General features: G+C 42.7%; 4 protein-coding genes across 10 annotated transcripts; all 4 read right to left on the bottom strand.

Annotated features, from left to right (window-relative positions):
* Nucleotides 1-13,709: 13,709 nt before the first annotated feature.
* LOC114877203 lies at nucleotides 13,710-46,965 on the bottom strand. The gene is made up of 7 exons (XM_046286728.1): nucleotides 46,644-46,965; nucleotides 41,530-41,948; nucleotides 17,233-17,376; nucleotides 15,702-16,033; nucleotides 15,289-15,563; nucleotides 14,482-15,169; nucleotides 13,710-14,416 (listed from the first exon to the last, which is right to left on the bottom strand). Exons 2-7 carry the CDS (start codon nucleotides 41,840-41,842, stop codon nucleotides 14,390-14,392), a joined length of 1,779 nt encoding a protein of 592 aa, XP_046142684.1. The 5' UTR covers nucleotides 41,843-41,948; nucleotides 46,644-46,965; the 3' UTR covers nucleotides 13,710-14,389.
* Nucleotides 46,966-81,924: 34,959 nt separating this feature from the next.
* Nucleotides 81,925-200,181, bottom strand: LOC114877199 (nucleolar protein 4-like). 5 transcript variants are annotated; one of them, XM_029189462.2, is made up of 10 exons: nucleotides 146,647-147,869; nucleotides 125,464-125,537; nucleotides 105,829-105,883; nucleotides 101,990-102,223; nucleotides 93,757-94,091; nucleotides 92,408-92,611; nucleotides 91,968-92,114; nucleotides 88,562-88,776; nucleotides 87,565-87,752; nucleotides 81,925-87,272 (listed from the first exon to the last, which is right to left on the bottom strand). In XM_029189462.2, exons 2-10 carry the CDS (start codon nucleotides 125,521-125,523, stop codon nucleotides 87,106-87,108), a joined length of 1,605 nt encoding a protein of 534 aa, XP_029045295.1. In that variant the 5' UTR covers nucleotides 125,524-125,537; nucleotides 146,647-147,869; the 3' UTR covers nucleotides 81,925-87,105. The 5 variants fall into 5 exon arrangements, with proteins under 5 accessions (XP_029045295.1, XP_029045296.1, XP_029045297.1 ...); XM_029189463.2 differs by lacking the exons at nucleotides 125,464-125,537; nucleotides 146,647-147,869 and adding an exon at nucleotides 199,772-200,181; XM_029189464.2 differs by lacking the exon at nucleotides 101,990-102,223 and having other exon boundaries at nucleotides 146,647-147,871.
* LOC114877200 lies at nucleotides 153,518-177,693 on the bottom strand. The gene is made up of 4 exons (XM_029189465.2): nucleotides 177,522-177,693; nucleotides 155,681-155,916; nucleotides 155,052-155,183; nucleotides 153,518-154,477 (listed from the first exon to the last, which is right to left on the bottom strand). The coding sequence occupies exons 2-4, from the start codon at nucleotides 155,778-155,780 to the stop codon at nucleotides 154,392-154,394; spliced, it is 318 nt and encodes a 105-aa protein (XP_029045298.1). The 5' UTR covers nucleotides 155,781-155,916; nucleotides 177,522-177,693; the 3' UTR covers nucleotides 153,518-154,391.
* Nucleotides 200,182-228,478: 28,297 nt separating the features above from the next.
* Nucleotides 228,479-277,523, bottom strand: LOC114880372. Of its 3 annotated transcripts, none has more exons than XM_029196310.2 (4): nucleotides 277,173-277,523; nucleotides 269,572-270,976; nucleotides 233,440-233,592; nucleotides 228,479-230,921 (listed from the first exon to the last, which is right to left on the bottom strand). In XM_029196310.2, the coding sequence occupies exons 2-4, from the start codon at nucleotides 270,628-270,630 to the stop codon at nucleotides 229,938-229,940; spliced, it is 2,196 nt and encodes a 731-aa protein (XP_029052143.1). In that variant the 5' UTR covers nucleotides 270,631-270,976; nucleotides 277,173-277,523; the 3' UTR covers nucleotides 228,479-229,937. The 3 variants fall into 3 exon arrangements, with proteins under 3 accessions (XP_029052143.1, XP_029052142.1, XP_029052144.1); XM_029196309.2 differs by having other exon boundaries at nucleotides 277,219-277,523; XM_029196311.2 differs by lacking the exon at nucleotides 277,173-277,523 and adding an exon at nucleotides 275,688-275,731.
* Nucleotides 277,524-288,358: the final 10,835 nt, after the last annotated feature.

Here is a 288,358-nt window from a genome sequence, read left to right as displayed (position 1 = left end):
GGCTAGCCTCGAACCTGGACTGTTCCATAAGTACATAAATTAGCCGAGCGGGCAACGGGCAAAAAGCTACACGACGGAAGAGGTAACGGGTGTCCGCGACACGCGAGCGAATCGCCTGCTACACGTGGGAGAGAAGCGAATCAAAATGCGAATAAAGAATAGAGTCTACTACTGTGCTACTCGGTGGGACCAACGCTTTGCATACGTTCTAGATTCTTATTTTCATCGGAAATTTTCTTTATTAATAATTCCACCGTCGAACGATTCGAGCTGGTCGTCGTCTAAATTAAGAATTTTCAGAATTCTCCTTCCTTTATATCGCCGTTTTCTTTAAGGAAGCCTAGCGTGCTTGTTACCGTAGTCAGAGGATCGCGAAAGAAAGTGCGGGATAAGCAAAGGACAAGATGGCCAGTGGCATACAAGTTGGACAACCGAGTGCAGCATCATTAGCCAGGACGTCGAGCTCGCGATTTCCGTCTGCTCGTTTGTGGGACGAGACGCTCACGGGTTCCCGACGTGACGAAGGTGGGGAGGGCTGTTCGCCCTTATCGGGCGAAGGGGGCCCCCAGACAACGTCGTTCGTACGGTGAATGGTACCCGGTACTTTGTTCTCGGTTCCTGGTACTTCTGTGTTGCAGCATGCGCCAAAGATTCGAAGCCGTGGGTTCGATGACCCACGTCGACCACGTCGGGCACAGCCGGTCCGTGGATTCGAACGTGGTGGCCAGGGCAGCGCCCCGTTCGAGACACGAAACGACCGACACCGCCGTTATCCATCTGTCTTCAGGATTCCGCGATTCGTTAACATTCTTGCCGAATCGGTCAGCTGTTCCCGTTCGTCGAGTAACGTTCAGGTTACTTAAATTAGCAGATCTTCGACTCATCGCTTTCATTTCAAACCCCCGGGCTTCAGATTCTTTTTTAGACTTTTCATAAATTCTGTTGGGAATTATTAACTGTGTTTAAATTTCTCTTTCTAGTTTCTTAATCTGAAGAATTAAACTGCACCAGTTTTTCGACGTGATTATCCGGTTGCTAATGGTGATAGGTCAATTCTCATTTATTTATTACGCGAGGACGCGTTCGTGGCTCCTGTCGATATTAATCCACCTCGAAATTGCTAATATCTTAAGTTTTGAGCGCTTTCAATATCTGTGTTCCATCGGCTAAAAAAACAGCAAGTATCATTCAGTCGGTGAATCAAGGACACGGCTTAATGTAAACCGGTGGTAAAATGATTTTATTGCTAAGAACTTGCCGGGAAAGAAAAAAGTCCGATGTTCACGCTGCTTCGTCTTCATCCCCTTTTGAACGCGATGATCTTTCTCCCTCTGACACTGTTATTTTCTTACCTTTCTATTTGCTGTATTTATGGTATACGATTTATGCCTCTACAGGAATAAAGATTTTTCTCGTTTCCTTTTAACTATTTAGATTTCGAGTGAGTGCTATGAAACGGTGACTATAAAGTGGCCGTTCAAACCTTCGTAGAGAAAGAGAGAGAAAGGAAATGTAGGGATTAAAAAATTTCGCGAGGCAAGTACAGATGATCCGGTAAGTAATGCCGTCGGTCATCTTGGGTATAGTAAACGTAGAGTAGATTAAGTATCGTTCGTTTTGTATTTTTAAATTACATCAGACGATAAATGCGGATACTCGTGGTTGATAACTCGACAGGAAGAGAAAAGTAGCAGTAAAGAACAGGTACCATTGGTTTGGGAGTTTATGTCTTCTCCTTTTACACTCTTGCCATCTGGCATCAACTAACTTTTATTTTCATTCTTAATTACTGTCATACTTTACAATATTTCATAATATATATTTTATTCTATCTTATTAATTTTTGGACAATGGATAGTACAATAATTCCACGCATGCTGGATTTTGGGTGAAATGGTAAATGGTAAATAAATTTTTATAATAGGGGGTGGATTTGGCAAAATGATTATTACTTCCGTGAGGGCACAGGTTCTCCAATAATCGCTAATTTATTCCACGAGGAAAAAGAATTAATTGGATTCATTAATTAGAAGGCCATCGCGTACCCAGCACATTCCTAATTCAGGCTGTTTAAACACTCGACTTCGTGCAACATAAATCGGAAATTCCGCGGGTAGAGAAAAGCAAACACTCCACTTGCTACTCCATTCTTACATAGTTGCAACAAAGGGAACTTGTACAGTTCCCAGTCTCTACAAATGAGAGAAGTATTTAAGAACAAAGAGAAGGGTTTACTGTTAAAAGTAGCCTTTGTAGGCTCGTGAAACCTCGACTTCATGGAGTCGTTTCATCCACCGAATAAACTCTGTAATTGGTGAGCCGCGGACGCGTTATGAGACTGGCCAATGAGTTTCCTCGCTGGAAAGTACACAGCTGATAAAGTTCCATGGAATTGTACGAGAGGGTTAACCCCTTCTCCTCTCATTGTCCTTTAACCGTAGAATATGCCATTAGAGAATAGTCGGGTCTGAACGACTGCAATGTTAATGTCTAAAGTATGTTTCCTCTCGCGCGTACCGCTTAATGGCCGGCGTTCCTAAACTGGAAGAGAGGATTGCCTCGTCCGGCATGAAACAGAGTGTATCGGTTTATTCGAGACGCGGCCTGGCTGGATTTCAATGGCATCGGAGTTATCGGGGAACATCGTCCGGCACCGTTGCCACGAAAAAGCGTTTCTCGATTAACCCTAAGTGCCGCTTTGATCCTGATGCCAATAGCCGGAGATCCTCGTGATCCTTTTGCGGTGCAGGTATACCACTCGTGAAACTTCATTTTTCCCCTTTGCTCGGCGAAAATTCTTTCGTAAGTTCCTCTCTTATTTAATCCGGTTATATCACGAACATCCTTTCATTATAAAATTATTTAAAATTCTTAAATATGAAATCTTGGGCGAAATAATTTCTATAGGATTATTAATTAAAATTCATCAGATAAGGATTCCCAATAAAAATAAACTTCTATTGAAATGAATAATAATTAGAAATTTAAATTTAATCTGGTTATATCACGAACATCCCTTCATTATAAAATTATTCAAAAATCTTAGATGGTAATTCTTGACGAAATAATTTCAATACAATTATTTATTAAAATTCATGAAACAACGATTCCCCTTAAAAATAACCTTCTATAATTGAAAATTTATGATTTTCCGTATTTTTGAAAAAATTCGATAAACCGGAATTTATATTCCATCTAGCTTATCTCCGATTTATCTAACAATAGTATGGTACGATGGTACTCGATTGTTGTCATCGGTACCAGGCCCATAAATCACGTCGGACAGTCCGCATCGTCGGCGGAGGATGTGCCACGAAGGTTGGTGAATTTTGTATGGGCGTGTCGGCGGCGTAAACCTTTAAAATACGATGTTCCCGCGGTGGACATGTTAATTGCTACGTAGAATCGCTCGGATGAAAGCAGTCCTTGATAAATTGCGTTGTTAAGCCATCGTGGCCGAGTACAGCATTATCCACGCGATACGTGTTCGTGTCTATGATCGCACCGTACGTTGCTCACCTGGCTGATCTTTCAACTCTGATAAATCGTCTGCCGAAGGACTAAGGTCCATTGACGACCTCGAAGTCGGTTTACCGATCCTGACCAAAGAGGAACACGCGGTTACAGGGATAGTACACCGTTGCTCTCAACCAGCCTCTTCTGACGAACGTATCTATGAAAAATTCAGCATAATATTCCATCTTTTTATCGAATAAATTAATATCACCTTGGACGGTGAATAATTCTCTGAATTTTAATTAGAAATCGTATCGATTATTCTTCAGCCCGATAGAAGAAGCTCCATTAGCGCAGTCATTTTAACATCTTCCTTTCATTAGTATTATCTTCAGCACAAAAGGTAGGACCGATAAGGATCCTCGTCACCATTCAAACCGTGACAATATAACGGAGTTAATAAACATTGTGAGCGATCGTCGGTAGATCGGTTAGACTGCAATCTCCCCAGTGAAATTCCGCTATAATAGGGATGACCTGCGGGTTCGATGACGTAACAACTTCCTAGACTTTTAATAAGGATCTACAACTATAGCCTATCAACTGATGCAGCGTATTATGCCAACACCTGCAACCTTGTTGCACATTCCCTGCCGTTGATGGACAGCATCGAGCAACGTTTTTCCTGTCGAACATCCTGTATCACAATCCTGTATCACAATTTTGTTGTAACCCGATCAGTTGTCAAACGAACGATTAACATCCTTCTAATTACATTTCTAATTAATCTTCGATAAATGAAAGTTGGTTTTTCGATAAATAGTCGATTCGTGATCTGTAAAAGTAGAATCGTTATCGTAGGTTCGATCTACCGGTAGGATCAACTTATCTGCTCCATGGTCGAGGGAAAAGAATATGGAACCGTTAAACGGGGAAGGCAGGAGGTGTGTTAAATTGAAGGGACATCAAGCGCAACGTCGCTAACGACCCGATAAAGGGGCACGCTGATGAAGACCGTAGCTTCGATCGAACGTAATGAAGTATAATTGAACGTAGCTAGATAACTGTCTAACTGGCGTGACCTACGAACCCCTCCGTGTAACCGTAGGTCGCCGACTTCATCAGTAAGTTTCGTGGTGTACGTTTCACGAGCGTTAAGAGTCAAACGGATTGCTACTTGTTAATGCGACGTCGTGTTAATCATAATTAAAGCTCGTCCCTTTGGTCGTTGGGTTGCCACCTTTTCTCTCTTCGTCGCCGATCCTCTTTGATATACGACGTATATATCCGTCGTTAATTTCTGCGACAGTAACTAATAGAACGGTCAGCGATTTTCTTTGCTGAACTTGCAAGATTTATCGGTAATCGCAGGAGAATCGTTGGTTTCCTGGTTGCAACTTTCGAGCTGCTGGGTTGCACGGTTTTATGAAAAAGATTTCACGACGACGAGGATTACAGTTGAGAGAAAGATGTTTTCGAACGGTGATGAGGAACGGGGTTAATGGAGGACGACGGCTACGAAATTACGCGATCGATCCGGTAAAGATCACTGCTTGATTCGATAAATCGTTAGAAAGTGGAACGCGAACTGACGAGATTTCCACTTTGGTGGAAACTTGTCGGTTTAAAAAAGGTGAGGTTAGCAGTTGCTAGAGGAATTCCAATTGCAGAAATTCGAAAGAGTTCTTCTTTTGCGCTTCTATCCGTTTTGCATTTTATTTCGGGACCATTTGGAAATGGCTAATTTCTGAGCTACTTTGTTCCTAGAGTCATTCAATTATGAATCGCGAGGGCATCAGAGCGGAAAATAAGAGGACAGCGCGTCTACCAATTATTGCCTCGAACAATTATTATCGACGACCACTAATTAACAAAGCGCGACGAGGGAACGTGTACCCGTAATGTAGTCTCGTTAGATATCAGCCGGTCGAACGGCTGCCTGTTAATATCGTTTTCATAAAATGTCGCGTTTTACGATCGGCAGTCGTTAAAAGGCTGAAATGTTGTAGCAAGTGAAGCGTACTATGGTTACCGGACTCCTTGTTCCTTCTCTTTCTCTCGAGCCTATTATTACAGTGGCAAAGCGTACTTGTAAACCGTGTACGAGGATCATAAAAGCATCCCCGATAGAATTCCTCTGGCCATCTTTGTCGGCCTGTCTCTCCTTGAAATTATCGTTATTCGGCGTGTCAGGGAATAATTAGCGTACATACTCGCCGCAGTACGTAAAGAGATGATTCGTGTCGCGGCACGGTTGAAACGATTACTCGTAGTAATTAAGTTTAATTGAGTTGTTTGTACACGATGGAGATCGAGAGTGAGTTGCAAACTATCGATCTTCTGCCTTCTTGGAAATGAATGAGGAGATCTTTGGAATTTGGAATTTCGATTTAGTAATTTTTTTATTGGAAAGGGGTGCTAACAGGGTGGACTTGGCTCTCCCTCTGTAAAATTTTATCTAGAATTAAAATCTTATCTTAAGGGGAGGTCTATGGGGGGTTGCAGCTCTGGACCTTTTCCACTTACTATTTTTTTTACTATTGACCTTTTCCTTTAGGATTATATTACTTAATTTTATTTAGAATAAATTTCAATTTTTGAAGGAGGGATTTCGAAGGTTTGATAATTCTGATCTCCAGAAATTTTAATCACATTTTACACCAAGAGATTATCTAATTACTCTTTGCTGTTTAAAAACCCTTATAACCACGTGGAATCGAAGTAACGGAACAGGAATCCAGAAGAGTGACGCAAACGTCAGTGTAGAGAGATGAAAATTAATTGGAGCTAACCGCAAGTCACGTGTATCGAATGTACACACACGCGTGTACTCATTGAACCGAGTAGAATGTCTACGACACTGGAGAGTGACAGTCTCACGTGACAAGCGAATCGCGCGAGCAAAGAAACGTGACAAGCAAATATCTGTTTTATCCGTCTTGCAATGGCGGTCGATGATAAACGACCTCGCGCGATTAGGCAAAAGGAATATCGGTCCTGCGTCCGGTTGGCATGGCTCTCGGGATTTTTTACACCGACGCCCGTATTTTCGCCCCGTGTAATTTATGATCGGTCATTACGCGATGCCGCGATAGAGTTTCTTAAATAATTTATACGCTACACGCCCGTTTTATTCGTGTACACCAGGGATGCTCGGCCGGGGTCGTGGACGCGCTTCTAGGAAATCGACTTTTTTTTTTACGATCACCGGATTAATCGACTCCCTGACCTAACCTCGCTCGCGTACGATGTGGAACGAGGTGAAATTCCTTCGGGGACTCGTTATGAACGCTCGGTACCCGACTCCCGGCAACTTTGTTGCCCCCCAGCCTCGCGCGCGCAATTACCTCGCGGAGGGAGGCGCAGGAACGCGACCGAAAGATGGGAAAAGCGATCCTCGTGTTTATAAATGCCTCGAATTTGTAAAAAATAACCGAAGAAAATTTATTCCTTACAAAATCCTTGATAATGTTTGACCAACGCCTTGGAAGAATTACGATTTGGCAAGAACTTCGTCAGAATCACCGGTAGATCTCATAATCGAATACCAACCAGTCGTTCGTGTTCATTCGTTATTCGAGCGCGCAATATTTGTATGCAGCGAGGAGGGAAGGTTTATAAAATATTTGGGAATGCGTATTTATTGGCGTATAACTCGGTCGGCCGGTCAATCTGATAATTGGTGGCAATCGGCCGTTGCTCGATCGAGAGCCGGATGGTTGGCCGATTGCGTAGCGCAGCATTGAAGTTGGAGCCGGTTTCGCGCATTGCTACCGTACTAAAATATTGTTCGCCGTGGGTGGCTTTATGGGCTTTGCTGATGTAAAGCCCTTTCCGATTCCTTTTCTTGTCAGATGCAAACTTATTGATAGTTCCACGGTTGTAGTCTATCGACTGGGCATGCCACTATCGCCAGCCCCCAACTGTTCGTATCCGAGCGCAAGCTTACGAGGGGAGAAAAAAGGTTTTCGAGGTGAGATAGAACAAGGTTTGTACGACACCATCCTGCCGAACTGAATTTATACCCTCCTTCCTTCGAACACGAATCTTGCTATACTTTTCTTCATTTCTATATTCCATATATCCTCAAATAATTATCCAAAGTTCCTCTATCAGTGTTATCTGATTAATTTCTGTTCGAATCAAAATATTGGCTCCTGGTTTAAATTACAAATATGGTCTCAGATAAGTCCTCCTGGAATATATTAACGAGTATTGCACGGTAGAATGTGGTTTCCAGAAACCCTTGCCCATTTAAGCGCATCCCTATTAATCCAAAGATAAAGTGGCAGTTAAACGAGAACCGTCTGAATGCAGGACATTAATTTCGCGGAACAAATGACACTAATTTTACCAGCATTAGCAAACAGTCTCGACCGGTAGCTTCTCATAAACGTACAAACCTCGTTTCGCCGCTATTCATCATAAGAGACAAATTATCCGAGCACCGCCCTCGGTTAAATGCTTCATCTACGAGGGAAAAGCTCCTCGGAGGTTCACTGAAAACGCTTCGCTACGGAATAAATTCACCGCGGACTCGATTACAGTAATCTTCGGCTCGCTGGTAATTAGAAGCAGTAAAATAGCTAGCTCTACCACCGTTTCAGTCCGATAGCACGGAATAAGGTGCGCTTGGTCTTGTTGAGAGAACCTTAAGGGGGTAGATCGGCGCGCGACTTCTTCGATTTGGCAAACGGCGATTGATGGAAGGAAAGAAAAAAGAAATACGAGTTCCATTAACACCCACTTCGATGTTCGAAACTGCAACAATCTCCCGGGGCTACTAAAATAGCTGGGAGCGAAGAAAAATTTCTCCACGAACCGTCCATATGGTAACGGGCAGCCAGATCTTATCTGCCAAAGTTACAACCGAACGCCCAACTGTCCCATTCCAGGCGTTTCAACGAAAACCCACGAACGGTAGTTTGACAAGAATATCACAATAGCCGTGCGATTTGTCGACTTACTATCAGGTCGGCGCACCTAAAACTATCGTACAGAAAATCGCGAAAAGGCGAGATCTACTGGTGTTACAAACCACCAGTGGAACAATTTACCATTGCTTCGTCCAAGAATTCACACTTCCGATAATTTGTCGTTCTTCGATGAAAAAGAAAATTATCGAGACACTGAATCATCCATAGTATTTTTCGAAAACTCTTTGATGTACTCTTTAAAGATACCTCGTATTTCAACCACGTTGCACGAGTTTCTCCGCCTTTAATTAGCAGCGAATGATTTTTAAATCGATCTAGAGGAGATGGTAGGCTGGGTTGATTGCACGTAGCAGCATCGATCTCGTCGAAAGTCGACAAATCACGGTTGCATTGTGCGAGATCGCACTCGAACTACCTACCGTCTAACTATTATACAGTTCGAGCCCAGATCGTATCCAGGCTTACCGGTTGAAGGGACAGAGGAGTCTAGGCTGGTCGCGGAATGTTCTTAACGAGTGTTCGAGGGGATCTGAGGATCTGGTCTTGGATCGAAACTACCGTGCTGCAATTCGATCGTAGAATCACGAATGGATTAACGTGATTTAATTCGACAAATAGTGGTAGCCTTACAGAATCGTTAAGCCGGTCGGTATTGCAACTCATCCGATGCTTTGATGAACGCCAACACCAATCATTTCTTCGTTACTTGATGGAGCTGTATTGTTAAAGATTCGCTACCTTTTGCTTTCGTTTGATCGCTGATTAAAAGTGTTTGTTACGGTACGCTGTAAAGGATTATTTTAATTTCAACGATTTTCTCAATCAGGAATTGATTACTGATTATGCTATTCAGAAATTTTCATTAAAATTATATTATACTGTTCGAGGATTCAAATTAAGAATTTAGCAAAGTTATTTGTAATTACTAATTCAGGTAGGCTAATTAAGTAGCCTGGTAGTTGAGTACCTTGGTAATTAAATATCCTAATAATTGAGTACCTTTGTAGTTGGGTACTTTGACAAATGGATGGTCTAATAGGTGGGCACTTGTAACTTGGTAGTTGGATATCTTGATAGTTGGATACCCTGATAGTTGAGTACCTTGATAGTCAAATACCCTAATAGTTAAATATTTTAATAAATGGGCGGCCTAATAGTTGGGCACTCATAATTTGCTAGTTGAATATTTTAATCATTGAATGCCCTGATAGTTGAGTACCTTGGTAGTTAAATACTCCGATAATCGAGTACCTTGATAGTTGAATACCCCAGCAGTCGAGTACTTTGATAGTCAAAAACCCTAATAGTTGAGTACCTTGGTAGTTAAATACCCTGATAGTTGAGTACCTTGATGGTTAGGCACTCTGTTAAATGGGTATCTTTAATCGATCCTCGATTTTAACGCAACCAGACGCAGCCAGTTGAGGATGAGACTGGTTCCTCTTCAAGAACCTTACTCTCACTTTCCTCTACGGCATTCAGCCTGGTCCTCCCACAGCAAGGACCTCTTGAGGCCAGGCCTTCAGCTCGCAGATTTATGAAACTTTCTCCGTAGCATCGAACAACGACCTGTTTGTCTCGTTGCTTTTATTCGAACCCGTCGATATGATAGGCTCTCTCTGGCGGACGAGCTGGTACAGGAGGCGTACAAGGCCGGGTCCTCGTATCGGAAGGTAGCATCCTCCTGGGCAAATGCACACGCCGCTATCAGCGTGTACTATGACGTGATACATGACGCGGGCCGCGATAATAATCGTCGAAAGGTATTCGAAGCCTTCGCGCGATGTTCCAGCCGACTGGATCGGCGGAAAAAAGCTGAAGAAAGGACTTCTTATCGGGCCTGTTCATCTGCATAATCTGGCCGCTCGATAACCTATGACCGTGTAATTTATTGACAGTCACTCGTTCCCTCGTGTAGATCTTTTTGTCAGGTGATTTTTGAAAACAAAAAAAGAAGTCTTCTTGACATTACACGTGTATTTCTTACTTGCCTGATATTTGAACGACTCATTCAACTTGGTGACAATACTGGTTATTCTTTTCACCTTAGCCATTTGGGAATCTTAATTTTCAGATTTCTGGATATTAATTACCTTCAATTAGGAGCACTTCATTATCATTAAAGCTAGGCTCTGAGGATGCATTGAAACTGATGCAAGTGAGTGCACTGGATGCACTTTAGCACTGACCCAAAGTATCCAACTATTAGGGTACATAACCACCGATGATTTGCAATCCTTTTTTATAAAATAATTTTTTAAATGCCCATGTTGAAACTTCGAATCTTTCACGCTGTTTTAGTATCTCTGTTTGGCAATTATTTGGCAATCCTTTCGGTAAAATTGAGTAGTCAAAGAGAAAATCGCGTCGCTTCATTTGCGATCATTTCAATTGTGGTCGCAGGCGAAATCGGCTTCGCTCACGGTTCACTAAACAAAGGGCAAGTCTCGTTTCACTTGCGGTTGTAGGTCAATACGCGATTTGCATTCTCTATGTTTTCCTGCACGCTTCCCCGTGACACATTGATTAACGAGATGTTTAGAAACTGTCATGGAAGATTATTGATTTTCACTGCATGGAAATAAGGAAGTCTGAAATCGTTATACGTCAAATAAATTATACTTAGATAGCGTTTGCGATTGAAGTTTTCAAAGACAATTTCTTTTTAATGGAAAATACGACAGTCAATGTTGGTGAATAATATTTAACCACTCTTCTTCGATATTTCAAGAACTTCAAATTTCACACAGACAATTTTTATCTCGTATCCTATTTACTTTTACAAGTACCTTCCATTTCAATTGTGCCATAAAGTGTGTAACGTACACCATGCAAGTAGAGCGATACTTGGCAAGTTCCAGGGTAATAAGAGCTCGGTAATTTCAGTAATTAAGCAGATCCATAACGGATAAACAGAGTGCTACATTATTTCCCGAATAAAACAAGCAAGGCTTTCCTCATGTACCAACGGTTGTTAACAAAAGTGAAATTCCTTTTGCACGTCGTTCCCAGCAGCAACGTGTCTAATCACTCGTCAGATACCATCGAACAGGTGTCTACAGACGCCGAGGTACCATCGTTACGTAAGAAATTTTCTTTTATTTATTGGAGAAATCGTTCTAAGAGAATTGCGAAAGAAATTTGGAAAAAAGCTCGGTGTACTTGGATCATTTCACATTCGTTCGACGCGTTTATCGGTGTTCGATCTCGGAAAATGGCCGAGGCACGCTTGAGAACAAGAAAGTTCCATTTCCTATTTGCTCGTCCGAGAGACCCTGTATGTTCCTCGTTGTTTCGCGATTTGCATCGGTTTACAATGCCGCGTTGCGGCTCGTTTTCAATGCGGCTTTGTTGCGCATACGTACCTACACGCGAGATGCCCGCGTTCACACGAAGCGGATTCCCATATCAGATATTCATCTTTCCTTCTGCCGTCGAACGCGACACACCTGTATATCGTTACTGTTACCGTCGTTCGGAGGAATCTTCGAAATGGCACTTTTTACTCTTCACTGTCGATTTGGCTATTCTTTTTTTTAATTTCTTGTCATTGTGAAAAAATTTTAAATAGTATTAATATTATGATAATTTCTCAGACGTGAAAAATTACATTTCTGTTTTAATTAAACAAAATTTATATTTCAAAGTGCTTTTATCAATTAAATTTTCATACCAAATAGATTTTAATTATGTCACAGAAAGATAATGTTAATTAGGATTAAATTAGAAACTAAATGCCCCACAAAATGTGATTTTTTTTAAATTCTAATGCAACCGGTAGTTTTGATTTGTTATTTGAAATCATCAGTTCTCTGCAGGATCCAGGAACTGATCGTAGGATCACGTATACCGTGTAGGTACTTGCGCAACGTGGCGCTCGCGCGAGTCACAAAGCGTAAAGACGCACGCGTCCTAGGCCGGCGGACGCATTAAGATCATGATGTTACGCGACAGTGACATACCGTCAAGAATGCCGCGAGTACGTGCGGTGAGGTGCGTATCGTGGAGCAAAGCTGATTTATAACGATCCTAATGGAAATAAAAGCACGTGGAGCAGCGGAGGCGCGCGCACGCGCGCGTGCATTACACGCCGGGATAGCACGCGTTCATAACGCCTGGCGACAATGACATATCGTCCGGAATGTAAGGAACACGAACGGCTCTCTTTCCTCCGGAGAGTATCCTCGTGTTTGCACCGAGAAAAGTTGAAAAAGTTTTCGCAGAGGGAAAAATCTAGCAACCATGTGAAAGCACGCGAACCAAGTTGCTAGAACAGGTCCGTTGGTTATGCATTTTTGTAATTGCAATTATGTTGCACAGAACGTGTTGCATTTAACCCTTGAATGATTAGTGTTGCCGTTTGACAAAGTAGATATGTACTTGCACGTATGGCTAAGAATAGTTTCATAACAAAATGTTTGAATACCTTCTAATCTTTTCTGTAGGGTTGTAAACACACCCCAGGCTAATAATCATTTTTTATTTTATATCTAGCATTGAAATAATTAGGATTCTTTTCTGGGGTGGGACAGGTTCCTTAGATTTATTGACAGCGTCAGATGTTAGAATTTTTCAACCCTTAGGATATTATAAAGGGACCATTTTTCGGAGGGCTAGGCTAGTTATTCTAATGCAGCCAATTGAAAATTCAAGGAGTGCAATGCACCCTTGTACACCCCTGAGAGAAGATTAAACTTAGCATGAAAATTGCATAATCGTGCAGTATGCAAAATAATTCACTCTCCATTTCCATCATGCAATGCCTTCGCTCGAGTCTAAAAATCATCAGAGACCGTTCTCATAGACAACCCGTAGAAGAATAATAAGAAGGTTCGAAAATGGTCGAGAAGATTATGCCTCTCAGGGATTTTTGAGCGTGACAGGATCCTGTTCTGCCTGCTCCCTTCTTAACCCCTTCGCCCGTTCCACGATTTTTCTTTTTGCCCTTCGTAATCCCGGTTGCATCTCGCAAACACGGCTTTCCAGTTTCCTCGAAGCGTTTCGATGCATGTAATCGCGTGTTTAACGAGCGATCGGCCGTATCGTCACGCGAACTTCGGCGATCGTTGCACGAACGAGAGGGAATCAGCCCCCGCATCGTGTAACGAGTTAATAGATTAATCGTCAGAGGCAACCGTCATGATTTATCCCTTGGCCTGGGCAATTTCGACGACCTAGACTTTCCAAGGACACCGGTAATTTCCTGTTCCCAGAAATTAGGGTCGTTTAGGTAGTTCCATCCTGCTTTGCCATCGGAATTCGTTTATAGCCGCATACAGGGTATTTTCAGTGGTTACAAATAAATTTCTACACCAGTTAACTGCAAATGATTGTATTTCCAAGTAATAACTATACAGTAAGAAAATTACAAACCTCCCCTCGCGGGCTTTCACAACCAGTACGCGGAGTATTAACAAATGTACAAAATGCTTGAAGTATTCTTCAGCCATTGCACTACAGGTTACCAACAAATTTACAAAAATCATTTATTATATTTTATAATCCTCCCTTAGTCTACGATCGAAATAATTTACATGGTAGATTTTTAAAAAATTAAATTTTTCAATCTTCTTCTAATTATTAAATTAGATTGACGAAAGGTGAATCTCATTGTCGCGATCGAATGCGGGTCATTCGACAAGGCTAATATCGATCGTCCGCAGCACAGATTCCTCGGGTACCGGAAGTCGCCCAGCGTCCCGTCGAGACCCGCTACATCCGCCGTGCACGCACGGGACCGTAATTACGCGATCATTTTCCCCGGTCAACAGCCTTGTAAATCTTTCGCCCGGTTCCCCGCGGAGAACACCGTGCGGGAAAAGGGTAGAAAAAGACATGGGGAGGATAATTTCTTCGGCAAATGGCGTTGTAAATCCCGTCGGTGCCGCGCAGCGCCGTTTCTACGGGAACGGTTCTTCCAGGTCTAGCCAGGAAGTCGCGCGTTATCTCTATCAATGAATTTCCCTCGACCGTTTTCGATGTTAACCTTCGTCGCGTTAACGAGGACGTTGATGACCATCTTTCTGTACAAATTAATCCATCATTCGGCACAATTTTCATTCTTAAAACGAAGCGACGATCAACAAACCGTGTTATAAATTCCTTCCTCATCGTCGAAGGTGTTCGCGTCGGAAAGCTCGGACTGCGACAAAGCTAATTTCACGTAACCCTTGTCTTTGTCCACGATACCGTCCTTTCCTCCGGGCGGAGGTTTCTCTTCGGGAGGTCCAACGTTCGTCGGTTCACAGATTTCAGCGTAAATTTCCTCCGTTTTCGACGGCGGAATCGATGGTAACGGAGTTAGGCTGTCTCTAACCTTGGAATACGGAGGATCTAAATCCTGTTGAGTCTGAACCTCCAGTACACTGGTGGAAACCGATCGTTGAACTTGCTGCCTCGAGGAAGGAGAACCCTGTAGTAAGTTCGTTTCCGATTCTAAACTCGCGTATCTTTCCGTCCTCATGCCGATTTCCGGGCGGACGGCAAACGTGAAGGAGGCTGACTTCTTCGCTGGATTTCTGCTCCTGCCACCTTGAGCTATCCTCGATATCCGGTCGAGGAAGCTGTGGTTGTTGCTACTCGCTCTGCTGTTACTCCGATCCCTGATGGTTGTTCTTTTGATGTGTTCCAAGCCCTCTTTCAAGCTTTGGAGGATCGGTTTCGCGTCCGGTTTCGACTTGATTTCCTTTAAATGGAGTTCCTTTAACTGGCCACTGGTGGAGGTTGGTTTCGGTGGCGCCACGCGTGGTTCAGTTGCCCTCTGGTCTAGGGCTCTCCTGTAATCGAAAGGAACAATTTTCGTTTGTAAATATTAAAAAGATTTGACTGAATAAATATAATTAATTTGGTTTAGTAGTTGTTATAAAAGCATCGGTTGAATTAAATCAATTTTTACCTGCAAGCTGAAAGTAACCGCTGCATTTTGGGCGACGCTAGTAACCGTGCTTCGGAAGGGCAGCCTAGTCGTGCCCTTTTCACTCGGGGGGCTGTTGGTCCCGTGGCAACTAACTCCAAAAGTTCAGGAACGGTAGAATTTGGTAAAGGTCTCTCGGGCAATAAAGGTACCGCGCACCCTAAGACTATAGGACCCCTGGTTGCACCCTCCAGTTGCATTAGTCCGCTGTAATCTCGTGGCAACGGTATCGGCAAAGGGCCGGCTACTAATCTCACCTATTAATCAGATTTTATTCATTTTTTAATTGGATCTACGTCAATTATAATTGTGTTCGATATTTCAGAATTGTTGACTCAAAGTATTTAGCATTTCATCACTTGGGTCATTTAATTACAAAAATATAGATTTATTACCCTAAGTGGGAGGTCCCTTCTCGCGAGTTGATGGACTCTGTACAACACAGCGTCGCTTCCGGTATCGAGGCTTCCGCTTTGACAGGTAGCATAGAATTCTCCTCTCGCCGAAAGTGGCGCGAACAGTTCGTGCCCGTGGGAATCTAAGCATTGAGCGTACTGATCTCGTTCCGATGACCTTGAACTCTTCCCTTCCGGAACGCCGCTAACGATACCGGAAATGCCGCTGGAGACCGGCGCCCTTCGGGTGTCCTGAAAAACTGCGGCCAGCCGGAGTACTTCCCCTGCGCGCACCGTTGTCTTCGTGTAATGAGCTCTCAAATTACCGTTTTCTGAAACAAAAGATTTTAGACTGTCTTTAGAATCTTGTTAATTAAAATTAGCTATTTTTATCCTTAGTAATTACAGTGAATTGAAGAAAAAGAAATTGAATCTCTATTATGTATAACAATGAAGGACCAACTCCTTGGGGTGACGAGAATTTTTTTCGGGGGTGGGCTACGTTCAAAGAGATTTAGAGTTCTCGAGTTCCCGAGTTCTTGATTGCTAGAGTCCCCGAGTTCTGGAGTTCCGGAGTTCCAGAGTTCTGAAGATTTAGAGTTTTAGAGTTTCGAAGTTCTAGAGTTCTGGAATTCCCGAGTTCTAGAGTTCCGGAGTCCCACAGTTCTGAAGTTTTAGAGTTCCGGAGTTCCAGAGTTCTAAAGTTCTGGAGTTCCAGAGTTCTTAGTGATTTGCCAGGAAATTTCGATGACGTCTCAAGGAGGGACACTGTAGTGTCTATAAAACCCTTGTTTCGCGCGACCATAATCGTTACCGTGCATAATGGCATAACAGCGTGTGTATCGTAAGAACCCCAGCGGCTTTCACCGGGCCGCATGCCTGTAACGTTACGTGCTCCTCGCCTACGTTTAAACGCACGAACAAGCCCGCCATACACTCGTATTAACAGACACATTGACATTCGTGTCACGGCCAGTGGCTGCACCCAAGGGAATAATCCGAAGCGTGGACTGTGCGTGAGTGCACGCGGTCCTCTGTGTGCACCGTGCACCCATGGGTCCGGATGCACTGTCACGTCCTAGACGAGTGACGCGTATAAAATGTTTTCGAAATCTGGGTAAAATATCTAGGCAAAAATTCCTTTTTTCCTGGCCATCTTAAGACTACTCATTCGATACTTTGCAATTTGCAGATAATGCAATTAACGAATCCGCTGGATCATTACAAGCGAAGTGACGAGCGCAAACATCATTTTCACTGCGATCTTAGAAAATTGCAGATACGTGATGATCGCATTGAAAACGTCCACAATATCGTAAATGAACAACTATACTTTATAGCTGTTCATTATATTATATTATCGCATATTCATGTCGCAGCCGTTCCTTGCCTCACAATTTCTTGTAACTAAGTGACTAACTTCTTAATGAGCGAAAGGATATAACAGTTTCCCTTATGAAACGTGCAATTACGTGTCATTCGTGAGGCAACATGGACAATATATCGCGCGATTGAAACTTGTTTAACTTACCCATCTTCGAGTGCGTCAGCGTGTAAGCTCGAAGGGGTTTCGCGAGCAGAAACGCCGGAACACCGGCCCGGACCAAAGCTCCCACTCTCCTGTACACTCTGGCGCTTCCGGTACCATTGTTATTCGAAACAACGGAGAACCAACCTGCAACAAAAGTAAATACAAATTGAAAGATTCTTCTACTTAGTTGTTTCATTCAAGAAGGATTTAATTGGATATTTTAAATTAAAATTGATAATGTCCCATGAACTTGCAAATTCATCGTCGTATGAAAGACCCAGTTATCTTTAGGCCGGTTTCAATGATTTTCGCTTTCTCGTGTAAGGACACGCAAGCAATGGCATCTGTGTCAGACCCGGTGCAACGTCATTCCACGGCTCGTTTGGTCGTACGGTGGTTCGTTAACGTGTACTCGGTTCATTCTGATACGAACGTGACAAACGTTACCGTTGCACCGTGGAAACAGCGTTCCAGTTCCCGAGGAAAAACCAGCCTTTCATAAACTCCCGTCCGCGCCAGCATTAAACCAAGCCCCCTTTTGCCAGCTAATAACTTTTTTACGAAATCAATGTCAATTCGACCTAGTTTTCTTAGTGCGATCGAGCCGAGCTACGTGAACAGCTAAATGAACGAAGCTAAGTTTATCTTGGTATCTCAACTTTTAACCCTTTCAATTTATTTTCTCTGTATAGAGTTTCTTTATCTTTTTTGATTGTGTGGGCTCAGCCCCACTACATTCGAAATGCAAACCCAACCTAACATAAGATAACCCAGCCTGAAATTCTGTATTAGAAGCGGGAAAATTCAATTACTCCCTAATGATAGACGTTGTTCATATTTTGAAATTTGGAGAAATGTAATGAAAAATCTCGTAAATATTATTTTCAAGAAACGTTTTATTGCGGCAGCTCGTAACGTTGACAATCAACGAACGACATCGGGACTCGTCGACGAAATGTTCGCGTGGAATGAAAAGTTCTTCCTTCGAAATTTATTACGTACCGTTAAGTGTCGAACAGCCTGTTTGTCTTTGGAGAACGAGATTGTAATTTAATCTATCCAGGGCTGAAGCGGTGTTGCTCATAAAACCGGACACGTTGTATAGACGATAAAACACCCACGTTAATACATTCGCGGAAAGGACGTTTCGCGGAAAGGACGGAACAATCATTGGTACTCGCGCATTAGTACTAGCTGTAAATCAATTCAAGATGGCTGAAATACGATGTAAACCACTTGCAAATCGATTCAGCGATTTATACGCTGGACCATTGTACCGTGAGCAAGGGACAACCGCAGGATCTTTACATTTGGCTATAAATTATCGGAAGAATCACGTGTGCATTCCGTAAATCGTTAATAAAAGTGATACACCTTATTTTTCATTACGCGATCCTAGTCTTGTTAGATTTATTTCAAGACGATCATTTTATTTCATCCTACCACTCGAAGGGAAAAAATTAATTTATTCACGGAAGAGTGGATGTTAAGCGGTAATATTGAATCGTATTCGACACACATCATGTTGGGATCCGTTAGTCAAACTCGATGGCCGGATATGGAAAGGTTCTGATACGACGATATACATTAATGCAACGAAACTCGTTCTATTACGGTTGCTTGGTATTGTTTCATCATTAATATTCGATTAACCTGCATCCCGTGAACGTCGTGAACAATGCACTCGAGAGTCGTGTCTCTTCTTAGGAGTTTCGGCCAATGGGCGAAACGAAGACTCCCCTTTCTTTTATTTATTTATTTCTTTTAGTTTCTCAGTCTACTCGGATCACGAATCTAAGATGCTATGGAAATTTATCCTGAGATTATGGAAACGAAAGTTGCTTAAATCTGTAGCGGTATTCGTAACAAAAATACGAATAATAAGAAAATTAATTAGAGTCAATCTGAACAATGTAGGTACAAGTTGAATATCACCAATACCCATTGTATCATTTTAACCTTTCATTCACACACGTGTGCTGAAAGTAACCAATTACGTTAGCCAGAATTATGCAAGGAGGGACGTGGTCGTATGCTAATCGAAATGAAAAGAAATCAGGGTATACCGATACTCATTAGGTCCGTGAACGTTGCCAAACACATGATCCGGATTATTTAGATCACTCTCATTATCTCGGAGGTCAGGGCAAGCTGGAAGTAAGAATAAATTCCAGGCAAAGACTTTCACGTTGCGTAATCTGGCTTCCCTTTCGTTTTATACGCATTGAACGCACTCTCCTCGTGTGCATCAGCATGTAATTGATGATGTTTTCAGAGAGAATTAATTTAATTTTCAAGCAACGGGATATTTTTGTTAGTTCTTAGAGAATCTGAAGGGTTAACTAGTTGGCGTGATTAGGACCCTTTTTGGGATGGGCCAGGTACACAGAATTTTAGAGTTCCAGAGTCCTAGAATTCCCGAGTTTCAGAATTTTAGAGTTTTAGAATTTTAGAACTTCAGAATCTTAGAATTTTGAAACCTAAAAATTTGGGAATTTTAGAATTTTAGAACTTCAGAATCTTAGAATTTTAAAACCACAGAATCTTAAAATTTTAGAACCTGAGAATCTTAGAATTTTAGAACTTCAGAATCTTAGAATTTTAGAACCCCAGAATCGTAGAATTCTGAAATAATAAGAAGGTGCTGGACAGGCCTTCTCTTAAATTAAAATGTTAGTTATATCATCGTCACAAATTTTCTGCCTGCAGCACACGTTTCTCATTGTTCTTTCGCAGCGAAATTAATTTATTAGTATAGATGATAAATTATGTCAACCTGTCAACTTAAACGACCGATTCCTGACCACTGTTCAACGTTCACTTGCGTAAGGGTAGCCTTCGTCTTTTTCTTTTTTCACCGGTTTCATGTAAATTTCGTGCTACTCCTCCGGTGTAATAAATAACGATCAGCACGGGCAAATTGCCGCTTCTCCTTACGTTCGCAAGACTTTTCCCTCGGTATTACGTGGCCCGTTCGTGTTGCTCGTTACGTGCACGCGTGATCATTGGGAATTAATGGTTTTTGCAAATGGACCTTGCGTGTACAGGGCGGTGCCATTTCTCGAGAAAGTGGTAACCAAAGGAGTCTCGTGTTATCACTTCTTTGTACCCTCTTTTTTACCATGTAAATTTTTTCACCTGTCGAATATTTTAAATATTAGATCAATTTTACAACTAGCTTGATTTAACTGTTCGTGTCTAATTTATTCATAATCTATTTTTCACAAAATCAACTTTAAACTCGGGACAAGCTCGATGACTCGTTATATGCCTCGATTCACCTCGTTTCTTGGTTCTTCTTTTACGACGTTCCCTTCGAGTAACCGAACTCGTATGGACGCACGCCGTTACCTTCGAAACGAATTAATTACTCGTAATAAAGCTGCTTAGTTAATCGGTCGATCGTGATTTCATGCTTCTTGCCCGCGCGATTACGGTTGTATTACGTAAAACGGACAAGGTTGTTGCTTTTCACGGATGAAACCGTGCCAAACGTGGAATCGGAGATTTCGTGAGCTCAAATACGATGTTAGAAATCTCGTAACAAATTAAAATAGGCATTTTCTATAAGCGGATTAATTATTAATTATTTTTCTTTCGTTGAAGGATCCCTTTTCTTACTGTTCATAGATTTAAATATTTCTTATGCCTTATTTAATTAATAATTTATATTTTTATTAGAGATCCTACTTCCTGTAGATATTTAAAGGAATTTTTCTTATTCATTTTATTTTTATTAAATTCTAAGTCTTTTATTTTAATTTTTGGACTTCATTATGGCTAAGACTGTAATACCTTATTTATACTTATTTCTTGTACAGAAACGTAGTCTTTCTTCCTGTTTCCTATGCCTATAAAATATCTGAAATTTGAACGAAGCAATGACCCGGGGATCGCAACAGAGGCTTCACACGTAACCAGAACTTTCGCGGCTGGCATCTTTTCGTAAGAAATATTTTCTTGCCAGCTGGTTCCCAAGCCCATGAATAATCGACAATAACATCTGATAAACGTATTACACTAGGAAGCTTCCGTGACTGCCACTTTCCAGCGAACAGGAGAATTCAAACGGTATTGTAAAGACGCTCAGCTCGTTCCCAAACGCGATGCTACGAATAAAACTGGTGTCGTAACAACGTAACATCGCTACGTGAAAGGATGTTTTTCACATCGTAGCTGGGAGACTAGGAAGTCGATGAATTCGTCTGGTCTAAGAGAATATTATTATTAGCACTTGTTGCATATTAATATTTTAAATATTTCTAAATATTTTCAAGTATCTTGAAGAAATGGTAAATAGGACATTTTAATTAAGGAGAACAATAATTAATTTTAAGCATTAGGTTTGCAAACAGTGATTATAAAAATGTGCAATGTACAATACTATGGAGAAATAATTCATGAACAATTTGTACACACGCGATAAATAAGAAATCTTCACGGTGGCAATTGTTTCGTACGATAATCAATAAGATTTCGATCGTATCACGTGTAACGTTTCGCATCAACTTTTAATTTCCTAACGAATGATTTCTGGCATTGTTTACATAACTGCAACGGCACGTAATAATTTTCTAAAACGAGCATTGGTTCACATTGCGGGAAACCCGTGTTAGAAAGCGCACCTTCTATCCAACGTAAATGTCAACAATCGTGATAACCGATGGAAAGTGAATTAAAATGAGCATTTCATTTGTTTTTATTCGTTTATCAATCAATATCATGTCGTAAAGCATATATAATTCTATTCCCGTGAAATCTCCGTTTCGCGCTTTTTTTTTTCACGTTCGAAGATTAATGCATAATAGGAAGTAACAGGAGTTTCTACTTTGGAAAGTGGGACACACCGGGCTTAGAACGTTTGCTACATTTCAACGATCATTTGCAATTTTATTTCCCAAGAACTGTTCTTTTCTACCAGTCGAAAGCGACACAAATTGTTACCGATGTGAAATGAAAGATACATGTTCGTAATCGAAAATTTGAATGCTTCGTATCGTTCGAATTCTATCGATATTCAAATGTGTCTGATATCGAAATATTTCTTATTTTTCCTAGTCGAAAATCTCCATTATTTATCGAACAAGCTGATAGTTTATAATTCACCGGGTTCCTATTCACGTAAAGCTGTGAAAGTCTGAATTATTCTCTGTGCACGTCGACTGTGAAGTCCGGACCCCAACGCGCCGAGCGTGTCGTATTATTTCCATTATTTTACACCATTGTGCGGTCAGCGATCGCTGCGTAGGCGTTTCACGATACTCTCTTGCTCGATGACAGCTGTTCAGCTGGAAAAGTATCGTGCTGTTCGAGCTAACCAACTGACTTCTTTCGTTTCTGGTCCGCGGACCATGACGAAGAAACTGTTTTCTGGTATTGCAGTCGAGATGAAAGAACGTACTTCTGTTGCGGCTGTGGACCGCGGATTTCCAATGAATCGTTACGTTCCTGACAAATTGTATTTATTACAATTTTTTGGAAATTCCTAGGATTCATTCTGTTTTATAATGTCCGACTTACTTTTATTATGAATCGGCCATTCTAATAGAAATAGAAATAGAAATTTTAGTTGGATTTGAAGGATTAATTAATAAATGTGTGCAATTAATAAATTGCAATTATGAAACAATGGAACTTGAACCAACGTACAAACTACAATTAGATACAGGTACCGTTGAATAAAGCAAATTAAATGAAACAGTCGAAAAGCAGTAATGAAATAATTAAATACAAACAAGCAATTAGTATGAAAAAATACCATATATGAACCAATCAACGAGTGTATATTAGTTGGCGTAGAGTAACGAACCGTTTAAAACAAATTAAGTAACGGATACCGGAAAGCGGAAAAGATACATCTAATTTTCTAACATTAATATTGATATATTTTTTAAATTTGCTGACTGTATTTCCTTGATTATTTTTAATAGATTCCCAAGAAATTCCAATGATAATACAATTCGAATAAATTTAATTTATTTCAATTTATAATATTTCTCTGAACTTGTTTTACATTTTTTAAAAAACATTCTTTATTGGGGTGGGGGGTCAAAAATCAGAAAGGTCAGTTGACCCTCTTTTATTTGATATTTTAGATAATTTAAAAAAATATTGTTGGGAATCAATAATCAAGAAATTTAGATTTAATACTATCATGATATTAATGAAATGAAAAAAAAAATGTTATCGACTTCCCATTGGCCAATTATGGTTGCCCCACTGCTTCAACGTCTACATAGAATTATCCATGCGTTTCTTAATTGCTCGCAACAGCACGTGCAATATCCGACGTCGAACAACAACTCGGACCCGTTAGGACGTTCTGTCCGCAATTAAAAATGAATTAATCAATCCGCTCGAACGTTTTACGCTCTCAGTCTGGTTTCGTTCAACGATTTCGCTCGCCACATATATCTCTGCCACGGTTTCCGTCATTTTAAACTCCCGCCTGAATAGTTCCACGTAATAATCACCGGTTGAAATAGTTGGCTCGTTTCTCAAGCGTAACACACCGGCTCGCGACAGTTATGCACACGGAAGACACCGTTCAAGGTGGAACGAGTTCCTATTAGCGATGGGAACGACACCCTCGCGATAGTTTCAGGGAAATCATTCAGTTATTTTTCAACGGCGATACCGAAGTAGCCGAGGAGACACCTTGGCATTCGGTGCATCCGATGGACATCAGGGTTTAATGTATTGACACTCTTCGAAGGTAGTTAAACTTGTGACCGTCATCTATCTCTCTGAGGTTAGTTGCTTTTCTAGTCAGCCATTTCTCAGACGACTTGCAGTCATAAAGTTTCATCGCAAAAAGGAATTGCCCGGTTCGGTTGCTGTTGCTATTTATTTTCTAATTGAACGATGACTTTTTCTCTTGTATCGTTTAAAGGTTTATTGAGTGAACCTTTAGGGTTACAATAGAATATTATTAGGGATACTCTATTTTTTGAGTACTCGAACCTACTTGACTAATGACCTGAAACTAAATTCAGCAGCCGATTTTGCATTCGGAGGTAATTGAGTTTCGGGTATCGAGTCGAGTTCGAGTCCTAAATTAATATTCAAACTTTTAGTCCCTCTCCCGAACCCAAAAGTAATTAGCAACTCGATTTCGACCTCGATTTTTGGGTATCCCTACATCTCTAAATATCGTGTCATTAATATTTAAATTGTATTAATAATAATGGCATTGAAAGTTAAAGTGTCACAATCGCTAATCCGTGGCAGTGGCCATCAAAGTGTTAAGTATTGTTAACTAAAAGCTCATTAAGTATCGTCAATAGAATCTTAATGGAAACGATGACGGAATCGGTTCTATCGCTAGTTCCTCTTAACCGGCACGACACATCCTTGAACAAAATGGGTGACACACGATCGCCACGTGTATCCTTGCTAATCCGACACAGGATCTACACCAGAGTCGTTCACACCTGGTTATTCAATGCTACAATTCACCACGCCGATGTGATTTACAATTGAATCGACACGATCATTTTTCATTTTCTTTTTTATCTCGCTCGAACTAATTCCAACAGCGTCTTTCTGTTGGTTGTACATGAACAGCAGTGACACAGCCGTTCTTAACACCCGTTACAGTTATAATGAATTATTTCGTTCTTTGATCTTTTTTATTTAAATATTCTTATTGGATCTTCGGGTTGCTACTTTGAATGATTTACATAGCTCGAGACACGTGTATATTGTATCGTATCAGTTCAATTATTATCCTTTAGTAACACCATTTTTTATTTTTACTGATGTGAAAATTTTTATTTTTAAAAATGACTATTACATTTACAATTTTTTATATTATTTTTCCATTTGTTAATGTCTCAAGTGTCTTTATCTAGACGAACTTTGTACCTATTAGGTCAGGTTAGGTTAGTTCTTTGACTCCATTTTATGTTCGTCTTCAAAATCAATATGGCGTCAAATTAACCTCAAATATTAAAAACGTTCAGCTTTAATTTTTGAACAGTTGAATTTCTAAAGTCAAGACTTCTATTTCTGAAAATATTAAGAAAAGTTAATAATTTTCAAGTCCCAAAATTCTGCCTCCTCGAATATCTTAACTTTAAAGATATAAATTTAGAAGACTACGTTTTGGAATGGTTGATAACGTCGATACGGTTAGTGATCATTAATCAACCTCACGATTCGCTGCTTCTAATAAATATCGAATTATATGTAACGGACGTAGGCAGTATCTCGACTTTCTATCTGGGAGATCGTTGCACAGGACCCCGCGTAATATTCACGATCGTCGTAAATCCGCTCGTAAACCGTAAAGAAGTAGTCTGAGACGAAAAATCGAATCGATCCTCGCCCATAGCCTCTGGTTAGGATCCAGTGGCTTATGCAACGAGCCACCTCGGTGTATACACTTTCAAGGAGTCGGCCTCTCCTCGAGAAGCACATGGATTCAGTTAAATGCTTTCTCTCCTTTCCAACCTCGGAGATTACGACCTTGTCCCAGCTCTCTTGTCGAGCCACTCTCGATTTCTTCCGGGCTGGCCAGCCAACGGTGTCTAGTGACTAATCTTAAGTGTTTTTTTTTTTTAAATCCTGCCATGTTGGTTCCCCGTTTCGAAAGCGGGGCGAATTTCTGCTTGTACTCGCTAATTTACGATCACCTTACTGCAAGATAATTCGACGATCGTTGTGCAATTCTCCCACTCCGCTCGATTGATTTCGAATCTGACATTTTCCTTACCAATCATTTCATCGTGACGTTAATTTTAAAGACTTCGTCCCCGGAATAGGATTCATTCCCTAGGTAGAGTTTTATATATTTATCAGAATTATTGAATCATCTTCAAGGAGAAAAAAAGTTAATTCAATTCGACAGAAATTCATTTAGAAGAACGAATAGGGAATAGAATTCTTGAGGGTTCAAAATTCCATCGAAACAAGCAGCGAGCACCTTTTCTATGGAATTTCAGGTCGTGCTTGTTTCCCTCGACTTCCAGTATTCTTCAGCCTTGAGATCGTAACCCCGGCAATTCCCAGAGCTCTCTCTCTCTGTTCGCTGGGTGATCGCAAGGTTATGCCAGTAATCAGGAGAATAAGCCAGAATCCTTTCGAGCAAACCGATCACGAGGACCCGCGAGGTGCATCGTGTTGCAACGCAAGAAGGGTGCACTTGGCTGCGCATTCCTTCGAAAGGGAACAAAGTGCACCGGTTAGGCGCTAACAATACCTTCCAACATACCAGACGTTCTATTAACTGAGCCTGGCTATCTATAACGACTTAGCAATAGGCTTGCAGTTCTACCGAATGCATTTGGTAACCGTTTTCCAGTAGGTTTTCTTCTCATTGTCGGTCTATTGAAATTATTTCGATTCTAATACAGAATAATGTATATCAGGGAATTAGCGAACTCTTATTACAATTAAATTATATAAAATTCGAGAGTTTTAAAAATGAAGAATTCTAAATTGATAAAATTTAATGAATCGCCAGTAAAAACATTGCTGACCGACAGGTAGCGAAGAATCACAGCCGCATCTTCCTTTCTCTTTCTCGAGGATGAAAAAAGTCGATCAAGCTGTGCGGCAGAGATTGCCAGGGAATCAAAAAGCTACGGTAACGAACAGCATAACCCGTAATTAACGCGCACGAGGCATCGAAGGCCTCGGCAGGCCTTCCATTATCGTTCAACCACCAGCTAGACCGCTATTACTTCCTCTACCATCGGCTCTGTTTCCTTTACCGCAGGTCAAGGTCTTTCAGCTCACGCTGCTATCGATGCAACGAGTTTAAAGACCCGCGTAAACCCAGGAAGCTGCTCGATGACGCGATACTGCAAGTCACGCTCGCGTGAAAAAGTCCAATGCCATACGTCGTTTGTACTGTTACGTACGATTCAACGTTCGTTGACTTTCCGATGGCGATGTTCGAAGTTCCACTGGGTCATAAACGTCACTGTCTATCATTTTGGAAGAACAATATAGAATCGACTTTCTATACTCACCAAAATTTATGAATTTCATAAAATGTTTTGAAAAATCGTGGAACACCGTCAGGTGATCAATTAAAAATTGACGATTAATTGAGATATCCTGAAAATTGTTAAATGCATTTACAGTCTACATAAATGATCTCCATGAAATATAAATCCTCTCCCAGAGCAGTGAAATGGACAACCACAATCTCCATCGATAAACAAAAAGTTCTAAACCTGCAGAGACCAGAATCCCTCTTCTTCTATCCAGTTGCCTGAAAACATCGCCGGTAATCCTAGCTAAACACCAAGAGCATCGAGAGTGGCAACGACTTCCTATCGCGCGAACCGGCCAATCCACGAATAGAATCTCATTATCGCGGCAGATTATATTATTAATTTTCCGAGCGGATAGCAGAATCTTCGTTCGGTCGTTGGAACGATTCGTTTCAACCAGCTATCTCCCTGGGTGCCAGGATTTTTTCTCCCAACCGCGGGGCCAAAAATATTCTTTCAGCTTTCCGAGGCACCCTGGTTCAGCCACGTGCACCCTTCGGAACTGTACGACCCCCCATGATTCAAGGTTAAACGGCTCGTTTAACCCGCGGATCGTGGCTGTTCGCGATGGATCACGGTTTGGAGCTGGCCGATGCAGCAGCCGTATCATCATCCTACTCGAACATGGCCTGGCATTAGCTCGCGTGGCCATAATACTGGAAGCGAGTCCACGAAACCGGAAGCGATTAGTCAGATTACGTGATCGAAGGCACCGTTCGACCGAGCGTTCAGTCTTCTTCTTTCTCTGTACGTGTGCTACCGGTAGTCACGTATATACCCGGTCCTGGATCGCGTCCTGAAACTCTCCGGGACTCGTTTCATTGGATTAAGTCGACTCGCTAAACCGGTAGCCGCCAGTTTGCTTACATGGAATGTTAGATCAGCCATGCGTGTTCATTTTCTTTTCCTATTCCATCGGAGGTAAACGAATGAAACTCGGCTCGGATGAATTCTATCTTCGAAACTCACGAAATTCGTTGAGTTTCTATAGGAAAGAAGACGAAAGTGGATGATGACGATGACGATTATTAGGCTTATCGTAGGGGACTCGATAGAGGTAACTGTAATTCTGAAGGAGCTTTGATTGTGAATAATGGGAGTAACTGTACTCAACCGAGCTGGAAAGTGGCAGTGAGGAATCGAGTAGCTGCGGATGAACGATCGTGTAACCGCGAGTAGGTGCGAGAGACGAGCTAATTGGACGACAAGGAGTAATTAAGTGACGTTTCTGAGGCTGTTTAAAAATTTTAATTAGTTTATATCGGTTTTCCTTGAAATTCAGTCAAGTTTCTTAATTAATCTTTCCAGGAAAAATTCATTTCCTCGAAATTTTAATTAATTTATTATTTCTAGCAATTAAATTTGAATAATGTTAATTTTATTAAGATTTCCTGTGGAAACTAATCAAGAAATTGATTAATGTTCAGACACATCAAAATTTGTCCATTTGAAATCTTACTCGATCTAATTCTTCTTACACTTGATAAATCTTAACTCAGCAGGTACTCTAAAACAAATAGAAGTAAGAGTAATAGATGGATGAACTGAAGAGCAACGGATGGTAGTAAAGAATCCCAGCTGGTGGCCTTAAATGATTTAATTAGCCGGTTACAGTTGCAGCCAAGCAATTAGAACAACCGGTAACAGGATGATGCGTTCGCGATTCTAACAGTTCTTGTTACGAACGAGATACTTTTAAAATCGTGAACTTAACAATAATACATTATTAAATTGTACAAAGTTCTCCCTTGTTTAACAACTGACACTGAAAATTATTCTATTTTTTTATTACAAAAAAATGCTAATATCTTTCTTCAGAAAACATTCTGAATCTAAGTGGTCACTTTCGTGAAGGTAGATCAATCGTGTTCGAGACAAGCAATCAAAGACTATGAAATTACAGGATGCCAAGTGTAACAGGAGCGCAGTTTCATCGCTACGTTCCTGACCTGTTTCCCTCGATTGGCAACCGAAGAAAGAATCTATCCTTAAAGCATTACTTCAACTTCGTTGTTGCCTCACCTAAAGCAAGATTGTTACGTGTCAGTTTCGAAGAAAATACACGTTTTGCCGTCCACCTGATTGCACGAGGCTTTGAAACTGAACTTGTTGAAACGCGCTTTTCAAGGGAAGGGTTGATGATTGCTACTCGACTTCTTGAAACGAAGACTAAAGCGTGAAAATGATGGGTTTGCTGTGAGAATATTTCTATTTTCATATTTCTTTTTTAACAAAGAATCTGTTGCTTCATTATTTTAAAGGAGTTTGAGGAATCCTTGGACAACGATAGAAAATTTAATTTCATTCTCTATTTTATTCTCAGGAATTCTCTTGTCTCACATTAGAACACGTGTTCGTTCAACAACGGCTCAGCCGAGTTCTCAATGTTCGACATAAGAATGAGGCGCTTCTAAGGTGCCCCTGCGGGTACTGGCGGTCTTCAAACCTCTTGATCGTAAATAACCACCCTCGTGGCTAGGCTTCTATTATAATGGCCACGGTACACGTCGCAGAATCGTAATATTTTACGAACGAATATTTATAAATAATTCATACCTCTTCGCGGTGGCGCGAACGTTTCCGCGTGGTTCCCACAGGAAATGAAAGAAGATATAATTTTCAATGATCACTATATTCAGATAATTCCATTAACATTATCATTTGATACGCCTATAGGAAACTTTGATGTCCCCTGATTTATGAAAATCATGAAAAATCTTTTAACGTCAAGGGAGAACAGATCGTCAGAAGCGATTCGAGCGTCCTGTAAATCCTTCGACGTAGCAGCATCATAAAATGCATTTACGTACTGGCTGCACGCGTTTCAACCAAAGGAACCCCGGTTTCGCCAACGAGCCGCATTCCAGCGGCTAACAATTTTCAAGCAATGTCACTTCTTAAAAGCGGCCGTTTTATGAATCTCGATGCAACGACCTTTCGCGGCAACGAGGACAGCTAAAAAGCTCGTAGCGAGGCTCGTTTCCTACGGAGAACGTTCGGAATAATTTCGATGGAACGGACAGTCAGCCTCGGACGTTTATGTATCCTCGCGATAGGGGAAGAAAGCCGAACGAAACTGGCTTTTCCCGGTGAAATTGACCGCCTCGAGAGTCAAGTACCAGCGGCTTCCTCTGCTTCTCACTCGATAACACACCTACGTGACAGGGAACAAAGGTGATAGAGAAGGAAGAGGGACGCTTAGCGTCGTTTCTCACGGCGTCACTGTTCGACGATATCTTTAGGGCCGTCACAAAACCGACCGCTGGCCAGGCCACAGCCTTTTGTTTTATAGCATTGCATCAGGAATCCTGAAAATTATGACTGTTGAAACGAGCCGTCTCGGTGTTCCTTACGGCCACTCAACGTCGTCCACGTTGACGAGCCTGCTCCCTGGGTTCAACAAACCCTTTGTCACCATATACGGGGTGAGTAGATCGAACTGTGCTCGATATAGGGTGAAATAGGATAATTGTAATTATCTAAGTAATAATTGGGACTGGGACTTGAATTTTTATTGGAACTCTAATTTTAATTAATTAGGTTGGGATTTTTTCCCAATTTCCAGTGACTAGTCTGCCCTTGATTCTAATAATATTCGATGAGAAAAATTAAAAAATCCAGGAGTGATCTAGATATGCTTTGGTTTTATTAAATTAAATTTGATTAGGTTTTTAATACCATTTTAATACTCGATTCCACAGACCAATCAATAAATATGGTGTCGAACTAATCTTAAATTTTGCTAAAACTCTTCTTCTGATCGCAAGAAATATTTTACTATCCAAAGAAAGAAACGATTCCATGTGAAACACGTGTTTCGAACACGTGTACAGAGTACACATAAGTAATCGCGAAGTTCTAAGATCGGTTGTACCTAAGCAAGAACCACTCCCTTTTCTGGGACGAGTAGGGCGTGATCGAGTGTACAATGAATACGTCGTAAGTCAATTCCTCCATTAATCGGTTTCCTTCTTCGTAATCGGTGCTGTCTCGAAGCAGCACGTGCTGTTGATACGACACCTGACGAATACAGAATTTTTAGCGACATCAGCCAAGTTTTGAGGATTTCTCTGATCTGCCTTTTAAGTAAATTTCATTTGTCTTCTTTTTAATTTATCTCGAATTTTTACTCCAATTAAAAGGTAATTTAATTTTGATTGATTGATTAATTACTGAAATTTCTGTAATTTAATTTAATTTCTTAAAGTTGAGGAAAGAAAAAATAAAACTTACTTTGATATAATCTTTTTATTTATATGTTTATAAATTGTTATTTATTACTATCTATAAATTGTCCATAAATTGTTATTTATTACTTTTTTGATAATGGCATTACATCACTTGAAATACGCGGGCGGTATGTGAAATCGTGTAAAAGTATGTCATTGATATCGTCGCGTTTCGTTTGATCAAAGGACTCGGCTTAACAAGAAGATCAAACTGTGATTTATGTAACAGACGTATCACGATGTGCCAACCTCTGAATACCGCTGTTCAGGTATGCCCGCTGCGAATTTCGAAATCGCCAAGGTGGTCCATGGAGATATTCCAGGCACGAACATGCTTCGAAGGAACACCTCTTGTTTCATTTACAAACGAAACAATGCTTTAAGGAGTTGTCAGGAAGCTATTGCGGTTGTCGTTGAATCAACGACACGCGAGAGAAGAAAATCTTTTCACTCTACTCTGCATTGTGTTCAGCGAAAATTTCAAACGAGGTTTCAAAATACCTCAACGATTAGAAAGTTTGTCAATCAACCAAATAATTCTAATGAGGTTCCAATTCTAATGAATTCCAAATTAAAATATCTTCTGCCAAATTAAAATATTCAAAATCCACCGAATAAACATTACCTCGAAGATAGCTACATATTACGATGCAACATCTCTGAGCTATTTCCATAGCAATATTTTTACGATGATCGGCTAGAAGAAGCAACGGAAAAAAGGAACACTAATGCTCGTAATAATAGTAATAATAATAATAATGAACGTAATACCAGTGTTCCCCTTTGCTGCATCGTTCAATCTGCTTTGAAATTTCACGAAACCCCTCAAGTTCTGGCGAGGCTCAAAGTTGTTGCAATTTATTATTACTGCGTAACTGCGTTATTTATAAAACGACACGTTCCCCGGCGCAGATCGTGAAGATACAATTTTCCGCATTTTCTACGCGTTCCTTTAAGCCAGGACAACGTAAAACGTTCCGCCGGAAGCGAGGCATCGTAATAGCACGTTGGCGCGCCCTGTGTTTGAAGCATTGATCACTTCGAGCGGTATCGATAAACTTAATGTTCTTCAGGAAGGCTGCTTTTAAACAGTTTTCTTGTGAAACCATTGCTGAACGTGTTAAGCAATACTAGACAATTCCAATTGATACTTTCAATAAAATTAAGAAAGCTGGATCAAATTGAGGATCCAAATCATAGTTGGAGTGGATTAAAATTTCTGGGACCTGGAACTTTTTAATCCTTCAGGGCTTTTCAAGAAATATTTTAAGAAGGATTAGAAGGGACCTCCTGGAAAGTGATACCCAGGGCTGTAACCCCCTCAAACCTCTCCTTGATCCCTCGAATCCTAGTTACCTCAATGATGAGACATCCTGTAGATAGAAAGGGATCAGACGAAGAGTCTTCAATGAATCGGGGACGAATTACGATAACGACAAACGCGGAATGGCGGAGCCAGGTACGTTCGAAAGGCCGGAGAACATCATCAGGAGAACGCGGAGTTGAGATAGGGCCGGAGGTGAAACTAACGAGTGATAAACAACGATAAATTCCTCCCACGTAGGCCTCTCGCTGCTGACTATCCAGGGGTAATTTCAATGATCCCGGCTGCACCGGCTCGGCGTAAACGTGCCCACCAAGCTGATGCATAAATACCTATAAATATGACACGGCGGGGCCCGCGGTAACGTTGCATATTAAATTACATTCTTAAGCAGCGGCAAGCAGCCGGCGTTCACCAGAGGGGCTGCATCAAGTCAACGGGTCTGATTAAACGCAACCGGAGGATCCAGCAACGAGATCGAGAGGCGAACGGAACGGACAAGGGTGAAACGGAGAGTGAAAGGAGGAAAACAGACGACCACTATCCTCTGGCTAACCCATTCCACGCCATTTCCGTTCGAATCGTTGTTCCTTAAGCTTAACCAAGCCGGAGAACCACCACCCGGAGGCTGGCAATGCTAATTATTCTGGTTCATGCGAGCAATTTGTCGGGTACCAGCCAGCGTATATTTAATAGCCACGGGGCTTCTTCGGCCCACGGGTATTTACATCTGTAGCGAATACCGCGGACGTAATATGGGACGTCGGGAATTAGCTGAGGAATACTCGACGGATGGCCCATCCGACTCTGACGACCTCCTGGGTTTAATTGTTCAAGGATAATGATCGTTGGGAGGAGATTTTTGGAAAAGGAATTTTATTTCTATGATTTTATAACCATGATGGATTTTTCCTCTAGTAAATTAAATTAAAGTATTGAAGTATAAAATATTTGCATAAAGATGGATCGGTCGGTAAAGATTTTAATTAGCAGTAATTAAAGAGCCAAAGGAAGCAAATGATTCTAACACCATTACATCGGTCAGCTTCGTAGTAGGGAAGAATATGCACGAGTTCCCTTTTAAATGCCAACCTTCAAAGATTAAAATTCATACTTATGCAAATCGGATTCCACGATGGGTTCCTTTTATATGCAAGGCATCGATCACGAGTTAATTACAGGATACCGTCAAAGACACTTGAGATTCCATAAAACCAGTCTGTTTTATTGGTAGCACATAAACCAATGCCTCGAGATCTTGCATTAAACTTGAAATTTCTTTTTCATTTTGATCCCTATCGTTTCGAGCGTTCTGTCTGTTTTAAGCCTCACGATTATTAATCGCTTCGATCTTTGGACATGTAAATCGTATATCTTGAAATGTATTTAATCGTTCATCTAAAGTGCGTATCAGATGAATATTGCCAATTAGGAATCGATGATTGGAATCAGATAAATTACTTGTTCCTTACTTATTTTAACGTTTCTGAAAGATAAGTTGGACAGAAATGAGCGAAAAGTATAAGGGATAATATTATTTTCTTTTAATCTTTATTTTCCTATAAATTGCTTTTGATATTTTAAACTTCTAAGTGGTGATGACGAGTTAAATCGTCATGATATTTTGAAGACATTCCACGTCAATTTAAACTTGATACATTTTTAATTTTTTAATTAGGTATGACGAGTTAATTCGTCAAGGTGTGGATCACAAACATTTTTGGTAAATTAGCTCCCCAAATAAATATAGAATATTTCATATTGAAATTTGAAATTGAAATATCTTTACAAGTAACGAATAGATTTAAGTGACTGACCCAACACGATCTTTATAGCGAAAGGGTTAAAATACTGAAAAAGTAGCCTCGAGTATAATAAAGTATTTCTTTTTTTTTCTCGTAGTAACAGTGGCTGAAACAAGAGGCTGCCGTTGAATAAATTTGCAAATATTTGCCGATTCACTCGTCCGTCACGGTGACACCTTCGAAATTTATTCTTTCCAAAGCGACGATTGAAATTCACGCGTATGCAAAGTGGACCCCTGAATGGTTCCTTTCTGTACGACGAGCATTCAGCACGAGTACTAATTACGGCACATCCTCGGGGAACCTGAAGAACCATCAACAGCTCTCTGTTCTTTTATCTGTTCAACCTTGAACGTCACAAAAGCCTCTTTCAAACTGGAAAGTCGCCTTTTTTTCACGTAAATTCTTGCGACCATTGTTGCTGGAGTGCGTGAAAGGTGTATGGATTTTTGCAAATTCTTTTTGATAGTTGAACAAATGGTTGAAATTGAATTTTTATTCATATGGTATATTACATTTTTTATTTATCAAATATATTTTGTTCCTTCAAGATCCATTTAGATTTCTGGTAAATTTGAATTTTAATTCGAATGTCCAGCTTCCTGAAAATTAGTCGAAAGTGTCATTTAAACCGGAAATACGTAATTCCTCCCCTAGAAAGTATTCCTCCATGAAAGTGGTTCCAGTTTCCTGAAAATGGATCTTTCAAGTTCTCTTCGCACGACATTCCGTGGCCTTCATTGTGACAATGAGTTTCTCTTTCTAAGAAAACCACTTTCGAGGGAAATACCTGGTCAATTTGCAGAAAAACATCTCCATCTGCTGTCCTCGGAAAAATTTCAGCAAAGATCATGTTTAAATCGAACTTCTGTTTCTTAACTGTCCTTTTATTACGTCATGTTACATCAGGATGCTGGTAAATTTTAGGCTATAAAAATATTGCTACGATGCTAATGGTACTTTTTTAACGATCGCCATAAAATTATGGCATAGACTTCTCTATTCCATGGTCCCTGGGAATTCAACTGCTTTGGCGGAAGGTTCTTCATTTAAAATTGTTTGGTATATTTATTAACACGTTTCTCAAAGCAATAGATGAAAAAAATTCTAATAGGATTCTTAATATGTACTATAGAAGTTACATCTATTTTTTATAATATTACCTTGAGAAACAAGAAACCTTTCGTTATTCAAACGAACGTCCTTCTTCATTAATTACATTAATGAAATTTACTTTATTTCAAATTTTAATTATTCAGTAGTACAACCATAATTATTCAAAAGGTTAACTCGTCACCCTCGTTGGAGAAGCATTTTCCAATGACGAGTTGATTCGTCGTCCCCAATTAGAAGGTTAATGATTGACATAAAAACATGATACCAGTCTTCCAAGGTGTTAAAAAAAAGAAAAAAATGGTAAAAGAAGCGGAAAGCGAACGAAGGTGCAATTTTTGTCGACTACCGCAAACCGGAACTGTGTTACCCGCTATTATAGTCCACGTGCACGTGCATTTCGAGTGTTCTAAATCAGACGTTTCTTGGTAGAAACCATCCAGAGAGTAGCAATCTCGAAGTTAACAGAAGCCCAGCCGGGATTCCTGGTTCCGCTCGGCGCAGAAGATCGTTCCAATTTCAGCGTCGAGAATACGTGATATTAAATCGTATACGAGCAGCTAGTCTGTAGCAGGTAACGCTTAATCGCTGGAGGAAAGCTGGTGAATTCATTCCGGCAAGAAACGGGCAGATTTATTACCGGGATGGGATGTCTGTTATCACCATTCTGTTATCATCGTTTCACGGAACGTTATTCTCAAACGAGCTGAGCTTCACGGTTCTTTAACGTTTCTGGGAAATAATGTTTCTGTCTGAAGTGCGAACTGTTGGAAATTATCTTGAAGAAAAAGTTGAAATTGGAAGGTAAACGACCCTACCATCCAACATGTGAAAATTGAAATCACTCGAAAACAGCCATCATTCGTTTACACATCAAAATATTTGCCAGCTGGTGTTTAAAAATATTTTTTTCAATCACTTGAAAAAAAATAAAGGAGGGGTGAGAAGGGTCTGTTAACCTCCTCTATAAAGAGATAAAAATTCCTGTCTAAAAATTTTTTGAAAGAACACCAAAGTACAGTATCGTGTACAGAAGCAAGGGAACAGAAGCATTAACAAAATCACGAATAACTATAAAACAATATCCTAATGCATCGAAGACATCGAGATTCGAGATAGAACTTAAAAGCTCTGTAATGTCTTTCCTACCATCTTTCTCACGCGTCCGGCCCGAAGAACATGCCTATCGAAAGGCAACTAATGCAAAACGTGAGTAAATGGTAATTAAGGTTCGGCAATTTCCTTTCGAATCGAAATAATGCAGCAATATTTAACGATTACTAGCAAGTCTTGATCGTATCAGCATTATAAAGGCTCAGAATCTTTTAAGGATATTCGAAGGAAATTCTGTGCTTTTTTCAAATCTCTGAAGCTAAAAGGTGCTATTATTTACCACAAGATTATCAGAAGTATCATATTCTGTGTCTGGTAGTAGCCAACACTTCCAAACGTTATATAAATTGGATTTCTAATTATTCCAACGAGGAAGATTAATTAACAAAAAATGTACCATTCAGTAGTTAAATCAAATGGTACCTGTTGATTTGATTTCATCTTAAAATCAAGTTCAATCTACTTAGAGAACGTTCGAATAAGAATAATTGGAACTGGTGTACGAGCGTTAATTTGATTCTGGCATTTCTCGTCGAACGTTCAACACCCACTAGCGTCGGGGCTAAGGAACCCGAAGGAATCCAGCAGTCCAGAGAACAACCCCTGGAGGGCAGGATTCGATTCCGTGGAGTCAAGCAGGTGCAGAGCAGGCGGCGCGGGAATAAACATATTTCCAAGCGATCCTCGGTCGAGCATCGAGGGCCATAAATAAAACAAGAGATTCCTCGACTTGGTCCGCCATAAATCGCGAGTCCGTGGCGTTCGATGGCTCGAAGGAACCGGGAACTTCTTCGAACAGCCTCGATCGTAAACGTTCCACGTCCAGGAATACCCTTAATACCTTTGCAAAAGCGATGCTGAACTTTCGATTTCGCGACTCCATCGCGTTTCCGAGACTTACGCAAATCCGAGAGACGAGCAAAGGATTACGAGGATTCGCATGAAAATCTCTGAACATCCTTTCTGACTGTAAATCAAAGAGTTATGAGAAGGGAAGCTGAAGACTGTACGCTTCCGCTTCAACACTCTTCGTCAAGCTGTTCTGCGTTTCTCGACTGTGAGTTTAATGCTTGATTTGTCAGCAAACTTGTGTGCCAACACTTTCGCAGCTACCAGGACATTTATTATTTTGGGGCAGGTAGAGATATTTTCGAAAATCAGGTGCGCTTTATGTAATTTGTAATCATTTCTAAGAATGCAGTTTTATTGCACTTTTTAAAAATGCAATATGTAGCTTTGAAACAATTACAGATAGAAAAAGATTTAATAGTATAGGATTGTCTATTTTCCTACGACTTTATCTTTTTAATACGTGCAAGGATGCACCTAGATGCAACTGCACTTTTTCATAATGCATATAGATGCAACTGCATTTTTTTTAGAATTGCACTGGTGTATACAGATGCAACTGCATTGTTATTTAGAAATGCAATGGTATACACAGATGCAATTGCATTTTTTTCATAAGTGCAACGATGCACCTGATGCAATTGCACTTTTTTATAAGTGCAACGATGCACTTAGATGCAACTGCACTTCTTCAACAATTAATAAGGAATTAATAATTTTCGCACAGTATGCTTTGCAAAAATCGTTTATTATCATAAAATTATTCATACAAGAATGAAAATTGACTGCTTTTAACAGTTGTCTTTTGGTGAACACCCACGCGAATGTATCCAGAGACTGGAATACACGGTTCGCCTAAGATACGACGCGCGAAATTACTCGCATAATATAAACGTTTAAGACGTCGTTCGTTCGGAGGAATTTCAGTTGAAAAGCGATTCCCTCGATCGACGAGGCACTCCCACGGTTTCGTGGAGTCACGAGCGCGCTTTCACGCGATATCTGCACAACCGCCCCTATAAAGATAGGCCTCTTCTCTACCGAGAAACACTGTTGGATTCTAAGCGCATAAACGCCGAGACTCAGCCGCACCTGATAGACACACCGCTCTCACTTGAATGTTGATAACGTCTTCGTTGAAACAAAGAACCTAAGGAATCATTTCTTCTTTACGCAGAAAAAGCGTAACTACCTGTTGGCGTAATTAGATAGGTATCAATTCTTCAAAATAATGACTATTCCTCTTTATAAAATGAAATATTTCATTTCGTTCGAGTCCAAAATAGAATTTCGATCGCGCAGCTCATTAATAAGCCCCATTTATAATCGAAGATGTTCATCAAGCCCGCCAAAATGCCTGGGCCCCTCAGTCAGTCAGAAGGCTTGATCGAGAACGAAGCGAGGAAAAAAAAGAAGCAGAACTCATTGCTCGTCAGAGCTCAAACCGTGACCTCTCAACTTCCACCACCCCTGTATCCTTGCACGATCTTCTTCATCATTAATTAACATTGCCAGAAAGATTATTCTGTCAACGAAGATATAATGGGCGGCACGAGATTTATGCGTGCAACGAGAAAGCGGCATAATCGAACGCTTAAGGGTTGTACCATTTTTCCACCAGCCGCCCAATGATTTATTTTATGATACTGATTGGATAAAAATTCATTCGTGTACGTTTGAAATATTTTCACCGGATCGATTAATTTTCGGTAGAACAGCTTTCAATTACAACGAGTTAAATATAGTAATACTATCGCGTTGAAAATTTTCAAACTCCCACGTAATGTGTTAATTACATCCGTCGCACAGATTGAACTATTAGCGATTCATCTCTGAAACAAATCGCGCGTATCGCGTTACAAGGCTGCTTACACTCTGCTTTGAATTCCATTATCTCTTCCTTCCTTTATCCAGTTCCTGGTCTGGTATTCCCCTCCCACGCCCCAAGAACTTATGCAAACCAGACGCGCAATGATCGCATCTGTTCACAATGGGTCGCTAACGAAGTCTCCTCTGGCCTGATCTCGGCGTAAAAGAACAGCCGTGTAACAATCGGCCGCGCGAAATTTTTTCACCCTCCCATTGCATCGCGTGCACACGCCTCGCGTATTCGATGCGAGTATGCACTCGCTCGAAACGTGTCGAGACGATCGATACACTTTGAGAATTTAATTACGAGTCTGAGGAAGAGTTAAATGGTTCGTCGTAGGGTAAATTAGATAATAGAACAAATTGACGATTATAAAAATCCTTTTAAAACGAGACAATACGCTTGATCAAGATTTGGCACGGTTTGAATCAAACACTTCTTCACCACGCTAAGCTCGGTTTCATTGTTAAACTGCCACTGCCACCTACAACCATCTGTTACTTTCTTTCCACCGATCTCGGTTGAATCACCCTCCTACCTACTACAACCTGATTACATATGTACAGACATGGTAAATAAGAAAACAAATACGGCTTCTTATATATTGCTCCCTGTCGAGGAAATCTCGAGAATGCTGTAAACGATGCCTCGAACCGGCATAACCGGGGTATTTTTTAACCCCGAGCTGGCAAGTCTTAATACACTGGTTCTTACGTATTTTTAATATTCAAATTATCGATTTTTCAATTTGTATGCATAAAGTTTCAGTATTTCAAGAATTTATTCAGAATTAATTAACAGTATTTTGTATGTACAAGCTCGTTTAATTTCAACGGATAAAACAAATGTTTGTCAACCCACGGAAACAAGTTTAACAACTTTAATTGTTCTAACAGTTTATATAAGAGAAAAAAATGAGACGTGATGGAATTGTAAACGTTTCCATCGATCAAAAGGGTCGTTTATTAATCGACCACTTTCCCGGCTACGATCTTGCGCAAGCAGTCGTACTGCCTTTTAATCTGGAGATCGAATTCCCGATAGAATTCGCGCGCTCGATCGATCATCGCCTCCGACGTGATCGATATATATCGACACTACGCACACTCGATCGATTCTATGGAGTTACGGATATCTCGCGGCCCATTAAGCGCCATCGGCACGCTACATTTTAATGAATTTCTGGTTACGAGGATATTGCCTTTCGATTTTTATTCGACCGCCGTTTCGATGGTTCTCCTTGACTTGATTTATCGGCCAAGGAAAAGTTCTCCGTCCGTATAGAATGCTGAGAACGGTAATCATGATTTGGAAAATGGAATGATCTTGTTCGATCCTCTTTTTATATGATACTATTTAGGACATCAAAAGTCTGACGTAATTTGATGACATAAAAGTATCATAAAAATGCACTTATTTTATATCAATTTGAAGCTTAATCTTTGCACAAAGTGATTTTATAAGTATTTTGTTAATAATATTGATACAAGTTGGATGGTTGTTAGAAAACTTTCAACAGAAGATTCCCTGACAATCAGCCATTATAGTTAGTATCAATGGATGATTTATATAGTAATTTTCAGTAAATTTTAAGCTTCAAATAAATATAGAATAAGTGATATTTCATGATAATTTTATGTCATCAAATCGTATCAAACTTTACAGTTTCAAAATTAGTCATTGTTCGCTACAATTATCAATCAGCCATTTTGTATTAAGAATTTTGAAGAAACGTTTATACAGTCTTTTCGGATGTCTTTTAAGCTTTAGATTGATATATTACAAGTGGCATTTTGCAATAGTTTTCTGTCATCAAATCGTGTTAGACTTTTTCTAATTATTTTAAGTAGTACAAGTCAACGATTAAGCAGACAATTTCAGTTTTCATGGGTTCCTTCAGCTAAAATTTATTCTCCACTAAAATGTTCTTATTTTCTATCAAATGAAAAGTAGATTTAACTGAAAAAGAGAGAAATTTGATTGCACTCACCAGGATATCCTTCGGGTATCACGATTTCTGGTCCAACTTTGACGTCGTGCCGATAACGGTGCATCAACAAGGTAGCCGTAACTCTCAACGATCTTTGTTGTTGTTTGTACAACAATATCGGTCTTCCACCGGCACCTTCTACCCTAACCACCCTGGGTAACGAAAATCTGTCCAAAAACTCGCGGAGGGGCATGAATCCACCCCCGGAATTCGCGGCTTCCGCGGTCGCTTCCCGCGAACTGGGCAACGAATCATCACCAGTTCCGGTAGCTTCACCACTGGACAATGTCGAAAATTCACCACTCGACGACATCGTCACGCACTAGATTGTTATTCACGGTTTCATAGGCACTGAATTTCACGAGCTTTGACCAGGAATCGCTAGGAAACTGTTCACGTTTCACCCTGACAGTTCGTTCCTGGAAAAAAAAGAAAAAGGAAATTAAGAATAAAATTGTAATATTCCTTTTGGGCAAAATAATAAAATTATTTTTGCACCATGATGGTCCCAGACTTATCATATCTTCTTTAGAAATTAACCTGGGTCAGATTTGACCCCATATTTTCTTACAACTTGTAGTCAGATCATAAATTCCAAGAAATATAATTCATAGAAACTCATCAACACGTTATACCCTCTCTAAACAGTGAATAACACCCCTAATGCGTCAAATTACTCCCAGAAACTAACATGACACAGCACTCTCTATTATTATCATTAAGATTATGATCAAAGAAGCGAGAAAAAGGTAAAACGAAGTTTATTCTTCCAAAGGAATTCGTTATTCTACGAAGCGTGGCAACCGTGACAGTGATTCGCCGACGGCTGACTGTACCGTCAGCTAACGAGTGATTATGCTCGAGGCCCGCTTCGCGATGATGGTGATGATGATGAATTTATGATGATGATTATCTGTCGTGGCGTACCGCTGTGTCGCCACCGGTGTTTGTCTTTCATACGAAGTGACAGTGCCGTGAAAAAGAGCGAAAAAAGGACACGGAACGATGGAATGAATCTAGTTCAGTTTGATTGAGGATTGTTCTTCGAACAGAGACTGCTGACTAATTAAACTTAATTGATTTTGACGAAGGAGGATAGCTCGTTGAAAATATTTAGATTTCTGGACATTTACATTATTTAAAATTATTTAGATTGCAATCATTATTATTAATTAATGAACTGAAATTACTGTCGTCAGTTTCATGCAGCATATGGTGCACTGTCGACTAATTTGTGAAATTATTATAGAATGATATCGAAACGACGATGACTACTTTTATTACACAAAGAATGATTGATGGCCACGAACTCTACAATTCAACGTGATCAAATTACGTTTCTAGAGAATGCAATGATGATTTCAATGGAAACTCGAATTGTTAATCATTTTTCATTCATGAATTAGTTAGTATTCTTCATAATACTATTATGCATTGGTATTTCAACAATTTCATAAAGGACAATGATCTTTCTTGCCATAAATAATTTTCAAATTCAATTTTCTCCAAAACGAAGCTGCAATTTATTTTATATTTTTTAATTAATTTACTCAAGAAAAATAACTCTCTTCCTGATTATTAGAACACCCTGTATTTCTTGTATCAATGCAAAGCATTGAATTGGCGCTCTATATCAATCTGTCGACGTAATTGGAAAACGAATGAAAATAAAATGGTAACAGTGATCTTTCTTTTTAAACAATAAAAGGAAACGAATAAGTTGCCCCGTCTAGTTAGCACTTGAATATGACAAATGGGATTTTTGCGATCGACGACTTGATAATTTTCCGCGTCAGTTTAAATCGTCCTGTTATAAATCAACCCTCGAGTTTCTTGTTACTTGTAATTTGATGCTCGTCATCGCATAATATTTTATGCCAGCTTGACGTGTGCGAAAATTAGAAAAGATGCGTTTTTAATTGAGACAAGTGTCAACTACGAGTCGTTGAGAAATGTAGACAATTTTCAGAATTATTTCCTTAGACTTTTAATTAATGCTTTAAGGACTAATCAAAAATAGATCGGTCGGGTCAGGTCGAGCAAGATCTTAAAAGTCGTGTACCCGTAATTTCGGGATTCGAGTGTCAACTCAGGAATCGAAACTTAATTACATTCTAAATGAAGTATTAGCTTTCGAATTCAGTTTCGGGTCCCAAAATGACGGGTACCCGCACACCCCTAGTATTTAAATATCTTCTTCACACTCCAATATCTCGCAAACGCATAAAAAATGCAACAATTCATTCAATTGCTTAGAATTTCATTTCAATTCCGATATAATTACCCACTAATTGATCTGAATTAAATATGAAACAATTATTCGCGATCGAGCCAATCTAAATTCCAGCTTCGATTGCCGTAGAAAAACGCAGTTTCCAAGCTGACTTGCACCTGTACCATCCTTCAAGCGTGTTCACGGCAGCATTGAACTCGCATCGCATACGAATGACAAGAATTAATATTCCAGCTGTGTAAGATATGATGTGCGGAGACTCCGAGCATTATCCACGGTTCCGGTCATGAATACGCATGAGCAAGCATTCTTTTTTTCCTTTCTTTCTTTCTTTCTCTTCGTTTTTCCGTGAAAACCATGGAGAGAAGGCCGACACCGACCCCTCTCGATTATTTGCCTCGGAACCTCTGTAATTGCCACGTAATGGACGTTTAATTGCCTGCGACTGTAGCGGCCACGGATGCGTATCGTAAATTGCGAGGACTGGAACACCGTGGTGTCTTGGTTTCGTTGAAATTTTATAGACATTACGGCTCCGAGTGTGTATTTAATAAAATTAACGTTCATTGCCGAACAGAATTATAAGACAACCAGAAAATTAATATCGTATTAACGTTGAAAACAATCTATTTTTAACTAACTAAAATAATTCAATTTCATTTGGACCAAATTAGAGAATATATAATGAGTGATTAGGTATATGGGATTTATTACTTTAATTCGTTTGACAATAATTCTTCTGGAACAAAGCCATTCAGCGATATCCTCGATCCTGTATTCTTTGTTTCAAGCCTTTCGTAATTCAGTATGCTGGCTGTGTTCGGTCAAACGTTTTGTATTCTATCACGAAGGACAGCTTTTGTCCTCGCATACAGGATCCCTTGTTTTAGAACGTTTGTCACTATTTGCTTCGGACAATTGTATGTTATTGCTTGTTTTAAAAGTAGTCCATCTAGAAAGTATTCAACGACTGGCATGTTAAATAAAAATTCTATTTCAAAGAGTCAGATGTATCTACTGAGTTTAGAGAATGAGACAAAATAATTATTCTAATTAAACCTCTTTAATTATAAAATCAACGTAATTGGCATGGTAATTAAAGTCACCTGTACTAATCAGTAGTACAATTTGGGGTGGATCAGAAGGGTGAAATCGACCTCCTTATTAAACTATTGTTAGAAATTATTTAATTTCTAAATCTGAAAGACAACGTCTGGTGACATAAGGCGGGGCAAAGGTCAAAGTACTATTCCCGATCGGTCTCGGAAGAAAGAAGGGACGGCTGGTCGTCCTCGAGCACAACTTTCGAAACGCTTTCGATCTCACGAAATTGCCCTGCGAGCCATTTCACTTTCCAACGCGTTCCTTTTCTGGTGATGCCGGGGACCGGTGTAATCGGCCGGTGTCTGTCATCTGTAACACCGGTAATTGTCGGCGCCCGCGAAATTGCCGTCAACCTCGTACGGAATTAATTGCACGAGGACGTTCGTTATCCCGACAATTAAAAGCTTCCGTGATGAACGTGACACACTATCGTGCCCTTCGATTTAATCAATTTCCAGACGATATATAGGGCAATATAATGAGCTGCAAAATTGACCTTTTAATTAAAGAATTTATTAATTAAAAGCGTATTCTGTCAAATGTTGTATGATCATTTTTTCAATATGAATATTTAAAAAAGAAGGTGTAATATTGAAAAATATAATGACAGGGAAAATTTAAAGGGAAAGAAGCTTTTCACAATGAGGGCACATAATAGATGGAGCAAAGTGAAAGTTCGAGATTTAGCAATTTGCCCATTAGCCGACCTGGATACGGTCGATGCTTTCCGCGTGACGGTATTCCGCTGCGTCCCTGACGTAATTTGACGCGGAACGCGTCCGTGCAAAACCACGCGGAACGCTCGAGCGAATTTAATTAAGCGCGAGAAGGCCTGCCTCGTTGCGAGCAGCGTCTTACTTTCTTACAAGCCGCGATCGCAATTAACGAGAGGCCAGAGAGAGAGAGGGGAAAAAAGCAAACGGTACGATTATTTTTTAAAGCCGTATTATCTGAATTTATGATTTGCGATGAGTTTGATATCGCGCAACTAGTTCCGTGAGAACGGTACCGCCGACGCGGTCGCGGCCTTTTTAACGCGTTTTACCGTGAACAACAACACCGGTTCTTTCTGTGATTGAAAATAATTTTCTATTTAAATATTAGTGACTCTAACTTAGCAGTGATAGTGGCACAAATCAAAAGCTTTCAAGTGCACTTTGAAGTTTTTTAATTTTATTATGAAAAGGGTTAATTAGTGGATAGACTATATATCTGATAGCTGTGTATCTAGGTATCGAATATAACAAATTCCACAATATCAAGTACTCAATCTACCTTTTCATTTCTCGAGAATATGAATCAGGGTTGGGCGCTTTTTATCTGAACATACAATTGAAGACTAGACGAAGTGAGCGACACATACACTCTTGTAAAAGTAAACACAATCAATGATGCACACTCTTGGAAGTTCATGGTTCTAGAATGGAAATTCCGTCTAAATTTCAAAGAAAATCATTTATTTTTATCAAAATGAATAAATAACAAATTGGAATAAAAGTTCTGACGTGAATATATCATGGATAATCGTTAACTTTATAAAATAACACGATGGTCGATCGATTCCTTCGCTTACCCAAGGCGGATACCGACCAGAGTACACCATCGTGCACAGCGGCTGGTTCCCATCCCAATCGCAATAGCAATCTGTTCGAATCGCACACCGTTCTAACCACTCGTGCACCACACGATTCCAAATCGATTGCACGATCGTTAAGCAACGAATGAATGGAAAATAAAGAAATAAAAAAAAAAAAATGGCACCTCGTCGCACACCCACCTTTCTCACTGGTACCAACAGTGACCAGCTGTAGCTGACGATTCACGAAACGCGCGAATGTCACTCACGCGGTTCACCTGCACCGAACTCGCGACAACCATGACCCCGGACGATGGTAACTTTCACTGTCGGACGAGCCTTCGATCCTTTCTACCACGAACCGATCAAACGCCGAACGATCGATCAACGATCATGTATCAACGAGAAATTGATCGTTCGATTTCTCGAAAGATCGAGTGACCAGGGAATAGACGCGGCGCGATCGATCCATTCGATCGATCGAAGCTTTCAGAGCCACGACGTGGAGCGTCCCGACGCTCCGGACGAGATCGTGCGACTAAAAGCTCGCGAGGACGCGCCACGCCGCGCCGTCGAACGACCACAGGAGCCCCCACTTCTTTAGCTTCAAATAAACTGTATCGCGCAGACTCGGAGCACGCGAGTCGACCAGGATCACCGATGCTTGCCTTGTTTTCCTTACGATTTTTCATTTTCTATACTGGGTGTCCTGGTATTAGTGGTACGGTATCGAGTATGGAAGGTTTTTTTTTAAAATAGCAATGCGGAGGAAGCACCACTCTTTATCATACCTGAAAGGTACCATGAATTATATTTTTATAATTATAATTTATAATTTAATGTAGGAAGGGGTTGTTTTGGTTTTCATTTGAGGGATTCGTTTGTAATTACTGTTTCTATGATTGATTTCATATTTTCATTGCGAAACTTGTTTCGCTGCTACTTCCTTTCTATTCGTACTGACTTTCGGAGGGGACTCTCCTTTTTCCCGCGCAAAACTATGCTTCCGGTTCCGCGCCAGATTTCCCGCTGAGCCAACGCGTTCCACGGTTGTCCGACGATTTTCCTCTCGTCGCGATGTGAAACGCTGATGGTCGACGATGTGAAATCGTAATCGGACAGGATTCAACTGATGGATGCACTTGCTTGCGTGAGAAATTGATTACGAATGCAATTTGTGTTTGATAATTGTACAGGAAGTACAAGTTCCTTTTGTTGGTTTGTATCTTGTGTTTGGTTAATCGATTTAATATGTTTTTGATAGGTGGTGATTTAATAATGATTCTAATCCTTAACTTTTTTGTACTACTAATTAAAATTTTAATATTCTAATATTCTAGTGTTTGAAAATTTAAGATTTTTTGATAATCTAATACTCAAAAATTCAAGTCTCCTAATATTGTAATGTTTGGGAATTCAGGTTCAAATTTTCTAATATTCTAATATCCGATTCAAGATTCAAGTATTCTATTATTCTAATACTTGCGAATTCAGATTTTCTAAAATTCTAATGCTTAAAGATTCAAGTATTCTATTATTCTAATACTTGCGAATTTAGATTCTCTAATATTCTAATACTTGTAATCTAAGACTTCTAATATTCTCGTACCCAAAGATTCAGGTACCCCAGTATTCTAATACTTGAAAATTCCAATTTTCTAGTATTCTAATACTTGGAAATTCAAATACCCTAGTATTCTAATACTCGAAAATTCCAATTTTCTAATATCCTAATATGCAAATATTCTAATAAACAAAAACTGAAATACTTGAAAACTTAAATCCTTTAACGTTCTAATAGTTGCATAAAGGATAGTTCTACCAGTGAAATGAGATTCGTTCCGATTGCCAAGAAATCATACTCGGCTAGGATTTAGTTAAAACCGTGAATATTATTGGCATAATAAATGTATTACAGTGAACCTGGAAGTTTCTTAATATCAAATACATTTTGATAGCGAAATAAACGTTGGATTTGCTCGTTATGGCAACTCATACTTCGCCATTCAAACGATCGAGTCACGTACTTCATCTTCTGTATTTCTTCTCTGTACGCGTTTTAGATAGTTTCTCAGGGATCAGCAGTCACATATCGTTTCGAAAAATTCTGAAAGAACGAGGAAGTAATAATTCCTTCGCAGCTGATTATATAACCAGTTAAAGAGAAATACACGCAAGAAACATTTTCCATATAAAAACGAATATTCTACGCGTAAGACCTTGCATGCGTATCTTATTTTTGTTCTTGTTAACGGTAAACAGCATTTGAAAAACCTTGTACAATATAACAAGGATACTTTTATTTGTCTTAATGCTAGATCTGCAATGAAAATCAGAATGACACATTCAACACGTCTTCGTAATTAATAATTTCCCTCCTTTCTAGTTGAACGATTGAGATACATTTATTTCAATTAAATAAAATCATTCTATCTTTAAGAAATATTTTATAAAAAATTTAACTAAAATAAATCTAATGACTACAGTTTATACTTAATGTGATCAGACCAAGATACTGTTAAATTGGATCATAATTACAGTAATTAAATCTGATTCTTTTTAATCATGGTATCATTGAATCGAAAAATAATAAAGGTTTCTTTAGCCTATTATGCAAACCATCAGCCCGAGATGGTGCAACGAATGAAATACAGCAAACTTCAATCACTGTCGATTCAGAACAGTTTATACAGAGATTTTTCTGAATTCCTTCGACTCAGCAGGATACGAATAGAAGCTATTCAATCGTCTAGGAAACAGTGTAGATGAAATAACATCAACCTTCATCCTATATTGACCCAGTTGATCAATCAGACGTACTGAAACAACAATAAACGAAAAGAATGCCGGACGTTTATTCGAAGGATAAAAATTTTTCACCAGGCACATATTTGTCCGTCAAAAGGAGAGAAAAACGCTCAGCAGGGTGTGACTCGATTCAAAAGCAAACAATCACGTCCACGTATCCCTTAGCACAATGCCATTCGCGATTTAAGAGGAGGTACAATGAAGCATAATTCAAAACGAAGAATCACGGGATTAGAGACGAACCTGTGTCTCTACAGGGTGTCCCAGGTAAAACAATGCAAATATATTCTGTGAATAAAAATAAAAAGGAAGGTGTATTGTTATGTCAAAATTAAATTGAATGAAATTTCTTTTCTGTTGCCTTTTTTTAAAGATTGATTATTATTTAATTTTATTTAGAATAAATTTCAATTTTGGACCAATAGGGCTTTGAAAAATTGTATGACTCAATTTTTTTTCTGTTGCCTTTTTTAAAGATTGATTATTATCTAATTTTATTTAGAATAAATTTCAATTTTGGACCAAGGGGGCTTTGAAAAATGTTATGACCCAGGGTTCCATACATTTGAATCCGCTCCTGACTAGTATATTTTTTGTAGAACACCCTGTATACCATCCATGACCCCGGTCACAAAGCAGCAACGAAACGTATTAATAGGACTGCGAGTCTCGCAACACAATGAAACAACGTCGCTACTCGTCGCTATAATCAGCCTCGTACGAGTCAATAATCATTCCGCGACCGGCAATTACAGGGACAATGACGGCCGGCTAACAATTTCTCGTCTAAACACTGCCATCAATATTCCCTGCATTCCGGAGTAATTAGCAGGTGACGGCACGTGAAAGCGTTTTCGACTCCGTGCGTGGAGGCGCGTGCGATTTTTTAAATTTTCTCTTTTTTCTTTTCAAAGTATACGTGATTCAAAGGGTATGTAATTAACAAAGCGAAACGCATTGCTTGGGATTAGTGAAAACAATGAAAATGACAATTCATTTAAATCTTTCAGTTTTAGAATTTCTGATTAGGATACAATTAACCGTGGAATTTGACAGGTATTCATAATAACAGAAACAGAAGTTGAATTGCTCCAGCTCTGTTAGAGGCTAACAATGATCGTTAGGAGTGGGATTTCGCGTATCGCTGCGTTGCACAACGATCAATTGCATTGCGATATTGCCTGCATGCCGATACGCAGTTGCTCGTTTTTTCCGAGAAACAGACACCTCCGATGAATAAAGTACAAGGAAATCTTGTATCGCAATGCTCGAACGTGTGCTGACATCATGAATATTAATAATCCTCTAACGGTACTTACTGTCGCCATCGTAGGTGGGCTATGCTGTTATTCTACCTTATTGATCATCTAAATTTCAATCGAATCGATTTATAGGTAAATTTCTGATATATTCCTTTAAAGAAACAAGAATATGCCTATTAACTTCATATAGGGGTGTAATTACACCCCATCAATTTTCAATGCTAAATATAAAAACAGCATTGGCTAAATATTTTATTGATTTTTAAGAAGATAGGTATAATAAAAAAAAATCTTAGAAGCCCTTCTTGAAGGAGGGGGTAATCACCCCTTACCATCCCCCTCTGGATTCACAACAGGGTACACAGAGAAAAGGTTGTAAATTGTAACTATTCAAATATTTAAAAATAACTCTTTAATCGTTAGGTGTTGTACCTACAGCATCGAGTACAGTAATTTGCTGAAAGGATGACGACATAGTATGGCGTATTGGGGGTCAAGGGTGCCCGGTGATCAACGGCAAACGCGGGCTAATTGTTCATATAGACACAGCGAAGGTCGGAATGGATGTTGGGAGGGTAAACGAACGTTGCAATCTTGAACGGGAGGTCGATGTCGTCTATGGAGGAACGTGATGCATAGCGGTCCACCGGGATCTCTAGAAAGTGGGACACCATATGTTGGAACAGCATCTGGTGGACAGGATTCGCGAAACGTTTCGACATTGGTCAGAAACCAGTGTTTCTGAATACCAATCAAAATGGATACTTTTGTGGTAAGGGACCTTTAACCATTTAACCGCGACGACATTTCTTAACAGATTGGTTTTTGCTGTGAAAATAGATATTCATTGTAGGACACGTTGAAATTTTAATTATTAAGAATAGGAGTAGGTAATTTTTAATTTTAGGCTTGGTTTAATTTTTAAATTAAACTTCAAGATTTTAATTCTACAATTTCAGATTTCTAAAATTCTGGAATTTCAAAATTTCTATGAAACCTAATCCATCCCCAAAAAATTCTAATTAATTTACCGATAACCTTTATGATGTTAGATAGGCAACAGGGTAGGCCTGGCCCCCTTAAAAAAAGAAGACTACCCCCTCGTTATTTTTAAAGCTTAAGATTCTAAAATTCCGCAATTTCAGATTTTTGAAATTCCAGATTTCAAAATTACAAAATTTCCAAATTTCTATGGAATCTAGCCCGCTCCCGAAAGATTCTAATTAATTTATCGGCGACCTTCCCGATGTTCAACGTGTTGGATTAGAATTTCGGATTGATGAGTTTTTCTATTTCACTTAGATTATATATTGCCTTCTGAAACTTTCCAATCGTTTTCAATTTCAAGCTGACGTAAACATCATTACCAACGATTTCCTGTCTACACACTGAACTCATCAGAGATCACTATTTCACGGTACATCATCTTGCCAGGTTTATTATAGTGAAAGTTTCCGCGAATCTACGATGTTCCTCGGTACAGGTTGTCAAGTAGCCGTGCGTTAATCATCGACGATTCACGTCCGGTTGAACGTGCTAATGCGGACGTTATCAAAGCGTGTTAAGCTGCGTGACATCCTGAACGACGCGACGGAGCAAACCTGTCGGTTTTTCCGTGCCGCACAAAGCAAAGAGTGTCATCAAACATGCCGTTGCGTATTCCTCAAGTTTGTATACCGCTCACGAGCCGGGTACGCGAGTACACGCGTGTACTCGCGCCGCGTGTACGCGTGAACAAGCCTTAACCCAGCGGTTCTCAATTATTCCACTTGGCTTTGGTTATTAAATTTAAGATACCGTCAGGCATTGCGTTATATTAATTTTCCACAACTTATTAGATTAAATTACCCTTAGGAGTACCCGGGTACCCGATATGAATCAATAGCAGCCCTATTCACAAAACTACTTAGGGGGATGGTACCTTTTTCTAAAAAATCTTAGCTACTGATAACTGCTAATTAGTACTAGAATATATTAACTAATTATAGCAATTTGCCCCTGTAAATTAATAATTTAAAAATTTATATATTCATCATGATATTTTTTTATAAATATTTACCTTAGGTACCAATAACCACTAATTACTAATGAAGTGCATTAGCTAATTAATTAGTAACTTGCCCCTGCAAATTAATGATTTAGAAAATTATATATTTATAAATATTTACCTTAGGTACCAATAACCACTAATTTTTAATAAAGTGTATTAACTAATTAATTAGTAACTTGCCCCTACAAAATTAATAATTTAGAAATTTATATATTCGCTGAAATACTTTTTGAAATAATTTGGCAAGTTAATCGCGTCCATCAACTAACCGACTGTCAAACGGTAAGAAATAATGATTTTATTCACCCGCGGGTCAATCCATGCTTCGAGAAGGGTATGTTGCTGCCATTGCTGGCACACGGAAGCATATCGCCCGTCTCTTCAAGACGTATGACCTTCCGAAGGTCAGCGCCTTTGCTCTTCAACATAGCTAGACACCACGTACCAGCTAACCGTAAAAGTACACAGTCAATAATCCTGTACGTGTAACAAATTGAATGCGTTTAATTAGGTTTCCTATGGAACGGCAGTTCTCTATGCGAGATGATAATGTTAGGTATGGAACTCGGCAAGGCAAATAATTAACAACTGTTAGGGTTACAGAATTTTATTAACGTTCTTCACGCTGGTTGCTGAGTAAATTGACGTTGTAATTTACAGTTGGTTAAAAATTGCGTTGGCACACCCGTCTCTCTTGTAATAACTTCGAGACTTTAACAGAGGATATTTGATACCTTATTAGAAGTAAAATGCTCGATAATTCCCTGCTCTGTTTATTTTGACCACTGTGGAATTATCGAGCGCTTATTGTACATGAATTGAAAGTTTATTGAAAATATCATTTTAAACTGACGGAGAATAAGCGTTATTTTTCAATCGTTCTGTGTTTATGTTTCAAGGATGGACAGTCGTTATTCTTCAGAACGGGATATCGACGTCGCAATTAACGACCCGTCGTTCCAGAGATCCCACGATCTCGATGCTTACGTAAATAATTGCCGTTCCAGTTTGCGTTTATTTGCGAGTATCATTTGCACGTTTAAGCTTGATTGCATCGTGGTTGACGCGACGCTACGGTATGCAGACGTGCTCCATGTTCAGAGGCAATCCTCTCCAGATGCGGCACGACTGACCTTGTTTTGCAACTAAGTTATGGATGCATTACACGTTGAACAAGGAATGTGTAATTCTTGAAAGATCGTGAATTAGTGTCTATGGATCATGGCCGTGGTGATTTCTGAGAAATTAGAGAAGGTTTCAATATACATTATTATATTTCGACTCTACCCGATTTTACATATTCGATTCTACCCGCCTCTACTCGGCCTTACTCGGCTCTGCTCGATCCTATTCGACCCCGCTCGGCTCTACTCGATCCTATTCGACCTTACTCGGCTCTACTCGATTCTACGCGATCCTACGCGACACTACCCAGCTTTAGTCGGTCCTACGCGGCCTTATTCGGCTCTACTCGACCCTACTCGACCCTACTCAATTCCACTCGATCTTACTCGACCCTACGCGACCCTAATCGACCTTATGTACCCGGCCTTACTCGACCCTACTGGACACTACTAAATTTTACTCGACCCTACCCAACCCTACCCGAATAATTCCGATCCGACTCAATATTTCCAGTTTCTCGCACACCAACAGCGCAAATTGATTTTCAATTAATTGTTTGCTTGATAAGAAAAAGAAAGCATCGATCGAATCGAACGGTGGTCATTAATCAGCCCGATAAATAATCATGAATCTCTCTAAATGGATTCGATTTAATGAAAATGTCAGTGTCCCGATAAAAACGGGTCAGTTGGTATAGGTGGTGCAGCGTTATTCAACGCTCGTACGAAGTTACGGTCGGCCTGAACGTCGGCTATGGCTTCTTCGACGCTCTTTTTTCCCCCGTTGATTTGCGCTCTGGGCATTATTCGTCATTGCGGACACCTCGTTCGATCACGCAGCAACCAAAGAAACGTGCTTTCCTGCGTTTCACGAGCCGGGACGCATCGCGTTCCCGGCATTCTTGCATCGGATCGCGGTTTCGATCCTCATTTCCGGTTCGTCCCCGAGACGATTCCGCGAGGCCACGGTATCCCACTCTTGTGTCCTTTTTTCCGCATTCATCTGCTTGCGGGATGGCCCGTATAAATAAATTGGAAGCGTGGATCTCGTTGCCGTTGCAACTGCTGCACCACCCTTTCCTTTTTCTTTTCGTTTGTTGTGGTTTACTTTTTCTTTTGATTTTTGAAACATTAGTCCTTCGTCTTAGTGCTTTTATCTTTGAAGCAAGTTGAATAAAAATTTTCTATTTAATTCTTTGAATTTATAGATTGTTGGAAGTTTTGTTGTTATTATTTGAAACTCGATGCATCGAGCTGCATACGAAGCTCCAGGTTACCGAATAACCGTGAAAATAAGCGTAGTGTTTACAGAGGAGCTGTTTCGTTTCAAGAGAGTCTGGCGAATTGGAGAAACCGGTGCAAGAAGCCAAAGCCTCCGGTGGTCTCTGTTTTTATGGTCTGGTACTGGTTCACCAGGTACCCAGCTTCAACTTCGTTAGTCGAAGGCTGTAGGCGATGCGATGTATTTATTCCTAGCTCGTAAATTGCGCAACCCCCGGCCGTGTCGCGCCCCAGGCTCGATTATTAGTAATATTTAACAATGCAAACAGCCGCGGCCATCGCGAACGTACAAAACCATCGCTGTGTGTTCACCTTTTAAGGGCGTACCGTCACGACAGGCCGCGGTAACCCGCAGAAAATTAACGCTTTGCAACGAATAAACGTCGAAAGACAGATTTATACCGGCCTTCGAGCGCGCACTTTTACAAATACCTAAACGATTCACCGGGCAACAAATACCGAATATGTATGCAAAGTCATTCGACAATGTTGCTACTTTGTTTTCCATGGTTCTTATAACCTGTCCCTTGTAATTATACAGAAAAGGATATCTGACATTGGCATGTGCAAAATGAGAATTATGTAGGTTGAATAGTTGGGACCACCTTGTCATCCCTATTTGGATGATGCTTGAATTTTCATAGGAATCGATCATCCATTATTCATACTAGCTACTTGAATTTATAAATAAAATATATCGAACAATATTGCGAAAATAATATATAAGATTTATTAGATGCATTAGAATAATTAACAGAAAACAATAGAAAAATATTAGTTTAGAAAATTAGTTTGGAAAATTAACTATAAAGTTTCAATGTCTAACAAATTATTATTCTACTATGAAAGTAGATATAATAAAAAATTAGACACGTGTAGTATGTTTTACTACATCCCTTTTTGTACACCCTCTGCCCTTCAGAATATGCAAAATATTTGTACGAGTTTCTCGAAACTGAAAGTTAACAGTGTCTGTCGAAGTTGAAACAAATTGAGGCAATGAATCAGCTCTCTGCTTGACTGACAATGCACTTTAATATGAAATATTTGAATATTATGTACCTCTGAAAATAACCCCTCGTAAGAAAGTGTCCAGCAAGTACAGTAAAATATACTGCAATTTCTTTTCGATCCATCACTGTAAGAACGATGCAATTAATTCTTTTCATTTACGACCTACCCAGACGAACGAAGATCGATGCTTCAAGGAGAGACATTGCACAACACACACGTCTGTACAGTGTGTGCTTTTTTCAACATTAAGGATAAAAATAGCAACAATTTTTTATTCTTAACATTAACATTGACAGCAAAAAGCGATTGAAGAATCCTAACCTTTTGTATTACTTATTTGAATAGATTCGAATATCATTTTAATTAATTTCAATTTAAATAATTGTTTGAAAATTTTTCTAATATTTTCTAACTGGTAGATAGGATGAATCTCCTCCTGTGTCTTTCCAGAATTCAAAAAACTATGAGACAGTAGAAATGTCTAAAACTTAAATATAACAAATTTCTAGTGCCATTTGAGTGATGTTCATTGTAGTTGTTCATTGTTCTTTTCTCATATTAAGATTCACCTTGTACAATCGCAAAGAAGGTAATGCAAAGTCTCCTTGCTCCTCTTAGCCATTCATAAATATTAAACTCTCAATTTCTCTTATAGCCATGTTCACGCCATCTTGGGCTTCGAGAGCTGCAGTAAATTGTGCAACGCAGCGATGATGCATCGAGCGCGCATCTGACCATGCATGTCCATGCGCGCGGTCTTCTATCTTTGATCATTTAACAGTTTAAAAACTGTTTCACATCGAAGCTCACTGAGCTTTCACTAGCATTGTGTCTCATCTGGCTTTCTGAATTTCGTTCTATCATTTGTCAAAATAATTTCTTCTGACAATGAAACCATCTTAATTCGAATAATACCTAAACTTGCAAATAGATCCATTTACGAAGATACTTAACAGTTTATGAAATGGGTATTTAACGAAAATACTAGTCATAAAAATATCATAACCGAGACTATAACCTGTTTGATTGCTCCTTCAAAAGCTAGTAAAATGAATAACAGTCATTATTTAATAACCAATCAGGCAACGCGTTCTTTTCTAACATTCTTTAATGATTACCGATAACTGTTTGGCTACTCGCTAATAATTCATTAACCTGTGCACGAAATGCCAGTGTCTAGATTGACGCTGTACCATCAGTAGACGTAGAACATAACGCGGTCCTGACTTCCAACAACCACTCACCATTTAAAGGGAAAAGACTTTCTTTCCGTGGTTCGGCTGATGGGCAGCGCGTACCAGGAATTTTAATTATCCTTTCTTTAAACGTCGCGTTTATGAATTTTTCGGAGGGATGCATGTTCGTGACCATGAACAGGTACACTCTGTATAGTTACTCCGTCATTTTCGTAATTCCAAAAATTTCAAATTAAAGCTTACTTTTTAATAGCGGTGTGGGAGAACCTGAAAAGGGCGGAGCAGGTTGCAACTATTCGAATCGAGTCGAATCAAGTTGCAATTATTCGTTTTGGGTCGGATCAGATTGCAACTATTCGATTCGGGTCGGATCGGATCAGGTTGCAACTACTCGGCTCAGGTCGGATCAGGCTGCAACTATGCAGTTTGATTCGCATCGGATCAGGTTACAATTATTCGAGTATCGGGTATTCGAAATTTTCGAGTTCTCGCACACCTCTACCTCTAATCTCACACACACCTAACTACATTTTCCCAAATTTCAAATTTATTTCTCTAGAAATTGACTCGGCTAATCATTGCCATTTTTGTATAAGCAATATTTTACAATGAAACTATCTACTTTTAAGAAATTTCGGAATGTCTTATCCGTAAAAGGGTTTATTTCGCGCAATTCGTCGAACGTTTCCCGCACGATAAAAGTGCAGCGCACGTGTCCGAGCACCGTTGATCCCGGCTAATATTACTACGGCATTGTTCGATCATTTTTTTTTTCTCCCTCTCGAACAGAGATAATTCGAGGCATACCGGCTTTATGAGTGTATCGCGGGACAGCGAAGGAATGCCTCTAAATACCGGTTACAGGCCGGTCAGTGGTTATACGCGGGAACTCTATTATTTCTCGTGCAGGATTTGCACTCGCCGGTTAACCGTTCATTTATATCTGTTGCAACGCGGCTGCACCGCGAGGTGGCAGAATACAGAGATATTTTTTCTTTGATCCAGTGTTTCCAGGATTTGCTGGATCGCACGCGAGCTGAGTATTACACACGTTCTTGTGCATCGTTCATTTAGCACGCGTGACCAAGGTGGATCGCGTGGCTCGATCCTTCAGACGAACAATATATGTTGTCAATGCTGTCGATATTTATTGATTTGTTTCATGTTGCACATTGAAAGATGTCTAGTCAAAAGAATTTTTGAATTTTCATTAAATCACCTCAACAATGCATCAATCTATTCCCTGACACGTTTAGTAATATTGACAAGTGATGAATGGATAACACTTATTATTCATGTAACTGCTTGCTCCATATTCATGGACTAGACTACTTAAGGGAAAATGTCAAGAAAAGAGTCGAGTTCATTTATTTGACTCATCTTTACTCTTGACCGAGTGAATTATCCTTTTATTACCATTTGAATCACTGGTTTTTTGTGTTATCCAATTTGGTGATTTCTTTTCAGAGAAAATTATGTACAGTATCGAGCATAGTAACTTTCCTTAGGGTAAACTGGTAATGTGGAGGAAGGAACTCCCACCAAGGTTATAAATTAAATTTTGTAATAATATATTAATTTTTTCTGAATTAATCTTGTGCAAAGTAAGTATAAGAGGTGATAAATTCTGAAGTATTATAGGCAGTGGTGGGATCATTTTTCTTAGGGTCCACCATGCTTCGTACTGTACAAGTAGTATACATTGCAATAAGTCATCCCTTAACTAACACGATTTTTCTAGTTTAGAAATATACTTTTAAATTTCATAAGAGGAAAATGTATATCAATTTTTTGCAACATATTAAGTATCATATATATTCAAAGGCTCAAAGAAAAAAATCAGAGCATGTCATAAATAGTGTTTTTTCAGTCGTTCAAAACCTGTGCCCATAAATTTCACTACTGTTAGAAGCAAAGACTAGACGAACTGGTTTGTAAATTGCCCACTCAACTTTCCTATGAATACTCTCGACTAAGAGAAAGCCAATGAACTAATGAATCGTTAAATTGATTTTCTCTTTTACGTTGCTGCTCATCCTTGATCTGATTGTTCTTCATTTTAAAGATAAGAAATCTGGTTCATTCTTGAATCCATTACATACTTTGTTTTTTTATAATGGATCAAAGTAACCCTGAATCGCCCCGATCGCTAAGTATTTCTCTTCCAGGAGTTAATAATTCCCAGTTTCGCGATTCATTGATCTTCTAATAAAAACAAAAATAATTCCGCCGTCTGCTACCGGTCCGAATGCGAGGCGTCGATAAGGATTCAATTTCTCCAATGACTTTCAAAACGCCAATTCCACGGCGAATGTACATATTACCGGCGATCCTAAGCGAGAGGAAAACGTTTCACCGGGAGTCCGTAATTGCCGGCCGATGCTTCCCCGTCGTTTATTACGCTTCTTGCTAACAGAATAAAGAGGCTTCATTACGACCATTACGCAAGCTATCTATCATAAGCAGCCAAGATACGGCCGATAAGAGGTGTTAACGCCTGTCTAAAAGGCTGCCTGCGAATCTAAACGCGCGTGTCAGCTTGAAATATCCTCCACCCGGAAGCCACCCCTAATGCCATTTTCGTGGATCTTTTTCTTTTAGCAATCGTTATTTACCAATTATATCGATCCTCAGTTTTAGGAACGAATATTATAAAATAGTATTAAGTATAATAATGAGAACAGAATTAAAATTTCTAATACCCAGGGCTGTCAAATCGTCAAGGGTTCCCTTGACCGATAAACTTGGTCAAAAAATTGAAATTTATTCCAAGTAAAATTAAATAATAATTAATCTTAAAAATAGGCAATTTAATGACATAATAAATAGAAGAATTCGATCTCCTCTTAATCCAACGCTGATAATGACTTTAATTAACCATTAATCATTCTCGTATAACGATATAAAATGAAATACACTCTATATTAAATATAACGACGGATAAAAAGAGCGATGGTTCTAACTGTTAAAAGAAATTTTAGTTTAAATGAATAGGATTCCACGATCCATAGAGCTCATCATTAATGGCGTATTCTAATGGACGAGTTTTTACAGTGTGCTCGGCATGCGTGTTGAAAACGGTACCGCGTTTCTCTCGTTACGTTCGTTTTTCACCGTCTTACGGTAATTCAGGGGGATTGTAATCTCTAATGACGCGTTTGACACGGATACGCGTGATTGTACGGTTGTACGCACACGCGCACCCGTGACTTTTCCGTAGGGTCGAATATTGTAGAACCGGGATCTCGTCCGCTAAGCCGAGATCGCATATTCCGGCGATCAGCGGCGATTGCACGGTATTCTGGCCACAAGACACGCCGGGCACGCGGAACACATTGCGAAAGTGTCGATGTCCATGCGACCACTGCTTAGGACAAATACACGTGTGTGCATCTCGATTACTAAACTCTGGCAGATTTTGCTTTCTAACGAGCCTTCTTACTCAATCTATCAAGGCTATTTAAAGTAGACGGTATTGAATAGGTAATATCAGATACCAAAGTTGTTCAACACGTGACTCCGCACAACTAGGTATAGAAATTTTATCAGAATAGAGCTGTGATAATATAATAGTTTTAGCTGAGAACAATGTTTAATAATTAAAGTTTAATACAGTAGGTTCAATGTTGCATGAAGTCCGTGGCGCAACCATAATTGTTCAATAGGGGGGTCAAAATAATTTCATTTATATTTTATTAATACCCTATTAATATTTACTTCGATTTTCTTCATTTTTGTTCATTTGTAACAACAAATTTTGTTTTCTGAAAGTTTCGAAAATATTAAAAAGAAGGATTTTTATTTCTTAAGAGGGGGTAAATTGATTCTTATGCTCTCTTAATTAATATTTAATTTCTTGGATTTTCTTGGCACTCCCTGTCTCTCCTTAGCTGAACTCAGTATTTTCTATCTCCCACTCATTATACTAGGGTCTAATATGACCCCAACTGTGTCCAATCGATTCATCTCATCGATGAATCGATCAACCAAATCAAACGAAACGCACCATTTCTTCCTTTTCCCAACCGCGATCGGAGCCCCGCTCGTAGCGACTCCGTTGAGAGCATTTGTCGCAGCTATTCGAAGCAGTGATGCAATAACGGGCCGCACGATAGTAAATCCTGATTACTATTACTGATATGAGCGCAAAAAGCTGGCCGCCGGTAATGCATACACGGCCGAGACCGCGCGCAACGTTACACCCACACAGGCTCGCGACAGCCGCGTATGCACGAGTGTATTTCACCGCGACGAGATAGGGAAGCCTTTTAACGAATGTCGGAAAGTTCAGTGAACTCATTTATCGCTTGCATTTACGGAGGTAAGAATCCGAACAATCACGGCTGACAGTCGGCTAGTTAGACGAGAGTGGTGATACGTTTCGAAGAGATCACCGTAGAGATGCTTAACACGTGTCTAAACATTTTTCGAGCCGAGGAACGCTCGATCACCGGCCGTAAAGACAAACCAACAGTTCTTGGTGTCAGGCGTTTACACAGGAAATTTATCGCAGCTTAAAAACTGCTGAAACTATTCTGTAACGCGAATCCTTTGAACGCAGTATAACTCTAGGTTGATTCTTGGAATCCTCGGTACAGCATATATTAACCCTCGGACGGCGGACCATGAAGAGAGGCACAATTTTAATTCAAGAATTAGTCATAAGATCCACCGAAGTTAAGCGACATTCAGCGTGGATTTCAGAAAGATGGGTTACCGAAAAAATTTTTCTTATAAAACAATTTTTTTTCACGCATTTTATAAACTTTTCTTCTCATATATCGCCATTTTCCTAATAACAAATAAAATTTGTAGGATTTACTGATGGTCATAACATCAATGAGGTTAAGCGACATTGAGCGCGTATCTCGAAAAGATGGGTTACCGAAAAAATTTTTTCTACCAGAAAACTTTTTTATCTGTTTTAAAAACTGCTAAAACCTACTAAAACTGTTCTATAACATGAATCCTCTGAACGTAGTATAACTCTAGGTCGATTCTTGGAACCCTCGGACGGCGGACCATGGAGAGAGACACAATTTTAATTCAAGGATCAATATTCAAATATTCAAAAGAAAAATTCGAAGTTATACAAATTATTCGAATAATAGATATACTTAAAATTGCATAACTTTAGTAGCCATTGTGAAACGCAGCCGAAATATTGCAAACTCGCGAAACAATGCGCCGTAAAATAAAGGACCTTCTTCTGGGAAAAAATTCCAGATAATCTGGTTTCGACACGAACTTTCGACGTCCACGCTCGTTTCAAACTATGTCACAGCAGTTACCCATAACAAACGAGTGCCGAGTGGAAGGCAAAGCGTTCAAATCGCGCAGTTAACAAGCGCGCTTTCGCGAAATCGTTACCCGCTTAATCAGAATTTTCCCGGGGGACAATAGGTCGTCAAGAAGTTGCGAATGCCCCGTCAAGCTCGTAGATATGTCGCGAAGGTTGTTCTATTATGGCCGGTTCCCGAGGTGGCGGGTTCGAGAAATCCAGGCCCCCGTAAAGCAATAACGCGCCCCTCGCACACACGGACGTCCGGCGAGCGCACGAACGAAACGTTTTCACGGTAACAATCGTGTTCTCACTTTCAATAAACCGCTCGGCCATAAATAACGAGCGCAACAAGCCGTGCGCGTGTGTCGACGAGGAAAAAGTGCGATCTTTCGCTGTGCATTTTCAACCGCGACGACGCGTACGCTGCGCTGCAGCTGCGGGCGCGAGCTGCTTGTTCCTTTGTTTGTTAAACGATCCGCTCGATTTCCGTGCTGCGGAGTGTGTTTCAGTTTTTATCGTGTTGCACAATTTTATGTCTTTATTTTTATATACTTTCGGTTGGAAAATTTTTACGCTTTTGGATCTGTTTTTATTTTTCTTTTGAGCTGTGGCGCAACCGTAATTACTCGATAGGGGGGCAATGCTCTTCGAGATACCTTCCGACCGGAGGGAGAAATCTCGATCAAGAGAAACGAAAGAGGTGTCCAAGGGAAAAGTGTTTCCAAGGATAGCCGTGTCATCGACAGTCGGCCTGGAATTTGCATTTATGAGATACTTCAACTTCGTGGATACTGGAACAACGTCTCCATTATCGACGATGAAAAATATTTCTCTGAAACGTGAAAGAAACCTTGCTGGTTGATACTTCGAGGAAAGGATCGAATTGAATGATAATTTTGTAAAAAAAAATTGTTACTTTCTCATTCACTGTTTCTGAATTCTGTTTCTTATTTTAATTCTTCCAGGGAATGTCTTAGGGCTTAATCGTATTTAATTTTATCTATGTTATTGATCACGATTAATTATCGGTCGTATATTATTTTCAATTTGATTGCTTATTTGAACGAGTTCTGCAAGCCCACGGGTCTTATATCGACGATTTAGCAACATCCTCTGTTATTAAGACACAAAGATATTAAGAGGGGAGTGATAAAAATGATAATAGGAATATATAGAATGAAGTTAATGGAACAAGTGTACCAATTAAAATCGAGCAAACTACTCTTTCAAGGATTTTAACGAGCAACAATATTATACGATCCCTATCTCGGAACTTAACCCATTTAAATTCACTCGGAACCATAAACGAACACTGTCGATGCCTTGCGAAAATTATTGTTCCTGCCATCGCTCATTACACGCGTTTCTCTCTGGATAATAATTGCAGGGTCCGCAGGATACGACTTGCTGATCCTGACCGAACTCCAGCCAACCAGTTCCCCTTGTTGTCAGTGAAGTTTTCAGTACCACTGACGGGGACAATTTACGATCAACATTATAACACCTGCCCTTGTTTATGATTTACTCCGGATTCATTTCGGATGAACATCTGTTAAATTGAACCAACTACAACATTGCATACATCCTTAAGTGTAAGGGTTCTAAAGTAACAAAGGAAACTTCTTCATTTTCAATTTAATCATTACACTTTATTTCTTTTCAAATCAAATGAAATTTTACAAAAATATGACATTGGTATTTCGTGATCCCCTGGTCCGGATAAAGATTCCTGGGGCCCAGAGCTGAATGAGATTTGGGGGTGCAGCCTCCCTTAGACTTTCCCTTAATTCCTCACTGCTTGCACCAAACTACAAAATTACAAATTTTAATAGACGTCCTCGGCAGAAAACTTGAAAATGAATAACCAATACATAAGAATCCGGCAAAAAGGGAGGATCGAACTCAGTACGAGGAAATCAATTGTCCAGATGAACGGCGCGAGATAACTGCGACCAAAGCCGCCATTAGGTCTTAATTAAGAATGCCATGTTGAGAATAATGCCCAGGGCGGCGTCGCGTTCGAGGCCCAAGGACGCGTACGTCTCAATTACTATCAACGCGATGCGATTCGAGAAGCCGTCCAAGGAACGAGCTGGCCTCCAGCGACGAACAGACCGGCCCGCCTTTTCGAACTTAGCAGGACATCCATCCGAACTGGATCTCGCTAGGCGGAGCCGACTATCGGCTCTAATCTGAACCGAGACGTCGTCGATCTCCTCCACGACGATCGAACGCGTCATCCCGGTTACCTCCGGGCTCCCAAGGAAACTGGACAACCCGAAGGGAAGTTGGAGGACGTGGCAATGCAAATCGAGTTCGAGCCGGGTGTGCTTGATGGATGATCGCGGTCCCCTTTGATCTCGATCACCGATGGGACCGAATTCGTCCCACGTGTGTCAATAATTTCTGAAGGATAATTAACAGCCTTATCCTATACTCGGGTAAATATACCTATAATTAGTAGGCATATTCTAGAAAAATGAAATGAAAGTAAGATATATTTCTATAACCTCGTCAGTGCTCTCCGAATGATCCATGATCCTTTCAGTAGCCCAGTTGCAAGCATCATTTAACATAGCGAGAGAAAAATGAAGCAACGATCTAGATTCTAGAAAGTATCCACCTTATTCGCAAGGTCGATTTTGAAATCGATGTTTAAACATTTATTTATACGAAATGGTATGCGCACTGTTAAATTCTTCGAGATTTTTTCAATGCGCACAGTGTTGGGCAGAGGTACACAACCGTGGGGAATGTGTAAATAAAACAGTTTCGATTTATTACGTCGAACTGTTGTACATTACATTTTAATAATTCCACGCATAAACCGAACATGATTCAAAAGGCACGCCTCGTGTGTATACACGGCCGCGTTCTTCGAGGAGGTGCAATTATACACGGTCAGCGTTGCACACTCGCGTGCAAGGTACACTGTGTAAGACACGCGGGCCAGCAAAGGTATTATGGGCTGTGCACGGTGAACCTCTTAAATCCTCCGCGACGAGGCTTAAATCAATCAACGTAATTAACGCGCACGCTTTGTACCGCTAGGATTAGAATCCTAGTTGCCTCGCCGGTGCCAGTTGCTTTCTTTGTGCTTACTTCCTTCTCTCATGATGTATCCTCCTGTTCTTAGAAATTTTTCAAACAATCACCTGACTTATTTTTTAGTCTTTTAATTAAGGACGTAATTTACCAAAAGTGCATTCTGTTAAATTTTAAAAGATTAAGTACAGAAATTTGAATTTTATAAATATTTAAGCCTAACAGAATTCTCTGTTCCAAATGTCGATGTGAAAGCATCGACCGAGAGTAATAGTACTCTAAAGTGTAGAGGATGAGACAAATTTATGAAACACCGGCATACTCATTGTACACGGGCCAAGTTGCAATGAAATTCCACCGGGTTGCATAAGGATTTCCGTGAGTCTCAGCTTGGAGGATCGGTGAAAGCTGAGACAACGTACTCGTTATGACCTTTTAACGTTATATCGAGTTATTTTTATGATAATTGGTAGCTGGTGCTGCTTGCGGGTCATAGACGCTGAATAAATGAGGGAGAAACTTACAATTAGTTACGTGTCTATAGCGTGGGACACTGGAGACGCACTGGTAGATATGCGAATAAATTGCAATATTGCAGAATTCATTTTTGCATTGAATAAACGATCGAAACTGCTGCATAACAATTCTGAATACAATTCCTTATTTTAAGGAAAATAAATTTGAAGATATTATCGTAGATGAACAATCACTGGCTGATTGTATATTTTTATAAATGCAACGATTATTTATGTCGATAAAATTCTATGGTTATTTAATGATTTCTAAGTATTACGTGGTTTTTATATTCCTACGAAAAGGTCGTCTCTAAAGGTGTTCGCAAAAAACAGTAAAATCTTGAATGCTAAATGTTTTTTAAAAAAGTATCATCGCCGAAGGATATTGTTTCCTTCTTTTATCTCTTTGGATACTTTGAACCAATGATTTTGTATTGGATAATTTTGCAACGCTCTCTAATGAGGTTGGATTAACTGTATAAATAGTGATCAAGAAAGAACATGTCAAAATTTATGATATATGATACCAGGGGTTCTGTGAATTTTGTCTAGGTTAAGATGGATGGTTTTTTTTAATATATGTTAAGCATCCAAATGTTAATTAATTCCGTCGGGAGCTGTATAACGGTTGCTAAATGTTCTTTCATTTTTTTGCTCTCGAAGGAAGATTTATTTCAGTGGTGAATTGTGATTGGATTGATATAGGTACTAAAATTGGAGAAATATTGAACACCCTTCCTAACTCTCAACCTCCCAAATTTTCCAAATTTCTCAAATTTGCAACTTCTCAGATTTCCAATTTTCCAAATTCTCAAATTTTCAAATTCGCAATTTTTCAAACTTCCAAATTACTGACCGATAATATAACACTTTCAGAAATTGCGAAGCTCTCAGCTCGATGTTGTTCGCGAAAACCGCTCGGAAAAACCGCTCGATTCCTGGTTCACGTTTCCACGTTTTTACCGTGACAACGTCGTTTGGCCACGTTTCACGCGGCTCGTTTTTCCTCGGTGGCCGGTGCAAGAACATAAAACGTGGCGAGATTGCATCGAGGAAATCGTGGGCATAACAAACCTATGAATTGGCCGGGACGCAAAGCCTGAACGAACCTTCAACGAGGAAACGCGTCTGACAAGACAAAGGACATCGCTTCCTCATAGCAGTTGGATTCCTCTAACGGGAACAGCTCTTCAGGACGTTTAACGAAGCTCCTGAAAAGCCTGGCTGAAAATTATTACTCCCTTGCGGAGGGGACACTCGTCCGATCATTTTTAACATCCATACGTGTACAATGTATTATGGTAAGAGACACCATTTATGGTTCTGCCATCGTTCATGCTTCTATAATTCCTTAACATCCTGCTAATTATAGGTATCTCAAAAAATTTCAAAATTTTCAAAGCAAACTAATTTTCATTCACCAATGTGACAAAATGGTACTTAAATAAGACAAGTCCCTAGATAATCATTTATGCAACCGAATCTGGGAACTTGAAGAATTAGATTAGGTTCCTCGCAGAATTCTTATTAACATCAATCTACTTTTCACCCAGTGAAAACAAGAATGATAGTATACAAATTATACTTCTTGTCTCATCGATACTTTATCTTTCTCTGGTTCTACCAACCATACATTCATACACAGATTCGTTCCTTCTTGTCTTCCTCTCGATGTATCCGCAAGCGTGAATACGTCCTGGTTTCTACTACCTTTCGGTCTAACTGTAGTCCCTATTCAATTCTACGAACGCATGAACCGTAACGTCGGTTGACAAGCTTATCAAATTGCGTGTCTGTTTGCTATTCTCATTACACGCGTAGCAATAAATGATGCTGTGATATCTATCATTACAGCACGCGGATGTGCGCGTGGAAGGAAAACCGGACGGGATGGGAAGGAAATTCTCCATATGTAATTTCACGGGTCAACAGTGGCGCTATCTGGATGGAATGAATGGCGACATAACCTCTAAAGTAGCTACGCATATGGGAAGAAATTACATTAGTCGAGGTATGCAAGGAAATGAAGGGAAAAGGAAAAGAGAGCAGAATGATTGCGTTATGCCTAGTGTGCCCTCGTATAAGAAAATAGAAAATGTACAGCGCGTATCAAAAATGATGTACACCGTTACGAATGATCGTATCGATGATGATCCAACCTTCTTTCGATTCTAGCAGCGATGTCGAGTGTCCTCTGCTATTCAAAGCTTGTTATTTCAAAAATGTCAGATAAAGAATCGCACACCCATCGGCAATCGTGAGATATAAATGCATCGGCGTTGACCCTCGCGACACGCAGCAACTCCCAGGCCATTAAACACGCGAACGTGCGCGTTTTGTGCCGATCGAACCGGTACCGGACGCTTCGCTCGTACAAATCTGCATTTTGATCCGCTGATCCTATCACGAATAGCATTACTGGAAACTAGTGCCTCATTAATTCCAGCCACCGGCTCTTATGGCTTAAACGTTCGATGGAGAAGCGAGTCTCTTTCTGGACCTACTGTGGGTCTTCTGTGCTGTTATTTTGTAGGATCTAGAAGAATTCGTCACAGGAGACTGATTTTTTGAGAATTAAAATAGAGGCTAGTATTTGCGAAAAAGAGGAAAATGAAGGGGTCTGTATGGTAGGATGAGGACAGCAGAGTATGGAAGTCTTTGATAATTATCGACGGGTCCGATCGTGCATGAGGCCGGAAAAATGTCGACTGCCTGTTTGCAACGGGACAAGTCGGCGTCGATTGTAACTACAGCCTGCTGTCGATGTCGAATGAAGACGTCCCGGCGTCGTTCCCTTGCGTACGTACGAGGGGAATGAGTGTGGGTAATTTGCTCGACTGGCTAGACCACTTGTTTTGCGGAGAGCACCGGTGCCGTTTAAGACCCTTGCGAGCGAGCAAACGCGCGTTTGTGCGTGTGCTTGACCGCGTGTCCGAGCACCGTAGAGAATGAAAGTCTGGAAACTTTGTAAGGATCCGGTTGCACTCTGCAGAATGACTGTTATTATTAATAAATCGTTTCATGTTATTACGATTTAATGAATTAAAAGAAGTAACAAAACTTTCATTGGCATGAAAGAAAAGCGGAGTGGATGATAGAAGTCGTGCTTCCGCAACGGTTTATGATTTATTCCTCGTCCTTTTCTCGGAATCTGATCCGAACGATAACCTGACTTCTGTTCGGTCACAATGCCAGTGGTTTGGTGTTCTTGAATATGAAAGTGCTGGTTGTTTCTACAGAAACCGTAACAGGAAATGCCGAACCGTTTTGTCCTCGGAAACTTCAAAGGAAATGGTGAAACAAAGTGAAAGCTATCGTCGGCATTGTAACCCGTCATCGAGCGGTCGAAGAAAACAAAGATTAGTGGAAAACAACTTGTACAGCGTCTGAAAGGTTACAAGATGGAAAGTGATAATCTGGAAGAATTCGCTGAGTCACAGTTTTCACTATGCTCTGTCTGATTTCGTATACAAGTCAAGATAACAGTACAACTTAAAAAAATTTAACAGTATTTTAAATAGTATAGGCCAATGGCCTTAACTATGTTGACTTTACTGGTAGCTATAACATTACCCAGGTTAAGCGAAGTTGAGCGCGGACTTCACAAAGATGGGTTACCGAAAATTATTTTCCCCACGAAAACGTTTTTCACGCATTTCATGATCTTTTCCCCTCTTATATCTCTTCATTTTCCCCAGAAAACTTAATTAATAATAACTACAATTAATATGTAGGCTGTACTGGTAGTCATAAAATTATCAGGGTTAAGCGAAGTTGAGCGCGGACTTCACAAAGATGGGTTACCGAAAATTATTTTCTCCACAAAAACGTTTTTCACGCATTTCATTATCTTTTCCCCTCTTATATCTCGTCATTTTCCCTAGAAAACTTAACCGTGCTCGTTACCATATCCATACCATTTCGCGAAATTTCCCTGTTGCCCGTCCCTTCTCTAACTAGCGTTGCGTAAACACGGAGGCTCATTAGCGCGTCGGTATCCAATCCCACGGCTCAGCAAGTCGACTCACTGACTGACTGACTTACTGACTCGCCCCCGGTGTACGCGGTGCTCTTCTATCCGCCTTGCGAAACAGTTGCGTTACCAATTATACGAACGAGACATTGTTGGGCCGTTCTTCCGCATTGAAAGGGTTTCGAAAATTTCCCAGAGGATCTCGTGGAAACGCAAATTCCATTCAACAACAAAGATCTTGTTTCTCAGCCCGTTGCAGCATCGTTGACGATGGGTTGATGAGGATAAATGATTCCAGGTTTTGGGAAAGCAACAAGAAGGGATAATACCATCGAAGATTGAAGGTGTGTTAAGCCCACTTGGGTAGGTTCTGTTTGAAAAACGGACAACTTAGGGTGCGATAACAATAATCAAGGATGAATTGTGTGTTGGTGTTGATGATTTGCATTAGTAATGAGACGACCTGATGAGGGATATGGAAGGTGGAGTAGGGATGATGAACATATACGTGAGAAAGGAATTGGAACGGTTGATCATCTGTAGGCTGTTTAGAATTATGGGATATTCATTGTGATAATTATTCCTTGGTAACGGTTTATTTATCACTTTGTTAATTATTCTTTACATTTGATTTGAAATCATATCTATATGTACTACAAAATTAAATATGGAATTTAATATCAGAAATCCAAACTTCCAAATATCCTACTTAATATCTCATGGGACCATCATTACTCCAAGACATATCTTCATCCCAGACATTCAAGGCTCGTGAACAGTATAGCTCCTCGAAATACTGTGCAACCTAACCCAAGGTAGATTGCGTCTAGAAGACGACACGTGGCCAAAGTAGAGCACAAGTGTCGTCCCGGTGTCGTAAATCGTGGCAGGGCTCTCGTTCGCGTGTTATCTGCTCGTTCGACGAAACTGCACCCAGAATATGGAGCACTTATCCTGATCACCGTAACAGCGGACCACTTAGTCTGGGTAACGACCGAGCCCAGGGTATCATCGAGTCCAGTCCGGCGAGCTTGCATGCATCGGTTGACGACCTTTACGCCATAAGGACTACGGTGTTCCATTTGCCAGGAGATTGAAATTCCGTTCGTGGCTCGGATTGCAACGACGCTGACTGGACAGAGACGGTTTCGAGCCTCTCCTCCGATCTCGTATCCACCGTCCTCTGAAAGCGTTCGAGTGTAATGGCAAGCTAACGACTGTATTTGCAATTCATCGGGCCCGGGTTAATTGCGTATCGTGCACCGCATGAACGTTCGCGGAATAATTCATACGTATTAGTAGTTTTCGTATTTATCGAAGACCTAGACACGAAATAACGTAACAGTACCTCTTTGATATGTTGCAAGTATCTTGGAATTCTTCCAAAATGATGTCCTCTAAAAATTGGATCAATTTAAATGAAATCCTTTTTTAAAATATATCATAGAAATAATACAATAGAATATATATTACATATATTCATTTTTTCTGTTTCAGAGTCTCCTGAGGGAATCCTAATGATCATGCTTACCCGTCCTCGGCGAGAGTCCTTGCGTAGGAGTGATGATTCCTTGCGACATTCCACCGGAGGATTTCGTTGTACGCAATTGCCCCGCCCACGTCCCGACTAGAAATTACCACCGTCGACGATGAAACTAATTACGAGCAGCCTCGATTTGCAAGGCGGGCCTCTGGCGAAAGTGGTACGAGTTTTCTGACTTTTAATGACTGCTTCTGTATATACAAGTTGCTCGCTGCCGTTCCCTGGAAGGTCTCCATGAAAGATGAGCTTGCTTTGATTTACTAGGTTTCGATGTTTAGTGCGGTTGAAAATGAAACGATAAAGCTAGCTATTTTCAAAGCGATCGTTATATTATCAGATGTTAATTGGAATTTTAGAAATTTTAATAATTTTAATGAAGGAGGTTCCATTAGTGTAACTAGAGTTTCCTTATGGGCCACACCCTTTAGAAATTTTTAAAATTTTCGAATTGTTCAATTTCAAAATTTAAAATTTTTAGAATGGTAAAGGATCGATCCCCATTTTTGGGGACCGATTTCACCCTGGTTCCTACTTAGTTACGCCAATGGAAGGTTCTACGAAACCCATGCTGGGGCCATCAAACTGTTAATAACCCTCGTCATTCTTGAATATAACAAATGTTTGAATTAAATTGGAGTCTGTACAATGAGCTATGAAAAGATCACTGTGCTGATGCTATAGAAACATCATCAAAGCAGGTAACTTAATTAATCTATCAATGGAAGAATGATCAAGTGCCGGTTAGTCAACTAGGATCTAATAAGAGGCTGTCGATTACTTCCTAGAGAGGCATCCTCAATAAGAATAGAGTCTCTCTAAACAAACGATAGGTATCGAGAGTCACGTTTCCGATATCATGATCGAGTTGGACGTGCTCGAAATGCATTTATAAACGAACATGTATCTCGATCCAATAGAAACTAGACGGATTGTGAATTTATATTTTGATTTAAACAAACAAAAATTCATCTCTCACGCTCTAAACTTTTACTTTCATCCGCGTGACACAATTCTGCATCGCTGTCAATAAGCAAACTCAATCGACCGTTTCAACCTGAATCCCTGGGATCAGTATGAAACCGAGCATGTTTCTCGTCTAAAACTCCTATTAGAATCTTGACAGCCGATAACGAGGAACGATAACGCACCGAAAGATCGTCCGGTGGAAAATACTTCGACCCGGTTCTCACGAAGTTCTGCGAGCCTTGGCTAGGAATTCCTGAACGAGCCGCGTTTTCCAAGCCGCACACGCGACCGAGACTGGTCGATCCGGTCAGCGGCCTTGCGGTGTTTTTCAAACAATTAATTCGCATGATTTTTCGACCGCGTTCTCAAACTGGTTCCCGTTCGCCGGAGCAACGTGATTTTCAAAGTACACCACCGAGCATGGTGCGTTTCCTTAATCCACCCTGAATCACCCTCGCTCTTCAGGGTATTTTCTAGCTCTTCCAGATTTTCAAATCGATTGATTTTGAAATGCATTCTTCCAAAAAATCATTTCATTGATTCTTAATTTTCATTTTATTTTTCGCACCAGAATAATATTCACCTTACTTGTTACAGGGATTACAGGGCACGGTGTGTATATGTGGGAGCGAGTAGATCGTAGGCCAGGGGGCAGCACGTTTCTTTCATTATGCCGTTCGCCAGCTCGAAATCCTAACTGTACAGTGCACCTACCCCGCCCAAGGGGCCATCGTCGTCGGCATCCTCGACGCTCCTGTGCAGACGTCGGAACGCAGGAACGTGCTCGATTATTTCGAGGCGAGGGAGCGTGCGAGAAGGTCGCAATCTTGAATCAAGAATATTTCACGAATTTGTTGAGGTAAGAAAAAATCACAATCTTTGAGAGATCGGACTGATTTTTCAATTCATATACTGGAGGGATTTATCAGGCCCACAGGGCAAAAATCCCTTAGTCCTTTAAAACAGAATAATTTTTTCAAAGTAGACTAACTGATTCAAGTTCTTTTAAAATAGAACAGTTAGAAAGCCTCCTACACCCTCGACCGCTTAATAGGACCTCTATTACCGTTCATTGATCATGATAATGTCATTTACATAGAATCACGGTATCGGTTTACGGAACTGGTCCGTTCGCGAAACACGTTAACGAAACTAATCTCAATTAAGAGCGAGGTTGATAATGAGGCATGGCAGTGGCACGCTTGCGCGCCTCCTAACTCTCCCTGGTACACGGTGAACCAAAGCCGGGTAGACTTATCTACTTTCACATTCCAACGAGCGCGAAACGATTTGCCTTGGTGCTTTATTAAACGGGCTTTAATTGCGAGTGCAACAACCCGCCGCCGTATTTGGCGGCGATTAATCTCATTTGTCAGTACAACGCGTACTTCCTAGTACATCGTATTCAAAGGGTAGAACCGATAGACCGTGGCTGATATCGTTGCGATGATACAAAGGCTCGGCCTCCTGCCCGCCGGCGCTTATCGTAATCGCGATTGATCAATAATTAAGAGCGCTTCGTTCTCGCCCTTCCTGTTTGAGTAGCTACGCGGAAAATGTGCAGCTGTTTTGCCCTCGAATCCTGGCAAATTTCCACAAACCTATCGATATTTTGTCGTAACTCGTATCACTTTGTTATAATAATTTTGGCAAGAGAAAATATTTCTATTTTAAAAATTTATTTAAAGAAAAGTCGTGTAATTCTATGTTATGTAAAATAAAATTTATTATTGTAAAAGAAGAGAGATATAGAAATTTAAAAAAATCATAATGCAACGAAGGGTTAAAAGTGTATGGGTTGTTAATGAAATTTTTTGCAATTAGATCTTGGTCCGTGAACCGTGGCAAATTTCCACAAACCTATCGATATTTTGTCGTAACTCGTATCACTTTGTTATAATAATTTTGGCAAGAGAAAATATTTCTATTTTAAAAATTTATTTAAAGAAAAGTCGTGTAATTCTATGTTATGTAAAATAAAATTTATTATTGTAAAAGAAGAGAGATATAGAAATGTAAAAAAAACATAGTGTAACGAAAGGTTAAAAGTGTATGGGTTTGTTAATGAAATTTTTTGCAATCAGATCCTGGTCTCATTGGAGCGATGTGAATTATGTGCGGAAAAGAAGTCAGTGCTTTTGATTGATTTTACAGATCGTACGATCTGAATGTCTAGAACATGGAACCAGTCTGCTTCTTTTCAGTTACAAGGTTTACTTCGAGCCAAGAGTACCTTCTGACATACGATAGTTTTTGCAGCGAGCAACTTGTTCCAGTCAACTTATGCAAGCACGTATGTACGTACTTTGCTAATTCTTCGTGTAGTTCGATTCTTTGTCCGGTTTAAATTTAGCTTGTTGAATTAATTACTCTATTACTTGTGCAACAACAGATGTTATCGTGTTCTCACACGTGTTCGCAGGAATTTATTTATTATCTCCGGTATTCCAGTTTCTAGATCCATTTCTAAGATTCCGGGGGCCGGATCAGTTGAAAATTACTTACTAGGTGGTCTTAACTACAGCTATATTTAATGAAATGATAAAATCAGAGGAAATTAGAAGCTTCTTGTATAGAAAATAAGTATACACAGGAGAAATAATGAATTTTCAATAAATTTCAATTAGTTCAAATTAAATAAAAGAGAGGAGAAATATTTTGCAGATTCTTAAAATTATTTTCAAGATGGTTCCCAGTTCCTCTTTCCAGGGGTTCTTTCTTAAGCCTTTCATTTACCTTGCTAAATCCTTTTTCTTTGCAATTAAATGTTATTCAATTTTATTCAGAATAAATTTCCATTTTCGAAGCAAGTTCCTCGACCAAGGGTGCCCTCGACTGTTAATCCGTTCCTGCATTTCAGATAAATACCTATATCGTTTCTTCGTCGTATACGAACGTATCATTCCCCAGCAGGATTAAGAACGTCCATTTTCGAACATCCTCGTTTAGCCTAATGAAGTTCGCAACCGTATTCACAGATCCTTTGTCAAGAAAGAAACATCACGAATCCCGGACCAATCCATCCAACCATCTGACCAGCTCCCCGTATCAATGTAACGCGATCGAGAAGACAAAAAGACACCGATGGGGGAACTTCCAAAAGGAATCAAGAGACAGAAGAAATTCCATCGCATCCGAGACTGGTCCCGTATCCCAGGATCTACAGGAGCCTTCGGAGCTCGTCCATGACGGTTTGCCGACCTTCGCCATGATTTACCACGTACCGGCCGATATTTATTAACCGCATTAATTAGCTTTATTAATCGCCACGGCGCGAAAACTGTCTTTCCACGTCGTAAATAGCGTTAGTGACCGCGTGAGAGTGGCGGATGAAATTCGCGGAATTAACCGAGGAACCGGGCATCCCAAGTTTTGCCAAGCTTGGTAGCAAACGCCCGGCGAAAGATTAAAGGCTTATTACGGCCGGTACGTTGGATTAATGACGCGAAATAGCGTCGGTTTATTGCGTCTGCGTGCCGAATAAATTCGTTCCCTTCGAATCGCGTGAAAAACGACGCCGTGCGGGGGCGTTCCTCGCATTTATCAGGCCTAATTCGTACGGCTACGAGCTCGCTCTAATTGCATCGTTAAGGGCCGAACCAACCGCCGTTCCTAACAACCCAGTGATTGAGGTTATTGATAACCACGACCACCGCGATCTTCGATCACCAGCTCGATTGATTTCCTCTGCGTGCCGTGATTTACACCGTATTTGCGTTCGCCTTCTCTTTCATTTCGGCCTCCGGCGTATCGCTACCTTCATCCTAGGTTCAAACCATCAACGATACCTGTTGCGGTCAACCCCGGGAACCACTCGAGAACGATGAGCTCAGCTACGTGACTCGAAAGTGAATCCCATCAATGATGATCCCATTTTTTTCTCCGCTCGAAATTGAAGATGATTGTAAGCAAACGCCAGGTGTTAACTGAACGTTTGGTGAACGGTAGCCGAGGAAACTTTTTTTATAAATTAGGGGTTGATTGATGTCTCTGTTGAGCATCGTTGCGGGTTTCAATACAGCCGAGTCAATTAAGACTTAGGTAATTAGAAAATTAGATTAGATTATTTTAATTCTCGAATTTAAGTATCGCGAGGAAAATGTCCATAAGTTCATGGGAGAAATGAACTCCATTGAAAATGAAGTCTCGTCGTTTCTTTTATTTTTATTTTTCTGCACTCTCGAGGTATCGAGTTTTACGAGAATAGGCAGTAAGGCAAATGTTACGCGAAGAAATTACACGTTTACGAATGGCTCGTAAAAATGAACGAAGGACTGACACAAAAGGCTCGGGGTAATCGTAGCTCTGCGTTTCCATGTAGGGCCGAACTTCGGTAGTGTGTAATTTCAATTCGTTTAAATACACCATAAAAAGGCTCGATTTATTTCTGTCGCGCCACGTAACTGCCGTGAAAGGGATATTCTTCGGTTGAAGGTGAAAGTTCGAGGTATCGTCCGGGTTGTCCCGTAAATCATTCGGCAGCGACCGACGGGAATGAAGCAACAGGAAGCCCTTCGTCTTGCATGAATTCGATTTTCCTACCCTTTTGCCCTTTGCTTCGTAACGCGAGATTTATTGACAATTCTCGTACATCAATTCGAAGTGCTACTTATATCACTATAACTTTTCTAAAAATTACCATAGCTAAAATCTTAAAAGGATACCTGAAAGTAGAGATTTTACCATTTTTCTCAAAGTTATAAGCATCTGAATTTCGCCCTATTTTTCGGATTCGTAAAAGTGATCCCTTCATTGTTTTGCGGAGTGTATTATAATTTAGAAATAAAATTTTCAAGATAACTACTATTCTCTCAGGCAATTATGTCCCATCGTTAGTTTGAATGATAGCAGTTTCACCGCAAATACTGGAATCGTCCACCATTCTTGTTACACGAGTCAGGATTTCAATAATATCGTCCAGAACAGTAGCAAGAACACGCCATCCACGTAAAATCGTAGAAAACATAATCATTAGAAAGTATATCAATGACCAAATGCAATTAATTTCCAGTAATGACCAGTTTCTATTAAGCTTTCGAAGTTCAAACCTCGAGCGAATCAGCAAAAAAGAACATTATATCCTGGTTCTAACTAGCGACGGTATAACAAATTAATGGACCATAGCAATAATTGTACAAATAAGGCTCGTGTCGAAATCCATGTTTCTCAACGTGTTTCAAGCATCTTTAGCAACGCCATGCTCTGTTTTAGCAATTTACTATCAGTCGGAATGCCATAAGGTTTCGTATACAAGCATTTTATGATTCCAAGTTGCATTGGAAATTGTATTTCATTTACTGTGTCAAATTGTACATCAATCATAAATGTTCATCAATCAGTATATTTTTATTTTCATTTATAATTACAATCATGTTTATTCACTTACTTTCTCTTGTAATACTTTTAAAATTCCATCAGATACAAATGATACCTTTAAGATTAATGCAAATTCAAATGATACATTTCAGGTTCATAAAAATGCAAATGGCCCAAGTTGGACGAAATTTTGGCTTCGTAAGCAGGATCGTGATAATCATCGAAAGGGAAGATCGGTATTCAGCCAGTAAGATGAAAGATACCGATAAGCGATGATCGGAGTGGGCTGATTGAATTTTGCCAAGCCAAAGACGACGACCCTTGAAACAAGCAACCCGGTCACCGATCTTGCTGATGCTAAGTATACTAATTACGACGTCCAATCAGCGCGCGTATCGTGCCAACCGAATTGGAGTCCTGTAATGGGACGGGCTCATCGCAGGCCTCTGCCGCGAAATAGGGAACGCTGCTCGTCCCCTGCTGGGTCCGGCGAGATTGTCAGGGTCATTCGATTCAAAGGAAGGTTACCTCAAGGTCATAGACTCCACCGGCCGACGATTACACGCCGCGATTTCAAGATCCTCCGTGATCGCTTTCGTTGAAAGATGCAGGATTTAAAATGTATTTGTCCATTAAATGAAGCGATAAGATTAAATTAGTAAGATTATGTTATAAAGTAGAGTTTGTTTTAGAAATAAAGAAACTGACGAGGAGAATTATCCAAGTGGTTTACTTACATGTTAATTATTAGCTATGCGGTTGTATATATTACTTCAAATCCAATGATTGTCGGTTCAAATCTCGGTTCTGTTCTTTTATTTTTTTTTATTTAGACTTATCTTTTTAATTGATTTATGAATTATGTTTTCCTTGTTATAAAATGTAAAATAAAAATTGTTTGAGAAATCAATCAAAATCAGCACAAGACTGAAAAGTTAATAAAATAATTGTTTGACAAATCTGAATTCACTTTATGCACCTTAGTAAATAAATCATTTTAAAACAGCAACTGAGTAATTATTTAGTTTCCCGAATTTCCTTCCTGAGTTATTTAGATGATTCACTGAACTATTTTTCTCAGTTATTTATTTATATAACATTCAATAACTGCTTAATCTTTTTACAACTTTTATGCTTGAATATTCTGCAGATTTGTATTAATTAATTATGTTTTATACAATACTAGTATTACAATGTATCATCAATTACTTGATGATTTTTTTTTTTTTTTTTTTCGAGTCGCCAATAATCCTTCTCGCAATTATCATTTTTATTAAAAAAGAATCTATTTCCAAAATTTGAGCCAATTCGGAGCATGAAAGTTTTCGAAAATTTAGTCCACTTTGCATACCGACATTATAGCATCTGGGGTATCAGGGACCCCGATGCATCGTTGGTGCTCTCTGCATACCGACCTGATATCATCTTGGGGTGTCAGGGACCCCGGCGAATCTCTTTTCGCACCGACAAACTATCATCTGGGGTGTCAGGGACCCCGGTGAATCGCTTTCCGTGTCTAATATCGTCATGGGGTGTCAGGGACCCCGGCATCTCTGCGCACCGACAAAATAGTCTCTTGGGGTGTCAGGGACCCCGTGAATCTCTTTCTGCATCGACATAATATCCTATTGGGTTGTCGGGGACCCCGGTGACTCTCTCTGCGCACCGACCTAATATCATCTTGGGATGTTAGGAACCCCGAAGCACGGGTGATACTCTTTGCACAGGAATTCCATAAATGTATTCTTTTATCCTTTACATCCCCCGATTTCCTACATCACTACATCACTTACATCCCGGCAACGCTTTCACCCCTGCATTACTTTTACCCCTGCATCTCTTACATCGCTGTATCACTTACATCCCGGTCACCCTTTCACCCCTGCATTCCTTTCACCCCTGCATTCCTTTCACCCCTGTATTCCTTTCACTCCTGCATCTCTTACATCACTGTATCACTTACATTCCGGCCACCCTTTCGCCCCTGCATTCCTTTCACCCCTGCATTCCTTTCGCCCCTGCATTCCTTTCACCCCTGCATTCCTTTCACCCCTGTATTCCTTTCGCCCCTGCATCTCTTACATCGCTGTATCACTTACATCCCGGCCACCCTTTTGCCCCTGCATTCCTTTCACATCTGCATCTCTTACATCACTGCATCTCTTAAAGAAGCTAACAAAAATTTCACTAATTTAGTTCCTTTTTTCCCCGCCAGATGACGCTGATTCGAGGTCGAGATTTTAGTTCAAATTTTTGCCGCTAGAGGGCCAAAATTTTGGCGTGATATAGTTCCTTTTTCCCCCACCAGATGGCGCTGATTCGAGGTCGAGATTTTAGTTCAAATTTTTGCCGCTAGAGGGCCAAATTTTTGGCGTGAAATAGTTCCTTTTTTCCCCACCAGATGGCGCTGATTCGAGGTCGAGATTTTAGTTCAAATTTTTGCCGCTAGAGGGCCAAATTTTTAGCGTGAAATAGTTCCTTTTTTCCCCACCAGATGGCGCTGATTCGAGGTCGAGATTTTAGTTCAAATTTTTGCCGCTAGAGGGCCAAATTTTTGGCATGAAATAGTTCCTTTTTTCCCCACCAGATGGCGCTGATTCGAGGTCGAGATTTTAGTTCAAATTTTTGCCGCTAGAGGGCCAAAATTTTGGCGTGAAATAGTTCCTTTTTTCCCCACCAGATGGCGCTGATTCGACGCCGAAATTTAGTTCAAATTTTTGTCGTTAGAGGGCGCTAAATTTATTGTTAGGAAGTTATAAATGTTAGGGAGGCAGGAATGTAAGGAGTACAGGGATGTAGAGGATACAGATATCTAATAGGGAATAGAAGGATACAAAAATGGTCCCTGCGAGGAATGTAAGGAGTGCAGGGATGTAGAGGATACAGATATCTAATAGGGAATAGAAGGATACAAAAATGGTCCCTGCGAGGAATGTAAGGAGTGCAGGGATGTAGAGGATACAGATATCTAATAGGGAATAGAAGGATAAAAAAATGGTCCCTGCGAGGTCCATAAAGATGAATGAAATAATAAACAACTGGAAATCCTGGTCCTTGGCCAATACACAATGTTGAAATAACGAATAACTGTTGTGGATTGATTCTAGCCCATAAAGGGTAAGAAAATAATATATAATTGGGAAGGGCGGTGTTTACGAGGCCGACAAACAAGGATAAAATAATAAATAACTAAAAACGGTGAGCTGATAGCCACAAGAGGGATAAAATCATAAATTTCATCACCCTTATGAGCTTATTCAATAAACTAAGAAAATAAATTAAATGAATTAAATGAACTCGGAAAATAAAATAAAGGTAAATGTTTGGTTGACAGATAGATCCGCACCCCTCGGCGGTCGCGATAAGAATGACTAAGTTTCACCTCGCTCTAAGTCAAAAGGACGACAGCAGTTTGAATACAAGTTTGCCAAACAATTACTTTAATAATTTTTGAGTTTACTGCAGATCTTAACTGAGTTCTAAAGAAATAAAATCAAAGGGAGTCAAAACTGTGTCTTTTTGGTTGTCAGTGCGAGGTCTGGTAGTCTTTTTATATCTGCAGTCACTGATGACAATGAGAAAAATAAAAGAACAGAGCCGATGAAACATACTTTCGTTCGTTCGGGCTCGGAACTCCTGACCAACTCTTATTTCACAATCAAACTAAAAGATCGTGATCTCGTGCGACTCTCATCCGACTTTCCATTTCGTTCGATACCATGCACATAATACATTACCTGGTTGGCTGCTTGTTCGTTGCTTTTAAGGCGCTGATTATGCATGCGTCTGGATATTTATGTCCTCTCGAACTTTGCCCGACTTTTTTATTCCTGCATGGAGTTAATCACGCCCATCTGAGCGACGAAAGATTTATGGAATTCCAGATGGATTTTTCTGCGCCGGTGAGAGTTCGAGCCTTCTTCCATTAGCCGTCGTGGAATATTATTCAAAATTAATAAAATTTTATAAGATCGTAATAAATTCGACGAGCCAATATTTTAAATTAAGAAAAAAAAATCCTATAAACTTTGTTATCATGAAAAATTATGTAACTGCAATTTTTAATAATAAACGTTTGGGATAGGAAAATACAAGTTCTGTATCATAAGTTGAATAATCGATTATATTTGGTAAAACATTTACAAGGTAATAAGATTTTTTTTGTTTCATTTAATGTTACATTTACAGGCAAGGCATCATCAAAGACCGTACCAACTCTACAATAAATCGTAGTAATGTATAAGGTTACTTATAAGAAAAGTATGTACCATCAAATTATCTTTATCGTTACTATCAATATTTAATGTTACTGTAATGTGCTACTCTTATTTAATTCTTTCTCAGGAACAAATACATATTTTCTTTTTTATTATTTTCTTCTTCGTCTCATATATCCATATTTATATTCATATATTTGTATCTTTAATCAATATACATCAATTCGCGATTACATTGAACAGTGTCAGAACTGCACACCATGTATTCTTTACGCATTCGTGGACAATCGAACGAATGGAATATACATACTAGTATAATGTACGTACACTACTGTTCAAAAGCATCAGAACATTTGCCAAATTTTGTATAAACCCAATAAACTATTATATAGCAAATAATTAAAAAAGAATTTTAATAATACCTACTTTAATTTATATAAAATTGACAGTAAAACATTGTGTCATTATTAGTTAAAAAATTCTCTATACAAAGACAATAATATCAATCACCTTAAAATAAAAAATCTACAATTTTATTAGAAACAGCAAATGTCCCACTACTTTTGAGCTGCAATGTACCTGTGTCTTATATGAAAACGAAAATGAAATACGAAGGTTCTTGGTGTGTCTCAATCCTTTCAAAATTTGTCTAACAATATAAGGCAGCAAATTGGAAAATGAAATTGAGAAATCGAATAACGATACCTTGAACAATTTTTATTGCAATGCACCTTGTTATGTTCATTTTCACTGTGTTAACATTCAATGTGTTAACTTCGATTCGACGTACAATTAGCAAACTGGCTTCAAAAACCGTGATGTGAAATGGAACTGCTGTTTGTGCAGTATGTTCAAAATCACTGCACACGAAACGAGTGTACACTGTCGAGCATGGTAGCGTTCCTTAGAGAAGAAGCGACGTAGAACAAGAGCCCCCCACTCTAACGCGTTTGCTAAGGACTGAGGGTTATGAATATTCCAGGTGAATGAGATAAATAAAAATAATATTAATAATACTACGCAATAGGTGATAGTAACTTTCAAGTATCAAGGGAGGGACCTCCTGTCCCTACAGCGCTTTTTCTCCATAGGGAGACTACCATGCTCGAGAATGTACAAGTGTCTAATTAAGACACGACGATCCTAACGATTATTACATTTGCGAAGGGGGGAGGTTCGAATGAAAGGAGGCGTTCCATGGTGCCGCGAAGCAATATCTACTTTGATGCGGGCGTAGAAAATGACAGACAGACAGACAGAGAGAAGAGGAAAAAAGAGTATCAAGTGTGTAGAGAACTATTGCACTAAACCGATTCACGATACCTGCTCGATTAACTAGGCAGCTACAGCATTCACGACATTCCAGATTTCACGAACGACGCTCTCGATTTTGGTCACCCTTTAATATTTTTGAAAATTAGTTGTGGAAATGAGATGAACATTGGCGTAATTAGGATTTTTCTGTAGGATATATTGAAATTGGAAATAATATACAGTACAAAATTAAATTTAAATCGTTATTATTTTAAGAATTCAACGCATAATTTTTATTTATTTATTGCAATAATTTTTGGCGAAAGGCCCACCTTGATTTTTATCTAATTACGCCAATGGTTAGGAATGAATTGGGGCGAAAGTAGTGATGGGTTAGAACATAGGAAAATGTTTCTGAATTTGGACCATTTTTTTGAATATTTTTGTTATCTAAATTGATGAAGATGTATTTTTTAATTTTATGTAAAAATCAAGTACTTGAAATAATAAAAAAAAATTATTAGAATATTTTTCACAAGCGTTCTTTTAATTAATTCGAGTATAAACAGAACGTGCATTTCACCTATTATTTTATTCACTGTATGCACTTCACAAAATACAATTATTTATACATATTTGGATCCTTTCTTTTTTTGTTCTTTTCGTATATTACTGCAATATAACAATCAAATAATTAATTCTGATACACGTAATTTTTCTCAAGAGAATCATAATACATGAATTAATTAACTATAAATAATCTTTTCTTTTTACAATCTTTATAATATTTAGATGATCTACAAACCCTCTAAGACATTTAGACATTAAGGACCTTCAAAACTTTCAACATTTTCAAAATTTTAAGCTTTTCAAGCCACCTAACAAGACTCGAAGCTTTTTAAAGCGTTTACAATTTCTTTATAATCTTCGAAGTTTACTGATTTCAACATTTTTAAAGTTTTCTCATAGCAGAGTACAAAGTACAATTTTACCTGCTCAAGATCACTTTCTTTTTTTTTTTTAAATACAAAAGCGATTTTAACTTCTATCGTTTTAACAGACCTTTGGTTTTCTTTCACGTTCACATTACAAACATAATTTTCCTCACTTCCTTATCGCAGTTCATTGAATATTTAACACTTTCTCGTCGAACAACTCGCGTATACAGCTATTATATCCTACAAGTGATGTATTTCTTTGTATCTAACATTATTGGCAAGATAAATTATATTTAAACACGGGAGAATTATGCCAAAATTCCATAGAAATGAATTATTACACGGTACTCTGAGAACCAGCGATCTTGAGCAACCCTGAGTTTATCCTCAATCAAAGTTTCTTATATTCATTTTCAATCAAGTTGGAATTATTATTAAAAATTGACTGACATACTTCCACACATTGACTGCCACAGGGATCATCGTTGACACTTAAATAATAAAAGAAGAAAAATTTTCAAATTTAATTTAATAAAATTTGCCTTCTTTTTTAACTAATAATTCAATTACACAAAATTCGAGGCGTCATCAGTAATCTCCGTGACAATCAAAATGAGAGCTGTCAAATTGAAATAATCAATCATATTTTTTTTGCGGCAATTAATGCACTAATAAGTACTTTTGATAATGAAGAGACAGGTTAGTGTACCAAATTCAGAGAGAATGGAGGATGAAAAAGGGAATACGAGATGGCGATGGGTATGGATGAGGATGCATAAAAGGTCGTATGTTTCTGAAACAGTTCGAGAGCCGTGTTCGTCAACCCTTTCATTTTTCTAGCCGTCTCCTCACCCTTACTGATGGAATGTTTCATTATGGTTATCTCGAGCTTAATCGTGGCGGATATGGCCGCCCTGTTGTGAACATATTTTACAATCGTACACACATATTTATACGTACAATATGTATTTCTGTGATAATAATAAAAATAATAATAATAATATATTCTCTCTTCGTATCTGGTTAAAAGTAACTCACGTGTTCGCGGTATTTTCATCATTTTCGTTACTTCGTGTCGCAATACGAAGACGACTCGTATAAACTATGTACAAAAACAACGACAGAATAGAATTAACGCGCGAAAAAAAAAACTAGTTTCGACTCCCCTATCTTCGGTGGGAGACGATCATCTTGTAGCGATGATAACGTAACATAACGTAACGATGATAACGCGACATCGAACGCAGTATCGTTGGAATTACAAATATAAAATTAACAGAATCAATAATGATACCTCTGACGAGAGAAATCGGTATGGAGCAACCCTTAAGGTACGCCTTTTTGTGTTTTTAGAACGGGTTTAAAACAACGGTATCACCTTTAAAAAAAGAAAAGAAAAAGAGAGTGGAAGAAATAAACGCGTGTCTATATAGAGCTCTACGTATATTATCGTATAATAATAATAAGAATAATCAGTGTTCTTTGGTAACACAGTGATGCGTCCGGAAACCACAAATACGATTTCAACGTATTGTCTGATCGTGACAAGATGGTCCCGATAAATATGTGCAGTGTTGACCGAGAATTTTTTAATAATAATTATTTAGGATCAAGTTGGAGAATTTCATTTCTTCGTGTGATATTTCATTTTTGGAATAAATGCAATAAACTACAATTATTGAAAGAATATTCAAAGTATTTAAAAATTAAATTTGGAAGATTTAAAATCATTTTACTTTAAAATTCTTTAATTACCAGTTAATGATAGGAACATAAATTTCCATCTCCAATTTTCTTTTCTCAAAAATGAAACTTCACAAGAGAAAAAATAAATATCTCCAAATTAAAACTATCTTTTTTCCATTCATCCACGGTTCAACCTGCACGATTCAAGTACTATGCTCTCTACCGGACGAGCGTTGCTCGGTCAGCATGCGACTAATCGTCGATCACCTCGTCGTTTCCTGATGGTGACCAATAAAAAAGAGAGAGAGAAAAAAAAAGGAAAAACGAACATCCATCTTGTCCTACGACCTATTTATGTACACATGTTTACGCACGAATGTACGCGTACCTCTATATACATGTGTGACAGCAGCATTCTCTTCATCTTCTCGTACATTCAGGCTACTCGCGTCTACCCGACTCTTCGTGGTTCACGCTTCATCCCTCATCGGAGGGATTGGCTAGTTTTACGGTCGACCGTATGTACATGGTTCTCAGCCGGGTGAACAGCGATTGCGATGTCCGATGGTTCGAAGTTGCGAGTTTAAATAAGAAAAAGAAATGAGGGTAACTTCGATCATCGTCCAACAGTACTTTCGATCGACATTCCCGCTCTTTTCGAAAGCCTCACACACGCATTCTACACGCACGCAACACACACTGTCTCTCGTTAATCCCTTAAGCTTAAGCTTATCCGATAGTTAAGTAAATATCTGTAAATCCTCTCTATGTACACCCTGTTTTGAATAGTTCCCTTAATAACCTAGCCCTAAGAACTCCGCCTTCGCGTGGATTCTCTTCCTGGTCCGCCTACGCTGGGCGACCGATCAAACACCTCAGGGTTCTTTCCTCGAGGCTATCTCGCTCCGAAGGTTACTCCCTTTGCTCGTCAGGTAGGAAAGCTCCGGTTTCTCGCGGTTCCTTGGGGATAAGTTTCGTTGGAGTCGCAGCGATCTGCCGCTTCGTATTAGTCGTTCTGGTCCCGGGACTTCCCCAGGTGAAGGATAACAGAGACTCGTTACCGACGGTCGGTATACTCGACAGGGTAAACGGAGCTGTGCTTCGTGTGCTCGCGTTCATGTCTCCGTTTCCATCCTCGCCAGAGGAGACTTACGAGCCCAGTTGTTGGCCACCGGCTACGTACACGTAGCTCTATGGTTGCTGAAGCAACAGTTGCTCGAGCTCGTCGGCGGACCTCAAGAGGAACGCCGCGGACTCTCGATATCCGGTGATCAATTGCCTGACGGCCGTCATTTCCGTCGCGTTCAACTTGTGACTGAGCAGCGGCTTCGTGTTCTTCATGCTCAGATCCGTTGGTCCTGAAAAATTAATTAAAGTTAGATGGGTATTGGATAGTTTCTATCAAGGCAGCTTGAAGCATTTCTTTTTATTAAATTTTTTTTAAAGCCAACACTGAAGGGGTTGATATTTGAATTAAAATAGCATACACAGAACGGCAGAAATTAAAAAGAAAAATTCTCAGTTCGCGGTAAATTCTTACTCGGATGTTTTCAGGTCGTCGGAGATCATTTTAAGAAATCTCGCGGACCTGAAAAGCTGAGGTAAGAGGGCAAGAAGCGAACTCATAAGAACACCGATAAGGAATATTACTTTGTGTACCGTTGCTCAATAGGCCCGACGTGAAACTCTGGGTCGGGTAGAGTCCAGCCGAAAGGGTTGGCGGGACGGTTGGTCCCGCACGCTGGAACGCCTGGCTGAAATTTGGTCTGTACATCGCCGTGGGTGCACCGCCGCTGGCAACACCATTAACGGTCGACGAGCTGACTATCGTCGCCTGGCTGAAAAACGCAAACGAGATTCGTGTTAGCGATAAGCCATAACATTGATTAGCTCCGCGCAATTCTGCCTCTGGCATTCTCTCTCGCTCCGTGATCTTTGACCGTCTACCAACCGTTTTATCTGCAACTCCTCCGTCGTGGCCGACTCGAATCGGTGTGAATGAGAGATCACGAAGCGAGAATGAGCAGCCGGCTGATCGGCTACGAGAACAGACGCGTAATTTTTCTCGATCGTCGAACACCGATTCGTGTTAACTCCATCGTCGATGATAAATTTGAGAAAAATTCTGATAATTGATAAATTATTTCTTTTTTAAATGATTGGGAAACATTTTGATAGAAATTTTGAAGGGATCTTTGAAGTAGAATCCCATTTGTTTATTATCTTTCGTTCGATCGTATCGTGAACTAATTACAGTTTTGATTACAGAAGTTAATTATAGAAATTGCAACAGTATTCTTCTGTGTGGTTAAAACTAGATTCAAAAAATTTCGATAAAATTTTATTTAATCCCGTGGACGGTAAGATAATCATTATCTTTAATTCAAGACGATAGAGCATCTATATTTACCAAAATCCTTTTTACTCCAAGTCGAACATTGAGGTTGGTCTAAATTTGGTATTACTTCGTCTAGACTGTGCTTTCATTATTGATGAATATAAATCTATTTTGTTTTCATTTTGTTTTAATTTTTGACTAATTAGAACAGAAATATATTGTTCAAATTATACTTCCACGGTTAATTTTATTCTACAGATTAAAATAAAAATAATTAAGTTAATTTTAGGATGATTTAATGATACTGACCTCATGAGACCCTTGTTGTCTGCCGGTGTGAGCAGTTTCGACGCGGGTGCGAGAGACAGGGGTGTAGAAGAGAGGGTGTTACTCGGCAAGTTCGCCAAACTGGTTAACGGCGCCAGGGAGGTTAGCGATGCCGGCGGTGTATCCTCCCTCTTTCCCGGAAGTGATTTCACTGGCGTACTCGAGAAATGCTCTAAACTTGACCGGACGTCCGTTTGCTGTAACAAGCACTCGATTTTAGCCCCATCTTCCGTTAAATTACCGACGGAAATTTTAAGATTTCACGTTAATTAATATTTAAACACCGATGAAATTTCAATGAAAGCTCCTAACTTTTAATTTTTAACTTTCATAATACAACCTTAATAATAAATGGTCTACTGTATCAGTGTTAATTTCATTCATCAAATTACAGACAGAGAAATTTATAGTTAGAATACAACAATTTTGGAAGATGTCTGAAAATTCTGACAAATACGTGAACAAGATCGATCGCAATCGAGGTTGTTCAAATCTCCCACGGGGCATGACTTTTGTCAATAATCGTTACATTTTGTTGCCTCCGCCGATTGGCTCGATCCCTCCCCCGTGGAATCCCCACCGCCTTGGACACGCGAGAAACCATTATCTCATGCTCCAGATTTTTAAGCATTCTGACCCAGTTTTCGTCAGTTGGCGATCGTGGATCGGTTGAACGCGAGAGAAGCACGCGAAAGAGCAATCGGACGTTTTTAAAATAAAAGAAGAAATCACGTGTTCCGAGACGAGATCTCCGTATGTACCTGCTGGATCTGCACGCGGTCGTACACCTGTTTATGCACCACCCTTAGGTTCTTCTTCCTCATGATCGACCGATTATCACGTTCCCATAACAATTTAACTGTATCCCGGCCAAGTTCCTCGCGATCTGAACCTCCTGTTCATCCTGTCGGATTCTTAAACACGTTCATGGGTATCACAGAACCGTGTCCCATGGAAGCTGACCAGCCACGCGGGATCAAAGAACACCAATCACCAAAAACAGCACGCGTCGATGGAGGCGATGAACCGACCGATCTTGCGGATCACTCGTCGACCCGATCATCTTCGGTTCACCGGCTACGGTGTGTCACCTGACGGTTGGTACGCTCGATGGAGCAGGCGTCGAGGGAGGATAGAAATGAAAAATGGCGGCAAAAAGGGAGGCGCGCGACGAGAGATCGAGATGCGACCAGATGCGGCGTACGAAGACGTCGAGGCGCGAGTAAGCTTGACTCGCGGCCAAGGAAATTAATTCGAGGAAAGAGAAGAGAGGTAGTGGCGAAAGAAAGGGGAAGAACGGGACCGAGAAAGAAGAAAGACGGCTAAAGGCAGCGCACACAGAGGGGGCGAAGAAACGACGACGACGACGACGGCGACGACGACGACGACGAGAGCACAGCCGTGCACGGAGGAATGAAATCGTCAAGAAGAGAGGAGAACGGATGTAGGGAGGTGTTTTTATGAAAGGCGAGCAGTGTGCGTTGACGTCAATTATATAGGTGGCTACGGCAGATAGCCGCGTCGTTGCACGAACCCCGGTCTTCTCCTTAATGGGTTAGGTTTAGGTCGCCGCAGAGGTTATCGGTCTCTCCCTCTATCTTTCTCCCTCTGTCTTCACTCTCCCTCCCTCGTGCTCGCTAAGGATTTTCAAAGTAGATAAAGTTGAGGCGAGAAACACCGAGTTTCTAGCTTTCTTGCCGTCGAACAAGGGAGTCGGAACTGGCTGGACCAATATTCGGAAGGACCTAAGGAGGATTAGGTACCATGATGGTGCTTGATCAATAAGGGGATTTTCTTAATACCGATCAATTTTATTCTGGAAGGGGATATTCTGCGCTTTTTATATGATCAAGTTGAACGAACTGTGAAAGGGTAGTGAAAAACGAAATGGTGGATGATATCTGTAGATGGCGCTATCTAGGGATCCCTAGCTCCTTATAGGGAATTTTATCTGAAGAACGATAAAGGTACAGGAGATAGGAATTAGAAAATGAAGACAAATGATTTTGATAGATGAAATGTAACATTTTCTTTGTAATCCTTTTTTCAACCAATTTGCATTAATAAATTTTACTTTTAATACTTGTTTGATCACTTTCTTTTAATTAGTTGATTATCAGCTCTGTTGATCATGAAAATATTTTTAAAAGCATCTAATAATAACAATAAATAAATTATCTTTCGACAACGTCAATGAAGACGGTGAAATCGTTTGGCAATGTCTGTTGATAACGTTTTAGAAACGCAAAAACGAATTTTTAGTTTGTCACGCATGTACTAGACAGATTATCGAATTCAATTATCTCCGAAACGTACAAAGATAAACCATTCAACTTATTTTCACCCAATGAATTGCGTCTTTGCAAGCATTTCCAGGAAACAATTTGTACATTGTGTCGTGTAAGTAGGTCAAATAAGATCCTCCAAAATTAATTCTCATTTAGCCACCTAATTGAATAATTATTCAATTAAAAAGAACCGCATAAAGTCAGATACTCTGAATTATTTAAAACACACTAATTTCTTCTGGAAGCATCAAATAATAAAATAATTGAAAAAGGCAGTTAAATGGAACACCCTGTACATATACAGTAGACGCTCGATAATTTGTCACTTTTAAATAAATTTTGTAATGAACTGTAAATCTACTTTTACTATTCTTCTTTCATTTTTGCAACAATTTAATCCTGACTATTGTTAACATTACATCAATCATTTTCGATGATTCTCGAAAACAGAGACTCATTCTTGGTAACGATTCTGGTGGAATATTAATTTCCATTTAACCATGGACAATGATTCGCAGCTAGGTCGGGAAATACCGATGGGAAAGCTATTTCGATGTTGGAATTTAAGCGAAATTTCGAAGCGGGCTCTGGTACATCGGTGCGGCACGCAATCGGCCGATCCAAAGCTCGTTGACGACTCCTGGACCGGAGAATATTTCGATTTTTCCGTCGTTCCGCGTACAACGTGGTCAGCTTGTGTGGGTTGCATCAGAGTGGGAGAGGTGCGCGACCCACGGGGTTATCGTCGGCCTCTCTCTGTGTACCTATATCAATCCTAGCTTCGTTTCACGTATCAAGCTTTGAAGCGTTGCGCAGGAGCCCGATGCTCGGATCTGAACCAGCGATAATTTTACGAACGGAGCCGACAACTTTCATGGAAAACTTTATCGTCCACGGTGTTGCGTCACGAGCGAAGATCTTTGCTCACAGTCGCGAACACGATTCTACTTTTCTTCGCGTGTTTTTATTTTAGGACGCCTCTCGAATTTTATAGAAGAAATTAGTAAAAAATAGATGCGTTTATCGATCGAAAAGAAAGCGTTACAGAAAGATCGAGCGAATAAGAACGATCGTGTTCTTTTCATTCTAATTTTACTCACCGTTGCGGCCGGAAGAGTTGGCATGGGCTGCGAGACTGGCTCCATACCGAGTCTCATGCGTTTCGCGTTGTCGCTCTCATTTTCGCAGGCGGTTGCCAAAATTTGCTCGGCCTGCACGGAGGTCAAGTGTGCCGGAGTGGGCCTCGCCTAAAAAGAAACACACCGCTCACGTGATCGTCGCATACCAAAAGACCGAACTTGACTCAGACCTCGAGAATCCATGGACTCTCGCGGCTGACCTTCCTTGGTCGGTCGTAACGTTTTCGATATAACTGGAAATTATTTTTATAGTAATTTTTCTAAATAGTTGATAGAATAATTACTAAAAATTCCAATTAAAATAATTTTGTAAAAGAGAAGGGGGTGGATCTTTATAAAATAAACTCCAAGAAATCTTAATTAATATTTCAAATTATTTTCAATTTAATTCGAATACTCACGGCATCCCAGGGTGCACCCTCTTTGCCGCGTTTGTTCCTCCGACAGCTCTTCAGGTACGTTCGGATCCTCTTCCTGGCCCTCTCCGCGAATTCCGGGAACTGCCTGGTGCAACTATCGATGATGGCCTGTATCTTCTCCTTCGGTTGCTTCGAGATCGGTACCATACGATCGAGATTCTCGTCGACGAACAGCCTGACGAACATCTGTAAAAGGACGCGGACAGACGACGGAATGAATTAAACGGAGCCCTGTACACTTTGCTCGAAGGAATTAAGCATTTCGCGGTGGTGGGAGTCGTACCGGGGTTCTATTAAACTAATTGTAATTAATTAAGGAGCAGCTCGGTAGCCGGCTTCACGGCCATCTGCGAGCCCCGGTTGGATTTCAGATTCCGTCGTTGAAGAGGGTTGGAGGAAGACGTTGAAAAGGGAGCGAGCTACGTGGCGCCGCGCCGCGACGTTGTTTTCATAAAACTTTACGATAATTGAGGCTTTTTCGGGGAGAAAAGTCCAATAGTAGCTCGGCTTAGCTTTCATTCGAACGAGAATACCGCCTCTTTTTCTACCCTCCCGCAACGTTGTTTCCTTTCCCTTGCCGCGAACGCGCGAACAACTTCGTATCTTTTTACGCGGTTCCCGACGCTCGCTGGTAATGTTAGCCGCAATAAACTCGCCGTTTCCGGTTTAATGCGAGCCAACGGTCGGGGAAGGAAATGGTTAGAGCAAGAGACTGGTTACGGTTTCAGGTGTTGCGAGGTGCTAGCTGCGTTTATTCGAGATAATTAACACCTTATCGACGGATCATACTGATTTCAATTAAATTAACGTGGAAAGTTTTGCTCAAGTAAAAGCGTCTTTAAGATTTTATAGTGATTTTCCTCCTTTAGAATTGCGTTTATATGAAAAAAAAAATATTTGGGTCTGTATTTTTTCTAACTTATGAAATATCCGAGTACCCGGATTGAGATCCTCGATAGGAAAGCCAGAATAAAAGAAAAGTTCTCTCACGTGTCTAATAAAATACCCGAATAATTTTGTCCCTAGTCCACAAGTGAAGAAATTTCATTGGAAAGATTTTTTCAAACAACGAACAATTTAAGATGAAGTCACTCTTCATGAAAGGCACTGTCATAAACAAGCGTGGAGCATTGAAACATCTCCGAGAGCAGAATTATTCTCGTTTCGAAAGGAGAACCAAAAGCCGTCTGCGATCTCCGACTCGGTTCATTAATCACGCCTGGCTGGTCGAGGTAGCCTCCCATTTCGTTTCGTCTCGGCCAGGAAATAAGAAGAAGAAGAAGAAAAAATGAAACAAGTTGACCGCGAGAATTACGTAAAACGCGACTCACGTTGAAAGCCTTCTGACGCTCCGGGTCGTGGTGTCTGGGGTCCAACCTCTCGTCGGGATCCTCGTCGTCGTCATCCTCGTCCTCTTTATTACCACTGCTGCTGGTCTCGTCGTGAGCGCTCCCCGTACCTTCGCCACCCGCCGGGCTCGATTCACGATCGCGATCGGATCGCGAGGGGGTCGCTGACGACGCTGGCGGCGGCGTCTTCTTCAGTCCCATAGCGTAAGATGCCCACAAGGATGCCATGTCCTCGCTGCCAACACCGGCCACGGCTCCCAAATTTGGAACGGTACCGGCGGGCATGTCTACCAACTCCGTGGAACCGTTTCGAGAGTCTGAAACATCGAATACGATGGTGTCTTTGTTAACTCTTGAACGGCGGAGCATGGGTCAATCGTGACCAAATTTTACAAAATAAATACAGAATTATTAACCCGAAATTAGGTGTATTATTTTTTATATATATGGTGGAAGAATAATTATGGAAATTAAATTAGATTATAATCTGGGCTCTCTCCATGATCCGCCATCCGAAAGTTAAACTTTTAACCCTTTCGTTGCTACATGAAGATAAAGTTAAGATGATCTTACATCTTCAATGCTTAAATATAATAAGTTCCTTTCAAAAAGGTTGATTTGCTTCTGATTTGCTCCCATTACAAGTCCCCCGAGGATCGCGAACCGCGTCGAGGCGAAACGTTCCGTTCGAAATTTACATCGACGTCGGTTCGCGTAACTCGGCATTAAACCGTGAACTTTTTATCGCCGCATCTAGAACAGCGTCTGTCAACTTGTTGCGCTTGCTCTCGACGACAATTCAAATAAGTTCCACGGAACTTGCCCGCATCTGACGCTCTCCAATTCTCTTCCCGAAGCTTCGTTTCCCGTTCCTTGGAATTTCACGAACCGATTGATCGTTGAGAGCAATCTATCCGTTCAACAAACGGAGAGGAATTTCTGCAAGAATTTTCGTCAAAATTCTGATGAATCCTGAATGAACCAATTAAATTAAACGACACCCAAATATTCGAATACTCTTCAGGCGAAGGAATGATAATTTCAAGATTTATTCACGAGTGATAATCGCTTGAGAATATTGGACCCATCCTGTCTAATCCAGAGGGCAGCTGGAAAGTGGCAGAAGTTCGCGAGCCAGAGGTAGCCTCTTTACGGTTCCCCTGAGGCACTCCCTACCCGCGATCCGCAACACTCGACGGTTTCGCGTTTGTAGCCTCTCGCTTCGTACCTGTCCTCGCCAACATCCTCGTGAAAGCACCTTTTGCCCGTACATTCTCTCCCGGCATCTCGGCGATGGAACAGCGCGACTCTTTCTTGCGGCTCGTGGAAGGGATCTACTTAGACTTATTACGGGTTTTGGAAACAGGTCGACGATTTTTTCTCTTGCCGCTGAAAGGAAACGCTCTTAAGAGACGCCTCCGAGTCAAGGCTGCCAACACTGGCGTACCTCTTATCCGAAGCTTCGAATTATTCGGACGAGATCCACCGGAGCAGCAATTTGTCCACGGAATTGATCGTTCGAAATGATATGAACCGACGTTAAACGGGAAAGAACGAGTTAACTCGGTGCTCGAGAATCGCTCTCTGATTGGCATAACGGGCTAAGCTCGAAGTTTTAGGGAAATTATAAATATCTATGAATTTCTATCAAAATTCGAAGTGCCAACAAATGGTACAACTTTGATCTATAAAAAAATTTGATAAAACCTCTGAAAATATTGTGGGATTGCGGGCCTGCAAGCGTGGCCCTCGAGTGGGCACTGTTTATGGCAGGGTCACCCAGAGTTTGGGTTGACTGCAGGCGCGGTAGGATGACACGATGCAGACCCGGTGTCTGGCTTCTTATTGTTAGTTTTAAGGAATGAATGAGAGAGTGAGAGAATGAGGACGAGAGTGCCTGGCAACGGGAAAACGGGCAGAAAACTGGGTAGACTTGCGTGGAGTGATATGGTCTTATTCAATTTTTGTTTTTTTTTCACTAGATAAATAATCCCAGAATATTTATCAAACACCTCGAAAAGAAATCCCAGAAAAATGATCGAACAAGAACTTTCAACCCCCTTTGCACCCCTATAAGAATGAGGAACTTACGCTTGGACAGAAAGAGCCGTCTAACCAGTAGTCGAGAAAGGCCAGCAGCGTTTCGAACAAGATCAACGATTAAATAATTCGGCGGCGAGAAATTGCGCGGTCATCCCGGAAACGGAGGACCGCGGGACAAAATCCCAAGGTAGAAAATGCGTACGCGGCGGGCATCCGCGAGCACCCTGCACTAACCCCGATTCTAAATTCCCCGTTCAACGATCGCACGCAGAGCTACGCACGCACGCTTCCAGGAAGATTCCGGTAGAACCAGTAACTGAACGCGCGAGTAGACGACCCAGGAAACTGGACCCTCGTCCAGGAGGCGGCGCAGCACCCGGCTCTCTTCCTCTCTTCCTCCGCTAGTAACGATGCATCGAGGTTGCTGCACCTTGGTTCTTGCGCTCGTACACGCTCGCCACGAAGAATTCGTGGGCAACGAGGAACGCGGCGAGTGGAACGGACTCTCCCCACCCTTGTCCCTGGTCAGGGAAAGGATTTCCCTGTTTGGTCGTGTTTGTTGTTGTTGGAAGGATTTTTTGATGGGAAACACTCGAATTATCAGCCTCGAAAGAACCAATAGTTCAATTGATAATTTTCCAAAGATGTTCGATCTCGACGCTCGAGAAAATCGATTGAAATACAGACGGGATAGGTGAGAGGATTTTCAAAGATATTTTTCAAAGATATTCAATTAAAGGGCTATACCAGTGTGACCGCTCTAAAATTAGGTGATTTTCTGTTTTTAAACTTCAGGAATGTATTTAGTTACAAATCATATATCTATAGTAATTTTTTGGTACAAAAATAATAAAAAACAAGCGACTTATGCGCTATCTCCCAGGGCTCCAAAAAGTTCCTCCACTGTTGCAGTAATTACCGCCGCCTGAGTGCTTAAAATGAAAAATAACAAAAACGCTGTTAAACTAGAGGGTATTCTTCGTATCATGAACTAGGATTTTAGAAAAATATCAAAATCTGACAAAATGGCGAAGTTTTGAAGAAAAGTTTGGAATTTAGCCTAAAGAAATAGTAGTTTTTTTAATGCCAAATTGACATTTTTCATCCAATCAAAAAAATCTTAGTTCATGGTATGGCAAAACATGTACTGAACAGGCTGAAAAAGTTTTGAGTCGATGCAATAATTTGTATTCGAGTTAGAGCTGCAGGAAATTTGAGAAAAACGCGATCCGTTTCTGACATGCCAGCAGTTACTCTTTAGAACGCTGCCATTCCTAAACTATTTGAGATTCGACCTTAAAATTTTAATATGATATTCTAGAGAGAATAGACTTTGAAAAAATGCAAAAAAAAATCGACTTTTCAAAAGTGTTACATTGGTATAGCCCCTTAAGCTCGAAAAGTCGATGGGTGCGAGGGTTCCCCGACACCCGTTCCCCGGATGGACGTCGTTGCAAAACAGAGGGGGCCCAGGGGATAGCCGGTGAACCCGGCTAGCTTGGCTAGAAAGCCGGTTACCAATCCCAATCCCACCAGAACCGTTCCTGAACTGGCCGCTGGTCTGAACCTGAAATCAGTCGCTGCCACCCCACCCGGCAGTTCGTCCTCCTCGTTCCTTCAACCGCTTCCCGCAAAAGGAAACTAATACCCGGCTGGCCCCGGCGACTTCCTCTTTTTCTAGCCACGCTACGTGCGTGGCCGTGCAACAAAATTCACGGACGAGCTGGCGCACGCCCACGGACGGCTACGAGCCACCAACCGCACAGCACCGTGTTTTATCTCGTTGCCCGAGCGCTCGTGAGCGAAGCGGCGAAACAACGCCGGGCATACACGCGTGAACGTACAATTTTCATTTCAGAAAGTATTAATCTTTTCGTAAGATTTCATTGTGTAATTTATTCGAACAAGGATATCCGACACGCTCTGCCTGTTGAATATTCCTTAATTTGAAAGAATACATTTTGTTAGCTTATCCGAAAATCGTATCGCGACACGTACGATTGCCGAGGGAAAAGGAAAGTATTAAACTTAGATCGAGCTAATAACCATACGAGAAAATCGTTATAAACACGATTCGCTTCGCAACAGGCGTCCGTTCCCGCCGCTTTCGTAAATGTCACCGTCCATTAAAGAGAAGATTCTTTATCGCGTTGGCGAGGCTAGCGTCTGCAGAACATGAGATTTGGAATTTCGATATTCTGTCGATGGAAAATCGTGAACGACGACAGGATATATTTTTCAAGGAAAAGAGAAATCTATCTGTTGGATTTATGAGAGGACGACGGGAGAACGAGAAGTTTCTATCTTTTGATCTTGTCAAGTGTTGAAATTCATTTTTCTTCAATCTCGATTTTTTGTTACTTAACGGAAGATATAGTTTTAATAATTTGCGTAATCACTACCTTTGATAATAAAATAAATCTTAGAACGATTCTACTAACTGTAGAATTATCTATTAAGATACATTAATTAACTTTTGGACGGCGGACCATGGAGAGAGCTCAAACTTTAATTTAATTTTCTAAATTTTACACTGTTCTTTGAAAAATTATTTCTCCAATATATGAAACTCTTTCACAATCGACCCAGGCTCAAAGGGTTAAACAAGATTTATTTAAAGCAAATAAACGTTAATATTAGAATTAATATTCGAACTTCTCAAATCAAATCGAAAATCGAAAGCACAGGCGACAGGGAGAGATTTCACTCTATCAATGAATTTACATAACAACACAGGTATCCTTTGTCCGCGAAGCATTTTTGTCTTCCTGGTCAACGCCTGTTCGCCCACGAACGTTTCGCAAAATCGATTTTCCGATAAGGGAACCCCATTTCGCGTTACGAGATTCCGCTAACGAAAAACAAAACCCACGGGGAAAACGTAGAGGCGAGCAAACTCGCGTTTCGCAAGCGGTAACTGTAATCTCACTTTTGAATCTTCCAGCAGGAATTCAGCTTTCTGGAAAAAAAGAACCACGCTCCCTCCCTTAATGGTCACTGACATTTGCAAAGATGACGGAATAATCTGCGCTCCTCCTCGCGAAGATTCCTGATAACGCGAACCGGGACTTTTGTTCAGTTTTCTCTATCTCGAGGAATCGTGTTCCCGTGTTGTCAGTTCAGTGTTTTCTTTGGAATATTCGTGGATCATTAATTCAGTGAAAATGGCCATATGTTATAATTGCAATTATTTAGGGTAACATCCCTTAATATTTAATTTAAGCTTTCTATTTTCTATAATATTGATAATATTTGAAATTCTTTTAAATTTTTGCTTAAATTATTTTTTCATTTGATTAATTATCAATATATTAATTAACATAGTGAAAATGATCCCAGTTTTATTTTTATTTCTAAGGCACTTAATACTACTTGAAATTTTCTATAATTCTTCCTAGGGTCATTTTAATAAGCCACTAACAAATTAATTATCATAATGTACATGATGAAATTATTCAAGATAATCAATTTAAATCTTCATGGTTATACGCGACTAAAATGAAGAGATTCGACGAAATGATCTTTCAGAAACGGATAAAGACACATGAAAATATCGCTTTTGTTATGTAAAATCAGCTTTGACCATCGCTGGATGGTCATCGTCTACCATGCAATACGTGTTCTCTTTGGCAAACATCGTTGAAGGAAGATTCTTTACCGTTAAGGCACAACTTGAGCATCTTAAGGAGTATATTAACTGATTAAAAATCGAGATAACCGCACGATGACGGGACGAAGATTTATTCGTTGTTTTCTTCGGGCTTACCTCTTCGGCGACGGAAAAGAGGAGTTGCTTTCTTGGAAGAATTCATTCGAGAAATCTATTGCTGTCCGAGATATGTTTTATTGGACACGAAGAATGATGTATTTTTTCAGCTACTGTTTCGTTCGCTACTCTAGTCCCAAAATTAAAAAAGAGCGACAGAAAATTTCTCATTTGCACCCATAACAAAAACCACGTCAAATTAAAAAAAAATTACCAAAATTATAATAACAGACCAAACGAAGGAGGGCGGAACGTCAGTAAAGTAACATGAAATATACTCCACCATTTTCCCTGGCAATTTTTCCGAGGCGATCGTAAAGCTGAGGCCGCGTCGATTTATCGCGAAACCGATTTGCGAAAGAGGACGGGGAGAATGAGAAGAGGGAAAAGGCGACTCCGAAGGAAGGTGGAACCATCGTCTCTGGTCTGGTTGCACACGTACCATCGCATCGCGACTTCGTCGGCTGGTTCATTACGCAATGACCACGTCTGAGATGTAGAGGGCCGTCTCGGAACCAGTTTGCCACTAAGGATGCCTCCAAGAGGAGAGGCAGAGGGCAACGGTGAATTATCCTTCCGCAACCTCGCCTAACTGAACCGTTCTGCGGACCCGTGGGTCGTGAAAAAAGGAAAGGGGAGTGCCTGCTTCTCTCGACGAGATTCTACCCGCAACGAATCTTAACTCGTTTCATCATCCTAAGGGATGAGAAAGGGGGTTGTTTCGAAATTGACCGTTTGGCGGTCGAAATTCACCCTTCTGTCCAACGGTAGCCAGAGTCTTTCTTACGAATAATAAAAATTGTGTTGAATAAATAAATTTTAAATTTCAGGAATTGACGAGAAAACAGAGGAAACAGGTTGCTGTTTATAGTTTCTTGATTATCATCGAACACAAGTCAATGAATGTTTCATGGAAAGGGAAAGGAATAGTTTGAATATCAGACTTGACAGTGAACTCGTGTAACTGAATCGATTCGTTCTTGTGAGAAAAAGAGAAACAAAGAATGAAATGTCTGATTTGATAAGATCAGTGTACACGGGTTCGTATATCTGATGATTTGAACGCTCGTATAACTGCATACTGCACTAGCTTCAATGAAAGATAAGAAATAATTGTTTGCTTATCTAAGTAAATATTTGAAATAGTTTCTACTTGCTACGCTAGACGATCAATATACTTGATTCTCTGATTTACAAAGATGAAAACTCTTCGAAACATTCAAAATTACGATGGATGGATCTTCCTGAAATTCGATAAATTATTTATCTTATTTACTGAAATTTTGCAAATACTTTTTCCCCATGTTTTATCCATTGGAAAATGTGAAAAATCACCGTTGCGCGATCAATCTTTTAAGACACGAAATTTACTCTCCCCACTAGGTTCACCTGCAACCACGCGACACAATAATGGTCGACGCGTGGGTGACACGTCGAACGAGCCCACGGTTAATTAGCGGCGTTAATCACGGCCGATCAACAACGGAGAACCGTGTCGTTGTCGTCGAAACGGCTCGGTTTCACGGGCCAAAGAAGGAGCAGTGAATTTCCTACGCAGCACGTCACAGCCCGACAATCCATTAGTCACGTCGAGGCACAACGACAAAACTCGCATGAGCTAAATAGCCGGTACACCTTGGCCCCGCGAAACCTGCAATTCACCATTGCTCGTCGGAGAAGGACGCGAAACTTGAGCATTGAAGTCTCCGCCGCGACGCGATTACGCCTCGAATGCGGCGGAATCCTTTTCAACTCGCTCGCAGGATTTCGTAAGAGAAACCAAGCTCGATGTTCTTTATCCATCTGCCTCCTGTACCGAACATATTTCAGATCTTCTTCTACTTATACAAGAAACGATATTTGAAAGAACACGTTACTTTTGTTAAAAGTTATTTGCAAATTTCAGATTATTAAATAAATCAGAAGTTTCTGTAGTTCTTCTGAACTGCCTCTGTTAGAAATTTAAAAAAGTATCAAGAAATTATTTAAAAAATAATGAAAGTGCTCGAAAACAACATAATTTCCCAGCTTCATGCAAAATTCTTAAGAAATGATTAAAATTAAAACAGCTTATTAATAAATTCACGTATTTCCGATATTAGATCAATTAAAATTTCTGTTTAAACAAATGAAAGCTACAAAATACTGTAACAACGAATATAACTACAACACGTACTGTAAACCAGTGCCAGCAACAAACAATACTAAAAATAAAAATAAAAAAATAGCAAGTTCCTTCGTTCATGCCAATAAACAGCCCCTGTTAAATTTCAACCCCAACGATATATATCGGCATCCTCTTGGTTCGTTTTATTCGCGGAATCCGCGCGATCGCGGCAATGAAAACTGTAAATAAGCCGAGGACACTCACTAGCTCGCGATTTCGTCGATGAAATAAGGTGTTACCTGTAAGTGTGGAGTTGTTAATGGTGTTGTTTGCCGTGGATATGGCCGATTGGCTGGTGACAGGTGTGCCAACGGTGGTGGCCGTGGTTGTCGAGGAGTTATTTGGCGATAGGGCCGCGTTGGCGGCCTGAGCCTGTGCCTGGGCCTGGGCCTGAGCCTGAGCCCGCTGTTGAAGATTATAATTCCACGCGAGCAGCATCAGCTTCAGGTTATCCGGGTCTTTCATGAACGCGCCTGCCGAAATTAAAAGTGCCAATTGGTCTCAGGGCATGATTAATAACGATGAAATGGTGCCGATAGAGGGTTGGTGAGAATCGATGGCCGACTTTTGGAACCGGACTGATGACAGGAAACATTCTTGAAGGGCGAATTTAAGGAAAGGTATAGTCGGACGCAGAAATATAGCGTGCTTTTATTTTCGATGCTGTACAGTGTAATTAAATAATTTTATATAACATCCAACTTTGAGAAATAAATTTAAATATTTAAAATAATAAATTGAATTGAAAATTACCCTCTTCACATTTGAAAAACACGAATTAGATTTCTGCGCCGACTATACTGTGAATGAGCAAGGAAGGAAATGTATTACCTGTTAATTACTGTGTCATAGAGGAATATTACTTGGTTTTCTGTGCTCGTTTTAAAATTGTATTGTAATTGTGTTGAGTTTTAGTGATTGTGTTCAGAATAAATTCAACGTGAATGTTGTTTAATATAGGACAATTATATCGGAATTTGGACAAATCAGATAGAATATGCTTGATTCGTTTCTCGATCGATCGAAGCTCCCGATGTTCGACGGCGCAACAGGTCAAACTATCGAAATTCCCCGGCATTCGACTAATTCTCAAGCTCACTCGCGCGAAAATGCAACTACGTTAACAGTTTCGTCACCGATCGCGCGTTTCCAGAATTTTCATTCGATCGCATCAACAGGTAAGCTCGTTCGAATTCCAAGCAAGGGTTGCTGCACGTACAAATAAAATGCGATGAAGACGTTTCGTAGAATACATCAATTTGGAAGATTGTACATTAGATTTTCAAATCTAACTCGAAAGTTGTCACGAGACAAATGATTTTCGATTGAAAAAATCTTGTATGCTTGTTTTCGTATCTCCAAGAAGTAACTATGATTATGTAACTAGCAAAAAAAGTGGTCGAGTCAACATAGACAGAAAAAACGAATGGAAAACCGAAATTACGTAAACGGAGAAGTGCGTGTCATGAAGAAAAATGAACCTCTTCGTTCTGAATCCTATGAAAAATCATTTTAAGTTCATGTCTAACAAAATTTTTATCTCATCGAGCATTTGCCTATTATTTGATAAATAAATAAAAATCCTTTATAGACAAGCTGAGTCGTTTATGTCTGAAGTGAATTTTAAAATAGAGCTCTCAATAATTATCACAGGATTTTTTTAGATTTTTTGAAAATTAAAAATGGCACAAAAATTAGTCGTAGACATAAATGACCCAGGTTGCTCACAGGGAGTTCTTAATAATTATAAAAAATAAAAGAAATATTATAGAGGCAGAGTAAATGTGACGCAAAAGTGCGACAGGGAGTTCGTCGAGTGTCAATTAAAACCTCATGCCCGATGAGTACAGCAGTCTATCTTGATCGTTCAATTATCGATCTCCTCGCGTCGCATATGAGTAAAGAACAAGCTCCGCAACAAGTTCCACAGGAAATTTCGTGTATTCTGAAGAATTTTGGCGCAGGCAAGCTCATTAAACGAACCGTGAAATCGTTACGTTTCGGCGGTCGTGTCGAAATAGCAATTAACTCCTCTGACTCGATGCCCAGTTGGGCGAAATTTGAAGAAATGAGGAAAAAGATTTAACTTGGTGCATTTCTCTAATACCCTTTTATAACACATTGACTGCCATGCACACTTTGTTGAAAATTTCATTAGTTAATATTTTTATTTGGAAAAAAGTATCATTGGAAAACTAGATAGGGGTTGGGGTGGATCTGGGCCCCCAAAAATCTAGACTGGCCCCTCCTTAAAAATGTGGACTTTCGCCATTTGAAAAATTTCAGATTCCAAAATTCTAGAATCCTAAAACTTCAGAATTTCAACATTTTCGAGCTCTAAAATTGCAAAATTCCAGTTAGAAAATTTCCAAATTTCAGACTTGCTAAATTGTAAAGTTTTAGACTTCTTAAATTACAAAATTTCATACTTCCTAAATTACAAAATTCTGGAATTTCAGAATTTCATAATTCCAAAATTCCAAATTGCCAAAATTTCTAAGGGACTTGGCCCACCCCAGAACCCACCCACAACTCTCAGAATATTTCATTTCCTACTATCCAGTATTCCAAATACCTAATAAAAATATTTCTAATTAGGCAATTAAAAGTATTCCTAATACTCAAGATACTCATTTCCTTTGCAAAATCATGTGTCACCTAAACATGGATGACATGGCAATCAAAGTGTCGCAATTACCATTTACTCTACCAATATAAACCAGGCATTAGAAGTTAATAAAAATGGAGTACCAGTGTACGCGTATGAATTTACTTGCACTATTATCCTCTAGCAATGTAAACCAGTCTCAACACCGGGTGCAAACACATCATGTCGATTGATATCGTGCTGGCTGTCGCGGTACGTGCGAAGAACAATTTCATTCGATCGAAATGCTGCGGGATCATCGACGAAAGAGGAGGTCGGCGAGCATCCTCGTCTGATTAATCGGTTGTTTCTCAGAACCGCGAGGCAACGTCATCGCGCGAGGCGCGAGTGCATCTCGTTCTTTTATGTAAGAGGCCGCGGTAACGAGATTACGAGGTTGAAATGTCGGTGCATGCTAATAAATACGTCGCTCGTCCGTAACGCGGACCGCGACTGGCTCGATTCAGCGAACGTGTTTTCGAACAGGTTGCCGTGCTTTTATACGTCAAAGTACCAGGTGCCTATTGTAAAATTCAAATGCGACGAGAAAAAATTTAAAAAAAAATATATTTTGCCATCCTGCATTCTTTGTGAAGATAATAATGAATATAAGATACAATAAGATATACTGAATAAACATAATTTAAAATTGAATAAATTGCACCTAAATGTCATTTAAATTTGAAATGAATCCTAATAAGGCGGAAAGTGCCATTTCATGAAAAGAACTGATTTTTAATATCGTCATCTTATGACGACATCCGTACCGAAGGTGTTTATTGAAACAAGATGAAGGGAGAAACTTTTGAAGCTTACTATGCCGGTCTCCAGAGTTCCCTCCAATTGCAGAGTCGATTCGATCGAGCGAGAGAATTAGCAGTGACACGTAGAAGGGCACTCGAGCGACGGCAGAACGAAAGCGGATAGAGGAAGGAAGAAAGAAAGAGGGAGATTTATTAGCAGCTGGATAAAGTTGGCGGCTGACGGGAACGGCGTGACGTCTAAATCATTCAAGCCCGTTCAATAATGCAGAAACGCGACGCCATCGCGTACGATTTGGGTCAGATTCTCGAAACGACCGTGTCCTGACCTGTCCAAAGGACAACGAACGTCGGTTCGAACCCCTTTTGTTCCCTGAGTTCGAGAAAATTCTAAACATCTGATAAACGGGAATAAAATTACGGGTGAGATATCCGGGTAATTTTTGTCTACCCGGGTGTCTCGTGAATTAGAGGCCTAATTGAAAAGAACTACTCCATTTCGAAAACAGAACATTTTCCCGAAGTGCTGGGTATGAAAGGAGACACCCGAGTAACGCAGGAAATTATTCTCGCGGTCTGATCATCTCTGACATGAATGAGAAAGAATGAAATAAATATATATTAAAGAAACGGTAAGATCTGCGAACGGTTAATGAAAGGTTTTGCTTACTCGAGTAGTGATCCTCCTCGGATATGTCGGCTGGCTCTGGGGTCGAGATGTTTTCCTGCAACAAGATGCAAAGGTGCGGTTAGAGTGTATGCCGCCACTTGTCACCCATTCGAATGGTTTTCTCACGCGAGAAGTGTCGTCGAGGTGCAAAGGGCTCTGAAACTCTCGCAGAAGGGTTCTCGCCCGTTCCTCCTTCGAACACTCCTCGCGATAAATGCTAACGTCGGGTTGATTTTGGCAACGTTATTACGCAATTTCTTAGAATTGCTCATTGGAAAAACTGTGAATTAACACGTTTACTGTCACGAAGGCCATCGGTGACTGGCGTTCGGAGCTGGATAAAATTGAAAGAACAAACGGTTTGAAATACTGTTTTCAATCGATAGATGCTGTACCGGTTAAATACAACGATATTCTCAATGAAAGATGAATAAATGAAAATATTTCCAGGCTGTAAATGAGTCGAACGACAGCCAGAAATCAGAGCCGGACTTCTCGATCCCGCGGTCAATCGTGCACGAGTTTCATAGAATCGCGATTGTCCTCGCGATTGCGCCACGAAGAAACACACCGGCAGACTTTCCGCACACCCACGGAACGGCCGTGGACTTTATTGTCCCGGATCGAGAGGTGGCTTGCGGCGGTGGCTTGCGGTTCGTCCGTACGCAAATTACTTACGCCTCGTCTCGGCGACGTGCCGTGAGAGACGGGATTCAGGCACGTCGAGAATCTTGGATCGATGCTGTATAGTTGGGCTCGGAGATATAGCGCAGTCGATGCGAAATTGGAATTAATTTTTCGGTTGAAAAATTAAAGAGCTTCTATTAAAATTAAAACTCAGACACCGCTGTGTTTCACGTTTTAATTTATAATCACACTATATTTCCGATCCCAGCTATACTATATCGATCTCGAATCGATTAGGCTCGGAAATATAACGGAGTCGATGCGAAATCGGAATTAATTTATCGGCTACAAAATTAGTCTCTATTAAAATTAAAATTTAGACACCGCTACATTTCATAATTTTCAATTACATTATATTTCGGAACCCAATTACACCATAACGAGCCTGCTCGAAGAAAAATCGAAAGCTGCTTTAATGAATACTACCAGGCATTGATATCACCCGCGATCGCCATGATTGGTCGCTTCAGGTAACACTTTGCTAGCTAATTTCCCTAAGGAAAAATCCTAGTTACGCCAATGATCCTAGGCGCGTGATTCAACGTTCACGAGCAGGCTGCCATGATCGTTTTACGCGGCACCATTGAACGAACCTTCCCTCGTCATCAGGGTTTCCCGTTGAAACGAACGGCCGTCGGTTTCGCAAGGCGTGCGCGCAAGACGTATGCCTGGTCCGACGACGGTCCGACTTGAACGGGTCTCTCCTATCTGTGTCAGGTCTCGTGTTGCAACTGCAGAAGGTCGACCGGTATACCGTGCGGAGAGCACGGCCAATTGATACCGGTCGCAACTTTGTCCGTTGTTGTAGGACGAACGGCGACCGACTTGTACGCGCATACCGTCCTCCGAGTCGCGCAAAAAAGTGCCGCTGATGTAACCGAGAAATTCCGACCGTGCCATGCGTGGCCGGTATCGCAGCTGAACCGAATCGGAGGACGGAAGAATCTTGAAAATATAACGTTCCATTGGAAAATCGATCGGGGGAATGCGTACAAAGTCCGCGAAAGAAGTAGCGACTTTAGTTACCTTACAAAAATATCATTTGCATAAAGTGTAACAAGAAATAAAGACATTCCACCATCCTTTAACACGCGTCCGCCGAGGATCATTTAAATCAACATCCATCCATCAAAGTCCTTCGGATCGTCGAGACGTACCCACGCAATTATAATTCAAGTTCATTAATCTTGAAACGGGAGGCGAACAATTAAAAGGGGTTGGTAAGCCGACACGAGAGTCCCGCGAATTGATAGTCCAGATCGCGAGTAAAAGATGAATCCATTAACCCATTTACTCGATCTACGCGGCGATCAATCTTTCCGCCCACTGGCATCACGTCGATTGCACAATCTTCGTTCTGAAACGAAAGGAAAAAAATAGGGAAAAAGAAAAGAAAGGCGACCATTGACACGAATACTTCCTTTGAATAGCGACAGGGCAATGATTTACTATTCCCGTTTCCTCGATCCTGGGAAATCGCCCAAGAAACGTTTCGTCGCTCGAACAATGCTCGAGATACCGATAGTCTCGTTACAATACTCCCGCGCATTCCGCCTCGTAATCGCGGCAACGGGCGATCGTCAGCTGGCCAGGAAGTGTGTTTTAATAATCGATGGAATTTATTGGCCAACGACTCGTATCTTTATCGTCGAGCTGCTGCTTCGACTTCCAATGACGCCGGTTATTTTAAGAATCTTTTATTAAGAATTTAATATAATACCGATGCGGTCGGTGATCGATCGACTTTTCCGATTTTCCGGGGTCTTTTTCACCTTTTATATATAAACCATTTTCAATTCTTCCGATATGACATTATTTCAACGATTTCTATATTTTATGAAGTGATAGCGAAGGAGTTAAGGAGAATTTCTTAGAGAAAGGGTGAAAGATTCTTAAGCAGGGGCGTACGATCGTTGGAGGCCCGCAGCCTAAAGCGACTCGTAAATCATGCGACGGCTGGGGCCGAGGTATCCTAAGGTCGCAGGTACTAATGAACAATGTCCTCTGGCTTTCTCTCTCCCGGCCGTCTGTCTTCTCTCTTTCTCCCCGTCTCACCTACGCACGGGTCGCCCCACTTCCGGCGGATGTACCCTGATAAATGGGAATCTCGCCGAGCGCACGGCCAGTCGGCCGTATACACCTACGACGGAACGTAGCATGCCGAATGAGAAACGAGCCGGGAGCGGTGCTCGTCTTCGAGGCCGGCAACAAGAAGCACCGGAGAAAAATGAGGGGACCAGACTCGCCCCGGCTGGTCGTTTAACGCCAGGAGGAAGCGTCGAGTTAACGATTTCATGAGCCGGTTCTACCGTATCCTGGCGTGAACTTTCTACGATGAAAATAGCCGTTAGACCGATTTTTCAAACGGTAGAAACCGATCCAACGGTGTAAAACACAAAAAAATGGATAACGTCATAAGATGACATCCGGGCTTCAAGCGTTAACGCGTCACTTATATGCGGAATAAAAAGTCAACCGGTCCCGACAATTGTTCTTGCAAACACTCGAAATAGATCTGATGAGAGATACCTACGATGGGGATGACACGGAGCCTCCCTGTTTCACGTACATTCACACCCGTCCGCTAATGTAGTGGTTTCAACTCTCACCCCAAGATCTGTATTTGTCATGTACATTAACGGGATGACAAACCGTGTCACACTGTCCGGCTCGGCAACGAATCCCGTGAAACGATGCCCTCCTCTGATTCTCACGTAAAGAGCTCTTCCACGAAGAAAACGAGAGAAGGTTAAAAAAGCACGAAGAGGAAAAAGAAAGAGAGAGATACGGGTACACGTTGTCGGGTAGACCTGAAACACGGCTTACGGAGAAAGAAATTGCCCGAAGAGGGAGGGTGAGGGAGGGAAAGAGAGAGAGAGAGCCGCACACGGTCAGGGAGATACGGTTGGAACATTTGTTTAGTTGACTGCAATTAAGCCACTTGGCGGCAATTGTTTGTCGCTCAGCACAGAATTCCGCTCCCACCGTGCGGGTACGCGGTCATAAAACGCGGGGACGCGTGTGCGTGGCAGGCGCGCGTTCGTTGTTGTACCAACTCGCCACCAACACGGCAATTCCAGACGATAAGGCCGAGCGAGTTGCCGGGGTTAGGGGTCAACCGGGTCCAGTAGCCGGTGTCCGACCAATCAGCGGCTGGCAACCGGTCGGACACTACGCGAGATCGGCCCCGACGATTGCCTTTTGTCTTCAACGCCGTGGATCAGCGCGATGAATTGTGCGCCGAAGTCACGCGACCGAGCTCAGTTAGCTTCGTCGCGATCATGTATGTACTCTTCGATTTTTATTCATTCCGATGATCGTTGGCTAATAGTAGGCTAAATGCCGTCGCGGCGGTCAGAAATTCTAGGGAATGATGATAGATTTGTTATTAAAGGATGTATCGTTGCTATCTTACAGGGTCCTTCAGGAGTTTCCTCTCGTGCCGGCGGCTTAATCTCAATAAGATGGTTCCGCGTACAGTACCGCGCATGGCGGACTGCCCTAGGGAAAATGGCGGCGTAGGCGAAGGTGGCGCCACCACTCGGGAAAGATTGATCTAGTACTTTTTATAACTGCAAGCTACTATAGCGAGTGCCATTTTCCCTAGAGAAGATATATAGCTAGAATAGCTTCTGATTCTTATCTTTAATAACTCATTAACCTTGTCAAAAGTTCTCCATATTTCAAAGTATCTCCCTGAAGAGGCTAAAAAAGGATTGAAACATTCTTCGTGCACAACAGGTACAGGTCGTAAATCGCTTACGAAAGGTCACAGTTTGCTCGCCGCGTAGATTTGCCAAGAAATAAAAAGAAATTGGACCATTAGAACGGTCGGAATGGTCGGAAATCGTTCTGATGGTTGATTTAGTTAGCTCTTCTGGCTGGCTCTCGGGATAATGGGGAAATGATTGTGGCCTACCGATGATTTCAGGGGCCGTGTGTTTTGGCTGGGTCGAGAGAAACACCTATCGTCGATTCCTCTCTCCGTTGGTCTTTCTCTCCTCCCTCGTCTCTACCTCCTCTCTCAATTTCGGCTCATTTGCCTACCAAATCCGGCGGCCTATAAATACACGGGTGCTCCAGCGGCGAACGGATCTCAAGGTCATCGGTAATTTACCTCAGGAACGACGCTACACGCCCTTGCGCGCATGCCTCTTTCTTTCTCCATTTTCAACAGTCGAAACGGATTTTTATCGTTTCTTCTACCATATTCGGTCCGGCTCCTTGCGTTTAATCTCGGAAATGTGGGACGCAACAAAGGATCGCTTCTGCTCTTTTAACTCGTAAATTGCAAAGTGACATTTCTAATTATAAATATCCTTGGCTACTTACTATATTACAGTGACCATTCGATAATTTCTCCATATACAATGCTTCATTAGAAACACACCTACTCTCTGTCATAGATAAATAGCCGTTCGATATCTGACCGTTTCTTAGAAAAGCCCATTTCTAGAGCTCTAAAGACGGGAAATTATAGAGCTACCGTGGTTATTTGATCAACGCAGACTAGGCTGCAGGAAGGAACAGAAAAATGGCTAAAAGGAAGCACCTGCCATCATCGTCTGACAAAAAGAGATAGAAACGTACGGTTTCGTTGCGGGAGGACGCATCTTTATGGCAGGCCAAGGATACCGATCGTCGCGCCTGTTTCGGAGTATAATTCGTGGTTGCACGCGAGAAAGATGAAGAGGAGCGAAGAGGAAAGGAGGAGACGGCCTGACGTCATCGGGAACGAATGCTTCAAAGCGGCGTGTTCAGGTTGCGTCAGGGGGATCCGCGATGATGGTCGGAGCTCGTCCGATTTGTAAGGCAGCCGGGGGAGTAGGAGGAGAGGACGTCGGGGTCACCATCGCAGGGATAACCTCACACGTGTGCGGCCCAAAAAACGAAAGGCCAGAAAGAAAGATCCGTCCGCGACGCTGGAGGAGGTCGACCAGACGCGAAGAACGTCGAACGATCCGCGGAAAAACGACCGGGGAGATCGCGTTATCGCGGTGTCGATGATCGCTGGTCAACTGAACAGGTGATAAGGGACGATGGGAACCGCGGACATGGACGTGGAAAATTTTCCACTCGCGATGGGAGCACGCTGGTGATCTTTAGCTGATGACGAAACACGATCTGCGGAATGGAATGGGTTTACTTTCATGAATTTTTAGACGACCAACTGGTCTATAGTTTGACTTTTGCAAGTGATTCTTTAATTTACCTATCATGAATAATTTATTTTGCAATTTTTATAGACGTTTATAAAATTTCCTTCTTGATCTGAGATTGTTGAATATAACACTGTAGAGAAAAAAGAAATTGAAAATCGAATACTTTGAAGAATAAAAATATTAATTTTCAAAAATTAGAAAAATCAAAGTGCTAGCAACTAATTACTCAACGATGATGATTTCTTAATCAAGTAAATAAGTTTGAAACATATACAGGGAAATAAGGGTGTACAGTCCACTCAGAAATACAACGTGATGATAAATCTCTATCAATGTCACCGTTTGAAGCTGCACATTATATTTCTTCCACCGACTATACGTCGTCGTTGGCCGTTTCTATATCAGGCAACAAGCGTGACGATATCGTCAAGTAACGTCGACGTTTTCCCACCGGGTTGTCGCTGTATTTTCGAGCCGGTCTGCAGTTTATCCAGCACCAGTCACGGATAACAACGGTGCACAGCGTGGCCGGTTGGCTACCTTACTTGACCCTCGCACAACGAGGGACAATTGGGTGTAACAGTCTCCCATTCGTTTGTCTGTCCGTCCATCCGTCCAGTTGTTCGTCCATCCAGACCGTTCGTGTTTCTCTGAATCCTCGGCCGTGTAACGCGTCCATTATTCCCGGGGTGGAACGGGTGTGCAATCGTGCATGTGGAATATGTTTCTTTCAACCGGAAACGCAATTAGACGAATGAAAATTATTGATCCGAAAATTTTTCAATTTCTTTTTCGCGTGAAATTCATTTTCTTTTTATAAAATCTATCCAAGATAGCTCGAGCCTGTTAAATTCATCGATGTATCGGTCAAATTTATTTACGTTTATTTCGCAAGTCGTCGTATTCCGGTCGCGATAGTATATCTTTCGAGGAACACGTGTATTCTTGCGTGCGAAGTATATCAGCTGTTCGAGTTTTCGCGGCGCTGAATCGCGGAGGATGAGAACCCGAAGAACGAGCGAACGAAAAAGAGGAAGAGAGAATAGAGCGTCGTTTCGAGCACGCGCCCTACTCTATTCGGTTCCGCCGCGTAGACGCGTTCGATTCGTCCTCTTCAGTCGCGTATCGCGCCACGAGCAGGGAGTATGCAATTTTCCTCATCTCCTCGACATTTTCGCCACTTAGCCAATTCCATAATTCTATGATTTGATACCTTTTTACCGTTACCAACAGTGAGTGTACATGGTAAATCAATTGATTAATAAATCCTTTCATTATTAAGGGTGATCATAGACATCGTTAAGTGTACTGATCATTTCTACCATATGAAAAAAGAAAAGAAACAGGAAAAATTTAAGTGGAAAATTTAGTGTGCATTCTGTCTAATGAAGTATCATCCATCAAAAAGCAGAATAATTAAACTTTCTAAGAATAAAATATTTTACTCTCCTCCTCTTCCGCGTGTACTCAGCTTCATTTTCTTTCACGACTCCCACGCGCAAGAGAGATACAGACACGTGGGATCGATTCGATGATAATGACGTTAACGAGAAGTCCAAATGACAGGGAAACGTTGAAACACACGCGATAAACCGATTAATGCCGATCATTTAGATCCTCTTAACTACGAATCGCTATAAGATCCTTGAATTCGATCGTTAGAAAACAGTCGTCTTTAATTTTTACTCTAATGCTTTCTTAATTACCTCATACATCATATAACAGGTCCTTTTTGAAAAGAATAAATAAATATCTTCCTAAGAAATGAAATAAAATATTTTTCCATCCTGTGTATCTAATTTTCAAAGGGTTAAAAAAGATCCACAGGAAATTCCTGGGTATAAAAATCAGACTGATTTAATTTTCTTTCAAATTAAGCACGATGCATCGATGAGGTTTCGAGATATAAATTTTCATGCTAATTTTTAACCAGACATATAATAAATCTAATATAATAAAATCTAATCGTGCCGCGTTAATTGACACTGTCGACGAACGGCTAGTACCACGAAGATGGACACTCATCTGATATCAACGTTCGCTTATCAACTATGCAATTTTTTTCCCATTTCACCGAGTCTTTCCCCACGAATCAGATGGTTATCTGTTCGTAGTGGGATGGTCGAAGGGTTACGCGCCCCAAGAAACACAACTGGAGAATTATAAACAGCGAACAACATAGTTGAAATGTTGCCTACTCTCGGGGAAGGACAATTGAAAAATTATGCTATTACGTAGGCACCGAGGATTTATGCACTTTGAAACGAACAGTTGTGGGTGTCGAGTTGTGAAAGTGAAGAGATAGTATATTAGTGTAACTGTAGATTTCCTGGTAAAATCAGTTGCTGCATACTTTCATGGTAATTGTAATAAGAAATGTTCAAAGTAAATCAATTTTTAATTAAAAGAGACTGCAATTAAATGAGGATGCAAGGTAACGGGATTTCTTGTTACCAAAGATATTTCGAGGGGGATAAAACGTGTGTCCCGGTTATTCGGTGGATGCAACCCTTTTAGTTGTAGCAGGGACCTCGAAAATCCGTCTTGCCCATCGAGGAAGCTTCTCTGTGCTCGACACAAGAGTCGAGGGCCCCTCGAGCTGAAACTCGCATGCGAAAGGAGCCAAGCCAAGCCTGCCAAGGGAATATTATTGTACTTGGCGATGACGCGTACGCTCTGCGAGGAGGAGGCCCGTCTCGCCTCCACGAGGAACGAGAGGACGTTGAAGAGACAGAGCAAGTGAGAAAGAGAGGAAAGAGAGAGACTAACTGTGGAGGCTCTGTAAAGAGAAAATGAGAGAGTCGAAGCAAGAAAAGAGGGTAATGAGAGTCAAAGAGTTTGATGGAGGAAGGGAGACAGCAAGTGGGCGTTCAAAAATGAAAGAAAAGGAAAGGAAGGGAAGACTGATGAGGCTAATAGGGTGAGAGGGAAATCAGAGGGCCAAAGGTAAGGGAAAAGAGCTGAAGGAAATGATATACCGAAAGAGAAGTGAAATGAAATACGAGGAGCATAAAATTTTCATGGTTTAGAAAATAATTTTTCGAGATTTTCTGCGAGAAGAGATATTATTTCACTGTTCTATCGGGACGATTCGATGAAGAAATCTCGCAAGAGACAGCAGGACAACCATTCTCAGAGATTGGCCACGTGTTGCAGGTTTGCCTGACAATCAGAACAGCCTGTCCTTGAGCTGGTTGACCAAACAAGAGGGGCGGTGACACGGGGGACCTCGAAAAGTAAGAGATCGCAAGAGCAGCTCGTCCTCGCTGATACCGTCTGCGCGCGTCGAAACGAGTCGGAAAGAAAAAAAAGCAAACGATGCCAGAGGTCAAACTCTGCTCACGTGGCCCTGTTGGTTATCAGCGATTGCCCTTTGCTTCTTTCTTTCTACCGACCGGTGCTCGATAACGGGACAAACGGAGTCGCGAACCGGCTTCATAAATCGCGACGCGGATCGGCGAACGGTAACCGAGTACCGGGATGAAGATGAATTTCATCCGAAAGATCTTTTGACGCTTTGTTTGTTGGAAACATTGGTCGATGAATTTCTATGAAAAATTTCGGATACTCGGTACTCAGATTAGGTAGGGTTCTTGAAAGTATAGAAACACAGTTTTCAAATTTTAGAAATCCTGAGGCGATAGAAATAATTCCAGACTTGATTCAACTGAGTACGCGAAATATTCGGATTTTTGTATATTTATATTTTTTAAAAGTCGACCTGTTTAGACCCCAAAAAGTGCAGATCAGACCCGACTCGACCCAAAAATAGTGAAGATCCGACCCAATTCGACCCTAAGAGTGTATCCTTGATCCGTCCCGTCCTGAACGGTGCGATGCAACCCACAAAGTGCATCCTCGACGCGATCCAAATAATGCAGGCTTGACCCGACCCGACAGTGCAGAGCAAATTCCAATATTCGAGTACCCGAAATTTTCAGGTCCTCCCACACTTCTAGAAATTCAAATAGAAATTCAACCCACAAAGTGCATCCTCGACGCGATCCAAATAATGCAGGCTTGACCCGACCCGACAGTGCAGAGCCAATCCCAATATTCGAGTACCCGAAATTTGTAGGTCCTCCCACACTTCTAGAAATTCAAATAGAAATTCACCCTTACCATTCTCCATAAAAATGATTTCTCATTAGAATCTCTCTGAAACACGTGACTATTTCAAGTATTAACTTGACATTGTCGAGTGAAGCCATACGGTAAGACAGTCCATCAAGGCTATCTCGAGAGGAAGCATCAGGCAGATCTCAAAGCGACAACGCATCCGCCACGCTCGGATGATGAACAGCCCTCGATCAGGTTTGCGGGGGCCGTGTCTTCGATAATCGATCGGCGGTAGTTTCGGGGCGGGTCGTCAAGATTGAGCCATCGGGGACACTTTAGCCGGACAGGGAGCACAATGCGCGAGGGAGAGGGGGACTCGATCGGCTCTCCAACGTCCAATCCATAAATCGAGAGGTACCTTCGTTTTGTACTTCGTTAATTGCCCTCGAGGGGAATCGGTTTCTCAGTGTCTAATAAAGAGCCTCTGTCCTTCTCTCAACCGGTAGGAGCGTCTTCTTTTCTCAACTCTTTGGTCCGCGAAAAGCTAAAAGAAACTCGGACAAAGAAGGCTCTCGATGGAGAAAGAGACAGGGAATGATAGATATACAGGGTGTTCAAATGAAAAATATTCGACAGTCACTGACGCTCGGTAATTCCCCGTCTCTAGATCTTGAAAAGCGGTGAATTATCGAGCGGTTATTGTACATTGAATCCAATCGCTAATTCCTTGGCTGGTATACAAGAAATCAGCTTGGCTCGCGACAACTCACTCCGATATCGAAGCAGTTCCCTTTTGCTAAGCTTATCTTATCCGGCGACCATACCGCGCCCATCTTAGATCCGTTTTGACAGAGCAGCTCGGGTGGCTGGTTGGTGCGTGCACGTAAACTCGTCCTCCTCGCTCGGTTAGACTCAGTGTCCTCCCTGGAGCAAGCAAAGCGGAGCGGAGCGTGTATCGACCTCGGTGATGCCCGTAGGTGTGGGTTCGGTCGGTCGGTTTGCTCACGCTTGCCAGCCTGGCGACTACCAGTCGCCTCTTCTCTTTTTCCATCCTTCTCGCGTGTCTTTCTGTTGGCCGAGCCCTCGAAAAAATCCCCCAATGCCAGGGGAAATGGGGGCAGGAGTGGTCCTGCTGAGAGGTAGGGGACGATTCTAGCCGGGAGAGGACGATGTTTCGAAAGAGGAAAGGGAGTTTATACACTGGCTCTCCCACCGTGCATTTGCTTCTTCATCATCATCTTCGTCTTCTTCTTGCTCCCTATACCGCTTCTTTCTTGCCGGCTTCGTCTTTATCTTTCTCGTTGCACCGTCGACTCGTCTCCGCTCGTATTCCATTTAGCAGGGGCGCCGTTGGAACCGACGGACCGTCATAGAATACCTTATAGCCAGCCTGGCTGCCAGTGAAATAAAAAGGATCCTCTTCCTCCTTTCTCTGCTCGCGGCATGCCAAAATAAAACGGTTAGGCCCCTCTCTTATACGGGGTGTCCGCTGAGGAGTTCAACAAACTTCAAGTGACGTTATTTCCTTTTTCAAAACTCTTTGCCACTATTATGTGGCATAATGGGAGCCTTTCATCGTGGTCCTAAGAAGAATTTAGGAAGAATCTAACATAGATAAGTCTATCTTGCTCTACATCGCAAGAGAATCTGAAGTCCTTAGGGAATTTTTCGATCCATTTTCCCTAGGGAAGTGTACCATGCTCGATACTGTACTAGGTGATCGCCATCGAACTACCCAGTTTCATGACACCCTGTCGCAATCTATAATTTGTTTTCTAAAAAACAAGGCCTCCTTGCCCTATACCGAAGTCTCTCCGAAGTAAGGGAAGTCTCTAGGGAATTTTCTTATCCATTTTCCCTAGGGAAATCCACCATGCTCGATACTGTACTAGGTGATCGCCATCGAACTACCCAGTTTCATGACACCCTGTCGCAATCTATAATCTGTTTTCTAAAAAACAAGATTTTCTTGCTCTATGTTGCAACAGATGTCCCTGGGGAATTTTGCTATCCATTTTCCCTAGGAAAGTCCACCATGCTCGATACTGTACTAGATGATCGCCATCAAACTTCTCAGTTTCACGACACCCTGTCGCGATCTAGAATCTGTTTCTACTCGCCAAGTATCTAAGACCCGATGAAGATTCCACGTGTCCCCGAAGAACCTTATCTACCAGTTGTATTATACCACGAGACTTAGCCGCTAGGCACATCTGCGCGGATACAGGCCACATCGGTTTTCCTCGGCGAGGAGAGAAGCCAAGAAAGTGGCGGCAGAAGATGGGGTGGGGGTCGTTGAACGGCCTGGGTCGAGGGGTTAGACGAGGAAGACCGGGGACGACGATGGGCTAGAGGACGACAGAAGAGTCGGCAGAAGAGAACTGAGGCTCGGATCGTGAAGGAAGAGGACGGGGTGAGGGGCCAGGGGGGCAGAAAGAGCCAGAGACGCCAGAAGTGGGAGTCAAGAACCCTACAAGGAATTAAGAGCTTATTCATAACAGACACCGTGATGAAGATCCTATGGCTCGTGAAGCGGGGAAAGGAAAGTACCACGACTCTCTCACACCGTGGATCTTTGGAATACCAATCAACCGGCTAATACGTTTGCCCATGCGGGCGCCAAATTGCCTGGGACAAGAGAGACCCTCGTGCGTTTCGAACTTTCCTCTCCTGTTCTCCACAATCGAGAACTGGAAACTTCTGACGTGCTTCCGATGGTATAGTTGGTGGAATCGATATAGCGTAGTCATAAATTAAAGGGTTAACGCGTTGGCTGCCCCTTTCGACGAGAGGTGGAACTGCGCGTAAATTTATCACGCCGTTTCCACCGAGCGATGTGATCTCTTTCGGCAAAGTTTTTCAAAGAAATAATAATATAGTATCAAAGAAGACTAAGTAGAAAAGAATCGGTTGGTTTAAATTGTAGTAGACGTATACCTATTCTACTTAAAAGTTGACGTTGATCGATTTTTAACGAATTTTGTCTAATTAAATTATTCAGAAGAATCGACCGGAATATTTATCACATATTTCTACTAAATTTAAAGTCTAGTCGTGGTATTGAAAAAATATCTTGTACATATATGTACTTGGAATAAAAATACTGTTCAACGTAAACGTAGAAAAGCAATAAATTTTCTGAAACATTCGCGGAAAGATTTACTTGTATTTTCAGGTCTGAATTATATCCCATGTACATTGCAAAAATAGACTTCACTTTGAAATAAAAATAGCGTTCGAGCAGGTGAAATTTCTTGAAGTTTGGCCCCAAGGAACTTAAAATTATTCCAAATAACTTTGTATTAAATATTCGTTTGAATTTTCAAAATTTAAAAAATTTTTTAAATTACTCACAGTTATTCTTTTTATTTTTATTACGTTTACGACTCAAAGTTAATTAACTACTTATTTCGACGCTTCTTCATCTTTTCGCCCTCTCCAGCGCACTTGCGCCTCGCTAAAAGGCCGAAAGCCGAAAACCACGTAACAATATCAAACAAGGTGTAAAGCTTCTCTCGACGAGGAGAGTCAGTCAGAGGGACTGCGTGAAAAATGCCGGCATTTAGTCGCGACGCGTGCACGGTATCGTCGTTTCTCTTTGAAGCCATTGTGCTGTTCGCGAGGCCGACTCGTTACAGGTCTCTAAAGCACCTCTTCTCGCCAGACCGGCGCATAAACGACGCGATCGCGGGGGTAGTTTACACGGGACGATCAGCATCGCGACGCTATAACAGCTCGTGGAATTACGACGGAGGCTTAAACTTTTACTGGTTCCAACGCGTCAGCGTCTGGCCTTGTTTTTGCTCGTTCCAAGAAATCTCCAAGACATTCTACATCTCGATGCTTTTACATCTTATTTTTCCGATTCGTTTCAGTTTAATCAATCATTTGCTCGAGAAATCGAAATTCTTTTATATTTGGTAAATCGTGTTTCGTGAATGTTAAACAAAAGTTTAAAGGAACAGCAGATTCTTTACAGGGAATGGAAGATTCTACATCCTGACGCGGGTACTGAAAAATGCATTACCGTGAATAGAGTGTCTATAAGAAAGGAGAAATGGTACCGTATACGTTTTCTTTAACAGGTCATCGAGGCTCGCACGAAAATGGCTAAGGGATGACAGGATATCGCGTGCCGCATCAAGCACCGTCTGGAAAACGGGTTATACGTCGCGATGGAGAACGATATTGGCTTTGGTAGCCCTGGCTAGGCAAGGGAAGCCTTTAAAACGGCAGCGAGATTTTATAGGAGTTTATCTCCCGGTGATGGGAACGTTAGATAGGAATAGAGTCATTCGAAACTGCTGGCCGTGGCCAAGGAGGACATGGAAAATGGTATGGAATTGGAGTTGCTTGAAGAACGACGAGATTGATGCTGGGAAACGACTTTCGACACGATAATGTCGACCGAAAATAAACGAATTTCATTTAATAAAACTGAAATTTTAAAGATCGATCTCATTTTTCTTTAGAGAAGACTTCCTTTAGAAGCTAGTTAGAGATATTAAATAAAATCATCCCTCGTAAAAGGTTGTGTTGAATGGAGGCGCCACCTTCGCCTACACCGCCATTTTCCTTAGAGAAGACTCCCATGCTCGGCACTGTACATTGCCGAATAAGCTAACCTTTTCTACGGGAAAATAGCGATATAAGGTAAGAAGATTCCATCACTCAGAAAAAATATTAAATAAAATTTTCCTATGTAATAGGTTATGGTGAATGGTGGCGCCACCATAATCTACACCGCCATTTTCCTTAGAGAATTGCCAAATAAGCTAACCTTTTCTAGGGAGAAATAGCGATACAAGGTAAGGAGGGCCCCTCATAGAAAATATTAAATAAAACTTTTCCGTATAAAAGGTTATGGTGAATGGTGGCGCCACCATAGTCTACACCGCCATTTTCCTTAAAGAAAACCCCCATGCTCGGTACTGTACATTTCAACGAACTCCGATCGTCTGCCCGCGCTACATAAATAGAACAGCCGGATAAGGGTTAAATTTTAGATCCAACTGCTTTTTCTCGATCGATAGAAGCATCTTGACTGTCGAGCAAATTCGCAGCTGTTCCCCAAGTCCGCCTCGAAGGACGGGAGAGAGAGAGGATGGCCTGCTAAAACTGCTGGAACACCTGCGAAGTATTAGCATAGCCTGACTTATTAACAAGGCTAAGTAGAAGATCCAGTTGAAAGTTTCTACCGGAGGGACTTCGCTTGTAGCCGTTTCTCGGCCTTAAGTCATTGACGAGACGCCGGCCGTTACCAATGGAACCAGAACACCGTAACGAAGTCCCACACATTCCTGGTTTAACGAACCGTCCGTCGTCCCGGTATGTTCAAGGTCTTCTTCATCAATCGAGCTGATCTCCTCGAGGCTGACGCGGACTCGTCAAATCGCGAGATATCACGAGCCAGACTTAATGAAAGGATTAACCGCATGTTTCGATATCGAAGGAATTAGATTAATGACGATTACGATGGACGATCGTGGTTCGTTATATCATACCTTTCCGAGGAAGATTTAATTAGAACCTTGCAAAATAATCGAAAGAATTTCATTTCGATTGAAATACCATAAGATCAATTAAAAAAATAATAAAAATTGTTCCACTATCTAGAATGACGCGCACGTAAGACGCGGACACGTCGCAGAAAATCCGACGTTAAGCCACGTGACCTTCCGTTCGTTTGGCGGAGCGTCGTCATCGGCGTCGGTGGCACGAGGGACGCCAGCGGATCGGCGTCAACGTGCACCAGCCGCCGGGAACGAGGGGCTGACAAAGAGGCGATTGAAGGGCCACCACCACCCATAGGGGAGAGAGCTGACTCGATCCGTTCTGGAGGGAGAGGCGTGACGCGCGTGCACGCCCGAAACTCAATGAACTGCTATCGATTAGCTGCTCATTTTATTCCTCGCGTTCGTGCGCCGGACTCGTTAAACACTTCGATCCCACCGTCATCCTCCCACCCCATCGGCCTCCTCCACCCGCGGCTCATCATCTGCGTTTTTTTTTCGCGGGGGTAGGGAACTGAGTCACGAGGGTAGTGGGTCACGGCGCGGATTTTTTTTTTTTTCCAGTCGCGAGTGAAAGCGGGTCGCGCAGGATGCTTTACGATGTCCTCCGTCGATGACCAGGACAATCGCGGAGATTTTCTAACAGCTCGCGAACGTTGATTCTAAAAGAGTTTAGGGACTTATAGGAAAAATGAATTTAAGAAATTTTCTATTTGTCATCGATTTTGACAATTGATACCTAGGGGACAGATTCGCCTAATTTGCGGGTCGACTTAACGAGCGATCGTTCGATTTGGCCTGGCTCCAAGGGGGCGCGAATCTTCGAACGCGGAGGAGGCGTAGAGATGGAAACGGGCGATGAAAGAGAAGAGGTGGCGGCCGCGTGTCAAAAGGTGCGTTGTACTCAAACAAAGTAAGATATAATTAGACGGGTAGACGGCTGCGACTGCAGGAAGCCCACGTGTGAAAGTCGCTCGCAGAGAACCTCAGTCATCGCTAAAAAGATCCCCAGGAGCACGGGAAATCGCGCGCTTTCTACGACTTTTACCCTGATGCGCCGAAACTCGAGCGGAAATAGAATACCACTTGCACGCTCGAGACGTTTTCGAAAGGCAGCCTCGATTTTCTCTACCATTAAATTCATTCACACTTTGTCCGTAAAATAATTTTAGTCGAAGCATTGTTGTGTAATTAAATAATTTTCTTAAGTTTGGCTCAGAACCGCATTAAAATTTTATTAAATAAAATTTATTCGCAAGCAAAAATTATAACCATGTGCCCTATGAAGTAGGGCCCAGAATTACTCTTACAGAATGGTAAATTGAAATATTTATGGAGCTCCTGTGACGTACAAAATTCAAGAAAAGATTACAAAATAAAGGTACCTAACTTTCGATCCCACATTTTGATCAGCCAAGTACGTGGCACCAAAGGGGTCAAATATTTACCGTTTCAAAATAACCCTTTTTATTGCCGCGCACGAGCAGGCGATGAGAACTGCTGGGGTCGGGACTCATTGTCAGAAGTCTTGGCATTTCTAGCGATGGTGGGCGTCGTTGGCGATGGAACGTCTGTCGGTAGCTAACGTTTTCGTTCGCTCGTGTGTGGGTGCAAGTGCATCACACATGTTGGCACACCTTATGCGAACGGATGCACACGTCCTACCTACGTAGAATCCGCGCAGGCCGAGTCGTTTCAACGCACAAAACGGCGCTCCGCTCGATCGGGAATACCGTCCTGTCATCTTTCGAGGGATCCAAAAGTGGCGGCAGAAATAGCGTCGCGGTTATTCTGCGAATTTTCACGAAAAATCGTGGAACTGCGGCTTCTAAATTGATTAGCTAAATTGATTTCAGGTAGAATTTTGATTGCTCGAAGAATCGAGGCTCGAAACTTCCGAGGTATAATAAATTTTGACTAGAATTTTAATTTCTTTTTGAAACTGGACTTCAATTGAATAAATCGATGAGATTTTTGCAATTTATGACTGCTGAAGAATATAGAATAAAAGAACTGATTTATGACGAGTAAAAAAATTGAATTGTACTCGATACAAAAGAATTTCTATAAGATCCGCAATTCGACTTGAATTATGACACTTATATATACATAAAAGAGCAATTATTCCAAAGTATAATTATAGAATCAGAATTTACCAAAATTAAAATAGATCCGTCTCATAAAATTTCACCCAGCATTGAACCGAAGCGATTTCGAACGCATCAAAAATATCTGCGAACCCATAAAAGAAAGAAATATTCAATTTCGAGTGGGATTCGTAGTTTCCGTTGCACGGTGACGGTGACTCGAGCTCTTTCCAGCCCATCGCTAAATCCAGTAGGGCGATAAGTAAAAAATACTCTTTGTCCCCCACCGTTGCAACGACGCGGACTGTCTGCAAATTGCACACGACCGGTGCATCGTCTGGCACCGGCAGGTCGATGTACCCGGTGTTCGAAAAATGTCCGATGACCTGCGTCACCGTCTGATGCCAGCTTACTGCGTACGTACTTCGAGACCAATCATCGACCACAGCCGCGATGCACGTTGCACCGAATGCAGTTGCACCCACACCACGGTGGGGTGAACCACGAGCGTGCTGACGTCTATCGACAAATGTCTATTATCGTCTATTGGATGGTAAATTTTACAAATATTATATTTTCAACGTGGCTATGAAATTTTTACTTTTAACCGTTTATTTCGCAAAGGCGTGTGTATGCACTTTTCATGCATTTAAGAATTACCCAAAATTTTTAAATCATAGATAATTTTTTTTTAAGTTAAATTTTACATTACATTTCACCATAGAGAAGCTAACAATATCGGCAAATGAGATTTGTCAGAATAGACTCGACGTACGGAAGCATTAGCCGATGCACAAATCAAGGGAAGAAGCGGAGGCACGTTAGTTAGCCGAGACGCGGGTAATCAGTGATTAGCGATCGCACGACAAATCGTCGGTTATTGGTAGGGAACGAGCAGAATCCTAGCTCGTTAATATCACTCTCTGGGCCCCGCGAATCGCAAGTTCAAAGTCGTAGATTTCAATTAGCCGCATCTAGGCCGCGGTTGCGCGACAACCAGCCACGTTGCTTCCCTCTCGATGCCGTGGCTCATAATCGAAATGCAAAGCGGCCAGATCGATGTGATATTAGCCGCGATAGCTTATCTCCGACTCGTCACGATAATGGAAGGGCATCAGGACTCGGGGTGATTGATGCAGTCGTACACGGAATAAGACTGGTGCCGGCACTGGCACGATTAATCCCGGCTATCGCGGTTAATTCGTTATCGTTCCCCTGACACTCCGGGTGTCGCATTATAATACCTTAACTCTCAGATTTCTTTTTTTCAAATTTATCAGACAAAATACAACGAGTATATTAAATTTTATTCGTGGATTCAAAGGAGTTTTGCATTTTCAATGACCAATCTTTAGAATTCGACCGCAATTTTTATAGAATTTTATAAAGGTACGCGAAAACTCGAAAATTAAATTTAAATTAATGAACTGAAATCATGGATATTCTGACAGCAATGAAAAAGATTAAGGGATCCAAGGTATAAGTTTAAAAATGAGTGGTTTCTGATCGCTACCGAGAGCCAACAGTACTCCTCCAACCGTTCTACGTTAGAAAGCAATCAAGTATTTGATTACTATACTTTCTACCTGGCGGTAATTCGGCCCGCGCGAAACTTAGGTGTTACGTGCATCATCGAAGCCCATGGGTGGTGGAGTTTAGCATAAAAATCGGCTCGAAACGATACCGTATGAGCGCGCGTGCAGATATTACTGGATATTACCGTAACTGCCGCTGAATTATGGCAATTTTCAATTTTGCCGTGCTATCAATCGACCCCTCTAAATTGCTTGGCTACCACGGAGGCAGGCAAAAATCGGACCAGACGTCAATTTATAAATTTACTTTTCCTTTTTCGTATTAGGCTGAGTAAAAATAGGTGATAATATCAAGTAGATGATTAATCAAAATTACTCAATAGCTTAATTTTTGGTCATTTTTAAAATTGTGAATATAACATGGTCCATCAGAATTAGAGGTATTTAGAATTTTAAAAATAAAAATTATATCTATTTAGAAAAATAGAAAAAGAAATGGCAACAGAGAATTTCACACGAATTCAGAAACGTTATTAATTTAACTCGAAATGACAGTAAAATAAACAAAAAAATAATTATTAATTGAAAATACCTTGAATTCGTTTCCCTTCGCGTTTTCCCAGTGGATTGAAACTGCAGGAAGAACTACCATCGACTGCAACTTACCTGTAACACGGGGAAAAATTATTTTAATTAAATAAAGTATAATTGAAATGCGAGCCTTATTTTATTATTTCAAATTGAACCTTACAAATTTCAATTTTCTGTTTGAAATAGAATTTTTAACTTAACTTCAGTTTACCCTACTATTTCAAAATGCAAGTGCAGCAGATGACACATGCACAGAGGCTGCATATAAAATTGCAACGATTCGATGCAGTTTCGTTCGCGATTGCCTGATGGCTGTTCGAAGTAACGGTGAGGATCGACAGGATTCTTTCACGAAGGTAACGGAGTGGAAGCAAGAAAGGTCGTCAGGTGTATTGAGCTAAATTCATCGCTCAAGATCGGTAATCTTCTTCGTTCCGTAAGCCCAAGGATCTACGAGATCTACGATCGTCTGTGAGTCGAAGGATCGCGATTACATCTCCGCGTGTATCATTGATCCTTGAAGAAGTGTTCTATCATTGTTCAACCTTTTACCATTCTATGCCATTATTCGCGTGCTATGAATTGATCGTTGAATTTTATTAATAATAATAGATCCTTTAACACGGCTGCTACTTGTTGAATTGAATTTAAATTAGGTTTGAATTACCATTAGCATTATTACAATATTCAAGATCACGACCATTTACGTTCGCCTAAGAATGTGACGTTCAAGAAACTTTCTCGTATAAAAAGAAATACAAAATTACAGGAATAATTAAAATCCTGGCTAAGAAATCGAGCCGCAATCTGGGATGGGATCGAAACCTACTCTCGATGGAATTACATACAGGAAACAGTGAGAATTCGGTCGATTCACTTACAATTAGACTTTTGCTCATTATTCCAGTAAAATTAAATGAATATGTATCTCGAATGATTAGCGGAAGAAGGTGCGTGTATCTAGAATGACTAGACTCAATTCTGCTGGTTAGATTAATTTGTTAATTAGGGAGACGTTGATGTGGTGTAATGAATATTCATTACAGGCATTCATTGTCATTTTGGAAGACTGAAAAATTGACACTGATGTCTTTTCTGTGTTTTATAAAATGTGGAAAGGAGGAAATTCTTGGAAGAAGAATGCATTGTTCAGCGTGTTGCTGCTTTAATTTCTAATTATGTTTAATTTTCTAATGACTAGTATGGAAACCTTAGAAATTTTAGAATATTAATTAAAATATTAGAATTTTAAAATTCTATAATCCAAGAATGATAAAGGAGCCAACCCATATTTTTGGGGGGGCTGATCCTACCCTTGCTGCCACTTAATTACACCAATAATTTTCAGTCCCTTGAAACATAATTAGAACTACAACAGTTTCCCTAGAAACATTCAAACATCGTTCTCAGCCAATTACACGCGATTGTATTTTCACCGAGCCGGCAGCAAATAAATTTCATTTCCAACCTGTGAAACGGTACCGCCCCGAACTGCAACGATATTTTCCATTTTCCATTGACAAGCACTCGGCTGGCCGTGCATCGATGATTTAAGCTTCGACGCATCATCGTGCCGGCACATCAAAAAATTAAATCAATTAAAACAATTCGTTTAATTGAAATGATAATCGAGTTACGTGAGCAAAATCGTAGCCACGATGTTCCCAAACGAGACAACCAGATTTTCCACTGTAATATTCCCGATTGACCCTAATGTTGGTCAAATAAATGTACCTAATATTTTTATGAAAAACAACGCTAGAAAGATTGATCTATAACTATAGTTAATAAAAAGAGAAATCATGGATGGCCGTTATTGGTGTTCGCGATGTAATTTGGCCTAATGAGGGCGACGGGTGCGTTTTAATCTTCATTATTGAATTCGATGGTCAAACGCTTGCGACGAGCTGCTACCGATTAAAACGCGACTTTATTGCAATTGATTTTTGTTATAGCCTTCTGCTCGACGCGATAATTGCGTTTTCTACGTTTTACAAAGTCTCTAACAATTAATAGTATAATCTGACCAAAGGTAATTCCATGTAGAATATTAATTCAATTTATCATAGACCATTTTTTATTTTTGGAACCCGGGGCTATCAAACTTTTAAAGACCGACTACCTAAATTACAATCACGCATAATCCAAAAAACCGGTTAACGAAAATTAAAAAAGAAAAAAAAAATCAACTTAAAAGCTCTCGAAATACCTTTGAACGTCTCTGTGCGTCCGTTCCTCAGAATGGCTCGCAAGCTTGGTAGCAGCAAGCTCGGTACGTTCAATTTCTCCGACGGTTCCATTTACAGATTAAAACGCGACACCCCGTATAAGAAATGCAGAGTCACACACCCAGTTCCAGGTGAAAGAAACACAAACAGCGAAACGATTTCGGCCTCCAGAGGGATCTCGCGCAATAATTTCCCGATCCATTAAGGCACACCAAAGCGGCACACGGACGTTCATAAAATACACACAAGCACGCGACTACCTCTAACAAGCAGAAGACCCTAGAGGACCCTGGATACCACGTAGCTGGTGGTAGGTTGGACGGCCGCCACTAAGAATTCAATTAACGGTAATTATATGGCGACCCAACCCTCGTTACTTTTCCCTCTATCGGTCCTGCAAGCTTCTCCACCGCTCCCTTCTTCCATCCGCCCTTCATGCAGGTGCATCCATGATGCAGAAGCCTGGCTGCCAGAAACTTCCTACCAAGTCCCATTTCCAGGCTAAAACCGGCAGCCAGTTTCCCCCTCTCTCACCCCTGTTTCATTCCAACCAGCTCCACCACCTCGAGAAAAAGGGGTTTGCATTTAATAGTGGCGGAAGGTTCTCAAGAATTGGCAGGGATTTCCGCGCCACCACGATCCCCTAATTGTGTGTCCACGGAGTTTAAGGGGTGGGATGGTCTCTTTTATGCCGCGGCTGGATCAGGCTGGCTGCCAGCCTTCCTCCGGCTAGGCTTAAGATTCGGGGAAGCTCTTTTTACCCGACCGCGATAAAAGACTCGCCCCCCTTCGCCGATGTGAATTACAGCCTCGTTGCGTAATTAGGGGTGGAATTTTGATCAGCGAAAAGGGTGGCTTGGTGTTTAGTGTAAATAGCCCGGTTGCTTTGACAGTCGGGTGAATTGTGGATCAAGTGGGTTGAATAAATGTTCTTTCAAAGATTTTGTTATTCTATGGGGATTTAAAAGTCAAAATATTTCTTCATCAAAAAGAAATAAAAATAAAATATAAATCAATTTATGTATACCAGAAATTCGTCTGAATCGAAGGTAAAAAAAAAAAGAAAAAAAAAGAAGGGTCTAAATCGGCCCGCGTATGCCGAAACGACAGATTAACAACACCCATCGTTTTCCACGGTGGGCACGGATATTTTTCATTTAACCGGCATCGAGCTTTTAAAATCGGAAATATTTTTTGCCAGAGCAAACACGAATGAACGGTCGAAACAACGGCCGGCAATCGTCAGTAAATTTCACGAGCAACCCCTCTTGTAGGGGGTGTAATATCAATTATAAACGCGTAACCAATAACTATGCCCGCGTATATGTGCTCGGCCAGTCACAGGCTAGGATTCGTCGAATATTTACCAATCCCGAGTAATCGAAAAAACGGGAAACGACCGTCAGAGTGGCGTTTCATCGCGTTTATAGAACACATCCGTTTCCCGTCACCGTGTAAATTCTCGGGATTTTTTTCGAATGTGCCCTGACTCAACCCAATTTCTCCATCCCTTACGATTAAATCATTTATGAATGAAAATATGAATTTTTATTAAATTATTTTTAGACTTCAGGAGTTAATTTATTAACTTTTCATTAAATACCTTTATTAAAAGTCTTTACTTTAATTAGGGGACTGTAAAAAAAAAAAATAAAAACTCCTCGTTAATATCTGCTATAAAAAATAGTATAATTTCTTGTTAATAATATACTAGTACTAGTAAAATATTTTGTTACTAGTATACTGAATAAAAATATGTTGCAGTGATAAAGGAAATTAACGTTATTAAAATCATTTGTAATAATATTTAAAATAGTGGGTGATTAAAAAATAAATTTTAAAGAACATAATGATAATGCTCGGTTTTTAAGTTTCATTATTTTAATATCAAATATTCGTTATTCATAACAATACCACGAGCCAACAGAAATTGAGAGACGATAAATTTCAATGTAATTTCGAAAATTTACTTCCCTGTAACGGTACGTGCTTTCCAAATTTCCCGAAATGCGAGGACGGCAATAAATATGAGAATTTCGAGATTTATATTCGTATTTATATCCCCGTCGCGCCAACGCGAGCGCGGACACGATTTCACCAATGATTTTTTGACAATATTTCGAAACTCGGCTTTCACCTCGCTACAAAAAAGCGCGTATAATTGAAAAGAAATGAAAAAAAAAAAGAAGAATCGTTCGTCGATGATTTTTTCAAACTGTCCGAAGCTCGTTTACCCGTGATACCTGTTTGAAATATTTTTCATTGTCGCCAGAAAGTATCGCGGTCAAACGGTGCCTGGTGAAATCGATCGAATCCATTCCAATGAAAAATAGAATTTACACGAACATTCAGGGTTCAATCAAAAAAAAAGAATTGAATTTAATTAATTCCATTGGTTAACTGATATTCTCACACGCAACGAGTTCTATTGACCCAAACATGGGAGTGAAACAATTTGTTTTAATTAAAAAAACGAACGTGAAAGAGATAATTATAAATGATGTAAAACAACAAATTGAAGCTGTGTATCAAAAAATTAATTTTTGATGACTGCGTTTTGATGATATAGCTATTTATAAATTAAGAAATAATTGATCAAAAGATTGAACTTTTCTAACGTATCGAAAATAAAATCAAATGACAAGTTAATAAAACTGAACGGGACCTCAAAACACATCGATGGGAAGATCGGAGGGGTGCTCACCCCTAATGAAAACTCGGCACCCCTCTGTCGAGACCACAAACGAAGATCTCAATGATTTTCACGCGGTTCTAAAGCCCCTGTCAAACATTTAGGGTTTCCTTTCCCATTCTTTATCTCTGACATAGTCATTTGTTTCATGCTACAAGCTTTTCAATTATGATAAGCTAAAAAATTAGATTAAGTAGTAAGCCTCTGATTTATGAAATACTCGGATACCCTGGTAAGTTTGTCAACTCGGGTAATTTTGTCTACCCGGGTATCTCACGGGTTCCAATTGAATAGTCTCAATATTTATATCTTATCCAATCGCAATGAGCAATAATACTCGAATAATCCAGAACCGCGAAACTCCGTCTCAAAAGGATTACAACTAATTAGAAAAATTAAAAAGGCGTTTGGAAACTTGCCTTTCGATCGTCGACGACGCGTACACGCGACTTGCTTCGAAACTCGTGGCGGTTTAACCGTGAAAGCCGCGGCAGCGCAGATAAGTGTTAGGTATCAACTTGTTGCATTAATTACAGCGGGGAGGGCTATTAGCCATCGATTCGCGCGAAACCTCGTTTCTCTCTAGTTACCTCTCTTCTCGGTTTCCGTGTACACAGGCGCACGCGTACCTATGTATACAGGGTGGGTCACACAAAACAAACCACCTAATTATCTTCTCGAGCTGTAACGATGCGACGATAGGGGAAAAAAAAGTACCATTTTTTCCTCCTTCTCTTCAAGATCATCTATGCTGCTTTTTTACATATTTTTTTGCCCCTGTAGTAAACTTATGTATTAATTTTTTGAACTAACCACGTTTTATCAAAGAAGATTAATTTATCAGTCAGCTGTTTTCAGTTACGAAAATGAAACAATCAATGTCACTGATAATATTTCAAATTGTTATTCATTTTAGGAGACAGTCTTGCTGTCATAGAAATCTTGTATTTGATGAAAAATTGAAAAATTTGAAATCCTGAATTTGCAATTACATTTGCCCGAATACTTCTCTTACATATTTAAAGGGGTTGAACAGAAGAATGGAAAAATTTTTAATTTTCAAATTTTTTCAAAGCTATTTTACTTAAATCCAAAGGGAGCCACGTTCGTATTCAACAGATCACGCACAATACTCTTGCAATAGTCGTGATCTGTTTCAAGTAAAGAGGTTATCACCCGCGACAAAATTGTGTCGCGTATTTATATTTTGCTGCGTTTCACTTATCGTCGATACCGTTTAGATGCGCAGAACTCTGTCTCTGATTTCCTTCAACAAATTTTATAACCATGGCATTAAAAAATAGAAAAGAACCAGCTAGGGAAGAACGGTAACCTTGTGTTAAACTATTTTCAATATACAACTACCGCATCGTCTGCTAAAAATAGCCAGCTCGAAATAAATTCATCAATAATTATCCTCCGCGTACAAAACACCCTAACGAATGCGTCCTCGCGACGAAATAGAATTTCCCTTTGATTTCCGGTCTGTCGAAAAACCGTGGTTATAAAATTGAAAAGAAACATTCAGATCGGTCTTTAATTCGGCTAAGGGGACGTTCTTGACACTTTTACATTCTCGCGGAAGCGCGTGTTGCTTTCTGTCGAAAGGAAGGTGCTTGCAGGAGCGGATACGCGGACCGGAAGTGGTCGGTAGCACCGTGCCCGGCAATTACGCAGACTTGCATGGCCATCCCTATCAACTCGTCCACACGTGACTGTGTGGAAGAGAAATTTCTACGTGTGCGTTAACGCGAAGCACTCCCTTAGGCTCTGTTCACACGTGCACGAAAATCAATTAATTTTCATTAATTTAAAATCACAATTATCAAAATTTATCTCTGCAAATGAAAGGAACAATAGAAAATCAAATTTATATCGAAATGAAACTTCGATGTTCGCTGTTATGACGTGTCAACTTCAAATGCGACGTGAAATCGTTGTTAACGAAATTGCATCACGCCGCTCGACCTTATCAATTTTTCACGCCTTATCACTGATAGGAGGCTGGAATTTTCACGGTGTGAACGTGGCATAAGGCGCGTGAAGCCACGGCTAGCTCACCGGATGAAAAAAGCGAGCACACTCTTTTTTCTTCTTCTTGTGCCGGCGCGGTCAGCTCACCTTGATAATGCGAGATATCACGCGAGTACACAGCAACAAACGAGCGCGTGTGTGCGCGCGAAAGAAAAATAAAAAGGAAAAAAGAGAGGAAAAACGGTGCGAGGGAAGAGGGGAAGAGGCCAGTGGGTATCTGTAACTGAACGCTGCGGTTCGCGCGAATATGTCGGGCTGAGAGGAAAATTAAATATTACGCGAGCTCTGGCCGCAAAAATTTTCTGTTTCTACGATTTTCCTCGACTAGTTCGCACCCTTTACCCGGCTGCGTTCGGTGAACGTTTCGGCGATGATTTCTGTGCCAAAAAATTAATTAACTTCCTGCGGAGCTTCTTGTGAAACGAGGATTCTTCGAATTCAATGAAAAATTAAATTTGGAAATTTTTTAAATGATATTAGAATATAATGAATTTTTGGTATTCGATAATTATGAATTATTATATTTCATTTTTGTATCGGAATGCAAAACACTCGAATATTTACGAAAAAAGGATTTTGTCGAGGGAAAAATGATCAAGTCCATCGAAATGAAGTGACGCAGCGTAATATTGCGAGTAATATTACGGCGAAATGTAGCGTGGACGGTATAAACAATTTTTGAAAAATTAAAAAAATATCTGACCCCGTCGGTGTACACGGTGTATATCACCGCACCGCTTTTAGTTTAATAACCAATGCACACGGTTACCTACTCGTGTTGTTGGAAAATTCATTTCACAAGAACGCAATAGAAATCGGCGAAAATTTCATTAAAAATTGATGCTTGCATGTGCACCACTTTTGCATGACACTCGATTCTATAAATTTTAATTAGTACTTTCAGCAATACCTATTGACGATCGATCGCGTTTTATTACGATCAGCATACTAAGCACGTGGCGAAATCAAATAAATTTTATGGAGACATTAATTCTGGCTTTACATCTCGTCGAAGAAAATCCCTTTTAATGAATACCTATTTTCCATAGATACTTTCATTTTTTTTTACCAAAGTAAATAATTTTAGTTATTTGATTTATTCAAATTGTCAAAAAGCGAAGCTATTGCAACCCCTTGAATAAAACGGTAAAAAATAGATACGATATACCGTTTCTCTTTCTCGAATAGAATGGAACCCTGTCAATGTCCTAGCAAAAGTCTCAGGTACCAGGATCACGGTTGTTCGACGATCAACCGGTGCCCCGTTCGGTGCAGAGATCCTGGCAACCGCATATTCCGACTAAATTCGAAAAGGTCGATATTTCAAATGCCAGCGTCAGGGGTTAACCGGGGGCTATTTTGAGTGCGCCGCACGGCATGTAGGACCCGAACACACCACCCGTCAATAATCCGCTGAATAAACTATCGTCCGCCCGCCCACATGGCCACCCACCCGTCCACCACAACTCCACTCAACCGCCTCGTACAGCCAGGCATATATCACGTACGAGTGTGTACCGTGTGTGCAATGTGTATTTCTGTGTACAATTGTACGTGTGTGTGCGTGCGTGGAACGTGCTAATATATGTACCGCAGGCGCGGCTGGACGAGCGTACGTCCAGGTTCCCGTGTCTGTGTTCCCCTGTGCGATCCCATGTGTGGGAAGCGACCACGCCAGGGCCGTACAGACAGGGGAGCCGTAAACTCGACCGGAGAACAGTCACCAGGGAGACGGAACGATGGCTACGAGAAAACGAGTAAACTACCATTCCGTATAAAATAATCAATGGATCGTCCTCTCGAAGCTTTCAGCGGTTCCTTTAGGAAAATTTCGGAAAAATTCTGGGAAACATAGGATCTCCCGATGATTATTGTACCCTTACTTGTTCGTAAATATCCTGTTAAGACTGTTCAGGAATGTTGTTTCCACGGAGAACCGGGGAATGGTTCAGGTTTTGAATTATTCTCGTGTTACTGTAGTGCAACATTTTCGTGAAATATTTGACACGGCGTTGGGGTCGTTTACATACGCGTTTCCTGATTCGCAAAATGCTTCAGAACACCAACACCCGGTCGAACACGTTTGTAATATTTTCAGGAATTATGCAAATGACTGTTAATCTTTAATTTTATTACCCGGAGAATCTATTATTGCATTTATGAAATTATAATTCTGGTATTATAGATTTGGAAATAATTTTAATGACCATTGAGGGTAAAAGCTGACTTGTGGCAAATAAAGCTTAACGAAGGGTTGAAGTATTCAAGTTTATTTTGAAAATTATTGTTCGTGCTCGAGAGCGACTCGAATGCTCGCTAGCAGCAGTCACCTACATACGAAGAGCACGATGTATTATTGACACCGCAACCCCCAATGTAGCCCGCCATCGTCGACCCCCTTTATGTCCTCCCTTGTTGGAAATCAGACAGGTATGTGTACACATATATGCACATATATGCTTCTGACTAAGGGGTGGCGTTACAAACCACTGTCAAGAATTCACCCAATAAGTATTTTTCAATATTATTATTTCGTTGAATATTGTTTATTGAATTAATATAATGGCACAGTTTCTAATATTTTAAAATTTAAAATGACTCACTGCTAGCCAAGGTATCACCGTTGACAGATAAGAGATAATCTTCTATTAAACCAGAAATATCATAATTATTTACGGTGAAAGAGTTAACGCGTTTCTGTACATTAAAAATCAATTTTTCTCAATTTTTAATATTTCAAAATTTCAAATGACACTGCTAATCAAGGTATCACTGTTGACGGATAAGATATAATTTACCTTCTATTAAACCAGAAAATACTATAATTATTTACGGTGAAAGGGTTAACGCGTTTCCGTACACAAAAAATCAATTTTTCCGCGCGTGACGAGCCTCCTTCGTCCGTCAGACTATTTCATCGTTAATTTCCTGAATCCTCTCGTGTCTCGAGAAGGTGGGAGTAACCTCGACGTGGTACCCACGTACCTGTGGCGCATGAATAATGAAAATCCTCAGACTCGTTGCAATTACCACCGGAGCGTCGCATCCGGCCTCGATTCCGACGAGATCGCGAGATTTTGGGCTATGCGACCACCGGAGTGCAGGGTATTTTTAGGTGAAAAAATTCGATTAGCATCGAAACCAGGAAAGACGAAGGCTTATCTTCGACGCCTCACCCTCGCCGCCGCGGCCATCCCTTATTGTTCCACGACAGACGAGAGCCCTTCGCTTACCGTAGGTCCGGGATTACTCGACGCTAATCGAATCTACTCGCCGCTAATTGACTCCGTGAGTAATCGCGAGTAAAACTTTCATGGCTCACCCGATTCGCGCCGCTCTGCTTGACTGACAACCGACTCGACCCGAGACGGCGGAAAGGGGGATGAAGATGAACAAGGGAGGTAAAAGGAACGAAGCCAGGTGAGAGATATTACCGGGGATGCCTCTTCGGTTCCGCGTAATTGCAGTGAAACGGGAATTGTTCGCTCGTGATGTCGAAATGAATTTACAATAGTGGACGATACGGGGATTCTTTTTCCTCCTCTTCTCGACGACAATCATTGTTTTCGAACGGAGACAGAGAAAAGGAATGAAAAACAATTTCTAATCTTAAAGAATGCAGACTTTCGTACGATGAATATAATGTAATCAAAGAATTCAACGCGGCCGGTAAAAGACTAGAAAAACTAGAGCGAAGAAATCAAAATTTCATTAAAACGCATTTCTTTTCCACGCAATTTTCAGACGCTCCAAACATCCGCGTAAAAAGTAATTTTCACCGTCATTTACCTCGAATCTTAAGCGTTTCGATTTACAGCGCATAATGAGAGAGCAATTTCCCAACTCCTCGCATACCTATGTTCCCGTAGCCTAGTTTTCGTCGAAACACGCGTCATTTCGTTCGCGACAACCGCACGGAACTCGTGGCGGAAATCGATGGAAAAACCGATCGTCACGGTTATACGATGCCGAAACGACAATAATTTATTTGCCCGGCGATCGCCTTAATTATCTGGTCGAGCAGGCGGCTAAAATTACGCGTCCAGTCGAGCCTTATTTCACAATGTCGCCGACCGTGCGATTATATCGATCGGCTGCATTCCAAGTGTCGATACGTTTTCACAAAAAAACAACAACAATCGTCCTATGCGCCCGGTCTCGATCGCTTTGTAATTTCCTTCCGGTGCTAGCATTTCGCGTGATTTATCATCGAATCGCGTGTCCTCCGCAACAGAACCATCGATTAAATACTTAACGCCTCTGAATTGAAATTTCAACACCCTAGGAATATAAATTCAAGCTAAATAAATTATTCAAATTCCTCCGAATTTACAAAGTAAATTCCAATCTTCGAAGCATCCCCCTCGGCAAGAAACATCCCCGTTTCTTTCTTTTTTCTCCCCGTAATAATTACTTTCTTAACACCGCGTACACGAGCAACGGTGTGCACAGGCGTCGGATCCGAATGTAGAATCGTGTTCGTCGGTAGGTGTGCACGTGACTGGTGCAAAAAGAACACAGGACGTTGCATGTGGACGTCGATGCGGTGTACCTTGACACGGATGGCTCCCTGAATCAGCCGACAGCTAGCAACAAAACATCACCTCGCTATCACACACGCCTACCAACTACACGACACTCTGCCCGCTGCCAGCGAGAGCTGCGTCAGTGTTGGACAGTTGACGAACGGCGCCGATAAGGCCGTCATCAAGCCGGCCAGACCGACGACAACGACGCCGACCACGACCACGACGACTCCGTAGGAAATTCCATTTCCTCCGATTCAAGCCGTGAGCCGAAGTGCTGATATCACCGGTCGCCAAGGATTCCAAGGTGAATCCTGGCAACTGGGACCATTGGCGTAACCGGGTAGAGGATAAAGTCCGGTCTCTTTGGAAATGAATATTTCGACCGAAATGGGAAAAAATTATTTACAAATGATAATAGTAAAATAAATGCGTTTTAATTATACGTACACGAAGTGAACTTGTTTTTAATCCCCAAGAAAAGGAATTATTCTAATTTTTTTGCTTTTAGAATTGACAAGCTGCCGAATAAATGGGAGAAAGTTGTATTTAATAATGAAGAATACGTTTTAGATTAAGTATTATACTTCTGTAACTTTCTCAGAATGGTAATAAAATTGGTGCAAAAGAACCAATTGAGTACTAGTTTTATGGATTATTATATTATTTTATAGAATGTTGGTTGCTTAAAAAGAATTTCTGAATATTTCTTTCAAGTAACATTCCAACCGCGACCCCCAACATCGAACCACCTATTAATACTTGAAGTTCACGGAACGTAAAGCCAGAATCTTTCTCCCGCGGCTCCGACAGACTATAAAGTATAAAGGTAACCGCAAAGCGACTGCCAAGGAAGCAGCTAAAGATGATTTTGGAACGTGAACAACGTGCCTCGCGATTCACTCGGAGATGAGAGGGCGTGGTTCCACCCCCGTTTGCTGCATTACAGAGAGAGAGTACTTTCGAAACATTGGGTGCCTCGCTTTGGGGTAGATTCTGCGAAAGGGTGCCACCCCGAATAGATTCCTGCTTCCCTTTATACAGGATGTTTCAATGATCGTGATACAACTAGGGTGGTTTATTTGAAAAAATAGATCAAAAATTTTAAATCAAATTTGTGTTTTGGCAAAAGAGAAATAATGCAAATACATTAAAATGCAAATGCAGAAGAGAAGAATATTCCTTATAAAATTTTATAAATATTATTTTTTTTAAATAAATAACTAGCCAGCGAAGACCATCGACTTATTTATCTCTCGTCGTTACCCATCTTTATTGTAATGTTCAGGAGTATCGTTCGCGAGGTGTGTTGGCTGCTCAACGTGTTTTTGCATTATGGAAACGGAAGCTGGAATTTACAGACGGTGGAAAGGTGCAGGATGTCGAGGTGTTTGGGATTCGATGCTTCGCAGGTGTCCAAAGTTTCCGGACCAACTCCGGGAACCTGATTTCGGTGAAATCCCGTGGGAGACTGGGAGCGAAACTTGTTAAGAAAATTTGGGCTATGCGGTTACTCGCGAGCAGGAAGTTCGTCGAAGGACTTGGCATACTAAGTTTTTGAAAGGGACCATAGAGATACTTGGAATTAGTGAAAAAATAGAAAATTCTTTCGACTATTCGTTCGTGCAGATCGCGAATAATTAATTACGCACGGTGAACAATTATCATCAATTCGCTTAATGAAACTACCACAGGAACAAAATTCCACTTTTGAAAAGAAACGAACGAACGAACTCTATCTTCATTTCCCATCAATGGAGGTTAACCAATTATCCTAAAGCACTATTCCATGGAATATTAGAGAAGATCGCAAATATTCAAGTAGATATATACATATATATTTGAAATGTTCCACACGACATGGTAGGCAAGATAGCTTGAAAACGGGGTGAGAGTAGAGCTCCGGGGTGGTTCGAACCAGGCCAAGAGAAGGGATGCCTCTCTTCTTCTCTTTTACCCCCCTTTTATTCCCTTTCACTGAATATAGCGAGCACACTGGCACACCCTTATTGTCGGTTCCAGGCACCGGCATACCTGATCTTATGGGAAATCCATACTGGCCCTTACTTTCCTAGGAATACGAGGAGGGGTGGAGGCACCCCTTGCTAAAACTCTTTCCTTTTACAACGTCAGGCTTATCCTGTGACGAAGAACCTCCTCGCTACCCCCTTCTTTTTTTCTCATTTTTGATCATTCAAATTATTCAGGAGTCTTCGAATTTAAAAAAGAAACAAATATTTGGAAACCTCGTTGGTAATTATTATTTATTTTCAGCGGTAATATTGCAAATTTTTATAAAAAGTTAGGTTTCTATAAATTATTTTCTTTCTCCAGGTGCTATTTATCATTTTACCAAATTGGTAATTAATTAATGCAATTAATATGTTTTCTACGATGCGATATGTTATAAATGTATATACTTCCACAGCCTATTAATAATATTTATAAAACATTTGTATCGTTGAAGTTACTTGAAAATTAACAAAATAGAGGATCAAACGAGCATCACCAGTTGCGTGCTGTGCTGGCACGTGTGTAGGTGATTTAATTGCCTGAACGAACGAGAACGATCGTGTGAATGATAAACTGGAGACTTCGAAGCTAATGGTGGGAGTACTGTTTCCTCCGTGAATAACTGAAGTGGCGATGCTCACCGGTGGGGTGATTTCAAACGCAGTTTCAGTAAAGAAATTTATTCGACTGGATGTAAACTAAAACCTGTCGATGTAATTTCATGAAAACGAATAGCTTTCCTTTCAGATTTCTTGCGATTCCAAAGCTGAATATCAATGACTTTATACATTAAAAAATCAATTGTTAATAATTCTCTTAAATATAAAAATATTTTTCATTTTGTGAAGCTATATTTTTTTTCGAAATTAATAATTGATTTTTCTGTGTTAAAACTGAATCTGTCAATACCATTTTCACCAACTGTAATTATTTTATTGTTAATCTCGAAATTAATAACAATAGGGAATAAAAGAAGGAGAAAGTAAAGTCACAGAAAAAAATACCGTTTTGCGAGTAAATCGATTTCACGTCATTTACAAGCCCCATTAATTCCTTCGAGCTCGTCGTTAAAGAACGAAACCCCTTACGCCAAACCCTCGGCCTTTTACTACGACTTTCAACGTCCAGTAATTTAATCCTTTAACGAGAGAATCGCATGCCTCATTAGCGCTTCAGGATTCCACGTGCCCTTATGTAGCTTCGAGAACAGTGTAAAGCTACCTTTAAACACTCCTGTCCGCAGGATTTCAAGGATTCAACCCCTATGACGAATGATTCGAACCACCCCAAAAATTGAATTCTTCTTTTCTTTAATATATGAAAATTGAATTAACACTAAATCTACAAAATGAGTCAAAATGATAAATCTTAGGTTTCTTATCATAAATTATAAAATTTATTAAGGTGTTTTTATAAAATGTATGTTGACTTCTGTTAAGATAAAAAATTCATTTTCTTTTCAATTTAAAAACAAGTATGCACCATTCTAGTGTTAATAACGAGATTATTAATGCCCAAAGCTTTTATCTTTTTATTTTTCATAAGGAAATAAAAAGAATATTTTCTGAAGAACTTTATTACCACAGAATGTTTCTATTTCCAGAAGAATATATTTTTAACAGCTGTGAATGAATGGGTTAATGGTGCAAATAAAACGTAACCGGAAATCTAAACGAAGGAGAAAAATGTAACACAATAAAGTGACAGAAATAATTCATGAAAATCATTCTGGTTACACGTAAAACGTTCCTTGCTGTTTCCTTTTAAAAGTCGGCTAATCCGGCTTAAACTTTAGCTCGGATGAAACAGAAGGGAAAACAGTAATCGCATTATGCATTCGCACCGAACACGTCGTTATCGAATAACGCGTTCATCTTTCATCGGTCGCGTTTCGCGAATCGCGAGGCTGATTCACGCGTCCCGAGCGAATCCGCTCGATCCGGGAAAAATATTTTTCACCGGGACTACCCGTCAGAGACGTACGATTCCCGTATTATCGTGAACGGAACGCAGACGACACTGATAAGGAATTTTGATAGGCCGTTGCCGGTCGGTTTTCTACAATAAACGTTGACACGTCGTTAAATCCATTCTTCCTTGTTCTTTCTCTTTTTGTTTTCGTGGCAAATGAAATTTCAAGAGACCGACACATTGTTTTGAACCAACTAAAAAATATTTCAGTGACGAGTAATCGGTTAAACCAAACGTTGTACAACATTCTCGCGATAAACTACGAACCATGCGTCACTGCATGGGACCATCGATACCATTAAAAGTACTTGGTATATTTTGTCAGTACGTGCTAAGACTGACGTCAATTGAGTACACAGTGTAAATCAGGCCTAACGACCTTTCTTTAATAAACAAGAAAAAAGTTCTTTGACAAAAAGGTGACGTCGCGCTTTGATACGCTGGTTTTAAGATATTAAAGTTGAATCTTTAGCAGATTCCTCGACAGGATTTATTTAAAAAGGAATTTCTTTGATGCGTGAAATTTTTAATCAAGTAATTAATTAATAAAATTTAAATTACTTTAAATTAGTAAATTAAAATTCGAACTAAATCTCTGAAATAATTCGTTCTATGCAATGTTTATTCGTAACGCAATCTTTGGTAAGCAGACTCATCACTTTCCTTTGCCTTTTATTTCACGAAGTCAGTCAGTTTAGCTTTTAACCTCTTGCGTTCGGGATCACATCTAACGTACGTTGTGTTTCTCACGATCCAAAGACATCAAACACGTCCCGTACACGTGTTCGCTCCGACTTTTATTTCATTTTATCGACATTCGTTTCATCGCCTAAAGTTGCGCGAGTTTTTAACGCGGTCGGGTGCCATTGGTGTGACCATTTCAAATTTGATAGAATATAAACTTTGTACGATATCGATGTTAATAGAAAATCAAACAGGTCGACTTTGTTTTCACGTTTATCAGAGTTCATCCGAATGAAAGCGGTAACCGGGATCGTTTTGAAATGCACCGCGGCGAGATGCGAAAAACAACATCACCGAAAATCCGCTATCAAGGTGGAACCGCAAATCCAGTGATCAAACAAAAACGTTAGCACAGAGGAGCACACTCGAAAGACACAGCCGGGTCTGAATCGCGAATCCTCTCGAAGCTGGGACGTTGAATCGCAACGATCACTGGCGCGCGTTCGTTCCTAATTACCTCGTTCTCCGCGCGATCGACGCGGCTGAAAAAGGGGTTCCTATCGCTGCGGGGGGAGGATGGGGTGGTTGCATTCGAAACGTGGCCGGCGAACATCCGGTCGGCGCAGGCGTAAAAAACTTGTGAATCCAGCGGGAAAGAAAGGTTCACGGTCCGTCGTGGAAACGAAAGGGTTGGAGAGAAGGGGGGGGAAAGATTGATTGGCAGGACGGGGTGTACGCGCGTACGCGCGACTGAAAAACAGGGTTTTCGAAGGGAGCGAGAAGGGAAAAAGGAAGGGACCGGAAGAAAGACGGTCAGAGGGAGAGAGCTGGAAAAATATAACCTGTTGGACCGCGAAGGAGCAAGAGCGAGGCTACACCGAGAGAAGGAGAAACGATTCAACGAATGATAAGCGGGAAAGAGAAGAAATGATAGGCGCCGGAGCGAGACAGCCTTGTTTAATTCAAAGGAGGGGAAGTCGATGAGAGAGGGAGCGGAGTAACGAAGAGGAGAACAGAGGAGGATACCGATGGTGGAAGAAGGACGTTGCCGTCCCGAACCTACCTCAACTCCAACTTGACTTTCGCGGTTCGATTCTGATCGGATCGATCTAACTAGCGCGCCACCGAGCAAACCAGCCACCGGTATTTACTGTTGCTCTCTTCGTCGCGGAATCGCGCCCTCCCTCGCACCTTTTCGTTCCGTTTATCGAATCGGCCACTTTCGTCGTCCTTTTTTCAAACCAAATTATTTCTTGCTAATTCTTCCTTCATTTTCTCTTTTTCTTACGCGATATGTCACAATTTTTCAATTACTTTTCAAGAAACACCGCGTCTTACGTCGTGGAGTGTTTCAACCCCGAATGACGGACCATGGAGAGAGCCCCAATTTTCATTCAATTTTCTATTTCATTGACAATTATACACTTAACTTTAGATTAATATTCTTTATATTTTTTATAAATTTATGTTACTATTGATTCAGGCACCCTGTTCAAGGATTAATTACGAATTATGAAATTAACACGTTCAGACCCGAGGTAACAGGTGCAGTTCAAATTAGATAATGAAAGATCGCGAATTAAAATATTAGGATACGGAGCAATTTTGACAAAAATGGCTCTCAGGACCGCATACAGTGCTCTGTTTTAAAATTCTATTTCAATGTATCGTATAGAGGAAACATTTGTTTTGAAGCCCTGGCTTAGTGTTTCAAGTCCTTATCTCCCTTTGGGGATCAGATTTCGTGTTCTTTCACGCTCGAGCAATTTTACGAGTTCTTTAAATTTTACCGCCCATCTAGTAGGGGTAGATTTACCTAACTAGGTCAGAACGTGTTAAATTGTTTTGGAATAGGTACCAACAATTTCCTACTTATCCCTAATTCTTTTACAAATTACTAAATTCAAGACAATTTAAATTCTACTCCAAAAAGATAAAAAATTGGTAAGTTTTTTATATTTAATAAATAATTCTGTCACTGGACAGGTAGAAGGATTCGGTTTGAGTGCACCATGTTTTTGCAGGCTTCTTTTCCAGTATAGCACATAACATACGAAGAACTCTTTAAATAGGATGACTCGTCGATACTTTTTTTTCTAATCTCGGAATCGACAGATGTTTGCAATGTTTTTTAGACAATGATGAAAGTACGCAGTGGTACGGTAACATCGGAGAAGATCTGCTTCTTTTTCTCTTCTAAATGTCTGAGCAAATAATGGAGAACGATGGTAAACAGCGGCAGGTTGAAACAATAGTTTGATAATTGTTATTAACTTTGCTGGATCGAGCGGGTTTCGTCAGAAATTTTTAAGATGATAGATTTCCGATGCGGGTTTTGCAACTTTGAAAATATTTTTAAGCAAAACAGCGCTTGAATTTGAGACGCGATCGTAAGAAAAATAAATATTTCAACATCGATGGCGAAATTCAACCGAAACATGTACAATTTACAAATCCTCTTTATCGTTTTTATGACAGTTATTCTGAGTGTCTGAAGAATTCAAGACCGAAAGGGTTAATACGCGTCGAACCAAAAAATTACCCTTTCAATGAACGAAACCATGCAAACGCAGGATTGTTATATAAACCCTAATCGATATAATAAAATAATAATCAGGGAAACGAGTGTCGGTGTTCGAAATAAAATAGCGATGTTGTTAATCCTAATTGTAACGTCGAAGCAAAACATTCGTTCCGCTCGACGAATCGCGAATGCAATTCGTTCGGAATTTATCCTGGAAAACTGCACGACCGACGGAATTGTTTCAAATTCCGCTGGCAACGTGGACAAAAGGGCGTCGCACCGTGAAAGATTCAAAGGGTTTCGCGCGACGAGCACACTTTTCAGATCGATCATTGTTACACCGTCACGCGCTAACGGGATGGTGTATGGTTTTTGGAACTAAACGCGGACAGCATCGCTGGGATTAATTTATGCAGCTGGACGATCGATGGGCTAATGGAGTTCGCGAAGCTTGAATATCCGTGCAACCTGGATTGCGATACCGGTTCCGACCGATTTTATTCCGATGCTCGTTCGATTAACCGAATGAAAATGTTTTCTTTTTTTTTTAAATCATGCTTCTAGTTTATGGACGATTCGAGGGTTCCATTATTTGAATAGAATTAGAGCATCATAGTGTGTAATTAACGTATTTAGTACTTAACTCTCGAATGGCGGACCATGGAGAGAGCCCCGAGTGAAAATAAAAATAAGTTTTTGTAATATTGTTTTGTAGATTACTAGTTTACTAAATAAGAGAAATAATTTACTTGTCTAAAAGTAATTCTTTAACAAAAATCCTAGTCAATATAAATGAACCTTGGATTACGAATCTATGTATAATGGAAAAAGAACGTATTTTTAAATAAAAAAAAACAGTTTTCATACGATGTCGCGTTCTTTCAATTTTTTCCAAAACATTTCCTCGAACCCACCAGCAGGGCATATGCAATTAATCGCAGATTTTAACGATGTTTCGAACGTCCACCCTATTCGCACGCCACCCCTAAAATTACATTTCCGCGTCAATTACCTTCAACACAATTAATTAGAATAGATGTCCGCGAACGTATCGAAAATATGCAAATATAATAATAAAATAACTCTCGGATACTATTGGCACCATTTTAACTAGCTTAAAACACACCGGGCATTAATGGAATTACAGGAACAACATTAAATGTAAATAACCAGATATATTGGAAATTGTATTTCTATATCTTTGCTCTATTTTAATTTCGAATCGTTATATCTGAATTATTATTAATTGTCGAATTATTTAATAAAATAAGATGCCTTCTTTTCCATTTTTCTAATAATATTCTAATAAGAAAAAGAAAGGAAACGAATCAATAATCGATGCGAATTTTTGAATCGATGCACGTGGTTGTTCGTGCTCCCTGGAAACGCGATCCAGGGATTATCTTTCTCGCGAGATATGCACGCCTAATCTATTCGAGAAAAAGAAGTTTGCGCGATAAGTCGCATGTGACAAACTAGTCATCGAATGTCATCGATTTCCTCGATTCGAGCGTGACGCGAAAATCTAAGAATTCCGCGAGTTTTCCTCGTGCAAAATAAAATTGGAATTCATTCGAAGGTGAGGCAATTTTGAATATCATTTTTGACAATTTGATATTGAAAAGGCAAACGAAATAAGAATTTTATCAAAATAACCCTGAAATTTTCATGCGAAGATTAATTAATTATTAGTAGTGATTAATTTCATTAATAAAAATTCTCGTCGATAAACAGAACTGGCAATATCCTCTGACAAAATGGAGCAAGTCGATGATGGAAGTGCGCAAAATAAAAGTCGAAAATAACGATGTAGCCGGCGGTTAATGAGTCAATACGCGTTAAGTGTTACCCTCGCAACTTTTCCGGTACGCGTCCCCTCCGCGAAATTCGTGTAACTCTTTCAATTAAAAGTTTCGCGCGCACGGTTCATCTTCCTCCCGCTGCCCGCGCTCCTACTGCCACGCTCGCTACTCCACTTCGAAAAAAAAAAAAAAAGAAAATAAAAAAACGCGGAGAGGGGAGGAAAAATTAGAGTGCAACAGAATAATGAGTTGGTCGAGAGTGGAAAACTCGGTTTTCCAAACTCTCCCGTATACACATCCCCGGCCATGTTACAAAAATTACTCGTCCTTCGATTTTCATTCTTCCGTCTCGATAAACGGACATAATATAATTACGCGTGGCAAGAAAATGACAACCTTGAACCTCGAGCTCGTTACCCTGCGACTTAGACTTTGATTCTCGCCGCGTGTTCTTTTTCTTCTTTCAGAGACACGATCCGCGCTATCGATTCATTCAAATCAGTGTTTCGCTATCGTAGCCGATTCGAGCGTCATTCATAGTATAAACACACGTAGAATGTGAAAATAATAATTGCTGGAATTGTGGGAGGATCGATAGCGTGGATCAGGCTTTATTCGATCGATGGACGGATCGGCGTCTGACTTACGGATCCTCGTATTGCGGAACAAGTCCGATCACGTGGCGATAATGTGGCAATCGTTCGACTCACCTTGTGGTGCTGCATGATGGCAGTGGCCTTTCGCTTGGCGGACATATTCACTCCCGATGCGCCTCGTGTCTTTCTTCTCCTCGTGGAGCGACAACGATGTTTCCCTCTCCTTTCCGCCCCGTCTATGATCCGGTCTTCTCCGTCAGTCTCGTGGTTATCAACTTCTTCCCTGACTCTCCTCTTACACCCCCGAAAGCACCGTTCTCGTTCGGAAAACAAAAGCAGCCTCGATGCTCTCTTTTTCTTCTCTCCTCTTTCTCTCTTCCCTCGATTTTCCGCCCTCTCCTCGTCGCTCGTTCGACCGTGTCGCGATAACGAGACGCGATAGGACCGTTTCGAATAATCTCCTCCGGATGGCACGTTTCCCCGTGAAACTTTCTCAAGCGTTCTCCGTTTCTCGTCGACGATCACCGATTCAACGGGCTGAGGGTACGCGCGACCGGGTCTGTCCTTGTTCCGCGCACGATCCGCGGCTAACTTCAAGCTCGCGCACAACAACAGCGCGTAGCGGCGCCGCAAACGGTACGCGATAAAATTCCCGCGCGGTTGCCGCAGGTGCCGATGTGGACGGGGAACGGGAGCGAAAGAAGGGCGGCGAGCCCGCACGAAAACTGTACCCTGCCCCCGGCGCGATTCTGTCTTCCGCTCACGTACCTGATGCTCCACGGACGAGCAACTCCGTCTCTATAAAGTCCATCGAGCCAATGTAACACCGGCGGAATCGTGATCAGCTGGTGGATCCGAACGTTGGAGCATCACAAAGGGGAACAGGTTAACACACAGCACACCGTTCGTAAAAGAGTTCGAAATTGGGAAATCGTCTGACACACTGTGGGCCTGATGGAACGGCCGTGAACACCAAAAGGGCAAGTTCGTGATCACGGTTCGAATCGCGCCTCCGTTTCGTACGGTGATGTTCCTCCTCGTGCACAGGTCGCGTGTCCGCGCACGCCGCGAATTTTCAACCGTCGAGAAATCTGTCCACGCTAGTCGCACGATCGTTATTCTACGCCGTCGATGTTGACGTTTCGATCTCGACGACGAGGGGGGAACCGCGAACGGGTTGCGATAAGAAAAAGCCCGGTTTACTAGTGCGACAGCTGAGAGAGCGTAACGCTCTTAGACAAAATCATAGAACGTCCTCGCATCACAGGCGCTCACGGCAAACTGACGACTGGCGACGCGGCGGCGACCCCCCACCCCTCTCGTTCACCTCACCCTTTCCACTACTCTCCTCACCTCCGGCCGCGCCGCTCCCCCGTTCCTCGCGACTCCCCCACATCTCCTCACCCCAACTATACGCCGACCTCACTCCACGTTTCACCCATACCCCGCTCACCCTTCCCGTCTCTTTCTATCCCGTGCTTCGCTACCTTCCCTCCCCCTCCCCGCTCTGCCCCGTCCCACGTTACCCGTCCCCTCGTTCCATCTCTCTCCATCCTTGATGCCGCGCCCTGCTATGACCCGTACCGCTCTCGCTCCCCGAACGGTCCTCCTCGAACGCGTCAACCCTCTCTCCTTCATCCCTGGTTCCTTTCGTCTCTCCCTCGCACTCTTGGTTACTCCGTCTCGCTTCCTCTCCCGTTCACTCGTTTCTCTCTCTCCTTTCGGCCAACTGTCCGCCTCGGTCTTCCTTTCTGCCGTTCCAGCGCCCTCGCCGGTTCGACTCGACTCCGACCCTCCCCGCCCCCGCCACCCGGCGGCGGCGGTGGCAGCGGAGGCGGTAAGGTAGGGTCTGTCACCATCGGAGCACCGAAGGGGCCGGTGGACGGGTAACTCGAAAGGGAGAGGGGCGGAAGGGGCCGCAGCACACGAGCATCCACAGCAGGGCTTTCGTAGGGAAGGGAGGAGGAGTAGTACCTTTCGCTGTGGGAGATGGTTAGGGCGAAGGGGGACACCGGTTGTCGAGAGGGGCCAAGGGGCGCCGGCACTCATCGGCCGAAGGGGCTTCCACGGGTGTGTTAGGCTTGTGCTTAGGAGGGTTACGTGCACACCACTGCTCGCCCTATCTCTCTATGGACACGTCTGCGCCCGTGTGGAAATCGTGGACGTGCACGAGATCCCTGCTCTCTGTTGCTTGCCGTCTATCTCTACGACCGTCTCTCTCTCCTTTCTTCTATCTATCTATGCCTCTCTTCGTTGCACATCACTGTGCGATATCATTGGGCGATTCTGCTTGTGTGCGTGGCGACTTACTCGAGCGACCGTTCCATGATGACTCGTCATCCGAAAGGCAAGCCTCCGGTGCGTGTGTTCCGATGGCTCTTTAATGGTACGTCTTTCGAGTTATTAGCTGGCCGACGTAACGACGCTCGCATCGACCACCTGCGGGTCTGATAAGGGAGGACACCACCGACGGTGTCCACCTTGGACTAAGGGAACACCGGCGGAGGGATCGCGGGGCGCACGGTTTTACAACGGCCACTTTGTTCCAGCTCGCTCGCATGGAGACTGGCTTAACTGGAAACTGAAGGAAATACACGCTTCTTGAGCTTCAAAGGAACACCGAGCGGTTTGATCGATGTCGTGTACAGTAGCTGCTCGATAATTTCCCGCCGTGCGATTCCTCTTTCTGGGCCAGTGTATACCTATTTTCTCGGTTAGATGATCGACTTCCATTCCGCCATTTCTACTTGACTAATTATTTATTTTATCAGGGGCTTCATGATTTATTTGAAACGATTCTATTTCGCGTCACGATGGCTTGAGGGCGCTGAAAATAAATAATAATTAAATTAAATAGTGTCTGTGGTATACCATTTTAACCCTCGGCTGACAGACCGCTGAGACACGCGATTATTTAAATTCAATTTTCGACTTTTAAATAAGCATCAGTGAATAAATTGAAAAATTGCAAGCAAACGGAACGAAATTAAAGCCCCGCATCCCTTTTACCATCGAGATCGTTTCTAATTCCACGGCGTCGATAGGGGTGGGTGTTCCGCCCACCCTTATCGGCCGACCGTACGCGATAACGATCTAAGCAACAGTTTGCCGCGGGGTTGGAAAACTTCGGGACACGGCGAGTGTAAAAAAGGTTGAAACTTTCCGGTGAAAGTGCGATCTTCCGCTTTCGATTCGACTCCCTTCGTCTCTATCGGCGACACTCTCTCCCAGTCACGATGTGTACGAGAAATTCCGCGTTCGATCGCTCACCTACCACCTTTTCTCCCCTTTTCCCTCGATTCCTCGACAATTTATTGACCCCCTGAAACAATTACCTTCTCGATAAAATCTCACTCGATGTCTGAAACGCTTTCCGTTAAACTTTACACGCTCGTGTAATTCGCGCGTGCAAATTCGTCCCAAATAAATCGAACAACTACATTTCAAACAATTAAGACGTGAAATGAAATCAACGGGAAGAAAGGTTCACGTGTCAGTCATGCCGTGTCGTTGATTTTCGTTTGCGAATGCAGTTTTCAATCCAAAAATCAATGATTACGCAGATGCGCACGGCTTTCCCGGGAACATATTATATTTTCGGTACCGTCATGAACTCGAATTTTACCTAAAAACGTTCATCCATCGCGATTCAAACGACAAATAAAAAGTTCTTAATCGATTCCGACAAAAACCACCCCTACACGAGTGACGCTGCGTTGAACTCCAACGAAATCAAACGACGGATCCAAGAAGCTGTCTTGCCGCCGTAAAGAACCACGAGTTCGTTTTCTTGTTCCCGGAGGAACGTATATATCCGTCATCGCGACGAGACCGACACGTTCGCGGACCTCGCAGCGTGTCATCCCGCGAGGGAACAAAGACCACTCGACCAGTCGCACACCCCCGCACACTTTCAGAAGCGTCGAACCGCTCCGGTTTCCCCGTGGCGAACAAAAAACCACGTTCGAATCCGTGTCTGAAAGCGGTCGAATTAGATCTATAATACCGAGCCAGGGCAGCCATCCCCTGAGCCGGCGATCTATACATACGTGTATGTGTCCCGTTTTCCGATGCGACCATAATGCAACGCCTGCCTGACGTTTGGTTCCCTCTCATACCTAATACAACCGCTGGGCTCCTGCCACCATGTACTCGATCCATTTGTGCTACTATCGACGCAAGATACGCGCGTGCATTTCGCGCAACGTTACATACACGTATATACGTTATACTTGCATTAGGGCACACGTACACCTGAGCACGAGCGTGCATTACCTTCTTCTGTGTATGTACCGGCAAGCTTGTGTACACAGTGTGTCATCTCGCGAGCGAACAAAGTCCACTCGGCATTAGACACCCTTGGTTTCTGAAGCCTTGGGCGGTAGTCCCCTACCCTTTGCTAGCACCCCTATGTATCTCTCTCTCCGCCCGACCCACAACCTTCTCCCGTGAGCGCAACGACCCTCCTCCCCCTCGCGCCATCCACCTTCGCCGCCTTCACCCTAACTCCACCTCTCACTCTTTCTTTTATCTATCTCTTTCCACATCGACCCCTTCCATCCCCTATCTACGGGGTGTCCGTCCTAGAGTGGTACACTCGCGTTATTTCATAATTTTATTGATGATAGGAGAATAATTATTTGTAAAGAAATTGTAGGGTGAAATGGGTGGAAGGTTTTTGAGGAAAGAAAATTTCTTTTTATATTATTTTGGAGATACTATTGTTAATAATTTCAAAATGAATTCCTTTTCCACAGATAAGAATTCTGAAATTTAATTTTAATTTTTGGGGGAAAATATTTGTTCTATTTTATCCCCAAATCTTCTTTTGGATCTAGCTATCATTGCATGGTAGCCACGAAAATTAGTGTTAATTATTACAATTAGTTTCAAGTTATGTACCATAATGAACGCGTTAATTACTATGAAATAACGAAACTGTATCACTTTAGCACGGACACCCTGTATGTTTCTCGTTCCCTAGAGCAGCCCCTGCCTGCCAGCTCCCCTATCCCCTCGTTCCGACGGCTCTGCCCGTTCCTCACAGTCGCCCTCGTCTCCTTCGCCACCCTCTCGCCCGCGCAGTGCTCCTTCACAAAAAACTCAAGTCCAGTGTGGGCGCAACGGGAGGTTTCTCCCTTCGCCTTCTTTTACCCTCTTCCCATCGTACGTTCCTCCTTTTGCCTGTACCGCTCCCCTGTCGGTCGACAGGAGGCTGCCCCTCTCTCAGCAACCTCATCTCGCCGTGCTGTGTCCCTTTTCCAAGCCAAGTCTCATCGTGCTATATCTTAGTCCGATCGTTCTCTCTTTCCATCCCTTTCCTCCTCCATCTTTCTTCTCACCCGATGCCACACTAAAGTTCCTTCTCTTCTGCTGCCTGTCTTTCGGTCTGTGGCTCTCAACCTACGTCACTCCGATCACTTGCTCTTCATTTTCGATCGGAATGCATCGAAAATTACGAAAGTGGCGAAACTTTCATTCCCTGGTCATCGAACTGAGAGATCGTACGAATTTTTCAATCCCCTCCACTTTGGTTCTGAAAAAAGAAATTCAACATTTTCCTGGTATTTCTTCAACTATTATGGAATCACCTCCGGTTGTATCCATTTCGCGCAACGAAACACGGTGCGAAACAGTCGTCGAAAGTAATCGCGCACCTCATTTTTGGCCGCGCGAATGCAATAAGATAATTAGAGGCGGAATGCTTGGCTAGCTATGAAATAAGGACGCTGGATCCAGCCAACCGGAGGATAATTCACCAACGTGTTGGCTTTTATGATATCCAGCGTCTTGGTTCTTGATCAATCGCAATGAGATCATCCGATTAAATCCCGATTCGTCGATTAGACGGTGACCAGTCTTCTGACGCGTGTCCCGGTATCATCGATATTTTTGATTATCATCGATACGAAGTCAAACCTGTTTCGATCCTCTTCTTACACCATCTGTTTAAAATTTCTGTTTTGGAATCAGAATGACCAAGGTACAGGTCTAGGTCTCTTCCAAGAAAATAACAATATAGAGGAAAGAGATCTCACCTTTTAACTGGGGATGACGAGTTAACGCGTTGGATAAAAAGCATTCTTGAAAAATTAGCTCCTCGCTTAAATTTCAATTTACGTGGGTTGCCTTCAAAATTCCACGAGCTCGTCATGGAGAGGCATTAGGTCGTCATATTCAGTTAAAAGGATAAAAATCAGCCAAAACCGCATCGAAGGCTAAAATTCCAGGAGGATCTTTTGAAAAATCATAAAGTAACCCGGTCGTATCTTTCAGTGTAGCCAGGTATGACGCAGAGCGGACGTAGCAGGCCAGCAGCAGTCGCATCTCTGCTTAGTCTTTCTCTCTTATGCAGGACGTGGCGTGGCGCAGATATATGTCCGGCTGCATCCAAGAAAGAAACTTCAGCTTTACCATCACACATGGTGGCCACGTTGCCGCCTCCTCGACGCACAGCTTCGCCTCCACCTCTAATGTATTCCCCGGCGTTAATACCCGAGGAAGGCTCACCGAGGCCGTTCTGTCTCCATCGCACACGTGGAACGACTTGGTCCGTGTGTCCACGGGTTCCACCTTCTCTCTTCCCCTTGCATTATCGTCGCTCGCGTTGTCTTACCTCTCACGGGGGTGAGAGGCTTCTTTTAATAGTGCTAGAACAGGATCCGCGACTTTCATGACCGAGCGCGACCGCTGCAACGGGATGACTTTCAGCTCACGCCACTTTTCTCTTTCTTTTATTTTTTCTTCCTCGTTGATTTTATGGGTGTCTTTTGTGAGTCGCTTAGGCCCTTTGTCCGTTCGTCCCCACCAGTCCTTTCAGCCGGAACCCGAAGGAACTCGATGGGTGACGGTGTTCCCTGGGAAATTAGAAGCTCTTTGGAAACTGGGCACCCGGGCCCGGACATAATACGGGGATTGTTTTGGACATGGGTGGCCCAGTTTTGGGGGGGACTTATTTTCAGCGGTTAAGTTGGTTCTTTTCTATCATCTTCAAGTTTGAAAAGTTTGTAGTAAATTTAAAATTTCAAAGTTAGAATAAAGCATTAATTCACTTTTCTAATTACAAAATTACGTCTCAATGATACGTATGATCAAACACGTTTGACACACCCGTCCATATCTTCGACGCGTAACCACTTGTTACAACACATAGTTGAAGCTGATCGATCCGGCGTAATTAATGCTCGGTGCGAGCATGGGATAACAAGCAGTGTACCATGGTCCGGCACGCTAAGCGACGATATCTCACCGATCCCTCCGGACGGATGCAAAATTCCGCGCTTTTCGCATTTCACTAGTGAAATATACCATTGGATGGAATGTAACATATTCGTTGGTAAAATTGAAACGATGTAATTATAAGAGAGGCATCGTGAATCAATTGCTCCAGTGCGAATTAGAGAAGGTTGTCCGCGAGTAACAGGGACGCGATTCAGTTGGATGGAGTTCGGATCGGGTCTCGATTCCTCCTTTTTGCCCGGTTGGTCGAGCACGTCTCCGTCGGGACCCACCGGGAATCCAGCTTATCGCGAAACGTCGCCTCGGTTCGCTCGGCGAGGGACCGAGGGGAAAACGCGAAACACGCTGACGTCCTGTATGACACGCGTGTTGCCCCGCGTGCGTGCAATAGGGGGTGGTTGCGTGTGGTGTCGAGCGATGTGTGGGTACCACCCACTGGACGCGAAGCCACTCGTTCGAGCCCCGATCTCCCCTTTCGCACAGGCAACCGAGCAACTGCCACGTTCTTGCACACGAGTGCGTTGCACGCAGCGCTGCGGCGTATGGTGCACCGTGATGCATCCTGGGCCTGCAACGAGAATGCACTCCGTGGACCGGCATAAACGGCTTAGTTGGAACGTTCAATTGCTACGAACGGGATGGGATGGCTGGTGCTGGCCAGCGATGGCTTTCAAGACGCTTTCAGTTGCCTCCGATACTGGGTGTCCTGGAATATGTGTTACTCATTTCAGTAAATTATTCCTCATTTATGTTAAAAAATGACGGATTAATTGAAATCATTGCAATTTATGATTCTTTAATTATAAATTACATTTTTTTACATATTCAACATTTCCACCATTATTTTGCTCCTCTTCGGGTATTTAATTACATATATTTAATAAGAAGTTAATTTCTGGCATAATCTGAATATTTGCCTTTTTACTATGCAAATAGAAGTATTATTTATTTAATAAAAATTACTTTGAACGGTGTATTGATATTGTACTGAATCTCATAGTAAAAAAAAATATTGAATATCAAATTATTGGTTTTGTGAAAGGAAAATGGAAAGATTCGATGCGATTACTTATTACAAAATGGTCAAAATATTCACTGGTGTCGCAAACACGTATCTTATGCTCGTAATAATACGAATATAATAACAATAGTTGAATTTTTCGAAACGGTATTGATGAGCGTATTAATGAGCAACTGGAAATATACGTAAACGTGTCAGTGACCACAGCGTAATATAATTAATCGCCAAGTTTCGAGGTATTAATTACAGAAATAATTACGTGTGATACAACTGCTTAACCGTGGCCGGGATAAATTGATGTGCCTGTAAATTTTACGCGCGATAAAACATCCTCGTGCAATGATAATTTCACTTTTTGATGGGGCACGACCGCACCAATCACCCAAATCATCTGCAAGTATTATATTGAACGATATCAACGAACAAAAGTCTGCTAAAATTGATGAGAATCAAATTGAAATGGAAACGAACGGTATACAAATAGGTAAATTCGATTCATAATCAGAGGAATGGAATGATTCTAATAATAAGATGTAATTTCATGTACCTTCTTACGCTTAATTAGTAATGACACGTAATTTGCATATAGTTCAGAATTAATTTGTCAATTTTCTGGAAGGTATGAATAATTAAAATTATTTAATAAATGAAAATTACATGGAAATTGATCTTTCGGTTAATTAAGTACAAAAATAATGTAATTTTGATTAACTCTTTATCAAATTTGATGAAGTCATGTAAATATATATGTACCATTTTAATAGAAATCAATTAGTGACTCTAAATTTTTTCCTGATTCAATTTCTATTAATTAATTTCGAAGTTCTGTACCCAGTACACCCTGATGTACGAAAATCGGTTGAAATGAGAGGCTTAATAATTTCATACCAGGTATAATATTCTGATGCCGGTTGTTCCGGCGTTCAAAGTCTTCGTCCCCGGTCGTTCGAATAATTATGAGCGGCGATAGATCACGTATGACCGACATCGGTAGCAAAAGCTAGCCAATTGCAGCACACGTCATGCATCCGATCACCAAAACGCCTTCGTTCAGGCAATCATCCCCAGAATCACTGTCCACGCGTATCCAGATCTATCCGGCTGCGAGTCGATTCGCCTGGTGCCTAATTGAGAACAATGAGTAACTCGTCCTCTTGTTTGCCATGGGTATCTTTGACCAGTGGAGAACTTTAGGTAACATCATTCGCTCTCCAACTATCGTGATTTCTACCTCGATAACTCAAAACTTGTTTAACAATAAGACTACTGCTGCATGGTTCACGATAAACCATCTTTGATTCGAATTCGATGGAAATTATTAAATTATTTATCACAGGCCACCCGATAATTGCAATTAGCGTTTATATTTCCAAATGCATTTTCAGTGCATCCTTGCAAGAGCATCTTGCAAAATCTTGCATTTTTTAAAAATGCATTATTCTTTAGAGAAAATAATTTTAAAAAATCTGGTTGACTTTTTTAACACCCTGTACCTTAACGCAGAGTGGATCTAGGCAGCCTGTTCACCGAAGCTCGCATCCATACACGCGTGTGTTACATCGTGCGTGCAACGATGCACCGCAGCGTGGTGCATGCCGAGCTGCACCGAGAATGCACTTCGCAGACCACCATAAACGATTGCACGCGCGAAGGGCCGCCTTGCCGTTCGTAAATCTGTCAGAAGCAGCATTTACGACGGCATTAATAAGCCCTGTACTGATGTAATCTGTCAGAATTCGTCGAATCGATGGGCATCGTGAATGTCCGCGTTACGGAAATGTTTTGGAATACAGGCTGATTGAATCGTTTCGTAATATGGGATGATTAAGTGTATATAAAAGGAAGAAAGAAATAAAAAATTTAGAATAAAATTTGTTCCTATAGATAATATAATTTTTCGAACGAAAGAAATTTATTTCTGGGATGAAAGTAGCATAATCTCGAAATTTCCTTCGTTCTTAGTGGCAAGGGAGGAAAGCCACCCCTAGAGACGATAGAACAACATTGTTGATGACTCGACGCCACTAAGAGGGAAGTTATTTCAGTGGTTCGGGGAAAAGTGGCGGAAAGGCAGCGTCTTCGAGGCAACCCTACTGATGACACAAAACCAGCAAGCACTACCGCACTGCGCAAGGGGGTGAAAACGTACGGTACGCTCCAGTTTCTGGGCACATTTGCGTTTTGGGGCATCGCGCAACCGGTCAGGGAAACGAAGTTTCCAAAGTTTTCACGGAAAGCTTCTCGAGGATTCAACAATCCACAAACTCACTCTCGATGTTGAGAAATAAGAAACAAAGTGAAATTTATATTTCTCGTTTATCACAGGAAGATCTATCGAATTTATTTAAATTAAATAATAAATTGATTTTTATTTTCTAATCTATTGTCTCGTAACTGATCTTTCGAAATATTGCTTTCAAATCTTACCCCAAGTTTTGTTAGAAATTCCATGCAAGAACTAATTAAAATCTGCGGAGACAACTTACGAAGGGGATAACTTCTTTGGTCCCTGAACAGCTGAGCAAAAGTTTCATGTAAAAGTTATTTCTCGTCTATGAGTAAATTCAAAGTGAAACTTTAACTACGTTTTTCTCAAAACCCTGTTTTCCAACCTGGTTAGCAACCAACAAATTAATCCAATTTTTCAGATATTTTTAAAATTATTAAGATCTTATCATAGAACTATTAACAAAAAAGTCAGTAGCATTTTTTCCGGTTTTTTTACTTGAAAATACTCATCTGACCTATATTCTATCTACAAGGTGGTCACATTTTTTCATACTGAGCTATTTTTTTTCATAACATACAGTGATAAATTTTCTGTGATGGTATATAAAGATAAATTTCGTTCAATTAATCCAGATGAACTAATGAAAGGAGGAAAGTAATTTTTGACTGGTTATTCTGCTCTGCCCTGTTCGAAGTGCAGCGCAGCGCGGCGCCAAAAACAGCGGCACCGTCGTCACGGCAAAAACGGAAAAGGAAAATCGATAGCACCAGGAACAGCAGCGAGGGAGGGTAAAAGGGCACGGCGTCATCGTGGACAAACAGCTCGCGGGGAAGAACGACCGCGTTCCATTTTCGCCGTTCTGCTGGACAACTGCGAAGGCCACCGATACGCTATTTAACCCTTGCACGGTGAATGCTGGCTCATTCAAGATCCAGAATTGCTCTTGTGAGTTCATTTCAATTGCATAAAATTGATTAACTCATTATTGAAAAAGAGGTCATCGAATAACCATAAAAAAGGAGAACTTTAATCATTATTTTAAAAGAATAGTAATTTTTCCAAAATAAATCTGTGATAAATTGTGAAATTCCTGAACTTCTATTTAATATTGAAAAATAAATATTATTAACCTACTTTTAACGTTAACCGTGTATAGGGATGTAATTACACCCCATGTATTTTCAATGAAAAATGTAAAAAATGAAATGATTTATGAAATTGTATTAATTTTTAAGAAGATGGAAATGAAATATTAAAAATTAAAATTCTTTTATTTCCCACCCCTTTACACAGAGAGAAAATCGAATAAAAATGTCCCAACACAATACAAAAGTTAAAATATCCAGTGGTATAAAAACTGTTACCATTGGGTCATGTTTGACCCAGCATCCGTCGTGTGTGGCTATCGCGTGATCCGAGGGTACACGAATTTGTATGCACATTCACGTGCATCCATCTACGCGTCCTGCAAATACACGCGATTCGCGAGGGTGATATCAGAGGGTCCAGTCGCACACACTGTTGCCAACACGATAAAACCAATCACCGAAATAACCATGGATCACCTAGGTCAGCATCTCTTTCTATCCTTACGGGCACGTGGCTACGCACACGATCTCGACCTTTGCAATAGCCATTGCTCGCGTGGACAGACACCAGAATTTCGATGTAAAGTAACAGCTCGGTGCACGAGATCGCTTATCTTTCCTCTTAGCAAATTGCGCACGGATTAGGTGATACATCGTACATGATTCAATAGATGCGAGGGGATGTCTGATTTCGATACCATAAGAAAAATTTTCAACATTTTAATTAATACTTTGGAAATAAAGAAAGCAATTTAATTTACTTAAAGCATCCCTTTTTTTAAATTTCCTTGATTCTATTCATTTTATCATCCCTATTTATTTAACAAAATTTCAACAATGTTTTTGGTTGCCTTGTCTTCGAAAATGAAAGGGTTACAAAAATCAATTCAATCTAATTTCGACCTACATTTTTCTGAAAACATCCCCCACGAGTCATGATTTTCTAGCGCGACCCTCCCTGTTTCTATCCACTTTGCCAGCCTTATCCTTCTTCCTTTTGCGTCCCTCCGCGTTTCATTTCGCCACGCTTGCGTGTGTACACGCATCCCTTCTTCCAACCCCCATGAATCCCCTCTTAGTTTCGCACACGAGCGTGCCGTATCTACGTAGTAGAGGTATGCGTCGCTTCGAACACTGTGGCTCACCGATGCCACCGCTAAAGGTTTAATTAGTGAATCGGTTAATCCGATACGTGGCCATTAGCGTGAAATCGGGGGTGCGTTACAGGGACGAAGAAAAAAAATACAACAGGTGATTCTTGTACAGATTCTTTCAGGTGTACTTCGTTCGATTATTAAAAACGCATAAGAAAATTTATTAATCTGATTTTTGGACATGTCGCTGATTCAATTTATAGTTTTTTCTTTTTTTTTCTTTCAAGGTGTGTACTACCTTAAGAGTATGAAATCCGAATGATCGCGTGCCAATACGGCTTTCATTGACCGTCTTTCCACCCTCGGCTCCTCGCTAGGTAAAGCAGAGTTTAAGAGAGGCTGGCACGCGTGCAACTGCGACAATTTATGCCGGTGTCCCGTTTATACCGAGCCCAACTCGTGCACCGGGTAAAAAAAGATGGCGAGAAAAGGGTTGGGGGATTGAACGCGTCTCGCGAACGTGCTGTCTCGGCGTGCTCACCTAATGGCAGCATAAACTCGCCCTAAAATCTTAAAATAGTCCCAACAATTTATGCGTCCTGTTGTTGCACCTTTGCCACCGTTCCCTCCCGTGGCTCCTTGCAATTCTACAAACGATACGAGGCTAAGGGGTAAGAACGGAGGGAAAAGAAGGCAACGCACGCACTTATGCACACGAATGGGCACCTGTATGGCGTGCGAATATACAGGGTGTGTTGAAAAATATGCTTTCGAGAGACTGGGAGTGGTTCTTCAGAACACTGTTGAAGATCACGCTAAATTCTCGTAAATTCGTGACTATAATTCTCATAATTTTAATTTCAATTTAAGCTTTTGCAGTTTAAGAGAATTTAAAATTTACCTAATCTAGCCTGTGTAATTTTCATTTATTAATTTTAATAATTTTTGATTGATTCTAAATTGAAAGGGTTCAAATTTTACTGTGCCACAATTTTTGGAATATCCTGTGTAAGATAGATCTATATATTCATTTAAGAACTTGGGATACTAATATGGAATTCGAGGGTATTTTCTTGTGACAACAGCTCATGAGATACGTTCAAAGTTATGTTCGAACCAGGAACTGTGCTTATGTAGGCTGGGTGCGATATCAAACGCAATGCAATCAAACGGGAATCGATAAGACAGTGAGATGTCCTTAGTGGTGCCGTCTAAATCGAGGCCATTAGGAAATTAATGCATGTTAGGGTCGAATACATGAAATTAGGAGAATCTTGTTCAAATCTCCCATAAGCCTGAAATACCGATCCCATATTATTCAAACTTTTGTTAAATCTAAGAATAATTAACATTACAAATGTTATAATCTAGATTAATTAATTCTATCAAAAGAAAGCAATTAATTATCTATTGTTATTACAATTGTTTAACTACAGGATCCTACAAAACTAGTGTATAGATGGTATAATAAAATAATAATAAAACTTGATAAATGTGTCTTCCTATAGGTATACACTTTTCTAGCAATAAAACTGCACATCCCATGCAATAACGTCGACAACAATAGGGATCAATTCATAAAGGCGCATCATGTTCTGAACTCCAGCCAACAAGTGCCAGAATCGACATTGTTATAGAAAATATGTATCTACTAAACGCGTAATGATGAAATGAAGTACAATATGTACTCAGGAACGAAATAACGTATTCAAAGAAAAAGGAAATAATATGATAACAAAGTCAAAAATTGAAAGATACTAATATCCTGCACTACTCAAAATAATATTAATCAAATTAGAGAATAAATATATTATACAATAATTGCAAGTGCTAAAAGTTATTTTTGGAAGATTCGGAACAGATTTTGAATCGTCCTGTAGAACACAGAATCTAACAATACTCTGCAGCAACGATCGCTTCCTAAAGTAGAGGTTCGCCATCTTCAGATGGGGGGAAAAAAGCTATACCCGACAAACACACGATCCGCAGCTCCACTTTAGTCGAAGAGTGCACGCGTTTCGTCGAGGTAGTCGTCAGAATTATAGATAAGCGAGTGAAATTGCGTCCGCGTGCAGTCGAAAGCCACACACGTTGCCACCTACGTGCACTTCAGCGACCGATACGAAATGGCCTGGCGAAGAGGCGAAAGATAGTAACGTGGACACCTCTCACGCCCACTTCCGGCCCCGAAAGGGTGCTCGCTACCGGTACAGGACAGATAGCGGAGCTCCTCGAATCCGTTATCCTCCGCGTACTTACTTCTGTCGCAAAGCCGTTGTCAGGATTCGGGAGTACAGAAGAGGAACGGTAAACATTGGGAACAGTGTCGCGATAAAAAGAGCAGTAAAAGTGGGAATCCGGTTGGTAGCGAGGGTTGATGGACGGAAATATACGGAGATATATACTCGTTTTTTATCTTATCGTGTTCGTGAAACAATTTTTGATTATCTGAAATTTGGAGAATTTCATTTCCTATTTGAAATATTATTCCAATATTCTTAATCATTTTTCATGATCTTAGTTCGTGTAATTTAAGAGATAATAAAAAGAAATTTTTCTAACTAAGAAAGGACATTTTTCAGTCAGGATATAGAGTCGTGCAAATAAACAGAGAGGATCCGGGTTCTGAGGTTTGTTTGTAGGTAGATACGAGGAAGCAGGCTGACAATTTGTAACAACAAACCGGTCGTACAATTTATCGTGCGTGGGGCCGACCGAAAAGTCTCCCTCGGCTACGCTATCTTGTTCCCTGCACGAGCCCCACCCCTTGATGATCACCCAGCCACAAACCCAGAGGGTATTTTTTTATTGCGCGACAGCCAGGCACCAGCCCAGCCATCCTGCCACCGCTAAGACGTTCTCTTAAAGTGATTCCTGAAAGAGACTGTCTGCGTTCATCCCTTATCTTGGTCAAAATTCCTTGGGGATGAAAGATAATTTCTTCGTATTGCAAGAAAAAGAGTGCAAGAATTATTTATGCAAATTGAGAATTTGACCAGAGAACGAAAATCCGAAAAATTTTCCTAAGAAATATTAATATTTTTGAAAGAAGTCACGTTTTGATATAAATGAAAGGGTTAATCTATCTATTTTCTTCACATCTAACCGCATTCGTAATAAACTATTTTACGATCTCCCATCGTGCTGCATTACGTGACCACCGATGCAACCCTAAGTGCATCAGACTTTTCCAACAACAACAACATTTCCAACCCACTGTATCCATTAGCATTCCGCAATTATCCCCTTCAGAATCTCCAACACGTCAACTATTCCCATCAAACAATACCAATCCTCGTATTTCCTCCCGCCATCCTACCCCCGGTTATAATATCCGCGAGTACTGACATAATCGCAGAGGAAGGAAAAATCACTACCGAACAGGAAAGGTATTCACCCTGAAAGAGGGGGGGAGAAAAATGGATCCATGGAAAGAGATTGTTTCTTCTTGGAACCAGGGGGTTGCTCTAGTTTCGAGGCTGAATTAGATCTGAATTTTTAATATTTCATATATTTCGATATTCGGATATTAATATTTGATATTTTTGATAATATGATCTTTGCACAATGGCTCGGTGAAATTCAACGTGTCCCCTGGTCGAATATGGGGAGGGAAAAATGGATCCAAGGAGTACGGTCGCTGTTGGAGCCACAGGGGCTACTCCAGTTTCGAGGTTATCCGTAGATAGGGAAAAAAATGTCTCGGCCACGGCAGCTGGATAAAATCGTATCTCCCTAGCTGGCCTTCCACCCCCGACAGGCCGCTCCTTTTAACGAAGGGTACGTCCTCGTTGCCGGAGAGTATTGGCCACCACAAGCAAAAACCTGCCAGCCGTGGGTACGTACGTGAACGAGCCACGGGGATGCACGTAGACCTTCGTGCACGTGTAGTGGAAGGAGAAAAGAGGGTAGCGGCAGAAGGGATGGAGAAGGACGGTAAGGGTAGAACGAGCCCGTTAGAGAGAAAGAGAGAGGAAACGCTCGAATACAGAGAAGAACGAAGCTACGAGACTCGTTCCAACGCACACAGGCCATCCTATATTACGAAGTCTCACCCTCTATCCTGGCCAACCCTCCCCCTCCCCCTCGCCCTCGCCCTCGTCCCACAACGCTCCCTCATTCCCCGAGCCCTCGAGATGAAACCCAACTTCTCTGCTACCTCGACTCTCTCGCTCACCCCCTTCACCCTTCAGCCCCGTTTCCCTTCGTTCTCGCTATGCCCTGTCGAGAAGAGTAAGGGAGTCCTTTGGGGTTGAATCGAGGGTGCGGGAGGGGCGGAAAACGGGACGGGTACATCGGTGCACAGAAGGTAGAAGGACACGGCCGGAGAGAAACGTGTCCGAGGAGCATCCCTATACTGGGTGCTCGGTATATCATGATCATGCTTGAATATATTCCTCGACTCTTGGAAAAGGGGGTTGTTTCGCTTCGAATCGAAGAAATGTTATCGATATTAAAATGATGTGTGAAAAATTAGAAAAATAATTTCAACCTTTCCCTACCTATTATTTATTTTCCATAACAATTAAGTACTATCAATAATTTTATTATTATTGAGAGATGATTCGAAACTTTGAGAACCAAAGTGAAAGAGAATAACAAATTTTTCTCGATTTTACGATTTGAAAATATTGTCAATTAACAGCATCCAGTATTTCGTAAGGAGACACCCCGTATAGTCATCGGCGTGTACACAGTCGCGTACGCCTACATACGAGAACAGGCGTGCGTGTACGGTAGATATGTACACGTGTACATATGTATGTATATATAGGTGAACACCGCCGCTGGGCGATATTAATTTCTCTGCAAGGGCTTTCGTCCACGTACCTTCCTGCTGCGACTGTGCCAGGACCCTCGTGACCCCGCGCGAGAACGCTCCGAGTTGCGACTTTCGGCGGTCATTTCAAACCCACGCCAACTACCCAACCTACCCCGTACCGCCCCCGTGCCTCTTTCAAACCGCCCCTTGCGACCCTCGCCGAGCCACCCTATCCTGTCCTTTCGCAGGTAGCCTCTTCGTTTAGAAGCTCTCGGCTGAATGCGAGAGAGTTTGACGTAGATTGCGAGACCTCCGTGGAAAATCCCGTCCAGGTACAACGTCTGCCGTTGCCTTCTACGAAACGTTCTGCCACGGCGGACAAGTAGGACGGATTTCTGGGAAAAGTGAGGGATGTGTGGTGGCTAGAGGGGATCTAGAGGATTGAAGGTTTCCTTGAAATTTCGAGCTGGCTTGGAATGGGGTTGCTTATAAGCCGGGTTGGATATAATGTTCTATTGAAGGGGACAAAGACAACGGTAGCTTGTTGCCGACTTTATTCTGTTGTGAAATAATCGATGCTAGTGGCGGGTTTAATTGTTTGCAGATTTAAACCCCCCGATGGAGCGATTCGGCTACGTGGACAGAAGGTACTGGCTCACTTTTGAGACATTACTGAATTTTTACTATACAGAAGATTAATGAAATATTTCTTTGTTAGACTAATTAATTGAATATTTTTAATTAAAGAATTATCGATTAAATTATAATCATGATTTGTGAAATTTATATAATAATAAATAAAATTCCAATCACAACTGGACACGAAAAATTGTGTATTCTATTGATTTGTTCCATTGTGGAATAGGATGATTGCGAGAAAATGAAATTACAATAAGTGACCAATAATCATGCAAATCACGTTACAAATTAACCTGCATGTATCGGATTCGATTAAACCCGAATTGAATGATTAAATTTTCGAGAATCAAGCAGAAAGCAGTTACCCAATTTTTCAGCTGTATTTCGAGATATAATGAAAGCCAATGAAAATCTTCGTCTCACGTTGAAACTCTAACTATAGAACTCGGTCGATCTGCTACTTCAACCTGAAATAGAAACGGATCGATTCGAACAAATTTGAATGTGGATGACGTTAATATAATTTTTACCACCGGAAAGAGCGTAAGAATTTCATAACTGAGCTTTACGATTGATATAAAACCTATTTTTTGAAACATGTATATCAGCGTGGAACATTTCTAAAATTTTCCTTCCCTCTAATTAAATTTAATTCAATTTTTTCTATTTCCTATACATCAGCTCGAACAAAGAAATAATTAACAGATAATTACGTTCAATCAAAAGAGACTCATTATTCTTTTTATAATGAATTCTAAAATCTCTTTCCATATCAATAAAAAGAGGTGTGTGAAACATTATTTCCAAACTTGTAATATTATCAAGCGATGAGAACCATCGATAGGTGATGATATAACCAATCCACAACTTTCGTAACAGGTAACAACCACCAGTTGACCTATTTAACAGGACTTTGGAGGAAAATGTTTCCCTCGACAATTCCACGACAAACGCAAACAGATTGATCGGCAAGATCAGCTTTAGCTCGAGGAAGAGAAGGAAAAATAGGAGCTGCAGTGCTGTATCGGATTCGATCTGCAATTTACAAGCCCGCTATCTGGCACCATTATCAAATCGAAACGTGGCAGCTCTTGCGACAGGTGTAATTTGCATAATGCGTATCGAAACGACCGACCAACGGACAAACTAGATGGCTATTCGATTTGAAAGTGCATATTTTTTTAGGATCACGCCGAATAATATAGTTGATGATAAATCGAAACAAAATAACAGGAAGGCATAAATTAATTAATATAATCATTTATATTTTGTGATTAACCTGTCAGTTACTGTCAATAATTAACCCCTTCAGCCCTGGATTTTTTGATACTCAGAAAAAATGTTCTTTTAGCATAAAATATTATTTCTAAGACCTCCCTTGCAAAATTGAAATAAGTTTCCGTTGTAGACATTTGCTATCAATACTTTTTTTTCAAATTTTTCCAATATTTATATAATTTTCTATTAGAAATTTTGTGTGTTCTATAATAGTATGCAACAACTCCTCTAAATGGTTATCGAGCGAATGATCGGTCTGCTCAGCTCAACGCGACGATAGATCATCCTTCAGACACCGAATCCCCTGTACATATTCCGTGAAAAAGAAGAATACACAAGATACGACGGTGGAAGCCATGGAAGTCAGAAAGTAGAGCGTTTCGAAAGGATTCACGGTATAGCTGGTGTTTGGTATGGACCGGCGAGTCGACGATCCTCTGTAATCTCGTTGAGGACGATCGCGAGCCATCCACCGGCTGACTCTGGATCCCGGAGTCTAAAACCCGTATAGTAGCCCGTAGCCACCCTCATCGCGCGCATAAATCACAATAGAGGCGGAAAGTGGCGTGGAGAAGTTCTCAAGCAGGGATATGTTCTTGGTGTAGTCTTCCAAGGCGTTTGTTCCCCCTCTGACGTTGGTGCCCGCCACTTCGCCAGGATTCTTTCTCTTCTTTTTGCCGTTAGCCGGCTTCTTCTTTGCCTTCGCTCCTTTTCAAACCTGGCTAGTCATCCTTTTTGCGCCACGATACGGCGAAGCTTATTCGCCAAGTGGCTGGTGGAACCGTGTCACGGAGCTGGCACCGAGACTTGATGTATCGCGGAAATATCGTCGAATCTTTTGCCGTATAATGGCCGCGACGTCCGTGGCAAATTGCATCGAGGTATAGATAATTTTTGAGATTGTTCAATATCGCGTGTTGAACCTCGCATCGTGGTGCTTTGGTCTTTTGGAAAACAAGAATGCTGCGATCAAGCTTCGCTAATCCCTATACGACATTTGCTGTGATCTTAGAATATGAAATATTAAACTTCAGGGTATTGGAAGTTATTGATAGAAAGAGGACCTGAACAATAATGAAATGCAAATACAACTTGAACAATTGGGGAAAAAAATTATTAGTTCCAGTGGAACATTTTAAGGCTTTTCTATTAACCCTTGGACAGCGGACCATGGAGAGAGCCCTAATATTAATTTCAGTTCGTATGATTATACTTCTAGAACCCACCTTAGTAATTAAGGGTTAATAATCTCAGAATAATAAATAAATCCCGTAACAAATGATAACTCCAACGAGGAAAATACTCGAGAAGATTTTGAAAAATATCAGAGAACATAATCCAAAGCGGGGAACAACATCTAACACGTAGTACCATTTTCCGTCTCGCTTTCCGTTCCGCTCGGCCAAGCATTAATCACACGTTAACCAAAATTGATTAGCCTCCCGCGATGCTTTAATCCGCAATTTTTCTTGCAGTCATTCTTATCATAGATCCTTCCTCAATCCAGCCCCATGATACACCGTACATAGCTGCGGTTATGGAGGAACGTATGTATACAGGGTGTCTCATTAAGTTTGGGCAAGATAGAAATGGCAAGAGGTGTCATTTAGTAAATTGGAAATGAATTTATTTTGCATCTTTTTTAGTAAAAATTTATATTTCAGATACAACATTCTATTCTCTATAAGAAAACACTGGGGTATTTATACTTTAATTTAACAATCATTGCAATTTGAAATTTGTTACAACTCTAAACTTTCAAAATCAGAAAATTGGATAAGTTAGGTCCTAGCTAGTTAGGTTAATTTTTATGATATTTTAAAAAACAATAAGGCACCCTGTATATAATACCTAATTCATCATATATTTCTAAAATTATGACATAAAATGAAATTTCAAACATGGTCCCATGCTTTTGATCGACACTGTATATACGGGCACTTCTGTCAGGAACATACACCTATGCACTCACGTACAGCTACAGAAACTTACACGCAAACGTACAGGGGACAAATATGGGGTGAGAGGAGGGGGATGAAAAGACCGAACGTCGTCCTTTATACCTTAGGTGGTCCCCGTGGATCCTCCGAGTCCTCCTTTCGTATCTTTACCCCCATTTCATCTTCTACCACCCCACCGGCTCCCGAGCCACCCTTATTCTCTCTCTTCTAGCCTTTGCCGTGCTTCTCGGATCGAGTCTCTTAGGTTGGGTTTCCTCATCCCTCCGTTCGTCCCTGTCGCCCTTTCGAATCGCCCAAGGCAAAAAAAAAACCTGCCAGCCTCTGGCTGCCGCTAACGGTCGAGGGTGCAAGGGGGGTGGACGAAGGTAGAGAGAGAGTTATTTTTCGAGGGCTACGCGCGATGATTTTTCGCTCGGTGCTCGATATCCCGCGGAAAATCAATACATCACGCTTTTCTGCGACCTTTGAACGTTGACACGATAACGTTCGAGTGTATTGTTTCGAACGGGAGGGTTGGTTTCATGATTTCATGATTAAATTCTGAGGTTTGCTCTGTCGAGCGATGCGTGCTGGCTTTTTTTCCACTAGTATTGCAGATTTATTAGATTCCCGACAATTTTTTCCCCTTTTTTTTGTTCCGCGTATGGTGCTCGAATTTTGGTTCAAAAATCGTCGACGCGTGTGAAACCGATGACGAAGATACCCGTTGCGTCGTTTCAAACCGAAAACAATCATTTACCGCGGTGAATAGTTTATTACAAAATTCGAGCCGTGTTCAATTTGAAAAATTGATCCCTTTTTACGTTCCAGTTTTTCGAACGGTGCGACGAAACGTTCTATTAATATCCCTGTTAAGAGAGCAAACGTTGAGCCGTGTTGAAGCTGTTGAAAAAAATATGTATTTTCATTTCCTTTGAAGTATCCTTTTGTCCGTTCCGCTCTTTCGTTCTTTCTTCTCCGTGATAATTAAGCGCGCGACAACACACTTTGCAAACAAGTCAATTCATCAACATCTGTTGTAACAGTAAAGTAGCTTGCGAGCAACGTGTTGCACGTGTTATGGTTCTCGTATGTTTTCTCTGCTTGGTATGTATGGTTTTGTTGCGTACACTTCGTACAAGAAAAGATGTCGTTTGTACGTATTAGGTCGATGAAAATGCTTTGTATTTGTATAACGTTTCGTTCGAAACAAATTCATAGATTTTCAAAATATTATTACATAATATAGTTTTACTATTTTTTAATTTAAAAAACAATATTTCATATATTATACTTTGTATCGAGATCGACCCAGAGAGAATGCATAACCCTTTCTCTGTCTTTCCCTTCGCTTACTGTGCTGTCAGTGAATTCGCTTCAATATTTTCGAAACGGAGGACAAAGGACGAAGCGGCATCGAAAAAGAATGCAAAAAGGCAGCCGTGGGTTCGAGGGTTGATATGGAAAGATATTTTTCAGGCTTCCACCGAACGGTTCACCGAACCTTATAGAAACCCGGCCTCAATCATGATCCCGGATTCCCCTCGTTCTGCGGGTTCGCCGCTTGACCCTCGTCATCGTACACCGAAAAACATGTATTAAGGTAACTCTTGAATTTTCGCTCGCCGCCCCTTGAACGGATTAATTATCGAGGATATTCAATTTACCGAACAATACCTCCCTTACAATGCCCCTCCTTTTTTGCTCTCTTCTCTCGCGCGAACTTAATTGTCGGAATTCGATGTGGCACGCTTCAGAGGTGTAAATGGATACTGAAGTGATACCGATGAAAAGTGGAATCGTAACTCTGAATTAAATTGAATTTCAAGTGGTAATTGTTGGGGATGATTTACTATGTAAACTAAACAGAACTGTATAATATTAATTTATTAAAACTGCGAAAGAAATAGGAACATTCACCTATTTATAACAAATAATATCAAGATCATTAAAATCGCCAGGATTCATCCTTATTCCATTACCCTCTAATTACCCATCAATTTCTCCAGATATCAAGTTCACGAGTTCGTATAACAAACAGTACATACGACTAATTGCAAAGAGCAAAGTAGGACAAAAGGAGGGAGGAGGAAGAAGGCAGGATGACCGGGCTCGAATGGTTTCTTCAGGGTAACACGTCGGGATTAAACGTTCCCTTTGTTCGTTCGAGGCAAAGTCGCCAGTCCGGTCTGTCCGTACCCCTTTGTCCTCCGGTGTCTTTTTGCAAGAAATCCTCCTCTCTTTCCATCCACCGTCACCCTCAATCCACCCCCTCTTTGCCTTCGTATTAGACCCTTAGGTAATGCCATCGTGGCAGCCACCCTGGACTCCACTCGTAGTCCCCCACAATTTCGATCTCCACCCTTCGCAGACCGAAACTCCCGGCTTTCATCCAACGAACGAGCCACCGCGTCCCTCTACCCGTAACCCTCCCCTCGCCCACCCTCGTTACCGTCAAGCTCCTTCTCCCAGCAGGAAGGAAGGAAGGAAGGACGTCCTAGGGGCCAAGAAAAGGGGGCGGGTTGGGCGGAAGGGTAAGTTTCTTGTTAGGGTACAGACTCACTGGCGACTCCTAAGTTCCTCTAGGCATGTGCTTCGCTGCTACGTAAGGGGGCGGGGACGGACGCGATGGTGGGGGCGAGGTAGCGAAGGGTGCAAACAAGCGTGCCTCGACAAACAAACGGAACGGACTCAAAGCCGAGCCGCTGGACGAGGATTGTTTGAAGATTAAATCAGCCTCGAAGTAGAGGACAGAGTGCGGCCACTTTGCTTCGATTACATGGACCAGCGAAAGGGACCGAGGGAACGAGCACTCGCAACAACGTACTGAAAGGTTTTCGACGCGGACCGTCGCGACGACGTGTTTCGAAGGGTCACACCATCATCCCCCCTTTAAGAAACGCGTGATCGTTCCACCCGTCTGTCCGTATCCACTTAATTACGGGATAATTATTAGCTCTTCAATGCTATTCAAATTTTTCATTACACTTTAGTTGGTTTTATCTACACTACAAGTTTTGATAAGAGTGTTTTTAAAACATTGTATTCCAACTTTCGGTTCGATCATTCTAAGGAATGAATTTAAATGAGAAATTAAAGGAACACCTTCGACAGGAATATTAAATTTCTTCATTACTATTCAACAAGGTTTGAAAGGAGCAAAAAGGATCACATTAACTTGATAAAAGTGGAGTATTCATATATGTGGAGTTTCCATTCGTATTAAACGAACCATTAACGAACGTATAATAATAAGCTGTTAAAGAGAAATTTTATGAAATTATGATGGATGTTAAATTAAATATGGATGTCTTGCATGAAATCTTTCAAACGTATATAAACGCAGTGATCGGTGGAAGAGATTCGAAACAATATCCGAGAAATGTTCTTTAAAAAAGTGATAAAACCAAAGAATGTTACCGTTTGAAGCAGAAGCTTCGAACGTTCAAAGCTGGCCGAGTCACCATTTCCGCGCAAACGATTAAAGCAGAGCGTTCAGAAAGAAGATCGCACCCCTTCGAATCCGACGTTTCAGCTTCAAAAATCAAAGAACGGCCAAGGAAACTTGACATGATACTCGAAATATACAGTGCGTTTCCAAAGCTTCTTTTATAACAAATTTAATTTAATTTAGAAAAAAATTCAATCCCTTGGCAGACAGTATTCAAATAAAATATTATTTGCTATTCGAATATTTCAAACTGGGCTGAGAACTAATTCAGGAAAGAACTTATTGAGATTTCGGAGTTAATTAAAATTCGGATCTCCCAAGTCATTAATCTCCCAGTAAAAATTTAATTCCCAGGCCTCGAATACTTTCGAAACACCCGGTGTATCGGCTGACGATCGCGGCCACGGCGTGGAAATCGATCAGGTCGGCGAGGTGTTGGCCGAACTCGGCCAGCAGTGGTTCACCAGGTGGATCCGCGTCGATCGAAACGGCGAACGCAGAGCAGTTCGATCGGGCCTGGGTACGTCTCGGGCCGAGGTGAACGTTCTTCGTTGCTATACGGTCGGACATTATTTAATAATGCATTACTATGTACATTAACGCGATACACCGGTGATACGTGGCCGTGGCTGGATACATCCGCGCGACGTTGCGCGTGTGTACAGGAACCCGCATACGAGCGCACACCGGTGTCCGCCTATCTTTGTATACCTTTCAGCGTAGTGACGCGCAAAGAGGGGTGGCCACCCTTTCTCTGACTCGTCCACACCCCACCGACCCCTCTTCGCTCTTTATCTCTGTCCTAGCGAACCGTGGCCACGCATACAGGCCGTTTCATCATTCTTGCCAGACCCATTTTCATTCCAGATTTAACATATTTTTATTTTTGTGCGATACGGAGATTTTAATCAAAATAAGTTGGAATGTTGAAAATAACAAGAGCTCGATCTATGTTTCATATTACAATTATAAATAGAAGTATCCCTGCAGACACTGTATTTGGTAAATTGGGTAAAATTTGAAACTCGGTCAAATTTAGAAATTTAAACTTATTTAAACAATTCAGCTGATATTTGTTCTGCGCACTCCGGTGACGAGGCGCGACAGTTAATTCAGGCAATAATACGTGAAAGTTTAAAACGAATTTAGGTCAGTAACCAACTGCTCGACTTAAGTTCCCATCGATCCTTATCTCCCATCTATTTCGGTATCCCAACGAATCACCTAAAGACAATTACCACTTCGGGTACCGAACGACCGCAAAACCGCGCGGTCCGACTGTCGCTGTTTACAGCCATTACCAGTTTCTATAAATTCTACATTTACGGACCGGCGAATAACAAGCACGCAGGAGGTATCAAACATTTCCTGTAAACAGGGAAAATCGGGAGCAGCTGGCGAAATTTCGACGAAAGGACCCACCGGAACGCGGAATCGAGGGTAACTTGACAACGTAGAGGCAACGATAACCGGCTAACTAATTTTATTATCTTCGCGAATAGAGAATCAGCTTGAGTCGTGTTATGAAACAAGCTGTAGCCACGGAATACGACCGCGTGCGGAAGCCTCTCACACATACACATGTGCACACGTACGCGCGTTTCACAGTGGGTTGTATATTTCAGGACTGCGGGCATGGTTACAGTGCACCGTGCAATATGCACACCGTACAGAGTGCAGCTATAGTGCTCGAAGCCTCGAAGTGCTGGCAGGTAGAGAGGGAGAGAGGGTGGCCAGAGCAGAGGGGGTGGGTTTAGAGGGTGGTGTAGTGGACAGACTGGTGGACTAACTGGGGCTCGTGTTACGCTTCGCATACCGGCGAACTTAGCGCACCTCTACACTATCGTCAGAAAGTTTGGAAACAGTTGCTCGCGAAGGCGATAAACAGCTGAAAATCTACGGCACATGTTTCCTTTCCAAACATAGCCCGCCAACAGGGACGTACGAGGAATTTCGATACCGAGCTTCCATCATGATTCGGTGAATCTTCGGAGATCTACTGGCGTTTAACCCTTTCGCTTTCAACCTTTGGGAAATGAATTAACTGTGCTTTGGGGAAAGTATGATTCTTTTTCTAGGGTAGGCTAAGTCGGTTGGCTTTATTAGCAATATTAGGTGTTAGAATTTTAGAATATTAAGATATTAAAATATCAGAATATTAGAATATTAGGTGTTAGAATTTTAGAATATTAAGATATTAAAATATCAGAATATTAGAATATTGGGATATTAGGATATCAGGATATCAAATTATTCGAATATTCGAATATTAGAATATTAGAATACTAGAATATTAAAATACTAAAAATTAGAATATTAGAATATTAGAATTTCAGAATTGTGGAATTATAAAATTTAGAATTCTAAAATGATAAGAGTAAACTATCTCTACCCAAAGGTTAAACATACCATTTTCAAAATAATACAGGGACCAAAATTTCTGACCATAGTGTATACGCTCGGCGAGGGGTCGCGGAGTGGAATAGGAGAGCCATGGTTTGGGGTCGCGAAGGGTGAGAGAGAAGAATGAAAGTGGGTGGGAGTGTACTCTGACCAAAATGTTAATTATTTAACCTCCAGGAAACTCAGTTAACGAGCCAGTGTACAAAATGAGGAATTGCGAGGGGGTTGAAAGCTGCAGAACGTGAAGATCGCACACGTAACGTAGAAACAGGGGTAACGGAAGCTTCCAATTACCAACGAAGGAAAAGATGTTTTTGAAAAGAATATCTTGCTATGAACGGCGACACCTTGTTACGGGATTCGAGGACACTTCGTCAGGATGGTGGCTTGATTAATGGCGTGGGATGAGGGAAAACGAAGGAAAGCAGATACCAACTTGGAAAGTTTGGCATCTTCGCGAAGTAGACCTGATGATTATTACTAACTCTTTAATCGTTTAATTGGAGAAATAAATTGGTTCGTAGTTTCTAAAAGATGTTCCATCTTGTGAGATTATACTGTTCTCCCAAATCATACTTGAACAATTTGTTAATTATTAATAAATATAAACTATCCATTAATAATGATTGTTTAACTCTCGGACAGCGGACCATGGAGAGAAACCCAATTCATATTACTTTCGTTTTCTAAATCTCACAATATTCCTTTAAAAATTCTTCTTCTTCTAATATATGATAGAAATTATTAGAAAAGAAAGTTATTCTTTCGTTTACCTTGTATATATTTTATAAGTTTGGGTCTCGATTGACCAATAGAATTAATCGTTTATTCAGATGAATCTATCATTCAAACGAACAATGATCTCTCAGATCGAGACAGAAGTTAAATTGCTTAAGCAAATCGCAGTTGTTCGTGATCTATGTTTGTTCCGGTCCCCCTCGACGAATATCATGAAAGCAGAAAGTTCCTGTCATACGTCTAACGCGCGATTTTAAATCGATTTGCGAAAAGGTGTATACAATATGATGTGCTCGAAACAGTTTCTTGGCACGGAAAGCTCGAGACTTAAATTTAGACACATGATGCCACTAAACCCACTTCGCCATATGCTACCAACTTTTATATTTCCAGCATTTATCAAAGCCGCCTCACCTTGTGCTCGCTGCATGATTAGAACGGACAAGAATAAAAAAAGAAAAAAAAAGAGAGAAAGAAAATGCAGAGTAGAAAAGTGTGAAAATCGATTCGAGAAGGTGTACTGATCAAAGCTTTCCACTGGTACGATAAATATTGATAATAAATTTATTTCTACACCTAATAACGACACGATTATCATTCTAACAACGTTTCATTTCGTCCTCCTCTTTCTATCGTTCGTACTCCTGGAAAACAGAAGGGTGAACCACCCCCTCGAGCGAAAATAGGGTACATCGAGACGAGGGCTTGGAAATTATCGCGTAGACGATTTTATTAGCACGGCAGCTTGTAATGAAGATTTTAGGAGCGAACCTCAATTATTGGTTATTTAACATCACCACCGAATTGTTTCACGCTGTTCAAGCCACTATCGAGATGCTTACTTAATTCGATCGGATTCGAATTCATAATTAGCCTCGCGAGTATCAGCCACAACCGATTGCGGAAACCTTCAACATTATGGAAATTAGGGTGAAATAGATATCGCTCAGTTCAATGATTTTCTCTATTTACCTATTTCATTTCTAATGTTGTCTAAAATCATCTAAGACGAAAGAAAGATTTTTAAATCGAAATTGGAGTGAAAAAATAATTAAATTTTCTGCCAAATGAAATTCTCTTTTTCTCCTATTTTCTAACCTCGCCCAAATTTGGCCCATTTGCATGAGACATTCTGTATTCACGGACACAAAACCACCCCCGTACCATCCAGAATACTGGAAGTTGGCGCAACGAAGCGAAACAGTGGTCCGCAGTTCAGATTAACCGAACCACTCGAAAACCGAGGGAGCAAACAGTTCGTCGATCGACTGTTCGGTAAGGACGATGAAGATTCCTGGCCGGAAGTTGACCGTCCCCGACTTGTAACTATCCGTACAACAGGTTCTCGATACCTAGGATGGACAGGGAAGTGCGCAGCCACGTCGAAATCATGCCGCAACTCCGATGTCCTTGAAGGTTCTCAGGGACTGAAGGTTTAAGTCGAGGGATGAAGGAGGCGGTGTAGGAGGATGAGGAGAAGGAGAAGTGCAGAAGGTCCTCGGTGATACCATGATCCACCTAGAGGTCGGGAGCGGCCATTTTGCCCGTTCTCTCACCCTCCTAGCTGGCTGCCTCTCTGCTACACCCCGCTCCAACCCTCTAACGGCCCCCAGAGCGTAGTGGTATGAAGGGGGAGATCCAGGGGGTGGTTGAGGTGGGTTGAACGAGGGTGAAGGCCTGCTAGCTATGGTATATGTATGTCTATGTGTGTGTATATATATATGTCCTCTATATACGCGTGTACATATGTACACAGAGAGTATATATGGCATATAGATATACCTGGTCTGCCCTCCAGTACCGGAAACAGCTCCGTCCCGAGCTCAACCAACGGCATGGTAGCCAACATGGCGAACCCAGCGGTGCTCATATTTTCGTCCGACCCGGCTTTCTACGCGACCTCGTGAACTTATCAGACTACACTCGACAGAAGGGCTAAAGGTAAGGGACACAAACGGCCCCGACTAGTTACGCTTTAATGGTAACTAAAGGGCACCGGTTACCGCCTGGACGACACTCCTTTACGGGATAAATCGTTATGATTTAGTTGGATCTACAGGAATTTAAATAGAAAATAAAGTGTCTTTTGTTCGATTTTGTGTTGAATTGAGATAACGGGTTAAACGGAAGTGTTCGTATAGATATACTTGACTGGTGTTCCTTTTATATGTGGAAAGTGTGTAATAATTGAATAAATAAATGGTTATTTTGCCTCAAAGAGAAGGATGATTATAATAATGATAGTAATATACTGAAAATAGAGTAAAGAAGACGGTGTGGTAAGGTATAGGGATGATTTTTTATACTTTTTTTCTTCGTAACCCTATGGTAACACCCTTTGAAGAGGGTGCAATGACCTACGGTTGTGACCTACGACCATATAACGTCCGGCTAAAAAGGAGTCTTTTACTTCATAAACTTCATAAACGTTTGAAAAATGTACAGTGGGTGTGGAAAGTGTTGGTAGATCAATCGATTTCAAACAAGACTTCGTGAAATTACTGTTTCAGAAAGTAGATAAGAAGGGAAAATGTGGAGGGAAGAGGGTGTCAACTGATATGGAGGTAAATGTAAGAAAGTGTGGCAAGGTAAAAGAAAAGGAAAAAAGGTGAACTGTATGGATGACAAGATTACATGTATTGTAATAATTAATCTTCCCTCAATTAAAACTGGGTCATTTTGATTTCGTGCTACTTCACACATAGAGAATATAGATTAACCCTTTTCCTAAAAAAGTATAAAATATAATATAATAGGTTTCTTACATAATTAATTATAATTCTATTCAGACTACGAAAAATAACTATATTTTATTATTTAACCCTTGAACAGTGGAGCCTGGGTCAATTATGATCCAAACAAGAATATCAATCTAAAATTAAATGTATCATTTTCAAACGAAAGAGTTTCATATATTGGAACAGTGTAAAATTCAGAAAATAAAATTAGGTCATTCTCCATGGTCCGCCGATCGATTGTTACAAAATGCATTATATTATATTTATTATATTATTGAATTGCTAATGCTGATAGTTAATGCTAATTGCTAATCTATAATTAATTAATTTCCGCGGTTTATAACGCGTGGATACAAAGTATGATTTACCTTTGTTCGTTTCTATAACCTAGTGTGAATTAGTGGAGGCTGTTGCGAGTTATGAATTGCAATGCGTTGTGGCCAGTGTGTAATTTTCTATTTGCGATGCACTATAATTGCGTTTGCGATTCCTTGTGGAAATAGATGAAAATGACGAACCGAGCAGGAGTAGGCTCCTGCGTCTACGAAAGACACTACGTGAATGCGAAAGACGAAGACTTCCGTCTTGATACCGCGCTCGAGAAATAGATAATCCCTTTGCATAAACACGGATTATCGCCAGGCAGCGGCAGACACAAGTAAATAGAATCTCTGCGAATTGAAAATATACTCTCTTTTCATTACTTAACAATGCACGAGCAAAATGATACTATCCCATGTATATCTATAATTTAACAAACGTTAATGTAATTTTTATAAAATTGAACTTGCATATGAATTACTATTCATAAAATACACCGACTTCAATTCTAATTTTGTAAAAATACTACAAGGTGCATTATTTACTTAAATTTTATGGATGCGGGGATATTGAAATAAATTATCTTCGCTTCCTATTTATAATAACGAATACGAGGTTGTTTCAAACAGCTTTCGACGTCTCTAACACCGCGCGCTGTTCGTACCTTGGTGCTTAGAAAGTAAATAAAACCATCGCGACTTCGCTGCTTGTAACATCACGCGTTGTTTGCCATAAGCTCTCCGTTACAACAGAGTGCATAAACGTGGTAACATTTTTTGAGTAACACACCTCATTCCCCTTCGTTGAAACCGTTTTCCACCCTCGGTACAAAGGAATACACGAAGAACGAAAGGGTGCATTATTTCTTTTGAAAATTTTAATACTTCATTGAAATTTAATTATGTTAAAATCGTTGTTTCGACATAGGGTGTTGAATCGCGTATTCAACACCCTATGCCTCGAAACACCCTGTATATTATTCGCTGCTTTCCGTGCGTAGCTGCATTATTTTTGGCAAGGCGCAGGTAATAGCGTATCACGGTGCATCATGGCCACGTTAAAATATGATGCGCTGCTCCGTGATATATTAAATTCGCCGCGGAGTCCAACGACGTTCATATTTTCATCCGGCTAGCGACCTCATGAACTTTCCTACCCGCATTCAACATTGAAGCGAAAGCGACGAGCATTGTGCCGGATATCTCTGTTATCAAAGGCGGCTGGTGGCGCCTTAAAAAACGCCTTGGTAATTCGTCGGTACCGTCGACACGGTGATTCGTGTCGAAAATTATATCTTAGTTTTTTATTTTGAAATTCATTGGCCAGGGTGGTCTAGTCTCATAAAAATATGGATTGGATCGTTCCCAAAAATGAAAATCCTCACTATTCTAAAATTGTAAGATTCCAAAGTTTTAGATTTTCTAGATTTTAGAATTTCAAAATTACAGACCTTCAAAATTACAAAACTCTAGGATTCTAAGATTCTAAGATTCTAAGATTCTAAGATTCTAAAATTCTAAAATTCTAAAATTCTGGGATTCTAGGATTCTAAGATTCTAAAATTCTAGGATTCTAAGATTCTAATATTCTAATATTTTAATATTTTAATATTCTAGGATTCTAGGATTTTATGATTCTACAATTCTAAAATTCTAGGATTCTAATATTCTAATATTCTAGGATTCTAAGATTCTAAAATTCTAAAATTTAAAAATTTCCAATTAAATTACCCCAAGGCTGAAATTCTAAAATTTCCAAAAGACTCCAAATTAAAAAGGGTTTCAACCAATAGCCACCAAAATTCGTCTAATTCTAACATCGTTCCTCCATGCAATATATCCCAGTTAAAAACTACCAAACATCTCCCACTAGAAACCATATAAACGAACAAGTTTCATTTAAAACTAGCAAGAAGTGGCGAAACACCGAGGCAGATCCTCGCGCAACTTATCCCCAGTCACGGTGTGTCCTTTTTAATTCCGCCAACGAGTTCCGGCCCAGATATTTCGCTTCTCTATGTACAACCATAATCACGAGCCGTCCTGTACCTTTACCGTCGCATGTGTTAGTCCTTTACGTGCTTTCGCACATGATGCAGATAATGTGTACGACTCACGCCATTCGTGGGTGTGACGGGACGACACAGTGTTCCGCTCTGCCTTCTGCTCCTACTTTGCTCTCCACCGCGTTTCGCGTTTATAAAACGACGAACAATCAACAGATTAATAAAGAGGGTGGTACACGCAGACGTTCGCTCCATTTCGTGCAAATTGTCCCTTCGTTAAACGCGTTCAAGCACCACGAGCGGGCACATTAATATCTTTTCGTTCCTTTCCTCTTTTTTTTACCTACTCTTTTCACCGAGTCTCTCCCTGACCAGCCGTAAACGGTGCTTTGAACTCTCTGTCGCTCGACAAACATGCGACAAAGGTGTGGTTGTATGATAGTTTCTAACTTCATTTCGGCTAATTTGCGAGGGACGTGGCGCTTGCATCACCGCGCGGACGAGGCTGAATGAGAATTTCTGGTGCAACTGGTAGCACACTGTTCCGGAAGAATCGTGGAATCTTTCTTAATTTAATAAAATATGATCTTAGAATCCTAGAGTTTTACAATCCTAGAATCTTAGAATCCTAGAATCCTAGAATCTTAGAATCTCAGAACCTTAGAATTTTAGAACCCCAAAATCTTAGAATCTTAGAATTTTAGAATATTTTGAATTTTAGGATCTTAGATTTTTAGAATTTTAGAATATTAAAATCTAAAAATTTTAGTATCTTAGAATCCTAACACTTCTAACATCGTCTAAGGATGTGTCTCGTGTTCGCCACGAGACCGAAACGTATTTCCTGTCTATACTGACGCGTTATAGTCATAGGTACTTCTATTAAACGTTCAGCTTCAGCATCGAACGCCTGAAGCGGTCCTTTGTACAGCCGAAACGAACAGAAACTTACTTTCGTCGGGGGTTAAAGCTGTCAGGCGGAAGCCTCTGCGCCTTCTGCATGCTGTTTTGACTCGGCTCGAGTTTACAGGAGAAAACAAGGCTATTTAAGATATCTAAGGGTGTAAGGATCCTCACGAACAAATTGAATATTTCTTAAATTAATAAGAATTTTCGTACACGAATAGAATTCGAATTTTCTAACTACATAATCGTAGAATTAAATTCAGAATTCTACGAGAGTAAGTTTCTCAAAACCGCCGTAACCGAGCTATGTCTTTCATTTTCTTCACCCTCGAAATTTCATGCCGCCCGACAACCCGTGTGATCCATAATTCGCGCAAAACGTTGCTCTCATCTCCGTTGCTGCAACGGGGAAACGCAAACATCGCAGCCCCAGCGTGCGAGCGTTCAAAGAGAAACGACACATTCGGTCGTTGAACACGTACAGAGCAAGCTTCTACCTTTCACCGAAGACACGGAACCAGGATAACTAGGAACCGGGGAGGATCTCGTTCGAGTTTCAGGCTTGTTCCAGCGAAGCTCGGCTAAAGGAGAAGCTTTTGCTTTCGACCCGACCCAGGAGGGGTTGATTCCGGCTAGTCGGAGGGGTTGAGAACGGAGCAACCCTCAGGATTCGACCTGGACCAACCCCTCTGCGAAATATCCTCTGGACCGAGGCTGTCTGCAACCGTATATAACCTGCATCCACCCCCTATCCTCATCCTCTTTCCCTTCGTTACTCTCCCTGTATACGTATACATGTGCGTACATATGTTACTCAACCATTCCAAGTATTGCAGTTACTTCGCGCTGTTCCACGTACAGTCTGTTTAATAAGAACATAGCAGACGTGGCTACGGCCCTGGACCTTGGGAAAGAGGGGAGGTCTTAAGGGTTGGGGGAGGAAAGTGTCTTCTATAACGATGAAGACACTGTGTGATGGTATTTTTATTTGAAAATGAAATTTTCAGATGAAAATTTTTGAATGGTTTGAAAAATCAAGAAGGTTATGAAATGTTTAATTCAAGATTTCTTTCAAGAAGGTATAAATGTTTAGCTGAGTTATTCTGAACACCACAGAAGTGGTATATTTAATTTGGAAAGTTTCCAAGTTTAGAATATGTTAATGATAATAAATGTTTCTTGATTACATGAATTTTGATTATTTCTATTTCTAATTTTGATTCTTGCTAGACAGACTGTACTTGACCCTCGTGCACGCGTAAACTTGGTGAAATCGTTTGTTCTGTTCTTTGTATCCTCCGCGAGAACACCGGCTATGCGTATAATAGTCCTTTACCGTCCGTTTATTACGCCAAGCGGACAGGAAACGCGTATTTCTCCGGATTCTTTCATCCCTGCTGAAAATGCAACCGGACGAGAAGGGTGGACAGCAAAGCGTACAGAGAGCGGACGAGAACGTACTCGTAGTTAACCAGCGATGTTGAGGTAAGAGGAGGATATTATGATACGTTTAAAGATATACGGCGAGAAGACGAGGGGTGAATTGAAAGTGTATCAAAATAAAATATTAATTTCATTTTTTCATTTCCTAATAGACGAATCTAACCCCTTTAGAAATAGCTAAATATACCCAAAAAGCAGCCCTTGAAATGCACAGTTCCAATAAAAGCCATCGCTAAAAGCGCCACACTTGCAACCCCTGGTGTCCCAAAAAAAATAGAAGGAAAGAAAGAAAGAAGACCGTATATTATCTTTCCAACGGCGTCTTCAATCTGCAAAAAGCTTCGCTCAACCGCGTCGCGTGTTAAGGAAGAGTCGAGGGTGAACGCGGCAAAGGGACGAGCAGAAGGGGGAGGATCGAACGGGAAGAATTAAGGGTAACGCGCAGAACGGACGTTATTTCGTCGCGGAAACAGACGAAGAATTGCGTGGCAGACGAGAAGGATGAGGAGGTGGAGCGAGACGCCCTAAAACGTGGAGGGCGAATCGATTTCCGACGACCTTGAAAATAAACGAGACATGCTGACCCATTTTTCGGACTTTTGTCGCGCCACGGACGCTCGTTAATTCGCTTCCCGACCGCAGAGTAACGCACCGGAAGTGCATCCGCGTGCCAACTTAAACGGCGAACGAGACAAACGCGGCCGGATTCCATGAATCGTTCGTTCGTTCCCGTACACGTGTACGTTTACACGCGAGGAAGAAACGTATACGTGAATTTATCGCTTGGCTCGTTACCGAGTCCATAGCGGAGAAAACAGGAGCAACACCTCGGCTACTTTGGAACGCAATAAATCCTTGCCATTCCGCTTTCCTACCAATTAGCTGATTACCTTGTTGTATTCAAGTATAATAAAAAAGAAATAAATATGAAGACGTTACAGAAGAATATTATATTTATACGATATAAATATGAATAATCGGTGCATTTATCGGAACGAAATTGTCTCGTAATGGATAGGTATTTGCTGGTTGAAAAATAATTAACCGTTTACTTTTCATTTTATTTCCACGAAAAGCGTTCTATCCGTTCGAAGGAAAGCAAGAAAGTCACTTACACTAGACGGTGGAAAAACATCGTTTCAGCTGGTAGCCTGTTTTACAGAGGCCGCGTGGTAAACGCTTTCGACTGGTTTTAATAAGCTCGGTCTACTTGAAAATTCATATTCTATTACCGTAATATATCACAACTTATGATGGTACATTCACTACATATTATACGTTTCCACGCTATCCGACAAAATTTCCCAACTGTTGAAGCGTCCTCTAGGAAACTCAATTAAACGTAGAAGTAAATCAAATAGGAAGGTAAGTGAAACGCGAGCGTAATTGGACCGCAAAGAGCGAAAAACCCGTCGCCCGCTCACGACGTTCTTGAGAGCACTATTCGAAAAGCTCTGGGGGTTCTCCATCTTAATAAATAGTATGTCAGCTGAAATGAGAGCAAAAAGAAAGAAAAAAAAAAAAAAGAAAAGAGAGAGCTGTGTGGTTGGTTCGCAGTAAACTCTTTCGCCATTCTTCTCACGCGTCAGCCGCTGCTAAATACACCCTTGGCGAGCACTTGGGCCCAGCCACCCTCGGTAATCCGCGCCAACCCCACAGATCCCAATAGTTAAAAACCGTTTCGACCGTAACTTCGTCGACGACGACACGTCAGTCGTTTCTCCTCCCACGCCCCTTCTTCAAATATAAATTCCACCATCCCTCTCGAAAGTCTCAATTTCTTTGATGTTTGTATATTCCATCGCGAAAGGTAATGCTACTTTCGTAATAATGTTATTACAATATTCGACTTTTATTTCCGCGTAAGTCCTCAGGGGTTGAAATTGACTTTTCACCTCCGGTACTGTGTCTACGATTGAACGATGATTTTGATTCAGAGGAAGGATAGATTTTTATTTCCATATAAGACCTCATATTAAAATTCACTTTTCACCCCCAGTACTTTGTCTACGATTGATAGAGTTGAACAATGATTTTAGTTCAGAGGGTGGATTCTTTTCTTTTTTCGCCATCAGATCTGCGGATCGCCGAGGTCCTCCTGCGACCACCATAGGAGGACGTGGATTTTGAATTCGCCAGCAGGTGGAGCACCGAAGCCCGCAGCAATCGTACCGCGGAATTATTTAGAACAGTGGATACTAGCCACGTTGTAGTTAGGTGGGTTGCGGTGTCCAGGACTACCACCCCATATCTACCCTCCTACCTTTGCCACCCCACACCACCGGTCGACAGAGGCCGGTGTTCAACCCACTCTCTCTCCCCTCGTAGCCGCCCTTCTGCCCCCATGCCAACCAACCATCCACCCTCCCCTGTCCCCTTTTGCCCTTCGCCAACCGCTGAGCGTACTCCACCTCTAGCCCAGCTTAGTTCAAAGCAACCCACCACCCTGCTACTCTTCCCGCAGCCCCTCGACACCCCCAACCCTTCTCACCCTCTCTATCTCTCTCTCTCTAGCCGCCCATCTACCAACCACCCCCTTGCAGTAGCTCGACGTACCCTTGCGTGCCTGCCTGCCTGCCTGCCTGCCAGCCAGCCATCCACCTAACCTAACCACCCATCCCACCCATCTACAGCTCCAACTACGCTACCAACCACCTACACTCTGCTCCCTTTACGCCCCATACCACGGTACACGGGCTTGCCCGCTACGCCGCAACCACCCCCGAACAGAAAACACAGCTGAGCCAACGTGCTCTCCGGCTGAAATGCCTTCCACCTTTCAGAGGGAAGAGTGTCTTGCTTCAGCCCCCTGCGCGTACCACCGCACCGCTGCCTCGTCCTACTACTACCACCGTTACTCCCCCTTCGCCCTTCTTTCACCCCCTTTCTCTCGCGTCCTCTGGCTGATTCTCGCTCCTGAAATGCCGTACCTTCTGCCCGCGAAATATAGTGAAACGTATAACTGATAAAATAATTGAAGGCACAGGAAAGTTGTGTAAACCACAGACGCCAAACTTTCGACCCCCACCAGGTTCGTTCTTAGTTATGTACGTGTATATGCGAACGGTCAGTCAATTTGGCAGCTGTTGGAAACGTTTTAACTCTTGCAAGGCTGGATAAAAAGTGACAGGGATATCGGGTTACTTTTTACACGAGAATTCAGTTTTTTGATATATTATAAAATATTATTTTATAGTAATAGTTGTTATGTTTTTTCTAGGTTTCAAATTTAAGTGATCGGGGGTGGATGGCACAGACGACTAATCGGAAGTTGCTCGAGTGTCATCGAGTGGTGGTCGATAACGGGTAGTTAGGAGGATGTTTATTTGATTATCGGAACGATTGCTTTCTTAATTAGCTGGAAGGCTCCCTCGCCTCCCTGCCAGCTGTTTTGTCGTTAACTCGAGTGGAAAATCCGGAGGACACTTGCATCTAGACCGGTGGCCCGTTATTTCTTTGTCTCCCGTGCATTTATCATTCAATGAATAATTCTAGAACAAAACCGGTCACCAACTGGGTGTAGATACACGGGAAACTTTAAAGTTTTCCCGTATCCTCGATTATAAATGGTATCCGAAATCCTTGCAAGGGATACTTTTAAAATATAAAAGACGTCCCAGAATTTATGATACAACGCAGAGGAAATCTACGTTTTTGAGAAATTTAATTTTACAATGTTATTGCAAAAATCTGTTGTTAAACAATGAACGTGATAATAATTTTGTTAACCAGAGTAGCCGTGCACTGCGGTACGAGTACTGCACCCTATATTTTTTCCTTACCGTAGAAGTATGCATTTTTTAGTCGCTTTGCTAGTTTCCAGCAAAAAACAGTGCTAAACAATCTTTTTCATCGCCACAAAAGCAGTCTTTTTGTAGGAAAACAGGCCAGACTGCATTTTCATTAAAAACCTACACCGAATACGGTTTTCCATAATACCCGAATAACTTGTAACCGTCGTTAACTTGAAACAAGTTCTAAAAACTCGAAAAAACTCGACTCACCCTTCGCGGTTAATAATTAATTACGCGATGTCCGAATATTAATACGAGTAATTGTAAATCTATTCAGGTTTGCACTTTGCAGTTTCATTCATAATGAAACATTGACTGAATGAAAATTCAGCCACCCTGTAAATTCATCGCGCACTATTGTCTACCCCTTTTTCAGCGGTCCGCGGAAAGGTGAAAGGGGTAGTTTCGCGAGGTCGTCCCCGGCAGTTGGTGATTACATTCCCATTTTTTTTCTCCCCTCCCACCTCGGCTCTTACCTTTACCCCCTGTCACGTATCTTCGTCGTATATTATCTTTATCATTGCCAGCGGCACTAGGTTCCTATTCAGTTTCCCGCCACGCCAGCGCGCGTCAGGTGTTTCACCCCGTGTTCCTTATTATTTTATGCAAACACACTTTTTGCGTGTTTCCGTTTCACGCCTGGAGTGACGCGAGCCCTGCTGCTCGCTCGTAGCCGCGTTAATAATCACTCATTTGCGTAATTAAGTAAAGAGCGAGCGGCTAAATAGGACTCGCGCAGCCCTCCGGTGAATTCAACGCGTTTCCTCGGACACACGATTCCACGCGTAATCGTTTCGTTGTTGCTCGAACGGGGATGAAGTTGAACGGAAGGACAATTCTCATCGGGATCGATCAAAGATGAAAATTTTAATATCAAAAATATTATTTTATTAACAGTTGCTCAAAGGATTAATTAAGAAGAGCAAACGCACCCTCTTTGAATTTTTCCCGTACATAATACGTAAGAATGTTCTTTTCTCCTCTTCGATAATTTCACCGTTTCTGTACATCCTCCGTGCACGTAAAGAAGCGCACACGCGTGTGTGCGTTCTAACGCGCTCGTCCAAGCGCGCACCGCAACCCCTTCCCTCCAGCGTGCACCCCTTCCGGCTCTCGTCGTACTTACGCAACCGGTACCCGTTACCGTGTGCATGTCGCGGAGAATACCTGTCTCCGTAAACTGTACCGCCGTTCCCTGTGCGCGGCCGTGTACGTGTGTACGTCGTAACCCCTAAGCCTCACCTTGCGTCAAGCCACCCCTGAGAGCGAGGCCAGAATAGGAGACGGAGCGACAGCCACGGAATAGTCAGGTTGCGATGGTGAAACGGAGGGTGAGGTGACAGTATGACGGAGAGGCAGGGCTCTGCCGAGCTTTCTGTCTCTCGCTTCTGTCCCTGTCCCTCGAACATTTCCCCGTAATTTAGTGGTGAAAGAATACGAAAATGATGATTTTTAATACGTCGACTGTCGCGAAGCTCATCGATGCCCTCGAATGTGATTAAAATAATCGAGCAAAAGATTCATGTTAGTATTCGAAATTAAAATTGAAAACATTCGAGTAATTGGACGATTAAGGCGATTAAAATATATTTAATGATACGAAGAAGTCTTAAGGGGCTTAAAAATGTTGGAAAGTTTTCGAAAGTCTTGCGAGAAACGAGACAATGTAACTTTGTTGAAGAACTTTAACGTAGCGGAAATACGCGATAGTTCGAGGGGGTTGATGGGGGGGTGGCTGCTTTATTCTTTGACCGTGAAAGTTTTCCACCGACTCGCGGGCTGCTTCGATTATTATTGGAAAGTAGCGGTCCTTGGAAATCTTGGACGACTTAAATCATAGACTTCGCAAATATAAATATCTCGAGTCTTATGAATAATTCATGAGACGCCAGCCTTGAATATCTGAATACCTTAATTGGTTTAATCAGGAAAAATTGCGTTATTATCTTGTATCTGAATAAATACGTCGCCTTATGTTGATTAAACGATTAGCCTGAACACGGTGTCCTTTCAAATTATCTCGAATCTATCCTTTTACGCTATGTTACCTCCACGAATTTCATCGAAAGAGACACAAATAAATTAAATTTAATCGAAACGTATCGGATGCTCTCGAAACTGAAATTCGCGAGATCGAAAGTGTCTTAAATTCCCGAATAACGTTTAATAAAATCACCTGTCCTTAGGCGAAAGACACGCTGGTAAACGATGCACACGTTTAAAAGCGACGCGTAGGAAATAGCGCGCGAACTTTCGTCGTGCGTGTTGCGAGAGGAGGGAAGAAGACAAGGGGTGAGAGAGGTGGTACAATATTCTCTATGTATTAGCCACGTATCCGGCACATAGGCTATCCGAGCACATGGAAGTAATGTTTGTAAGGTGTAATACATAGGCTCTGGCTTACATACGCTCGCACACGTTTACCTTGGCACACACATATACACAGAGCTGCATCAACGAACTTACTAAGGGGGTGTTGTAGTCGAGAGGGAAAGCGGGCTGCGAGGGGTGGAACAGAGGATGGGCAGAAGGTCCCAACGCGGCTGACACACAAACAACAGAGCCACCACCTCCTACGCTCTCCCCGACCACCCACCTTCGACTCTACCCGGCCAGACCATCCTGTGAAACCCACCCCATCCGCCACCCCTAACCAGCATTAGGTACAGCTGAATTACACACTGCGAGGCCGAGACAGAGGGTCGCGTGGAAAATATGAAGAAACAGGTAAAGCTTTTCTTTCTCCTCTTCTCCCGATAACAGGACGATTCTCCTATAAATCTTCGCAATTTTTTACTCGATCCAATATACAAATTGGTGATCATTTTATACTTTGTTCTACAATTTAATAATGAATAAAAACTTCGTACGGTTAGGATGTTTTAAGACATCGAGATTTTAAAGGGTGAGACTAGAATTTATATTTCGACTCAAGGCGGGCTGGAAGTTGCAGGAAAGTTTCGGTTGTTTGTAATCGCGAACAGAAGGGGGATGGATTTCGCGGACAGATGGAGAGCGAAAGTTCGCGGAGTTCGATCGGACGTGGATCGATCTGGTGGTTGGTAAAAGCGACCGAAGTTCCACTGTTGTCGCTCAAAGTTTTCACTGTTCAAGTTTTCCCCGTTGAACAGTCACGAATGGGGGAAAAATGTTGTTCGATCAGCTTCAAAGGTTCGCGTTCGGGATAATTAAGCTTGAAAAATCGGTCGGAATATCTCGCGTTTCCAGCTATTTATCAGCGGCCATCGCGGATCCGTCGATGCGGAATCAGTTCGAATCAACCGCACGCTGTCGAGTAATATTTTTTCGAAATGCAAAACCGTGAAATCGAGAAAATACGCGAGCACGAGGCTACGCGATTCATGTGATTTTCCCGTACTGGCAAGGGAAACTCTATTGCCGGCCATCGAATTTTCCGGGAGTTTTGAATTCATCCTACGAGGCTCGAAACTGAATGAAATCAAAGTTTGAATGAAACAAAATGCGATGTACTTGAATCGCGAAGAGTACTTTCCCTGCTCGTTCAACGAAAGACTGCTCTTGAGCTAAATACAGTTGAATGGCGGAAGCGAATATTGGGGTGAAATTAGGGTGTCGTATAAAAAGTTTAAAGAATTGAAAAAAAAAATCAACAATAAATTACTAAGAGCATTAACGAATACATGGATACTGCGTAACCCGAAAGAAGCCTTCAATTTATGTAACAATGTAAATCTCCGACGAATTTACAGCGAGCTCGTTTGTGCAGCAAGGGTTTAGCGCAATAATTTAAATATTAAAAGACAAAACAGGAGGGTACCTCGAGTATCTCCGTGATATGGATATAAATTGTTGAATCATCGCCGAAACTGTGGACTGTGATATAAATAACATATTCAACGGGAGTATAAAAAGTCTCTAACGACGTGGAGGTACAGAAACGAGTGTGAACAACGAAAAAGCCAGTTAATACCGAAATTCGCTCTCAGTACGTACAGTATTGTTCAAAATTATTTGGACACTTTTGAAATTAATTTTTATTTAAACATTAATTATAAGGAATTTACATTTTCATTGATACAAGTGTCTCATGGAGGGGTTAGTAAAGTTCCCTACCCCCCATAGAAATTCAGCAAAGTAACATTGGACCACCATAACACCCTCTCTTTTCCATCAAGATCGACTTTTCTTTTTCTGAGAAGAGCAAAACGATGCTCATCGTTATTCTTCCCCACGGTTAAAGCAGCACGAAGCGAGTCCAAGCGATTCCCCGAGCTCCTCGTTCTCAGCCATAGAGAGGGGGTGGGATTTCACATAGATTTCGCACGTTTCAATGGAACAAGGCACGCTGATGTCAACCTACCTGCGTTGCTTGGGTTCAACGCACCTCTAAAGCAACCACACCTCTACCCACCCTCGGTGGAACGTTCACTACCTTCCCCTCTATTTCACCCTCGTCGACCGAGCTCGCCACCTCACCTACCTACCACGCCGCCTACCCTACCACCCTCCAACGACCTCCATCCCTGTGAACCCTCTAACCACTCTACCAGCCGACCCTATATCTACCGTCGTACCCGCGTACGCGCGGTTCTACCTACATGTTAGCCCCATGTTATATACCAGTCGGTTACATACGCGACCTCGGTATATAGGCGAGTAGTATGGTATCAAAATGGACGCGAGCTACACTGGTAGATATAGTGGTAGATACAGTGGTAGATATAGATATACACGCGGCTACACGTACGAACGTGTGTGTGTACGCGATGGCTACGGGACCCCGGTATCTATCCGTTATAACGCGTGGACGCATATGTGCGCACCCGTAGCTTCGATGCACACGCGAGAGAAGCCGCACGTGTATGTGTGCACGCGGCCACAGATACCAGCAGGCAACGGAATATCGTGGACGGATGGGTGGGCGGAGGATGGGTGGACGGGCTGATTGTAAACGCAGAATTGGGCTCCGACTTGCCGAGGGAACACGGGTACGCGCTGATAATCACAGGTAGCGATGCATCGCCATGAAATTGGGCCCCTGTCCAGGATTCTGGCTACCCTAAAGGGACTTTGAAATATGGTCACGGTTGGCCGGACACACGACATAGCCTCGGCCCTAGTTCTCCTCTAGTGCTTCACCCACCGCTCTGTTCTCGACGTCCTCCTCGTCTGGTCTCGATAATCCGCCACCAACAAATATAGGTCGTCGTCGTCGTCGACGTCGTCGCGCATCCCGTTATCTATGCCTCTGTGTGTGTCACGCGTGTGTCGGCTGGAATTTTAATGGGTCGCGAGGCGAGCTTAGGGCGGGTCGCGGTTCGTGACGAGACACCCGTGACAGCTGCTACGGTTCGAACCTGTGTTTTTATTGTTGCCTCTCTGATCGACGCGAGGCTTGATTGGCGGATCGTGAAAATGTTGCAACTCTTTCGGTCTTATTAGTAGTAGGTTAATGAAAGATGCGGGTGGAAGGGAGATTATTTATGGCTCACACGCGTGTCTCGAATAAAATATTTTTATGCGATTGAAAAATATTTGCAACATTGATTTATCGCTGGAGGGGAAAATGGAAAAAAACTTAGCTCAAATGTTTGTTACACCCCTGCACAAAACATTCGACGTATTCGACTGAACATATTTATATCTTGATATCTGTTAAACCAAATCGAGCCTGTTTTTCCACTGGGTGCACGTTCGCAAATAATCCCGTGGTGATATTTAAAACTTCACCATTCATATTTTAACCGGACAATAGAGCTGGTACAGACCACGTAAACATTGATGGTCGCGGAGTATCGACCGACCGGGCGGCGAATATTTTCGTAAATATTTGAAGATTTTGCGGCAATTAATTGCCTGACGGGGTAAAACAACTACTTCTGTATTACATAAACGATACAGGAAACGAATTATAACAATGTATGTTTATTTTCATAGATCTAACACATTGTCGTTTGTGGCAGTGGACAATGCCCTAAGTAATCAATGTCAATTTGTCATTTAAAAAATTAATTTTATATCATATTTATGAAATATAATTCGATTTTTTGCATGGTTTCATATGGCTACTTTGTGCTGCAAGGTTCAAAAGACAAATTTTCAAGTGTTTTAAAGTTCGTAGGTGGACAGAAGCGTAACGCCTGGTCCTGTACATTTTCGGAAGAGTCGTTTCAATCAGAAACCTAATATTCTTTTCCAATTTCAAGCGAATCGATCTGGCGGTCTGGTTGAAATTCCCTTTACCACCAGCTACCAACCCACACGAGGCCAGTGTGTACACGATAAACCGATACCACCCCCGCGTACATGCGGTTGCACACATTCCACGTGAAACGTAACTAATTACCGATTCCGTTATTGTAAAAGTAACCGCTCGTTACTATGCATCGGCGTCTTTTAAATTCAACAGAAATGTACGAAATATCAGTTGAACAGGCTTCTTGAATTCATGAGTTTCTATGTGGGCTAGCTTCCCATGGGCTCGTTGTTATTCTCTTTGGACTTTGATCAAGCTAATTTAGTGCATTTTTAAAAGTGTTTTGTAACGTCGAAGATTACCCCAAGTAGAAATTTTTAATTACCAATTGATTACCAAATAAATTTTTAATTGAACAGCGAAGCCTGGGTCAATATTAACTCAAAGTTAAAAAATAATTTTTAAAGAAACCGTGTAAGATTTAGAAAATGAAAATAATAGAAATTGGGTCTCTCTCCATGGTCCGCCGTCCGAGGATTAACACAAAAATTATAATTTTCCCTTCGATTAAATAAACATCGAACATTCCACGTTATTTTATATCTGAAATCGAAAAATCAATACGAAATATCCATAAACGGATATACCATCCCGATTCCGGGGACACGTGGAACGGTATAAAAAGGAAGGGTTAGAATTTCTAACACCGTACCGGATACCGGCCTCGCCTCGAACTTTCCCAACTTCGTTAGCCGAGATTACGGGTACGCGTCGTCCCCTAAAGGGGATTAAAAAATTAACAGGTGTACGCGATGTATCTATATTCAGCTGTTCCCGTTGCCTCGTACACTTTATCTTACCATCCGTGTGACGACACCTTCGCGCTAGGTGTGCCGAGGTAACTCCCTTTTCCCGGCAGCAAGGGTTCCGTTAATCTAGGGTCCGTGGGATGGTTACGGCGCGTGGAGGGGCAGCGGGGTTTTGATGGAGAAGCAGAAGAGCAAGAGGCGAGGGTGAAAGCGGTGGCGCGCGGAGCGAGAGGGGAAGCGTAAAGCGGAGGACCTGACAGCGAAAGAGGAACCAAGGGAAACGAGAAGTTGTCCGAGGGAGAAAGAGTACGGCGAAAGGCCACGGGACCGACAAAGATAGCGCGAAAAGTGATAGCAGAGAGATGTGGAGCGAGCGAGGGGCGGGCAGAGGGAGGGAGCGGAAGAACGAAAGGGGTTCCAGGACTGGGGGTTCTTGATAAAGGTGGGGTCGGTAGATCCGTTGATGAAGGTTCAGGCCAGAGGGTTGCTCCGCTCTTCTACTCTGATGGCTCGAAGGGGGGGCGGTGGGCGAGAAGGAGGGCGGCAAAGTCGGTGGCAGAGTCGGGTATAGAGGTGGAAGAAGACTAAGGGTGGGTCCGGTGCGGTCCAAGAAGCACTGATTCATCCTGGAGTTATGCCCCTGACGGTCAAGGAAGATATACAACGACGATGTATTTTCACTGAGACCCTCTTTCTCTCTTTCGCCTCACGGCCTTTGCATCGAGCTGTCGCCCTCTTCTTTGCTATCCGACCGCTCAAAGGCACTGGGGATGAAGACGAAAAAGGAACAGGGTCGATGCAGCCACTGTCGATAACAAGGACGAGATACGTGGATGTCTGCGCGTGTGAAGTCGAAGGTGTCAAAATTAATAAGGACCACGCCATTAGTGACCACAATCTGATGTTCTTGAATTACTTCTAACAATATCGATCGAAATCATTCTACTTTCCACTATTAATCAACTATATTTTACCTAAACAAATTAATGAATAGCTGAACTTATTCCAGGGCTGTTATTCATATTTAGTCTGGTCCTTTAATCCCCTAAGATTATGTAGGTCACCGTTATGAACCTTAAAGAGAACGCTTGGACATTCTCTCGTCCGGAGAGTTCGATCGTTCGACTAATGTTTCTGAGTATCTTAATTAGGCGACGACAGGTCAGATAAATGATGCACCGTCGTCGAAGCATTGTCGGTGAAATTCTCTCAGGGATTTTTTTAATCTTCTTACTTCCTCGCCTCGGCTATCGGGGTAATTAGCGTCAAGGTGAAACTTTAAAGAATGATTAGGCACACAGAGGCACCTGTGGGGATCTCGACGGAGCGAAGGGTTGAAGTAGTAAAGAAAGGATCGTAACCGCAGCGAAAATTTTCACCCTACTTGGTTTAATCTAAGGTACTTTAAAGTTCGCAAAGGACACGCGTGTGCTTTCTCTTGGTAAAGTAGTTAAAATTATTTGAATCTTTAAAGAAAATAATTGTTTATGTAGACATAGATTTATGAACGATTTAATGAATCAATCGGAGGGATGGTATAATTTTTCGTTAAAGATAGAAAAAGAAATCCATATTTCTCCGATGACAAAGACATCACTCGGCCACGAGGAAGGACAGAAAACATTTTCACCCTCCCTAAGTGTGCTCACGGAGAAATGGTACGAGCATTCCATCTTGAGCTAAAACCGTGCTGCACGTCAGAGCATTGTGCGTTTGTGTGGGTGCGAGCTATAGGGTGGCAGGGTGTTTGGAAGACGAAGAGGACCACGGAGTTTCGGAACACCGCATCACTCTGCTCTGTTGCCAACCAAGGGAAAGATATGAACCTGCAGTACTCGTGTAAAATTTCTACGATTTATTCGAAAATTATTCCGCAAATACTGCTACTATTGAAACAATAGAAAATATCTTAAAAAAAAAAAAAAAAAAGACATATTTCACTCCATAAAACTTGTGCCAAATACTAAGAGAAATACTCTTCGTAAAAAATTGCAAATCATAATAGAATTAATTTTTCATACTCTAAAATGCAAGCTAAGCCTATCAGGATTAAAAAAAAAAAAAAGAAACCGACACATGTTTCCCGCAATGAACGAAACTCGACGAGGAATAGACGAGCGCGGCAGGGTAGTAAAAGGCCCGCGGGGGGTGGTAATAAGAGTAGCCCAGCCTCGTTCCATTACACGCGTTATCAAGGCTCGCGTGAACCGTTTATTAATAACGAAGGAAAGCTAATATCACCCCACTGATTCCGTTGCAACCCCTCGGCATACCATCGAGCCCCGTGCAACACGGAATTCCTCCGGCGAACTTCGTTTTTCTTGAACGTGTGTGCGTCACGTTTATATCCGTCGCTACCCTCGGCCGTCTCTCGGGCGCCTTTCCACCCCCCCGAACGCTCGCCCCTCGAGAAGGTCGGACGAGGGGGTGGATATCTCGGCGTCCTGTCCGTAATATCCCTAGCCCTGCTGCTTCCAGCACTCTCTCCCTCTCCCTTCTACGTCCCTTGCCAACAAGAGGCCATGAGCCAGCCCACGTTCACCCCCGGGGCCGGAGAGAGTTAGGAGGGTTGCCTGGCGCCCTTCTACCTCCCCTCGCCGTCAACCCCTCGCGCCTTCTCACCCCCTTGACGGCACATAAAGTGCGGACGGTTAGGGGCCGATGGTTTCTAGGGGGGTGGCGGTTCGGTTAGAATGGAAACGGACCGCAAGTGTACGAATATCTAGTGTGCTAAGGAAATGCGGGGGTGAGGTCTGATTTCGTTCGGTATTTATTTATCGTAATACCGGTTGCTTCCTTCGCAATGCTTTCTTTAACCCTTTGACTACTATGGACGCACATGTGCCGTCTTGTTTATTTTAATCATAATCGAATAACAATTATCAATGCATATTACTAATTACACACCATATGTTATCAGATTATAATGATGTGATAAAACAATGAAAAAATGAACTAAGAAATTAAATTCAATAGAAAAGAAAAATGATAAGTGTCATTGATTTAATTCTTATTTGGAGTACTCAGCAGGCAAAGGGTTGAACTGAATCACTGGTCAAAGATGATTGACAATTAAATTTTCGACTTTTTGCAAAGATAATAACAAATATAATGAGATGTTATAGACTCGAATGAAGGTATTTTAAATAGATTAATTAACTTAATTAAAAGAAAGATATTTTCATAGAAAGATGTTACGTAATTCTAATTTTTGAAACTGTAACATCGAAAATTTCTTTGCATCTGTATTCTATTAATACCTTACATAACCACCCGTTCAATACCGAGTTATTGATTATCTTAATCACTCCCTGAAATTACAGGCGGCCGCGTTACCTGGAAATTTGACATAATTACGTTCGAGCTATCTCGGTCGTCCTATGGTCCACCAAGTGAACCACAGATGATACACTAATGCCTGTACGTGTGAATTTGACCGCGTTTAGTAATGTTATATACACAGTTCCAAACTGATCAATCGAATTGACAGTCGTACTTCAAGTAAATCGTTCTATATTCAATATCCTAAATTCTTTTTAAAACAAATCAATCGATTCTCATTTTTTTAAATAAGTATCCAACAAAATGATCGTCAGAATTATGAATGAAATACGATAAATATGAACATCAAATAGAATCATCAAAATATTTATATCTGCCTTCTTATTCTCATTCTACTTCTTGACGGCTCGTAAAGTGCGGACATTTAGGGGACCGATGGTTTCACGTGGTAGTCAGGTCAAAATGAAAAGCAACCGCAAGTGTATACACAGATCTGTACGTTCGTGTGCCAGCTTACGTGTCTGGCAAATGATTTTGTAGTCGTTGTCGTAAACGTAACCAGGAATGCGTCCTGAGGCGGCTGCGAGTACCCTTTGTCACCGGGCAAACGATTAAATTGCACGTCCTCCAGGAACTGCTGATGTACAATATCACTGATGTCTGGCTCAGGTTGCCCTTCGTCGAGGTATAATAACGAGAAAAGGATTTTGAATCGTTTCTTTTTTTTTATTTTCGTGGTTCACCTGACGTTTTGATTAGTTTCTTTCTATGAGATTTTTATACCTTGCAATTTTTTCCAATTTGATGCTTCGTCATTTGCAAAATTTACCTCGATCATTAATAATTCGACGATCTTTTGAAACATACTAAATATTTCATAATTAAGCTGATAGCAAAATGTTTTGATGTCAAGTGTCAAATTACTGTTCATATTTTTTAGAGTTTCGTTGAGATTGAAATCGAAATTTATTGTTAAATACAGGAAATTAAATGAATTTCAAACAAGACTTAGACAGAAATTAGTTTTGCTATCTGAGAATATATTTTTCATTTTGTACGATGCATAAATTATTTGCAAGATAACTTCTTCTCTTAGGATTTTCTAAATAATTAATCAGATTGTCACGATAAACATAGATTGTTCGCTACTAATAATAAAACCTCCCTTTCAGAAAAACAACTCGATCCTCCTCGGCATGGAACATCGAGGAATTGAAAACATCCCTAAAGGTATCGCGTTACGTTTACAGAAAGTGAAGTCGAACGGGGGTAAATAAAAACAATCGTCGTGGAATCTTATCTGGGAGCATAATTGACGTGTCCATCCGCAAGTATCCAATATCAGTAATTACTGGGACATGTTTATCGTCCGGCGAGAGGGGAAAATCTAATCGCTCTAGGTGACTCCCTCTCATTTTCCATCTTCGTAGTTGGCTTCGCGTGTAAGGGGATTATGAGTACAAGTCGAAAAGGGTCTTTTGGTTAATGTATTGTCCCTGCTGTGCATGTCCGGTGGAAAGAACGATCGTGTCAGTTCTAGGTGTGTATATATGAATAATATCTGGTTGCTTTTGAGGGTAACTAGTTATTTGAAGAAAGATATGAGGGTATATTTGCACTCTTACTAAAAGAAATTATATATTGCTGCAAGATAATTGGCGGAAATTGGAGACTTGTTTTTAAAAATAATTTTCTGTTAGATATTTGTATTATAGTTCAAGCATTGAATAATGGCTTTATTTTACAGCGTTTTAGAATAGCTTGCTAAGAATGATATATTAAATATAACAAAGTTACTTAATTACTCGCAATTCGAATTGCGAGGAATTATAGTATATTGTACTTTTTTGAAATATTTAAGCTTTTTTCATATGAAAATTTATTTAACACGTTGAATGCCATAGGAATCATCAGGGGCCATCGCAAATTACACATATCTGAATAATTAAAAGAAAACAATAGACAAACATTATTCTAAATAATATACTATTGTACAAATAATGTGAAATAGCAAATACAAAGTTTGAAATTTGAAATTTTTAAATTAATAATTTCTGTTTCAAATAATTAGAGCTTCAATACGTTCCATAAGAAATGCTCATTTTCTCTGTGCCATTCAACGTGTTAATTTTGAAAAAGAAACGCCGATAAATAATGCCAAAGTCACCAAGTAAGTTTCGAAAAGCCAGTAACCAAGGGATCTTTTAATCACCATGAAAAGCAGGTGATCCCATTGACGGTTAGCGAAATCCCGAGCAAGATATCTACGCCGATATGCCGGTACCCAATATCAGTAATTCCTTCGTGGCAGTTTCACCAAGTTTCTCCGGTCACCCTCGTCCATAAAGCGTTTCTCTCGTCTCCGTCGCGTAGGAGGAACAAGCGGACGGAATAGTAGACGAGGGTGTAGGACGATGGAAAGGTTGAACTAGGAGAAGGACAGAGTCATAGACACGTCGGATGTACCGACACGAGAGAATCACAGTGGGAGAGAGTGCGAGAGAGATATTAGTTGAAACGAGAGAGGGAGAAACAGGGTGAACAGGCGCATCCCCTTGTGCCGATCCATACGCACCCCAATATCGCCCCCGGGCCGTGCAATCACGGCATACAGAGGATGGGATGAGATCCGGCCAAAGAGAGGGATGGGTGCTCGGATGGGACGCGCTGCAACGGGGGAGAGGGTGGCGGCGGTGAGATTCACCCATCCGCCACCACCGCCACCCCCCCATCCCACGGTGCCGCCAATTGTGCGTCGTTGACAGGCCTGCATCGGGGGAAAACTTATTGTTGCGCGCGGAAAACCAAAGAGAAACGCTTTCCCCGGGGGAACAGCGAGCGCCAAAGTTACGGATTAAATGCTTCGCGATAGGGGTGAGGACGACTCCCTGACTTCCTTCCTCATTCCTTTGGAATCCCGTCATTCTTCGAACGGTTACTCGATGCACTATTTATGTTCGAATTATTTCGCGTTTGCGGGACACCAGCCATGCCGATTCACGATTTATAAGCATCGATACGGGGGTAAGACAAATCGAACAACGAGAAACGAAAGGCGGATAGAAAACTTGTTGATTAGAAAAACAGTTCAATGAGATATATTTTCTCTTCTAGCATGATAGATATCATATTCTGATCACGAATTTAGTAAAAATTCATTTTCACTGGTGAATTTTCTTATCACTAATAAATAAAATCAAGTGTATTTCGTTTCAATTGACACAAGATATTGTTATTAAAATCTAGAAAGACACCAAACAATACGGTAGTTTAATTAATTAGAAGAAGTTCAATGAGATTTAATAAATCATGGATTTAATGATCACGGATTTAATAAAAATTCATTTACTTTAACCAAATTCCTAATCGCTAATATACAGTTAATTCAATAAATAAAATCACATGTGTTTTGTTTTGATAGATTGACACAAGATATTGTTATTAAAATCTAAAAATGCACCGAACAATACATAACAACAAAACTAACAATCCAACCGGCGGGTTCGAATGAAATTGGCTCGAAATATAAGTGCAATAAAGCTCCCTCTGCTTTACCTTGTAACAAAGCTCGAAATTGTTTGAAACATTATTGAACCTCGAATTTCAGCATCGAAATTATTCGAATATCAACGGAGAAAATATCAGGCTGCGCGGTATTGTTCGTATTATTATTGCAAAATTAAATCTTTCCATGGGAAAAATTTCGTCGTTGCGTTTACAAAGCAATTTCATCCGCCCCCTTCTCCTCCGCCTATTCGTCGCTTCGCGCTTCTATTCTCCCGGCGTATCGACACAAAAGCAGATGTCAAACTTGGTAAATTGAATGAAACTCCGCGAAGCGACGTAAGGAGGTACTGTTTCAAGGAAATTTACTACTTACCTTTTACACGAGCCGTATACTCCTTGGCAAACATATCTCCGCGATGGGGAGGGTTGAACAGCACAGGATGAAACGGAGTACGTCAACATTAACGTGGAAGCTTCTTCTCGCGGATTTATGGCGGATGTTCCTTTCGAATTTTACGAGTTAGACGAGCTCGAACAGGTGCACGCAGCCGTCGCGATACATTTTTAAACGTTTCCTCTATCTTTAGCCGATTTTCCCCTGTTTGACCTGATTCCCGTTATCTCGGATAACCTCACTTTGTTAGTCCATTAGATTCCGCCAAACGAACACAAATAACTATATTAGTTATAACTAATATAGGACTAATAACTAATCTAATGGAATAACAAAGTGAGGTTATCCGAGACAATGAGAATTAAGTTAAACAGGGAAAAATCGTGATTAATAAATTACGACACACGCGTAGACCGAACGAACACACATCCTGAACAGTGCAAAGATCGTCGTGTCGAAAGGAAACAGAGGTGGGGGGAAGCAGGTACAACACCAATCATACTGTCCATTTGTCTAGTGTTTTTTATAATTTCAAATAAATTATTGAAATTCTAAATTATTGAATATTCTAAAGCTTTTATCAGATGATTATGTTAATTATTTTAATGCTTTTATTAAATAATTAAATTTATGATATATGCTGCGGTTAAACTTGGACTCCAAGGTTAGTGCTTTTTCACTAGACTAGACGAACGAACACTATGATTGATATTGCATTTACGTATAATCGTCCTGCTCGAAGGCAATCGTTGTGTTTCATCGCTAAACGTAAAATGCGAAGATTTTCAAAAAAAAGTAAGTACTATAGAATAAAATAAAATATTATAATACAACGAATATTATGTAGAGGATACCGTTACAGAGCGACGCGAAAATCAATACGGGAAAATGTGCAGGGAACGGAAATTCAAATTGAAACTATAAATTAAAAATAAAACTTCCCATCGCCAAAATGACCAGCTCGTTCACAGTAGAACGATTTTCGAGCTCGTATCTCGGCGTGTTAAATTTATTTATTATTCATTCGGGGTGCGACGAGATCAAGAGGAAAACTCTTACTAATCAATATCAAGAAAGAAAATAACATTTTCCATGATATGGCTCTATCCTTTGGAAATTATATTAATATACGGTTCATAGAATTTTTTATTCTAACTAGATGATGGAGCATGAAATGCGTCGTTAGAACTCGCGACGCACCATGTGTGTGTGTCATATTAAATTGATTTATTATTTGTTCGGGATGCAACGTGATCAAGAGAAAAACGCTTACTATTAGGTTGTAACATAAGTTCGTCCCGTTTTTTAATTATTTTTACAATGATTTATTTGAATTGTTACACATACGCATACACAATGAAATAATCATTGGAACCTAACCTTTAAAATGACGTATGACACTTGATTGCGTGAAATTGTTTACGAGTTGAAAATACTATATCACGCTACCAACTCAAAAAACGGGACGAACTTATGTTACAACCTAATAATTATCATTCGCAGCTCGTGTAGTAGATACATATGTGATTAAATTGTGTATTACGTATCAAAAATACAAGAAACAGAAAACAAAGTTGAAGAGAAGACTGGAGTCATGACTTCTGACATCATTTCCATATTATTGTCTTCAGAAACGCGTAAGCTGATAATTTATACCCTATTTTGTCGATACAGATACGAATTAAAATAACATTTTCATTAAATAACATAATTTTTTAACAACAGATAATTTATTAAATACCATTAATATCTTATGTATTTTTCTATCTTTTTTATTATTTCGGTGCTTCAAAGTGAAAAAAATAATTTTGACCTTATTTGACTTTATTTCAATATGGCGTTACTAATTTTCAACGAATCTTCCTTTAATGTTAAAGTCTAAAAGCAATTCGAAGTTTCTACCAATGCCTGTGATTGGTCGTTCCATTATGGCGTCCTCTTATTTAGACCAATCAGATTCATTGTTACAGGATGTGCCGCGCGGAGTGTGGTGGAGTGCAGCAATCCTCTTCGAAGCTTCGTCCGTTTAGCACGTGTCTGCAACAGGTAAGATTAAATTATCTTCAAATATTAAATTATATTGCTGATCGGGTGTTAACAGTACAAAAAACAGAAAGAAACATCGAAGAGAAGTCTGAATTCTTGATCTTTAACATTAATTCGGCGTTTTCTTCAAAAATACGAGAGTTGAAAATTTTTGCTCCTGTCGCGAATACACAATAAGAGTGGAACGCCAGAATCTGAATTATTTTCTCTTTTATATCGTTAAGTACCTAAACATTATTGAATGTTTTTAGTACTGTTTTACACAGTTTGTTGTTTTTAATTTAATAACGTTCTTGAGCATCGTAATATTATTTCTGTTTAGACCTGTTCGTGTACTTGGTTAGGTATCGGCCGATAGAAGAATATACCGAACATTGCCGAGAGTTGCCGATCGGTCTTGGGCAGGAAGGAAGGTCTCTCGCGATTTCATTTGCGAATATCGAAATGACAAGACATGTTCAGAGCATACTTTCGCATAAGTAGAAGGTACGCATTGTTCCTATTAAAATATTTTGCATCAATTATAGTTCGATCGTTTATTAATAATAACTTTATTATTGTTGATTAAATTTCATTTACATGAATTCGTATTTTTTTTTGATTACAGATATTTGATGCATGTTGAAAGGACGCCATGACACCTGATATGGGCTTGAAATAGAATTTCGTAAGAATTTATTGTTTTAATTTATTATAATCAAGTATTAACGTTTATTATTACTTTTTTTTTCATTAAGTCGTTTTTAATTGTAAGCATTTTTTATAATTAATTAGTACCAAGGTTAAGAAAGAAAAGATTAGAGTATTGTACTGCAGATAATTGCTTCTCTTCTGCAATTATTTAACTATGTTTTGATTATTTTAAACAATCTGTTTTTCTTAAATCGTAGTAATTATATTATAATATACAGTTTTTGGTGCAATTTTAAATTGAAATAGAATCACGTTATTAAATCACATGCTGTTTAGGCATGAATAATTATTGGGCTTTGTTTATTGAAAAAAATTTAGATCATTTATAAATCATGACGTAACAGAGTTTCCTACAATTTTTAGTGTGCTTACAATTCTAACAACGAAATTCCACTACTTTAATAAAATACTTTATTATATTGATTAAATAATGACTTTTTATCACTGTACATAATATTCATTGAAATAATTATCCACAATTATTTAAAATATTTAATTATTAATCATGACTAATATTCAACTTTAATAATATTCATGTTCGTTGAAGATATTTTAGGAAGTTTGATATTTCCATTTACAAGTCATTAATAACAGTATTTCCTTTACGAACGCTCAATAAGAAGAATGTTTGTGTCTGTTGTATATTTACACTCATCCCAAACCTCCTCACTAATCTTTTCTTTCAGGAATTGTCGTGATCGCGCGCAAGGCGGTCGGTAGAGTCAATGTTTGCACGTAAATACTTGCAATGTTTTGGTTTTCTAAAGGGTGAACTGGCCCTGAATAGAGTTGCGTTTGTACAATTAAGAATCACGCGAAAGTAGAGTCAGTGTTTGCTGCGTATTATAAAATATTTTCTAGAGCATCGCGGCTCTGCTTTTTCCTTTTTCATCGTGAAAGTAGAGTCACTACAATTGTTCGCCGGAAATTATTCACGGTCGCGTTACTAGTACTTTATATCTTTATTTTTTTTTATTTCTTTTTCTTTAATTGCTCGATATATAATAAAATCCAAATTCATATATAATTTTATTAGAATAAAAGTTGATAATTTGCAAAATTAATCATAAGTCTTTTTTGTTTTGTTACAGATGAAGTTGCTTATTTTGCCGAGTTCCTGGACAGATCCTGATGGCGTTCTTCATGACTTCCTTCTTCTCCTATAAGGCAACCTCCTACCTAGTTGTTGTGCATCCTCCTACCTGATGTGGATCCTTCTACCTGGTGTGCATCCTCCAACTTGACTGGCGGAAGAAGAGTATATCTGCGAACGGTGAGTCGCATGTTTTATGGTTCCTCCGGTACCCAATCATGCCGTAGGACGAATGGTCCGAATCGGCACGGGTACTGGTTGTATACGTGAGTAGCTAGCACAGTGACCATGGGTATAATTATACCCATGAGTAGTAACATTTTTATTGTGTTTTATTTCATTTAGTTCAGGCTAGGTTTTCTTGTACTCCGCGTTTTAACATAATTTCAATTCCACATATTCTAAAAGATATTTTTGAAATATATGAAAGATTTTAAATGTTCTTAAATGTGGAATATGAAATATTTTAATACCGAAACAATTTTATTTAGTTTGTCTGATTTAGTTATTGCAAAGGTTCAAAGCAATATAATATTGATAGTATTATGTAATATGTATACTGGATATACATATTAATGATGCTATTACAGTGATTTAATTACATTTTATAAATTGTAAATTCAAATATAATTTGAGAATTTTTTACGCGTAGTAAAGTTCAATTACACGTTCGTGAAGAATTGAACAATTTATGTGCAAGAAGACTATTCGTGACGGGTAGATTTCCAAATCAGAGTAATCTATTTGAACACCTTTTTCGTATTCTTGAAAATTTACTCTGAGGAGGGAGTCGCCCGAGGATGTTTTATTCATTTTCACAATAAATTCTTTTTTCATAACAAAGAATTCTTAATTAGAGATATTAAATTCTTTTTTATTAGAGATTTGCAATTATTAAATTAGTGTTGCGAAAAATTTCCAGCGCGAGAGTAAATGTGACGATGCATTGACTAGTATTCGGTGGGAATCCTTTTGGTTTTTAATCTCAATCCCATGTATTATTTAATTAATCAAATTAGTTACAAGGATTCCGCGGCACAAGACCGTGAACACCATCTCTGGGAGATATACCCATGCATTACTAGGCCTTTGCAGGCGCAGCTTTAGAATACGGAACATATGAAAATATGTTACCATATTCTAAACTGTAGTCCTTTTGTCTATACTATGGGCGTCCGTCAATCTGACACCGTTGGATGCAACGTGTTGGACGGGCGGGTAGCGCTCTTAGCGAAGGGGTGCACTCTGTCCTGGCGTTACGACGTCCAGGCGGGGTGGGTGGTATGTAGCGTCTGGCGTAAGTCTAGGGGGCGTGAGACCCTTCCTTGCCAGCTGATATTAGCAGTGCACCATGTTTGCGTCATAGTTGCTCTATTCTGCTTTTCAGTATTTGTTCTTAAAGCTTTATATTTACAAAGTCGAGTCACTTTTATTGAAATGGTAAAATATTAGCCCGTTAGATATTTATGTACTAATCATGTTTCTAGATCAGGATTTTCAGGTTTAACCCCTTCCGTGTTTATTGCCAAAGCCCATTCACGTGCCCAGGTGCTACTTGGATGGGTAGAGGCAATGGGCACGATGACCTAGTTCGTAAGAATAATAATTAATAAGCGGCTGGCATTGTGTTAGTATATCGTGCACGACGTAATTTCCACATATGGTGTGTGTGTTTTTAGGCTGTGGAATTGCGTCGGATTAATAACTTTTTCATTTAACTTTTAATTTGAAATAATAGTGAATGTACAAATCAAATACTATTTTATTACTATTACTGTATTGCCATTACTATTACCATGATTATTACCATTATTATAAAATATTCTATATCAAAGTAGTTAATTAAATTTTGTAATTATCATTATACGCAATGATTGCTAGCCTTGCCAGACGATTTCAGTGAAAAATGGTACGTACCGTAGAGTGTGATGTGAGATGAAACTCGGGTGACGGAGGCGTCCCGGGACGTTCTCCCTAGTTTAGGCTCTTGCGCCCGGGTGGAGTGTATGGGGGTCGTGGAATGAATTTTTGTGAGAATGTGATTTTGCCTTTTTTAAATATAGCGTTAGGTAGGTAGGTAGTATACCTTCTGGTGTGTGTGATAGATTGTAAGTAGGTAGGGCCGGGACAGGTTGCCACAGTCTCTTGGACGGGTAGGCGCGATTTCGCGTGATCAACCTGTACCTGGAATATATTTGAAGAATTGACGATACTATCGATACGAACGGAGTATGTCGTTCGCCTTCGATTCTATCTGTACAATTTTTCAAATTTTTGGCGACTTCATAAGTCGTCATACGCGATCGCGATGGCACGAAACGCACAAGTTCTGCTCGAGCACGGCACGTGTGCACGAACAACGACTTATATAAAGTCCTTTTTCGTCCACGTGTCAATTAGAATTTCGCGATTTTTCTTTTTTATTCATTGGGGTTTTTTTTGTTTTGCGAATTTGCAAGTCTTGAGCTTTAGATATAAGTTTCAGGTGGGTGGACCGCCCGAAGAAAGAAGTGGCTGTATGCCGAAGCGCCCCGACAAACTGTCTTTCAAGAGGGGAACTAATAATGATTTTCCATCCTTTTGCAAAAAAGGATGGAAAATCATTATCGTTACTACTTTGTCACTGTGCTCGCTTGTAGTTGTAGTTTTGTAATTTCAGGAGAAGAGGGGGCCCGTGACCCCCAAGATTTTGGGCAAATCGCGTTTTTAATTTAGTGTTGCGAATATTGACTACGGTTCAATTTAGTGTTGCGTATGCATGATTATCGCGATTTTCATTTATGTATATGTATATTAGTGTTGAGAACTTTAAATATCGCGTTTCCTTCTTACATTGCTTTAAGATTTTTTGAGAGTTTTGCTTCGTAATATTGATTGCTTCAAGATAGAGTTTTGCTTTTCAATGTTGATTGCCTTAGTGTCACGAATAAAAAATTCACGGTTTGAGAATCCCCTTTTTTTGCATTTTAATTGCATGTCTGTTAAAGATAGCTTTGCGAATGACATTAGCGCGATTGTTTCCCAGTGTTGCGAATTATAAATACGCGATTGCTTTGCATTAGTTTATAGAGTTCCCTGCTAATTAGTGTTGCGATAATGAATATTCGCGGGTTGCATTAGAGTTGCGATATATGATGAAATGCCCAAAAACGATCCAGTGGAGCTGCCATGGTCCATAAGGCAGTTATAGACCAGCTGCAGAGATACAGCCTTGGATTGGATGTGCCCCTTTTTTAGATTAGTGTTGCGTCTTACAAAATTCGGTAGATTTGAGTAGAGTTGCGTTACAGTTCGCGTTTTTTGTTTTCTTTTTTTCAGCTTAGCGTTGCGCATTATGGAGCAGATTTCACGTGTACACTATTGTATTATATAATTAATGAAATTAGTGTTGCGAATGAATTCGCGATTGTTATTAAATTTTTCATTTTTTTACATTTATTAAATTAGTGTTGCGTGTAATTTCGGTTTGTTTTATAGGGTTTGCTTAGGGATTGCTCTTATGGGCAATCAAACTTTTATTTTCAGCTTTCGCTATCGCCCCATGTTTTTTCTTTTTTTAAATTTAATCTTTTCAGAATATCATTGAATGGAATAAAGTTTTAAATAGAACTTTATCTAAAGTTTTATTTAAAATGGAACTTCATTTTATTTTATGATGATTGGTGATAAATTATTTCAAGGAATATTTGTTCATTTGAAATTGCTTATTTAATTTTAATTGTATTTTGTTTAAACAAAAGTAGTGGATGATCGTTGTTAAGGTTGTTCAGTTTTAATTTTTAATCGCGATATTTAGTTTCAAGCTTACGGAGAAGCTAATTAATGTAGTGTATTTTTATAAATTTTCAAATTCTTTTTCATAAATAAAGTCTACTCACGAACCTTTTTTTTTTAATTTTACAAATTACATAAAACTTGCACTATAAAAGTGTATTGAATAATATAATGTAATAAAGTTAAGTAGAGTCATAGTTGTACGTTTATTGATTGTTTCAATTAAAATATTGTGGACTATTTGTCAGAAATGAACGAATATTATTTACTGTAAAATGAAATAATTAATCATTTTAACTTAAATCACTTACTGAATAATAATATATTTTTCTAAATCTTTATTTCTTTATTTTGATACTGAAATTTAAATTCTATTTAATCCTTTTCGATTTGTTTCAGAAAATGTCTTAATAGGATAACATGAATCTTATTATTTTTGAAAATTATGTCTAATCTTTTTAGTTTGTTTTAGAAACTTTTCTGGTAAAAATCATTGAAAACGTCACGAATAAACGAAAAGCACCGGCATCGCTTTTCTTCGTAATTTGCATACAATCGGGGATCACGGGTATTTATTTCATTCAACAGCAGCAGCACGTTTTCAACGTTGAAATTTCGCTTCTACGAACAGCAGCACGTTGAACCCCGGTTGTATGCACGTACCGCATATCGACCTGCTCGAACGAAGGGGTTTGTCGTTGCGGAGGGTGCATTCGACCCCCGCTTGTTCCTTCGGGGGGTTGCGATGACCAGTGACGATCCTAGGAGCTGAACACCGTCCAACATTGCAGCCACGTTTGCGATAATGGCAGCACTGAGCTAGGCTTAATGTCGCAAGACGGCCAGAAACGTTGCTTCGCTTTGAAACAGGTAATTTATCTGGCAATTTGAATTGACTGTGAAACGAGAAAAATATTTAGAGACGAAGCTATGGGGTACAGTCGTCCAATATTATAAAATTTTCATTTGAAAATAAGAAGATAGTGAGTAGGTGAAGAGAAAATAAGATAATGGAAAAAGAAATCAATATTATTATTATAAAAGAAATTATTTCATTCTGAATTAAATTTTTATTTAAAGATTACAGAAATATGAGATCAAATTTAGAAATGGAAAAATTAAATTATAAAATAACGATAATTATTTCTCTTCGCATCTTGAAAAACTCTTTGACACCATTAAAAATATATAGAGAAGAGCAACCCTTTTCAGTTAATGCCGTGCAACTGTTTTCTTTTTTTTTTTGCGCGCGTGAACGAACCCCATCGGTGTAGGGAGGGCCCGGACCATCCCTTAATTAAAATTAAAAGACGGCAAACGTCGGATTCACCGCGTCATTTTCATCCCCTGCCAGAGCACCATGGGCCTCACCGTTTTCATCCTCCCTTCTAGGCTCCATACAACCTCTCTCTATCTCCCTCTCCACCCCTCTCCGCCTACTACCACCACTGGCCGCCGATTTATATTCATAATTACAGCACCCCCACCTCCTCCGCCCCTAACCAGCCGGTTTCACCTGGCTTCGCAGGGGTGGAACGCTGAAGAGATTATTAGCTGACGATGGAATCAAAATGGTAGGGAAACTCGAGCAATGTACCACGTCCGTCGTTAGGGGTGCTTTGAACCCTAACTAGAATTTTCCATTCGGCATTGTTGTTCCATTCCTGGCACACAGTAATTCTCTATTCTTTTTTCGAGTAAATCTAGAAGGTGATGGATGTTCATGCACTTAATTCATTGTTATCAATAATTCTTCTGCTATTTGTATTTCATAATAGAAAAAGTGTTAGATACCAGGGATGACCTACTATGATCCTTCGTTTCAAGTATTTTTATATGTCATTTCAAATCGGAACGAAATGCAGTCGCGTATTTTCGTATGACGATTCAATTAGCCCTTATAGAATTCCCTTTCCAGCTTCGTCAATTATTTATTTGGGTTAATGAAATACGATGGAGGGTTCATGAATTCGTAAACGAATGTTGAAAATAGTCAACTATTTTCGATACTGCAGAAAAGTAAAAAGTCTGTCTTGATTTGATAGGACAAAAGAATCTCAGAGTAGCACTTATTCCATATCGAAGCTTAATATTACTGAAGATAAATTTTTATTCTATCCCCTGTATTTCACCCGAGGGTATTGCAAATCGGGGATAAATAACAACATCTGGAAATCGCAAGAAGATATTTACCTGACGTACGGTACTTCAAGGGAGCCTATCATTTACGCCATAAACCTATCGACGCGACAAACAAATCTTCGGCAAAAGGACAGACGTAAGCTTGCCAACATTTTACACTTACCTTTATAGTAACAGCTCGCTGTTCGATAGTCGAACGACGAACGCGAAGTTACTCTGCTATTAGATTGTTATGACAACGCGTATAAAGTAAACACTGGCGCCACCCCAGCTCCGATCTTCCCTCATTATTAACGGGCTGTAAATTTCTGCTTTAATCGCGGTATCCTCGCGACGAACAGACTACACGGACGAGGGTCGATGAAAGTCGAGATCTGTGCCAGCCGTAAAGTATTGCCCGAATCCATGGAATCGGAACGGCCAAGTTCGCGGAGCAATTCCAACCCCTTTCCTGGGGGATGTCGATTGAATTAGCGTGTATTAAGGACGCATTATTTCGGACTGATTTGTGGACAAACTGAAATACCCCTCTAATTTGCTTCTCGCGCGAACCGCTCGTGAAAAGGTGTTCTTAATTTCATTAGGATCAAATTGGTAGTCAATGGGGGTGAGAGCTATATCGTGTATCAATTTGTTTTTTTTTTTACTCTATATAAATTTAAACGATATATAAATTATTTGTAATATTTTAAATGATTGGAACAATTTAACACTAGAGTTACGAAATTAGTCAAAATGACTGACTTCAAGTTTTTTATTTTAAATTACAAATTTTATTGAGGTATTTTTGTTGAAATGTATGTTGGCTATTATTGAGATAAATAATGGACGTACATATTCAATTATATTTCATCCGTTATTTATTTAATTTTTAAAATTATTTCCAACTTAAAAATAAGTGTGCATCAAACGAAAAACTCGGGTACCCAAAACTATCTAGAAAATTAATATAAAACAATCGTTAAATTTTAAATCGGTCTACGAAAAATTCATCCCTTGATTTACGCGAGGAACAAAATGTCACCGAATCGAGGATCAATTGAATTTAACTCCCCACGTCGAAACGTTAAAGAACTGCGAAGGGTCAGTTTCACGTGTGTGTATCGTATTGCCGAACACTGTACGAACATACGCATTTGCTTAAAGAACGTCGTAACGACCCCTTTAATGGAATCAAATCGACCAGAATCGGATCTCTTACGATTATCCAGGAGAAACGGATTGAGAACCCCTTTGGACACCGGGGCCATCCCTATCCTCTCCCTTTTCATCCCACGTCCATCCGCTCACGCAGCGGCAAACACACCCACCCACACACACGGGGCGCGGGCGCGCACACGCACACGTGTGCCACAAGCCCACAAAAGATGATCTGAATTACGCCCGACCGCTGACTGCCGCACGTGTGAATTCACCTACGCGATGTACCGGGTGTACCGGGAAACGAACGGGCACGAGTGGTTCCTTTCTGCGTCCGCAAAAACCGATGAATATTTCGTGTTTGACGTCATACGAGCCGGCGGATCGATATCACCCTGTCGAACGACGTTTTCGAAACTATCGACAAATTTTTCGTCGGACAAAAACGGCGGCACGGGGTTGCTCTTTTGTGTTCCGCATTGCGTGAACGTTTGAAACGTGAATATTCGCTGTACGATTCGCGGATAAATACGCGACGAAATCGTGGTGATTTAAAAATCGACATTTTTAATATTTCAATTTGCCACTTGAATTCGTTCAAATTTATCGCAATTTAATTAAAACAATTTAGGGATATTTGGAAATCTAAATTTCAAATCCGTGAAAACGCGAACGTTTTCGAAACCAAGTACTCGCGAATAGGATGACAACGTGTTTTCGCCATGCTGTTGGAAATGTAGGTCAAAAAGTGCATTTATTTATTCAAAGTGCGCGACATCGAGTGTGCAAAACGTACGCTCGACGGGAACGTTCCATGCGTGTGCGCGTAATGGGACAGCTCGCAATGAAGATTCATAATCGGCACATGTATCGTTGCGCAGTTTCGATCGGTCATCAGTCAGGCTGACATTCAACGAGATGTCGATGCGGTTTTCCGTGTAATAAAACCCGCTGGTCCCGGACGTTTCGCAGTTTAGTCGAAGCTACGTTTTTCAAGTTGATTTTTCTACGGGAGGGATGATCGCAACCCTCGCGCGATAACACATCGCATGGACGAGTATTACAAATAATAACGATCGGGTACGGTGTACGGGAATGCACGGCGAAATGATAAATCTGATACGTCACACAGCCGGTATTATAAATTATTCCTCTAGTCCGTGCGATTATTTACGACGTTAATAATAATCTTTTACCGAATTCTTTCGTAAGGAGGCTAATTTATTTATTATGTCGCTTCTTGTTGAAAATGGGTGGTTAAAATAATAATATAGTTTATGTACTTTATTCTAAAGGCTCGGAAAAACACGTCTTCGAATAGCTAGAATGAAACTTGAACACCCAAAGCTATCGTCTTTGTTTAGAATATTTTACTATCTTAACACTTCTTATCATTTTTAATAAATTTTAATGCAGAACGTTGAAACGCACATCCGGGAAATACCTAAACAAAAATTCAAATCACAGTAATAATGAAATGCTCGTTCAAGAAATCATGGAAGGATGGAATCTGTCCGCGGTTAATTCGAACGCGAAGAACCTCGATAGGGAATAATCTTCGGGGTAAATTCTCGCGCGCGGATTCGCTCGAGGGGGTGGTACGTTTTTTCAGGGTGCAAGCCCACCGGCAGTGACCGCAATCAGCGGTTCTCGCGGCTTGGTACGATGCGTCCACGCACGTATGCACGCACGCGGTGCGAAGGGGGGTGGATGGGGTCGGCTTCGGTCAAGTGTGACGACGACGCAGCCCGCCGCACTCACGGTGCTTCTGACCGCAGCGGCAGCGTTCGCTTGTGCCCGTTTGGCCACGTGTGTGGACGGGCGGGCACAGGCACACGCACAGGTGCGTGGACGGGTGCTCATTATAGGAGCGTACTGGCCGCAAATACGAGCCAGCCTCTGTCGGTGGTGTGCCCGCACACACGCGAGGCACGCTGGCGATACAGCTCGGTTCGGTCAGGCCGGCAGCATTCACGGACACCGACGCACATCCACAGCTATAAATACTTATAATCGAGCACGCACACATGAACGTGTGCACGGTGACACACTCAGGGACCCTCGAGCAACGCGCCGGTTTCCCCATTATCCACTCGCCCACTCGGCCGCCGACAGGCAGAATACTCGTATGATGACTATTCAGGGAAACTGGCAGCAGGCGGGAGGAGGGTGAAAGGGGACCCCCTGTACAGGGACGGGTACACACGCGGGAGCGAGACGAAGGTGAGAGAGGCGGTGCTGCGAGAGGGGGTGTACATGGCAGCGTAGGTGGGCAGCCGAGGGGCGAGATGAGTAGGGGGTGGTATAAATTATACCGTTCAATCGATTTGCTGTCAGAAGACCCTCCACTGGCAGCGAGGAAGCTCATGCCGCTGTTGCTGTTGCTGTTGCTGCTACTGTCGCTGTTCCTATCACCGACAGCGAGGCTGATATTGCTGCGAGGGTGCGTTTAAGCGAACGAACAGACACGAAGGGGCGCACGTGCGTGCACCAAGGCAGATGATGTGCATCGACGGTTGCACGGCCACCACGGGAAAAGGGGTTGCCACGGAGGTACGGATATGGAGCTGATTCCGAAGGGTTAAGGCTCCCTTGAAAGGGTTCGTTTCTTGCCAAGTCGAAAGGGACGGAAGGGAGGGCAGGAAGAGTCTAGAACGTCGATGATCGAACAGTCGCCAGTTTGTTTTACCGCCGCGATTAACCCTTTCGATACATCCGGTTTCCCGCTGACCGATATATCGGAACCGTGCAGTCCTATTTCTTTTTTGCGAAAAAATTTTTATCGTAAATACGATAATTATCGAAATTCTATAAAAATTGATGGTCATTCATCGAAACTAGGTCAGGCGTGATACGGTCAATCAAAAAGTCAATACAAAAGCGCGAATGAAAAGAGCGATCTGGGCAGGTCGGAAACTCTCGAACAGGGAAAAAAAGGGAGCGAATAGGTTCGCGGAAATCCTATAGTACCGAAACTGGCGCCAAACAGATTCAAAACGAAACGCGAACAAGCGATAGCCAAACCGATGCCGGGTAGGAGCGAAAAACAATTTCAATGAATCGCGGGAAAAGCGCGAGAGAGAGTTAATCGAACAGTCGAGAGTCCGTGCGCGAGCGAACGGTGACGGAGGAGGGTGGCATTGCAGGCTAGCGCGAAAGGGGAGGAAAAGTTTCGCGGCAACTTTCGTAATGCACGCCGGATAGTTATACAAAATTGAACGTCGGGGTGCCTCGGAAGGCAACAACGCAACACTCCGGGCAATGTGCCGTGTCTGGCGTTCGGGGTGGAACGGGGTTGGAGTGGCAACGGGGGGGGCGGAAAAGAGGAGGTAGTAGTAGGTAGAACGCGGTGAAGCGAGGAGATGGTGCAGGTGGTTGGGGCAGAGTCGAGATGCGAGGGTGTGAGTTCAGAGAAGAGGGTTAAGGTGCGTATTCACCAAATAATACCAAGACGTCATCGAAAATAGGACGAGGAATGATACAAATTATTTCCCTTTTTAAATCAAGTAGGAAGAATATTTTAAAAACATAATTAGACCCAAAAATACCAAATTCAAATCAGCTCTGAAAAATTAAATTACAATGTTCATGGAACATGGATAAGATTAAAAAAAATCATGAGGGTAGAAAATTATTTTGAAATATAGAAATTATTTCACATATTTTCGCATAACTTTTTTCTAAATTAGAAATGATTGGTGCACAGTTTTCGAGGACCAATGAAAACGCACCCTTAGGTCCCCGAGTCCTCGGTAACTCACCCTCCGTCGTAGAGCATCACCAGAACTCCAGTTGTCTCCCTCCGTCTCCTTTCCACCCCCGTGTACCTCATGCCATCTGCTTGCATGTCTCTCTGTCCCTCTCATCCCCCAATCCACACCCTTACGGGCGGCACCCCCTACCCCGTTCAAGCAGCCTCGTCCAACACCGTACGTTCTTACGCCTTCTCCTTGCTTCAGGGACGCACGACGTGGCCGTAAAATTCCAAAATCCAGAGAATCTTGCCTCGGTTGCTCTTCTTTCCGCTCGTTTCTTCGTCTGCTACCTCTTACCCTTCTTCCCTTTTCTTCTCGTCCCACTTTGCTCGCCTCTTCTTCCCGTGAAACCGGCGAGGACTCGAGCGAAACTTTTGCACGGAACTCCCTGAGGTTAAGCCTGCTCTCCTGGAAATTCCAGGCATTTTTGAGAATCCGGAGTAGCGAGGACAAAGTAGTACAGTTATGTCGATGAAAGCACCGACGTAATTACTCGGAAGATTAATAATTTCAATAGAGAGACCGTATTTTCCGTGCGGGACGCATAAAGGAAAGAATCCTTTGCGTCTTCATTCGCTTCTTGTTTAATTAATAGAAAAAATTCATTAAACTATCGATTGATCCGACGTATCGCTAGTAGACTCGTTTTTCTTAATTAGCAAACTTTGGTTAAGAATTTCTGTTCCTTCGCAAACAAATGGTAAAAAGGTGTACCGTTTTATGGAAACTGAAAAAGAACTTGACCTGTTCTCTGGTAGTGCAAGGTGTTCACTCTATATCCATTTCAATGGGACGAACAATGGACCCTAATACAAAGAGCAACCCCAAGCCAAACATCCCTTTGCATTAATTTCTGACGTCCCGCTCATCCGTATAATTGGCATCCATTACACAACCTGGTGTCATTGGAAAACGCGACGCTGTCCGTTTACAATCGTGAAAATATTTTATCCTTAAACTGCCATGTACATTGGAACGAATGAACATCGAAGGGGTGAAGAAAAGGACGTCAACATTATCCGATTTATTTCACACCGCTTTTACGTCATTAAATTGTATCTATTTTTATTCTAAACTCTAAAGTCGCGGAGCATTTAACATGAAACAACGTAATAGACATAAAGGGTAAGAATCAATAGCCCTACTGACGATCAGAACGAAGAAGAACGACGAAATAAAGTGGAAGCTTTCACGGAACGCGACGATAATTAAGGCGGCCCTGCCAACCTCGAAAGTACTTCTCGGCCCCTGGCTACTACGCCATACAGGCGAGTCTGTTATTCTCTTTCTCCCTCTGGGTTCTCTTCGTTACCCAACCCCCTCCCCGTATGGACTGAAGCTCTCCTGCTTACTGCCTTTCCTCCTTCCACCTCGTGTACCATCGTTCCTCCTCGCCTTCACCACCACCCACATTCACCCACACTAACGCTACGCCCGACCTAAGGGTTGAAACCACCCTCCATTTCCAGTGGCAGCCAAGGCAGAGGAAAGCAGACTCTGGCTGGCAGACTGGCAGGCTGGCAGGGGATGTGCACGTCACCGTCTTACGCTATCGTCCCGAACAAACACCACGTTTCCAACCCTCCCCCGTCCGCCTGCCAACCACCCTCCTGGCTCAACTCCGTACCGCCATCTCCAACCTCCATTTCCGTCCCTCCACCTTCCCCCTCGAACCGAGCTGGCCCAACCTTCGAGCATCCTGGTAAGCCTCGACGTTCTACGTATACGCGTCACCGGGACGCGTAGGTCGTCGTCTCTGGGACGATCTGGCTGCTCTTCCGGGATGGGCGGACCAGGGAGAGAAAATACGAAGGTGGATGGTATAGGGACGAAAAAAAAGGGAGACGCGAAGGAGGATGAGAGAAAATAGGCGAAGAGAAGAACGACGGCAGAAGGTAGGAGTGGTAGAGGTCTCGCGTGGCAGAGTTCAAACGCGAAGAAGAATCTTCGAGGTACCTCGAGGATAAGGGATGTTTCCGGCGCTCGAGTAAGATCGCTAAGGGAACTCTGAAGCGCTGCTACTTCTACCTCGTCTCTCTCTCTGTACCTCGACATCGCTGCAGCCAGCTCGTTTCCTCTTCTGCACATCCTACGCGTATCGATTCTTACGTAAGGGATGTTTTCTCGGTAGGTGGATCGTCGAAGGGCTACGGGGACCAGGCTCGGAGAAAGAGGAGGATCCGGCTGACCTAGGCAGAATGTGATTCGGAGAGGAGAAAAAAAAACCTGCCGTCTTGTTCCACCTTGAAGGAATGCCCCCTCCGATGACCGTGCAAGGGAGGATTGCTGTTTTTAGACCAACTCGACGAACCTGACGATTTCCGGGGATTTAAGGGGATCGAACGTGCTTCTACGGAACACAGGTTTGTGAAGAAAATGAACGAGGCATTCAATAGCTCCTCCGAAATTGGGCTCGAGATAATTTTAAAGAAAAATGCTAAGTCATTTTAAAAAAGAATCTAAGAGGTGTCACTATTCATTGATCGGTACTTAAAGGAAATTATTACAATTCATTAACTAGCTTAACAGACAATTAAGCTTAAGACCAGAGGGTGGTTGCGGAAGCCAAATGTGACATAAAATTCAATTTCACACTCGATGCGTGTGCCCTTTTAAGGGGGTAAGAAATTTGCAAACGACAGGTTAAAGACGTTTTCGTGGTCCAATACAAAATATTTTTCCTCCCCCGGTTGAGTCGCAATTAAATTAACGATTGATCGATCTACGTTCCATTAAAAATTCAACGAGTCCGCCTAATTTATGTTATCCATCGTGGCGTACCGACCCTCATCCAGAAATATTAGGTCCACGTGTGATAAGGGCTGACACCCCTACGCGTCTCAAAATCGGTTGATCTTCCAGCAACATGCGTCACCGAACAATCGAGCATCCGAAAAGCCACACGTCAACAATAAGTAGGGTGATTTTAATTCCCTCGACCAGCCACCCCCGTCCCTGAACGAAACTCATGAATGAGCTTAAACATGTATGAAATTCTTAATTTGATCCCTCTAAATGTTTCGTTTGTTCAAGAAGAGCAATGGTTCCCACAAAATTAGATAATTTAAAATTTTAATTGAATTTATATTTAAAATGACACTTGCATCTTGAATTTAAAAAGTGGTCAGGGTTGATATAAGAAAACAGGAGAAGATTCAAGGGGTTGTCGTGGAGAACGGGGAGGGAAGGAACGAACGAGTTGAACCGTGTGCCATTTGCCACCTTGTTCCCCGTATTTATGCTAGCACGAAGATCCAGCGTGTTTGCACGAGCTTTAAATCCTCCGCCACCCCCTCTGTTCTGCATCCTCGCGGAACACTTACACCTTCGACCTACGGCTTTTCACCTACGGAAACGAGGATAAACGCACACACGCACGTGCCGTGATCGCTGTGATTTACCGACGAGAAGTTCACGCGCAGAAACTCGCTCCAGGCATTGGAAGTTAATTGCGTGGAAATTAATTGAGATCGTCGCGGGAACCGGTAGTCGCTAAATTTTGTAAGAGTACGTACTTGCGAGCGATCGAGCCGTGTGATCGAGACATATGCAACCGAGTCGATAGTAATTACGCGAACGAATTTCTTTTTTTTTTTCTTCCTCGAAAAACGGGGTTATAATTTATTTAACAACGCGCGTGTCTTGTTTCACGTTGAGGAGTCCTCAATTTTCTTCATTTTTATTTACTCCCCGTAAAATTTTCTGAAGGTTTCGAAAATATTAAAAGAAACATTTTGAATTGTTTTTTAAGAGAGTCTCGTTAATGGGAATTGGCGACAAACGTCGGGTGGGCTGTACGATATATATACTTTCAGTCTTTCACTTAGTTTTCCCCTTCGTCGAAGTCACCCCATGTAGCTTTCTCACGAAATATCGAGCTCGTGATCGTTGTCATGTACGCAAGAATTCTCCCCCGAAGTCGTTCTTAATGTAACTGACAACTTTCTATGTCTTCTTCGGGTGTCGGTTGGTTTCCTGTTTACAATCTACGGGGAACAATGAGAATAGTAGGAAAGTAAAAGTCGATTCACAAATGGTTTTATGTCCGACAGAATTCGATTGGATTTCATTTTTATCTCCAAACGAGTATAAACATTTTAACCCTCTGACAACGGACCATGAAGAGAACCCTAATTTTAATTCAATTTCGTATTTCACATCATTTTTATTTTCTTAATTTTACATTGTTCTTTCAAAATTATTCTTCCAATACATGAAACTTCTTTGTTTAAAAATTGTATATGTTTTGATCAGGCTCCGCTGTTCAAGGATTAATATTCACAATACAAGTTTTCGAAAACCTGTCAATGTTCCTTCAGTTTAGGGAATCATTTAAAATTGACCTAATTTTTAGAAACGATACTGTTGACGACAACAATGAACGCAACGTCCAAATAGAAATTCATTTCCTCGGTATAGTTTCGTTCGCGGGGAGGAAGGAAGAAGGAGCGTCAAAAAGCGACGAAGAAACGAGAAACAAACAAAACTGTCGTTCGCTTCGAACCGAAGGAAAGTTTACGCGGCACCTGTAAAAGCGCACCGGGGACAGACTGTAAAAAGGATATCGAAGTTCCTCTCTGGCTACCCGCCATCTTTAATAATTTCACACTTGAGAAAAATGAACAGTCTATTCATAATCCTTTCCCTTGACGGGATTCGTTCTGCCACCGAAAACCCGCCAAAAGCGATCCGCGCACCCCTCTCCACCCTCTCCCCGCCGCCCCTGCGCCATCATTTCTTCCTATCCCTGTGAAACGCTGCCGGGTGCTCATTCATTTAATTTCAGTCATTGCTGGCAGTCGCACCCCTGTCGAGCGACCGACAAAAAATAATTAGTGAAGCCTTACACCCCTCTGCCAACCTCCTCGTCAAACTACCCCGCTCTCACTCCACACCTCCCCCTTTTCGACTACATCCTCCCTCGGTTACGACGACTACGACGGCGACAGCGACGACGACGACGACGACGACGACGACGACGGCGACTCGACGCCCCCTTTCAACCCCACGGGTACGTACCTTGCGCTCGAATTCTATCCCTCTCTCTCTCTCTCGTACTCCTGCCAACCCAACCAACCAACGAATCACCCCCTAACTCCTCTACCCTCCTTTTCTACCTCCTCCTGTTCCTCACCCCACTTTCAGCTCCTCTCTCTTGAACCACCCTCCTGAGCAGCAGCAGCAGCAGCCACCACTACTACCAGCACCGTTCTACCGCCAAAACCCTAGCTCAGTCAGCCACCCCCCCCCGGTACACTTTATCTCCGTCTCTCTCCCTTTCTCTTTTACGTCCCATCCCCTCTTCACCCGTGCACCCCCCCTCGCTCTTGCTGTGGCCTCGGGCGGGATGATTCAGGCGCCAGTAGGGCGCACCCACCTTCAGCAGGGGGTGCGCTGGGGTGAGTTGGAACGGCGGATGAAGGCAGAGGTGAGGAGGGTGGTTGAATGTGGGTAGAGAGAGAGAGGGTGGAGAAGAGGAAAGGAAAACGGGTGGATGGTAGTGGGTGTCAGTGGGTGGGAATCGAGGGGCGAAGAGAACAGAGGAGAGCATAGAGTGTGTCGGGGGCTAGGAGGGTGGGATTGCTCGGTCGGGGTGAGAGGAGAACGAGCTGCCAGAAGGTGGATGGAGTGAGAGTGTGGCAGAAGGTGGGTAGGATGAGGGCGGGAAGGCAAGAGGGAGAGATACGCGCACAGAGGGTGGTTTTCCTCGGTTGAGATATAGGCACCACCGACGCCGCGGTGGGTTATATCCTGGGCTAAGTAATACAAGGAAAAGTGCTACGTGAAGCCCTCCTCCTCCACCTCCACCTCCTCCTCGCTACCTCTACCCTTCGCTAGTCCTCTCCTTCTCTATTTTTCCCTTTTCCTGTGCTACTCCGCACGGGATCGTCCGTTCGCCTGCTACTGCTCCTCTTTCTCTTCCCTCCTCTTTTCACCGTTGCACTCTTTATCTGTCTCTCCTGTTCTCTGTTTCCACGCTTTACGGTGCCGCAGTCTCAGCAGCACAGGTGCACGTCGCGATGCATTCTCGAGGGGGAATGCGTTGCGTGGATAGGGGCCAGCTTTGTTGCGCTGACGAACAAGGCTGTAAACCATCGCGAGAATAAGTATGAAATGAATTACCGTTGGATGCTCATTAACGGATACTTTGACGAATTATGTTACGCGGATCGCGTGTACGAGCCGAGGGAAATACCGGCCCTCCTCTCGTCTACCGGCGAGCAAAAACTGTCGGGGATAATTTGTTTCGATCCTTCCGTGTCTCTCGCGTTTCCGTCTACATTCCCACCTTTCAATACTACGAACGACAAGATGCCTCCAAAATGCTGATAGTAAAATCTCACTGGATGCAGATTTACATGGGAAAATTTCATATAAAAACCCTTTCCACACGATTACGTATTTATTGAATAATTTATCTGTATAATTCTAGGATACTTTGTACACGTTCGTTCCGACATATTAAACATCCATTTGTTCACCGGATGGCATTAATACGCAAACTGAAAGTGATTTTCTCTGTTTACAAGTCTCGTATGATAGTAATCTTATCACCATTACTGGGTATCATATCGATTTTATCATCATTCTTATCGTCATTACAATTCATTTCAACGAGCCAAATGAATGTCATAATTAAAACATATCTGTTTAAAAATAAGTTTAAATTTTTGTATTAATTACTCTTGGAAGTTTAAGTCGTGCACTTATATTAATCAATGGTAGATATTTCAGAATATAGGAAGAGGTGATAAAACGAAGAGATAAAAAGAAAAATACGCTGAAATTCCGTCGGTCGATCGCGTAGTTCGCACGTCAGCTCGAATCCTCGTACGCATTATCACCAAAGACGGGAGTTTTTCCATGGCAAGCAAAATCCAGGGGAAAAATGCGAAGGAACCAGCTGAGGTAGTGGAAAGTCGAGATGGTAACTTGAGAGTGGATGGCGCGTAGATATAGGTTTCCCTGCCCGGGGCGAGAAAAATGTGAGTAGGAGAGGTTTGCATAGCGGAATCGCACGTACAGCCACGGGAAACCGTACGGACGTATGTTAAGTCGGCAAGGTGCTCTTTTGATGACTCCTAAATGATGTGAAAATGTCGCGGTTTCACACACGTACACATATTACGCTTGCCAGAAGGAATTTTCTTATCCCTCGCTGCGAGCTCTCCGAGGGATAAAAAATAAACTTACTGAGCAAGGTAAAAAATTGATGAGGTGGAAGGTTAAAAAACTGGATAACTGGTTTTGGTTCGAAATAATTTTTCCGTCTATTATGATAAGAAGGGAATTTAATATTTGCAAAATTATTGGATAAAATAATTCAATAAAATAGAATCTTCAATCATTTTCTTTTGTATAGGTGCTTTAATGGAAATTGATTTTCTTAACCATTTTATGAGAGAATATGTTTTCTGGGGACGAAATTAGAAAGAACTCGCGAACAAAGGAAAACATGTCTTCGTCTTCTAATAAATATGCTTTCTTTATAACACTGCATACATATTTGTGTCTTTTAAGGCAGCATAAATATCTAGAAATTTTCAAACTGTTATGGTAGAAATTTTTACCTATTTTTAAGGGTTTAGATTTAATCCAATCCTTTAAATATGAGTATGAATAATTTGTTTATAAAAAAGTTTAAAATAATTGACATCAAATATAAAAAGAACAAAATAAATTATTTATCTAGTTTGAAAGTTTAGTTTCATAAATAAATAAAAAAAGAAGTGTGAAATAAAATATTTCTTTATAGACGTTAAAAATTCACGACACGGCTTCTAAAACAATGGGCATTGTCTGAAAATGATGAGCCGGCATTTTAAGTAGCATCCCTTGGTGTTTAAAGTAAATCGTCACGTTTGTCAAGACACACAACATTATAGACCAACCCCCTTTTGTGCCGGCGGGCAAAGTGAAATTAGCAAAAGTGAAAAGTAAAGACACCCTCTGGTGTCGCTAATGCCGCGGTCCAAGGGCGAGCATTCCTTCGCACAAGGGGTAGCCAAGATAAATTACATAACAATATAAGTAGGCGTCGAGAGTACGAGGCTGGAGGGGTGAAAACCCCCGAAGGAAGAAGAATAAAGAGCCGTGCAAACAGTCCTCACAGAATCCACTCACCCTCGCGAACGTTGCTTCGAAAACGCCCGTGTTTCTTTAAATGTATTCAGGGCATTACACTTTGAAAAGGAACCTTATGCAATTTGCGAGTCAACATTTTCAGTAACAAACAAGTAAATTATATTAAAATAAAACCAACACTTTCATTTTTCTTTCTTACTTTGTATATTGTATAAAAATATTGCAAAAAAATTAATTTTCCAAATTTTTAAAATAATTCATTAATTCTATTTTAATATTAGAATTCAGCAGAAAATTTCAACAATTTTTCTCTGAATTTTGAAAACGTTGAACAGTCCTTTTAGTAATAAATGCTCGCTTTCTTCTGTATAATCAAGTCCCGAAGGTATTAACTTAATTTATTTTATACTTTCTGAACACTGTATTTAAACGTATGCAAATTCAGCCGAATTCATTATTTCCTTATTCGTTCTTTACATACCTAGTCGATATAATTCAAAGGACTTTATGCATCCTTGTTACGGTTTAAGAATTCATAGAATTCGAATGTGCATTAAAGAATGCAACTTATCGGCAATCGAGAGTTATTAATCCGATTAGCTGATCGCATAAAGTGGAAATAATTTTGTGAAAAGAGAGAGGAGGACACATTGTATTTCATGCATAGCATATGTTTGATGTATTTCAGTTGCCGCTGTATGTTTAGATAATGAAAGTTAAATTACAGTTAAAATACCATTTATCTCGACGATTTTGTCGGCAGTATTTCTTAATTAAAACGAAAATTACGGTGCGCGTTGCGGAAATAAAAAGCTCGCTCGCTCACCGACAGAAAAACCGGAAGCTCCGGACGCAAATTTTCATCCCCGAGCTACATCAAAAATTCCTTCCCTCGGTAACGCGCGAATTTAAAGTTGGATCTGGCTCGTGAAAACGTTAAGAAAAAAGAAGAAAAAAAAAAGAAAGAAGGCGAGAGGATCCTTGGCGAATAAATGCGTGACAAATACCGGCGACGTTTTAACAACGGCAACGTGTCTGGCCGAGCAAAGGACTCATTCATTTAAGCCGCATTGTTTCGGTTAATGCGTGACATGTGGTTGAAAAAAACACAGTAAAACTCCAACAATGCACCAAGTGCCGACCCCTTTATCGTTCTGAGAGGGGTTAGCGATTCATCCCTTCATTATTCGGGAATTAGTAACCCCATTTCGTTTCCCTTCTCCGCTTCCACGCCACCCCTTTCGTCTTCGCTGCACCCTGACTCTGTTATCTCGCCGACTGTATACTCGCCTTTTCCATCCTTCCATTCTACGAAATAACACAAGAACGATGGTAAATCAATTTTTAACCCGGTCAAAGTTACTTGTAATCTTAGATGCACCCCTGTCTATAAGCACCACATTTAGATAAATGATAACACCACTCTAATCTGTAATAAATATTATTTTACAGAAATCTTAGAAGTTGATCTTCTCGAAATAGAAAATAAAATTCTTAAATTCTTTTATTTATTTTCGTGAAATTCGAGCAGCACATTAAATAAGTAGAATCAGTCCGAGGAAAGAATTAATTTCACGTGCGAACGGACATTTTTCGCGACGCGATTGACGGCGGAGGGTTGGCGGGGTTGAAATCACGCGTCGTTAAAATTTCACGAGTACGAGGACACGGACCGTCCTGAAACGCGTCTATCCAATCCGAGTTGGATCGGATGAGGACGAGGGGGTGGATTGGTGTCGAAGAGAGGCATTACCTAAACCGAGAAACATCACGCCGATCGGCGAGATCAACGTCACGCGGAAGGCACTAGCGAAATTATTTATTTAGATTTAAACAAGCCAGCCACGGCGCTAGGCGCACATAGCGTACATACGATACGTATAGTACATAGAGGTAGTAGAGAGAAAGGCCGACACCTCGGCGCCGAACTCACCCTCCTGAGACTCTGCAGACTCACCTCCATCCCCCTTCCATACACCCTTTCAACCACCCCGCGGGCGAAGCATCCCAATGGCAGCAGCCCCCGTTTCGCAAACCTACACCCTCCTCCGCATCCTCCAACCTCCTTTCTCCCTTCTCTACTGTGTGCCTCTTTCATCCCCCTATCTCCGTCCCTTACCCTCACACTTTGATCTAGCCTCACTCTTTCCTCCTTTCTCTATTTCACGAGCTCAGCTCTCTCGCTACGCTACTCGTCTCGACCCCGACCATCCACCCATCCAACCATCCCACCCACCAACCTACAACTCCTACGTACCGAGCGACCCTCGAGCTATCTCCAAAATCATCCCTTACATTCTAGAGCTCGCCGCGCTATCCTCCATAGAGGATAGAAGCAGAGCAGAGTCGGACGTCGTCGTCGACGAGGTTGAAAAGGGGGAACGAGCGCGGAGGGGTTGGCGAGGTATGGAAGGAAGGTTGAAACGAGGGTAGACACTAGCCGGGATATAGGTAGGTATACTGGATACTACGGGGAAAATAAGAGATCTTCCCGCACGACTCACGATACGAATTACAATGGCCGGAGGGGGTGGTGACGACCTACACCATCGCCTTCCCTTCTACCGGTTCTTCGTTCGACTCTCGTTTATGCTTTCTTACACAATTGTGAAACCGTGTCGCGGTAGTAGGAATTTTAAAACGACCAATCCGAACCGTAGCTAGATCAGGATCAGCTTCGTCCGACGCGATCACCGGTAATAGGGTTGGCGCGATATGCAGCCGCCTGGGTATTTGTTAATAACTAGGTTTGCACCCTGGGAGTGCGTTGCCTTCCAGCCAAGTTTCTGACTGGAACTTTGCTACGATTCCCTTTTCCCATCTACACGGTGTTCCGATTGTTTCTGATTTAAATCGTACAAATAAAATTTAGAATATTATTCCTGTTTTATTGTTTTTATTTTTCAAATGATTGAAAAGTGACACATGATTGAGAAATGAAAATATTTTTTATATAATTATTAAAAAAGGAATTTTTTTCTTTCTACAAATTATTAGACTGCCATGATTTGAAACTTTTTAATAATGACTCTGTCGTCACTGTTCGAATGTTAACATAAATTAATAACGATATTTAAATCTTTAAAGACTAATGGTTATCCTCGGTGACGAATGAATTGAGCTGGCATTGTCGAGCGATCGGACAATTTACTTCTTTTTTTTACCCGAGGAAGCCTGACACGGAGATCACGAAGAGTTCCCCGAAGAACAATGGACGTCACGCACGAGTCGCGATAGGGGAAAAATGTTAAATCACCACTCGATCGAGTTTACGCCACTTAAGCTCCGATAATATGGTCACCGTCCGGGGACACCTTAATCGGTCTACCGAACTATTGAAACCAAAAGTCACAAACTTGCGAATAAATTTGTGTATTGATCGAATCGATCGACATCAATCTAATCTTGAACTCTTTTGCCACAAAATTATAGATAATTAACAATTGTGACATTTATCTTTGCAACAGGAATTTTATAATTTCAAGTTTAACCCGTTGAATTCTTTTACCACACACTCAATTTCTATTTTATAATATCGACAGATTGGTAATTATAGATTGGAAATTCATCAGTACTAATGATCCTAATTGCTGTTAATTTTAAGAATTTTTTTTGGAAACATGGCATTAAGATGGTAGTAAAAAATGATTAATTTCTCTCATGGATTCTAATTTTGATTTTGAATAAACGAGAAGGCTAGCATCGGTGGTTTAATGTTACAGGTGAGATTATGCAAGGAGGGAATAAATGGCCGGACGGGTAAATATGTACCCCGTTAGCGACGGATCCCGCGCGATACAGCAACGCGTACATATGCGTCCCGTGGGGAAAGTGTAGCCGTTCGTTGAAATCTCCGGCCGAGTTTCGGCGCTTCTTAATTTCTACCCCGGTCTCCTGTCACCCGCGAGCCTTCAAAAAGAATCTCATTAGCAACGAAAAAAATCATTTCCAATAAAATACAAAATAGCAGAATCGATTGAATTGTTTAAGAAAAAATGATTTTCAAATAAAAATCTATATCGGTTCACCATGAATATTAGTTCGATCATCAAGAATTCGTGGAAGTTGAGGGTGAGGGTGGTTCGATACTTTTCTGATAGGACGTCAAAACTTTTAGGAAAGTGTTTGTAGTCTGACGTAAACTCGTAAGCCTGTTCCTTCGAAAGGCATAAACGAAAGTTAGAAATTTCTAAAAGTTACAAATATTAACCACCTAGTCGCGAGTCTCGAGACCGTAGCTCTGCTCTCGTATAAATCGATCAGGCATCAAGATTCAGTGAAAGAAAAAAAAAAATACATGAAGACAGGGGAGATTCATGGTTGTTCCCGAGGTACAAATAAGAAAGAGCATCGGAACGGTCAAAGATGGAAAGAAAACCGAGGAGATACCCCGGTTTCTTCGAATCTTCGTTATTCCAGACGAGCAGAGCCGGTCGTAGCAGGGGAAAGCCACGAAATATCCGAAGAAAAACACGTTTCCAGGGCCGAATCGATAGCAACAATGCCGTGGCAAAAGCACGAGGCCTCGGCTAGCGTGACGACGAGGGGCACCAAGGGGCAGAGCAGAGGGAGGGTGGTACGCTGCTAGAGGGTAGATGGAGCCAACGAACGAGGGTGAGAAGACGAGCTGAACAGGGGGGAGAGAGAGAGAGAGAAAGAAAGGATGGGAGAGCTAGGAGAACGGTAACGGGTACCAGAAAGAGAGGGTGGAAAACGTGGTACGAGGCAGCCTTATTGGAATCATGGAGAGGGAGAGTTTTCCTAAAGGTGCGTCTCTACTGGTATACTCATCCTTCTATCTAGAAATTTTTATGAAAAAAATGATAAAAATTTTATCATAAATTTTTATTTGACCCATTGGATCCTCTTCAGGTAATCATAAATACTAATTACCAATGTATACCTACATGAAAAATTTGAATGATATGATTTTTCTAAGAATTGTTCTCCCTGATTATAATTAATTATAATTGCAATTAGATCCAAGAAAGATTGCATAGGGGTGCAAAATGTTTACAAATGATGTAGGTGAATTGTTAGTTGGTGTATGCTCACCTTTAGGATTGACGAAGAGAAGGGAAGAAGACAGGTGGAGAAGAATAAAGCGAGGGAGGAGAGACAGAGAGAAAGGAGGACTTAGAGAGTGAGACAGGAAGATCGGTTGATGGAACAAGGCCGCTACAACGCTGGCAACAGCCAGATGGGTAAAGGCTGCATTACCTATGGTGTGCCTCGAAGAAACGGTCCTTACCATGAGAGAGCAGGTAACCTGCCTCTGCCTTCTCCTTTGTTAAAGGGAACTCAATGATTCCATCCTCTTTGTTCGTGATATTAAAGTACGTCGAGGCGCCGGACGACCACTCCCTCCTCTCGTTTCGACGATAGAAGTGTCAATTGTTTTCATTGTTCGTTCATAGAGCGTACGATCGAAGGATCTTCCTCGTTTTCCTCATAGGATCACTGTATCGTACCGCGAAATATTTGCATATCGAGAATCCTTGTTTCATCCAAAACCCTTTATCGCTGATAAGGTGAATCTCAAGGAGAGTCTTTGTCTGGGGTGGGAGTTCTTTAGCAACTTTGAAATTTTGGAAATTTTTAATTTTGAAATATTGCAATTCTGGAATTGTAGAAATTAGAAATTTTCAAATTGTAGAATTCTGAAATTTTAAAATCTTATTAAATCAATTACGCCAATGACAGTATTAAAATATATATAGTTTTTTTAATTGGGAAATATTAACATGGGACTAAAAAAGAAATGACAGAATATCATATATTTGCACTTAAATTTATTGACATTATTCAATTACACATGTATCGTATTCAATCGATCCAAATTATCAAACCTTAATTATTCCAATAATAAGGAAGGTGAACGGAAAAAAATTGAACAATTTAGATTTTGTGATTTCATATATTTTCCCATCTCGTTGGTGTGCAATTTAAATATAATAAAATAATAATAATAATTAATAATGATCATAATCATGATATAACTGTGACGGTAATAATAATAGCAATATTATTCATAATAATACAATCGCTCGCTTTACCCTTAACAACTATCTGCGCTATGTTACAACGATTATATACAAAATAATAGATCCGTTGCTATTCAACACTTCCGTGTCATCCTCAACATTTCTGTATCTACTTTCACAACGATTATCAAACCTCTATTACAAACACGTCCGTGTGATCATACCCGTTGTCTTCGAGGTTAACGACAAGCTATTCATGATACACGAAGAAAAATACTACCCTCTAGCTTAACATCATAAACAAAGCTAGTCTACACGGTGAAATACGAAAAAACTTTAGCGTCACACCAATGGAACCGTTCCCATTATCAACGATAAATCGGCAATAATTCGATTGAATCACATGGAGATATCATCCACGACGCCTTTGGTTTAACAACGTTCGCGTTACAAAGCGAGGTCCCAATTTAGTTGTCGATATACATTGATTCCCAGCCGAAAATCGACATCCTGCGATCGAAAGTAAGCGTAATTGTGCGTATCGCGATCGTGTAACATCGACAACCAAAAATCAATGATATTTTAAAGACAATTTGGATAACCCAGTATTTAACACATTTCAGACATCAAAGTTTGTTTTAAACTGAGTTATAGCCGGTCCGTTTTAAAATCCATCGAACCGGATGGATGACTTATCCATGGACGATCGAAAGCATCGCGGGTCAGCCACGCAACGAGTTAGGTCGGTACAATCTTGTCCGGTGATTAAATATTCAGCAGTTATCCTCGCGTCGACAATCGCCTATCGAATCCATCCTCGCATTCGATCCGATCTCGAAATATATCGAAACGGCCCCGGGGTCAGGAGAAGCGGATTTCGGTCTGCGGTCGTTGCGGCTCGTCTATAAATCGGTGACATGCGACGTTCGACCCATATTTTGACAGGCTCACGAATAATTCGCGTCCCGTTTCGTCGTCTATATCGAGAACGCGAAAACGAACCGAGCGATCCGGTTTAACTGACGTTGACGCCGCGACGCCGACCAAGTAATTGATCTTATCCGGTTTTAATAGATGATCGCGTTAGCCGTGAGTTTGAATGGCAGCTCGGATCGGATATCTGACCGCGTTAACTTCGTCCTGAAAGAATCGCGGACTCCTGAGCAGTCGGCCGAGGACGCATTTAGCTGACGAATCGAGAAAGAAACCTGTGTTTCCGTCGAAATTGGTGAACTCCATCCCTTGTCTCTGTACCACGACAGATAAAAAATATCATCCCTTTATTATCCACGGCAATAACCGTCCTTGATACGATTTCAAAAATAAAAACAACGAGACATCTAAACGGTATTCGATGCCCAAGAGAGAAGGGACGGAGGAATTAAAATCCTGACTTCTGATTTTTAATTATTCTTCCTTCAGGGTTGATCTCTTCACGCGTGATTCTCACCGGTCTGCACCGACACCTCCGAGCCGATCATCATACCGTTCGACAATACATTAGCCGCAGAAGGTAGCACGAGAGGGCTTGGCATGGTGATGGAAGGTCTGAGCCTTTCGGTTAGGGCCAGCATCACTTGGCAGTGCAGGTGCTGAATGGTAGCCAATAGATTGAGATTTGTATCGATCAATCCAGTGGCAGGTGAATATCTCTCCCTCTCGACGTTCTCGATCTCCTCCGTGGGCAGTACCGTGACTTTCTGCTCGGTCTCGGTCTCCTTTAACGCAGCGGCCTTGTTTTTCTCCGCCTGCAGTAGCCTCTGCTGATGCTTCAGGTACGAGGTAGTGATGGGAAGACTGTAGTCGATGGGCGTGTTCTTGGGATCCAGTCCAGGGCTCCACGGCCTTGGCAACGGTTGGCTGGGCTGAGGGGACGGTGTTCGACCCTCTGGCAACATCCTTTTCCTCTTCGACGAGGCCGAGCTTTTCGAGCTGGCTCGATCCGACTCGGGGGTTCTTCGTGAATCGGGCAGACTGTCCGTGGTCGGCAAAAAACTGCCAGCTTGGGGCTCCTTCTTCAGCAAATTCGTGATACTCAGGGGATTGTATTTCTCTTCTTTCTCCTTATCGGTTTTGTCCGTCGAAACGACCGAGCTACCCTTTTGATGCTTTTGATGCCTGTAACTGTAGAGAGGCTTGCCCTCGACGCCGTGATTTCCCTCGCGCAGCTTAGGGCTACTTTGCACCGACGTCGTCGACGTCGCGGTTAGGGCGGCGCTCGCTTGGTTCCCGCTCAACGCTGTCGTAGCCGTCGTCGACGTCAATGTCGTCGTCGTTAGCGACGCCGCCGACGTCGACTGCGATTGGTTGGATAAATTCGTCGGGCTTGGGGTTCGCGGACGTCGTTGGCATTCCGTGCAGCCCAACAGAAATCGCGTTACCGCTTCACGGGGAAGAAAGGCGTACGTTTCCGTGATCTGGAACGAAACAAAGGGGGCTTCGGTTAGAATCTGTCGATCTTCTTCTTCTCTAGAAGATTTCTTTATACAGATTTCAACAGAAATTATTGACGGTTGTACAGAAAGAAATATAATATAACGTGTTTCTTAACTCTCGTATGGCGGACCATGGAGAGAGACAGAGTTCTAATTTAATTCTTTACTTCTGATTATTTTCATTTTCGAAATTTTACACTGTCCCTTTAAAAATTATATATTTAACAGGCTCCGCTGTTCAAGGGTTAAATAATAAAATAAAATTATTTTTCGTAGTCCAAATACTTATATATTATTATATTATATTTTCTACTTTTTTAAAAAAAGTGTCAATCAGATAGAAATCAATCACCTGTTTTACGGAATCAATATATTTCCTTTTATACATTAAAAATTCGATTAGTGACAAATTTATGTTTAGAAACTTCTACTGAGTTATGAACAGAGGCACATCCTCTCGAAAGGATTTAGAAAGCAGAGGGTACCACCAATAGCGAGTATCACGAATGACCCGTTTTCTTTCGCCGTCAAACGTCAACGTCGTCGCACGGTACGGTTTCACGCGGAACGCCCACTGGGGAAAATTCATGAGCAGTAACGGAACTTTGATGTCTTTGCGAGGAGGTATTTAGCCGGAGGGATGTTCTCTGCCTCTTAATAGGAAACGTTTCTCTCCGAGGAGGTGGAGGAGCGTTATAACTTAATCAAGTATAGGAGTCTACGAGTCGAGAGAGGCAATGGTCGACGTTCCACGTGGATCTCTGTGTGGGAGTGCACGCCAAGGCACGGCAAGGTAATTCGATAAGATTTACTCGAGCCTCGACTCGGAGACGAAGAAAAGATCTGTAGGTAAGAAACAGAGATAATGGCTTCTGGATCAACGTGACACACTGGCAAACTTCCTGCAACCGGTAGACGACAGTCTCGCTTCGAACTTTGATGAAAAGACCCTCCTCTGCTGCCCTGATCGGGAAAGTTAATCATTTTCTGAACTCGTTTAGGGGATGAGTAATAAGCATCGAAAGAGTTGAGCTTGAGACGTATAGACAGGTGCTACCGCGACGAAACTTCCACTGGAACAATTTCGTGGATGTCAATGACAAAAGATTCGGTGACTTTGTTAATGGTTTCCTGTAATTAGGATAAAATGATTTTTTTTTAAATCATTCGATTCATGGATTTGAAATGTCATATTCTATTTCATAAGGTTTGGGTCAGAATTAACTCAGCGTGTCGATCGTTGAAAATCTCATCCCTTATCAAGGCGATACATTACGATCACCCTTGGCAAACGGTTTGAAAGCTTTAAACGTCACAATTTTGTTCAGCATCCTACGGTATGCACCCTCCAGTCGACCGACACCACCCCGATGAATCATGTAGCGAGAGACGGGTGGGTCGGTGCCGCGAACCGATGAATCGTGCTCTGTAACAGCCGACTTAAACGTAAAACACGTACCGTACGCGTGCGTGCGTGTACGTATGTGTGTGTGTGTCGGCGTGGTGCAGCAGTAAGCAGGCAATGCAACAAGTGTCCTGAGGTTTTGAATCACAAGCAAATCGCGGCGGTCGAGAGAGAGAAAGAGGAGGACGCGGCTAGAATGGGATACGACCGTGCGAGGGTGGGTTTGCGGAAGAGCGAGACGGGAAAACGTTGAGGGCGGGTAGGTCGGAGGGGTTGCGAACGGGAGAAAGAGAAACGGGCAAGCAGAGAAAGAGGGCGAACCGATCGGAGTCGCGAGGCAGGAGGGTGTCGGAGAACGGATATAATACCCCGGAGAAAGCTTTACGCAAACGCGCGCCGGAACACGTGAGATGACGTGTGGTATCGAGTGTTCGACGCTTGAATGCCTCCGTACCCTCCCACGGGAACTCTGAATATCGCGTGTCGCGGCCAGTCATGCAAGAATTCGCCGTGCCCACCGACTGATTCGGGGTCATCGCTTCGAAGATACGTCTTTTTAACTTCGCCGAACTTACTCGCGGCATCGATTCACTTTCGATGATACGGCTATCATCGTGGGTATATTATTTCTTCATTCATCTTCTGTCATTGCTTGAGTAATTTTGATACTGGGTTACTATAAAGCACGGACTTACATTCGGGCAATTTTTAAGTAGGTGGTACCCTAACAGTTTGAATTTATCAAATTTCGAAAATATTTCCTGTTTTTGACAGTCCTATTTCTTTTTTAATTAAAGAAATAAATATTCGACCACTTCCTTTATTTGCCTACATTTTTTAATTATGGGAATAGGAGGTTCTAAATTAAACCCTACCCCTAGGTGGTAGAAAGTTTCTTTTAGAATTGAAATTGTTTTTACTAGGATTTTAATGTTTGAAACAGAAATTATTTTTTGAAAAGTAATATTAATGGTGGAATATTGAGAGATGATCACTTGAATAAAACTTCAGTTCTGTTAGGGTTCAATGCATGGGTTGATTATTCAAGATATTAAGGCTGCAGAAGATTAATAGATATTCTTCTATGAAACTTACCGTCCTGTACGTTCTCTTTTGACCGGCATGCTTTCCCGGACGACCTTCAAGGTCAACGTGGACAGCATGAATGATGTCGAAGAAGTTCTCCACGATTGCAACCTTCTTGTACACTCTTCCGGGTGGAACGGTTCCCTCAGCCCCGTTTAACGCCTGGAATCAACATAAGACATAGTTAGAAATGCAACTAAAATTTTAAATAATTGATATCACGGTTTAGTTATATTCCTCATTTATTTAGGAGAACAAGTTGTAAAATTAATTTATGATTTGGATAATTTTTGCAAATGAACCATCTATATTTTTCATGTTCTATTTCTATACGCTGGCCAAAATGATCTTGCAATAGTACAAGGGTGCATTTGAAAATTAGAGGGTGCATTTAGGCGCCCCAGTGCCATCTAGCCCGCTGTGTGCAACTGCACAGGAAACGGAATGGTCTCTACCATCGCGCCAGACGAGTGCTAGATCCCTGCAATTTCGTTATCGACAAGCACTTCCGTTTTCCTTCGTGGGTAAGCTAGGCAACCCCAGTTACCTTCCATCTCGTGTCGGTAACGAAACTTCCTGCCAGAACAGGAACCTACTTCAACCCCTATTTTCAATGATTTATGGATATTTAAAAAAACAAGCTTGAAACGAATTAACGAACCTAAAAACACTTGAATTTAATAAATACCCGGAAAATTAAGATTACCTCAAAACATTTATAAAAAGAAACAAATATTTAAAGGGGGTGCAAAATTTTCAAAAGTTATAAGCAATGAATTAGAATTTAAATATATACAAAATTTCAAATCATATCTTGAAAATAAAGATCGACTCTTCTAATAATAAGGGTGTCTATATTCGTTGTATGTAAAGGGTTCGCTTTCGAAAACAAAGGAAATTGCGAAGAAAATTTAAAGAAAACCCTCGGAACGATTACGGATATGAGAAAAAGAAAGGTGTGGCAGGATTTTCTACGAAACATTTTCCCGGGTTTCGATGGGTTCCGTTTCCGCGGTTCGCCGCGGAGGGAAAAACTTCCAACTACCCCAGAAACTCAATTAACTGCGGCGCGAAGTGGCGTCACGGTCCGCGGGCATGGCCGCGGTCAGATTGTTCCGGCGAACTTTGCGACCTTAAGAAGTTGCGAGCGCATGCGCGACATTATTGTATTTCCCTAAACACCTGTTGAAGGGTAAAGTTGAACTCGTGGGGCTTACGGGTTGGTTAAGTGGCTGCGGTCAGGCAGGATAACAATGCCGATATCTAGGTGACCGCCGCTTTAAGATAACACCCGTACCCAATCGAAACGATCGGCCTCCCCCGTAATTACGCGTAATCGTTGCGACGATCCGCCGAGGTCGAACAGAAACCAAGGACGTTTTCTTAAATACCAAAGCGACACGATCGTTTCATTTTTCAGCAGAGTAACATTGCTAAAATCGTGTCGGGTCAAAACAGCATTTACCGATTCCGAAACGAGTTTATCGGGAATATCATAATACTAACATTACTCGTCAGACTCAACGACCAGAATAATCTCGCGCCTCTTGGATGCTGCAGACACTGTCTGTGTAAAGTCGAGGAAATATCTTCGACTGAATGGTACCGCTCGCTTTTCGCTCGATCTTGCACCAAAATAACGTACGATTTAACAGAATTGTATTATTTATCGCGAAAGTTGGAAGTCGAATCGAAAATTGTTTGTTTGAATCATTCATTCGAATTTCATATCAGTGTTAATTGCGTCAGTTAATTTTGCAGATAATTTATTAAAGATCGGGTGAAACGATAGAACAATGGTAATGAGAATTGGAAACATAATATTGTTTGATAAAATGATCAAGTTTTTCGCATTAAACCTTAAAGGAGAATTCTTTATCAATGGCTGGCCCCTTCCTTCGATCCGAAGAAAGCTCTTAAAAAGAATTTAATAAAATAGTACGACGAAGGCGTTTCGCCTTTATTTCAGCCTCGAGGCGGATTCTCAGTTTTAAGAAATGATCGGGGCTGAACCGTCCTCCTCCTAGTATTACTTTATTAAATTCTATCCAGCAGTTTCATTTAAACTTTTATTTAAACCGCTGAAGTAGACCAACCTATCCGCAAAAGAACGTCCCTTCTATTCCGATGGTTAAATGTAAATCAACTTGTTCGATAAAAAATAATTCCTTATATAGTCTTTAAAATTTTAAATTTTAAAAAGAATAGTAGATTTCAATCTAGCCTAGTTCCTTCCCAAAATTTTCACCGACTATTATAAAATTTTTGCATTAGAAACTAAGTTAGGATTAGAATTTTCAGAGAAGCTAGAAGACCTCGTTTCTAGTAGAAGAATAATGTTAAGAGAAACAGAGTAGCAGCCCCTGAGGGATCAATAAAAGTGCACATTTTCTTCTTGAAAATATCAAAGACGATATTTCCCGGTAATCGGGAAATAGCAGAGACGCGTGTGCCTGGAAAGCCAAGGTAATATGGACGATCCGCGACCTCGATCCCTCGAGCCCCAATAATCGTTGACAATCCATGAGTTCCGGGGTCAGACATCGTCCAGCCCTCGAGAGATAGCCCCGTGGTTCGATCGAAACGGGCGGAGATTAACCTACTTGACGGTGTGTGTAGTACGTATCTTGGCCAGCGCTTATGTAAACCCGCGTCGAGGGTAAGTTTCACGGCTGAATACGCTCGGGCACGAAGCTCTCGGCATTCTGTCGCCTATGGATGGCCGTGTCACGCAATGCGTATTGGCGTGTAACAAGCACGATAGTATATAAACCCTGCATACCTCCACGGGACGCGAGATCTCTGTCTATAGACGCGTGTCGATAACTGAATATGTATGTAACGCCACCTTTAAGGCTCTCCTCCGTAAGCGGCTCAAGCTCATTTTAATACTTAATAGAAACGGAACACGAGGCGACCGTGCTTTGTTCTCGGCACGATTACTGTTATACACCTTCGATCGCGTTTTTCAGACACCGAACCATCTATTCTGATCGTTTCGAAGCGTTTCAATGATAAATTGATAAGAGTTATGTGGTATGATCGGTCTGTAGTCTTCTAATCGATGAGGCGAATTGAATTACCAGATATGGACATTTCTGTCTAAACTTTGAAAACTTAATTATTAACCCGTTGCCTCATATTTTGACGTAGATCTACTGCAGAATTGCTTATTTGCTGTATGAATATAGGGACGAAAATTTTCGGTGGGCAAAGATGTTAGGCTTCTTAGGTGAGGAGGGGATGTTCGACCCTTGGTACTTGATGTCGAAGTAGTCCTAGATGAAACATACTTTTGCTAGGATTTTGGACTTAAATTCTACATTGAGTCATTCGGTTGGTCATCCAACATTATATGGAATACTTGGGTATTGTGCTTGAGTGTTTGCGAATACCTCGAATTCTGGGTTGAAAGTTATCATTCGAATTCGGGAGTACCCATCATTCGGGTTTGACACGAAACCCGATACTTGTGTTCATCGGAAAAAAATCAATGAAAATCCGTTTAAAAGACGCTGCCCAACTGGTAAGGAGATCTGCAACGACGGTCTGCTTTCGCCAAAAGCAACGAAATCCTATAACCTCGCCAAGATCAGAGAGTTAAACGCGTGTAACCTGAGAACGGGACATGATCTCGGCCCCATCCATCCTGCTGCACCAAATAAGGGTCGATAGCCGACGGAGGCGATACACCAGGGGATGACATACGAGAATTCTTTGATGGCAGGCAGCTGTCAAATGGGACGCAGGATATCCAAGATAAAGATGGAGAAATCACTCGTCGGTTAACCGACGGTCACTCCTGGTACAGAATTTATTTATATAAGAAATACCATCAATTTCACCGTCGATCGGATGACTTTTGACACCGCGAATCGAGAAAAAGTAAGGAATCGAACCGCGTTCCCACGAATCTTCCACTCTGCTTTCGACGATCGAGAAAGCTTGACCGAGGGGGGTGATTTCAGAGCCCTCGAGGATCCATTTGCTCGCGAAGCGACTCGGGATAACGAACAGCTCGCATCAAAGAATATTATTGCGTGGGGAAAGAGGCTTCCAGCGTTCTGAAGAAGGAAAAGAGGGACGATGTCTCGGGGAACGACGCATAAGCCGGTGCTGAACGCGCGAAAGGGACGCCTTTTACGGTTTCCTTTTCCAGTTCCTATCTCGCTTCGGTATCCAGACGGTATTCTGTTCATGGGCGTACACAGCGATTCCTTTTGCAATACAAAACTTCCCTGGTTCTCTCCTTTCTTTTGCAATAAAGTGTATTTCAAATGCAAACGCTTGAAATATTTTTCAAATTAATCCAGGGAAGACAGAAATTTTGAAAAGCAAAATCTAGAGAAGAGCCGGTGGAAACGCGTCTAAAATCCGTGGCGATGAGTTCCAGAATAGAAGCACGTCAGCGGTGCCATAAATCCGTATGAGGCACGGGACGGGCCAAGTTTGCGGCGCAACGAAGTCCGGGGTATAGCGGGTGTTTTAAAACCCCGCGGACCACGAGTTTGCATTTTAAACGAACGGGACGGGGACACGCGGACAGGGCGGAAAACAACGCGGCGGCCACGCAAACGCGGCGGAGAATCGGATTAAAAAAATTCACGAGGGACTGGCCGTTCTACGGGCGTCGAGGCGCGCATGAACCGCGTGGGAGGGCGTCAGATTAGTCATCTAACGGGTGTACTGTTTCGAACGATTTTCAAAACCACGCTATAAATTTTGAATTCGTTACACGAAAAAATTTAGAAAAATCATTCTTAGGTTTTAATTTAAGGGATACAAGTAGAAAACCCTAAGAGGGTCGATCACCACCCAGTACTGACGTTCGACGCAACCTAACGATTCGCGAGTTGCCATGGCAATTAATAGTTGAACGAAGCAAAGTAAGTTATAAGTAAGCTAGAAACGCGTGGGGATAAGCCAGGATTCCCATAGGACCATCTAGGGTTAACGAAGCGCCAGCAAGAAAGTTACCACCGAGTATCGCTACCGCATCGTCGTTTCGGTAACTTTGCCTTACGTAACGCGCTAGCGTCAAGTGCTTTCGCAGTTCGCGTGTACGTGTGTAACGACGTCGACTAATTCCTATTTCCCTGTCCTTTCGAGAGCAACATTGGAGGTCCTGAAGGAATTAGCCTTAGGTAAAAATGATCGAATTCTTTATTCTGCTACTCTTTGTATTTCAATGTATCGACTGCTATTCAAAAGCCAAAACTGCCCACAAAATGTCATCGATAAATGAAACCCCTTCGTTCTCTTCTATCCCGAAAAATCCCCGATTCTGAAAGCATTCGAACATCCTCCGAAACTGACACAGCCCGCAAACGTGATCTCATCCCTCGGGCAGTGTCTCCTCCTCCCGCTTCTCGGTGACGCAACCGCTTGACGTCAAAAATTCGGGAAGCGTTCTGAAAATAGTAGACTGGCTGTCGGGACGCGTGTTACGAGCTGTCCTGGCACGCAGACGGCGTTTAATGGACGGATCTAGGCGCGTCGAAACGAGGCACAGAGCTAGCTCCAACGGAACGGCCGTAGTCATTGAAACAGTCCCGAGGTGGCAGCGTGTTCATTGCATAACAACGATACTAGGAAGTGGCGGGAAAGTGGCACGGTATCATTGCGGCCGGCCGTTAAATATTCTCAACGAGGTCGGATTACCTCCATTACGCGAAGGAACGACAACGAGGCGACCAGGAACGAGCCCATGAGGAATACTCGGAACTGGCTTCGGCCTCCTCCTTCTCTCCATGGTCCGTCTCCGCCTCTCGGGACCCGCTATGTGCACACGGGACGTCGGTACACCTTGATCCATCTGGAGAGGGCAAGGACTAAATGATCATCTCATGGCTCATCCCAATATTGATAGTTTTAATTGTCGAGGTTCATTAGTCGACAGGATAGACATCTCAGAATGTTGACTAGGAATAATTGGAACCTATCATCATTGCTCTAGATTATTTCAGAAGCATCAGAAGTGGACCCACTAAGTGCACATGGGACGTCACTTGATCCAACTGGACAGGACTAGGATTAAATGATCATCCCCAAAATATTGACACTTCATTAGTCGATAGGATAGACATCTCAGAATGTTGACTAGGAATAATTGGAACCTATCATCATTGCTCTAGATTATTTCAGAAGCATCGGAGGTGGACCCACTAAGTGCACATGGGACGTCACTTGATCCATCTGGACAGGGCTAGGATTAAATGATCATCCCCAAAATATTGATACTTTTAATTGTCGAGGTTCATTAGTCGATAGGATAGACATTTGGAGAACTTCTAATTATCAAGGTTCATTAAAGGCCCTACACCATTTCAAAGACATGAAACGTGGAATCCAACAAAATACCCCTCTGTACTGTCTTCTTAGTATAAAGTACAAACTCTTATTTACTAGTATCGATTCAACCCCACACCCGACTCGATCAACATTTGTTTTGCCGGGCCTTTCTTCCGTTCGACCGCTACCTTCCACAGTCCCGTGTGAGATTGGGTTAGTTTTGGCCTGTGTTGGGACAGGACGCTGCGAGAGCCAGGCCACCCAGTAGCCATTTAGATAAACGACCCGGCCCCCGTTGAGTGCTGCGGGATGCCGGTGCCGGCTGAGCCGAACCCGCGACCGGGAGAAGGATATTGAGAAGAGCGAGGCGAGCAGGGAAAAGGAGAAAGACCGACGACACACTTCCAGAGAAGCGGACGAGACCTCGGCGAGCGTGGAGAGGATAACCGAGGCACGAACACCGAGGTCGTACTCGCTGCGGGCATAAAAAGTGTTTGGGTTTCGGTGACGGAACAAAGAGTCTCTCAGCCGTGGATCCTCCTTTCACGTTTTCGTTTATTTGACGAACACCACCCCCTCGCTCATCGTTCCTACGGCTCTGGACACGCACGGCGTCGATATTTGTTGATCTTGCGCCGGGATCTACGGCTGGAACCGGCGATAAGTTCGTGATCTTTTTCGGGAAATTCGACCGCACGAAGTTTGCTCACGATTGATCGCGTTTCATATGAACTGATATCTTCTGTTTCATCTTTTTAGGATTACCTTTCGGAAGGTTCAAAGTTTGCTTAATTATAGTAGGTAATTAATAATTCATATTCAAAGGCATTTTTAAGATTTCGATATTTAACCTCCTTCCTCGTTATTTATAACAACACAGCGAGCCTAGACTGCGAAATAACCGTGCAGGCTGAGAGAGGTTGCCCTCGCAACGGGCGTCGATTCTTTTTCAACCGATCGCCGCCCATAGCGCAGCCAGTGATCCTGTTTCTCGCGGCGGTGTTTCTTTTACGAGGCTGCCGCTGACCGGCGGAAGTCCGAGGTATCGACTTTCCTGCAGGGCTCGTGGCATTTACCGACCCTCCACCTCGGACACCAAAGTGTTCGCGAACCGCTGGAATTCTGAACAACCTTCTCGTAAAGCCGGCCCGCTACGAGGAAACGCTCTCTGCGTTACCCGCGAAATTGCTCCACCCGCTAATCATACGGTTTTTCAGCGAACCGCCCGTATCCCGTGGAATTCTTCGGCAAAACACTCCCAAGACCTACATATCTCCCCCGGATAGAATGTTTGCCGACGGTTCGTTTCGTTGATTCATCCTGTTTCTATTCGTTCTACCGATCCGATGCTTCCCATTGCCAATTGAAATTTCATTAGACAGGTGTAAATTCTTCTAATTTTCCATATTACGAATGACCGTTTGTTAAATTTCATTAAGAATTTCCTGCATACGACGTTTGTTAATATTTTGTTCATAATCTCCACTTTATGTTAAGAAATATGTCTTCTTTAACCCTTTATCGGACAACATCGTGTCACATTCGTAAAGCAGGTTACAATTTAAATGTGTCATATCTATCTGGTGCTTTTAGTATAATTGAATTTTGAATTTCTTTATTTGTTTTAAAATTGAAGCAATGAATAGTTCAACTCTATCTGACGCAATTATCGAAAAAATCATAGGCGAAAGGGGGTCATTTAACCACCCACGATAAGAATAGGTAGAAATGTCGGTAGATCAAGTGTTAAAATTAACCATAGTGTTTGATATCATTCGAGCAAGGTCCATTGCGCAATTATCAATCACTCTGTAGAAAGCCGACAACTGATAACACTGGATTTATCTCGGTCAAAATATAGCCCAGATTAGTGGACAATACCGAGAAGAGATTATTTCGGCAATCTGAAGAAAGTGTAACGATAACCGTGCTGTTTACTGAGAGTATAGTTTGCTTTGTTTCATCGTACCAAGAAGTTAACGAAGATGAAGGATCGATTATCAACGATTTACCCTATAAATTTAATCGAATAATTTTAGAAGACGATCATTTGGAAGGAAGAAATTCAGAAACAAGGAATCACAGCGATCTATTCATCGAGGAAAAGAGGGTCGGTGCTGAGATAGCTGGTGGCTCGTTTGAAAATCCCCAGACGAGTCGAACTTTTCCAGGAAGTCGTTACAGTCTGGGGGACTCCGACGTCCGCTAATTCGGCGCAAGTTTCCACCATTTTTCGCAGCCAGTCTCACGAAGGAACTCCTGTTTTATTTATAGCGGAACGCGCTTCGTTACCTTTCCGCTCGATTATCGATCCTCGAGACACTAGATACTCGACATACTTCGCCGTTCTCTCTCTCCTTTCTCCATTCCTCTCTCCCCGTTACTTACGGTATTACTTAACATTTTACCTCCTGCCTCGAGACAGAGGGAAAAGGAGAAAAAAAAAGAAGGTAGAAACAGAATTCTCTCCCGTCCCGTCCAACCCGGTGGTTCACGACCCGTTCCGTTCGCTCGCGGCAGGAAAAAAACTCGGCAAAAAAAAAGCGATACTAGCACCAGGGCTCGAATTCAGCGATCGGGTTCCCAAGGGTTTTTTGCGCCTCGTCTCCGCTTGAGCCGCAAATCGCGCGGTTTTATCGGAAGCAAGGCCACCGTGGCCGACACCTTCCAGTCGGATATACTTAGGAAGCCTCGTACAGACCCTCCTATACTACATCGCACCAGGGAAACCCGCTGGTTCCATTCATTTTAACGATTTATTACAGTTACGATGGAACTAGATATGGGATCAAGTTCAATTGTGCCCACAAATCGCAATCAAGTCCGCGACAAAAGTTTCATTTCATTCTGCTGTTGAAAGGAATTGACAGCATGGTTTTTGGAAGATTACTTAGAAGTTTTATTTGTGCGGCTATGTTTTGCACTTTAGTAAGGAATACTAAATTATTTTGGGCCAGCAACAAACTTGAAAACTCTACGGTAAATGTTGTTTCCACAAATATTATGAATTTTGTGTAAATAAAATACCTCATCTCTCAGGAAAAATTCTGGCCCTCTAAAAATTAAGGAACCAAGATTAGAATATTTGGTTGAGGATGAACCTATGGTATTTGTTGTCTTGTGACTAGTGTTAGTCATTCAAAGTGTAATAACTCTGGCCATTTTTATGCCCGGACTTACGGAAAAACTAACATAAACAGAGAAGATAGGTTTCGATTCGATCGAATACCGAGGCAATTGTCGAGGTGTTAAGAGACGTGACAGAGGAGCGTAAGGCGACGGGTTTCGCTTCCATTATCGTAGAAATCGCGGCAGGGACGTTTTTTTTCCTCGTTGACCCTAAACGGCGTCCGTCTGGTCGTAAAAAGCCACTCCTCTGGCAGTGGTCGTTCGAGTTTCCGAGCGGTTCCCTCTCGGATCGCTAACGACGAGGCGCGAATCGATAAGGGTCCGCGGCTCGGTCGGTCGACTGGCAAGCGAGGCGGCGACCTGGAATCCGACGGCCCGTGACCGGAAACCGATCGTGTCGGCCGCGCTGGCCGGCCAATCATCCGAAAAGCCGCGTCCGGCATGTCTGCAACGCCGATCCCGGAAAACCGGAACCTCCGGCTGGCTCCCACTACGCCTGCCTGCCCCGCCCTACGTCCGTGCCGCTATCAAGATACCGCGGAAACGTATTCCGGCCTGTCCGCGTTCATTATCGACTAGCCGGACACGTTTTACGGCACTTCGGGCTCGCGAGTCGGAGTGATTTCCGAATTTATCACCGCCACCCGTTCCACTCGACGAGCGTCGCCTTGTTCCGGCTCCTCAGGCGATTCTCGTCGCTGATAAACCGGATCTCCATATGGGTTCCGTTGTAAACTGCCCTACATATACCACCACCGGCTGAACCAGGATCTCGAGGAATTATACATAGTACTTCATCGGGCACGATGATAGCAAATCGAGTATAGAGAAAGAATCGGTACGAACTTCACGGAATACGTTAACTTTTTCCATCAGAAGTCATGCTACGGCAAGACCACGGAACCGCGTTAACTTTTTACGATCCCAGCTCGCATTAACTTTCCTATTATCATACGGAGCCAACCGCGTGCTCGCAAATCATTCAAGATAAAACCTAAACAATGAATTATTAAAGTCAGGTCTTAAACGCGGATCTTTGCTCGGAAGAACCGACTAGTCGGGAAGGTCCATAGTCGTGGAGGAATATCCTGCTCTTGAAAATCGAATGATTTTGAGTAAAGGAAACTAAAATTAAGAGTAACTGAAACTAAAAGGCTTGAAATTCAGTCAAATTGCCCTACTTCAGAAGGTACGGAATTCGACTCCATGCTGTGGCAGCGTTAATTATATCATCCTTATTGTACCTTTTCCCCGAATGGAAAATTGTGTGTACCACCTGCGATATTTTTAATGCAACGACAATGGCAAAGTGTGCATCATCAAATTAATATATTTCTCTCCTCATGAAAAATGCCGAAGAAATTTGGTTATTTAAACTGCAATGCGCAGTGTCTCCACGTGGCTGATCAGTACCGACCATACAGCAACGGCATACAGCGTGTACGTCCTTGACGAGGCACGTACGTTCACGAGGGGAGTCCCTGATCCGGCGTCGAAGAGAGCCGACAGCGAAGCTAAACCGAATAAATTATTACGCAGCCTCCTCCGTCGTCGTCGTCGTCGCCATCGTCTCTGCTCGCCGACTCGACGATGGATGCCCCCCTGCCGTTAAGCGTTGAGCGCGGGCCGGCCTGCAGGCACAAAAGATTCATATCTGACTGGAAGCCTTGCGGAGAAGAGTGTTCCCTCAGCCACGGCTTGAAACGGGACCCCTGAGCCCGGAGCGGGACGGGATTCGGACAATACTTGTCCCGTCCACGCTTCGGACGAAACTTCGGCATCCTCTGACTCCATCCACCGACCCGTTTTACTCTCCGTCCTTCTCCGTTCAACGCGCGTCCCGTTCTCTGGTGCCGGGTCGAAGCCGTATACGGCCGCCGAGTGTTGCCAGACAGAGATGGCGTCTGCGTCAGACTGGAAGCCAGTAGACGTGGGAGAGAGAGAGAGACGCGATAAGAGCTACGTGCGAGGGAAGAAGATGGAAAGGCCAGGCAAACGCGTGGGACGAGGAGCCACCTAGCCGATCGCACGGTGTTAGAGTCAACGGTGGGTAGAGTAAGGGTTAGATTGAGGAGCGGCAGAGGAGGAGGAGGAATCTCCGGAGATTCCACGCATGGAGAGTCGTGGAACGGGCCAGACCAGGCTTGTTGGTTGCACGGAAGACAGCTGCCAGCCGGCTTACCGCCGGCGCGCATTATACCGGCTGAAAGAGGAACGGAGAAGGATAGAGTGGAGAGAGAGAGATGAAATGGGTTGGGTTAGTGTTGCCTCAAGGGAGGGAGAACGGGAACGGGAAGAAAGAGGTAGCGCGTGCAGAGCCGCACAGGGTTCGAGGTGGGGGGGGAAGCGGGGGGACTGCGCTGGCTGTCCCGTAAAGATCAGCGCTAAAAAGTACACGCTTAGAGCCGTGCAGCCGAGCCGAACGAACGGCTGACCGGAGAAAAAAATGTGAAATCGCTGACGGGGGACGAGCGTACCGCGGTTCGCTGCTACCGAATCCGGACCAGAGGAACCCGGTAGCATTTTCGTGCCGACTGCACGGGGCCCGATAGAGCCGGGAGCTGTGTCTTACAGCGGTCTTTTTCGCTTTCTTTTTTTTTTTTACGTCGGCAATTCGTGGCACGGCGTTCTTCGAACGGCGACGAAAGGCGTGCCCGGAGACAGAAGGAAATGTTCCGCGAAAGGTGTCGGGGTTTAAAAATCATTTCCTTTTTCATCTTTTACCAGAGTTTTACTGGTTTTTCCACTTTTCTCTGCGAAACGTAAACATCCCTCGATGATTTCCCGTGGAAGGGCAAGGAAATAGCGAGATTAGTCGGCGAGATTTAATTCTCGATCGACGCTAGGGCAAACGCAATTTTGTTGCTCGAGGCGACTAAACGGTGGATGATAGGCGGTAGGGCGGTTTCAATCTTGCCAAAGAAGAAAGGCAAGATTGCTGAAACGAGCGATCCACGCCAGTCGGCTGGGTCATCCCGTGGCGGAAAAGGTCGCGAACTCTTAAACCAATTCTGGCAAGGAACGGTTCACGATCTTGGAAGAGTACCAGGAACTGCTGAGAACGAGAAAACCTGGACGTCGCACGATTTCTTCCTTCGCGAAGAAGTTTCTCAGATCCACCGTCGGAACCTGTCGCGAGAGACTCTCGGATTTCTAATCTTACACTTTCTTTCCATCCAATCTTCTTCATTTTCTAATATTTTTTCATTATCACAGGCTCTTCGTTAGAGCAACATTCGCTTTTGCATTTGCAATTAATTTTACCTTAAAGCGAGTGTATATAATATCAAAAAATGATTTCCTAAACTTTACACTATTGTGTGTACAGAAAGAAACACGTTTTTGATGGTGGTAGAATCGCAGTCGACACGGTCGAGCACGCAAGGGGTTTGGGGTGAAAAAAGGAAAAAAAAAGAGGCAAAAGCTCGGCTGGCACAAGTGACCGCTTCTGTCCTCTGTAAATTCTTCTTTCCCCCCGGAGCACGCGTGTCGCGCGTGCGACTTCCATTGTGGGACGAACTCGCGTTTCCACCCTCGTACGACGACACGGGAAGTCAGGGGCCACGGGGGTAGAGAGCACGATCCACAGTCAACACGAACGAACGAACGAACGGCATAAGCCCACCCCTGTTACGGACCGGTCTGTCCCTCATCCCCCGTCTCCTACCCCTCCGTGACACCCTGTCCTCTCTGTGTCTGCTGGCTGGCGTGTCGGATTTCTGTTTGCGTTACCGTGTCACGCATCGAACCCCGTCGCTTCGAATTCACCGCTGCTTGCCACCCCCTGTACTCCCACCACCATCGCCACCCCCGCGCTTCCATTTCGATCGGCCGCTCGGCTCGTGTAATCTGGACCCTCTCAAGTGTGATTCCGGCTGATCCCGCCTTCGACTACGTGAATTATTAGACAGGCATTTAGGATCGGCGCCGATCGATCGAATCCATCCCTCTCTTTTTTTTTAGCTGCATATAGGCCGTCAATGATGAAGGGGTGGCTTAGCGTGATACAAAACTAGATGTTTTGTTTCTAAAAGGAAATTGTTGGAGGGAATGAAAAATAGACTAAATATAGAATGTTTTATCTTAAAAAGATGTTTAAATTTAGATTTAATTTCTGAATTACCACCACAATTTCTGCGTTTCGCGTTCAAGTAGCAGGGATAATTTATCGCCGGGTATCGACGAGTAATTTCTCTGTACCAGAGGCAAAACATTTAACAGTTTCCAAGCTCGTGGCCGTTCGAGTGAAATCAGAAACGAGCACCGTGGAACGCGGTTTCCGCTCGCAACTCGAACGCATTCGCATGCACCGGCTGAATTCTGGAAATTCCAGGCTGCAACCCCGCCACCGAGAGGAACGGCTTTTATTCTTCTCCGGCACGTCAATGTACTTATTTTCCGCGGAGCTTTCCTCACTTTTCACCGGCGGTCTTGCGTTGCCGGCTCAATCCACTAAAATCTGCCAGCACCTCGAGCCAGCCATTTTTAACACCATCCCCTTTTCTCCTGTTTTTATCTAATAATCCGTTCATCGATTTAAAACCACAGGGAAAGGATTTTTAAATGAAAAAATACTATAAGCAGGAATAAGGGAATTGTATATATTTACAAATTTTCTGTTCTTTTCACTTAGAAATGGATTCCCAAAAATACTTGATGGGAATTTTGAAACTGATTTTCTGCATCTATAAGGAGAATGGTCGAAGATATACGAGCAGCACCGTTACGCGTTTGAATCCTGTGCATAAAAGAGCCGGACTGTTGCGTGCAGTTGGAAAATCCGATGGCCACAGGCTGGAAAATGTAAAAGGCGCGGCAACGACCGGCACACGGCAGTACGCATGCTTCCTCTTCAAAGGTTTCATCGCGCTATCCATCCAGTCGTTCATCCGTTCCACTCCAGCCCATCCCACTTCAGAATCCATCGCATCTATCCTCTCGCGTTCTTCGTCTGCCGCTTCTTCCGCCGCCTCTTGTCCCGACGCTTTGTTTTTCTCGCTTCCTGTCGACTCCCTACCGCCCCACACTTCGAGCAACTTTTTCCGTGCCGCCTCTCTCCTTCTCGTCGCTTCCACTTGCCTCTAACGAGGATTTGTCGGAATTTTTCTTTTTCCTTTACACTTGCCGCAACCCTTTCGCCGCGGAGACTTTCGATCAGACTGCGAACGTGGATAGCGATCGAATTCTTATGTTACAGCAAAATTTAAAAAATGCCAAATTCCCGGAATTTGGCCCAAAATAAGCCAAGTTGGCAACCCAGTTTCAGATCTGTATTAAAATTTATATGAAATATGTATTTCGTGACATACGTTAAGCGAGGGTGAAATTTATTACGAAGCGTGAAGCTTAAGCAACAGTGTTTCAAAATCAGCCGCTCGATACGCAACAAGATAACGCTGAAATCTTTCATCTCCGTTCACCTTGTTCAGCTTTCGCGTGTTCCTTTTTTCCTCCCAGTCTCGCGCGAAACAGCCTTCAAACCCGTTCGCCTGAGCAGTTCCGTGTCGATGATTTCGCAGGCGCCAAGACTCCTCTGCACCGTGCGAATCAGCCTTTAAACAGGCCGCACGCGCTGCACGGAGCTGCTTCTGGCCAGGTGGAAAGGCCGCCGACGGCGGGGATTTTTCACGCGTGAACAAACACTCGAGCGGCGAGCGTGGAAGATTGCGCGCGGCGGAAAAACGCGCATACCTGGAACGATAACCTACAAACGGCCGAGATGGAGTCAAAGAACGAGTAGCTGGGAAGAGATCGATTCTACGTAAGATTCCTTCGGTCGGACCTTCCTTTTTTCAGCGAGGAAAACGGGAAGAAGGAAAGCAAGAGCTGACAGGATTAATCTCTTAGCGAGGAACCGACCGATCAAGCGGTCTCGAAAAAAGGAACCCGTTGAAATACTTTTCGGGCGATCGCGATTTTTCCTGCTGGCAAGCGGAACGCTCGAACGACACTCTCTCTCCCGCGTTTCAAATGAAATTGCTCCGATGGAGACGCGGAATAAGCGCGCGACGATGAAAATTGATACGCCGGAAAGCCGTCCCAGGAGGAATTTCCTCCATACTTTCTGAACGTCGTAAAATAGCGCCTTTCTTTCCTCTTTTCCTCGCGAGCAGTAAAACGAAGGAAATTTTGAAAAAATATTCAAGATCCTTAATTTATAAGAGGAAGGTGGAAGACAAAGAATCCCATAATCTCCACTCGAAAAGCGTAAATAAGAAAGCATCTACATACCGTAACAGTATGTTTTACGATCTTGCCCGAGTCTCGGCGCGCACAAATCAGGGCGGCGTGAAAAAGAAAGGAGAGGAAAAGAGAAAAGGTGAGAAACGAGTAAGCTAGCGTGGAATTTGAAAAATTCACGAAGCCCGGCATCCGTCATGAATCCCGTAGCCGTCGCTCGGTGGCTGGGTTGGAAATTACGAGATATCGGAAGCCGGTTCTGCAACAGGATCCCACCAGACAAGACGGAACGCACACCGTATGGGTCTGGGTGACCAGTCGAATTTCTGGCGTGTTTCATTGGTCCGCGGGCGATAACTAAGGTCAGACGCAGTTTCCTCTGCGAGCAATCAGCCGCATCGATACGGCAAGCATCGAGCGTGTAGTTGTACCCGGCTAGCTACCATGGTCTCTGATTGCATGTGGGAATATTAATCTCCACGGAGCATGGGTCGGGTTTACATCGATGCGTGCCGGTAACGACGCGCTGCCGGATGGATTTTAAATGCAACCCACCCTGCCCGAAGCATCATCCCTGCTCTCACCGCCGTTAAACATTATCCAGCCTCGCAATTTAGAATATGCGCGGATCGTTTGCGGCGGAGGGGAAGAAAAAGAAAAAAGAAAGGAGAAATGGGAACCGTTCCATCCGGAGACGCGTCGGAACAATTCAACTGCCGAGTTCGACGACGATTTGCGAGTCGGGATGTTCTCTTTTGCGGATGGCTCGCTTGGATAGCGTGCAATCGATCGCGAATGGAGAAGAGTCGTCTTTGAACAGACTGCAATGCGTTTCAAACGGGACTCCAAATAAGGCTCGTCGATGCCGAGCACCGCGTTTTCCTTTCGAAAGACAATTTTTGTTAAGGGAACAAAGACTTTGTTTTGTTGCGCCGATATTTCAGGGAACGAGCCTGAAAAATTGGAAGACTCTGGGTATAGGGGAAGTCCTCTTAGGATTAGGATCTACTTTAGCTTCATTTTTCATCTGGGTTTGTTAAATTTCAAACGGCTGGTCAATTACACTTGGGTAGCAACCGAGTTAGGTCAATATCGTTTCGGATCGGACGATCTCTCCACGCCCATGTCTACCAGTTCTATTCTTGTACCTTTGTAAACCCTGCGTCCCCGATACTGTTCGCTCCTCCAAAAGTAGGATAACTTTGAGAAGGGATGTTGTAAAACAAATTCGTAATATCTAACGGAAAGCTGTTCTGCTGTTCATCAAAGTTGAATCCTCTGTGTCTTAAGTTTCTCTTTGGTTTACTGCCATTTTTGGCATCCGATTCTTGGCGTTTTTCAAGTGGACCACGAGCATCGGTCCTCTATACCGGATTCGACATCGATCGCACGGCAGAAGGACACGCACACTTGCGGCAATGCTGATGAAAAAATAATTCTCCACGGTTTCGCGGCCTGTTCAATTACGGTGGCGACCGTATCGGGCAGTTTGCACGCTGGCTTCCTGGCCGGACAGCCGGTCGCAGCTGCTACCGACGACAACGACGACGACGACGACGACGTTGTCGGCCGTAGCTGTTGCTGTTACCGCTTGCCGCTACCGGTCGCGACGACAGAGACGACGGCTAGTTGTAGTGGTGGGCTGGTGTCGGGTGTCGGTGTCGGTGTCGCTGGGTGGTGGTAACACTGCTGGCGGCGTTGCTGCTACTGCTAGGCGGCACGATATCGGACATAACGTGCATGTGGGAGTATGTCATTACCGTGACGCCTAGGCAGCGCGACGTGGCGCATTGTGTTCGAGGCCGGCGGAGAGGAAAGAAGGAGGATGAGGAGGACTCACCGCGGCGTGGAGGTGCAAGAGGAGGGCGTCGACGTCGAGGGGACACGTACGGTGCGCGTGCGCGCGAGCGTGTGTGCGTGCGCCTCATTAACCAGACGTTTGCGTTCGGTTGCCGCGGCAGGAGGAAGAGGAGCACACACCAGCCAGGCCGGAGGAACATGCGGCCGCAGGCCAGGCAGGGTCGAGCACGAGGCCAAGCCGGGCCAGGCAAAGCCAGGCCGCGCCATGCCGGGCCAAGCTCCAACCTCTGCCACCCTATCTCTCTCTCTCTCGCCTCACCCTCGTGGTTATCTTCCTCGCGCGCTATTTCTATGTCGTTCTTGCGCGCACGCCCTGTATTCTTCTCTCTCTCGTGCCGCCTGTGCTGTCTCCCGACCCGTTCTCTCTTCGCTTGCCTGCCTGCCAGTCGGTTCTCTTTCCCGCCCCCCGACCCGCACAGTCTCCCTGCCTCTCTCACCCGGCTTGGCTCTGTATATCGCCGGCACGGGGAATCAACACACCAGTCGGCCGATTGCGGGCTGCTAAACGCTCGAAGCCACGATCCCGCAAGCGGCGACATTTATACCGGGTGACCCCGAGGGCCGCGTTCGTTGCACCGTGTGCAGCCTCCGCTGGCCGAATCGATCGTTCGGAAATTGTTCCAGCCGATCAGCCCACCCGGAGTTTCGACGAGCTCTTTTCACGATGCTCGTTCATTTCCCCCCAACCTCCCGGTCGCGCTCTTCTTTCCACTCCTTTTTCTTTTCTCCGATCCTTCGGAGGATTTAACGGTGACGTCCGAGTCAAAAGTCGTCGAGATTTCGGGACGATAACCCCCCCGGTCCCTCCTCGTCTGTCGATGGGAAACGATCCAGAGTGACTGGGCGGCGAACCGTGTCTGCTGGCACGCTTTACGCACACCGTCGCGATGCTTTATGACTTTCGGTTAACCCGTGGGATTTTTTTTTCGAACCGCTCGCATCAGCAACGAGACGGACCTTCGCGTCGGACATTTACGAGCTTGGCTGCCTTATTACGAGCGATCTTAATTGACTGCGCCGACAAAAAACCCGTCACCTCATCACCGGATACACCTATATCGGCATCGATTCAGTCGAGCCGGGGTTCTAAAGTACCGTGCCTTAGCGTTCATCCCGTTCGAAGTCATAATGAAAGCCAGGAAAGAAAGGACGAGAGCCGAAGAACGAGGATAGAAAGTGAGGGATGGAAAAGAGACGAAAAAATAAAGCTCACGAGTCCATTCCACGGTGGCCGCGCAATGGATTCACGGATCGCTGCATTACGCGCCCACGTTAAAGAGCGCGGTACGAGCAATTCCAAGGCGGGTCCCACTCTAACCTTTTACATCCGCTCCGGTCCGGTGCGCGCGGTCTCCGTCGTGTTTCGCGCACACAGAGTCGGCGCCGCACAACCCACACACACAGGCGGTCGTCGTGTTACGTTACGAGCGCGACCGTTCTCGTTCGGTGATCGTTGTCGCGCTCGTCGGACTCCCACAGCCACCTCAAGTTTTACGATCCGCCGCTGCCGCGCTGGAAGTTTGAAATTTCGCACGTAGGGGCGAGAAGGGGCGGCGTGGCTACCGTAGAAGCCGTCGCGTCGCGCGGAATTGGATACAACGTTGGATGGAGAAGGATAGCCAACTGGCGTGCAAGGGAGGAGGAGCAGCAGCGAGAGGGGAAGCAACTGACGTCAGCGAGTACGGAAAAGTTAGAAAGATAAGAGAGCGGAGGCGCGAAGCGGGCACCCAGCAGTTGCGGCGGCAACAACAACGCGGAATGCGTCTCTCGACCAATACCGCCCCTCGTGTCGTCTGTTTCGTGATTGCGCACGGGTTAATTCGTTTTATAAGGACATATAGCCTCTTTAAAATAAGTATAGGCACAGAAATTCTGTGTTTTATCCGGATTATTTGGAAACTTTTTTAAGAAAAAGGAAGGACTTTTACTAGCGAGTAGTTCAGGACGGTTCAGGGTGCTATAATTTTCAAAATCTCAGTAAAGAGACAAGTCTTTGTGAATGGGTGACAAAAATCTTAATATAAGTGAAAAAAGACCCTTAGTCCACCCGGTTTACATTTTCATCCCCTTCCGTTTAGCAAAAGCAAACAACAGAACAGCGTTGATCTAGAGAAGGATTTTTGACGAAGGGTTAACATCTTCAGGCACCGGTCAAGAATATTAGAATTGCAAATTCAGTTGCAATAATGAAATCAATAGTATTAAAATAATAAAGTCTGCGCTTGTTTTAAGCAGACTGTACACCAAAGGGCTGAGGCGTGCGTCGAGGACAAAGAAAGAGGTGAAACGTGTAGCGAGGGGGATGAATCCAATTACACGCAAACCTCGCACCTATGACCCATTACCTCACGCTGTCTCCCTTCCCTTTGTCTTTCTCTCGCTTTTGTATCCGCGTGGCTCTTTTTTTTTGTTGCCTCGTTCCGCGTGCAGGCCGGCAGGGTCGGTGGGTCCATACGGCTTCTTTCTCCGGCTTTCTCGTGTTTTTTTTTCCCTCTCCCCCCTTTCACTGCTCCTTTTCTCCATCGCTTCCGGCCGTCTCGGTTCGCTTGTATTCTAACTCGCTTACACGCACGCAGATTTGCGGTACGCCCCGATTATCCGCCTCTCTCCTCCCTCGTGTCCCTCTCTTCAGTACCACCCGACACAATTCCTCGCACACTTGTCCCTTTTTCTCCTCCGTCTGGGCGCGTTCGTACACCTCCCTTCCTCGGCATCACGCTCTTTCTCTTTCCGTCCCCGTTATTTCTCTCGCTCAACAGGGTCGCGGCCGAGAGCGCGCGCTTAACCGTCGCTCGTATTTCAGCGTCTCTTGGCCGGCCTCACACCACGTCGGCGGGGCAACAAATTCCACGACCCTCCAATTACCCCAGGGCCGAAGTTTCGTCCGCTCGTTTTTAGATTTAAATGTCCGTGTGCCGGCTTCTTTCGCGGCGCCACCGCGCGTTACCGCTTTCTCTCTCTCTTTCTCTCGGTCCCATCGGCGTCGGACGCCTGTTGAAAATCGATGATCCTCCCCCTCCCCGCGCCCGTCGCCACGCCGGAGCGGGTCGTGAGGCTCGTTTTTTTCGCCCGTCCCGATCGGCGAGAAACGAAACGGCCGCGAGAGTGGCTTCGATTACCCGGGGCCGAGTTTTACGCGGCGAGTCTCTACTCGCGAACCGTCCTTCTCCCTCCTATTCGTTCTCCTTTCCGCTCGGTTGATCTTTCTTTCTCCTTTTTTCTTCTGTTTCGCTTTTTTCGAGAGCGCGAGTAAAAACGCTGTTACCTCGAAGTCAGCGGCGGAAAGTTTTACGGCCCCGCTGCCGGAACTTTCCGAATTTTCCGCAGCGAGCATTTCAACGGACGAACGTCCGGACTCTGCGTTTAGCGTTTCGTCGGCTAGACGGGTTCTTTTTTTTTCTTTTCTTTGTTTCCTTTCAAAGTACACGCTCGTTGACTTTCTTCTTTTTACCGGGAAATATCCCTCGTGTGTGTTTCGACAGATTCGAACATAATTGCGGGGGAATTTTTCCTTTTTCATATTTGGATTCCTCGTACTCGTTGGTACATTTTTTGGATGTTTGTAAAAATAATTTGGGTCCAATGTGTTATTTTGAAAAACACCAGGAATGAATTTCTGCGATTATTCTCAAGTGTCGAAGTAGAATTGGAATGATAAAATGTATTCTTTAGTCGGATGATGGATGAAAAATTAAAAAGAAAATGATTGCAGTTCTTTTCAAAGTCGCGAGACTTAATGGTCACGCGCGGTGCGTTTATCTCGAAACCGATCGGAGCGGAAAGAAGCGAAACTGAGAATGAAGCGCCGACTCACGCCACGCTATCTACCGGGACAATCGATATCGTTGTCGAGGGAGATAATTCCAGGCAAAAGGTAGCCGCGTATACTGGCGATAACTATCCCTGCTGTCATTCATATTGCCGACGATATTATCGGCTATACCTCAGATCTTTGTAGCTCGACGTCCGATAACGCCTCCCGTTAACCAGCGGCTCCGAGTACACGTACACAGCCACGGATATCGTAAATCGAAGAGGGACAACTAAATTTGATGGACGATCGATTGGTCGGGATCATTTTTAGACCAGACGACGTCGCACGTAAAGTCTAATGCATTAAAATCTTACCAGGGACGTTCGATCATTCAGTATTAAAATGTTAAAATTTTAGAATTTTAGAACCTTAGATTTGTAGAATTTTAAAACCTAAGTCTTAGAATTTTAGAATTTTAGAATTTAAGGATTTAAAAATTTTAGGATCTTAGAATTTTAGAATTCTAGAAATTTAGAATCTTAGAACCTTAGAATTTTAGAATTTTAACATTTTAGAATCGTAGAATTTTAAAATTTCAGAACCTTAGACTCTTAGAAACTTAAAATCCTAAAATTGCAATAGGCCAAGACCACCCTCCCCCTTCCAAATTACACCACACATACCAGGGGTGAAATCAGCCCCTTAAAGAAATTCTAAAATTTCCGCCTATAGTCTTAAACCTGAAGACTCATCGTTTCCACGGTAAACGAGTGAAAGGCGAAGTCGTGTTCCGGTGAATTAGAAAGAATCGAAGTCCGACTCTTCACAGTTAAGAAACGAAATTCATAAGATTCCTCGTGCTACTTGCCAAAGCGTCTCGAAGCGTCTAGACACGCTCAATCTCACTTTAATCTTAATCTCTGCGATCGTCCTGCGATCTCGTGATCCTCGATCTAGCAACGAAAGCGAGCCAGGAAGACCAAAAAATAAAGAAGACGAGGGGGTCGATCAGGGGAATTCGTCGCACGTAGCGTTCCTTAATGAAGAGCAACGCGCTGATCGATACGCGCGGTTTAATCCTAATTCGCAACGGTCACGTGAACCTCTGGCAAACAAACCGTGCATTGGCAATCTGACTGCATACAACGGACCTCCGGTTTGACCACAATCAATGGAAATTCCGATCCTTCCTTTTTCGACTTCCACGACAACCCTTCCGCTTCTTTCCGACGCCGATAATGGATTTCCATCGCGATTCCACGGACCGTTTCACGCGATCATACTTGGCCTTTCCATTCGCGTGGCGCACTGCATGAGATTCCTAGGGTTGAGCAAACCAAGAATGGAGAAAAGGTGTTTTCTTGCTCGCGACTACGACTCGCGTAAAGTTCCGAACGATTCTATGCTTAATTATTGAAATTCCGAGGAGATATCATTGGTGTCACGCAATTTAGCCGTTTAATTTATTATTACAAAGAAAGAATTATGTCCATGTACCGAATTCTAAAATAATCTTGATAAATAATTTTATTCCGGATGATTTCGGGAGAAATGATTAAAGTACCAGCGAGACGATTAATGTCACGTACGAGTAATTAATTGCAAAGTGTTTTTATCTTTCGTCGAAAGTGCTTCCAAGTGCAGCGGAATTGCATCTTGCATCGGAGAAAGGTGAAACGCGTTTAAAGTCGTTGAACGATGTTCCACGGATATCCTGGGAAGAATAAATCGAGTTAGGACAATAAAACGCGAGGTGTCCTACCAGCTCACGGATCCCATTACTCTATCCGAGCCGTTGAAGCGTTGACGGAACAAGGGCGCCGTTTTCCGAGCTTGATTTTGATTTCCTCTCGTAAACAGTGAGCGCAGTTTCAAGGAATTAGAGTAACTTCCCGACGGTTCCGGGGGCCGCAAAATACCCGGCACCGACTTTTCGCTCGTCGAGCGCGCGGAAATGAAGAGTGGCGTACCGAGGAGACGATATCCGACCGTGACGAAAGTGTCCAAACGTCTTGGACGAGAACGCGTTCAGACGCCGTGGAGAATGTCGTTTCGGATCTTGCATTCGTAATGTTCGAGAAACTGGTGAAACTAGATTCGTACGAGATATTTTGAAAAAATAAAAGAAAGAAGTTATAAACCGGACGCAACGTTATCCGTGAAGTATTCTTCATTTTAACTAACTAGTTGCTTTCGCAATGCAGTATGGTTATTTGTAGTTATGTCACATCAGGAAGGCTTGAAAACACTTTTCGAAACAATCAGATCATTTTCCGACCATACCCGACCCCTGTACCCAAATGTTCTGATCTACAAATCCATTAATTATTTGAATAAAATCAAGACATCCATTACAAAATTATTACTTTCAATTATATTTTTTCACAATTCAATGCCGAGTCCAAGAACAGTTACCGCGGAATGCGTTCATCGTTACACTAAACCCGATCCACGAATCTCCGTTCCATTTTACGCGTTCTCGCTCCGAGATCCACGGTGTAGATATAAAAGAGAGAGAAAAAAGAAGAAGAAAAGAAAGAAAAAGGAGGAAGACGAGCTTCTAGCTGGCGGAGATTAATTCGTCCCACGGTATGGGGACGGCGTTCCGCAAGATTCGCCGCGTTGACCGCAAATTTCTTCTGTTGCCGCGGCCAAAAGCGGGTTCGAAGCGTTCCGCGAGAGGAGCACCGCTCGTCGGCCGGTTCGCGGATCGAGCGGATAACAGAAGAAAGCGATGGAAACGTTGGGATGATAAAAGAGCGTGGCGGAGGTGTGGCTAATTAGCCGTGGATACCGGATACTCAACCGCGGACGTAGTTTCACTCCGGCTCTCTCGTTTTCATCTCTTTCTTAACCTCCATCTTCGTCCTTCCGTCTTTCTCTATGGGTATTCACTCAGTCGTAGCGATCGTCGTCCTCGGGGAATAAGGAAAACGCGTTCCGGATAGTCGAGCGTGCTTCTGCATCGATTGTCGACAGGGGTCCCAGAAGTTCTCGCGGATAAATCGACGAAAAGCCTACCGACGGACCACGATTTCCGTTGAAATTGAAAAAATTCGCTTGGCAAAATAATCCGAGGAGATCGTAAATTAAGCTTCGTTTCTCAGCGATCGCAACTGCGCGATATTACGTATCCGCGATACCGAAACGCGTCGAATTTCGCGACAAGACAGGTAGAACTGCGTTTTCACGCGAACGAAATACGCGGCACTCCGTTTGCCAGCATTTGGAGCGTGCAGCACTCCGTTTGCACGTTGCTGGAATACGTGAAATTCCATATGCGCGTATACGTAACAATTCTACAGTAGTTAGAACACACGCTGTTCCGTTTCGAACATTTCGCACGTCTAGTACTACGCTTTGACGTAGAATTTCGCACGTAACAGCTACTTCGTTTTTGCAAGCATTAATTACTAAACTTGCGACTGAAATTCTTTTTCCGTTGGAAACGAGTCATCGAACTTTTTATCATTCATAAGCGATCGGTTGAATTGCACGAAGGAACGAAAGGAACAAAGGGTTCCCGAATGGAGTTCGAGAAGAATCTTGATTACTGGCCAGAGACAGAAGAATTGTGAGCGCTAAGAAGAGGTCTGTCGCTGACGGGGAACATCCTTGTATCGTATAAAAATGTATGACAGCGAGGAAATGCTATTTTCCAGCTAGGAGAATTCCACGCACGGACGGAACGAATTCCTGATGCTCGACGGAGTTCTGGTATCGATTACCGGCTAGAGAGGCGCATACCTCCGTCGAATCGAAAAATTCGCGTATGCAGAACCGGTCTTAAGAACAGTCTCTTAGGATTGGAAATGTGTAAGAAATTTTAAGCCGACCCCCTCTAAAACGATACCCCCTCTCCGTCTGACTATTTCATATTTATGGAACTCCGGAAAAAATTGCATAGAAATCTCTGATTTGCATGCAGTAATTAGTAGCTTCGATAATTGAAAGAAATTATAAAATTTTGAAGATTCATGTCACATTGTTATTTGCACGCTTTCCATGGTTTTTATAAACTAATCGTGAGTACAAGCTGAGAAAATGATCGGAAGTGTAATTAACACTTGCGAAAGTGAAACACCTGGATTAATATGGGTCGTTGATATTTCACCTGCAAGTATTTACGACTTTCACTGATATGCCAGAAACTTATCTACGTTTTAAATACTTGATCGCGATGTAATGATTACAGCGATCGATTTCGAAAGAAATGGGAAGTTATGTTAATAAGGAAAGACCATCTTGACGACCCTCGGATAGATCGAAACAATTCAAGTTCATCGCTTTCGTTCCAGTAAACCGTTTCACAAGCCGAGCACGCGATCCTCTCGAGCATTCGGAACCGCGTTGAATTTTTCCAATAATTTCTCATGTTCGAACGGCCGGCCAACCACGGTTTCGTTCTCCACCCATTCGCCCCTGTCCACCCACCCCCGATGCGACTCCGCTCGGTTTCACCGGACGCGCGACGCGACGATCTAAACGCGTCGCTTTAAATCGTGCCGCGGCGTGAGCCGTGGCGAACAAGTGTCAACCGCACCCAGGAACGTAATCCAACCCCCTCTGGTCCCCCTCCGTAAACTCGTACACTCTCTCTCTCTCTTTCGTCCCTCAGCGACGGTCGACGGGATAGCCGTGAACGTGACGGGACACGGATCGGGCGCGACAGGGAGAAACGTCGACCATACGCTCTGCGATCCCGTCCGTGGAAAGGAGTTTGGGAAGTTATTTGTTGGCGAAGGGGGTCGTAGGAAAGGGGTCGATACGTATCGCGATTTGCCGGGCGGCCGGGTTATCGGGGCAGGAACGAGGGCTGAACGAAAGGGGGAAAAGCGGGTACTGCTGGCCTGTGTCGCGGCTTGCGTGTAGGCACCTCGCCGCCTACGCCCACGTTACCGGACGCCTGGCAGATAGGGATCATCGAGGCGTGTTCTATCGGCCTCATCTCGGGCACCCTCTAACAACCTCGCGCTCTCGACTCGGGCTCGACTCGGTGTCTCTCGGTGTACGGGCCGTGAACGACCAACGGAAGGCAGGACGAAGAACGCGTCGAAGAATGGACGGAGACAGGAGAACGAGGACGGAAGACCCGTTGGCGCCATTGAAGACCGAGATACGAGCGGAGGAGAACGCTTCTATGGTACACACCGGGTACCCCCGGTCCGCACACAGACGCAAGAGACCGAGTGGTCTGAGGAGGACGGGGGAACACGAACAGGGGTCTATTTTTGTCGGGTGGCGGCGGCGGTGGCGGGACAAAAAGCCTGCGGCTTCTACCCTTCTCCTCTCTGTCTCTCTTCTTCCTCTCCGTCGAGCGATTCCACGTTTTTCTCTTGGTCCTCTCTCGCTTCGCTCCTCCTGCCCGCCGCTCTTTTCACTCCGAGCGCCTCTTTTTTTGCTGCCACGTCGCTTCTGCCGCGCTACGTTCCCGTCGTTTTCACTCGTACTCTCCCGCTCCATCGGGCGAACCGTTCCGTCGCGCTCCCTTTCCTCGTTGCTCTCCGCTAAACTAGCTGTCGGCGTCTTTCTCTCTCGCGCCTGTTCCGGCGTCGGCGAAGCAATCGAGCAGCGGAGCGACGAGGACGGGAGAAGAAGAAAGAGGAAAAAGGAGGAAGCAGCGGCGGTGGAACGGAGACAGACGGTGGAGCGAGCGTAGTCGTTGAGGAACCTCGGAGTCGTGCACGGTCGGAGTCGAGTCGAGTCGGGTCGTGCAGAGTCGCGTCGAGTCGAGCGGGGTCGGGTAAAGTCGGGTCGAGCGAGGCTCGGCCGAAGAAGGACGGTGAGGCAGCCGGCGCAGCGGTGGGTTCGCCAAGGGCAAAGAGGCGGAAAGAGGAAGAGGAAAGGGAAGCCGCGCGCGTGAAAGACAGAGAGCGAGTGAGAGGAAACGAGACGGGGAAAAGGACCGACCGCGGGATGGGCGCAACGCGGGGGTTGGGGGAAAAAGGCTGAGGCCGAGGCTCCCTTGGCGGCCCGCTACTAATTGCCGCCGGCCGCTCCTGGCTACGGGCCGCTGAGCATCGCGCCACGCACAACAGCCAGCACGGTTATGTTCCATGGGTTATAAGCGTGACTGTATGGCCGAGGCCCGAGCTCGGACACTCGACTTACCGTGCCGCTCTTTCGGCACCAATATCACCGTCTCCTACCGGTCTTTCGAATTTTCATACTTTTCCGGCAATCTCGAATCGCGTTGACATCTTGCTACCCAGACAGAAAAATTCCCCCCCCTTTTTTTGAACCATCAACTCTGTAAACAGAATCTTTTAGAGTGACAGGTTTACAACCTTTCCTATACCTTCTTTAATTTTATGCACAGTGGACTCTTGTCAAATAAGACGTACTGTATTTTTAGAAATTGCAAATTTTTAAATTCCTCAGGCTCTCCTTGGAATCTCCCATTGCAAATAGTAAGAGACTCCTTTCTCTATATTTACTCTTAACCAAAGGAAGCATAGCGAAACAGATTTGCGGTTTATCCCGCTGTTCTTTCGGCGTGTATCCGCGTGGCCCAGAAAATCGAGCTGAGAAACAGCACGTCAGGCGAGAAAAATAAAAAGGAAAAGGACGGGTACGAAGCATCGGCGGACGTGAAAGAGGCGAAGGACAAAAAGCCGAGGATCTTGTTGATGAGAGGCGGCGCAGATAAGCGTCAGCCGGCGAAATAATGTTCGCCGAGGCGGCGAAAGCGAACGGAAAGCACGTCGCGGCGGCGCTGGCTTGCGCAAATAAATAAGAGATATGTATAGGTAGGCCGCTGGATATATAAATCGATCGTTACGCCGGTTAAATTCAAAACGGCCGTCGGCTACGTAAATAGGCGTCCCGACGCTTACACGCGTCCGCGTTTTCTGAACGGTTAACCGCGGTGAACCGAGGGCCAGCCGTTCGAGGATCGATCACGCGAGCCGAAAGTCGGAGGCGAAACCCGAAGTTTCCGGCACGATAATCGGGAAAACTTGGCCCCCGCTAATTAGCCGAGCCGACGACTGCGAGTTATCAGCGGCTGAGAACGACGATAAGCGACCGCGTCGAGTTGCACGATCGCGAATAGTCGCGTTTAATTTTGCGACGCAAGGGTATCGGGTTTAAGGTCGCGACATATGCCACGGATTCTACACGGTCTCCGGGTCTTGCTACTCGCTTCCTCTTTCGCAATGTCTACAAGATATCTCCTTATTTTTCTTTGATTTATCAACTCGAAACTTTATTGCGATACTCCTCGGATGCTGAAGACACCGCGATTTACGTACAAGCTTAACAATTTAAAATTCAAATCTTTTGTTAACCCTTACACTGCTGAGTACTCTAGGGTTAAACGTTCTGTGTGTACGAAATTGGGAACTTTCCTTCATTTCTCAATTTATTTTTTCATTATTTTATCGCATCATTATAATCTGACGACGTATGGTGTGTAATTGGTAACAAGCATTGATAATTATTATTTGATTATGATTAAGATATACAAGGAACAAAGTAAAGGGTTAAAAAAAAGAATACTTCTTTCATGTTTTACTCTTCACTGCAAATATTCAAGTAACTTTTTGAGTTTAGTTAAAATTAAAAAAAACATGCAGTTTCTAAAATTTCTGGAAATGCTTGAGATTCTTCGTGGAATCACAAAGGGTCCTCAAAAATTCAAGCAGACGACCCTCGTTTTCTCCCCCCCGGTGCGGTGAAGAAAAAAATCGAAAGGACGACACCGAAACGAGCGGTACGGGGAAAAAAATATCGACGCTTCCCCCCTGGTCGTAATGGTTTCCAACCCCTTGCCCTAATATATCCCGTATTCCGGATCTCGCCCGAACGAGCGCACCCCTTTCGGCCTTCTCTCCTCTCAACGCGGGCCAACGGCGCACGATTATTATCACCGACCCTGCTCCGATAATGAAAGTACACGCACGTGCTGGTATTAGTGTCGAGAGCAGCAGGGTTCGCCGCCTGGCTGCATTCAGGTCCGGGCTCTGCTCCAGAGGGTGGGGGGACACAATGAGGGTGGCTTCGGAGTTCGTACGCTGTTTCGGCTACGCTGAGTCATGCACTAAAGAGAAACGCGTGAGGTCTTTGCGTGGCCCGTGGCCGAAAAGCTGAGATCACCTTCTTTTACGAAGGAAATTTTATTTTTACCCCGTCGATAGTAATAAACGATTTGAACGACGTAAACCGATTGAATTCGAAGAGATCCTCGGACGATCAATATTATAGTTGTACCGGTTGGAAAAATGAAAGAATCTTTATAAAATTTCTCACAGTCTTCTAAATAACCGAAGCACATTTTCCCAGAAATCGTTCGTCTTTCACAAAAATTCACAAGCTCCACGACAGTTCTTTCCTTTTTTTCTTTTATTCTGAGTCGAAACTCTACCCCCGTGGATCGCGGTGGTTCATAGGGTCGGAATAAAAGAAGCGAATTCAATGGGCAATTTCGCGGTGGCCAAGACTGTTAGCAGAGAATTCAGGGTGCTCGCCAAAAATCCGAGTGCACACTAGTCACCGGTGGTTCTCCAGTAGTGCCGCATTATTTCCTGCTCTTCTGGAGGAGGTCAACTGTTTTATTGACTGAGGGTCGGAGGTGCGCGGCCTCGGAACCACGGTTACGGTTAACCGAGCCAAACCTCTGAAATCGTAGCGGGGAATTATCGGTTCAGTTACCCGCTCTGCTCCGTTTCCTCTTTTTACAAGGACGTGGTTTCCCACCATCTGTGAAACGCTTCGAAAACTTCACATTTTCTTTCGTTTTATTTCAACGGTTGCAAAAATGGTTACATTTCGAGTATGATGGAAGAATATTTTTCCTCTCTTGCTCGGAGAAAAAAGGAAGGCGTTTCTCGATCGGGAAAGCAGACGACGTCCCGGCGATTAGCCAGCTCTCCGGATGAAAAAGGAGAAGCGAGAATCGTCGGTCGATCGTCACGGTAACAGATGCCGCGATTGCGGTGTTGAATCGACCGCTTTCTATTGAAGCCAAAGCCGGCCGCAATCTTTTCCGAGCTGGGCACAATGGAAAAGGCCGTGGCAACGAACAGCGTGCAACTTGTGCGAGAATGGTTTCGAAAATCACCCCCTTCCACGAAAATCAACCCTGTTAATGGAACACTTTCAGCGCGAGCTTTCGTTTCGAGCGTTGCGATTACAGCTGGAATCAAAATTCGAATACATTTTCGATATTTCTGCAAAATTTTGACCATCAGTTTTATAATAATATTGAAAAACAGTGTCAGCACTGTTTGAATACTGACGTATTCGGAAATCAACCGCATTCCATCTTTCATATTTCCATGTATTTTCTTTTTAACTCGAAAATTTTCCAGTCTAGTTGAACCTGTCAGAAGCATTTTCAAACTTTTCTAGAGTTTCCGGCCCGATTTAATATTTTCTCCTACCATGCTCGACTTTCCTGTTCTAGTTGATCTCATTTTTTTTGTTCAGATATTAAAATATCTTGTCAGAAAAATGAATCAGAAAAATGAATAGCGAATTCTTCATTAATGAACTCAACAATTCTTCAACTCGAGGCCACGAATCAAACGGAACTTTTCGAAAAGTCGAACCGAGAGGCTCTTGGAGTCAACTCGGTTCGATTCCCATCAAGCCCCCGGAGCTTGCAGCATGCGAAGCGAAACCGAAGGGAAAAACGAAAAGGTCGTCGAAAAAACCGCATCGTCGGATCCCTTTCGCAATAACCGCAGTCCCCCCCAGCGATTTCACCAAATTTCCAGGGAAAAAACGTTCAGAACGGTGGACTCTTGGGTGGAGAACGGCAGCAGCAACAGCGGGTCTCGTCTCGTTTTTTCGGCGGGCAACCGAGCGTGCCTTTTCGACGGCGCGCCGCCGTCGGTGAAACGCGTGCGTGCACGTACGGCGATCATCACGTATACGCACGCCCACACGCAGAGATATACAGAGAGCCGCATGCTCACGGGCCCGTACTTGTACGGGACCTTTAGCGGCTCGTGAGCCACAGTCGGGACGATCAATGACAACCCGTCCCCCTCCTCAGTCCCCCCCTGGTGCCGCTCGTGTTCACGGAAGGCACGATAAACGCTCTCTCGCTCCGGATCACGGGTCTCCGAGAGAACGTTCATCCCCCTCCTCTACTTCCCGAACCCGTCCCCCCGTCCTCCTCCGCGCTCCCCGTATGATGCCGTTCTGCCGCCAGCCGTTCCGATCCCCCATCCCACTTTCCTCTCTAACCCCGAACCCGTCCCCGACCCGTTCCGTTCCGTTCCACTGGCAGAACGTGCTGCGCTCCGCCAGCGTCGTTCCTCGCTCTCAATCAAGATAGACGCGCGCGAGAGGCTTAGCACCGGGAGAGCAGGCGAGAGCGTCGGCAGAATTTCTCCGTGACTCGAGGGAGCGCGAGATAGAGCGACGGCCAGGGGCGACGGGGGGACGGTGAACGGGCCGAAGCCACAGGCGGCGGAACCCGGGAGAGGGAGAGACTTACTGCTTCGAGTCGCTGCCGGCGCCGCCGTCGGCTTCAGAGGGGGACACCCGGCTGGCTCTAGCAAGGCAAGCGAGCGATGGGCACTCGAGACGCGAGTTCTCGAACAATTTCGAGCGTTCGCGCACTCCTCGGGCGCCTTTCCGATATCTCTGCGGGGAAATGGGAAACCCGACGCGAACCCAGGATTAATTGGTCTCGGTTTCTTGATATTAGGTACTGTTCAAGGTGCTTCTTCTTCTCCCTTCTTTTTTAAAATGAATTTTGCAATTGCCTGAGAGATTTTTTATGGTTATTGGATTGTGTAAGTAATATTGTTAGGAAGTGATCGTTAACTTTAGGTCTAAAGTTTTGATACTTTTGCCAGGCGATGGGTTGTATATTCGATAAATGTACGCCAATTTCTCAACTTCAAACAACTTACCGACCTCTATCGGTTATCAATTTGATAAATGAAGTTACCTGCAAAATCGATACCGTTCGCCACATTTGACCGTTACAGCCCTGTACACTCTTCGCTGTATAGGGTGTATACCTGTCAGTCAATTCTCATTTCATAATCAAGACTGAAATGTCATTAGAGAAGCAAAGTGGAGAACAAGGTGTCCAAAACATGGTGAATTCCACCATCGCCCTAATATTAATCCAACAAAGGGCTAAAAATCGTTCGAACCGATTCACTCGTACGACTCTGGGGTGTCTTACAGCCATCGCTAAGGGTGGCCGGTATAGAGACGCGGCAAAGCGCGGCCAAGAGAAGGAACGACGTCGCCGATGGAAAGAGAGAACAGGCCGTCCGGAGAAGGCTGTGCAGACAGAGAGGGCGTCGAGCGGCAAGCATAGGGCGAGAGAAAGATGGAAAGAGGCGGCGAACGGATACCGGCGCAGCCTGTCTGTGCCTCTGCTTCGGAAAGTGACTAATGACTAGCCGGCTAGACCTACTCTTCTGCCACCCAGCGAGAGAGAGAACGAGGAGAGCGCGCGCCCCGGCCAGGAAGGGAACAGATACCGGAGAGGTGAGCCGCTGTTATCTCGCGGCCCTCGACGACGGTCAACCGTGAAAAATGACTATCGCGACGAAAAGATATTTTACGGGTTGCGTCCGGCCGACGTACGGTGGTCCTGATTCAAGAATCCACTGACATTTTGATGCAACCTTTGAACCGTCATGATATCGAAATGAAATTTGCATGAAAAAGAACATTTCGAAAAATATTCCCTCGGTTGCTATACAAATGAAGTATTCGCGGAAATATCGCCAGTTTGCGAGGTGGCGTCGTAACGAGAGTGGATATCGCGTACAAATAGAAAGAGAGAGATGGAAAATGGCAAACGGCGCGAATCGAACGAGAAGACGCCTCTTCTGATCGATCTTTCCCCGAGCAGCACGCGGAACTGAATCCGGATCGGATGAACGAGGGAACCGGGCAACTTTATGCGCTTGCTCCTCTTCCTTCCGTGGGAAGCAGTGCCAATCTATCTCTCTCCGTCTCCCCGCTTTCTGGCTCCGTCGTCGCTCGTTTTCCTCGTTACTTCCGCGCCTGGAATCCCACGCTTACGCCGCCGCGGACGTCAGAGGCGTAAATCCGAGAGAGCTTCCTGGGCTGCGAAGCGTCGCGGCGTCGTTAATGATAGCTCCGAGCCGCTCTGCCTTTCTGCCGCCGCCGCCACCTTCTCTCTGCCCCGTACGCCTGAGAACGCTTCGTGCTCGAGCTTCTACAGACTACCAAGACGAGGATGGCTTCCTCTTCGACCCGCGAGCACGCTGGAAAACCATCTCGGATCCGCTCGTGTCCGTCTATTTTGGAAACGAGGCTGAGGATAGTGCGCTGGAATTTTTATTTTACCAAATTCCTTCTTCTTTTTTCTTTTAAATACCAACTCTGTTTTCATCAGAAAAGGATATTTATTCCGAGGGACTAGAATGAGATGAAATGGCAAAAATGTCTAGTCGGAGAACGAGCACATGGAAGTACCGAAAGAACGTTTCTTGAAACGACAAACGAAAGGAACAAACGGTGTGCGGTGATCCGAAGAAATGCTGGAATCGATTCCAATCAGAGGTTCTCCTTTTCCCTCCCTCCGTCTCTCTCGTTTCACTGACAGAAGATCGATCCGTTCGAAGCGCGTAGATCACCATACAAGCTCCCTCGGTTTACCAGACAACTTATTATCGGTTATTTATCACGACCGGCCCGTGACTGAAATTTTTCCTGCCGGCTATCGAGAGTTCGAGATCCTACGTTCCACTTGCGACGCCAGCCACCATGACACAGCCAGTGTGAGAAATGGAGGAGGCATTATACACACTGGGACCGAAGGCCGGCTGTTACGTCGGACCCGTAGCCAGAGAAACTGCTCCGAGCTGGGATAAAGCTGCGGGATCTGGGTCGAAAGGCAGGAAAGAGAAAGAGAGAAGCGATAAAAAAGTGCGACGAGGTGGGAAAATTGATCGGTGAATTTTTATTTCTGACCGTCATTGGGGGAAGCTTTATCACGGATCGATTGAGAAAAAATTTAGAATCATCCAAGATTTAACATTCGTGTTATTCGTAAAGGGAAAATTAGAAATTATAAAAATGTACCAGGTGTTTCGCTTTCTACGATATCAAATTCGCGATCAACCTTTCGTACCGTCTCCCGTCACTCCAACTTTCAATCCTCTCGACCCTTTTTCACCGGCTCGTCCCACGGACCTTTCGTCCCGCGGCAAAGTGCGAAGCGTAATCGCGCTGTGATGAAACCTCGGCACGGCTAGAACGAGAAATCGCGGAAGCGACGCGGCGCGTTACGTGGGGCCATGCCACAGGCATCGAGTGAACGGTGGTTCCAGGTAAAGTCCAGCGAGGCCCCGCCAACTGGATCGAAGCTCCGTTGCGAGATGTTTTTCTCGGAACTAGTTATCCACCAGAGGCGCAAGAACCGATGGCTCGTTATTTGAGAAATGAATTAATCGATACGGAAGTTTTGACAAAATTCCCGTTTGTATTTGACCGAGTCTCGAACGCATCCGCGTAATTAGCCGTAATTAAGCAACCGGCTTATCTGACTACGGCGAACGCCTTTTCCTTTATCTCCCTCACTCTCTCTCTCTCTCTCCGCTATCACGACCGTTCCTCTTCCGCTCGCGCGATCCATTTTCCTGGCAGCCGTGCCCGAGATTTCTCGCGGTTTTTCTGCTACTCGCCCCCTGAGATAAATTCCCGACCCGTAACCCCGCCGTTTCGTGGACCGCCGCGCGAATCCGGCGAGAAATCGTCTGCGACCGACGGGCGGATCTCGGTCGAGCGGAAAACGCGTGCTCTCCAAGTGTACAGCAAGTGGATGCTGTTCTAAGATCGCATTGGAAAATTTTTGCAATTCGCAAATATAGAAAGAGTTGCTTCCATGCGGTGTTTGAAAGATTTTTTGGAATTGGCAATATAGAAAGAGTTCCTTCCGTACAGCGTTAGGAATATTTATGGAATTGGCAATATAGGAAGAGTCTTTCCATATAGTATTTAGATTTTTGGAATTGGCAATATAGAAAGAATTCCTTCCACATAGTATTTAGATTTTTGAAATGGGCAATATAGGAAGAGTTTCTTCTCTACCCTATTTAGATTTTTGGGATTGGCAATATAGAAAGAATTCCTTCCATACAATATTTGAAAAATTATTGAAATTGGCAACATAAAAAGAGCCCCTTCCATTCAGCTTTTGGAAAACTGTCAGTGTTACCGCTCCGCAATTCTATACCCGGATAAAACACAAAGAGATATGGGTAATAATAATCTCGTCAACGGTACCGATTTCACGGGGAAAAACCATATTGTCCATCAGGAAAAACGTGAAACGATAAAACGGCTGCGTGTTAGATACAACCGCAGCTAGCGTCGTTAACTGTAGCCGTATGTAATTGATCAGCGTTTACAGTTGGCATGGCAGAGGATGAAGTGGTGGGTATCGCACATTTGTTTAACGCTCACGAACAGAGAATTTTAAAAACTACGAACGAAACCGAATCGAAGCAGACGGAGTGTGTTTATACGTGGTCAGAGTATATTCGATACGGCGTCGGACAAATGTGCGAACTCAATATGAAGTATTTTTAGCGTGGCTCGCTTCGAAAGCGTTTGGTTAGCGTACGTTCGACTCGTGATTTCGAATTATTCACTTCGTTTCAATCCATCGGCGTTTCTTTACTGTTCGAATCAGTATTGTTCAGGAACATTTCATTCAATTTTCATATCCTCCGTTCGAAAATGTTCAAAATACAGAATTAATTCCGGGGTTAATTTGTTTCAATCGGTTGAATAAAACGAAGTTCCGAATATCTAGGGTGTACGAATAAGCGAACAAATACTCTCGAAGACTTAACTCGATCGGCGATTCCCAATTCCCCCGGAACCGATCGTTCATCGGCGCGAAATTGCAGCCTCCGTGAAGCTGAAACCAGCTACGACCGCGAAAAGCACGATAATCCACTCAGACAGAGACTCACCTTGTTGTGCGGCAGCTGTGTGGGCACGTACAACGGAGGATCCAATCCGGGGCTCGTCACTGCATGACGGCCGATAATCCTGTCCGCCGGTTTCGCGTCGTATCCTTCCGGCTGGCCGATGTGGAAGCCCTTGCTCTTCACCCAAAATCGAAATTTGCTGTTCTCCGCACTGTTCACCTCCTCCCCTCTCAATGTCCTCAATATACGAGCATACTTTTTGATCGTGATCGTTTTGGTCTTAGCCAAGTCCCCGTAGGTCTTGATCACCCACGGTTGATACGCATTGAACATCCCGTCGTTCTGAAACTTCTTCGGCAGCCCGGCACTTTCCGGTCCTCCCTTTTGCATCCCGTACGCGGTGGTCCCGTTCACGCCCGGTGCGATGCCCGGGAACGGCATGCCCACGTTCTTCGAGTCCATCGCGCCGTTCGCGTTCCCGTTACCGACGTAGCTCCCGTTCAGATTCCCCGATGTGTTCGAGCTCAACGATCCGCCGGTCATGTTCGAGATGTCCAGGTACGAGACGGACGAGCTTTTGCCCAGGTTGGTCGCGTTCCCGACGAACGTCGCCATCGAGGAGGACATGTAGGGTATCGGGGTGGTCATGCTGAGGCTACCGGCGCACAGGCCGGTCGTAGGGCTGGGGGCCATGTTCAATCCAGGTACGGACGCGTACGTGGACACGTCGGACATGTTCGAGGATGTCCAACTGGTGGACAAAATGCCGTTGGACACGCCGTCCGTCGTGGACGCCGACGAGGCGGACGTTTTAGACTGGGCGTTAGACCTGGACACCGAACCCCCGCGACTCTTGGTCGCGGGGCTGGTCTCCGGCGACGAGGACGTCTTGGTGGTCGACGTGCCACGGGATTTCTTCGCCGGTGGCTCGTCCCGTGCACCGTTCATCGAGTTCAGATTACCATGGGACGGGCTGTTGTTGTTCTCGGACCTTGATCGCTTGCTGGACGAGCCGGTAGCCGCGGACGTGGATTGGCTCGACGGGGTCGGCGAATTGTTCACCGGCACTCTGCGACGGAGTCCCATTGTCGCGCTGGCCATTATTCCTGGCTATATTTAGTGTACGCCCGGTCGCTAGCAGGTTTCCCTGACGATCGATTTCACACTGTCACTAGTTCACCGGCCGCGTCGTCGTCGATCACCGAAACCGTCAACCGCCAGCATTATAGTTCGGACGAGTATATACGCGCGGCACGGCCAGCGGATAGACGAGGACACGGAATACCTGATGTACGAACAGAGGACACACACACACACACGCACCGTGAAGATTGGCTCGACGTTGACGATCACCGTCGCGTAGGTTGTTGTCCTCGCTTCCGGGATGCCGCAGGAAAATCGACGTACCTCCTATACGACCGTCTCTGTCCTCGCCTCGCGTAGGAGTCTGGAAAAGAAAAAGAACACCGGGAACGTGACAAGTGGAATTAGCTATGCACGATTAAGCGGCGGAAACGTTTAAACGAGGGCGCCGCTAATGGACTAGCGGCCAAGTAGGTGGAAACCCGGCCCCGACCGACGCGACGGGGTAGGGAGGACGCGACGGATAATACGCGGCTGAAATTCACCTACGAAATTGGTTTCTGCTGCTCGCGCGGACGCCTCTCGTCGTCGCCTCGCCTTGGGAAATTCTTTTTACCCCCGTGAAATAACGTTCACCAGGACACGCGTTAAAAAATCGAATTTCATAGCGGTTCCCGGGGCAAAAGTGGACGGCTATGGAGATGATACCGCTCGCAGCTGAGTTTTAACTTTTAAACGCAGTTAAAAACTATCCTTCCCTCTTTTTTTCCTCCACTGCGGACTTCTCTCAAGTACCGAGAATATTTAGCTATTTATACATTTCTTCTGCGAGCACGGTTATCTCGTCGTTCTTTCGTTCCTTACTTATGGAACAGCAGATGTCATTGATTCGTCGATGAAAATAATCGTCTTAATAAACTTCGACAGTCTCGATAGCTTTTCAACGCGTCGGAATCCTTATCCCGTTCGAGAAGACTGTTAGGAGACTGCTGTCCGTCAGGATTAAGTCTCGGTGAAGAAAAGCTCAACGATGTTACAGAGTTACTATACTAGGATTGATAATAAACTTTTCTATCGCTCTGAGGTATTTCGTGCAAGATTCGTCCGTTTATTGCAAAGTGTAAAAAGAGGGTCTAGGATTAGTGCGCGGCTACAAATTTCTCAGTCAGCCGACTATTCGGGCCCGTGCATGTGCGCCGCTAATGGATTTTCGTAAGACAGGTGTTAGAACGGCAGCGAGGCGACATAGATGGTATGCAATTAGACACGAGCGGCACTCGGACGGCGCGACGAATTAGGAAACCGGTTATTTAACCAGCCACGAACTTCCTTCGCGTGTCGAGTACGCCCGCCATGTTGAGGTAGCTGGACACGTGCCGTTTTCAGGAACTGGAAAACCCTACGAAATTCTTGTCATTTTTATTTTCTGACGGAAATTACTTTAAATTACTTTCTTTAAAAAATGAAGAAGCGAACTTTTAACATCCCCTTGCGCCCTTTTCCTCTTCCCTCTGTTAGGTCCTATGTTTCCAGCCCTATCTCAGATCGAACTAACCCCCTGTTATGATCGAGACGAGACCTCCTTCGATGAGGGGATGGAATCGCTAAATTTTCAACACCTATATCATCGTCATTAGTGTCTTCTTAGAAAACGAAACATTCTTTTTTTAAATAAATATAAAAATTTCGAGAGCTGTGTTGGAGGGAAGTTTTACGAGACAGATAATTAGAGCAAACATCCTGAATTTTGTTTTCGTAATTCTCGCGCACGATACGACAACCGTAACGAACGGTGATACATAGAGATAGCCTGTGTCAGATAATCGCGAAGTAAAGCCAACGGCGTACACTAATTCAATAAGGCCGATCGAACTATACGCCGCGATAGCCTGGATCGCATAATGAACTCGCCGCGACGTATCCACAGCTCCTTCAGATAACAGAATCCGAGAGAGCTCCAGGGACATTCAGTACCCACTCGCGATTAGCGATTGTGAAAATTCATTTTGCGAGGATATTTTAGAAACGTTACAACTATTTCGAGGCATAAAATTGAAATTATCTTTGATCTTTCTGGGGAGAATTTTAAAAAGAGTTAAAAAGGGGAGAGTTAGAGATGGAACCTTGGTGTATGTATATAGTATGTAGTAGCTCGATAGTTCCTCGATATTTTTGAGTTTTTAAATATTTATTATAATTTTGACACGCGAATTCCTTCAACAGTTTACTCTTAAGTTACGTTTCTTTTTCAGAAGCTGAAAAACTTGTTCGTCACGGTCGACGAGGTGGAAAGGAAGAGACGAGTCGAGTGGCGATGGGAAAATGCTCGTTTTCGAAGATGGTCGCCGCTAGTTACGAAGGATTAGAATCCAAGGGAACGATAACGAAGCAAGTCCAAGAAGGGAACCGATGGAATGAGGCCGATAGCCTGGCCGCGATATAACCGCGCTCCTTTAGGTGGCAGAAACGAGGTCTTTAGCGCGGCGGCTTAAGACGCCGCACAGCTTACTGTAAATTATCTTCTCCGTCATTATCAAAGATTGCGCGCGCGGCCAAGAATGAAAATTGAGGGAAAATCGTCGCGGGACGAGGCCTATTCTTCTCCGACCTTCGAGTAGCCTCGTCGAAAGACGTTTCGTCTTCCTCTGAAGAAATTAGTTTTATTTTTGTACGAATTTTGCAATACTCATTCTTCATAGATTCTTTAAACTAAAACCTTCTAACTATGGATGAAAATTTCAGAAGAATGGCGGGATGATGCGAGGGAAGCAGCCTTGACACGGCTCCCTCCTTCGAGATAATCAGATACGTCTAATCAACTGGCTGTCTCGGAAAAACTAGATCCTTGAAATTGCCCGCATGCTGCGGAATTCAGATATCGCGCAGGAACGGACCGAGGAATGTCGCCGGCACGAAGCGTGAGCTGCTGCGGTCGCAGGTAAAATTGGAGCGGTCGAGGCTGAACCGACCGATGGATGCCGACGCTGAATTCGCCGTATCTTTCATCCGCGATTATTTTATCTTCGGTAGGTATAATTAATTACTCTGATTATTTGGCAAACTAGTTTTACTACGATAACGTTTCGGCGATCATTATAACAGTTTGAGCCTGGCGAAGCATTTTCCCGTTCCCGGCGTTAATTATTTCGCTTGATCAGCGTTTGGAAAATCGTTCCGCGTGAATTTTTCCGGGAAAAATCGCGAACGAATTCCCCAGCCGGTAGCGATTCCCCGGCAACGCAACACGTCCCTATTTTCCAACAGCCGTCCGTTCCAATTGGCCGCTAAACGCTAAACGGCTCTCGCCAATTTGCCGCCGCGTCTGGCACCGCTCGCACACGACGGCCTCGGCGCGCAATCGATTATCGTGGTCAAAACTCGCGTCAGTCGATACCGGATACGATATAACCCGAGACCGATAACGAGCCGCGCTCCTTTTGGTGGCAGAATGCAAGTCCTCGGGACGAAGCCGAGGCAGAGCCGGCTTTAAAGCCGCACACAAGTCACGTACCGGCATGGGACCACCAAGTATTATGGCGCGTCCTCCACCCTGCCAGACCTCTCCCTCGACCTTCTCTCTCTCTCTCTCTCTCGACCCGTCATATACATATTACGTGGCGTATAATGTAGGTGCCGCTTGCACACCGAGCCGGCCCGGTGTCACGCTACGTGCTTCCTGCCCGCAGGCCATGGTGTGACAAAAGGCCTTATGTCCGCCCGCTCGTGGAACACTCGTGATCGCAATGTGTAATCAAGCTCGCATGGCCACTGTATTACCACGTACATCTACCGTGGCCCGCGGCCATCCGCCTGTACGTGCACGAGCCACACGCACGCGAGTACGCGCCGCTTTTGGCCGGCCGTTTCCCGCGCAGGACGCGGCCACCCTCCCCCGCCTCACCCGTCGACCCCTTTCGTTCCTCGATCGGTTTCGCAAACCCGGCTATCGGCGCCCACTTTTCTACTCGATTCGTCTCGCCGTCGCGCGAACACGGCGCGCCCAAAACTGACCGCTTTTCGAGGCGCGCCTCCTGCAATTGGCTGCCACACCGGTTCTTACACGACTCCTCGATTTCAAATTTTTTTAATTCTCATGCGACGATCTAGTCCTATTTCTAGGAAAAATGTGGAAATAAAAAGGGTAAAGTATTTTGAATCGTGAAGAGTTAAGGGTTGCATTTCTCCTATTAATATACCAAATATGTGTCTATATATTAATATCTTTGAAAATGCACGTTTCAGGAAATGTTGAAATAAAAATAATTCGCTAACGAACGGTTGACGAGCCGTGCCAGAAGCTCCTATCCGTTCATCTTCCCCCCCTTCGAATCAGTCGGATTTTCGAGCGTTTTTCCACAAATTAAATGCGAGCAAAGCACGAGTACCGGCGAGAAAGTTAAGAGCGGAAAAGGGCAATCCTGCCGGACGAGAGCCAGTTGGTGCATGTTGCACTTTTGCCAGTTTGCGACCCGTGTTGGGATGCAGTCCGTTCCGAGTAACGTGTTTACCCCGACTATTGATCGAGGGGAGCGAGATCTCTGTATTCGGCAGAGGTGTGCGGCCTCTGGAAAACTTCGCCTCCAGGAGGGTCGGGGATTTTTGTCGAGTTTCAACCCCGGGATAGGTTACGAAAATTCGAGAGGCCACGGATTGCCGAGCGTATCTACGCGTCAGGAAACTTTCGAGACCTACCGCTCAGCGACTCGACGAGGATATTACACGCGTTTTGCAAACCGATTTTTATATTTTTCACGACTCGATTCTCTTTTTTCTCGCGTTTCGATTTACCTCGGTATTTTGCAACACGGTATTCGAACGCTACCCGATTTTACGGGCCACTTCAATTTTTTCGACCTTTTCCAACAGTTTTTTTTTTTTTTTTTGTTTTTATTCGCCCGAACTCGATTCGAAATTTACAAAGTGACACGGCGTTTCGCAATTGACAGCCGATCTAACGCGATCTTTGCGAGTTCAACCGAACTTCACTCGTTTCGACACGATTTTTTATTCCCTTCCTAAATTAAAAATATTATTATTTATTTAATTTCGTTTAGAACAGAATAAAAAACAAATACCTCTCGTAACGATGAAAATACTTGAAAAACGCATCGATTCCTCAGAGAATATTTATTGAAAGAACTTTTCGATACGAAATTCGAAACTGTCACTCTTTCACTGTTTCGCGCGGCGATTTTGAACAAACGCCAAACACTTTCTCCACCGGAAACGATCAGTGCACCAGTGTCGACGTATTCGTCGAAATCTCGTTGTTCACACGGTGAGAATATTTATTCCGTCCGTAAATCTACCAGGCAACGTCTTTCTTCCCTCTCGGAAACGGAATTGTTAATCCCACGGCAAGTCGTCGGATCCGTAACGGCACTAGGCGGCGCAGAAAAGCGACTGCGGGCAATTTCTGCGCCAGTCGGCTCTAATCCGCCGTGAACAGCCGCCTTTCGTGATGCCCGTTACGCCGAGGAGAAAACGTCGAACGCTTCGGGTGTCCCGAGTGGCAGTAAGTTGAATTCCCAAACGGGCGGGTGTGGCGAGCGTCCCGCAACGGGCTTCGAAACGGATGCCGCTATCTCCTCCGACACCACCGCAACCCCGGCCCTTCCCCCTCCTTCCCTTTCTATACAATTACCAGCTTTTCTCAACCTTTCCTTTTCTTTCTACAATATTTTCTCGAATATCATCTTTTTTCAAATTTTCCTTACCGAGATGAATTTTTAAATAAATTGGAAAATTTGTCGACACTGTTGTCACCGAAAGACACTGATTTTTCTACAGAAATATTGCCGCGTCCAAAATCGGCTCGCAGGTTTCGATTCGTGAAAGCGTAACACTCGCGACAGCGTGCTGTCAGCGACGCGACGCGTCGTTCAAACACTTTCCCGGCGCCTCGTGACGCTCTTCCTTTTTTTTTTTTATTCCCAGCGCATATCATGTTCTTTTAATTATGCTAATCGACGATCCGCAACGATCTCGATCGTCTTCGGCGGGGATCAACGAGAGGACGAACCGGTCGCCCGGAGAAACGCGCAGAAACACGCGTACGTATCGCGGGATCGACACGCAACGAACAAAGGAGACCGCTATCGGTAGAAGAAGGATCGACGATCGTATCCATTCATTTCCATATTTATGGAACGTTGACGCGAGACTCGTGATTTCGCAAGCCTTTAACGAGCCGCGTTACGGGAGGAAAAAAAGCGCAGCCGCGGCGAGTAAACGCACTTACGATTACCGCCGTCTTTTCGAATCGCCGCGACCTTATCGGGGCGACCGGGTTTTGTCAGACGAGACGACACGCAAAGGGATAAAAAATAAAATGAGCACAACACTCACTCTGTTTCGCATCCGTCGTCGTCGCGGAGTTCTCGTGACTGGCCCCGACACACTCGTGCGTCGGGATGGTTGAAAGAGAAAGAAAGAAAAAAAGAAAAGGCAAGTCGCGCCGAGACGTTGCGGCGCGGGGGAAAAAAACAAGGCGCACCGGGTTCCAGACGGACGGGAAATAAAAAAAGAGAGAAAGAAAAAAACAAATAAGCGGGACTCACGGAAACACTTGATCCGCGTGCTACACCACAACACACTATCACCGACCTGTACGGGAGCACGGTAACCAGCGGAGTTCTCCTGAATCCTCGCGTATATCCAGCGTGACGATCCGTGCGTGCCGCGTGTCCACGTTCCGAAAGTGTCACCTCCCTCCTCCGAGTCCCGGCTTCAGAGACGTGCACGAAGATTCGTGAAAGGAGGAAGAAGAGGCGAGAGATCGGCGAAGCCAGTCGCGGTTCGACGATGTCGGTGGCGCGCACTTCTCTGTCTACGCTCTCTCGATCTACCGTCTCTCTCTCTCTCTCTCTCTTTATTTCTTTCTTAGCTTCTTCGACGTCGTTCGTTTTCCGTTTTGTTTTTCTCTTCCCTTCCTTTTCCGTTTGTGTATCTTTTTTTTTTTTTAACGTCCGTTATTTTTTTATCTCCTTCAATTCGCCTCTCGAGAAACCACCAGCTAGCCGCGCACACGTTCGATGTCGCGCCGCGGCAACGAGTCGAGTATAGGAAGAGAGCAGCGCGACGTGTCCGCGCGAGACGCGAAGGAAAAGGAGAGCGCGCGCGCCCTCGACGAAAGAAAGAGGAAGAAGGAGGCACCGAGCGTGTATATACCGGCGAGCAGATGCCGTAGGAAGAGGCAGGCGGCCCTGGGAGCGGGAGAAGGAAAAGCCAGCGACGGTGGCGTCGGCGGCAGACTCGGTTGACTCGGTGGCCGAGCGGTATCTCACCCGCGAAAAGCGTCCCGCGATCAGGTGACAGCGGGAGTACACAGACCGGCGCTACTTCGGGAGCGAGAAAGAGGTACTGGCGGTGGAACGCGAGCGGATCCGTGCGAACGGGACGGAACGAATGGAACTCTCGGCCTCGGGACGGAGACAGAACGCCGAGTGTCGGCGTTGGAGGGGGAGCGTTGTGGGACGGCGGGAGGTTAAACACGCCGAACGGCGGCCGACCCGATAGAGAGGGAAGTCGAGGCGGGAAGGAGAGGAAAGAGAACGATAGCCGGCGCTCGTGCGTTCCGAGTGTGACTGACGGCGGAGAGGAGAAAGAAACGATGAAGAAGAAGAAGAAGAGGATGAAAAAATGGGCAAAAGAACGGAGGAGAAACTGGCGAAGAAAAGGAAAACGAGGAACGGACGAAGCGGAGTGGAAAGCGGGACAAAGAAGCCACACGGAGATCCTGGCTGGAAGAACAAAGAGAAATATAGTGCGTAACGGAGACGAGAGAGCAAAGGAGCAAGGGAGAAACGGATATAGAGAGGCGGCGTATAGCGTGGGGTACGTGATGCGCGACTCGTCGGGGTGGAAGAGCGCGCGCGTGCGTCTCTGTCGAAGGGGGAAGTCGAGGGAGAGAAGGGCTCCCTGATCGCTTCTGAGTGCAAACGGGTCGGCGTGCGGTGGGACACTGGCAGGCGGGCGGCTGGCTGAAACTGCTGTGGATAGCGGGTGGCGAGCGGTGCGATACTCTACGGGACGGGACGGGCCGAGAGCCGAGCCGGGACCCCCATCCATGTACAAACGCACACAGCCTGTCTGTCGAACCCTACACAAAGACTCGACGGACGCGCCACGCAGAGAGCGCAACACACGGTTGCGTTCTCACACGGACAGTGAGTCAGGCAAGCGAGCAGGCAGGCAGGCAGGCAAGCAAGCAGGCAGGCAGACAGGCAGGCAGGCTGAGCGTGTACGAGCCACAGCACGTTACTACGCCAACGGCACTGCCTGCCCTCGGCTCGATTCGGTCTCGCTCGGTCGGCCGCGTTAGTCCGACTTTGCCGTCTTCGTCGGCAGCCTCGCTCCGTCTCCGTCGTCCTCGACTAACTCGTCTTTCGGCGCGATTCTCTCCTCTCTTTCTCTCTCATCCGGCTCCGTTCCGTGCCGTTAGCCCTCCCTCTCCACCGGCTCCTCATCACTAACCTCCTACTCGTCGTTTTCCTCCCCCTTCCTCACGCTTCAACCGATGCTCTTCCGCAAGCGCGCACGATCCCGTCTCTCTTTTTCCCTACGCTTCTTCTCCTTCTCTCGGATTCTCGCCTACCGTCGTCCCTCTTCCTCCGTACGTTCCTTCGCTCTCGCCGCGTCGTTCCTCTCGGCCCGTATGCACCGCTCCCTCGTTCTCCTTCACGGAGCGTCGGCTTCTCTTTGTCGCCTCGTCTTCGTTCTTTCGCTTCCCTCTCGCTTTGCTCGACCCTCCGTCGCTTCTCGTTCCGCCGTTCTCGCCGTTCGTCCTTCTCGTTTTTCCGCCGTCCCTCTTCCACCGTCGCGGCGTTCTCCGTCGATGAGCGTGCGCGCGCGAGAGAGCGCCCACACCGGAGCGGTAGCATATCGTAAGTCCGCCTGCCTACCGGAGCTTTTCAGACACCGACGAACACGTTTCGAGGCCCGATAGCACGAAAGAGAAAGAGAGGAGGAAAAAAAAAGATGAGAGAAAAAGGGCTGAGAGAAGAACGAAGAGTCGAAGCTGATGCGGACGTCGGTGGATAGAGGAGGACGGAACGAGACGTGACCGTGGGGATGTAACGGGTGTGTATGGAACGCCGGCACGACGGCGACGACCGGGGCCCGCCTTGTTCACGAATTTTTCGCCGCTCAACGGCCGGGATGAGTTTCGGGAAGCCGGCAGCCGTGGTGGAAATTGCTTCCAGAGAAATTGGATTTCACGATAATGGCGCGAATCGGTTCCAGAGATTTCCAGGAAACCAAAATGCCGCCGGAGGAATGGGAACCCGTACCACGCTTCGACTCGTCCCGTATTGGCGGCAGCTGTAAATTTCACGGTACACGCGAGACGGCCTCGTACGCCAACTATCCGCCATTCCCGTTTCAACTTTAGGCAGATCCCTGTCAACCGGCCTGGAAGAGATAAATTAAATTCTTCCTGAAACTTTAACGTCGGATGCGGCGTCGGGCGACAACGAGACCCGCGGTCGTCGATGAACTTAATTCAAAATTTGCAATTGCATTTTAATAAATCGTGTACGCACGCGTATTTTACAGGACGTTCCGGTTCTGATACGCCCAGAGCGATTTTGAGTTCCCTCGGTTAAGTAGATTGATCCAATATCTTCGTCACTGCTAATTGGCTGGTCCTTCAAAGCACAGTCAATGCTAGTTACGATCGCAAACAGAATTAGTATGATACGCGGTTGCGGATCTTTCCTCTAAGCTTCGCTTGCTTGCAGCATTGAGACTTTGCTCAAGTTTCGAACATGCTTTGTGCCATTCTTACAAACCGATGCTTCGTTGATGTACTGATAACATTAGGCATTAATTTAAAATCTGATAAGTATAAAGAAACAGAAAATTGTAAAAATCATAGATCCCACAAAGTGTTATCAAGTTCGAGTCCAGTTGGGTAGATCTTTTATTAGTAAAAATAATTATAAGATTCATTTTCTCCAAGAAAGTGTCTCCACACCAAATCATCGTTATTATTTAGAGGACAGTTTCGCGCAATAAGATACGTTCGATCGGCAAAGCCCCTTGGGCCGTTTGAAAGGGCATCCCGTTGATCCCGGGAAGCGACGGGGATATCGGTCACAGCGTAAAACGCGCGGAAGGCTTGCTCGCTTTCGTCACGGCGCTTCCGATCGAGGGCAAGGCGCTCTCAGCTATTCCAACAAAGTATTCCGCACACAGAGCCGCGGGCGCAGTCACCGAGTCTCCGAAGTTGCCTTAATCTCGATCCACCTCGCCCCCGTCACTGGCAACGACAGACTTTGAGGGTGACTTTGAGTTGGCTGCGAGGGAGAGAAGGAGAAACGAAACGGCAAAGCCGAGAAGGACGGGGACATAATCCGGCCTGAAGAAAGAAGCCGAGCTTGGGATAAGTGGTAGAGAAAGAAGGAACGACGGCGAGGGTGACGAGGGGGGAGAACCGGTGAAAATACCTGAGCACAAAGGCAGGCTCGAAATGGCAAATACACCGAGTCCACGGCGAAACGTTACGGGAGGACTTTGCGGACCCGCATCCAGCGACAAACCGCGTCCCCGTTCACGCTACTTCTACGGAGCCGGCAAACGCATTCGTTTCGGGTTACGGCGTGATTGTCGCCTATGAAAGCCGGCCGATCTGTCGGCAGAGGGTTGAGGGGGACGCGGAACGAGACGGGGGACCTAACACAGTGGGAGGGCGGTACCCCCTTAACACCGGGCACGAGGCAAAAAGGGGTCCAGCTGCGCCTGCATCCTTGTTCGGGCTGCTCCGAAGGGAGTCCAGGGATTATTAAAATGCCTGAGGAACGGGGAGAACGGGGGAGCTGTTCTACTGTTACCGGGGCTGCGTAGCCACGAAACCGGTAACCCTCCTCGTTTCCCCCTTCCTCGGCCTCTTTTCGTTCCCCGTTCAACGTTTGGCCGGCTGATTCGGTATTCAAGTTCGAAGTCGTGCTGCACGGGCCGCTGCATAAAATCTACCTCCCTCCTTGCCACCGCTACTCCCTCCACCCCTACAATGATACCAATCAACTATCCGCCATCGACCCTACCAATCAGGGAGGCTTTGATCCGCGGCGACAACATTTTTCGGGGTTAATTCCGAGGAAGAACTACGCGTCTACCGGGGTTTGATCGATCGCCGTCTCGCGAGGCGCTGGGAAAATTCTTCTTTCGAAGAAATTTTTTAGGGATGATGAATCAGTTGATGCATCATCTTATTCGGAAGGTTTCGACCATTTTCTGCCGGATCGTTTCGTGAATTTTTCATTTTGCTTACATAATATCGTTCTCCGGATGCCTGATGTCCTTCATTTTTTTAATTAATAATTTTGTATCAAAATTACAGATTGTTTCACGAAGAATCTACTGTTTCGTGGTTCAATGGTGGTTCAACACGTGCAAATGTCAGGTGTTCTGATTAATTTAATTATATACACTCTCTGTCATCATTTAACAACCTAAACAAGAGAATCCTACGACCCTTCAACACCTTGCTGCTTCTTAGACACCTTGCACCTCGACGATACAAAGAATAGGTAAAGCACGTGCAGTCTGTCCCTCGGGACTAGTTACCTGCGAGTTTTAAGGTCCTAATACTTTGTTTAGGGTGGGTCCATTGTCGAGTAAGGAACGCTAAATGAAACCATTAGAGGTCGGCTACACTCGAGCCCTTAAAAAAACCTTGTCTCGAACCATTTTTTTAAGGTTTCGACCTTTCGACACCATTCAGGTGCATGTCATAAGGAACATTTTATCCTGACTTTCTTTTTAAAATAAAATTTGATGATCCAAAATCAATTATGATCAATCGAAAGATGAGTATTAAATTTTTTATTTAAAATCTATTAAAAATTTACCTTGTAAAGAAGGATCCTTCGTCCTTTTAGAAATATTCCTGGATGATGAAGTCCCTCGTCCAATGGTCACCAATGGTCCCTGAAGAAAAGTGCTGAAATAAAAATCTGCAACAAAAATTTGTTGGTGAGTTAAAAATTTTCTAGTTTTCTTTCCAGCCACCCTGTATGCAGTCTGGCCGAAGGAAAAGGAAGAAAAAGAAATGGCAAGAGGGAATGGTAGACCAGCCTCTACCATTTCTCGCGGCTTTATACCGCTCTCTCACCTTCAAGCGAAGAACAGCTTACTCGCGGCCCAGGCGCGCATAATCGCACGGAAACGTTCCGCAAACAGCTCCGTCTCGGGTCCATAGATTCCCGCCGAGTTTGTCCCGGATATCGTGCTGGCCAACTGCGGGGAGGGTTCGTCGGCAACGTCCCGTCACTAATTACATTCTCCTCGCGCAATCACGGCCTCGTGTACACTTACAGGCGTCCCGTTCCGTTCCTCTGGCCCGCGTCCAATTCCCTTCCTGGATTCGAACCTATCCCAGCTTGCTCCCCGGTCGTTCCCACTATCCGAAAAGTGGCCTTCTTGTCGGCTGCGTCTATCGTCGCTGATTCCTTCTGATGGGACACCTCAGCGCTTCGGGTTAGGCTGCTTCCGCCCTGAAATGCTTGAAACACCTTAGAGTGGTGTTAGATAGAACGTTTGGCTGGAGGATAAACTGGGACATTTTGAGGATAGAATTATGAATATTTAAAAAAACTGGGGATTTTTAGGAGATTAGAATAAAAATTAGAAAGCTTGAAACACCTTAGAGTGGTGTTAGATAGAGCGTTTGGCTGGAGGATAAACTAGGACACTTTGAGGATAGAATTATGAATATTTTTAAAAACTGGGGATTTTTAGGAGATTAGAATAAAAATTAGAAAGCTTGAAACACCTTAAGGTGGAGGAAAAGCGTTTGGTTGAGGGATCAATAGAGATACCTTGGTACGTGAAGAAGTTATAAAGTTAAGTATTTTTAAGAACTGAGAATTTTAAGATAGCAATTTCATTCGAATCAAAGAGATTTTACAATTTAGATTGTTTCAGCCTGTATTTTCGGAATTACAGGTACAAAAGTGTATCGTTAAATAAAAGATACAATTAATTTTTAGAAGTGTCCGAAGTGGAATAAAATCAAATATTCTAGTCGATTCATATCTACCGATATGGCAGAATTTTTGAAAAGCATATGATTTTTTGAGAACCTTTCGACACGAGTCGCAAGCAATTTGCTTTGACGTTCTTCCTGCTACGGATGTAACGAGTTCGAATAAAAAGTAGAATGGTTTTTTGCACGGAATTCGAAAGAGTTGTACCGAGAGAAAATTAGATTCTAATCTAAACTAATGCAGAAAGAGAATAATTAGAATTGGGTATTGGATTTTTGGAATTCACTGGGAGATACTGAGAGCTTTTTATTTTAAACTAATTAGTACTTACTTCTATGCTTCGTCAATAAATTTTGAAGAAAATAATTGTAAATTAGAACAGAATAGATAAAAAAATTGATAGATTTAGAATAACGATTGATTTTTAAATAATAATTAATATCAAACACACATAAAATCATAAATATTTTCTAAATTTACTTGAAAAATTTCAAAATACCACTCAATAAGCAAATACTTTAATTAATCACAAACTAAATCCAACAATTAATAATTTAAATTCTAAAAATTTCAAACTTGCTGATAGATGATAGAAATGAAAATATTCTTCACCAAGATTGATTTGCAATGACAATAATAATAATAAAAGAGGGTAAGAAAGTGTATGTATCAAGTGGTGTTAGGAAGAAAAGCGTAATGCTCGAGGCGTCGAAAGCGATAAAATTTTATCAGGGACGGCGAACGCGGTACACGCGAACACGCAAAAATCCATACACGCGAGCAACCCCCTTAACACACCCCGGCGTTACGGGGTGAGATCTGTAAAAGTTGAAACACTCGGGCAGGGAAACGTCGCGCGTTTATCCGCATGATTGCGCGCGGATATCGAGCCGCAGAGATACCTTCTCGACTCGTTTCTGTTATCGGAAACTTTCCAAGGAGCGATGCAAAGTGCGAAAAGAACGATTATCCTTGCACAGCATCGCCCATCCTCGGCAGAACATAAAATTCTAGAATTTTTAAATTCTTCCTCGATGAATTATTTGTTTCCTTCAAATTGATTTGAAATTAAATTCAAAACTTGATTTTTCAAAATATTCTAAACTTGATATTTCTTCAGGAATTTATTTTTCTTGAAATCATTCATCTCCAGAAATGAATTTCAAAATCATCTAAGGCGTTTAAAAAATTTTCACGTCGACCCTTTTCCCTTCGGATTTGATGGCGCAAAATTAACGTGAAAATTCCCGGCGAAAGTTGGCCAATTTTTCTCGCCTCGAACACACGTGGACTCGTGTCTCTCTTCCGTGCTCTTTCTTCCTCGAATATTCTCATCAAAGTTTCTCGCCACGAGGAGCAACTTGGAAAATTCCGCGAAGGTCTCCCGCGAATTGAACCGCGCTCCAAGCTTAAGGTGAATCTCGCTCGGTAGAAGAATGGAGCCGCGGTTTAACGACGTGAAATTTTCGCACGCGGTGGCTATCTCTTCGTTCGGGGCAGGTTCCCGTAACTGGCGACTTCCTACTGCAGGAAGATCCTGGCCGACGATGGATGGGGTTGTACAGGAAACCGGGATTCTTCTCGCTCGTGGAACCGACGGCTAACGGAAGCCAGTTATCCCGCGTGTTGATCTTGGATCGCGCGATGGTAGACGGAAGGTACACAGAAAATCCGTGTCTGCCGGCAAGTTTTCGGGGGAAAAATTGTCGGGTAACTGGAATGATCCTCGATTTCCGGAGGCTGGATCTTGGTCGAAGGTAATTTCTGCTCGCCGTTCGACGCCGGCCGAGATTCGAGGTCCGATGTAACTCGCCGAAGATTAATAGCCAGCGAATCCGATGCACTCGTATTTTCTTGCACTGAATCTTCCAGGGAATCTTCAAAGTTTAATTGGAAGTTTGTCCTTCCGTTGTGATGGCTTGTTTAAACCAGCTAATATCGAGGGGATCGTATGTTTAACTGGCGGACCATGGAGAGAGACCAAATTCTTTTTATAGAGCGCATTAGTAAAAAGGATTTCCAGGTTCTGGTTTATCTACTATTAGAAAGGATATATTTAAAGAAAATCGTGTTAATTATCGAAGAGGTTAATTTAGAAAATTTAGACATTGTTGGAAGTTCGACCCGAATGCAATGAACCCTTTGGTTAAAAAAGAAACTGCAACAATGTGGAGCAGGTGAAAAGGAAGCGAAAAATCAGTGAGTCACGAGAGGTTGACGTATAACCCGAATGGCGACCGGTAACTTGTTCAACGTATAACCGGCTAATTACGTTAAGATGGATTACTCGGGAAGTGTGTTTCAGTCGAACGGAATTGGCTTAAAGGAAACAGAGAGGCGAGCTTTTAAAGGCGATGTGCAGGTCGGCTGGTCGGGCGACCAGAAGGCCGCTTAATAAATTAATGCTAATAACGAAGAAGGGCTAATTACGAGGGAGGGGGCGGCCGGAAAAAGACGGGGGATGATCCGTGCTCGCCGGCCAAACACGGTCGGGCAATTAGTTAAGCGACAGAAACGAATGAACCGACCATAAAATTCGCCGTTTATGGGTGTGAATTAAGCGGATCATTTAGGGAATACGAGCATCGGCCCGCAGCCGAAAAGAGACGACAAAATTTACGCTTACCGACTCGCGTCTAATCTGTTCAGAAAAATTTTTCTGAAGTGGAAAATCAGCTTGGTTGCAAATATTTCATAGTAACGAAGTCTATGATTAGAAATTTAAAAAAAGAATGCAGGGAAATTTAAGTAAAACTAAAATTTAAGAAAGATTTTATTCTTATTCAAAAAAATTAATTAATCTTATTTGTTCCTAATTATACTAACAGAAGAATATCTATAAAAAGATAACTAATTGACCGAGAAAATCAATTTAATTACTGAAAAACCTGAAAACCCTTAAGCATTCTAATGCACACGAGAAGTAAAACTGTTAGTCACGATAAAGAGAAGCAACAAAGAGCTTAACTTTCCCCTCATTTCCTTTCGAAAGCGACCAAAAATGGTCATCAAAGAGCAAATCACACCACAGTATCCACTTTGATTGAGAAAGCTCTTTTGAAACTGAAGCGGAAAAAAGATCAGCGTATCGCGATACATTTAAACGGCACATCCCTTTCCAAAGCGAATCCTCTTTGATCTCCAACCACCTTCGATATTCCTCGGAGATTCGCGAAAGCTGTCTGTCCGTTGTTTCCAATCTCTTTAGCCTCTGAATCGTCGTTCGGCTACGTCGAAAAACGGTCGGCGTCGCGATAGCTGCGCGACGCTTTCGAATGTGGGTCAATTAGAGTGGCAATTAGCGTAATCGGCGGGCCGCGTGGAACAGCAGTCGCTTTTGGCGCCGTGATCTTCGACCCCTGCGGTTATCTCCCTCGTTCTCTCTCCTCTTTCGGACGATCGCGCGAATCGAACGGTCTGAAACGGGCCGGGATAAGCCCGGGTCTGTCGGGACTCTTATCGAGGAACACGATTTTCCCGGTTGGTAGATCGCGCGAGCCGCACGATCGCGTCGAAACTGAAGGCAGATATCATTTTTCTCCTTGCTTCTCCTCGGGGACCGCCTCTCCCCGCTCCTCTGCATCTGGATTCTCGCATCGGATTCTAGGATCCGCGTAACGCTGGACCAGTTTTCGATTCCCGGCTGATTCTCACGGGACCAGCTTCCGAGGAGGGATGCTGAGAAAGTGGACAACGGTCAAGCGAGACCTCCGTCCCGTTTCACAGCTAAGCGGGCTCCGGTGTAGGGGTTGAATCTTCGGAGATCGGAAAGGGGTTGCGGAGTAATTCTGGTTTGATCCGGCGGGATGGTGGCGTCGCGTGAGAAAGGGTCCTCGGATTCGACCTCTGCGTCTCCTTTCCTTCAGATACTTGCGACGAAACGACTGCGAAGTTGCGATTAGAGAACGCGGGACGACGGGAATAGTCCGCTCGTGGCGAAACGTTTCTACGCAGTTGGATTCTATTTTACGTCGTTGCAAAACCCTCCGTAGCGAGACACGTTCGTTTTTCGACAATTATTATAAACTGACAGTTAACCCTTTAACAACCCTGGGTCAATCGTGACCTAAATTCAGAAAATATATACAAGAATATTAGCCAAAGTTAATTCTCGATGGACACTCTCCATGGTCCGCCGTGCGGGGTTAATAGTTTCCTTTTCACATTCTTATATAACAATTTTCAGATTCTATCAGTTTACTTAATATTCAGTTTCATTTAATGTTCTCTTTCTTTCTCTAAGGGATGTAAAATATTCTCGTTAAAAAACTGTAGAAAGGCGAAGGAACTTGGTACGAAGGTAAATGATCTGTGGTTAAGCCGAGTTTCACGAGTTTCATGCTGGTAATTAGTAAATTTAAGAGCAATCGAGTTTGTTCGTTTACTCAAACCAGCACCCCTTTTTTGCACGCGGTACAGGGGCAGCTATGGTCAATGTTATCGAGGGTGTATTCTATTTACATTAGAGATGAAGAACGGTCAGGGGATGGCGATGGTTCCCGGTTCGAAATACGACATTTTAAAACAAAATATAACGGGTCACCGATGACCCATCCTGAAAAAAAAGAAATCACGAAAACAAAACACAATCAGCTGTATATCAAATTCAATCCTATTCCTATCAAAACACCGATTAATCTCCCACTTTATTCGACCGTGATCATCGCAATCGACGCTATCGGAAATCAAACTCATCCAGGAACACGATCGGACGCGGTTCGAATCGTACCAAAGCGAAAAGCCACCCCCGTCCCCTC

Source organism: Osmia bicornis, chromosome 8, assembly GCF_907164935.1.
Source record: "Osmia bicornis bicornis chromosome 8, iOsmBic2.1, whole genome shotgun sequence".
Classification (NCBI taxonomy): Eukaryota; Metazoa; Arthropoda; class Insecta; order Hymenoptera; family Megachilidae; genus Osmia; species Osmia bicornis.
Note: the sequence above shows the minus strand (reverse complement) of the source record. Positions and strands in the feature narration are given on the sequence as shown.

Coding starts and splice junctions, on each gene's coding strand:
- LOC114877203 (XM_046286728.1), bottom strand. CDS start 41,842: ATGTCGTCGAGTGGTGAATTTTCGACATTGTCCAGTGGTGAAGCTACC. Junction 15,564..15,701: donor GAAGGGACCTCCCACTTAGG/GTAATAAATCTA, acceptor TCTGATTAATAG/GTGAGATTAGTAGCCGGCCC. Junction 15,170..15,288: donor CGGTTACTTTCAGCTTGCAG/GTAAAAATTGAT, acceptor TTTCGATTACAG/GAGAGCCCTAGACCAGAGGG.
- LOC114877199 (XM_029189462.2), bottom strand. CDS start 125,523: ATGGTAGTTCTTCCTGCAGTTTCAATCCACTGGGAAAACGCGAAGGGA. Junction 105,884..125,463: donor CGAAGGGAAACGAATTCAAG/GTATTTTCAATT, acceptor ATCTTGTTGCAG/GAAAACATCTCGACCCCAGA. Junction 87,273..87,564: donor ATTGAGCAACGGTACACAAA/GTAATATTCCTT, acceptor TTAATTTTTCAG/GACCAACGGATCTGAGCATG.
- LOC114877200 (XM_029189465.2), bottom strand. CDS start 155,780: ATGTCGGTCATACGTGATCTATCGCCGCTCATAATTATTCGAACGACC. Junction 155,184..155,680: donor GCATCAGAATATTATACCTG/GTATGAAATTAT, acceptor TAATACTTGCAG/ATGATTTGGGTGATTGGTGC. Junction 154,478..155,051: donor GTTAAGCAGTTGTATCACAC/GTAATTATTTCT, acceptor CACATATTCCAG/GACACCCAGTATCGGAGGCA.
- LOC114880372 (XM_029196310.2), bottom strand. CDS start 270,630: ATGGCCAGCGCGACAATGGGACTCCGTCGCAGAGTGCCGGTGAACAAT. Junction 233,593..269,571: donor CACAGCTGCCGCACAACAAG/GTGAGTCTCTGT, acceptor TGTTGATTCCAG/GCGTTAAACGGGGCTGAGGG. Junction 230,922..233,439: donor AAAAGAGAACGTACAGGACG/GTAAGTTTCATA, acceptor GTTTCGTTCCAG/ATCACGGAAACGTACGCCTT.